Source organism: Salvia hispanica, chromosome 2 (genome assembly GCF_029641045.1).
Source record: "Salvia hispanica isolate PSC_SH4W2 chromosome 2, Shi_PSC_v1, whole genome shotgun sequence".
Lineage (NCBI taxonomy): Eukaryota > Viridiplantae > Streptophyta > Magnoliopsida > Lamiales > Lamiaceae > Salvia > Salvia hispanica.
This window is the reverse complement of record NC_142693.1, coordinates 26,896,382-27,184,739: the sequence shown is the minus strand read 5'-3', so window position 1 is coordinate 27,184,739 and position 288,358 is coordinate 26,896,382. Positions and strand designations below refer to the sequence as shown.

The 288,358-nt window shown below is 38.7% G+C and overlaps 9 protein-coding genes, 5 long non-coding RNA genes, 1 other non-coding gene and 11 pseudogenes across 20 annotated transcripts; 10 read left to right on the top strand and 16 right to left on the bottom strand.

The window, feature by feature from the left end:
• Nucleotides 1-2,234: 2,234 nt before the first annotated feature.
• Nucleotides 2,235-3,116, bottom strand: LOC148931989 (receptor-like protein 9DC3). Its single transcript, XM_089065332.1, has one exon. The coding sequence runs from the start codon at nucleotides 3,114-3,116 to the stop codon at nucleotides 2,235-2,237; it is 882 nt and encodes a 293-aa protein (XP_088921458.1).
• A 67,547-nt stretch (nucleotides 3,117-70,663) lies between these two features.
• On the bottom strand, nucleotides 70,664-71,586 carry LOC148931988 (receptor-like protein 39; annotated as a pseudogene).
• Nucleotides 71,587-71,670: 84 nt separating this feature from the next.
• On the bottom strand, nucleotides 71,671-72,476 carry LOC148931987 (uncharacterized; annotated as a pseudogene).
• A 35,613-nt stretch (nucleotides 72,477-108,089) lies between these two features.
• Nucleotides 108,090-110,252, bottom strand: LOC148931986 (uncharacterized). Its single transcript, XR_016135257.1, has 4 exons — nucleotides 110,119-110,252; nucleotides 109,962-110,037; nucleotides 108,787-108,850; nucleotides 108,090-108,321 (listed from the first exon to the last, which is right to left on the bottom strand). It is a non-coding gene; the product is annotated as an uncharacterized LOC148931986 (long non-coding RNA).
• Nucleotides 109,497-110,606, top strand: LOC125197347 (uncharacterized). Its single transcript, XR_016135256.1, has 3 exons — nucleotides 109,497-109,815; nucleotides 109,941-110,188; nucleotides 110,325-110,606. It is a non-coding gene; the product is annotated as an uncharacterized LOC125197347 (long non-coding RNA).
• A 168-nt stretch (nucleotides 110,607-110,774) lies between these two features.
• Nucleotides 110,775-111,641, top strand: LOC148931985 (uncharacterized; annotated as a pseudogene).
• Nucleotides 111,642-112,953: 1,312 nt separating this feature from the next.
• LOC125190832 (uncharacterized) lies at nucleotides 112,954-116,199 on the bottom strand (annotated as a pseudogene).
• A 2,375-nt stretch (nucleotides 116,200-118,574) lies between these two features.
• On the bottom strand, nucleotides 118,575-120,871 carry LOC148931984 (uncharacterized; annotated as a pseudogene).
• Nucleotides 120,872-122,915: 2,044 nt separating this feature from the next.
• On the top strand, nucleotides 122,916-123,932 carry LOC148931983 (secreted RxLR effector protein 161 pseudogene; annotated as a pseudogene).
• A 2,061-nt stretch (nucleotides 123,933-125,993) lies between these two features.
• On the bottom strand, nucleotides 125,994-134,074 carry LOC148931982 (uncharacterized; annotated as a pseudogene).
• Nucleotides 134,075-148,864: 14,790 nt separating this feature from the next.
• On the top strand, nucleotides 148,865-151,564 carry LOC148931981 (uncharacterized). The gene has a single exon (XM_089064972.1). The coding sequence runs from the start codon at nucleotides 148,865-148,867 to the stop codon at nucleotides 150,833-150,835; it is 1,971 nt and encodes a 656-aa protein (XP_088921098.1). The 3' UTR covers nucleotides 150,836-151,564.
• Nucleotides 151,565-154,540: 2,976 nt separating this feature from the next.
• On the top strand, nucleotides 154,541-157,080 carry LOC148931980 (uncharacterized). Its single transcript, XM_089064971.1, has 8 exons — nucleotides 154,541-154,774; nucleotides 154,858-154,905; nucleotides 155,601-155,684; nucleotides 155,764-155,871; nucleotides 155,976-156,077; nucleotides 156,551-156,658; nucleotides 156,691-156,855; nucleotides 156,973-157,080. Exons 1-8 carry the CDS (start codon nucleotides 154,541-154,543, stop codon nucleotides 157,078-157,080), a joined length of 957 nt encoding a protein of 318 aa, XP_088921097.1.
• A 1,313-nt stretch (nucleotides 157,081-158,393) lies between these two features.
• Nucleotides 158,394-159,666, bottom strand: LOC148931979 (uncharacterized; annotated as a pseudogene).
• Nucleotides 159,667-182,214: 22,548 nt separating this feature from the next.
• LOC125190745 (uncharacterized) lies at nucleotides 182,215-187,446 on the top strand. The gene is made up of 7 exons (XM_089065242.1): nucleotides 182,215-182,851; nucleotides 183,406-183,621; nucleotides 183,768-183,911; nucleotides 184,887-185,030; nucleotides 185,583-185,654; nucleotides 185,776-185,919; nucleotides 186,008-187,446. The coding sequence occupies exons 1-7, from the start codon at nucleotides 182,215-182,217 to the stop codon at nucleotides 187,288-187,290; spliced, it is 2,640 nt and encodes an 879-aa protein (XP_088921368.1). The 3' UTR covers nucleotides 187,291-187,446.
• Nucleotides 187,447-195,078: 7,632 nt separating this feature from the next.
• On the bottom strand, nucleotides 195,079-200,220 carry LOC125198522 (uncharacterized). 3 transcript variants are annotated; one of them, XR_016135596.1, is made up of 9 exons: nucleotides 200,131-200,220; nucleotides 199,346-199,888; nucleotides 196,450-196,509; nucleotides 196,261-196,320; nucleotides 196,101-196,196; nucleotides 195,872-195,973; nucleotides 195,704-195,797; nucleotides 195,463-195,519; nucleotides 195,079-195,261 (listed from the first exon to the last, which is right to left on the bottom strand). It is a non-coding gene; the product is annotated as an uncharacterized LOC125198522 (long non-coding RNA). The 3 variants fall into 3 exon arrangements; XR_016135595.1 differs by having other exon boundaries at nucleotides 195,704-195,973; nucleotides 196,450-196,524; XR_016135594.1 differs by having other exon boundaries at nucleotides 195,704-195,973.
• Nucleotides 197,594-198,531, top strand: LOC148931978 (receptor-like protein Cf-9 homolog; annotated as a pseudogene).
• Nucleotides 200,221-203,772: 3,552 nt separating the features above from the next.
• Nucleotides 203,773-229,422, bottom strand: LOC148931974 (receptor-like protein Cf-9 homolog; annotated as a pseudogene).
• On the top strand, nucleotides 214,426-216,216 carry LOC148931977 (uncharacterized). The gene is made up of 2 exons (XR_016135326.1): nucleotides 214,426-214,866; nucleotides 214,962-216,216. It is a non-coding gene; the product is annotated as an uncharacterized LOC148931977 (long non-coding RNA).
• LOC148931976 (uncharacterized) lies at nucleotides 217,223-220,935 on the bottom strand. The gene is made up of 2 exons (XM_089063701.1): nucleotides 218,902-220,935; nucleotides 217,223-217,294 (listed from the first exon to the last, which is right to left on the bottom strand). The coding sequence occupies exons 1-2, from the start codon at nucleotides 220,933-220,935 to the stop codon at nucleotides 217,223-217,225; spliced, it is 2,106 nt and encodes a 701-aa protein (XP_088919827.1).
• On the top strand, nucleotides 224,505-226,294 carry LOC148931975 (uncharacterized). Its single transcript, XR_016135328.1, has 2 exons — nucleotides 224,505-224,945; nucleotides 225,041-226,294. It is a non-coding gene; the product is annotated as an uncharacterized LOC148931975 (long non-coding RNA).
• On the bottom strand, nucleotides 229,251-232,492 carry LOC125199434 (receptor-like protein 33). 2 transcript variants are annotated; one of them, XM_089066171.1, is made up of 5 exons: nucleotides 231,934-232,492; nucleotides 231,705-231,848; nucleotides 231,203-231,274; nucleotides 229,552-230,801; nucleotides 229,251-229,472 (listed from the first exon to the last, which is right to left on the bottom strand). In XM_089066171.1, the coding sequence occupies exons 1-4, from the start codon at nucleotides 232,241-232,243 to the stop codon at nucleotides 229,558-229,560; spliced, it is 1,770 nt and encodes a 589-aa protein (XP_088922297.1). In that variant the 5' UTR covers nucleotides 232,244-232,492; the 3' UTR covers nucleotides 229,251-229,472; nucleotides 229,552-229,557. The 2 variants fall into 2 exon arrangements, with proteins under 2 accessions (XP_088922297.1, XP_047953396.2); XM_048097439.2 differs by having other exon boundaries at nucleotides 229,251-230,801.
• A 3,900-nt stretch (nucleotides 232,493-236,392) lies between these two features.
• On the bottom strand, nucleotides 236,393-255,618 carry LOC148931972 (receptor-like protein 54). The gene is made up of 2 exons (XM_089066168.1): nucleotides 254,808-255,618; nucleotides 236,393-236,598 (listed from the first exon to the last, which is right to left on the bottom strand). The coding sequence occupies exons 1-2, from the start codon at nucleotides 255,616-255,618 to the stop codon at nucleotides 236,393-236,395; spliced, it is 1,017 nt and encodes a 338-aa protein (XP_088922294.1).
• LOC148931971 (uncharacterized) lies at nucleotides 247,493-256,224 on the bottom strand. The gene is made up of 2 exons (XM_089066167.1): nucleotides 256,153-256,224; nucleotides 247,493-250,278 (listed from the first exon to the last, which is right to left on the bottom strand). Exon 2 carries the CDS (start codon nucleotides 250,115-250,117, stop codon nucleotides 247,493-247,495), a length of 2,625 nt encoding a protein of 874 aa, XP_088922293.1. The 5' UTR covers nucleotides 250,118-250,278; nucleotides 256,153-256,224.
• Nucleotides 249,444-249,550, top strand: LOC148931973 (small nucleolar RNA R71). The gene has a single exon (XR_016136079.1). It is a non-coding gene; the product is annotated as a small nucleolar RNA R71 (small nucleolar RNA).
• Nucleotides 256,110-257,756, bottom strand: LOC148931970 (uncharacterized; annotated as a pseudogene). The gene is made up of 2 exons (XR_016136007.1): nucleotides 256,454-257,756; nucleotides 256,110-256,224 (listed from the first exon to the last, which is right to left on the bottom strand). The product of XR_016136007.1 is annotated as an uncharacterized LOC148931970 (transcript).
• A 21,954-nt stretch (nucleotides 257,757-279,710) lies between these two features.
• LOC125199430 (uncharacterized) lies at nucleotides 279,711-283,731 on the bottom strand. 2 transcript variants are annotated; one of them, XM_048097436.2, is made up of 4 exons: nucleotides 282,448-283,731; nucleotides 282,136-282,207; nucleotides 281,626-281,697; nucleotides 279,711-281,120 (listed from the first exon to the last, which is right to left on the bottom strand). In XM_048097436.2, exons 1-4 carry the CDS (start codon nucleotides 283,682-283,684, stop codon nucleotides 279,862-279,864), a joined length of 2,640 nt encoding a protein of 879 aa, XP_047953393.2. In that variant the 5' UTR covers nucleotides 283,685-283,731; the 3' UTR covers nucleotides 279,711-279,861. The 2 variants fall into 2 exon arrangements, with proteins under 2 accessions (XP_047953393.2, XP_088920572.1); XM_089064446.1 differs by lacking the exon at nucleotides 281,626-281,697.
• Nucleotides 283,732-288,358: the final 4,627 nt, after the last annotated feature.

Genomic DNA, 288,358 nt, shown 5'->3' with positions numbered 1-288,358 from the left:
GAGAAAGCGGAGCCATGTATGAAGACACGACTACACTCAAAAACCCAACCATCCATATTATTCGATTTAATCTTCTCAACACCACCGACCGCCCATCGCCGCTCAACCTGCACATAGGAAAAACACATGCAGGGCTGAGTATTTTAAACATACTCAGTGGACTCATGCCAAAACATTTTATAGTTATGCCACCCTGACCATAGTGAACTCGAGGTTTTGCATTTATATAAAGATAAGCATCGGGTATCACAAAATATTTCATGGACTGGCCAGTCAAACAATACCTCCCATTTTCTCATCAATTATCATTTCATATGGTGCGACGAAGTGTGGCCACACTTTCACCCACGAGATCGGCCGACTAGCAAGGACGGCTCCCGATCCCCAGTGTACACTAGCCTGAGAGGGTTTGCGGCCCTACTCAGATCCGAATTCGTTTATATAGCCACTGTAGCCTAATGGAGCGTACTCACAATCTAGGCATCAGGCACACACAATATCCAAAATAATTCATAGGCATGGCATAACAGTTTAATCCACCCTTATTTCTCCAACATCATAAATTTGCATATAGAAGAGTTTAAGAATAAAGCCCACCTCGATTTCCTTCGAGTTCAACAAAAACGCACTTCTTCTTGATATCACCCCGGAAACGCGGACTATCACCTTTAGTTCATATATTTCAAATAAGTCTCAAATCATGGATTAAAATTATTCATGATCTCATGTTTCCCTTTTCCCTTCGATTATTTTCAAAATCAACAATCAAAATCAAAGTACGATTATCATATCGTTTTTATTCACACAACAATTCCAGATTTATCATCAATTCGTGTCACGCATGAGTGCTTTTCTACACACAACACACGCACACACACCACACACATGTGCACGCCTACCGAGGCATGCACATACACACACACTCTCGGCCACACACACACACACACGTGCATCCAAGTTCACCGATTAATTTCCCCCTTCACTCGATCTAAATGCATGTGGACTCAAGAATACCGATTAATCGGTAGAGGAAGAAAAGATTAAAAATAGAAGTACCTTTTCTTGCAAAAACAAACGGTAGAAACAAGTAAAATCTTGATTCTTCAATGAATTCTTGAATTGCAGCTTCAATTCTTCTCCAAAAGATGAAGAATTAATGGAGAAGGTAGAAGAAAAATTTGAGAGAGTGGGGAGAGAAAGAGAGAACGAAAATTGGGAGTGGGGGGCGTGATTTATGATGTGCTAGGGTTAGGTTCTCACTCTTATTTATAGAGTGCAAGATATAATCCAATAATTAAATAAATAAAGATTTGGGAGAGATTTGTTGGGGAAGTGGCGTTAATTTGGTTGAGGAAAAGTAGGGAATTCGAAATTTAGGCTATTTAATTAGCCTATGATTTAATTTGAATATTTCACGGAGTAGAATAAAATATCACGGAGCAAGAATAATAATAATAGTCCCCAATTTAAAAGGAAAAGTGGCGTCACTTTTAATTCCTTAGAAGGAATTTAATTTAAATCCTATTTTAATTAGGATATGGCAAGATCTTCTTAGATTTGACAAGATATGCTAGGATATTTGAATTTATTTATGGAAGAGAATAAACAAGGGATCAAATAATATAATAAAAATAATCCCTTCTCCCATATCACAAGGGATTTTCGAAAATCCCCCTAGAGACAAATATAGGGGCCGAAAATTTCATAAATAAATAGGAATAATCGGACTTTGGATTTAATTTGGATAATTATCCCAAGCAATAATTAAATCCAAGAAAAATAGGATTTCTTTCCAATAAATAGGAGAGGGTCGAAAATTCCACATACTTAAATAATGCTCCTATTAAATTCTCACTCATCCCTTAGGATAATAATTCACCACAAATATTATTTCTTCCCACATCAAAATATCCACATATTCGGATTTCACCTCCACTTCACATTTTCCAACGACTTTGATCATTCCACGGCCACGTCATATTTTTCCACCATGTTGACTATTCAATAGCCACGTCACATATTCAACAAGTTGACCATTCAACTCAATCTCAACTCAAAATCGCAATTAGGTCACATAGAATATTGCAATAAATCGTTTATCATTTAATTTCACGTATATCATAGCATTAAAACATTTAATGCAAAAATTTCCACATCACAAAAATTAGGGTTCGAAAAAGCGGGGCGTTACATTATTCTTAACAATAGATCACACGATTCTCTTTAGCTTTGAATCAAGTTCCCCTGTGTGTTGGTAAAGCTCGGTTGCGTTTTTTCTTCGTCTTATATTTATAACCAACTCCGAAAAAGAATTCCATTAACCATCTTGGCCTTCCGCTCCTTATAATCATGTAACCAGTTCCGATCCCAACTGCGAATCCACTTCCATATCCCATCACCACACTTCGCCAACCAAATCCATCTATGAATTCATATTCATCATCACCTTCTTCTTCTCCAGGCTGCATCGATTTCCCATTCTCGTCTTTGCATTTTCTCGTCAATGGAAGTCCACACACTCCCAAGTTTCCCACATATGAATCATTCTCAAATGTGGAGAACTGATTAGATCGCGGTATTTCTCCAACAAGATTATTCATGGAAAGGTTTAATTTCGCAAGAAATGTCAACCTTGTCAATTGACTTGGAATTTCTCCATCTAATTTGTTTGTTGACAAGTCCAACGATTCGAGTTCACCCATGTTTCCAAGAGATGAAGGTATATGTCCCGTGAGGATATTGTGGGACAAGTTCAAGTATTTGAGAATCTTAAGATTTCCTATGGAAGGTGGAATATTCCCAGTGAATCTATTGGAGGATAAGTCAATTGTTGTGAAGGTTTCCAATATTCTCTTAATTAACCGATCCTGCCCTTTCAAGCTGACCGTCATCTCCATGTAATTTCGAAACGCATCATCTTCAATTGCTACGGGCTCAATCATTGCTTTGAAGATGTTGAAATATCTTTGAGGTAGAGGACCCACAAATTCATTATGGGATACATCAAAAACATGCAACCTAGAAAATTGAAACTTGGTTCGTGAAGGAAAAGACATTTTACCACCAAACTTGTTAGACCTCAACACTAGCACTCGAAATTGGTGTAGGCCTTCCATCCAAAAGGGAAATTTATCTTGTATTCTATTATTTCCAATTTCAAGACCCCTTAGATTTCGGCAATTGATTAAGGATTTAGGTAATCGCCCATAGAATTTGTTATTACCTAAATTGATGGACATAATACTACAATTCTTAGAAAAGGTAGATGGTATGAGGCCACTAAATTGATTTTCGTTTAGGTGAAAGATGGTCAATGATGTGCCGAAGTTCCCGAAGCAATGTGGCATTCTTCCTTCCAAAGTATCATTCGAGAGAAGAAGAAATCCAAGGTTTGACAACTTGCGAATAGAGAATGGGAGTTCGCCATTTAATTTGTTGGAAGAGAGTTGTAAAAACACCAAATTTGAATGATTTCCGATTGTGGATGGAATTGGACCTTTAAACAATTTATTTGGGAGACCTCTCCTTTCAGTGCTTTACCCACACCAGTGTCATCTTATTTCAGTAAGGCTTAGAAATATGCGGACTAACATTGCAACTTTTCACGATGGATAGTCTAATTCCATCTAGGTCGTGAAATTCTTCTTTTTCTTTGTTTAGGTCTGACCGTGTTACCTTAAAGTGGACAACTTACACATTTAAACATGAAATAACATCCATTAAAAGTAAAACATAACAACATTATGATAAAAATAATCTGTTTTATTCCTTGGAAAATAAAATAAGAATTTTACAGTATTCAATCACTGAAAACGTGATTTCTAGTATACAAACTCTAACATTGTGAAGGTATGATAGATGCCAAGGATAATCTGACACGACATTGGGAAGGATAGGCTCCAAACATATTTAGACTTAGGTGTCACTTTGAAGGGTTTGGATCTGGAATTGAAAAGATTGTTAGATACGTTTACAATGATTGACGTATCTTCCAATAGATTTTCCAAGAATATTCCAGTTTCCATCGGCAATCTTAATTCTCTTATATAGTTGAATTTGTATAGTAATACTCTGACAAGCACGGATTTTGCATGTTTTTAAGTGCTAGATTTGACTCGTTGTAAATGTCAATAATGCAAATTATGTTCTTAAATTGCATATGTTATACATTTGGTATTTTTGATGTATTTGTTGATAAATGATAGAAAAATGTGCAAAACGGTCAAGGTGCAACAGCCTCTGTTCGAGCCCATTCTGCCAGCGAGTTTGAAGTCCAGTCAGTTCTAAATTCAAACCATTCTCTTCCTCTATGAAAGACCTTCGCGTGGATATCTTGCACGTCTCAATCGGAGTTCTGTGGAAAAAGTTATGACTATTCTAAGAACGTTGCGCAGTGCAATCAAAGCTGGCGGGAATTTAAGCGGAAATTCACAGAAGAAAATAAATTATTATATTGTGAAACCAAATCTCTCCTATTTCTTATAGGCACGAAAATCATTAAAGCTAAACCTTTTTCCACCCTATAAATACCTCTTAAACATAATTCATAATCTTGATCTCAGAGGCAAGAGAAGACTGGAGATTGAAGATTCAAAGCTAAACCTTTTTTCACCCTATACCACACATAATCATCCATCTTCAATTGGAGTGGAGCTCTGCAGATCCAGGCAAGATAAGACTAGAGATTGAAGATTCAACCTTGTGTTTTATCTATTTCTTTCAAGTCTCGTACTTTATTTGTAGTTTTTACTTGTCTATGAGTGGAACATCTTTTGTAGATTTTTTGGTGAAGAAAATTAATTGATTTTCCGTGTTAGCTCTTGCAGTTATTTGATTTATCCTTGTGCCTTGATTAGCTACCTTTTGAATACATGTTAGAGTTGATTAGAGTACTCGGGAGACGAAATAATTGACTTGGAAAAAGGATAATTCATATTTTAATTCAATAGAACTCGGGAGAGTTGAGGTTTCACGTGAGGTCATTGGTCTTACAATCTTTTAGGAGTTAGGTCTAAGAATTAGAAGGGGACTTCAATTATTACACCTAATCTATGGATTTCTCACCTTGGAAGGGGGTTTAATCTAGTTAAGTGACCGACTTAATAACTCTAGAGACCGTAATTCAAGGAAGCCAATTGTATTTTGAATCCTAAAATTCTACTTTCTTATGTCTGCTTTGTATCATATGTTTTTATGCTTTCTTTTATATGGTTATTTATTTTATGTCTAGTTTAATAAAATCAAACCAGAAATATTATGTCTCTAAATAGTACACGACGCTTAGTATATGGTAGTCAGTTGCAATCTTATTCCCTTGTGTTCGATATCCCGGTATTGACCTTTAGCTATACTAGATCAACCCTGTAAATTTGCAGGTATTTTTAGTACTAATAAATAGTGCATCATACTCTCACAGGAGAGATTCCTGTGTCTCTTGGGAATATAAGTATTCTTGAGTCATTGGATTTGTCATGGAACGGATTGAGTGGAAAAATTCCAAGTGATGCTGACAGGGTTGACGTTTCTTTCGAAATTAAACCTATCAATGAATAATTTTGTGGGTCCGATACCACAATCTAAGCAATTTTCTACTTTTCAAAATGAGTCATATAGGAAACTTGGGATTGTGTGGAGTTCCATTGGCAAAACAGTGTGAAACATACTGATGGTAAACCAATGTTTCCTCCAACAAATGATAATGAAGAGTCGGGATATATAGATGGATTTGGTTGGCGAAGTGTGGTGATAGCCGATAGGGTATGGATGTGGATTTTTGGTTGGAATTGGAGTTGGTTACATGATTATAAGAAGCGAAGGCCAAGATGGTTAATGGAATTTTTCTTTGGCGTTGGATATAGTAATAGTAAGATGAAGAGAAGAAATAGAGCAAAAGCAACAACAAGGAGAAGGTGATTCAAGACAAACATTGGGTTTATATGTGTTTCATTTGGAGCAGTAGCATGTTGTGTGTATGATGTTTTGCAAATAATGCATCTTAAGCTATGCAATGTTGTATTTCTAAGTTAGGCTACTTTGTTAAAAAATTATACATATGGTTCCGGGGAGTGATCAATTTCTGCCTCATCATTTAATTGCTAACTAAAACTAATTTAAGACAATAGGATTTTAGAATACTTGTGGTCTACGATTTGTCACATATAATTTTCATTTTTATTAATTAAATCGAAAAAGATAAAAAAAACTACCAAATTAGAGTTTTGGATGAAACTATCAACACAATGCTTTGAGAATGTAAACACAATGCTTTGAGAATGTTAACACATTGTTTATATTGACATTCTAATGTATTATATTGACATATTTTATATACTATGTTGAGAGATTTCTGCTGTACGAAAAAATTAAAAAAAAATTGAATTTTTATTTCAAATTTTGACATCGGAACATATGCAAGTGAGATCTTGTTAGAATCCTTATGAAATTATCTTTAATTTGATATATGTTGTGCGAAAAAATAATTTAAATCGAGAAAGTTATATGTGTTTTAATGTTATGAAATATTTTTCAAGAGTTAGTTACAACTAATTTGTTGTAAATTGACCTTAATACCCTTATTGATGTTTTTTCGTTGATCGTATGGACATTTCAGGCTTGATGATCTAAGCCCTTAATTTGAATATCTAATGGCTATTATTTAGCAATATAACACTCCCTATGGTTCCGATTGTGTCATTAAGCAACCCTTGCATGCAATTTGCACAGTTGCTAAAAAATCAAATATTTCAATGTTGAAATTTGTTAGATTCTAATCTTATGTCTTAAATAGAAGTATTTGTTCAGAACTTGATGATGATTCGAATATGTCGTGTGTTTCTAACAATACTAGCAACTTCTGATAAACTTTAATGTGGACTAATTTGACTGTAAGTATTTGATTATAACATGACTAATATGACGAATAAATAGATTAGTTGCATGATTTGCATCACAAACTGGTAATGCTAGACCACGCTCACTCGGTTCGAGTGAGATTCCTTGAATCTCATCCAAGGTCCGTTTTCTTGCTTTTCTTGCCCGTTCACATGTATTCTTAGCACATTATCAACATATAATGACTAATTGAACCTATCAAAACATGAGTTTATCAGGTTTCCTCACCATGATCACCATGTCTACATCTATGATACCAAATGTTGCCTATTCGCTTTGGGTAATGACCGAACATGCGAGGAAACGAAGCCAACACATACAAAAACTCTTAAGTTTCTAAATCTTCTATTGAATAAAATATCAAAAAAATCTCCATTCAAACTAACAATAAATCCTAGACAACAAAAATCATACTCCATAAATTGAAACAAAAAGATAATTTCAATCTCATAGGGACTATATCCAAATTCAACTTCTCATTCGAATAGGAAACAACCGCAAATAAAATCAATCCCCATAAAACTCCACTCAAAACAAAAATAACTAAAATTAAAACTACAAAACAACCAAAGCACACCTCTCTTACATGAAGCCTTCATCACACATTTTCTTGAATTCGCGCGCAAGCGCAAACGTTTCACACAAGGACGTCGGCCTTCGCAAGTGAAGTTCCCACTGCATTGGATCCTTGAAGCCCGATTCACATATGGAGATGAGGTGATTCTCCGATAGCATCTTGACCAAAAGCCTTTCAAACTCGGTCTGATATTCCATCACAGTGTTGTGTTGCTGCAGCTTACAGAGTTTCCAGAAATGATTGTCATGATATGTTGGATCAAACCTCTCTTTCACCGCCTCTGATTTCAGCAATTTGTGTTTTTTTCGGTAAATGGGCCAATCCAGCCCCGGCTGCTCGAAGAGTAGTCCGACAAAGTGTAGACGATGCTCTTCCGACATTCTGTAATAGTCGAAATACATTTCAACCTTGAAAGTCCATCCCCATGGGTTGTCTCCGTTGAATTTCGGAGGATCTAGCCGAAGATAGGGCCGCTGCTCCGAATTGTTGGACTTTGAATTATCAGCATGAGCCATTGATGCGTATTTTAGGGTATTGTTACGACCTCAACAACCTCGCCTACTGCATCTGCTGCAGAGACTAGCCCAGCTGCAGAGACGAGTCCAGCTTCCTCGTCAACTGAGGAGACGGTAGAGGAGAATGGAGGTGAGGAGAAGATATCAGGGGAAGACGTGTTAGCAGAGGAGAGCGTAGCGACCAAGACGCTGAGGCCGCAGGAGCAAATCAGGCGACCGGATTGATATCAAAACTTCGTTGCCAAGTAGGCGCCGAAGTATGGATACCAGTAGAATTAGGAGTTAATTAAATTAAGTATTTTGTTTAACTTGCTTATTGTTATTTTATTTTATTTTTGAACTTAATTGAGTCAAGCGTTTTATAAGCTCCGTCGGGTTTTCTTTGTTGGTTCTTTCCCGATGAATAGGACTAGGTCGAACCAACCACAGGGTCTTAGATATATAAATAGGGCTATTCATTAATTCCGTAATTCAATTAATGAAGAATATTTTGCCCACATACTTGTGTGATACACAAACAACAAAACCCTTCACGATGCCGACGGAAATCTCTTCCGTGCCAGCAATCTATTCGTTTTGTTTTAGCCGCCGATCCCAAGCTTAGGGACGCCGGAATCGTGTGTTGTTGGTTCGTGACAGGAATTCTTCGTTAAGAAATTCGTTATCTTAACAAACTGGTGCTTTCATCCCGAACGAATGGAGATTCAAGACGAATTAAACGGCTCCCCTGTGGTATTAACAGGGGGAAACGCTCAGGAGTTGGGTCCTGGCCAATACCGCCGCAATCAAAATACGACTCACGGTCCCCCGCGACCACCGCCGCGTGGAGAGCGCATCCCCGGGGAGGGTACATCTGCTGATCCGTTGACGCAGGGTTTTGATCGGATCATGACACGTTTTGATCAATTGGAGGTTAGGATGGATAATTCGGATCGGAGGGTGGATACTTTGGCGAATCCGGTGTTTCACGAGTCTAAACCTCCGGACGATGAATTTGATTCGGATGAAGAGGAGTACGCAACTTACCGCGACAGGAACACTCGACGCCAACACTTAGGGATTCGCGATGGAGGAGCAGGACGGCTTGGAAGAAGAGGTGAATATGCAGCCCGCGACGATTATCGTCGGGAGGGGGAGTGGCGTCATGATTACGCGCCAGAAACCAGGCTGGCGACACATCAACAGCGTCGCACCTCGAGTTGGGATCCGCCTGAACCACCTCATAGGGGAGGTCACCACCGGCGTCGCGCATCCTGCTGGGATCCACCACATCACCGAGATCGTACCTTTCAGCATAATTATGATACTCGCGAGAGCGTCAAGATATGCGCCCCCCGTTTTGATGGAACGGATGCCACAAATTGGATTTCTCGGGTCGAATATTATTTCGACCATGTTCGGATGCCAGAGGAGGACCGCCTTCACTATGCAGTTATGTTATTTGACCCACTGCAGAATGGATTTTTAACTACCGAAACAATAATCATTTCGTTACGTGGCCGGAGTTTGTGGAGGATGTGCGCCACAGATTGAATCCCCAGAGCTTTCGGAACTACATAGGTCCTCTCGCCAAACTGGTTCAGACGGGCACGGTGGCCAAATATCACGATACTTTTGAGAAGTATTTGAACAGAGTGGAGGGTCTTTCCGATTATGCATTGATTCCTATTTTTATTGAAGGCCTAAACCAACCTCTGCAGGAGAAAGTGGAGTTGCAGCAACCGCAATCCCTTGCGGAGGCTATGGCATTGGCCCTTCGATTAGCCGCTAGCCGAGGGCACCGCCACCACTCCAATACATCGTTCCGAAAACGCCAATGGTCTTGTCGCGATTCGAACCAGAAAATTGGACAGGCCGCCAGCTCTCAACCGTTATCATTAAAATAATATTTCATCGTTATCTCATCGCACGAGGTTAGCACGTACGACGAACGACGAAAGATCCGCCGGGACTTCTCGCCGGAACGGCGGGTGCGCCGCCCAGCAGTCACCGGCAGTCCGCTCGACGGCGGCTGCTTCCTTCTCCCTCTCCGGCATTTGAGCACCAAGAAAAGCCCTCCCGTCGACATCGCCGATCGCGCGGGCATCGCCGCGCTTCTCCGGCGGCTTGCTTCCACCGACGGCGATTCGCCTTAAGCTAGCGACGTCCACCCATGGCGGCAAAGGTCTCGGCTCAGCATCGCGCATCCTGGAATCCGATTAGGGTTAGGGTTAGTTCTAGCTTTAGGGTTTCTTGGCGGTGGAACCGCCGCTGCTTTCGGACGAGCAACGGCTCCTGTCGACCACCGCCATCGTTGATTGCCGTCTGAACCAAGGAGAAGGTGCCGCGGTCTTGCCAGCGGCGCGGACGAGCCCACGCTCGTTTTCGCGTCGTTGCATGATCGCGCCCTAGCTCCCACTCGATCGGCGACTAGTGCTAGGAGACCGCGGAACTGGTGGTCACGCCGGCGGCGCACACGAGACCTCTCTCGTCTGTGTGTCGCCGGCCAATCACCCTCCAGTCTCCCACTTGCTCGACAACTCTAGTTTGAATCGCATGTCGCGCGATTCGTCTCGGCGCAAGCGCCGACGAATCGCACGTCTCGTGCGTTCCAACAATTTGAGCTATTTGTTTCGATAGTTCTTGAGTTCATCATGCATAATAAAATAACAACTAAAAACAAGAACATTCTTCGAACACAAAAACACATGCATACATGAATTTCACGAAATTTAAATCCAAATAATCAGAGCCAAAGACTGGCTCTGATACCAATTGAAGGGGTTGGCAGCGAAAGCGCACATACAAAATCAATTACATACTAATTCCGATCTATTTAGCGGATTATTTAGACAAATTCTATTCGCGTAATAATCACATGTATCATGCTCAAAACTCAAATAAACATGCTTTAAATTAATTGAAACCTAAAACATGCTTTTCTACGGTTTAGCCATTATACCTTGAAGGTTCTCCAAAGAATCGAAGATAGCTAGCGCTTTCTCCACGTGAAGATCTTTAGTACAAAACCACAGATCTTCTGTCTGGTTCCCGGACTGTAAACTGATATCAGGGTGGGCTGATCTCACCAGTATACTAGGACTTAAATAAAGAGGACAAAAATCATTTCCCACGGAGGAGAAGAAAAATCGTCCCTCTTCTATGAAGAGAGGGGGACGGAAATTTTTGGAGAAAACAATTGTATTTTTTGTCTCCTCTATTCTCCTATTTATACTAAGTCACATATTGGGCCCAGACATGGATCTATGGAAGGCTTTAGATATGGGTTCCTCCAATTTGCTTTTTACTAATTAAATTAAACCCAATTTAATATAAGCTTATAATTGGAATATTACGAGCAGCCACTACAGAAGTAATATAGCACTCCCTATCCAAATAACTTCGGGTTTCCATTACTTGATATTTATTTCCCGCACTTAAGATAGAAACATCCATTAATTAATTATTGTCTGCTATGGACTTAATTAATTAACATCTTATTTATTCCAAGAGAGGACTCAGCAAGAAAATCTTATTTATCATTCATAGAGTAATCAAACTCCAACTAGCTAGGTTCCGAATGATAAAACCTTATTTCAAGCTTCTCTTGAGGATGTTGTCAAACGAGACTCATCTCGCGCACGATTCAACATAATAGCAATCCTAGCACCGCTAGACATTAATCACCACTACTCAATATACCAGGCTTATTGGGGTGCGAAAGACCCGCACCATTTGGTAAGTCAAAGTAGTGCATAATCAATACCGTATGCTCAATGCTAACGTACATTGATTAAGAAATAACAATTTACAAGACCTCGTCTTTCAGTAGATAGCATAAAGACTGTCTCGCTGTTAGATCCATTCAGTGCTATACCACACCAATGTCATCTTATTTCAGTAAGGCTTAGAAATAATCGGACTGACATTGCAACCTTTCACGATTGGTAGTCTAAGCCCATCCAGGTTGTGAAATTATTCTTTTTCTTTGTTCAGAACTGACCGTGTTACCTTAAAGTGAACGACGCCCACAACCGTTCTACTAAAACAAAGACTTAGACTTTGTTAAGTTACTTATACATTTAAACATGTAATAAACATCCATTAAATGTAAAATATAACAACATTATGACAAAAATAATCTGTTTATTCCTTTGGAAAATAAAATAAGAGTTTTAACAGTATTCAATCACTCGAAAGGTGATTTCTAGTATACAAACTCTAACAATCTCCCACTTATGCTCAAAAAGCTTTCGAGTATACAATAAAAAAAATGTGCACTACGTCAAATTCTCCCACTTATACTGAAAGCGAGTTGAGGTCTCGAGCGAGTCGAACTCCCATTCCTTCTACATGGCGCTCGAACGGTTTGACCGCCAATGCCTTAGTAAAAGGATCTGCCAGGTTGTTCTCTGACGCAATCTTGACCACTTGTATGTCTCCTCTCTGCACTATATCTCTGATGATATGATACTTCCTCTCAATGTGTTTGCTCGCTTTGTGAGCTCTTGGTTCCTTCGAATTTGCCACAGCACCAGAATTGTCACAATAAATGGTGATGCTTTTGGGCAGATTCGTAATCATACCTTAGTCCATAAGAAAGTTCTTGAGCCATACAGCCTCCTTTGCAGCCGCCGAAGCGGCCACATATTCGGCTTCCATGGTAGAGTCCGCAATGCATTTCTGCTTTACACTCTTCCAAATTACAGCTCCACCTCCTAAGGTAAACACATAACTAGAAGCAGATTTCCTCGAGTCTTGATCAGCTTGAAAGTCTGAATCAGTATATCCCAAAGGACAGATCTCGCCTGCTTTGTAAACTAGAACATAGTCCTTAGTCCGTTTAAGGTACTTGAGTATGTTCTTTACTGCAGTCCAATGTCCTTGACCAGGATTTGACTGATATCTTGCTACCATGCCAACAACAAAGCAAATATCAGGCCTTGTACAAAGCATAGCATACATGAGACTACCAACTGCCAAAGCGTATGGTATCCTTCTCATCTCTGCTATCTCAGATGCTGTCTTAGGACACGTCTCTTGAGATAAATGGATGCCATGTCTAAAAGGTAAGAAACCTTTCTTGGCATCTTGCATGCTAAAATGGCTAAGTACAGTGTCGATGTAGGGCTCTTGGGATAAGCACAACATCCTTTTCTCATGGTCCCGTAGGACCTTGATCCCTAGAATGTGTCCCGCGTCTCTCATATCCTTCATCTCGAACTGGTTTGACAACCATGTTCGTACTGATGACAACATCTTTTTATTGTTTCCAATTAGAAGAATGTCATCTACATATAGAACTAAGAACACCACATTCCCCTTCTCAACCTTCTTGTACACACAGCTCTCGTTAGGGCATTTTCGAATCCAAACTTTTGAACAGTCTGATCGAAACACTGATTCCATGATCTAGATGCTTGCTTGAGACCATAAATGACCTTCTTAAGCTTCCAAACCATGTGCTCTTTGCCCTTGACGGCATAACCCTCGGGTTGTTACATGTAGATGGTCTCCTCAAGACTACCATCCAAGAACGCAGTCTTAACGTCCATCTGCCACACATCCCAATCTATGTAAGCTGCTATAGACAATAGTATCCGGATCGATTTGAGCATGGCCACTGGGGAGAAGGTCTCGTCGTAATCGACACCTTCCTTTTGGGTGTACCCCTTAGCCACTAGTCTTGCTTTAAAGACTTTAACTCGTCCATCTGGTCCACATTTACGTTTGTATATCCACTTGCTCCCAATGGCAGTACAGCCTTCGGGTAGGACAGGTAAATCGTAGACGTCTTTGTCTATCATAGATTGTAGTTCCGAATCCATTGCACTTACCCATTGGCAATGATCGACATCCGCCTGCGCCTCTGCAAAATTCCAGGGATCTAGTACATTGCTGTCTGAGGAGTGATCCATAGATTCTCCCAAACCAATGTACCTTTCGGGCTCATGAGAGACCCTCCCACTGCGGCGCGGCACTACAACATTAGGTGTAGAAGTTGAAGGTTCGGGAATTGGTTGTACTATAGGTACTTGTTCTTGGTTAATGGAACTTGTGACTGAAGTGAGCTCTTCTAGAGCCACCTCACTGCTGGGTTTATGATTCATAACAAAGTCTTCCTCTAAGAACGTCGCGTGAGTACTCACAATGACTTTCTTGTCTCGGAGACTATAGAATTCATAGGCTTTCGATCCTTTGAGGTATCCTATAAACAAACATATCTCTGTCCTTGAGTCCAGCTTAGTTGGATCCTTTTCCAAAACATGAGCTGGACACCCCCATATCTTGAGATGTTCTAGATTGGGCTTGCGCCCATTCCACAACTCATATGGAGTGGCAGGAACAGATTTTGATGGTATATTGTCTAATATATGGCTCGCGGAAAGCAAGGCATGTCCCCAAAATGAAATAGGCAGTCGTGCATAACTCATCATCGATCGGACCATGTTTAACAAGGTCTTGTTCCTTCTTTCAGCTACGCCATTCTGTTGGGGTGTGCCCGGCGCAGTCAGTTGGGATTCAATTCCCTCTACCGATAAGTAGTCCAAAAACTCAGCACTTAGGTACTCGCCTCCGCCATCAGATCGCAGGCTTTTGATATGTTTTCCATGACGCGTCTTAGCATAAGCCTTAAACTCTTTGAACTTGTCAAAAGATTCAGACTTAAAGCGCATCAAATAAACACATCCGATTTTCGAGTAGTCATCAATAAAAGTGATGAAATATCGAAAACCGCCTCTTGCCTCGATTGACATTGGTCCACACACATCAGTATGAACAAGTTCTAGTACTTCCTTGGCCCTATTTTCTTTCACCCTAAAAGGTCTCTTAGTCATCTTGCCTTCCAAGTAGGATTCACACGTGGAAAATGATTCAGTATCAAGTCCTCTAATTAGGTCTAGATCCACGAGAGCTGGAATCCTCCTTTGGTTGGCATGACCAAGTTTAAGGTGCCATAAGTACGTTTCGTTCATTGAGAAGGTTCCTTTCTTTTCTTTGAAATTTTCGATGCATTATTGAGTTCTAATTTGCGATTATTAAATTGTGTACAGATTGTTTTCCGTGATACCACGACAGATATATGAACCATCTTTCTTAATAACACAACTGTCATTAAAAGAAATCGAATATCCATCAAAAACTAATTTAGAAACTGAAATTAAATTTCTTCTAAAAGAAGGTATCAACAAAACATTCTTCATAACCAAAAATCTATCACTACTAAAACGCAAATAAACGTCTCCCACTGCAACGGCCGCCACTTTAGTAGCGTCGCCCAGCTGGACTTCGATCTCTCCATCATATAGCCGTCTTGTCACCTGCATAAAGTCAGGATCAAAACAAATATGATCAGTAGCTCCAGTGTCTATAACCCAAGTATGAGATGAAGTCGAAGCCAAACATGACTCAAAAACTAGAGCTTGGTGCATACCTATAGCCTTGCCCTTTTTAGGGCAGTCTGGCTTCCAATGCCCCTTCTCTCCACACTTGAAACACTTTCCGGTTTGCTTCTTTCCCGACCTCCTCTTTCTTTTTCTCTTAGCTTCCTTAGTTGCGACCTGGTTTGTCACTTTCTTCTTTCCTACGCCAGGCCTAGGGCCAGAGGAACGATGTGACGAACTAACCATCGCAGCCTTAGCTTGGTTCATGAGATCCTCTGCTGTCTGAAGTTCAGTCAACAACTCAGCCAAGGTGTAATATCTCTTATTCATCTCAAAGTTGAGCTTGAATTGCTGAAAGCTAGGGGGCAGACTCTGAAGGATGATAGTAACTTGGGACTCGGCATCAATGACGCCTCCGAAAACCTCAATTTGATTGAGGTGGCTCATCATCTCAAGGACATGGTCCCGCACAGACGAGCCTTCGTTCATAGTCTTGCACATGATACTCCGAAAGGCTTGAGACTTAGTCGTTCGATTCTGAGTACCAAAGAGATTTGTGAGATTTTCCATGATCTCGGTGGCAGTCGCCATGGCGGCATGCTAATGTCTAAGCACTGTTGACATGGAGGCCAACATATAACACTTAGCCATATCATTCGCGTTATGCCACCGTCTATGGGAATCTCGCATTGCCTGCGCGGCGTTAGCCGCCGGCACTGGGGCCGTGGAGTAGTGAGCACAAACTTGTACTCATCAGCCGTGAGAACGATGTCCAAATTTTGTTTCCATTCTATGTAATTTTGGCCCTCGAGTTTGTTTTCTTTAAGAATTGCGGAAAGAGGATTGGTGACATGTTGACGATTTAGTTTGCACTACAAAACATAATATTTACTATTTGTCATAAACTTATGTGATGAAATTGAGTAGATTAACCATAAAACTTTTCTAATTCTCACAACCGTTATATTAAAATTTTGTACCATCAAGCATAGGTCAATACGCATTAAAATTTTAACATTTTTACTGGTCACAACACCGACGAATAGTCCAGAGACTGCAGCACGGCATGGCCGCCAAATGTTGCCTCAGCACGACCATCAGATTTAGCATTACAGAATCTCGTTTCTACAACACACTCCCATAACAATGCTCATGTGTTGATAACAAGACCAAGCTATCTCGTAAATTCTGTTTGAATTCCTGAAACTCGTAATTTCTTAGGATTATTGTCCCCACAGCATGGGTGGCGATAATATTGGAAACTACTTTCTAGTCCATACTATTTACAATTGACAAGTCCACCTATATGAACTCGCTATTTCTTAGGATTATTGTCCCCACAGCATGGGTGGCGATAAGATTCAGAAATTAGCTTCATAAGTTGTGGACCAATCGATGGAGACCATATACAAACTTATTTCGTAATTATCACTTAGATATTTAAGTTATGGTTTTTCATTAATTATCCTTAGTCTTAGTGCAGATTAAAGGCTTAATTAAATTCTGTTGGTATTTAATTGACTGAATAATTAAATCTTTTATAATCTTTTATACATCTTATTAAAGGATAATATATTAATTACTAAAGTTTAATCCATATTCATGTCTTCTATAATATTTATCTAAAATAATTAATTATAATATCTTTGACTGACATGAATAAATAAACTTTAAATTAATTCCTTATTAAGATTGGGAAGAGAATAATATTTTATTATTTAATGAAATCCTACATATCTATCCTTATTAGGATCCTAGATATATAATATAATTAGGAAACTATTAAATTATTCTTGTCCATATCATCTAAGAATATATTAATTTCCATAGATATAGTCAATAATCTAAATTTTCCTAAAATCTAGGGAAATCTTCCCAAAATATTTTATTTCTATTAAATAATAATATTTTAATGAAATTTAGGAATAATAAAATCATTAAAATAATATTTCATCGTTATCTCGTCGCACGAGGTTGGCACGTACGACGAACGATGAAAGATCCACCAGGACTTCTCGCCGGAACGGCTGGTGCACCGCCCAGCAGTCACTGGCAGTCCGCTCGACGGCGGCTGCTTCCTTCTCCCTCTCCGGCGTTTGAGCGCAGAGAAAAACCCTCCTGTCGACGTCGCCGATCGCGCGGGCATCGCCGCGCTTCTCCGGCGGCTTGCTTCCACCGATGGCGATTCACCCAAAGCCAGCGACGTACACCCATGGCGGCGAAGCTCTCGGCTCGGCGTCGCGCATCCTGGAATCCGATTAGGGTTAGGGTTAGGTCTAGCTTTAGGGTTTCTTGGCGGTGGTACCGCCGCTGCTCTCGGACGAGCAACGGCTCCTGTCGACCACCGCCATCGTCGATTGCCGTCTGAACCAAGGAAAAGGTGCCGCGGTCTTGTCGGCGGCGCGGACGAGCCCACGCTCGTTTTCGCGTCGCCGCATGATCGCGCCCTAACTCCCACTCGATCGGCGACTAGTGCTCGGAGACCGCGGAACTGGTGCTCACACCGGCGGCGCACACGAGACCTCTCTCGTCCATGTGTCGCCGGCCAATCACCCTCCATTGGCCGGCGGATGACACAGAGGATCTCATGGAGATTTTCAGCAAGTTGGAAATCAACTTGCCATTCTTGCAAGCCTTAAAAATGCCCACCTTCAGTAAGTTCATTAAGGAGTTTATTGCAGGGAAAACCAAGCTAGATGGGAAGATTGTGATTGGAGAAACTGTGTCTGCTGTGATATCAAGGTATGTTTACATTACCCATTTCTTTAGGGGATATCAAGGTTGAGCATGCCATGTGTGATCTAGGGGCGTCAATAAATGTTTTGCCACTTTCAATCTATAAAAGGTTAACTGGGGTAAAAATGGTTGATACCAAGCAGATAGAACTTGCATTTGCCCTGAAGGAGTGTTGGAAAATATTATAGTCAAAGTGCATGAGTTTCTATATCCTGCTGATTTTTACGTGATCAAGATGAATGATAATGAGTCTGCTGAGTCTAGTGGGGTACTTTTGGGGAGGCCATTTTTGCGTACGGCTAAGACCATTATCGATGTGTTTGATGGAACAATTTGCTTGGACTATAATGGGGAAAAATATACCTTTAGCATAGATGAGGGGATGAAAAGACCTTTAGATGTTGAGAATCTCTATGCTATTGATGTTATTAACCCTTTAGTCCAAGAATATCTTGAGACAGAATTGATACAGGAACAAATCGACAACTCGGAGTTGAGTCATTCAATTGACAAAGAGGTTGTAGGGTGGTGTGCAGCAGTGAACACAGAGGAATTGACAGATGAAGAGCTCACAGAGGCCATTATGGAATTCTGCAGAAGCCCGGAATCAGCTAGGTCCAAGGGATCAGCTTATGTGGCCAGCTTGGAAAAATCTCCTGGGTCAAGGAAAGAGACTTCACCAGAAATTTTAGGAAAAAATCCCTTGCCCCAGGAGACGAATGGAACGAAAAAAGAGCTGAAAACACTCCCACCAGGCCTTAAGTACGCTTACTTGGAGGAGGACGAGACATTTCCAGTAATAGTCAATAGCAACTTGACCAAGGGACAAGAGAAGGAGTTGTTGGAGGTCATCAAAAGGAACAAGAAGGCAATAGGATGGACGCTCTCAGATTTAGTGGGAATACGTCCGGATCTTTGCATGCACCACATCCGTCTAGAAGAAAGTGCAAAGGCTCATCGAGATACACAACGGAAGCTTAACCCAAACATGCGAGAGGAAGTCTTGGAGGAGGTATTGAAGTTGCTTGCTCTAGGAATCATTTACTCCATTCCTGACAGTGAGTGGATCAGTCCTGTCCATATGGTGCCAAAGAAGTCTGGGATACAAGTCATCAAAAATGAGAAGAATGAATTGGTACCCACCAGATTAGTGACAGGGTGGAGGATGTGCATCAACTACAGGAAGTTGAATGAAGCCACAAAGAAGGATCATTTTCCTTTACCTTTCATTGATCAGATGCTGTAGAGATTGGCAGGCAAACGGTATTTTTGTTTCCTTGACGGATACAGCGGATATTTCCAAATCTACGTTAATCCAGAGGATCAAGGGAAGACCACTTTCACGTGCCCTTTTGGTACATATGCATACCGAAGAATGTCATTTGGATTGTGTAATGCACCGGGGACTTTTCAACAATGTATGATGAGCATTTTTTTGGATCTGTTGGAAGTGTGCATTGAGATATTCATGGACGATTTCACCGTCTATGGGAACTCATTTGATGCTTGTTTAGCCAGCCTTGATCTAGTGTTGAACTTCGAGAAGTGCCACTTCATGGTGACTGAAGGCATTGTCCTAGGTCACGCGGTTTCTGAGAGGGGTATCCAGGTAGACATGGCAAAGGTGGATGTGATATCAAAATTACCATACCCTACGAATCAAAAAGAGGTGAGAGGTTTCCTAGGCCATGCAGGGTTCTATAGGAGGTTCATAAAGGATTTTGCAAAAATCGCTCAACCACTCACTCGGTTGTTACAAAATGATGTTGAATTCGTCTTTGACGAAGGATGCGAAAGGGCGTTCCAGTTGCTTAAGGACAGGTTAGTGTCAGCACCAATTATCAGGGCACCAGACTGGAACCATCCTTTCGAGATAATGTGTGATGCAAGCGATTTCGCCGTGGGGCTGTCTTAGGACAAAAAATTGATGGAAAAAGCTATGTGATCTTCTATGCTTCCAAAACACTAAATCAAGCTCAGGAGAATTATGACACCACTGAGAAGGAAATGTTAGCCATCGTGTATGCCTTTGAAAAATTCCGACCCTACCTTCTTGGGTCAAAGGTTATAGTCTTCACGGATCACGCAGCAATAAAGTACTTACTGGCTAAGAAGTAGTCGAAGCCAAGGTTAATCCGTTGGGTGTTACTTTTACAAGAGTTTGATTGGGAAGTACGAGATAAAAGAGGAACGGAGAATAGGGTAGCAGATCATTTGAGCAGAATCTTCCAAGGAGAAACAGAAGAGGCCATACTCGATGCCTTTCCCGAGGAACATTTGTACCTTTTGGAGAAATTTCCTAGACCACCTGACTGGGAAGCAATTTTGGCCTTGACCGGTCTAGGGGAATCGGATAAAGGGAAGCGCACGCTGAATGCAGAACCGTGGTTTGCTGATCTAGCCAACTACTTGGTCACGGGAGAAATGCCGATTTCAGAAGAAGTTTCCCGGGCCCAGAGGATGAAGATTAGAAGCGAATCCAAATTTTATTTTTGGGATGATCCTTACCTGTGGAAAATGTGCTTAGATCAAGTGATTAGGCGCTGCATTCCTGAATGGAAACAAAGAGATGTGTTAAATCATTGCCACGCGTTAGCATGTGGAGGCCACTTTGGGCCAAGGAAAACAGCGAGGAAGGTTCTCGACAGCGGATTTTATTGGCCAACATTGAATAAGGATGCTTTCGAATTCTGCCAGTGTTGTGAGAGATGCCAACAGACAGGGGGAATTTCAAGGAGAGATGAGATGCCACTGATCCCAGTGATCGTGTGCGAAATTTTTGATGTGTGGGAAATGGACTTTATGGGACCATTTGATGCACTTTTTATTTGCACTATAAATACCTGCAAGTATACAGAGTAGGTATAGTATAGCAAAAGGTTAGTACCGGGTATCGAACACGGGGCAGATGTACACAAAGTGTCTATCTTCTACTAGAACTCAATTACTATCTGGAGAAACAAGATTTTTTTGTAACTTTTTGAAAACAGTAAATATTAAAAACAGTAAACAACTAAAAACAAGCAAATCACGGAGAGAAAAGTATAGAGATAAGGGGAATTCCAGGGATGTGCTTTCGCTTTATGGTTATACAAATTCCAAACTACAATACCCTAGCACAGTTAATACTTTGAAAGGACGAGTCACCTAGCTTATGCTCATGCGATACAAACGTTGATTACTAACATTAGGGTTGTCAATCCTAACACGTAACTCCAAAAAGCTCCTAAGACCCTTGAAAAGTCTTCACTCTCAATTAACAGTGCCGTATTAAAGGAAGCTAACTGTAGTGTCTACTAAGTGGATCTAACTCGCTAGAACTCTGTCACAGTTATGAAGCAAGTTGTATTGAATCATACATAATTGTGTCACTCAATTATGAAGCATCATGATTAACTTAGGGAAGAAACAAAGTAAAAACAAAACGGGTATTAAATAGAAAACGAAATTGTATAACCAAAGTTGCTACTAACACATCCCTAGAATCCTATGAGTTTAGTTACACATGACTGAATAAACTAAAAACATAGATTGAAGGGAAGGCAATTTGAACATAAAAATAAAGCAAATAAAACCCGTAGGTTGAATCCTTGTCGTTCTTGATGTTCTTGAAATCCTTCTTCAACTCCTTGCACAATTGAAGTACTCTAGCTTTTGATCTCTATGAATGTGTTCTTGTTGTGTGTCGGAAAAACTCTTCTCTTTTGATGAAGCTTGAGGTCCTATTTATAGGGGAAGATTATTCCTCATCATAGAAGCAAAAGATCTTCAAAATTTGGTAAATCTTGGAGCAAATCTAGGGCTGGTCGGATTCGCCGCCTTTCTCCGGCGGGCCGCCGCACCTTGGCCGGCGGTCGCCGCGTTGGAGTCCAGAGACTCTGACCCTTCGGTGGCGGACCGCCACATGTCATCCGGCGGTCGCCGGGCGAGACTCTTCTCCTAGCGTAAATTTCCGAGGCGGGCTGCCACATAGCTCTGACCGCCGGGCGCCGGCGGTCGCCGTACAACTTCGCGGCGGTCGCTGGTCGCCGTCTGACTCCAGATTTCCAGACTATGCGTTTTTACTCCCCTTTTCGGCTCAAATATGCACATTTCTCACAAAACACGTCAAAATACCAAAATGTATAGAATATGCAGATAATGGACATGTAGAGTGATTTTGATAACAAAAACGGACCAAATAATGGCCTTAAAACAGTGCAAAATCCGGGCGTATCAACTCCCCCAAACTTACATTTTTGTTTGTCCTCGAACAAAACGCTAAAGACACAAGAATAGACGCACGGAATGCACAAGGACTAGACGTCATAATTGCCTCAAAAGATGAAAGAATAGATTAAGCATGGATTAACACAATCAAATCAAGCAAGGCTTAATAGTGCACTTTCATTACTAACTCGTGGAACACCTTGAATTCAAGCACTCACATGTGGCAAACTTCCAAAGATGGGAAGTGTTCTTTCTCTCACTCTCAAAGTGTATAAAGGTAAAGTGTAAATCACTCAAATCATGCATCATGCAAAGTTTACCATAGGCTTGCTCAAAGTCTAATCCCTCCTCTACTCAATGTGATTAAGCATCAAAAGTCCGAAAGGTCTTTCTTTTCGGTTGTAACGTAGGCTCTTTGGTAGGTGAGGAATATTTGGCTAAAAAGTGACTCAAATATAAAAATATCCCAAGTAGAGTTAAGATGACTCCACTTTTTTCTTTCTTACACATCCTTTCTCTTTTTTTCTAAGATCAAACACATATTTGGAATTTTTCTCAATTTCGCAACTTGTACTTTCTTAATATTAAGCACACTACTTTTTATACTTTCCTCCTTATCTCTCCAATTCCTTTACAAAAGAAGATAACAAAAACTATACTAACCCAATGAATTGTCCCCCCATTTATTTTGGCTTCCAAAGAAAAGGCTTAAAGGCTCAAAATTGGCTCCAAAGGAAAAAATTGAGAGGGTCGAAAATTTTGGATATAAAAGTAGCTAAGAAAAGACGGCCTAACATCCTCCTAAATCAGCTTAAACACTATGTAAACTTAGGCAGACTAAGAGCAAGTTCTAGAAACATATACATGCATACAGATAAATCACACAAGAAAGAATTTAAGGCTCAAATCTCACAAGGTAGAAGCACGATTCAAGGCGAACAAGCAATTCACTAATTATGCACCTTTTCACCCAACCATCATATCAAAACGTTAAGCCACACTTAAACATAGATGGAATATAATATCATTGGCAACTCGGTCTAATGTGTCCCTAAGCATGCGTGTTTCTAAGTTCTTCATGTTATGTTCATGACATGGATTCAAGAAAATATTTTTAGAACACAAAAATCTCCTACGGGTTTTTGGAAAATTGAAGCAAAAACAAACAAAAAGAAAACCCTAAACTCACGGTCCACCACTTCATCCCCCCAAACTTATTTACAACAAAGTGTAAATTAAGTTTGTAGAGTCGGTAGGGGCGTGAGTATACTACTGAAAACAAAAACGTACCCTGAAAAATTTCGCGTAGAGGTTGAGCGGGGCGAAAATTCGAAGAATTTCGAAAAATCGCGCTGGAAAATTGTGCCCAGGTGGCAGTCCGCCGCAGCTGTTCGGCGGTCGCTGCACGTCAAAGAAGCTTTCCAGCGTTCAGGTGGCGGACCGCCGCAGAGCTTGCGGCGGTCGCCACAGAGAGGTCAGAACCTGCGAAAATTTTTGCAAAGCACAAAATTAAACCAAAACCAAAAAAATACTAAAAACTTAAACAAAAATTTTCAAAAATGGTTGGGTTGCCTCCCAACAAGCACTTATTTTTCGTCTTTAGCTTGATGTTCTTTGAAGCTCATGAGTTATCCCCCATCGTGAGGATTCCTTTGGGATGCCTTTGTACCAACAATCTTAGTCTCTGCCACCGCGAATGGAACCAACTTGTTGAGAACTTTCTTCCACCATTTGAAGTTTCCATTCGAGGTTTTGATCACGTAGATTTCAAGGTCATTTTGAGGTGGAGTCTTCTTCCTCTTCTTTTTCTTGGGCTTTTCCTGCAAGATAGGCTTAGTAGGATTAGGCTCGCCCTTTTTAGGAGCTTGAGGTAAAGTGTTAACGATGAAAATAGTAGGGTTAGAAGGATCTTCCCCTCCAAATGGATCATAAGGCTTCGACAAATCGGTCACCATGACCTCCCTGCAATCATGCTCCATCTTAGCTTGTTTCGCCTCTTCATACTTAAGCATCGCGCTTTCGATGTTGTAGGTCGACTTTCCTCCATGGTCACTTATTGTGATTTCTCCTCTACCTACATCAATAAGAGCTTTGCATGTGGCTAGAAAATCTCTGCCTAAGATTAGAGGTACATTCTTGTCTACTTTCATATCAAGAATAATGAAGTCGGCAGGAAAGATGAAATCGTCTACCTTCACCAAGACATCCTCAATCATACCCACCGTTTTGATGGCCGTGTTATCGGCCAACCTTATGGTCACATCCGAGGTCTTGAGTGACCCGATGTTGAGCTTTTCATAGTACTTCAGCGGCATGATGTTAATGCTTGCTCCCAAATCACAGAGGGCCTTATCAACTTTTCTTTCTCCAATTCGGCACCTAATGATGAACTGGCCCGGATCTCTTTGCTTCACTGCCCTTTCCTTTTGGATGATCTCGCTGCAATGATGCGGTAGCTTAAGGTCGGCTTTAGTCGGCTTTTTCTTCCTCATTACCGCCTCCCTTAGTAGCTTTGCATACTTTGGTATCTCCTGCAACGATTCAACAAGTGGAATGTTAGTATGGACCTTGCAAAACATGTTAAGGAATTGCTTGAACTGCTCTTCAAGCTTGAACTTCCTCTTTGGCTGAAAAGGGAGTACAATCCCGTTGTGCCGCACGAGCTCCTGCTTAGTGGACGATTCTGCTGGCTTAGTGGCGGCCCGCCGCGGGGTGTGCGGCGGTCCGCTGGGTGTCAGGCAGTCCTCAAATTTCGTTCCGGAGGTGCTGCCTTCGTCCTTCTTCTGCTTTGCGACCCACTTCTTGTTTATGTCCGCCACTCGTACTGCTGCCTTTCCCTTGTCTTCTTCAAGTTTCTTGTGGACTTGGTCCATTAGAGTTTGAATGTTCATGACGGCAGTGGTAATTGTACTTATTCCTTGCTCGAGGTTGTTCACTCTCTCCTCTATAAATCCAATCCTAGCCTCATTGTTTCTTCTATCCTCAAGCATCACCTCCAAGATCTTTTGGATGCCCATCTCATATTTTTCTTCATTGGTAGATGGCTCCACTCCTTTTTCTTTGCTCACATTGAACCCCCCATTTTGGACATATTTAACATCTTTGATGACATTCCCCTCTTTGCCTGTAGCTTCTAATTTTTCAAGTCTTGCTCTGATTGATGCCAATTCTTGAGATGTCTCATTCCCACATGGTCTCTTCACTGCATCTAGCCTTTCAGCTTTGTGCTTCTCTTTGGACCAACCCCGACTGTTGGTAGCTAATTCCTCTATCACCTCCATAGCAGCAACTCCTCCTTTCCTCAAGAATCCCCCATTCGCCCCTGAATCCAATAAACTAGAGATTTTTTCGTTAAACCCATTATAAAGGATTCCTACCTGATGGTCTATTCCAAAACCATGGTTCGGGCATTTGCTGAGGAGAGTTTTGAAACGTGCGAGAGCTTCATATAGAGGCTCATCGGATCCTTGCATGAATTGAAAAATCTCACACTTAAGCTTAAGGATGGTGCCAGGCGGGTAGTACTTGTCGAGAAAGAGTACCACTAGATCCTTCCAATTGGTGGTTTTATCTGTAGACAGACAATCATACCATTCTTTAGCAGCATCAGTTAAGGAAAAGGGAAAAAGTCTTACCCTCACAATATTATCATCAACACCATTGATCTTGATTGTATTAGCTATTTCCACAAACTTGGTGAGATGTCGATTCGCGTCTTCATTATCTCTTCCTGCGAAGGCATTTTGTTCAACCCTATTGATTAAGGGTATCCCCAACTTGAAGTTATTGGCCTCTATACCTGCAGGAATGTCCACAATGTTACCATGACTAAACATATTCAAGACTGGAACTACCTCCCTTGCTCATTTTTCTTTTTCAGCTTTTGCCCGAGCTCTTTCTGCTCGCATTTCTTCCACCTCCTTTCGGAGGGCGATGATAAGATCGTGGTTGGTAGGCTCCGCCATCTTATTTTCTCCACAAGAAACGTAAATCTGCACAACCTGCAGAAACTAAAAAATAAAAAATAAAAATAAAAAAAATAAAAATAAAATAAAAACGAAAATAAAAAAAAATAAAATAAAAATTGAAAGCAGTAAAATCCAAAGTAGTAAAATTATCCGTTTGAAGATATCACTCCAAAGTGAATTGTCTTCCCCGGCAACGGCGCCAAAAACTTGATGCACTTTTTATTTGCACTATAAATACCTGCAAGTATACAGAGTAGGTATAGTATAGCAAAAGGTTAGTACCGGGTATCGAACATGGGGAAGATGTACACAAAGTGTCTATCTTCTACTAGAACTCAATTACTATCTGGAGAACAATAATTTTTTGTAACTTTTTGAAAACAGTAAATATTAAAAACAGTAAACAACTAAAAACAAGCAAATCACGGAGAGAAAAGTATAGAGATAAGGGGAATTCCAGGGATGTGCTTTCGCTTTATGGTTATACAAATTCCAAACTACAATACCCTAGCACAGTTAATACTTTGAAAGGACGAGTCACCTAGCGTATGTTCATGCGATACAAACGTTGATTGCTAACATTAGGGTTGTCAATCCTAACACGTAACTCCAAAAAGCTCCTAAGACCCTTGAAAAGTCCTCACTCTCAATTAACAGTGCCGTATTAAAGGAAGCTAACTGTAGTGTCTACTAAGTGGATCTAACTCGCTAGAACTCTGTCACAGTTATGAAGCAAGTTGTATTGAATCATACATAATTGTGTCACTCAATTATGAAGCATCATGATTAACTTAGGGAAGAAACAAAGTAAAAACAAAACGGGTATTAAATAGAAAACGAAATTGTATAACCAAAGTTGCTACTAACACATCCCTAGAATCCTATGAGTTTAGTTACACATGACTGAATAAACTAAAAACATAGATTGAAGGGAAAGCAATTTGAACATAAAACTAAAGCAAATAAAACCCGTAGGTTGAATCCTTGTCGTTCTTGATGTTCTTGAAATCCTTCTTCAACTCCTTGCACAATTGAAGTACTCTAGCTTTTGATCTCTATGAATGTGTTCTTGTTGTGTGTCGGAAAAACTCTTCTCTTTTGATGAAGCTTGAGGTCCTATTTATAGGGGAAGATTATTGCTCATCATAGAAGGAAAAGATCTTCAAAATTTGGTAAATCTTGGAGCAAATCTAGGGCTGGTCGGATTCGCCGCCTTTCTCCGGCGGGCCGCCGCACCTTGGCCGGCGATCGCCGCGTTGGAGTCCAGAGACTCTGACCCTTCGGTGGCGGACCGCCACATGTCATCCGGCGGTCGCCGGGCGAGACTCTTCTCCTAGCGTAAATTTCCGAGGCGGGCTGCCACATAGCTCTGACCGCCGGGCGCCGGCGGTCGCCGTACAACTTCGCGGCGGTCGCTGGTCGCCGTCTGACTCCAGATTTCCAGACTATGCGTTTTTACTCCCCTTTTCGGCTCAAATATGCACATTTCTCACAAAACACGTCAAAATACCAAAATGTATAGAATATGCAAATAATGGACATGTAGAGTGATTTTGATAACAAAAACGGACCAAATAATGGCCTTAAAACAGTGCAAAATCCGGGCGTATCACCATTCCCGTCATCATGTGGGAATACTTACATATTGGTGGCAGTGGATTATGTATCTAAGTGGATAGAAGCAAAGGCCACCACAACTTGCGAATCGAAGGAGGTGGCAAAATTTCTCAAGGATAATATTTTCAATAGATACGGAATTCCCAGAGCCATCATCTCAGACCAAGGAACACATTTCTGTAATTGCACCATCGAGGCTTTGATGAAGAAATATGATGTACACCATCGAGTGTCAACTCCTTACCATCCTCAGTCTAATGGCCAGGCAGAGATTTCTAATCGCGAGATCAAGGCGATATTGGAGAAAACAGTTAATCCGTCAAGGAAAGACTGGAGCAAAAGACTCGGGGACGCATTGTGGGCCTACAGAACTGCTTTTAAAACACCTATTGGAATGTCACCCTACAGACTTGTGTTTGGTAAGATGTGTCACTTGCCTGTAGGAATTGAACACAAGGCATACTGGGCAGTGAAGGAAATGAACATGAAGCCGATAGCATGCGAAGAAGAGAGGAAGTTGCAATTGCAAGAGTTGGAGGAACTTCGGCTGGAGTCGTTTGAGTCTGCCATGTGGTACAAAGAAAGAACGAAGTTATGGCACGATAAAAACCTCCGGGTCAAGGAACTTCATGTGGGACAGAAGGTGCTCCTTTTTCAGTCTCGGCTTAAGCTAATGCCAGGGAAACTGAAATCTAAATGGATTGGCCCATACACCATCGTTGGCATCCGAGCAAATGGAGCAGTGGAGATCCAGGGAAGTGCTCCAAACTCTGTTCCTTTCCTTGTAAACGGTCATAGAGTGAAAGTTTATAGGGATAATTCCGAGTTGTGTGTAGTGGACGAGATTCCACTACACACACTCCCTATTATTGCCTAAAAGGACAGGGGTAATTTCCGATTAATTCCTGGGTCAAGGGGTAAGCTGATAATTTTGAAAATTTACAACTGAACCAGGGAATCTCGGAAATACAACATGTAAATAGTTTAATTTTTCTCTAAAAAAATAAAAAAAAAAGAAAAAAATGATGATAAAAAAATGTACTTATGTGTATATAATTTCGAAGCACCAGACTCCTAGGGGTCTGGAATCTTCAATTTTTATTTTGTAGGGCATGGTCGAGGGGATTCGCAAGGAGGAGAGCCTGAAGGAAGGAGTCAAGGAGGGAAAAGATATTTTGAATTTCAAATTCTGGCCGATAATTATGGGAGACGTACGGTTGCTTACATCACGCCTGCAACCACACCATCTTTTTACCAGAAAAGGCAACCGTCGTCCTTCTCTCTCCACTCACTCCAAATTAGACAAAAATCGTGTTTGCTCTTCCTTCTCTCTTAATTCATCTTCTCTCTCTAAAAGACGGACGAAACCCTAACAACAAAATCGCCCAGTTCTTTTCGTTTTTTTTTTCAGATCTATACCGATGGATTCTACCAAGGGAACTGAGTATGACCCCACTTTGTTGGCCGAATTGACACAGAAGGTGGGAAGCATAGAGAAAGCGAAGGAGGTGTACGCTCTATTCGCCGCCAGTCTGATGCCGTTTGCGCTGACTGTACCATCACTGCCAATTCCGGCGGATTCGGCCGCGACACCGGCAAATCTCTTTGCAACAAGATCGCAAGTCGCTGAACCACCGCATGCAAAGGCCGTTTCGCAAGTAGCGGAGAAAGAGGAGGTTTTACACAGACAATTGGAGGACGGTGAACAGACGAATGACGAGACCTTGTAGGAGACAGAAGGTAATGTACCGGAGAACCCTAATCTTGAGGGTAGGGAAATGTATGAGGGGGAAACCCCTATTGCTAATGAAATTCTTGAAGGGGGAACCCTTATTGCTGTTGAAATATGTGAGGGGGAAACCCCTGTTGTATTTGAAGTTCGTGAGGGGGAAACCCCGTTTTCTGTTGAAATTGCTGAGGGGGAGACCCCTGTGTTTGAGAAGGCTGTTGAGGGGGTGACCCCTATGTTTGAAACAACTACTGAGGGGGAAACCCCTACTTTGGAGAGAATCGCTGAGGGGGAAACCCCTATTCCAGGAGATGTCAGGGGGGAGAACCCCATCTATATCGAGGGGGCAACCCCAATGTTAATTGGAGAGGGGGAAACCCCAGAAAAGCTGTTGGCGGAGTCGGATCTACATACGACGGAGGCACCGGAGCCCAAGGAAGGGCTGAAATTGATCGTGGACCTGGTCGATGACCAGGTAGAGAGTGAGCCCAAGATTGATGAAAGGGCCGAAAGGAGGCGCACAAGGAGAAGCCTCCTTGACGAAGTTGACGACTTTATACCTGGAGCGACAGAGACAGAGGCGCGCTTGGCCAAGGAGAAAGCAAGAAAAGGAAAGGCGTCGGCGACTGCATCTACCCGGTCAAGGAAAGCTCCCTCCGTCCAGGAGGTCGAGGAGACCCTTTCCCCTGTGACCGAGGAACCCTTTGTCGAGGAGCACGACGAGCCCATCCCTGAGTCAAGCTAGAACTCTGAGGAGGTTGAGGAAGAGCCAATTCCCGGACGCCTCGTGATTTGGCTGACTAAGAGCTTGCTGGAGGAGATGAGACAGTTTGACGACCAGAAAAGGATCGCGGTGTACAAGGAACGATGCAGCGCAGGGAAGATGGCCAAGTTGGGGAAACAGTATAGCAAGAGGGAACTCAAGATGATTGCATGTGATAAAGAATTCCGCGCCTATATCCAAGCAATAGGGTTTGAGTGGCTGTTGCAACACAGCCAAGAGAGGGTACCGGTGGACCTAGCAAGGGAGTTTTTCTCCACTTTTCGTTTGAAGAATACCACAGACCTGGACGCGGATTCTATCACATTCAGGCTTTTCAATCAAGAGCACGAGTTGAGCATTAGGGAGTGGTCCCTACGGATGGGGTTGTTCACTAAGGAAGAAGATGAAGAGGGGGCTTGGAACGACAGGATGGTGGGGATGCCAAAGAACACACCTGGGTTCAAAGTCCAGACAGCATGGGAACTGGTCACGCACTCTAAATCAGGGGTGTTTAAATCCAGCTACTCCAAAGCCTCCCACATCGAAGATCGGATCCTCCGCTTTGCTCAAACATTTATCAGTTACAATTTGATGGGCAGTGCGAATTCAGCCCTCGCTACTACCGATCTCTACTTCACTTGGTGCATGGCGGAAGGGTGTTAAGGTGCACCTCGGATATTGGATGGCGCAGGCGTGCCACCAGATGACGAGCAACCCGGGGCGTCATATGTACACCTGCCACCTCATCGGCGCTTACCTCCAGAGGAATCTAGAATTACCAAGGCCGCCCCGTTAGTAGTCATGTGCGACCCCCCAGAGGTGTTTAGTGTTGATTACTTCTTCAACAAGGGGTTGCTACAGACTCAAGGCACCAAAACTCTCTTCTATTCATTGGGAGACAAGGTGAAGGCGGAGCCAGAGGAAGCCGAAGAGGCCATGCCAAGTGAAGAGATCGAGGAGCTGCGGAAGGAAGTCCAGGACATGAAAAAGGAGATGCAGATAATGCGGAAGGATATGATGAAGGAACTCGGTGGGATAAGGAACGAATTGATGGGAGATCGGGAGGCAGTGCAGACCCTGAGGGAATATATTGCTGATTTGGCAGTAAAATGTGCCAAACAGAATGATAGGATGACGGAAGCGGTTGAGCTTTCAATGAAAATGTTGAAGTGGATGCAGCAGACGCTCCCCTTGACCCAGTTGAGGACAACTCCTGGGTCCAGCAGTGAAGTCAGGCACCACCCATAGCAGTCCCTCCGTCAAGCGACCACAGCAGTCGCTTCAGATGATCTCCCCGACCATTCCCGTGCAAGTTCCAGCCCCACCAAAATCAAAATTGATCGTGAGAAAGTCAGTACCGAAAATCCCAGAGCAGAAGGAAGAAGAGCTGGAGCAGCCAGCTAGGAAGAAGGTGAAAGCGACCCGCCCCGGAGTCCCACCCCAGTCTGGCTCCCGAGGGAGCCAGCCTCAGAAATGATCAAACATCTCTTGACCAAGTAACTTTTATTTTTTGTTCTTTTCGTTTTTTTTTTTTGTCTACCTGTTATATATGTGTTTAACATTTGTTATATCTTCTCCCACTTAGCCCACTGCGTGGTCTAAGTGTGAGAAGTTTGTGTTTTCTGTTGTTTTATTTGTTTTCCTATGTTTTTTCTGTGTCTTTCTCCCACTTAGCCCATTGCTTGGTCTAAGTGTGAGAAGTTTTATGATTTTGGTTTTGCATTGATCTCTCTGTTCCCCCCTTCACGACGATGGCTTAGGGACAAGCTTAAGTGAAGTGGGAGGGGGAGGGGAGTCAATGCATTACCCGTATTGCATGTTAAGAGTCTGTTAGTTTTAAGTGTTGTCACATGAGCCAGTGGATTTAATACGGCATGATTCCCTTAGTGAAAGTAATTGAAGATAGGAGGCATTTCAACTTAGAAGCTTTTTCCTTAAATGAGCCCAGTTAATTTGAATGAAGCAAGAATGACGGAGAATGCCTCTACTTACTTAGTTGTGAAGCCCTACTATATAGTGAGTTATAAACCTCAGATAACTTTGAGCTAACAAATGTTTAAGGGCCACCACTGAATGCTTAGGGAAGAAGAGCTATGAAGGAGAAAAAAAAAAAAAAAAGGGGGGAATTGGGTTATGGAGGTATAAGCTGGACGAAGTCCAGGGTAAGGCGGTATAAGCTGGACGAAGTCCAGGGCAAAGAAAAAAATGGAGGAATAAGCTGGACAAAGTCCAAATGTTGAAAAAAAAAAAAAGAGAAGAAAAGAAAAAAAAAAGATGGAGGTATAAGCTGGACGAAGTCCAGAGGGGGGAATGGTCTAAAACAGGAATAATAATAGCCTGACCCAGGAAGGAGAAACTCTCATAACCCAACGCTTCAGTGGTGTAGCATTAACTTAAGAGATAATCGATTCTAACATCCCTGGTGAGGAATGAGTGATCGAGTGAACCTAACAATTGGGTAAGTAGAAAGCTATCTTGACAAGCTGACAGATTGACTAGGTAAAGGAAGAGAAAGGGCCTATTTGGAGGAGTGCAAACTATTGGAATGACCTTAATCTTGTGGGGACAGATGCCTAAAAATTGAAACTAGCTCATGTATACATGTGTTTTGCGTGTTTGTGTGATTTTCTTATATTTCTTAGTTTTTCTTGTGTCTAGGTCTAGGAGTCGGTCAAGAGATAACCTCGCTTGAAATTTGCCTTATTCTTTTTCTTTTCTTATCTTTATACTTGAGGACAAGTATGGTTTAAGTGTGAGCAGTTTGATAAGGCTAATTTCATGCATCGGTATGCGCAAAAAAAATGTTATAATTTGCTGGGTCTAACACGTTTCCTAAGCCAGGTGTGTGAAGAAAAGCGCTAGATCAAGGAAGTAAGGAAGGAGATGGTCTAGCGAGAGAAAGGAGTGAAAATGAGCAGAATTTACAAAGAAAAGTGGCGTGACAGAGGAGTCTACAGCTGAGGGCAACAAAGTCATTATCAATACCTCGCTGGCCCACCTAGAACGCCTATATATAGAGAAGAGCATGCAACGCAGAGCATATAGTTTTTCACTCTTCTTAGCTCATACAATTTTTACACACACTTGGGAATGGTTCTGGGGTAATCGTGATAGGGGGGGTACTTTCCAAAGATTTCGTGTTTGGTAACACCGTCCTAGTGAGGGCGAAGATACAATTGCTTTTAATTTCAGCTGTTTTTGCTAGTTTCCACCGTCGAACTTCACTTTTGGGAGTCGACTTTGATGTTGATGATGTTTAACTGCTTTTACGTTCATGGATCTGAGTTTAGCTGTTTAATTTCAAGTTATTTTGCTTAGATCTCTCTGCTGTTAGCGTAATTCTTAAATTGCTATGTCGATCTCTGTTTATTTCGTTATTGAGGTGTTTGATGTGGAATTTGGTGATAGATCTGTGGTTGATTGAGTGTTCGGAGCTTAAATTTGTAAAATCTGACGTGATGGAGAATTTCTTCTGTTTGGAGTTCGTGTCGAACGCTTGGATCCGGAGTGGATTTAGCGTCTGAAGTTGGTTTTGGCGTGTGAAAGAAACAGTAGTTGATAGACTTGTTTTATTTCCTCTTGTTTTCTATTTCACTTCGTCTAGGTATGCAGACTTGTTAAGTTCTTCGTTATTTATGCATAGATTTGATTTCAAGTTAGTAGCCCTGTTTTTGATTTGCTTATGTGTTTTCTCAAGAAGTTTTATGCGAATTTGGTTGTAGAAGACGATGTCACTGTCAGTTAGTACGAGAGTTAGTTATTCTACCACTTTCCAGTCGTACTCTGCTTTTTAGATGTGGTCCCACCGTAGAATTATCTCCTAGGTCTAGTTGTTAGGTTAAGTTTCTTTCTAAGATTCCCAAGTCAAGTTAATTTTAATTTTCCTCAACCCAAGAAAATGCGTGGCAGCAGCCAACACCAAAAATACTCCCAAATCCTTGATTTCGAGTCTTACACATCCTTCTCTGTGGGATCGATCCCTACTTCCCTATACTAGGTTTAGTAAAGTGGTTGAGGGTTTTTTTTTTTGAAGAAGGAGAAGTACTTGTGTGTCCGACGACCGGGAATCCGCATGACCACGAGTTCCTAGACCAAGTGATCTAGTGGACTTGCTGGATCTAGGGAACCTGCTATTTCCTTGTTTGAATATTGCAACACGCACTGCACACACTACACTTGTACCATTCCCGTAGCTTCACCCATCAACGTGGTCGAATTTTTTACCATGGGCGGAGCTGTCGCTCAATTATTTTCATCACGCTGCCTTGGGCACTTCTCCTTTTCAGGCCCTGTACGGCCGCGAGCCTCCTAATGTGCCGCGAGCCGCCTCTCCTGGTGGAAGCTGCGCCGTCAGCCAAGACACCTCCTAATGTGGCGGAATTAATCAACCAACGGGGGGAACTGTTGATCGAGTTGCGTGAAAATTTGAAGAGGGCACAACAACGCATGAGTGCATTAGCCAACAACGCATGAGTGCATCAGCCAACAAGCATAGACGTCACATTGAATTTGAGGTGGGTGACTTCGTGTGGCTGAAATTGCAACCGTATCGCCAACACTCCGTCGCAAAGCCGATTTCAGCTAAGCTGGTAAAGCACTTCTGTGGGCCGTTCGAGATTTTGCAGCGTATAGGTCCGATTGCTTACAAGTTGCAGATGCCGGAGGGGAGCCGAATACACAATGTCTTCCATGTGAGCCTTTTGCGCGCCTTCGTAAAGGGAGAATGTTAGGTTTGGTATACTAAAAAGCATGTTTCGAGCAAGTTTCGCGCGAATAGAATCTTGCTTGTATACGTGAAACTCTACAATCCACTTTTAACCCGATTCAGTATTATTCGAGCAGTCTCGCATGAATAGAATCACTAATATTATTACATTGTATTTGCTTGTGCATTTATAAGATGTTTTATAAATATTTAAATGTATAAGAAGCAAACAAAGTCTAAGTCTTTTGCTTAGTAGACCGGTTGTGGGCGGCGTCCACTTTAAGGTAACACGGTCAGATCTATGCAATACTTTGCAAAAGATAAAGAAGAATTCACAACCTAGATAGGCTTAGACTACCTATCGTGAAAGGTTGCAATGTCAGTCCGCATATTTCTAAGCCTTACTGAAATAAGATGACATTGGTGTGGTATAGCACTTAACGGATCTAACAGCAAGACGTGTCTTTATGCTATCTACTGAAAGACTAGGTCGTGATAAAATACTATTTCTTAATCTACATATGTTAGCATTGAGCATACGGTATTGATTATGCACTACTTTGACTTATCAAATGGTGCGGGGTTTTCGTAACCCAATAATCCTGATATATTGGGTAGTGGTGATTAATATCTAGCGGTGCTAGGATTGCTATTATGTTGAAACGTGCGCGAGGTGAGTTTCGTTTGAAAATGTCCTCAAGAGGAGCTCGAACAAGGTTTTATTATTCGGAAAACTGGCCAGTTGTAGTTTTATTACTCTATGAATAATAAATAAATGTTTCTTGCTAAGTCCACTCTTGGAATTAATAAGATGTTAATTAATTAAAGGAGACAGAAATCATTCATTATTATTACTCATATTTTTCGTTTCCCTCTTCCTAGAGGAGCTCGAATTTCTCTCCTAATTGGAGAAGGATTTCTTCTGTCTTCTTTATACGAGTCTTAGTATTTTGATAAGATCAGCCCACCCTGATATCGAGATACAGTTCGGGAACCAGAGAGAAGATTCATGGTCTAGTATTGAAGATCATCGTGGAGAAGGCGCAAGCAATCATCGATTCTTTGGAGAATCAAATCGGTAACTCTAAACCGTAGTATTCATGTTTTAGATTTACTTTCTATGAGAATGAATTATTTGTGTTCTAGCATGCAATTATCTGTTTAACATGTGAATTGATTAATCGCATAATCGGTCAAATAGATCTATGTCTGATTTATTTGTTTTGTACAAGTCTTCCGCTGTGCAAGGGGCACCAAACCCCAGCAATTGGTATCAGAGCCAATTTTTGGCTCTAATTATGATGATTAATTCATGTTATGTGATTGCTTGAATGCATGTTTGCTCCTCGATTGGATTGTGTTTGTTTTGAATGAATAAACAAGTCGGCGAGATCAGAGATATCGAAGCTTATTTACATGCCGCTGTTTTTGAGCAGTTGGAAAGTAATTCCAATTGATTAATTCCTCTTTTACGTGCGAGAATCAATTTGAATTCTGATCATATTAATTAAATGGAATTATTTTGATTGTGCGTGGATTGGAGAATCAAATCTCCGGCAGCACAGCAGCAAGGCGGCTGCGAAGTCGACGTCGCGGCAGCGACGACGACGCAGCAGCAGCAGCGCGGAGATGCAGCAGCACGTTGATGACGGTTGTCACGGCACAGCGGCAGCGACGACGGTGCAGGGCTGGCAGCTGCGAAGTCGACGTCGCAGCAGCGACGATGACGCACCAGCAGCAGCCCTGTCCGGCATGCTGTGTGGAGAAGCAATGGCGGCAGTTCGATCGTCGGAAGGCTGGCCAAGCTGTGTCAGCAGCCCATGCTCTCGAGCTGGGCAGTTTGCGCGACGCAGCGACTCGGATGGCTAGCTGTGACGCCGATCAGCGAGCAGAGGTGAAGTTTGAGTGGGAGTACGATGGGGCGAGATTAGGGTTTCCCTATGCGCAACGTCCCGTTCTCGTGACTTCGCTTTCCAAATTTGATTAGGGTTTCCAAATCCTTGGATCCAATTTTGGAAATAATTCAAGATTAATTTGAAAATAAGATTTGAATATATCTTTTGTGGATTCTATATATTATATGAGATTTAACCATGAATTAAATCATGATTAATTAGATTCTTTCCTTATTTAAATGGGTTTTGTATGGATTTTATTCCTAGATTAATCCTAGTTATATTTGGAAAATAATAATCTAAGTTTTTATCTATATCCTATAAATTTATATGGATTTATTCCTAGATGAATCTTAGTTGGATTAGATAATGAAAATATTAGTTTATTCATATCCTATGAATTTATATGAATTTATTCATAGATAAATTCTAGATGGATTTGGAGAGTAATAATATATTATTTTATTCTTGTCCTATGAATTTATTCATATATGAGTTCTAGATGGATGTGAATGAGTGATAGTATAATATTATCTAATTCTATGGATTTATATGGATTTACTCCAAGATTAAATCCTAGATGGATTAGGAATAATATTTATATTAATATTATTTTTATCCTATGGATTTGAATGTATTTAATTATATTAAGACAAATCCTAGATGGATTAAAAATAAATATTAATCCAAGTTATCCTTATCTTTTGGAGTTATATCCTAAATAGATTAGGATATTTATAATATATAAGAAAATCCTTATTTAATTGGATTTAGATAAATTTGTTTATCTAATAAATCCTAAGTAATATTTGATATATTCTAGATGTCTATTCTATATAGTATTAAGATTTGTATAAATCTTGGTTGATAGGATTTTATTTTTATCTTATGGATTATGATGGAATTGATTCTATCTAGTAATATCCTAGTACGATTTAAATAATGATAATTCTAGATCAACGTTATCTTGAATTGTAGAATATGATTTTATCAAAATAAAATCTAGAACAATCCTAAGGGTTTAGATAGTTAACTCTATCGTGATAAATCCTAAATAAATTTGGATAATCATTATCCAAGATAAAACTTAATTATTTAATTGATTCTCCCTTGACTAGATTAAATAATTGTCGTTAATTATTCTGTGTGTTTAAATGCCATGCATTAAATGGATTAATATGTCTATTTGGTGTTTATCTATTTTAGTGGATTATCTGTTTATCTGCTTATGTGATAATTATGCCAACACAATACAAAATATCTAAGTGATGATTACAACAAGTGCGTTGTATACGGTCTCCATCGGTTGGACTGCCAAATTTTGTGAAGCTGATTTTCTAATATTATCGCCACCTACAGAGTAGGGACAATAATCCTACGAAAACAGCAAGTTCATAAGGGCGGACATCTCACATAATAAATAGAATGAACTACAAAGTGGTTCCCAATATTATTGCCACCTGCAGAGTGGGGACAATAATCCTAAGGAACTGCGAGTTTCAGGGTTCAATCAGAACTTATGAGATAGCTTGGTTTTGTTGTCAGCACATGAACATTGTTATGGGAGTGTGTTGTAGAAATAAAATTTTGCAATGCTAAATCTGATGGTCGTGCTTAGGCAACATTAGGCGTATTAACCTCCAGAGGAGGATGCAATTGATATGTCGGTGTTGTGACCAGTAAAATTGTCAAAATTTTAATGCGTATTAATCTCCAGAGGAGGATACAATTTATTAATTTTGTTGTTGTAAGATACATAATTGTTTTGTCGTTATTTGTGATTATGTATTGAGCATGAGTATGTGATAATATGTTTATTTGCCAAATCTTCATTATGTCATTTAATATTTGTCTGCGATCCTTAAAGAAAGAAAACTCGAATGCCTAAATTATGTAGACCGGAAACGAAAATGGATAAGTTTCTCATCGCTGAAAACCTTGAGTTTACTCAATGATTCATGTCCTCCATTTCCTCGACATAATTCCACGAAGAACGTTCGAGAATGCATTGTGCATGTACTTGACAAGCTCTTTGAGGAATAAGGTCAAGCTACTTTCCTTAAGTAGCTTGACATGTCTTGGTTAATGACGATGAAAGATGGATATCAATAGAATATGTCAAGATGATTCGATTGGAATATCCTAGAGTGACAGAATGTTTTGAGGATCTTTTGATCACTCAAATAGTTTCTGACACGAGTCATCACCTAAAGTAATAAGAAATGACTACAAGAAGGTTTAACTGAAAAGTAGAAAATCTTCAGAATTATAGTCGTTATATTACTGTTAGAGGAAAGTAACATGATAGATAATGAATTCATAAAGGTTGTATTTTTCTTAAGTCCTAGTTCATTTGAACAAAAGACTAGATATGGAAATGGGAGAGCCTGAATTGTCATCAAAGTTTGTTTAAAGCGAGAAAAGATGCTTTGTGAGTTAGATTGACCTATTTGATAGAAGGACAATGACTTACATGACAATGCAACTTCTAAGTAAGAGATATCGATCCAGTTAGATTTTTGTTGCAGTGGGGGCTATTAATGCTCAACTATTGTTTTATGGTTGATGTTTAAGGCATCATAGTATTAAAATAATATAAGTGCGACAAGATTGAGTATTCTACAACACATCAACTTCTTAATCATTGAATGATAAAGTATTTATGGCTCTTAGCCTTAAAGCCAAGAAAATACTTAGAAATTGTTCGAACTGATCTAGACTATCAAGATTTTAACAATTTGTTTGTTAAATAGCTTGAACGTCGAGAATGTCAATTTGATGCACTATGAGTTAGAATCGTTTGATTCAGAATACTTATAGAAGTGCAACATAGAAAGACTAGCGAGTCTTAATGGTTTACACCATAAGTAGACAAGCAAAGTGTTATGATCAGTAGTGGGAGTCTAATCTCCAATAACGAATCCAAGCATTCATCTAATGAATGGGATAGTTATGTAAGAAGGAATCGATGTCTTTTTAAGACAAGTTTGATTAAGTGATGAGTGGTACTCATTAAAATCTTATCATTGATGGGATAAACATTAAAGAAACTACCAACATCAGTACCTTAAACAAAACACGAGTTGTGGACTAGAGCGTCTCTAGTCTAGCACATCTCAAGGTGTAATGTTGTTCCAACACGTGTTGGAAAAGTGTCCAAGAAATTGGAGTTGAGTTCTGAGGCATGTTTTAAGGTTTGTCCCAAATGATGTAAGGTTATAAGTTCTGTAATCTTCAAAGATATAATTCTTGTATGAAGATCAAGAGATGAACTACAAGCCTAACAGGGTGATAACTCTCAAAATAAAGAGAGAGATATCGGATTTTCCACATTACCAAGAAGTCATACCATTAGAAACTTTTGCACTAATAAAATCAACTTCAGTACCTAAGATTGTAAGAACCATATCGTAGTGGGAGCGTTCCACTGGAACACAACAAGTTCTTGGGTCTAAGAGTGTCGTAAGACTCGGTCTTAGATTAACTTGAACATAATCCCTTTAACTACATTGTAGTATTGGTTAATTTGGATAATCATCTTTGAACAGGTGATAGATTCCATATTACAATCTAAGATAGACAACATGTTTTACAAGACTTGCAAAACTACCTATAGGCTGTGTCAGTCAGTGGGAGCTAGTATATTTGCAAGTGTAAATGTGGATCTCAAAAGGCTAGTGAATGACAATGGGTTATACCCAAAGAGAACAATCCTCTCGTATGTCGTTGTGCCAGGATTGATTCGATCCTATTGTCTATCAGATCTTGCATAAATTAGAATGTATGTAATATGATTGTCAAGATAGCTTTCTATAAATAGAAGTCTTGAGGAAATCATCTACTAGAACGTCCTAATGGATATGTAATTAAGGGCAAGAAACGCATGATTTGAAGCTTATAAAGACCTTCGTGGTCTTAGGCAAGCATCTAAATCAGAGTATATGTGTTTTATCAAAATTGTCAAATATCTGGAATTTGACTTTTGCCCATAGCAGTGTTGTAAGCACAAGGAAGTTGAAAGTGCATTACATATGGTATTATTGGTACTCTACGATGATGAAATCTATAAAAGTTGCAAACAACTAAGATTGGCATCTGGCATAGGAAACTGGTTGTCTACCCAGTTTAAGATAAATGATTTAAGAGAAACTAATTACATTTTTAGCATCTAAGTCCTTTTACGATTGCTAGAAAGAATGTTGAGATTCTCTTAGGAATCATATATCTATACATAGCTTGGAACGTTTTAGCATTAGAATTTCCATGCAAAGGTTTTACCTTTCAGGATGGAATTGTCTTGTCTCTAGTCGTGTGTCGTTTGACACTTAGTGAGATCAAGAATATTGAGACTAGTTTTGGAGGTAGATGTCTCATGTATGCTATAATGTGTACTAAGTTTGATATTAGTTGTGCTTTCGCATAGCAAGTATATATATTTTAACTATGGCAAAGGATTTTGATTGAGGTAATGAATATACCCTAGTAACTATATTCTAGTTTACCAGTCATTCATGTAATATCCTTGGGGTTACATTGTCTTAGTTTTATGACTAATCAGTGATCGAGTAAGTCATCCTCTAAATATGTGTTTACCTTAGGAATATCTTCCTAATAGCTTTAATCGTAAGTTTGAGTATGCATATGAGTATTATTTTTTATTACTCTAGTGAAGGCTAACTCAAGGGACACACGAGTTTATTAAGCTAAGCAATCACATATGGGGATGAAACTAATTAAAGATCAAGTACGCAGCAAAGACATTATGGTGAAAAAGATATTATCAAAGAACAACCAAGCAGTTTTTTCTTTCACCTTGTGAAATGAATGGTGGTTCGATATATCTATTACAAAGACCTACTTTGAGTATAAGTGGGAGAGTTTTTGGCAGTGGGTATACTCGAAAGCATGTTTTGAGTATAAGTGGGAGATTGTTAGGTTTGGTATACTGAAAAGCATGTTTCGAGCAAGTTTCGCGCGAATAGAATCTTGCTTGTATACGTAAAACTCTACAATCCACTTTTAACCCGATTCAGTATTATTCGTGCAGTGTCGCATGAATAGAATCACTAATATTATTACATTGTGTTTGCTTGTGCATTTATAAGATGTTTTATAAACATTTAAATGTATAATAAGCAAACAAAGTCTAAGTCTTTTGCTTAGTAGACCGGTTGTGGGCGGTGTCCACTTTAAGGTAACACGGTCAGATCTATGCAATACTTTGCAAAAGAAAAAGAAGAATTTCACAACCTAGATAGGCTTAGACTGCCTATCGTGAAAGGTTGCAATGTCAGTCCGCATATTTCTAAGCCTTACTGAAATAAGATGACATTGGTGTGGTATAGCACTTAACGGATCTAACAGCAAGACATGTTTTTATGCTATCTACTGAAAGACTAGGTCTTGATAAAATACTATTTATTAATCTACATATGTTAGCATTGAGCATACGGTATTGATTATGCACTACTTTGACTTATCAAATGGTGCGGGTTTTTCGCAACCCAATAATCCTGATATATATTGGGTAGTGGTGATTAATATCTAGCGGTGCTAGGATTTCTATTATGTTGAAACGTGCGCGAGGTGAGTCTCGTTTGAAAATTTCCTCAAGAGGACCTCGAACAAGGTTTTATTATTCGGAAAACTGGCCAGTTGGAGTTTTATTACTCTATGAATATTAAATAAATGTTTCTTGTTAAGTCCTCTCTTAGAATTAATAAGATGTTAATTAATTAAGTCCATAGCAGACATTAATTAATTAATGGATATTTATATCTTAAGCGCGGGAAATAAATAATAAACAAAGTGGAAACCCGGATAACTTATAATTTCGGATTTGGATGGGGAGAGTTCAATATTACTTGTGTAGTGGCTGCTCGTAATATTCCAATATAAGCTTGTATTAAATTGTGGGTTCAATTTAATTAGTAAAAAGCTAATTGGGGGAGCTCATATCCAAAACCTTCCATAGATCCCTGTCTGGGCCCAAAAAGGAACTTAATATAAATAGGAGAATAAAGGAGACAGAAATCATTCATTATTATTACTCATATTTTTCGTTTCCCTCTACCTAGAGGAGCTCGAATTTCTCTCCTAATTGGAGAAGGATTTCTTCTGTCTTCTTTATACGAGTCCTAGTATTTTGATAAGATCAGCCCACCCTGATATCGAGATACAGTTCGGGAACCAGAGAGAAGATTCATGGTCTAGTATTGAAGATCATCGTGGAGAAGGCGCAAGCAATCGTCGATTCTTTGGAGAATCAAATCGGTAACTCTAAACAGTAGTATTCATGTTTAAGATTTACTTTCTATGAGCATGAATTATTTGTGTTCTAGCATGCAATTATCTGTTTAACATGTGAATTGATTAATCGCATAATCGGTCAAATAGATCTATGTCTGATTTATTTGTTTTGTACAAGTCTTCCGCTGTGCAAGGGGCACAAAACCCCAGCAGAGACAATTCCCCTTGAGGGCAAGGAGGTTTCTAAGGGAGGGGGAGTTGTTACGACCTCAACAACCTTGCCTACTGCATCTGCTGCAGAGACAAGCTCAGCTGCAGAGACGAGTCCAGCTTCCTCGTTAACTGAGGAGACGGTAGAGGAGAATGGAGGTGAGGAGAAGATATCAGGGGAAGACCTGTTAGCAGAGGAGAGCGTAGCGACTAGGACGCTGAGGCCGTGGGAGCAAATCAGGCGACCGGATCAATATCAAAACTTCGTTGCCAAGTAGGCGCCGAAGTATGGATAGCAGTAGAATTAGGAGTTAATTAAATTAAGTATTTTGTTTTACTTGCTTATTTTTATTTTATTTTATTTTTGAACTTAATTGAGCCGAGCGTTTTATAAGCTCCGTCGGGTTTTCTTTGTTGGTTCTTTCCCGATGAATAGGACTATGTCGAACCTACCCTAGGGTCTTAGATATATAAATAGGGCTATTCATTAATTCCATAATTCAATTAATGAAGTAATATTTTGCCCACATACTTGTGCGATACACAAACAACAAAACCCTTCACGCTGCCGACGGAAATCTCTTCCGCGCCAGCAATCTGTCCGTTTTGTTTCAGCCGCCGATCCCAAGCTTAGGGACGCCAGAATCGTGTGTTGTTGGTTCGTGAATGGAATTCTTCGTTAAGAAAATCGTTATCTTAACAAGTATCTATACCAGTTCACACAAATTATCAAGTTTGATTAATTAACTCTAATAATACTACAATACTGCAGCTTACAATGATTTGATTTTTGATTTCTGAAAACTATTGACAAAATAAAGCTACAAGTTAACTAAAGTAACACTATTCAAATGAGAAAATATGTTAAATGGTCATAATTTCTTCATCCGAGCTCCGATTGAGGCGTACAATGTACCCACACGAAGCTATTTCAAAGAAGAAGATATTGGTGGTAAGATAAAAGAATTTGGACACCATATTGATAGGCAACGAACAGTTTCAGTCAGACCTCACTCCACATGCACATCTATCAACTAATATATAATAATCAAGCTTTAATGATTAATTGATAGATGATTTTAATGTACAAAATAGGATAAATCATGGAGTATAATTAGCATCATTTGATTCACATCAGCCATGGCTGAACAATTTTGATGAAAGAGAAGATTATGGTTTAAAAAAAATATGGAGTAATCTTTGTCATTGATGATATGAAGATTCCTTTTATTTGTAAAGTTATATCACTAATCAAACCTCTAAGTAATTCCAGTAATTGAATCTTTGAATGTGATTGTGAATCCAAGAAGGAATTTTGTGAGGAGTTTGATCATTAAAGTGGATCTCTGCTTAGAGATTTAGTGGAAGCGATGAAGATAATGTTTTCTCATAAATATTTTTTTTCTCATAAACATGGTCGGAGTCACGCGCGCGGGTGGCGAAGGACTTGCTTCCCATTAGGTCGCGCGCCGACAGCAGCTTCTCGGCGATTGTCAGCCACCGTAGGCCTCCGCGCGGGTGGTGGTCGTCGGGAAAAATGGATGCTCCATTTTTAGGTTAGAATCAATTTTTGAGAAAATTGAGGGATTGGGAATTGCAGAATTTTTGTTACAATGGGAGTGAAATCAGAGTTAGAGGAGTGAGAGTGGTGGGTGAAAGTACGAGAAAGGATGAGGTCTTTTCGGAAAAGGACAAAGGTTGAGTGGCTAGTGAGGAGGGTATAATGGGGATTTCACAGGTCAGTCATCAGCTGGATATAGTGCAGATCAGTAATAAAAGTTAAACTTAAAATTACTCAATTGGATTCTCTAAATTTAGTCGATTGGATAATATGCACTTCATTTTTATATACTTCTTCCGTTTTAAAAAAATATGCATCCTTTTATTTTTATTTTTATTTTTATTTTTGAGTTCTCTAATCTTTGTGTTTCCTTGGGCAGGTTGTATGCACACGCGTTCTAAAGGCCCACCTTCAGAGCCAATCGATCTTGAGATTGAAGCATCCAATAAGAAGAGGAACACACAGAGGAGGTTAAACCAAAGGATTCGGGTATCTTCACCCGGTCATAGGCGTCTACCTTCTCCTATCCAGAGAACTCCATCACCCAGTCCATCTCCACTTCCATCTCCCATACAGTACGAGCCGCGGTCTCCAATCCTAATGGCGGACGAGGAGAACAACAATTTTGAAAACAACAATGAGAACAACGAGGAGAACAACAATGTGGAGCATCCCGATCCCGTTGTCCACCAGCTTCTTCAGCAAATGGCCAATATGCAAAGGCGTTTGGATGCACAGAATGTGAGACCAGCACCCGTGCATAATTTGTTTGCATACAGACGAGTGGCTAACCCTCCGATCAACAATGGGGGAATTGCAGCCAACAGCTTTGAATTGAAGCCGGGGTTGATAAACAGGGCAGAAGCACATACATTTGGTGGAGCAGGTTCGGAAGATGCCAACAAGCACTTGACCAAGTTCATTCAGATCAGCAACACGGTGAAGGCTAACAGGGTCTCAGATGATCAGATTCGCCTCAGACTATTTCCCTTCTCTTTGAAGGACGATGCCAGAGATTGGTATGATAATATGGACCCCAACTCAGTCGCAATCTGGGATGCAATGGTTGAGCTTTTCATGGAGAAATACTACCCACCCAGCGAGACACTAAAGCGACAAGAAGAAGTCATCTCCTATGCAATGCAGCCTCAGGAGAACATTCAAGAGGCATGGAAGAGATTTAAATATCTGATGAAGAGACGCCCCAACCACGGTTTAAGCCCAGGGCAACAAATCATAACTTTCTACAGAGGAGCAACTCCAAAGGCAGTGCGCGAGTTGAATATGAGCGCAGGGGGATCACTCCTCAGGTTGGGAGAAGATGAGTCTCTAGAGGTAATTGAAAGGGTAGTTTCCAACGATGAGGGATGGAAGAATGAGAGAAGCAAGACCTACAGATTAGCATCCACATCGGACATTGACAGGATGGACATGATGTCCGAGCAGTTGGACTTCTTGACGGGCAAGCTAGGTTTCATGGGAACAGAGCCAACTGGGCTCGAAAGTGAAGATGTGAATTATGTGCATCAAGGCAGCAACAACAGGAATTACAACAACTACCGCCAGAATCAAGGGGGTGGTAACTTCAACAACTTTGGGAATAGGGGTCATCCCAACTTGTCCTATGGGAATCCCAACAATGCCCTGCATCCACCTCCGGGGTTCCAAGTGTCAAATGGCGAGATTAAGGAGCCAAAGAAGGTTGAGCTCAACGATGTCTTAATGGCATTTATGAAACAAACAGGGGATATAATGGCCGACTCTGACAAGAGGCTGAAAAAAGTAGGGACAGAGGTGCAAGACTTGAGTACACACATGAAGAGTATGGACAATCAAATGAGTCAGATAGCTCAATCTGTGAGCAAATTGCATATTCCCGGCCAATTCCAAGGGCAACCAACTGTGAACCCCAAAGATTGCAAGGCAATCCACCTTAGGAGTGGCAAAAGTTATGATGGCCCTCCTATGCCCGAGAATGCAGTTGAAACAGAGAAGGAAGCAGACGTTGACCCAGAGGTAGAATCAGAAACAGAGAAGGAAGAGCCTAAGCTACCACCGGCAGTCAGAATACCTTTCCCTCAGATTGAGTAGAAGAAGAAAAAGGAGGAACAGTTTGCACGATTCTTGGACATTTTCAGGAAAATGCAGATTAACATACCACTTGTGGAGGCTCTACAGCAGATGCCCAGCTATGCCAAGTTCCTTAAGGATGTGGTCTCTCAAAAGAAGAAGTGGGGGCAGTATGAAACTGTCAATTAACAGAGAGCTGCAGCGCGATTATACAGAGGAAGCTCTCAGCCAAGATGAAAGATCCGGGGAGCTTTACTATTGCTTGCACGGTGGGAGATTGTCATGTGAGGAATGCTTTGTGTGATCTTGGGGCAAGCATCAACCGCATGCCCCTCTCTTTCTTTGAGAAGCTGAACATTGGTACCTTGAAGCCCACCACCATTACTCTGCAGATGGCAGACCACGGTATCATATCCTACGGGGATAGTGGAGGACATCCTAGTGAGGGTGAATGACTTCATTTTTCCAGTGGATTTCCTTGTGTTGGAAATGGAAGAAGACCAGGCTGTACCCCTTATCTTGGGGAGACCTTTCCTAGCTACAGGGAAGGCCAGGATTGATGTGCAGAAGGGAGAGCTGACCCTTCGTCTCAACGATGAGAGTGTGACTTTCTCTATTTATGAAGCCTTGAAGAGGCACGATGCAGATATAGGAGGGAGCCTTCATTGCAATGTGGTGACCGTGATCGATGAGTGTGTCAGAGGAGTAGACAATGCCAACTCTTCACAGGATCAACTTGAGAGATACCTCTTTCACTCATTTTATTCTTCACACTACTTTGATATGTTGGATTTTAATTCTAATTTGTTGGAATTTGTAGGTGCTCTAGATTCAGCAAAAGAGATTCCTAGACCACGCCGTCAGCAGTTCTTACCTCTTAGGGACGAGGAGGAGGATGCCAAGGAGGAGAAAGACAAGAAGTTGGAGTTAAAGCCTTTGCCTACACATCTGTAGTACGCCTTTCTTGGAGAGAGTGACACGTTTCCGGTAATTGTATCATCTTCTCTCTCAAGTTCAGAATTGGATAAATTGTTGAGAGTGCTTAGGACTTACAAGGGGGCAATTGGGTGGACTATTTCAGATTTAAAGGGGATAAGCCCAACAATTTGTATGCATAGGATACACCTTGAGGAAGGGTATAAACCTAAGGTCCAAAACCAAAGGCGTCTCAACCCGATTATGCAAAATGTGGTTAGGAAGGAGGTCTTGAAGTTGCTAGATGCCGGCATTATCTATGCCATTTCTGATAGTGAGTGGGTTAGTCCTACTCAAGTGGTAGCCAAAAAGGTGGGTACAACTGTGGTAAAAGGGGAGAATGATGAGATGATAGCTACTAGGTTGGTCACCGGGTGGAGAGTTTGTATAAACTATAGAGCTTTGAATGCTTCCACTAGAAAAGACCATTTCCCACTTCCCTTTATTGACCAAATGTTGGATAGGTTAGCCGGGCATGAGTACTATTGTTTCTTAGATGGGTACTCGGGATACAACCAAATTCACATAGCACCCGAGGACCAACACAAGTCAGCCTTCATTTGCCCCTATGGTGTCTATGCCTATAGGAGGATGTCTTTCGGTTTATGCAATGCCCCTGCTACCTTCCAAAGATGCATGATGTCTATTTTCCATGGTTTAATTGAAAATATTATGGAAGTGTTTATGGATGACTTCTCCTGTTTTTGGTGACTCTTTTGACAATTGTCTTGACAATTTATCTCAAGTTTTGCAGCGGTGTGAGGAGACTAACCATGTATTAAACTGGGAAAAGTGCCATTTTATGGTCAAAGATGGGATCGTACTTGGTCACAAAATCTCTGCAGGTGGCTTGGAGGTTGATAGGGCGAAGATTATTGCTATTGAGCAACTACCTCCCCCATCCAATGAGAAAGGAGTGAGGAGCTTTTTGGGACATGTCGGCTTCTATAGGCGTTTTATCAGGGATTTTTCGAAGATTGCTAAACCTCTTTATAATTTATTAGCAAAGGACGTAAAATTTAATTTTTCCCCTGATTGTGTGCAGGCATTCGAGAAGTTGAAGTTAGCATTGGTGAGCGCCCCCATCCTCATCTCACCAGATTGGTCCCAGCCATTCGAAATCATGTGTGACGCGAGTGACATAGTAGTGGGACAGAAGAGAGAACAGATTTTCCGGGTGATTTACTATGCGAGCCGGACCTTGGATCCAGCTCAAGCCAACTACACCACTACTGAAAAGGAGATGCTAGCTGTGGTCTATTCTTTCGACAAGTTCCGCCCCTACCTCATTGGGGCCAAGACCATCGTTTTCACCGATCATGCCGCAATCCGGCACCTCTTTGCAAAACAAGATACGAAGCCAAGGCTCATAAGGTGGATCTTACTCCTTCAAGAGTTCGATTTGGAGATCCAGGATAGAAGAGGGTGTGAAAACGTGGTAGCAGACCACTTGTCGAGGTTGGAACATGCTAATGAGGATGAGAAGTTGAAGATGGTGATAAATGAAGAGTTTCCCAATGAGCACTTATTCTATGTTGCTAAGGGAAAGGTGGCATGGTATGCCAATATTGTGAATTACCTTGTTGCTAAGGTGATCCCCGAAGGACTTGCGGACTATGCAAAGAAGAGGTTCTTCCATGATGTGAAGTTCTATTTTTGGGACGAGCCTTGTCTATTTAGAAGATGCACCGACATGGTGATAAGAAGATGTGTGCCGCAGGAGGAATGGGATGAAGTTATGATACAATGTCACTCCGCACCTAGTGGAGGTCATTTTGGAGCCAACCGAACCGCCATGAAAGTGCTCCAAAGCGGTCTTTATTGGCCAAGCATTTCAAAAGATTGTCAAGAGTTTGTGAGTAGATGCAACGAGTGCCAAAGAATGGGAGGTATTTCCAAGAAGAAGGAGATGCCAATGACGACCATTGTGAAGGTTGAACTATTCGATGTGTGGGGAATTGATTTCATGGGACCCTTCCCTTCATCTAAGGGGTTCCAATACATCCTTCTAGCCGTGGATTACATTTCAAGGTGGGTAGAAGCTATTCCTACCACTCAAAGGTGGTGATTAAGTTTGTTCAAAAGAACATATTCGCGCGATTTGGCGCACCACGGGCTATTATAAGTGATGGTGGTTCCCATTTCAAGAATAGGTGGCTCGAGGCGGTCCTAGCAAGATATGGAGTGAAGCATAGGGTGACAACTCCTTATCACCCGCAAGATAATGGTTAAACGGAATTAGCCAATAGAGAGATCAAGCAAATCCTCCAAAAGAGCGTCAACCTCAACCGGAAAGATTGGGCTCTAAAGCTCGATGATGCATTGTGGGCATATAGAACGACGTACAAGACTCCAATTAGAATGTCTCCCTACCAATTGGTCTTTGGTAAATCTTGCCACCTTCCGGTTGAATTGAAGCATTCATCATATTGGGCGGTGAGGCAAGTGAACGCGGATTTCATCAAGGCCAGGAAGGAAAGGAAACTTCACCTCAACTTACTTGAAGAATTTAGGAATGAAGCTTATGCAAATTCCTCTATATACAAGGAGAGGGTGAAGGCTTACCACGACAAAATGATAGAGAAGCGGGAGTTCCAGCCGGGAGAGGCCGTGTTACTCTTTAACCACAAGCTAAGGTTCTTTCCGGGGAAGCTAAAATCGAAGTGGTCGGGCCCTTTCACTATCAAGAGTGTGAAGAACAATGGCACGATGGAGCTTATAGCACCCGATGGGAGCACATTTAAGGCAAATGGTCAAAACATCAAGAAGTTCTATACTAAGGAGCAATGATAAGGCTAATTTCATGCATTGGTTATGTAGTGAAAAACATCACATTTCTGCTGGATCTAACAAGTTTTGTTAAGCCAGGTGTGTGTGTAGCGCTAGATCCAGGAGATGCTGGAGGAGGATATCTAGCGAGGAGCAGGAACGGAATCACGAGGAAAAGCTAGAGGAAGGAAGCCAAAAGCTGAGGGCAATCAAGTCAATCAATACCTCGCTGGGCCCCACCTCGAAGCTTATAAATAAAGGAGTGCGCAACAAGAATGGCAGATCGGTTACACTCCACACACAGTCACGCTCTTAGCACACACACTAGGGATATGGGAAATTTGGGGTGGTTTTCGTTTTCAGGAGTCTCGTATCAGTGCATCACCGTCCCTTGAGGGCGAAGAAACAATTGTTCTCTTAATTTCTGTTTACTACTCAGTTCAGTCTCGAACTTCACGTTTGGAAGTCGAGCTTGTTGTTTTGTTGCTGAATCAGTTTATCCGTTCTATTTACATTTGATTTGCTTTGATGAAGTTAGATTTCGTGTTGATTATTATGATGCTTGCTATTTTGGTTTGTTTATTTGAGATGTTCTCTTGAATTTGTTGCTGAATATTTTAGGAGATTCGAGAATCGTGGTATTGAAGTTGTGTTCGGTTGGATTTTTGTTCGGATGCTTGGATCCGGAGTGGATTTAGCATCCGAAGTGTGGATCTGAACAGGGGAGGTGAAATTTGTGCATGAGATTATGGGGATTTTGTTCTGCTTGGTTTGCTTCGTCTAGTAGTGTGATTTCCGTCGTTGTTTCGTTTACCGTTAAAATTATGTTTCCAATCTACATCTGAGTTTGTTTTTCTCGATCTCTGCATTTATTTGTGTTCGTTGAAGAAGATGAAGTCATTTTCAGTTGATGCTTTAGTTAGTTAGGCTGCAGATTCGATTCTGTCCGTACTTACCTTTTTCAGAGTTTGGTCCCCACTTGTTTTAATCTCCTTGGTCTAGAGATGTTCGTAGAAGTCCCAGATCTAGTAGTTGATTTGATTTAGTTCTTATACATAATTCATTTTTTGCCTAGATCTAGCAGTTAGCATAGCATACTTTATTTCCAAATTCACTTAGTTAAATTCCTCAACCCAAAATATGCGTGGCAGCAGCCAACCCAAAAATAGTTTCCAATTCTCTACGCATGTATTTTACGAGTCCATCTCTGTGGGATCGATCCCTACTTCCCTGTGCTAGTTTAGTATCTGTGGTTGAGGGTTTTGAAGGTTTGCTTGCGTACCAACGACCAGACTTCCAGTCTTGTGAGTCTCTAGACCTTGTGATCTAGTTGATTTACTGGATCTAGGAAGTGTGTAATTAGAAATTGATAGGATACAGCAAGCAAGAAAATCAACTCTTCAAATGGCGCCGTTGCCGGGGATGGATGGCGTAGTTTGTTTATGTGTTTAGAGATTTGGTGTAAATAGTTTTAATCTTTTGAATTTCGCTTTTGGCAGTTTATGAGCAAGGGCTCAAGGTCAGGAATCTGGAGCAACCCATCTTGGTCAAGGAACGTGCAGTTGAAGTGGCGAGTTAAGGAATCAACATCCGCCATAACTACCAGATCGGGGTTGTCAACTGTAGATCCATTTCCGTTTGAATCAGGGAGTGAAGAAGAGTGGAATTCATCGGGGAAGGAGGATTCACGGTCGTCGTCAGAAACTGAGCATTCGGAAAGGGAGGAAGAGGAGTCTGTAATGGCAAACTTAGTGGACCTAGACCCAGAGATTGGTTCGCTAACTGCACATCTCGACGGAGAGCCAGCTCATGCCATAGTGTCAAATCAACGTCAGCGGTCTATTGAGATCAAGACGAATGTGCTGGGCGTTTTACCTACATTCTCTGGACGGAGGAATGAGTGTCCTTATGAGTTTTTGAACGAGTTTAGTAAGCTATGTAGCATCCAGAAAAGGCCTAACGAAACTACCGAGGAGGACTATCGCCTGCGAGCGATTCCATTTGCATTGAAAGGAGAGGCAAACACTTGGTTGCTGAGGCTTCCACCTGACTCGATCACCACATGGAGGGATTTCAAATTGGAGTTCCTGGACTATTTCTTTCCGTCCAATAAGACAAACGCTTTGAAAAAAGAAATTCAAGAGTGTAAGCAGGACTACGATGAATCTTTAAGCCAATATTGGTCTCGGTTTAAAGGCCTGCTTGACGCTTGCCCAAATCACAGGATGACGGAGGCTGAAACATTTTATCTATTCTACGAAGGGGCAAATCCTGAGTCCAAGGACTTAATGAATTCCTCGAGCGGGGGGAATTTCACCAAGAATAAGGCAAGCGAGGCACGCGAGATTCTGGGAAGATTAATCGACGCGAAGAAGGCGTATGACTGCCCGCGTGCTATCATGAGGAGAAGCTCCGCGAACACAGTTAAGGAACGAGAAGGAGAAGAGGTTAGAGACAGAATAGATCGACTGGAGAAGGCACTGCTAAATGCCATTGAAAAGAAAAATACCCCTGGGTCGACTGATAAGGAAAAAAACCCAGGTCAAGAGGAACATCAGCTTCAATTTTACAATAATCCCTCACTCGATGGAGATTTCCAAGCTCAAGTGAATGCAATGGGGAATTGGAATCAAAGTAATCAAAATACCAACTGGAACCAGTGGAAGATTAAGGAGGCACCATGGAGGGACAATCCTTGTTTCAGATGGGCTGAAGGGAACCAACAACCACAGTCACAACACCCAGGTCCAGCGGAGAACCAGCAGACATGGCCCAGCCGGAATCAGGAAGGACCACAGCATAATTCTAACTGGGCAGGGAAGCAGCAAGAGGGGTTGAACAACTGGAATTTCCGTAACCAAGGGGATCAGCATAACTGGAACAACAGGAACCAGAGCAACCAAGGGAATTCTTATGTGCCACCGCATCAGAGGAACAATTCAGGAAACAATCAAAATTTCCAACAGAGTCACCCAGGTCCAGCAACCCAGTACAACAATAATCAAGGAGGTCAGGGAAATTTTCGCCAGAACCAGGTGGTTGGAACCAATCAAAATCAAGGATTTAATCCCAGTTCAATTCAAGGTTTCCGACCACAGCGGAATCTTGATGACATGGTGCATGACCTGGTAAATTTCCAACAACACATGCAGAATAACATGCAGGCTAATAATGACGTGGTGCACAAAATTCAAGATGCCCAGCAGGAGCAGAAGTCTGCCATGGACATGTTGGCAAAGCAGATGTCCCAGTTGGCCACGTCGCTGAACGAAATGCGGGGAAATGAAGGGAAATTGCCTGCCACTGTCAAACCACCAGACCGAGCAAATATTAGTCAAATTACCTTGAGATCGGGGAAAGGCTATGAAGGACCGAAGCAAGTGATAAACGAGGAGACACCCTCACAGATGAACGGAGAAAAGGGGAATCAGAAGTCTCGAGGAGATGATCCTGGACTCAGAGAAATTCCTATACAGGATGACCTCCAGGAGGGAGATTTAAGGGGATCTATGCCTCGACTAAGTGACCCATTTTTCCTTGATCCAGAACCTGAGTTGGAACTTAAAGAGGGAAGCAGGGAGACAGGTGCAGCCCCAGCAGGGAGTTCCACGAATGCAGTAAAGCGACCCAAACCATTCCCATATCGAGGAGAAGCCAAGAAAAAGAAAGATGATACTGAGGACCTTGTGGAAATATTTAGTAAGCTGGAGATTAACCTACCCTTTTTGCAGGCTCTGAAAATACCCACCTTCAGCAAGTTCATCAAGGAATTCATAGCAGGAAAAACCAAACCTGATGGGAAGATTGTTATAGGAGAAAATGTATCCGCCGTGATACAAAAGAGGAGGATGCCGTCAAAGTGTACAGATCCAGGTATGTTCACTCTTCCTATTTCTATAGGTGATATTAAAATTGAGCATGCCATGTGTGATCTAGGTGCTTCGATAAATGTCCTACCGCTGTCAATATATAAAAAATTGGTGGGAGTCAGTTTGGTTGATACTAAAGTAGTGATTCAGTTGGCCGATAGAACATGCATCTCTCCTGAGGGAGTATTGGAAAATGTTATAGTTAGAGTGCATGATTTCCTATACCCAGCTGATTTTCATGTGATAAAAATGAGGGGAAATGAATCCACTGAGTCTAGTGGGGTGTTACTGGGGAGACCTTTCCTTCGCACCGCGAAGACTGTTATTGATGTGTTTGATGGAACCATATGCCTGGACTATCATGGGGAGAAATACACCTTCAACATTGAAGAAGCTATGAAAAAACCGCTTGATGTTGAAAACTTGCATGTTGTAGATGTAATTAACCCCCTAGTCCAAGAATATCTTGAGACTGAACTAATGCAGGAACAGTTTGACAATTCGGAGCTGAGCCAGACTGTAGAAAAGGAGGTGACAGGATGGTGTGAAACTTTTTTCACACAGGACTTGACAGATGATCAGATCAATGAAGCGATCATGGCATTCTGCCACCAGCCACTATCATTCCAATCAGCCAGATCTGTTCAGGAGAAGAGCCCAGACGAGGGAGCGAATCTAGAGGAAATGGCGCCAAGAAGTAAGGCGGAGAACCCTTTACCTCAGGAAGCCATCACACCGAAGAAGGAGTTGAAAACTTTGCCTGAAAATTTAAAGTATGCATACCTGGAGGAAGGAGAAACTTGTCCAGTGATAATTAACAGCCGCTTGACTGAAGACCAAGAGAGTGCGCTGCTGGAAGTAATAAGGAGGAACAAGAAGGCCATAGGGTGGACACTTTCTGACCTAGTTGGAATTAGCCCTGATCTTTGCATGCACCACATCAGACTAGAGGAAGGGGCAAAGGCTCGGCGTGATCCACAAAGGAAACTGAATCCAAACATGAGGGAGGAAGTGCTCAAGGAAGTTCTGAAACTACTGTCCCTTGGAATCATATACTCTATTCCAGATAGCGAGTGGGTCAGTCCGGTTCACATGGTACCGAAGAAATCTGGAATACAAGTGGTGAAGAATGACAAGAACGAGTTGGTGCCTACTCGACTGGTCACTGGATGGAGGATGTGCATCGACTATAGGAAACTAAATGAAGCCACCAAAAAGGATCATTTTCCTTTACCATTCATTGACCAGATGCTAGAGAGGCTGGCTGGCAAACAGTATTTCTGTTTCCTCGACGGATATAGCGGTTATTTCCAGATTTTCGTGAACCCAGAGGACCAGGAAAAGACCACATTTACATGCCCTTTTGGAACTTATGCCTACCGAAGGATGCCATTTGGTCTATGTAATGCACCAGGGACATTCCAACGTTGTATGATGAGTATTTTTTCGGATCTACTAGAGGTGTGCATCGAGATATTCATGGATGATTTCACTGTATATGGAGGCTCATTTGACACTTGTTTAGCCAGCCTTGACCTAGTGCTGCAAAGATGTCAAGAGAAACATCTAGTTCTGAATTTTGAAAAATGTCACTTCATGGTAACTGAGGGGATTGTTTTAGGTCATGTGGTCTCTGAAAGAGGAATACAAGTGGACAAGGCAAAGGTGGAAGTGATTGCAAAGCTACCTTACCCTACAAATCAAAAGGAAGTTAGAGGATTCCTCGGTCACGCAGGGTTTTATCGAAGGTTTATCAAGGACTTTGCAAAAATTGCGCAACCACTCACTCATTTGCTGCACAACGATGTGGAGTTCGAGTTTGATGAGGGATGCAAGAGGGCATTTCAATTGCTCAAGGAGAGACTAGTGTCCGCACCAATTATCAGGGCACCGGACTGGAATCACCCTTTTGAGATAATGTGCGACGCGAGCGATTTCGCTGTGGGAGCCGTCCTAGGGCAGAAGATAGATGGGAAAAACTACGTAATTTTCTATGCGTCCAAGACACTAAATCAAGCTCAGAAGAATTACGATACTACGGAGAAGGAAATGTTGGCTGTCGTCTACTCGTTCGAAAAATTCCGCCCTTATCTTCTTGGGTCAAAGGTTATTGTTTTCACTGATCATGCAGCAATAAAGTACTTGCTAGCTAAGAAAGAATCAAAGCCAAGGCTAATTCGATGGGTCCTACTTCTACAGGAGTTTGATTGGGAAGTAAGAGACAAAAGAGGAACAGAGAATCGAGTGGCTGACCACTTGAGTAGAATTCATCAAGGAGATACGGACGAGGCTATTCCCGATGTTTTTCCCGAAGAGCATTTGTACTATATGGACGAACCACCTAGACCGATAAGCTGGGAATCTGTCTTAGTTTTAACCGGTCCAGGAGAATCTGATCGAGGAAAGCGCGTACGTAACGCAGAACCATGGTACGCAGACCTGGCAAATTACTTGGTCACGGGAGAGGTGCCAAGTTCAGAGGAAGCCTCCCGGGCCCAGAAGATGAAGCTTAAAAGCGAAGCCAAATATTACTTCTGGGATGATCCTTATCTTTGGAAGATGTGTGCAGATCAGATAATTCGACGTTGCATTCCTGAATGGGAACAAAGAGATGTACTCCATCATTGTCACTCCTTGGCGTGTGGAGGGCATTTCGGACCAAGGAGAACCGCAAGGAAAGTTCTAGACAGTGGATTCTACTGGCCTACATTGAACAAGGATGCCTTTGAATACTGTCAATGCTGCGAAAGGTGTCAACAGACAGGGGGAATCTCGAGACGAGATGAGATGCCCCAAGTGCCCATAGTGATCTGCGAAATTTTCGATGTTTGGGGGATGGATTTTATGGGCCCATTTCCGTCGTCGTACGGAAATGCTTACATATTGGTCGCTGTAGACTACGTTTCCAAATGGATAGAGGCGAAGGCTACGCCCACTTGTGAGTCTAAAGAGGTGGCCAAGTTTCTGAAGTCAAACATTTTCAGCAGATATGGAGTTCCTAGAGCGATTATCTCAGATCAAGGAACACACTTCTGCAACCGCACTATAGAAGCGCTCATGAGGAAATACGGCGTGCATCATAGATTGTCTACACCATATCACCCCCAATCGAATGGGCAAGCTGAAGTCTCTAATAGGGAGATAAAGAGTATTTTGGAAAAATCAGTTAACACCACAAGGAAGGATTGGAGTAAACGCCTTGACGATGCTTTGTGGGCGTATAGAACTGCTTACAAGACACCAATCGGGATGTCACCTTATAGGTTGGTGTTTGGGAAAATGTGTCACTTACCCGTGGAAGTGGAGCACAAGGCATACTGGGCCATTAAGGAAATGAATATGAAGTCTGTGGCATGTGAAGAAGAAAGGAAGCTGCAATTACAGGAGCCGGAGGAAGCTGAGGAGGCCATGCCAAGTGAAGAGGTGGAAGAGCTTAGGAAGGAGGTGCAGGACATGAAAAAGGAAATGCAACTGATGAAAAAGGAGATGATGAAGGAACTCGGGGGAATACGGAAGGAACTCAATGGGAGTCGGGAAGAAGTAAAAGTTCTGAGCAGCAACGTAGCAGATTTGGCCACGAAATGTGCCAAACAAAGTGAAAGAGTGGCGGAAGCTGTGGAGATATCTACGCGGATGTTGAAATGGCTGCATCAGACGCTTCCCTTGACCCAGTCGAAGTCGACTCCTGGGTCAAGTGGCGAGGCACAGAAGATCATCCACAGCAGTCCCTCGATCAAGCCATTCCAGCAGTTGACCACCCCGACTATTCCCGAGAAAGTTCCAAATCCACCGAGGACGAAAATGCTAATGAGGAAACCAGGACTCGATCAAGCTGCAGAAGGAAAGGAAAAGCTGGAGCAACCAGCGAAGAAGAAAGTGAAAACAAACCGCCCCAGTGTTCCACCACCGTCTGGCTCTCGCGGGAGCCAGCCCCAGAAATGAGCAATTTCCCCAGACCAAGTAAATTTTAGTTTTTGTGTTTTTTTTTTTCTGTGTTTTATTTCCATGCGTTGCTGTGTTTTATGCTATCTTCTCCCACTTAGCCCAATGCTTGGTCTAAGTGTGAGAAGTTCTATGTTTTCTGTTGGTTTATTCTTCTCCCACTTAGCCCGTTGCTCGGTCTAAGTGTGAGAAGTGAAATTGTTGTTTAATTCTGCATTGAATTCTCTGTTTTCCCCCCTTCACGACGATGGCTTGAGGACAAGCTTGAGTGAAGTGGGAGGGGGAGAGGAATCAATGCAGTGTTATTATGCTTTGAGGAGTTGTAGGTCTAGGATTGTATCGCATGAACTAGTGGATATAATACGGCAGATTCCCTTAGGGAGAGTAATTGAAAATAGGAGGTATTCCAACTTAGAAGCCTGATTCTTTAGTAAGCCGAACCAATCTGAATGAAGCAAGAACGATAGTAAATGCCTTTACTTGCCTAGTTGTGAAGCCCTACTCTAGAGGTGAGTTATAAGCCTGTGATAACACTTAGAGCTAACACATGTCAAAAGTCTGCCACTGAATGCTGAAGGAAAAGAGAAGAAAAAAAAAAAATATAAATAAAAAAGGGGGAAAGGAGAAAATATATAATCATAAAATCTGGAGGTATAAGCTGGACGAAGTCCAGAGGAGGAAATAAAAAGAGAGAAAAAAATCAAGGAGGTATAAGCTGGACGAAGTCCAGGAAATCAAGGAGGTATAAGCTGGACGAAGTCCAGAAAGAAAAAAAAAAAAAAAAAAGAAAAAAAGGGGGATAGTGACGGAGGATAGAAGGAGGAAATTCTCATAACCCGAGGCTTCAGTGGTTTGGCAATAACTTAAGAGAGAATCGGTCCTAACATCCCTGGTAAGGAATGAGCGATCGAGTGAATCTAACAATTGGGGAAGTAACAGGCTATCTTGACGAGCTGACAGGTTGGCTAGGTAGAGGGGAGAAAAGGGCCTATTTGGAGGAGTGCAGCCTGTTGGATTGATCTTAATCTTGTGGGGACGGTTGCCTAAAAGTTGAAACCAGTTCATGCATATGTGTTTATATGTTTTCATCCTATGTGATTATGTACTCTTTGTTTTAGTGTCTAGCTTTGCCTCAGTTGTGTCTAGGTGTAGGAGTTTTGTCTAGAGTCTGTAGAGTCGGTCAAGGGGATAACCATGCTTGAAATTCGCCTTATTCTTCTTTTCTTCTTGTCTTTATACTTGAGGACAAGTATGGTTTAAGTGTGAGCAGTTTGATAAGGCTAATTTCATGCATTGGTTATGTAGTGAAAAACATCACATTTCTGCTGGATCTAACAAGTTTTGTTAAGCCAGGTGTGTGTGTAGCGCTAGATCCAGGAGATGCTGGAGGAGGATATCTAGCGAGGAGCAGGAACGGAATCACGAGGAAAAGCTAGAGGAAGGAAGCCAAAAGCTGAGGGCAATCAAGTCAATCAATACCTCGCTGGGCCCCACCTCGAAGCTTATAAATAAAGGAGTGCGCAACAAGAATGGCAGATCGGTTACACTCCACACACAGTCACGCTCTTAGCACACACACTAGGGATATGGGAAATTTGGGGTGGTTTTCGTTTTCAGGAGTCTCGTATCAGTGCATCACCGTCCCTTGAGGGCGAAGAAACAATTGTTCTCTTAATTTCTGTTTACTACTCAGTTCAGTCTCGAACTTCACGTTTGGAAGTCGAGCTTGTTGTTTTGTTGCTGAATCAGTTTATCCGTTCTATTTACATTTGATTTGCTTTGATGAAGTTAGATTTCGTGTTGATTATTATGATGCTTGCTATTTTGGTTTGTTTATTTGAGATGTTCTCTTGAATTTGTTGCTGAATATTTTAGGAGATTCGAGAATCGTGGTATTGAAGTTGTGTTCGGTTGGATTTTTGTTCGGATGCTTGGATCCGGAGTGGATTTAGCATCCGAAGTGTGGATCTGAACAGGGGAGGTGAAATTTGTGCATGAGATTATGGGGATTTTGTTCTGCTTGGTTTGCTTCGTCTAGTAGTGTGATTTCCGTCGTTGTTTCGTTTACCGTTAAAATTATGTTTCCAATCTACATCTGAGTTTGTTTTTCTCGATCTCTGCATTTATTTGTGTTCGTTGAAGAAGATGAAGTCATTTTCAGTTGATGCTTTAGTTAGTTAGGCTGCAGATTCGATTCTGTCCGTACTTACCTTTTTCAGAGTTTGGTCCCCACTTGTTTTAATCTCCTTGGTCTAGAGATGTTCGTAGAAGTCCCAGATCTAGTAGTTGATTTGATTTAGTTCTTATACATAATTCATTTTTTGCCTAGATCTAGCAGTTAGCATAGCATACTTTATTTCCAAATTCACTTAGTTAAATTCCTCAACCCAAAATATGCGTGGCAGCAGCCAACCCAAAAATAGTTTCCAATTCTCTACGCATGTATTTTACGAGTCCATCTCTGTGGGATCGATCCCTACTTCCCTGTGCTAGTTTAGTATCTGTGGTTGAGGGTTTTGAAGGTTTGCTTGCGTACCAACGACCAGACTTCCAGTCTTGTGAGTCTCTAGACCTTGTGATCTAGTTGATTTACTGGATCTAGGAAGTGTGTAATTAGAAATTGATAGGATACAGCAAGCAAGAAAATCAACTCTTCAAGCAACAAGATGAGGTCTTCGTTGTTGCCTTGATCAAATAAATGGAGCTTGCAAGACGTCGACCATACGGCGATAAAAAGTTGCGCTATATGGAAGGCAACCCATAGTAGATAATTTTATTTGCTTTTATGCGTGATTTTTGTTTTCTCGTTTTTGGCTTTTTCTAGTTTAGTATTTCTTTTTCTTTAGCTTGTTTAATAGGGGTAACCTCTTGTGGGTGCTTGGAGTTGGTATTATGCTTGGTTTGGTGTTGATTTTGGTAGGAACTCCAATTTTCCAAGGATGGGGCATTGAAGAGACCTAAAATCGGGCAGAAACCGCCCAGAAAATGCTACCCGGCCGGGTGAAATAACACTTGACAAATTATACCCGGTCGGGTCGATCGAAATGCCTCCGAGTCCAGAAAGGGGTCGAAATCAACCACCCGGCCGGGTGGATTTGTAGTTCAAAAACGCTACACGGCCGGGTCTGTGAAATGCTACAGAAGGGGTTCTAAAAGTGCCACCTGGCCGGGTGGATATTTAGTTCAGAAATTATACCCGGCCGGGTCAGTCGTCACGAGCCCTAGGTCTTAAAAGGTATGAAATTTTTCAATTTCTTCATTTTTTCAATCAACCGGCGGCGCCTCCCCCTCCCCTTTCAACATTCCTCCCCCACTTCACACACAATCACTAAAACCCACCTCAAATCCACCCCACCCATCACTTTTGCTTGTGATTTAGAAGAGTTTCACCGATTATTTTGGGGGTTTTGCTCAAGAAATCAAAGAGAAAGCAATTTTTCGAAATTTCTATACTATTAAACTCCAAAGGTATGATTTTGTCCTCTAATCTTCATTCTCCATGGATGTATTGTGAATTCTTGTAGTGGGTATGAAGTTATTTGCACTTATGAGTTGAATTATGAAGAGTTATGGTGTTAATTCGTGATTTTTTGCTTGAGGTGAAGCTTTGACTACGAATTGATGAATTTTAGTGTTACATTGTGCTTGAAATTGAGTTGAGGCTTGATGTGGGATGTGAAATTCATGCTTGTGTGAAATTGAATTGCTTGTGGTGTTGTTTGAGCTTTTGGTTTATAATGGATGGAAATGTGATAGTTTTGTGAGCTATAGGGATTGAGTCTATCTCCCTTTTTATTAATGTGCGAAGATTGGGCTTAGGGATTGATTCTATCTCCCTAATTTGAAGGATTTGTGACATAGGTTTTAGAAATTGAGTCTATCTTTCTAAAATCCTAATTGCTTGCCTACCCTATATGTCTTGCTTGGTGTTAGTGTTTCTGATTTTAGGTATTGAGTCTATCTTCCTATTTTAGGGAAAGGCGAATGGCAGACATTACCTCCAGCAACTGCAGATGGGCTAAGACAGCCAATGGGAATTTATGCGACAATGGCGCCAGGAGAACCAGTTGATGATGGCTCGTCAAGAATCCCGTCTTGAGGCCTGTGAGACGCGGATTGAGCACCTTCAAGCTTAGGGGGATGCACGATGGGCAGAGGCACAAGCCTTCTACCAAGCTTATTATGCGAGGTTTCAACCTCCATCTGAGTAGAGCCACACCATCCACTCCTCTTCAAACTTATTCTATCCTTCTCATTGAATAAGTTTGGGGGGGGGGGTCTGACATGGATTGGTGATACTTCCCCCACTATCTTTGGTGATGATGAACTTCTTGATTGGTCGATGTTTTGTGAACTATTTTGTTTCTCTTTATTTTGTTTCTATTTAATTTGTGTATGTCCCTCCTGTGGGACTTGAATATGGGAATGTAATGATCGTATAATTATCCATACTGTGAGGCGTTTATTTTTGGGCGCTTATGATGATTTCTTTTATTGTCTAAAATAATGCTTTGCGAAAATGGCGGGAATATGCTTAATTGGTTACGATTGCTTTGGAGTGAATTGCTTGTTTGCTTGATTCAATGCCAATTCCCAGTGAGATTTGAGCCTAACATTCGTTTCGGTGTGATTCTATCAAGTACTTGTTGTTGTTTCTAGAACTTGCTCTGAATCATTTTCAAGTCTACATAGTGAATGTGAATTTAGGAGATGACGTTAGGCATTCTTTGTTTGCCCCTTCACAAGTGTGTAAATTGTCGTAATCCTTAGTCAACCCTCCTAGCCTATAAAAAGGGTGTCAATTGTTGATTCATTGTTAAATCACTCCCAAAAGTGACAAGCCTATAAAACTTAGAAGCACACACTGGGCGTTGTAAAAAAAATAATAATAATAAATAAAAATAATTGAGGTATAAGCTAGACGAAGTCTAGAGTTAAAAAAAAAGCATATAAATTGTGGAGGTATAAGCTAGACGAAGTCTAGAGGAGTTTTTGGTTGGGTTTCTAAATAAGTGGGAATCGGATGGGAGGAAGAAGTTTGACAAAGTCGTACTTATCTGATAATTGTATTGAGAAACGGTCTTTTGTTGGGAGATTCAATATGTGGTACTTGTGCTTCGTATTCTTTTCAGCCACTTAGCCTAAAATTTCCCTACCATCCAAAGAGCCACATTACAACCTTAATAAAGTCCTTTCTGATTTTAGATTCGCTTTCACACTCTAATAGAGGAGATGTTTGAGTTTGAGCAAGCCTATGGTAAACTCTTCTTGTATTTTGATTTGACTGATTAATATTGAGTCTCTATACATTTGAGAGTGAGAGAAGAATAAAAAAAAAGTAAATTTACACTTCATGAACTTGTGAGGGCATTGAAACCAAGTGATACACGAGACAGTAACTCAAGGTAATGCTTGATTGATCTTTGCATATTTCCATGCCGTGGTCTTTTAAAGTTATATCTGAAGCAAAGCCCAATTTCACCTCTTGTATGAGTTTATTGTTGTGATCTTCTTCTTCTTATTTGAGGACAAATAAGGTTTCAAGTTTGGGGGAGTTGATAAACTCATGTTTTAGTCGGTTTAATTGGTATGTTGAGGTGCTTAATGTTGAGTTTTGATGCTTGAATTGTCTATTTCCAGCCAATTAACCTATCTTTTGGAGTTTCATGTGTTTGTTGAGTGTTCTAGGATAAGTAGATAAAAAAGAGGCAAAAATCCGGCCGATTGTGCATAGGAGGCAGCAGGGCCTTACACCCGGCCGGGTGAGTTTTACTATTATAAATTCTACCCGACCGGGTAGGACTTGAGGACCAGAAAGAGCCGGAACAAGACACCCGGCCGGGTGCATTTAATGCACAAATATTCCACCCGGCCAGGTACCCTGAAGACAGCGTGACGAGTCCAGAAAGGGGTCTGAAATGGTCACCCGGCCGGGTGGATTTACAGCACTAAAATCCCACCCGGTCGGGTCAGTCAGTCTGACGGGTTTGACTTCTGAAAACGTGATTTTTGACGGGGAAATCAAGAGAAAAAGGCTAGGGTTGGATAGGGACGAATTATTCAACATTCCACCGCCTACCACACACTCTACACTTCCCCAAGAACACTTTGAAGAGAGATTTGAAGATTGAAGACTACAAATCGAGAGATTGAAGTTTCCAATCCATAGAATCGTTCCACAGGAGTATCTATTTGCTTTCTTTTATGTATTTGATTGAATCCATTGTTTTGGTTTTCATGAAGAACATGAGTAGCTAAATTTTATTGTGGAGTTTTGGTGAAGACTACAATGGATGTTTGTGATTAATTCAAGGACTTCTTTGATTGCTTAGCTCTTGTGATGCCTTTGTTCATTCCCGTGCCTTTTCAATTCAATTGCTTAGCTACCAATTGAGTTTGTTTACCTTTGTAGTTGTAATCGAGAGATACCTATCTAGGTTTGATAAAAGAGTGAGCATCACTTTGATAATCTACACTCGAGAGAGGGGAACCTTAGTGAGGGCTTGGGTCTTTTGTTCTATGGAGTTAATCTAAACATATTAGAAGGAGACTTCAATATTAAGGGTTAATCAACGGGGTGAGTGCACTCGTGAGGGGGCTCAACCTAGACTAGCGACTTTCCTAGTAATCCTAGAGACATAATATGGGTAATCGAAGTTGTTGAATCAATCACAATACAATTCCATTGTAGTTGGATCCAAAACTCTACTCTCCTCTTTGTGGTATCTTTTCACTTGTGTTTATTTCTTCTTGTCACTTGTAATTTCTTTTTCATTGTTATATGCTTATAGTAGTAATAGAACAAAACCTTTTCTATTGGATTGTCTAGATAGTAATCGAAATTTGTTCGTGGTACTTGAGTTGATACATTCTTGTCTCTGTGGGATACGATACTCTTGCTTGCTAATTGTTACACTAGCCCCGTACACTTGCGGGAATTATTTGTGTTAAAATAAGTCGAGGCATTAGTCTAGGGTTTTAGTTTCTTAACGTGCAAGAACTTGGGCAAATTGTTATACATTTCTTATTCAATGAATCTCAAGTTTGACAATTGCCCTATTTATAGACTAAGGACACTGGGGTTGATTCGACCTAATCCTATTCATCTCCGGAAAGAATCAACAAAGAACATTCGAAACGGAGCTTATACTTATGCTCGACACTTATTCAAAAATAAATAACAAAATACTAATTATTCAAAAAGGAAAGAAATAAAAGCAAAATAAAAGAAAAGACTCGATATCTATTTGGGAACGAATTCGCCCAATCTGTTGGCCGGGCGAACGTTCCTTTTCCCCTTGGTTGTTGCGATCGACGACGGCACCTCCCGTGGGTCGACACTCTCTACGGTTTCACTTCCCTCTTGCGCTTCCGCTGGTTCGTCGCCGGCGGATGACTGGTACGGGTCCGTATCACCCCATCTACTTGCTATTCCAATGATTGAGGAAATTGAATTCGGGCTTTGGTGGAACAAGGCAAGATAATTACATATGCTAGTTTATTCTAAAAAAATTGTTGCAGATTATTTTGTCTTTCAAGACAATTATTAAACTTTTGCGAGTCTTGTGAGGAAACTTAGCACATGCTTGATAAAAGTGGCAAAGAAACAAGTTATTACTAGATTAAAATAGATGTAAGATGATAAATAGATAAAAATAAAGGATCAAATTCTAATCAAAGTCTTAATCTCAGGATTTGCCAAACACCAACTAATTGATCCCTTCATGTTTCTCCCTTTTAATCCAATTTCAATAACACTAAAACAAATAAATACGAAATCAAATCCAAACGTACTTCGAATAAAATAACAAACCAATGAATAGTCCAATCTCAAATAAAGATGACAAATGGAATAATAAATCAACTATAACAAAAATGGAAAAATGACTTGATACTTATCAAAATGTCTTCATCCATAGTTGATATATATCCCTTAGAAACACTCCTACTCCTTCGTTGCATTGTAAAAAATATGCTGTCCCTTCTCCCAAAAGCCGTGTAATGCAACCACCTTATCATTATGTATAAATTCCATCGTGTGTTCGTTGTAGCTTCGTTAAATCTCACCCAAAGTCTTCAGCCACGGAGCTCCTAAGACTACGTTTGGACCATGAATGGGGAGCACAAATAAATCAACAACCACCTCATGTCCTTGAAGTGAAATCTTGACGTTGTTACAATTTTCTTTACACACGAATATCGACCCATTGCCCACACAAACACGGAAAGGACTGATTGGCGTAACCTGCAGCCAACATTTCTTCACAATTTCGGGTTGGATGAAATTATGTGTACTGTTTCCACTGATTAAGGTTCCGACATAAATCCCCGAAATCGTACCTGTCACTGATCTCAACGCTCGGGGAGGGTCGAATCTCCGTTTCACCGCCTCCAAGAATTTAGGCCATGTTGTCATCAAATTGTTATCGTGTTGGTGAAGGACCCAAATGGACGCCCGGTGTTCAAAAAGTAGTCCAACTAAGCGTAAACGGTCCTTTTCCGACGTTTTGAAATAGACAAAATAGGACTGCACCTTGTAAATCCAGCCTAATGGGGCGTCTCCGTTGAACTTTTGGAGGATCAATCCGAAGTTTGGCCTTCTTCCTGGAAAAAATTGATTCTCCGTCTAGCTTGGCCTCCAATGTCGAAAACAGCCGATCCGCTCGGTCTGATAAGGCCAGATATTCTTCTCTGTTGTTGTGAAGTTCCAACCTTAAACTTTTTATGGCTGACAGAATTTCTTCTTGAGAATTATCAGCATGAGTTTCTGTTTCCATGATTGAATGTGAGAGTGAATTTGACAGAGAAGAAATAGTAAGACCAAGAGAAGGCCAAGATGGTCAGTGGACTTCTTTTTTGGGGTTGGATATAGTAATAGTAAGATGAAGAGAAGAAGTAGAGCTAAAGCAACAACAAGAAGAGGTGATTGAAGACCAACATTGTGATTTACTTGTGTTTCATATGGAACTGTAGCATGTTAGGTGTCTATGATGTTTTGCAAATAATGTTATATTCTATCGAACACTTCGACTACACCAGACTTTGTCGGGCATTTCGGCAAACGGTTGGAGTGCCTCTTATGTTGTCATGTGAATGTGATAAATAATGAAATGGTGACATGTTATGATCAAATAAAAAATTATAAAGATCAATTAAATCACAAATGTTAAAAGTGAACAGCCGTACATGGAGTTGGTGGCCGGCGACGGCGGTTTGGTGGCACAGAGGAGGTCGCGCGCTGTTACGATCCCATATCTTTCATATCCCAATTATTTAGTTGCCTATTTAAGTCACCATATCTTTCCAATTTATATATAGATATTTGTTTCTTGTTCATTAAGTTTAGAGTAGTATTCTATTATTATAAATAGGGATAGGTTATTATCATTTTATTCATTCAATCAATCAATATATTATTTGGCCAAGTCCATGTGTGATTCTTTGAATTCCTAATTACCTAAGCTACCTGCTGTCCGATGGGATCTCTCCGTACACAGTTGGAACGTATATCTGATCCGTAGCCGTTGCCCGACGGGTTGGAACCCGCGCACAACCGCCCAGATCTTTATCCCCGCGGACCCTCACGGGCGCCGGATTCTCTTTATATCGTAATTTTTGTTTTATCGGTTTGTTAGGAATTTAGGTTCCTAACACACGCCGGCGGCCGAGAGCTAGAGCGGTGAGAAAGATCTGATTTGTGTGTGTGTTAAGGCACCATCTTATTCTCTGGAATTGGGCTATCTTTTGGGCCAGTTTGTTTTGTTTAAATAATTCAGTTGGGCCTATTTTGTTGAGAAGAAGAAAGATGTTATGTGCCTTTTTATTGGATTCCTTTTTTTGTTGTTTTAAATGTGTTAAGTAAAAGGAAAGTAAAGTAGAAAGGAAAAAGGTATAAAGAAGAAGAGAGAATAAAGTAAGAAACAGTAAATTACATTTTACCAACAAAAAGGAAAGGATTCAGCTATGGTAGGACAATCTAAAAAGAAATACGAGCTACATAGGGACAGAGGGAGTACTACTTAAATTATACTTTAAAAAGTCGAATAAACTTAAACATAAATGCATCCTAAGTGCGTGCTCATTTTATTCTTTTTTTTTATTTTCTAGAAGAAAATCTAGGATCCTCATATCATTAACTAAAAGTTTAGAAGGGCCCAAGATTTAATTAGGCACTACAGGCCCAACTTGAGAATTAAAAACAACCCAAGATTAAATTAAAAAGAGTAAAAGCTAAAATTGGTCCCGAATATATGTTCATTTTATGATTTTGGTCCTAAACTTTATCTTTAGATTTTTTGCATACCGAACATATCAAATCGGATCACAATTGATCCTCCATTAACTATTCCGTTAGTTTTTAACGGTCAACTGTTTTAATCTCAATGTTTACCAAATTAAGCTATTAATTATAATTTTTTATTATTTTGAAATTGATTCCACTGATCTTCCATCAATGGCTGCCCAAATCCCTCGAAAAATTTGGTGTTCTTGGAGAAATTAAAGGCCTTATCCCACTCTGCATCCCTGCAATTACCAAATCAAAAAATGAAATCAAAGTACTTATATGTGCAGATGTTTATTTTGAGAGATGTTTGATTAATTACATCTCGGATGCAGTCATGCAGATATGCTTCTTGACGTCGGGGCCGAAGAAGGCGGAGAAATTGTTGAAGCGCTTGTACATGGCCTGCGTGAGAATTGTATAGCCGCTGGGTTATCTGCGGCTGCGGAGACGGGGCTGGCGGCAGCTGCGGCTGCTGAGGCAATGGGGCCCGCATCGTCAGCGTCGGCGAGGGAGTCTTGGGGTTGTGCCAGGGTCAGCCGCCATGTGATCTGAGCCGAGGACAAGGATTAGCGAGAGTGCTATCGCCGACGAGAGTGTTCTCATTTGGAGCATCATTATATTCTGATTTGGTTTGCGATTGAAGAAAATCGTCTTCTTCCATGATTATGTATGAAATTGATTCCAATTTCAAAATAATAAAAAATTATAATTAATAGCATAATTTGGTCAATATTTGGATTAAAACAGTTGAGCATTAAAAACTAATGGAATAGCAAACTGAAATTATGATCCGATTTAAAATGTTCGAGATGTAAAAAAATCAAAAGATAAAGTTTAGAACCAAAATCATAAAATGGACATATATTCATAGCCAATTTTTGCCTTACTCAATTAAAATCTTAGTCCACACTTCCTTCCCATCTCCATCGGTCACCACTCCCTTCTAAATTAAGAAATGAACCACCGCCCCTCTTCTCTCTCGCATTCTCGGTGATTTCACAGCCGCCTCTCACTCAGGCCAGCGGATCATTTCGACGGAGCGGTGCTCCCTCGTCAACCTCCGGTCAGCGATGAGCCACTCCTTTCTCAATCCAAAATTACATTGTACTCACCTATCTTCACTCATATGACTAAATTTATCCCAAACAGATATTATTTCAAATTATCTCATATTCTATCTTCTACTTATTATTTTGTATACTCCATCCAACTATTCATATTATCTTTAGTAAGTTAAGTTTAATTATATACCCCTAAAGTCTTGGTTACCATCTTATTATATAAAATTTCATGCTTAGAAAAAATTGACAGTGAAATGGGTGGATGTATTTTGAAATTTTAATGGAATGTTTATTTATTTTAAAATTTCCAAAGTTTTACCTATCAATTTTCCTGTGCTAAATATTTTGCTTTTCAAAGAATATATTTTGTTTGTCCCACTCAAGATTGCCACATTTTTTAGTGGCATGGAATTTTAGAAAGTGGTGTTAGGTGGAATAAAGTAGAGAGGAAAAAGATAGTTGAATATTTTAACGAGGAGAGATGAGAGAGGGGTTATTTCCAAAATTGGTAAGTGGCCAACTTGATTGGGACAAACACAAAAGGAAAGGTGGTCAACTGAATGGGACGGAGGGAGTACATCACATAGTATATTAGAAGTAACAATTCAAAAAGGTAAAAGGAATTAGAAAACACGACTAAAACACAAGCAATAGTTCCAAATCAAACACTAGAAAATCACACAATTCTCCTTATGGTTTTTCATCAAATTCCCCTGCGTGTTGGTGTAGCTCTCTTGCGTCTCTTCTCCGTCTTATATTTATATCCAACGCCAAAAAAGAATTCCACTAACCATGTTGGCCTTCCGCTCCTTATAATCATGTATCCAATTCCAATCCCTACTACGAATCCACTTCCATATCCCATCACAACACATCGCCAACCAAATCCATCCATGAATTCGGATTCATCATCACCCTCTTCTTTTGTAGATTGCATCAATTTCCCATTATCATCTTTGCATTTACTTGTCAACTGAAGTCCACAATCCCAAGTTTCCCATATAAGAATTATTCTCAAATGTGGAGAACTGATTGGAGCGCGGTATTTGCCCAACAAGATTGTTTATTGAAATATTTAATTTCACAAGAAATGTCAACCATGTTAACGCACTTGGAATTTCTCCATCCAATTTGTTTGTTGACAAATCCAACGATTCGAGTTCACTCATGTTTCCAAGAGATGAAGGTATATGTCCAACGAGGCTATTGTGGGACAAGTTCAAATATTTGAGATTCTTAAGATTTCCCAAGGAAGATGGAATCCAACCAGAGAATCTATTGGAGGAAAGATCAATTGTTGTGAAGGTTTCCAATAGTCTCTTAATTAACTGATCTTGACCTTTCAAGTTGAGCCTCATCTCCACGTACCTTAGAAACTCATCATCTTCAATTGCTACAGGCTCAATCATTGCTATGAAATTGTTAAAATATCTTTGAGGTAGAGAGCCTAAAAATTCATTATGGGATACGTCAAGAACTTGCAACCTAGGAAATGGAAACTTGGTTCGTGAAGGAAGCGACATGTTACCTCCAAACTTGTTAGAACTCAATACTAGCACTCAAAGCTTGCGTAGGCGTTCCATCCAAAGGGGAAATTCATCTTGAATTCTGTTATTTCCAATGTCGAGACCCCTTAGATTTTGGCAGTTGATTAAGGATTTAGGTAATCGTCCATGGAATTTGTTATTACCCAAATTGATGGACATAAGATTACAATTCTTAGAAAGGGTAGATGGTATGAGGCCACTAAAGTGATTTTCTTTTAGGTGAAAGATGATCAATGATTTGCTGAAGTTGTTGCCGAGGCTAAGATCCTTCAACTTGGAGAGGTTAGTGATATTTGGTGACAGGGGGCCTTGGAAACCATTGCTAGTGAGGTTAAGATATTCAAGTTTGACCAAATTGGTGAACAATGATTCAGGAATTTGGCCTGTGAAGGTGTTTTGAGACAAATCAAGAAAAGTAAGGTTGAGACATGTGGTTATGAAGTGTGGGAATTCCGAGGTGAGTTCATTCCAACCAAGATTAAGGTGAGTTAGGAAAGGGAAAGTGGGAAATCGAGACCAGTCAGGAGTTTCAAAGTGATTGAATTCCAAATTCAAGAAGCGCACCTTCCTCAGATTGCCAATCTGATATGGGATTTCTCCAACCATAAAATTGTAGGAGAAGCTCAGGTATCGAATCTCTGTCAAACGGCCGATCTCTGGTGGAATGGCACCGGAAAACAGATTGATGGAGAGGTCCAAGAGAGTGAGGCTTGTGAGGTTGCCAAGAGCAGCTGGTACGGAGCCGTTGAGAGCATTCCAATTGAGGTTGAAAATGGTGAGATTAGCAATGCAGTGAAATGGAACAGATCCAATGTCCCTGCAAGGTCTGAATCGGGGAGATCAATCCCAGAGACAGATCCCTCGTCGTTGCAGCGAATGCCAATCCATCTGCAGTGGTTGCTGATGTTGTTGACGGACCAAGACTTGAGAGAAGCAGAAGATGATAGGCTGGATTTCCATCTCATCAAACCCTCTGCTTCACTTTTGGCTGCTCTTGAAGGACACACACATAGACACAGTGTTATGAGAGAAAGATATGTAAGAAAAAGGTATGCTGTTTTCATGGCTGTGTTTTTGTCTATCTACTCTGCTTCATTTGCCTATTTATTTGTAAACTAGGAGATGCCCTTTTACTCAAAATTTAAAATAATATATTCCAACATATATGTTTGAAACCATCTCCAATAACATTGTTTCAAAGTCAAGTCAACTGCAAAGTGTAAAATTTCCAAACTTGTGTTGCCCCACTGGAAAATGAGGGAAGCTTTTGCACTTGCAAAGGAAATATTACACAAACAATAAAGTAAAAACAGAAATAAAAAATTAAAGAGTAAAAACTGAAACGAAAAAATAGAAACGAAAAACAGAGACAAAATAGGCCAGCTTTGAAACCGAAACCAAGACCAAAAAAGAAACAAAAATTAGGTTATACTCCCTCTATCCCATTAAAAATTAAACGTTTTCTAAAATGGAAACAACTCTATCTCTACTTTTTCTTCTCTCTTACTTTATTCTCTCTTCATTAACTCACAAAACAACACAACATAAAATCTCGTGCTGATTCGCAAATGTTTCATTTTAAGTGAGAGGGAGTATAAATTAACTCTAAACGTGTTTGAAGTTTGAGCACAGATGGCTCAGCAAGTCAACTTTAATAATTTATTTACATACAAAAAAAAAAAGAAATTGGGTATTTAACTTTACTCAGCTTTTAATTGCAAAGGACAGATTACACACATAATGAAGTAAACATAAAAACAAGAATTTTAGATATAATAAACATGTTATTTGGGAAGCCTAAAAAAATGTAAACACAAAGTAAGTTTCCTGGAGTGATGGTCCAATTATTTTTCAAAAAAATGTGGAATGAGTAAATTTTGGAGGAAAAATAGACTGAGACTATTCTCAAGGCATATAGTTTTTTTTGAGTTGGTCATAATGAAGTAAGCAAAAAACGAGCGAATTACTTCCGACTAAGTCTTTTTTATTTAATCTTCAGCCCCTTAATACAACGAATAAGCAACAAAAATAATTTATACTACTCTCTAGGTTCCATGGTAGTTAAACCGCATCCTTTTATAGACCGTCCTAAGGTGGTTGAGTCGTTTTTTTTTAATTAGCAAAAAAAAATTATTCTCTATTCAATTTTACTCTTTTTTTCTCGCATCAAAATTGTATAATTCAGTTTTATGAATAATATAAAAACCATTAAAAAGAAATAAATAGATTAAATAAATTAGCTCTAGTTATAGAGATACAAATTTCCAATTTTTTATGTCCTATTATTTAAATATCAAAGAAGCTTTTCTAATGCAAGCCTATTATTGATGGAATTTCAGGAGGTGATGCAAACGGCTACGAAAATATCTATCGATTCGGAATGATTTAAAATTCGCGCCTAACTTGAAAAATGGGAGGAAATCGTTCAAGGGTGAAAATGTCATTTTATTTTTGTTTTGAGGGGATTTTTAGGAGTAGGGAAAATATGTCGAGTGGGAATACTCTCTCTACAATGCAAATGCAGAGTGCTAATTGTAGTGAATAGTGATGTGTGCTAACAAGAAGACTAGTAGGTGCCCTTTTATTTATGCAAAACTATAACGGAGTACAATATTTTTTCCAAGTCATGTCCCACTAAAAACTGAGTTAAGCTTCTACGATCAATTTTACTCTTTACATCCCATTGCTATCTCATATTGCCATTTACAAACATCTATAATTAAAATTCTCATTACACTTTTATTATTTTTGGTAATACTCCCTCTGTTCCATAGTAATGGAAGCGTTTCTTTTCGATATGAAGATTAAGAAAAATTGCGTTAGGTGAGTTAAGTAAAGGAAGAGTAAAATGGAAAATGAAAAAGATAGAGAGATGAAGAGAAAATAAAGTAAGAGAGAGTAAAGTATGTGTGGAAAAATGTGTTGACTTTTACTGAAAATGGAAATAAACATATTATTATGGAACGTACCAAAATGACAAAATGACTCTATTAATTACATTCTATTAATTCACTTAACCAAATTTTTTTATAAAATTAATAGTAATATATAAAAATAAAAATTACACTCCACTAACTTTTTATACTCACCTTCGTATAGCTAATATAATTCAGGAAGGGAGTAGTAAATTACATTCTATTAATTCACTTAACCCAAATTTTTTATAAAATTAATAGTAATATATAAAAATAAAAATTACACTCCACTAACTTTTTATACTCACTTTCGTATAGCTAATATAATTCATAAAATATGTGTTGATTTAAAATAGAAATAGAGTAGCTTAGCTAAAATAATTGCAGTGAAGGTAGAATTTTGGAGAAAAAACTTTTCCAAGTCAAGTCAACTACAAAGAGAAAATTTTCAAAATTGTGCAGTCCCACTGGAAAAACAGAGTGAAGCTTATGTAATCATGTCCCACTTGAAGTAGTTAAATATTTCACTAGTGTACTCCTAACCTTTTTTTTTAACTTGTCGGTTTTAAGTCATTATTTTGGTTTGGGCCTTGATAAAATATTTGGTTATGAAAATAAAAGTTAGTCTTGGTTCCCTCCGTTCTATTAAATATGCAACATTTGCTTTTCGGCATATAATTTTGTATAGTATTGTTTTGTGAGTTAATGAAGAGAGAGTAAAGTAAGAGAGAAGAAAAAGTAGAGAGAGTATTGTTTCCATTTTTAGAGACGTTTCATTTTTAGTGGGACAAACTAAAAAAGAAAACGTTTTATTTCTAATGGGACAGAGAGAGTACGTTTTCGGAAAATAAGAGTGGTAATGGAAAATATACGTGAGCCCAAGTTTGTATTAATTATAATCACAAGGCTTTGTCAAATTATAGTAATGAAAGTAAAATTTTATTTTGGGTCAAATTATGTGTTAAACTTTTGTGCTTTCGTGATATTAGAGTGGTATTACATAAAATTTTAATTTGGGTCACATTATATGTTAATCTTTTGTGCTTCCGTGATATTAGAGTGGTATTCTTGGTCCTTCGTCCATATTAAATATTTCATATTGCAATTTTTAAATATCCACAAGTACATCTTATTTCGTTTTTGTTATATTTAATAATTGGACTTTACATCCCACTAAATTATTACACCCTTGTTTTATTAGGAGTATAAAACTATTATTCCTTCCATTCTATCAAAAGTGAGGTGTTTCGTTTTGGACATGAAATATAAAAAAATGATGTTTGGAGAATTGAACGAAATAAAAACAAAGCATAGAAGTGAAGAGAGATAAATTTTTCATTTTTTAGCTAAAGATGGAAATGACGGAATCCAAAAAAGGAATACTAATTTTTTATGATGGGACGAATGAAGTATATAAAAGTAGGATTTACATTAAACTAACTTTTTCGTACATTTTCATTTGTTAAAATTCATGTTGTATCAAAAAGAGACATTTATTCATCAACCAAGAGAAAAACTTACGTGATTGGGACTAAGAAGATAAAACCGGCAACTTTATATATATTCCAAGCAAAAATGCAAAGTCTTTCACGAGTCAAGTAAATTGTGAAGAGCAATGTGACAATTTTCAATATGTGTTGTCCCACCTGATCTCACTCTGTAGAGTCACATGCTATAAATCTAGTAGTAGTACTATCTCATAAATGAAAATGAGGGTATCTTATTAATATCAGCCTCAACTTAATTGTCACACTTAGAATGGGCAGGGGTATTAAGAAATGTAAAGAAAAATTAGTTGAAAAAGTTAGTGGAATGTGAGACCTATTATTTTATATTAGTTTTATAATAAAATGTTAATAGAGTGAGTTAGTGGAATATGAGACCTATTTATCATTTATGGTAAAAATAAAGTGTGACAATTAAGTTGGGACGGACCGAAATGGAAAATAGTGACAATTAAGTTGGGACGAATGGAGTAATGGATACAGTGTCTCCTATTTATAGAACGTTCAAGTCTTTTTTGCATTTCGAGAAAGAATTGATAACAAAATAACACAAGAGTGCAGCTCATAATTACGCATTACTCTTACATTAAATTAAATGCAATAATAATAATAATAACTAAAGAAAGAAATTCAACTATATCGGTCTCCCTTGGTTGATCACGCCTGCACGACAGCCGCTTGACCGGGGCTGCTTTCCAAATGTGACAACTGGAAAGTGACAATTTTCCACATAGTTCTCACTCTGTAGAGTCGCATGTTAATGGAAAATGAGTGAAGCTTTTTTAATGAATTCTACCTAACTTTGTTGCCCTGTCTGTGCAAGTCTTTATTTTGTCACGTAGAGTAAGTTTCAATTGAATTTCGCAGTTTGGGGTTAATTTCAGCTGCAGTAATTTTGAGATTTAGCTACGGATACTATGTATAGGGCAGTGCTAAATTAAAATAATTTTGTAATGAATATTATGAAAATTCTATACATATCTTATTATCTTTAGTAAGTTAAGTTTAAATATATACCCCTAAAGTCTCGGATACTATCTCATTATATGAAATTTGCTATGATTTTAGTCTTAGATAAACAAACAATCATTTAATTAGTCCAAGACATAAGTAATAAAAATTGAGTATGAATCGACCTTGGAATTAGACTTTTTTTTGGGCCTGTTGAGAAATTATTTGGTGAAAAGAGTAGAATTTTATTTTTGGGCCAATTATCTTGCACTTTAATGGGCCTTCATGTGGATCGTTCATTTGTCTTTCCATTTTCTATAGGTTTCTTCAGTTAGGCCATCAGCATCACTGTCTTTTATCCGTCTCTTAACTGTCTCATCTCTTCACCATTTATGGACCTCACTGTACTTTTCAGTTCATCTCTTAACTAAGAGACAACACATGCATCCCTTCATCTCTTAACCATCTCATCCCTTAACTATTCATTCAATTTCATTTTTTATTTTTATTTCCAACAAATTCAATTAATAAAAACACACTTCATTTAATAAAATAAAAATTACAGTTTAAAAGCCTAAAAAATAAAAAAATACCTAATTTAAAATCCTAAAAAATAAAAAAAATACATAATTAAAATACTCTAAATTAAACTATAAAAACTACTCCGCCGGCGAATCATCCCCGAAGTGGGCGGTGCACCCAGTCGATCCCGACTACCAAGTTGAGCTTTCAGATGCTCAATTCCGTCCATATGGGCTTCAAATTGGCGAGGATTCATTTTTGAAGTGTCAGCCATCATGGCGACCAGATACATGGACATTAGGCTGTTGTAGCCCGTGCCCGTGCCGGAGCCCGAGCCCGAGCCCGCCTGGCTTGATTCGCCGCGGCCCCTCCCCCTCGTTCTCGCCGCCTTCGCCGCCTTGGTCCCTTGCGGCCGACGCCGTGTACCGGAAGAAGACCCTCTGCATCAACGGTTGGTGTATCGGTTGGCGTGCCCTCACGCGAGGTGTTACCTTCACCGCCATCACTAGGCGAGTAGTGGCCACGCTCCGTGTGCTTCGTGCGTTTCGAGCCCGACTCGACACCGCCGGCCCACCTTTCAAGGTGGTGGACTTGCGACCAAACATCGACAAACTTGAAATCTTTACCGACGTCGTCTTTGAAGACCCGCAACGCCGCTCTCAGAATGTCGGCTCCACCGGCTCCGCTTTGATAATTCGTCTCTTCTGCCCCGTATATCGCGCAAAAATTTTTGACATCTTTGTCGCATCGGTCCCAATGATTGCGGAGCATCTTCACGTTGCGGGCAAAGGTGTTCTTCGGCCTTCGTGCGTTGTAAACTTCGGTTGACTTTTTTCCAAAAATACTTGTTCGTTTGTTGATTCTCGACGACAGGATCGTATGAGACGCTGATCCAAGCGTCGTACAGAGCCAACGTCTCGTTTTGGTTGTATGGATGACGGCTGCCGTCCCCCACAACCTCGTGGTCGCCCTCTTCCTGTTCGGCATTGACGCCGATCCTAGGGCCGATCCTGCCGGAGCCTCCACCTATTGGCCAGACGGGCAAAGTGCGTTCAGGCGGCAAAAAATTCTCCCGAATTTGGGATAATCCCGGCGATTGCCAGTACCTCTGGGGATGGAGGGACGATAGTATGCATCCACATCAAAATGTGGTGTTTGGTACGCCGGCGGAGTGGTCGAGGCTTGGGTGCCCGGCGACGAACCGGGAGTACCCAAATAGTTGTACATGCTCGCTCAATCGTCGAACGAGTTCAAGTCAAGCCCGCCGGAGCGCCGCCTGCCGGAGCTGCCGCCGCTGGAGTTTCCTTCGCCGGACATTTTTTCAACAATTGGAGAGAAAGGGAAGAGGAATTAGAGTAGTGTTTGTATGTAAAATGGTGAATGGAGTATGGAGTATTTATAGAATAATAAAAGAAAAGAAAAAAAAATTAAAAAATTCGACCGTTTGATGCGACGGTCATTTGACCGTTTAAAATTTATTTATTTTTTTATTTTTTTATTAAATTCGAATTTTTCGAATTTATAAAAAAAAAATTATTACTTCATAATTCCGACGCCCACTCGCGGGGCAGCGAGTGGGCGTCACGCCATCAGCCATCGCGCGCCACGTGGGCCGCGCGGGTCGTCTCGCCAACTCAAGGCCGGCCACCGGCCGCGTCGCGTCTCGTCGAGACGAGACGAGATCGCGTCTGCGATACGGATGCCCTTACAGTGTTCTTTTAAGCCTTTCATCGAATATCTGTTGCACGAACTGTTCCATTGAGTTATACGTAAATGGTTTTTTGCAATTAATGGAAATTTAGCAGAGTACTCTTTTTCTACATATTTAGCTCTGTTTTAAGTAGGTCATGTCGGCGTTATATACTTATAAATTGAAGTTTGATTTGCTTGATTTTTTCAAGTAAATCATGTCGGCGATAATTAGTGGAAATTTGATCAAAAACATTATTTTATAGTAGAATTTATGATGTAAAAACTAGTTTATAGTTTGATTTTTAAAACTTACTACAACATGTAACTTCATGCTTGGAAAAAATTGACAGTAGATAACAGGTACTCCCTCCGTCCGCCATTAGGAGTCCTATTTGTGAGTGACAAGTGTTTTAAGAAATGTTAAGAAAAGTGGGTGGAAAAAGTTAGTGGAATAGGGATCCCACTTGTATATATTAGTTTTAAATGAAATTTGAGTGGAATGAGTTAGTGAAAGGTGAGACCCTATTACCATTTATGGGAAGAGTGAACCGGGACTCCTATTCGCGGACGGGGGGAGTATTTATATAGTATGAAAATGAAATGCTTATTTAATTCAAATATTCCCATTTTACTCATCAATTTCCTTGCACTACAGGTACTTCACGGAAATTATTAAAGATATCAAACACAAGCACACAGCCACAGAAGTAGCGATTGAGAAAGGTAAAATAAACAAAAGCAAAACAACAACACTAGAATTTGAAAAGGTAAAAAGAAATAGGAAACACAACTCTATCAAAAGCAATAGTTTAAAAATAAAAAACTAGAAAATCACACAATTCTCTTATGGCTTTGAATCAAGTACCCCCTACATATTGGTGCAGCTTTGTTGCGTCTCTTCTTCGTCTATTATTTATAACCAACCCCGAAAAAGAATTCCACCAACCATCTTGGCCTTCCAATTCTTATAATCATGTAACCAATTCCAATCCCAACTACGAATCCACTTCCATATCCCATCACAACACTTCACCAACCAAATCCATCTATGAATTCATATTCATCATCACCCTCTTCTTCTGCAGAGGGCATCAGTTTCCCATCATCATCTTTGCATTTTCTTGTCAACGGAAGTCGACACAATCCCAAGTCTCCCAAATATGAATCATTCTCAAATGTGGAGAACTGATTGGATCGCGGTATTTGCCAAATAAGATTGTTCATGGAAAGGTTTAATTTCGCAAGTAATGTCAACCTTGTCAGTTCACCACCATCCAATTTGTTTGCTGACAAGTCCAACGATTCGAGTTCACTAAGTTTCCAAGAGATGAAGGTATATGTCCCACGAGAGTATTTGAGAATCTTGAGATTAAGCCCCATCTGCCCCTCTTGTGAGAGCCCCAGCTCCAGCCCGGGCACGGGGAGCTCAAACCCTAGCTTCACACTGCGATTGGCGCTTTGAATATTTGAATTCTGGAATATTGCTGATCCAAATCCATTGAAGGAAGGCCAAATCCCTTCATTCATTATCGAAATTGAGCTGGCCCTAATCCCCATCCCACTCTCCACCAGCCGCAAATACAAACCCGCCGGAACAGAGCTCCGCTGTTCCAAAACAGAGGACCCTGCACCCGCCAGGGCAGACGCCAGAATGGTTCCGGTGCCTGTGGCAGCCACGATATTACCTTAAGTCCAAGCATGGTCGTTAAGTTCCCAATTTCTCTCGGCAGTGATCAATCTCTTTTGGAATATTACCTTAAGGCTTAAGTCAGTGAGATTATCAGCTCAATTTAGTTAATTACGATTGCATGCTACGATCTAAATGCCGGAATAAAGCAATCAAGAAGAGATTGAGGCAGGTAACTCATATGCGAATATCTTAACAAAAAAGTCGTGACATATTCAGTATGGAATAAGTCCACTAGTAAAGATTAAGTGACTAAAAAGAGCAAATGTTATCGAATTTCTGAGGGAGCATAAAGAATAATTAATTACTAAGATGTCCAATCTCTTTTGGAATATTATCTTAAGTGAGAGAGATTATCAGCTCAGTTTAATCAATTACGATCACTGCTAAGACGTGATAGAAATCCTTGGGTTCCATCCTAAAACCAATTGGTGATAGGAGGAGGGCCCATGAGACTTATATACTGATTTCAGTTGTCTTTGTACACCGATGAGGGATAGTTCTAATATTAATTTTTAGTTTCAATTGCCAACACCTCTCTCAAACCCTTCAAGGTGAACCTCTCTCAAACCCTTCAAGGTGAACCTTGGAGGGGTTGGACGCGCCCAATCTTTTTCCAGATCGGTTGGACCACTGGCCCAAATTTTAAGCCCAGATATACTACTGGGTCAGTTAAGCTTGACCCACAGTCGGCGACCCACTCTGATACCATGATAGAAATCCATGGGTTCCATCCTAAAACCAATTGGTGATAGGAGGAGGGCCCATGAGACTTATATACTGATTTCAGTTGTCTTTGTACACCGATGTGGGATAGTTCTAATATTAATTTTTAGTTTCAATTGCCAACAAGATCTAAATGTCGGAATAAAGCAATCAAGAAGAGATCGAGGCAAGTATCAAGTAAGCAATCAAGAAGAGATCAAGTAAAGAAAGGAAATGATCAAGAATTAGTCATGAAGTCATTTCAGCATTTTTCCACTTTTCAATTTTATTTCCTACAGTGGTATTAAAGCAGCAAATGTTATATAGAATTTTTGAGGCCACTAGTAAAGATTAAGTGACTAAAATGAGCAAATGTTAGAGTAGAATTTTTGAGGTCGTTGTGACGAATGGGAATGCATAAGGTAAATTCAATGCCATGATTTTTCATGTATCTAGATTATTAATTATGCCTCTAAGAATTAGTCAAGTGGAGTACTTGACTAGGTCAGTGAAGGTTGATCATAATCTTAAGGTCTATCTACTAGAGTAATAATTATGATTGTGATTTTGATTTTGACACGATGTAATCAGATTATACATATTTGATTTTGATTTATAAGGAGCGGTTCGATTGTCATGTATATTTATGAAATATCTTATCTAACTTTTTTTTGTGTTCAGTTGTATTTTTCTCAAAAGTTTGTTATGCAACAATGTATCTTGATTTGTCTCTACAATCCAAAATTAACTTGTATTTCATGATTATTTAACCTATCTTCACTCATATGAATTAATTTATCCTAAACAAATATTATTTCGAATTATCTCATATTGTATCTTCTATTATTTTGCATACTCCATCCAACTAATTATATTATCTATAGTAAGTTAAGTTTAATTATATACCCCTAAAGTCATGGTTACCATCTCATTATATGCAATTTGCTACTACAATTTTAGTCAAAGATAAACAAACAATAATTTAATTAGTCCATGACACAAGTGATAAAACTGAGCAATCTCATGAATCTATTCTATACATATATAAAAGGCGAGGTTTGGGTTAAATATTGAATATTTAAAAGTTTTGGGTGAAATTTTAAATATTGATTGTTATTGGCCGTTTCTTATGAATATGATATCAATGAATATGATATCAATGTAATTGTAATCACCACATAATAAAGTAATATGGAGTACTAATTTTCATTCAAACTCTCAATGATTATTGTAACGGTTTTCCACTAATTAAAATATTAAATTACATACAAATAACTAGCGTTTGTAAAAATTAACTAGTGTTGAATTATATAAATTTAGCACCAACATAATTAGAGAATCAACCTATCCTATTTATTATATTCATGGCTATAAATATATGGTCCATAGGTGCAAATACCATATTGCATCCCGCAAAATTCTTACCATGAGTTTGGGAAAAGAGAATGGCCGACAAATTTGTCTTCATTGCAATAGTTGAGTATGTAATTGTGTGACAAGAATTTTCAAACAACCTGTACATTTCATATTTATTGATATGTTGGAGGGTGAATTTTGTATGTAAAAGGTAAATGGTGAGATCATTATAGTGGTCTTTGGGTGTGTAGATGGCCCTAATTGCTTAGCTGTAGTTCATCGTCGAGTTCAAGGAAACTTGGGTGGAGAAGGTAATAAAAAAAAAACAACATTTTGTTATTAGTTATTTTATATATATAATGTTTTATTTGGTATATTGTTTCATTTAAATTAAGATCATAATTCTTTTTTTGTACTATAAAAATATGACATGTGGTAGTTATAAATTCATTCACTCTTTATTTTCTATTTTCTATTACATGTCACTGAATTTTCGATAAACTTTATTTTTGAGTTCATCTTTCGATTGGATAGATTTGATTAATTATCATTATTTATGTAAATGTAGGAATTATATAGACTACGTGGATTGTGGTGTTGGAGGTAATTGTTTAGGCATAAATTTTAAATAATTTCTGTAAGTTTGAATTTTGTAGTTTATTTCGATAATTGATATTGATTTGTTAATATTTTCTTTATGTTAATTATTAATCTAAAACTTAAAATAATACTAAGGAAATTTAATGTTGAATCTCCAATTGATCGAGAATACGAAGGAAATGGGATGGATACGTAAGTTGCGGCAGAAGTATATTGCAGAAGAAATTAACATTTGAGTTAAGAAGAAGATTTGACAATGTGTTTAATGTGTTTATGTTTGGTTAATGTTTTTATTTATTTATTTAATTTATAACTATTTTTATGTTTGACTTTGGAAATAATTTTCATGCACAGTTATTATAAGAAGTATGTTTTTTTTTCGTGAGAGAGATTGTGTGAATTTTTTGAAAATTTTAATTTGTATCTAGGAGGTTGATGCAAATAAGTTTTCCAAACCTTATGATATTTTGTTATCATATACTCCCTCCGTCCCACAAAAGATGGCACACTTTCCTTTTTAGTTTGTCCCACAAAAGATGTCACATTTCCCTTTTTAGAAAAAGTTCCCTCTCACATGAATATAAAAATTATATTTTCTCTCTCCATTTAACACACAAAACAAAACCTGCTAAAATCCCTGCCATTTTCAAAGTATGCCAACTTCTCTGGGACGGAGGGAGTAGTAAATTTTTGTATGTCCCACATACTTAACTATTTTATCTCTATATTTTATTGACTCTTTAGTATTGATTATTATCTCTACTTTTATTGATGTGTATGGTATTGAAGCATTTATATTGTCTATAAATACAATATAAAATTATGATTGCTGTTTTGTGGTAGACATTATAATACAATATAAAATTGTGATTATTGTTTTGTGATAATAAAATGGCCATTTAAATTATTTTATACATCTGTGATTATTATTTATTAAAGCACTTGGTTGATTTATAAAGTTGTTTAATTATATATTTTAGGGTTGTGTATTTAAATTGTATTACTTAAGATCATATAGTTGTATCTGATTTTAAGTAATTAATCAAAATATGATGTTAGTGTGATGAAATTAAATCGATCCGTGCATCGCACGGGCGTGATACTAGTCTAGACTTAAATGACAAGAGCATTGAGCAATATTTAAAATAATTTAATTATTGGTGTATGTAAGTTAGAAACCGGTAGTTGGGCCCATAGAAAGAAAACGACCATGGAAATTGAATTTTATTTTTGGGCCTGGAGAAAAAATATTTGATGAAAAAAGTTAAATTTTATTTTGGGCCTGGAGAAATTATTTAGTTTCTTAGTTACAGTGTTTTGTCAATTGAGCCTCTGTCATGAACCGTTCGATTGAGTTATAAGCTAATGGTCTTTGTAATTAGTTCGATTGAATTACTATTTTGTCGGCGATAATTAAGGAATTTAATAAAAGAACATTGTTTATACAAATTATGATGCAAACTGTACAGTTTGAATTTTGAAAAATTACTACAAACTGTAATTTCATGCTTCAAAAATATTGACAGTGAAATGGTAGTGAGTGTATTTTGAAATTTTAAAATGGAATGTTTATTTATTTTAAATTTTCCAAACTTTTACTCATCAATTTTCCTGTACTACAGATTTTGCTTTACAAAGTAAAGAACATATTGGCATAATTCATCACAGAGTATATTAGAAGTAAAGGAAAAAGGAAATAGAAAACACGACTAAAACACAAGCAATAGTTTCGAATCAAACACTAGAATATCACACAATTCTCTTTATGGCTTTCCATCAAGTTCCCCTGTGTGTTGGTGAAGCCTGGTTGCGTTTCTTCTTCGTCTTATATTTATAACCAACTCCGAAAAAGAATTCCACTAACCATCTTGGCCTTCCACTCCTTATAATCATGTATCCAATTCCAATCCCAACTACGGATCAGACTAGGAACGGATTCACTAATTACCAAGACCTCTTGTTCTTCATTATGAGAGCTCAGTCAAACTCTAACCATGTGGCTGATAAGTATCAAAGATTACAATCAAAATCCCTCACAACTATTACAATTACAGTAACTAGTTCTAGCTAGGGTTCTTGAGTAATCTTGACTCCTTGGTAAACCTGCACACTCAAATAGCTTGTTAGTACACCATGACAAAATCCTTGCGGATCTTAAACAATTACTAACAAGAAGAAACGAAGCAATTCAGAATAGATCACAAAATATGGCTCAGAACCCACCACATAAGCCAGATCTATTCAACTAGAACCGAATCCAAGGGAGCACCGATGAATTCACTGGAGTCTACCTTCGCACCGTCAATACCTCCACCACATTGCCCCTTCACACCGGAGTAGTTCACCACTCACGACTCAGAACAGAAACCCTAGTTCTCACAAACGCTAAGCAACCGAAGCAGTTGCCTTCTCAACAACTCACACTAGATTAATCACACAAGAACAATGAAGAATCTCAAGGAATCAGCCGGAGATAGACCCTTAATCCAACGGCCAAGAAACAAGATCCAACTGAAGGGCGACGTGGCAGACATCCAGCGGTGTGGAGTAAGCAGCTGGGCTTCTGGGCCATGTCCAGTGAGGATAAAAGGTCCAGACACAAACTAAATTAGGCCCAACAATAATAGTCCACATATATCCAACACGTGGGTTTATAGGGGTTAATATATCATAACCTATTAGAAAAAGTAAAAATATTATTAGAAAATATGGTTACTGAGAATATGATTTTTAGTACTGTGACATTTTATCGAACACTTAGACTACACCAGAAATATGATGAAATAATAAAATGCAGAATATGATGAATAATGAAATGGTGACATATTATGATCAAATAAAAAATTATAAAGATCTATTAAAGCAAAAATGTTAAAAGGGAACAACCGTACATGAAGTCGGTGACCGGCGACGGCGGTTGGGTGGCGCAGAGAGCTGGAGCGGTTGGGCCTCTTTTGGGGCCAGTTTGTTTTGTTTAAATAATTCAGTTGGGCCTATTTTGTTAAGAAGATTGTATAAAGTAAGTTCAAATGTTTATACTGGAAAAGATTATTCAGTTTCGCGATGCGCTTATTCATAATATTTCTTTCTTTGTATATTTAAAAGAGTTGGTCACAAAATTATAGTAATATTATTATTGGGTAGATATTTTTTTAATAAAGTAGTACTCCTTTCGTCCACAATTAATTGGCATAAATTTTCTTTTTCACACTTCCACGATTAATTGTCTAATTTACTCCCTCCGTCCTATAAAAATATACATTTTTTTAGTCAGTCATATAAGAATATTCACTTTCTAATTTTGAAATCTTTTTTCTCTCTAACGAGATGTGATTCATTCTCCTATAACAATACTTTAATTAATTTTTCTTTATATCTCTCTCTTATTTTTTTATCAATTATATATTAAAACTCTTGCCCAACTAAAAATGCATATTTTTTGTGGGATCAATGAAATAATTTTTATTACTGTTGATAATGATTTTCATGTCCACTAGTCCATTCCATTAAAACTTTATTATAATAGGACTCACATTTCAATAACTTTATCCACCTATTTTTCACTATATTACTTAAAATCTGAGTAGAGTAAAACATGCCAATTAGTCGTGCATGGAGGGAGTTCTATAATATTTTTTTATGTTATTTATACTTAAATTTTATAAGTCACACTAAACCAATTTCACTTTAAAACTCGTGACGCTGCAGAAATCTCTATTTTAAAAGACGAAGGGGGTTGTATGTTAACTACAAAAAATTTACTGAACAGTCAACCCCTACCACAAAATATTTCTGCGTCCGCCACTGTTAAGGAGTATGGCCCTTATTTTGGATTAATTATTTTGGATTTTATTTTATTGTTGTTTTGATCTCTAGAATCTTTACTATTGTTGTCTTGATCTCTAGAATCTTTACTATGGTTTTCTTCAATTTAATGTGATTGGTGAAGCGATTAAACATATTTCACAATATTACTTAGACCAAGAGAAATTAATACCAATGAGTTAGTGACCTCAAGTCAATTGATAGATAATTTCCATGATAATTATATAAATTCCAAATATATAACTCCAAATGTGTCATATTATAATACTCCTTCCATTTTGACTTGACACGGACGATTTGAAGAAATTGTTAACTTTACAGAAATGAGTTAATAGAATGCCGGCTCAACTTTTTATATATTGATTTATAATAAGATTAGAGTAATTATTTGGTTGAGTGTGATCCACATACCTTAAACATTTTTTCACTTACAGAAGAAGTAATATAATTAAATGACCCATAAGTAGATAACTCAAAAACAAATAAAAATGACAACAAATCCAAACGTACTTAGAATAAAATAACAAACCAATGATTAGTCCAATCTCAAATAAAGATAGCAAATGAACTAACAAATCAACTATAACAAAAATGGAAAAATGACGTCATACTTATCAAAATGTCTTCTTTTCCATAGTTGATATATATAATATCCCTTAGAAACACTCCTACTCCTTGATTGCATTGTAGAAAATTTGCCGTCCGCTCTCCCAAAAACCCAGTAATGTAACAACCTTATCGTTACGCGTAAATTCCACTTTGTGTTTTGTTAGGTTTGGTATACTGAAAAGTATGTTTCGAGCAAATTTCGCGCGAATAGAATCTTGCTTGTATACGTAAAACTCTACAATCCACTTTTAACTCGATTCAGTATTATTCGAGCAGCCTCGCGCGAATAGAATCACTATTATTATTGCATTGTGTTTGCTTGTGCATTTATAAGATGTTTTACAAACATTTAAATACATAAGAAGTAAACAAAGTCTAAGTCTTTTGCTTAGTAGACCGGTTGTGGGCGTCGTCCACTTTAAGGTAACACGGTCAAATCTATGCAATGTTTTGCAAAAGAAAAAGAAGAATTTCACAACCCAGATAGACTTTGGCTACCTATCGTGAAAGGTTGTAATGTCAGTCCGCATATTTCTAAGCCTTACTGAAATAAGATGACATTGGTGTGGTATAGCACTGAACGGATCTAACAGCAAGACGTGTCTTTATGCTATCTACGAAAGACTAGGTCTTCATAAAATACTATTTCTTAATCTACATAAGTTAGCATTGAGCATACGGTATTGATTATGCACTACTTTGACTTATCAAATGATGCGGATTTTTCGCAACCCAATAATCATGGTATATTGGGTAGTGGTGATTAATATCTAACAGTGCTAGGATTGCTATTATGTTGAAACGTGCGCGGGGTGAGTCTCGTTTGATAATGTCCTCAAGAGGAGCTCGAACAAGGTTTTATTATTTGGAAAACTGGCCAGTTGGAGTTTTATCGCTCTATGAATAATAAATAAATGTTTCTTACTAAGTCCACTCTTGGAATTAATAAGATATTAATTAATCAAGTCCATAGCATACATTAATTAATTAATGGACATTTATATCTTAAGCGCGAGAAATAAATAATAAACAAAGTGGAAACCCGAATTATTTGTAATTTCGGATTTGGATGGGGAGAGTTCAATATTACTTCTGTAGTATAGTGGCTGCTCGTAATATTCCAATATAAGCTTGTATTAAATTATGGGTTCAATTTAACTAGTAAAAAGCTAATTGGGGGAGCCCATATCCAAAACCTTTCATAGATCCCTGTCTGGGCCCAAAAGGAACTTAGTATAAATAGGAGAATAAAGGAGAGACAGACACATAATTTAATTTTATTTGAAATTTTCGATCTCCTCTCTCTGCAGAAGCATTCGAAATTTCCAGCTCTCCTCCGTGAGAATTTTGTGTCTTCTTTATTCGAGTCCTAGTATTTTGATAAGATCAGCCCACCCTGATATCGAGATACAGTCCGGGAACCAAAGAGAAGATCCGTGGTCTAGTATCGAAGATCATCACGTGGAGAAGGCGCGAGCAATCGACGATTCTTTGGAGAATCAAAATCGGTAACTCTAAACCTTAGAAATAATGTTTAGGATTTATATTTTTCTAAGCATGAATTATTTGCGTTCTAGCATGCAATTATCTGTTTCACATGTGAATTGATTAATCTCATAATCGGTCAAATAGATCCATGTCTGATTTATTTGTTTTGTTCAAGGGGCACCATACCCCAACATGTTTGTCATAGCTTCGGTAAATCTCACCCAAAGTCTTCAGCCACGGAGCTCCTAAGACTACATTTGGACCATGAATGGGGAGCACAAATAAATCAACAACAAACTCACGTCCTTGAAGTGTAAACTTGATGTTGTTTCACTTTTCTTTACATGCGAATATCGACCCATTGCCCACACAAACACGGAAAGGATTGATTGGCGTAACCTGCTGCCAACATTTTTTCACAATTTCGGGTTGGATGAAATTATGTGTACTGTTTCCACTGATTAAGGTTTCGACCTAAATCCCCGAAAATTGTACCTGTCACTCTCAATGCCGGGGGACGGTCTGTCGAATCTCCATTTCACCGCCTCCAAGAATTCAGGCCATGTTGTCATCAAATTTGTAGGGATCAGACCATTTGAATTCACTAATTACCGAGACCTCTTTGTTCTTTGTACAAGAGAGCTCAGCCAAACGGCTGATTTCTACCAAGTATTACAAATAAGAATACGGGTAGAAACCCAAGCTATTACAGATTCTTGAGCTGAACCCTAGCTATCTTCAATAGCTACTTCACTATCTGCACACACTTAGAACACAAGTTAGTAATAACAAATAGGATCCTCTCGGATCTAAGAACAATTACTAACAAGAAGATCAAAGAAACAGAGAACTTCGAATAGACCACAGATATTAGCTCAGCTACCCGCCAACAACTCAAGTCTATTCAACCAGAAACCAAATCCAAGCGAGCACCGTTGAATCTGACCGGAGATTCACCTCTCATTATCAATAACAACTCAACACAACTCCTACACACTGGATCTAGAATCACCACACACAATCTCTCACTGTATCTCTCACACACCAAACCCTAGGTCTCACAACACAACATGCAACCAAAGCAGTTGCCTTCACCGGTCAACACCTTATGTCAATTGCACATAGGGGTGGAAAATCGTGCGTGTTGTGTCGTTATCGTGTCGACACGATAACGACACGACACGATAACAACAAACACGAACACGGCCCGTTAAGAAAACTCCAAACACGAACACGAACACGACCTGCTACCCTCAAACACGAACACGACACGAACCCATTAACGACACGAACCACTTCGGGTCAACACGACAAATAACAACACATATATGACACAACACGATAACGACACAATAATAATAATATTATAATATATTAATATAATTTCTAATATGAAAATTTAAATTTACATTTTAAATTTTTAAATTTTTAAAATTTTAAAATAAATAAAAATAAAAATATTATAATATACTTAACGTGTAACACGAACACGACACGAACACGACACGAAATAATATTATAATATACTTAACGTGTAACACGAACACAACATGAAATTTTTGTGTCGTTATCGTGTCGACACGATAAGGACACGAACCCAATAAGGTTTGACACATACCCATTAATTTCGTGCGGATTCGTGTCGTGCCAAAAGTTGCCAGCCCTAATTACACAGAATCACAACAATCAACCCCAAGAAACCACCGGAGAAGCCATTGGAGAAGAAGAGTAAAACAGAGAGAAGAGAGAAAGTCTCGAACTAAAGAGAGAGAAAGTGAAGTGTAGAATGAATCAACAAAGGAGAAGGGAGAGAGTATATATATCACTGAGTATTGGGCTAGGGCACCCACCAGCCCAATAACACCATCTGGGCCATAAATAAAACATAGCCCAAATAATAGTCCACCTCCAAATATTCAACATACTCCACTTTGGACTTTTATTCTTGGAAACCAACCTGAATTGCAAGCTAAGGTATACAATCATCATAGCCTACAAGGTAGCCCCCCTCAGCCCCAAAGAACAGAAAGTTCACTGGCATTTTGGGTAGCCACCAGGTTGCCTTTAGACACCACAGGGATGACACCCATTAGTCTAAAGGTCTTCATGCCTCTAGTCATCTTATCACCCTTAACAGTGGATTAAATAACTGAGGACTTTCCCCGGGACATGCAAGACTAACCTTAGTCAAAATGGAAAAACTTAATGCAGAAAAGAAGTTTTTCAGGTGGTAAGCTTTTGGTTCCCATGTCAACTGGGTTTTTATCAGTGTGAGCCTTGTGGAGAAAAACCTCACCCTTTTCTACAATTTCTCTGATGTAATGAAACCTTACATCAATGTGCTTTGTTCTATCATGGAAAACAGGGTTTTTACACAACTATATAAGAGAATCAGAAAACACAGTGGGAGAAGACTTCACAAAATTAAGTTAAGAGAGAACTCCCTTTAACCACGCAGCTTCTTTAATTGCCTCTGTAATAGCAATGTATTCTGACACAATGGTGGACAGGGTCACTATATGCTGCACCTGGGACGTCCAACTAATACAGGACCTGCAAACAGTAAACACATAGGAAGTAGTGGACTTCCTCTTATCTCTGTCATTAGCATAATTTGAATCCATAAAGCCAATTAGTAAAAAGCATCATCACATTTAGAGTAGCACAAACCATACTTAGTTGTACACTTCAAATATCTCATAAGCCATTTTAAAGCTTCCCAATGAATGGGACCAGGATTAGCCATATACCTACTTAGACAAGACACTGCATATGCAAAGTCAGGCCTAGTACTCACCATCAAACACATCACTGACCCAATAGTATTTGCATAGGGAACTTTCCTCATGGCATCAATATCTGACTTAGATTTAGGGCACATATCTTTACTCAGCATAAAATGAGCAGGTACAGCCACAAAGGCAAATTTAGCATCATACATGTTAAACTTTTTCAGAATTTTGATCACTTAAGGTTCTTGATGCAACACAAGGAGAGACTCTTTCCTATTTCTAAAAATACATCCCTAATATTTTCTGATCATCACCTAAATCTTTCGTGTCAAAATTCTCACTAAAAGCATATTGCACAGAAAGACATATAGCAGGGACCCATTATGATCATATCATCAACATATAGCAGCAGAAAGACAGGCACTGAATCAAGACCCTTAATATATATGCATGCACCAAAGGTACTTGTAACAAAACCCAACTTATGCATACAGCTGTTACACTTGATGTTCCACTATCTAGGGGACAGTTTTAAACCATAGAGAGCAATTTTTAACAAACAAACATGATTTTGAAACTTGGGATCAACAAAACCCTAAGGTTGTTTCATATAAATGTGTTTATCTAGATCACCATGCAAAAAAGCAGTTTTAACATCCATCTGTTTGAGTTCCCAGTTAAAATGAGCACACAAGGCAAGCATCAACCGTACAATAGTGAATTTAACAACAGGGGCAAAGATCTCAGTGTAATATACCCCCTCTTATTGAGTAAAGCCTTTTGCCACAAGTTTGGCCTTGTACCTAAGGCCCTCCACCTCATTTTTCAGCTTATAAAGCCACTTGCAATCAACCACAGAAGCACCAGGAGGCAAAGGTATAAGGATCCAAGTGAGATTAATTTTTAGAGAGTTCATCTCCACCATCATGGCCTTATGCCATTGAGTCCAGAATTTAGACTTAAGAGCCTGCTTAAAAGATTGTGGTTCATCACCATCAGATTCATACACATTGAAAGCCAAGTTTATCAGGGCAACCAAACCAACATAACCATCATATCTAGAGGGTTTTGGAACATTAAGTCTTCTAGGCCTATTCCTGGATAACACGTAGTCATTCAAATTAGGAGGATCAATAGCATTTTGAACACCACTAGGGCTATTTAACACATTCTGGGCAGGTGCAGGAGAGTTATTTCTCATAGGACTAGCATGCATATCAGAAGCATCATCAATATTATCAAGATTAGGCACATTGTTGACATCATTACCTTATAGCTTTCCCTTATTAGGTGTATCATCAGGATTAAAGACTGGGTGAGAGTTCCAAAAGGGCTGATCCACCTCACTTGGAGCATCCTGTGGATGCTCCACACCAGTGGGCTGTTCTGTGGACTCCACCTCAATAAGAGGATCTTTGTCCACAATGTCTTAAGCAGGGTTACTAGACACTTTTTAGCAAGGAAACTCTTCTTCATTAACACATAGTCATTCAAATTAGGAGGATCAATAGCATTTTTAACACCACTAGGGCTATTTAACACATTCTGGGCAAGAGCAGGAGAGTTATTTCTCATAGGACTAGCATGCATATCAGAAGCATCATCAATATTATCAAGATTAGGCACATTGTTGACATCATTACCTTGTAGGTTTCCCTCATTAGGTGAATCATCATGAGTAAAGACTGGGTGAGAGTTCCAAAAGGGCTGCTCCACCTTGATGCTCCACACCAGTGGGTTGTTCTGTGAACTCCACCTCAATAAGAGGATCATTGTCCACAGTGTCTGAAGCAGGGTTACTAGACACTTTTAAGCAAGGAAACTCTTCTTCATTAAAAACCACATCCCTGCTGATAGTGACCCTAAACCCAGGCTCACCTCTCAGCCAGACTCTATATCCTTTAACACCCTCAGGATATCCCAGAAAAACACCCTTTCTAGATCTAGGCTCAAGTTTATCAGTTTTGGTATGCACAAAAGCAGGACAACCAAACACCCTAAGATGAGAAAGATTCAAAGTTTTATCAGTAAACACATGTTCAGGGCACTGCCCTAGCAAAGGCACAGAGAGAGACCAATAACCAAGTAAGTAGCAGTCATCAAAGCTTCACCCCAAAATTTTTTAGATAAACCAGATTTTGCAAGCATGCATCTCACTTTATCAAGCAAAGTCCTATTCATCCTTTCAGTAATGCCATTTGCTGAGGAGAATAGGGAACAATTTTATGTCTTCTAATACCAAAATCAGCACACAAATCATCCATCTGTTTATTACAGAACTCTAATCCATAATCAGTTCTAATAGCCTTAACTTTCTTTCCTGTCTGATTTTCAACCAAGTTCTTCCAGGTAGCAAATTTATCAAAAACATCATACTTATGTTTCAGAAGAAAACACCAAACCTTTATGTAGAAATCATCAATGATTGAAAGAAAATAAATAGCACCAGAATGAGAAGGCACAGAGGCAGGGCCCCACACATCCATATGCAAGTATTCAAGAAAATTCTTACTTATATTTGCAGGAATAGGAGTTGGAAAGGTAACCTTATGTTGTTTACCTAGCACACAAGTGTCACAGAAAGGTAGACTACCATGAACATCAATATCAGAAAAGATAGCATGCTTTTTCAAGATGTTTAGGCCTTTTTCACTCATGTGACCAAGTCTATTATGCCACAACATGGTTTTATAAGATTTAACAACATTGGCACAAGCTTTTTCACATGTAAGAGGCACAGCAGTCACATATAAACCACACTTTCTCTTGGCCTTAAACAGACACATAGAACCTTTACAGATTTTCATGCAACCTTCCCCCCATTTACCCCCCATGCCAGAGTTTTCTAAAGCAGTACATGACATCAAGTTATAACATAGATCTGGAACATATCTAACATCCTTCAGGTTCAACACATAGCCATTGTCAAACTTCAAACACACAGTTCCAATACCAAGAATTTCACATTTCTTGTCATCAGCCATGGAAACATAAGTATTAGTCACAAGTTTATGAAACCTATCCACATTGTCATCAATATCCTTAGCAAGATCAAGCTTAAATTTGAACAGCTTTTCTAGCAGATACATCCTAGAGGACATAGAAGGCTCAGTATACAAAGAATCAAGGTGTGTCCACATTTGAGCAGCAGATTCAATATGATTAATTTTCCTAATCACAAAATCAGACAGATTAAGCACAATAGTAGCTCTAGCCAACTCATTCATTTCATCCTTCTTATCCTGAGTAGTATCTTAGGCAAGGATCCATCAATAACTTTAAAAACTTTTTGTTGAATAAGAACACATTTCAATTTCTGCTTCCAAATAACAAAATCATTTTTGCCATTAAAAGGCACCAAACCAACGGGTAGAGCCATATCCACAAAGAACAGACAGGGCACTTAATGACAAAACTATAAAGATCACAGGACTTTCACAAGAAAGCAAGAAGCACACAAACTGATTGCCAAATCCTGACTGTCACGAGCACAGTGGCTAAGGCTATCCCGGTTCGCAAGAACTCACTACCGGAGGGCTTAGGGGGTCACTTAGGAAGTAGAGAGCTTGGTGGCCAGGAAAATAGAAGTCAGTAGAGAGCACAGAGCAAGCAAAACAACAGAAGCAACAAAGAAACACAGAAAGGACAACCAAGAAGAGCCTAAGTCTTTGCCAAAGACTATCTACCAGCAAGCAAGAGCCCAAGCCTATGGTTGGCACTAAACAGAAATAGAAATAACCGCCAAGAAGGGAGGATTCAATTTGCCCACCTCCTTAAGCGACTCGGCGTGTCGGACTAGTCCCCCCCGTGGCTCTGATCACTAATTACCGAGACCTCTTTGTTCTTGTACAAAAGAGCTCAGCCAAACTCTCAACCAAGCGGCTGATTTCTACCTAGTATTACAAATAAAAATACACGTAAAGAAACCCTAGCTATTATAGATTCTTCAACTGAACCCTAGCTATCTTCAATAGCTGCTTCACTATATGCACACTTAGAACACAAGTTAGTAATAACAAATAGGATCCTCTCGGATCTAAGAACAATTACTAACAAGAAGATCAAAGAAACAGAGAACTTCGAATAGACCACAAATATTAGCTCAGCTACTCGCCAACAACTCAAGTCTATTCAACCAGAAACCAAATCCAAGGGAGCACCGTTGAATCTGACCGAAGATTCACCTCTCACCGTCAATACCAACTCAACACAACCCCTACACACCGGATCTAGAATCACCACACACAATCTCGCACTGTATCTCTCACACACCAAACCCTAGGTCTCACAACACAATAGGCAACCAAAGCAATTGCCTTCACCGGTCAACACCTTATGTCAATTGCACAGAATCACAGCAATCAACCCCAAGAAACCATCGGAGAAGCCATCGGAGAAGGAGAGTAAAACAGAGAGAAGAAAGAAAGTCTCGAACTAAAGAGAGAGAAAGTGAAATGTAGAATGAATCGGCAAAGGAGAAGGGAGAGAGTATATATATCACTGAGTATTGGGCTAGGGCACCCACCAACCCAATAACACCATCTGGGCCATAAATAAAACATAGCCCAAATAATAGTCCACCTCCAAATATTCAACAAAATTGTTATCGTGTTGGTGAAGAGCCAATTGGACGCCCGGTGATAGGATCCGATTATCCTATCGATTGAGAGAGCACGCAAAATTGAAGATTGATTGATGAACCCTAGTTTTGATGTAGGGTTTAACGAAAATAAAAGAGAGCAAGGGAAGTGAAAAAGATTTTATTCTTATTTCTCAATGACTTGATCTAATGGGAATTCTATAATTTATAGAATTCCCCCTACTTGATTCGACTTTACGACTTGGGAAAGAATCAAGAAGAAAACCCAAGAAGATTTGACTCTAGCTAATTTAGTAAATAACAATGTCTGGAAAGGAAAATAAGCAAAAATAATGTAATACCAAATCTAACTAATATTTAATATAATCTGCGTATTTGGCTGGTTGTGTTTGCTTCCGTTTCGGTCGACCATTGCCAGGCTGCTCGATGCGATCTGGTTCGTCATCTTCATTGGTCGACTCATGTAAGCTCTTGTCGGGGTCCCTATCAACTCCCCCTCCGACGAAAACCGACTTGTCCTCAAGACGCAAATGGGGAAAATCCTTCACTAACTGTGCTGCTGAATTCCAAGAGGGTGCACCATTCACATCAGACGCCCAATGCACAAGCCATTGCACCTGCGGAACACCATCAACTAACACCGTGCGTTCCTCAACAGCCCGAACCGGTGTGTCAAGCGGGCGACCTTGTAACAATTCTGGTGGTAAGGCGACTGCCGTTCCAGAGGACGGCGAGCTGATAAAAGGCTTAAGCAACGAAACGTGGAAGACATCATGAATGCGGCTTTCCACGGGAAGCTGAAGTCGGTAGGCCACTTTGCCGATCCTCTCCGTAATCTGAAATGGTCCATAGTACCGACGTCCCAACTTGGCAGAAATCGGCTTCCCCACAGAATGTTGACGATAAGGTTGAAGGCGAAGCCACGCGCAGTCGCCCACCGCGAACTCCACATCCTTACGGTGGCGATTTTCCTGCGTAGCCATAAGAGATTGAGCATGGCGAAGTCGCGTCTTCAACTGCCGTAGTAAGGTCTCGCGCTCCTCCAGCAATTCAGCCACCTCCGCGTTGTGAGAAGGCCGGGAATATGTGGCAAACAAATTGGGCGGTTCACGTCCGTAAAGGGCCTTGTAAGGAGACATGCCAATGCTCACATTAAACGAGCAGTTCATGGCTAATTCTGCCCATGGAAGCAACTGTGACCAACGCTGCGGGCAGTCAAATGTATAAGCTCGGAGGTACTGCTCCAAAGCTCGATTAGTGACCTCCGATTGGCCATCCGTTAGAGGGTGATACGCCGTGGTGAATTGCAATTTTGTACCGCTGAGTGAAATTAATTCATCCCCAAAATTAATTCCCCTCGCAAAAACACTGGCTGATTATTCCAATCAAACTGCATAGTGAGATTCCGGTAGTTCTTTGTGATATCGCCCAAATCCTGCAGCCATTGTACTCCCAAAATAATATCCGGGCCCTTGACTTGGAGAATGAATAAGTCGATCTCAAACTGGTGTCCCTGCAATGTAATAGGGGTGTTATGACATGCGAAAGCACATTTTAATGATGCCCCATCGCCAACAAACACTCGAAACGGAGCAATAGCATTGACTGGAAGACTTAGCTTTTCCGCGACGGCGGGTTGAATAAAGTTGTGGGTACTGCCGCCGTCGATCAGTATAGACACCGAAGAGTCATTAATTCGTCCGTGCAAGCGAATAGAACGAGGCTTGATCTTAGGACATAAGACGAGAACTCGTGAGACATCACCACAAATTGCCATATTCTCACCATCATCCTCCACGTTTGTATCGTCGTACACTGGGATCTCTTCGTCTCCATCATCTACACCCATCAGTGCATAAAATTTCTTAGCACAGACATGAGCTCGAGAGTATTTCTCCGGGCACCACTAACAGAGGCCCTGTCGAGTCCGTTCCGCACGTTCCGCCGCTGATATACGGACCACAGGATAGTCGCGCAGGGGCTGCCCTTCGCGCTGGGGTCGCTGGTCTGGTGGACCTTCTCGTTTGGCGACTGGCCCACCCGGAGTGGCTGAGTGGTTGTTGCGAGAAGACCATGACTGTCTTGGTGCATATGGTGGGTCCGCGACGGACTGACACACTGCCAGCTGCTGAGCCAAGGCGAAGGCGTCTTGGAGTGTGGCCGGTCGTCTCGTGAGAAGCTCCTGTTTGAGGGATGGCTTGAGGCCGGCTATAAATAACGATGTGAGGGTCGAATCACCCACATTGAAGCATTGATTCAAACTCCGTCTGGTATGCCTCCACCGTCGATGTTTGTCTGAGTGTAGCGAGACGCCCGACATAATCCTCATAAAGGTCGGGGTCGAATCGCTTTTTAACCGCCAATAAGAAGGCGTCCAGGTCTTGTTGGGTGTGTTGTCCTCCCAATAAGATAACCATTCCTCAGCTGCCTCGTCAAATAAAAACGATGTCAAGTAAAGTCTGTCCTGTAAAGGCGTGAAACTGTGGTTGTAATATTTTTGTATCTTGCGAATCCATTTAACCACATGTTCTCCGGTAAAGCGCGGCGCGCCTGTGGTCAATTTGGGTTGGTTATCTGGGTCGAAGTCGACGGGCTTCGTGGTGATGGACGGCGGAAGGGTCCAGCCGCGTGTGGTCGGGGCAGCAATCGTGGCAATAGGTTGCGCCGCCTGCCTAGTGCGTAAGGACGCTGCTAAGTTAGTCAGCGAGTCATCAATATTCCGATTCGTGATGGTCTGTTGACGAGCAAAGGCCTCCTGCTCGTGTTTGTGGGCCATCATCTTCTTTTCATATTTGGCTTGGCGCATCTGCATATCGTGAAGCATCTGACCGATTTCTTGGGTAGTATATTCATGTGGTCGCGACGATTCCTCCTCGTCGTCATAATAATCTGAAGGCATGGTCCGAAAGGTTGAACACGCCGGGGGAAGAGTGGCTCAAGAAAGCACCAGATGATAGGATCCGATTATCCTATTGATTGAGAGAGCACGCAAAATTGAAGATTGATTGATGAACCCTAGTTTTGATGTAGGGTTTAACGAAAATAAAAGAGAGGAAGGGAAGAGAAAAAGATTTTATTCTTATTTCTCAATGACTTGATCTAATGGGAATTCTATAATTTATAGAATTCCCCCTACTTGATTCGACTTTACGACTTGGGAAAGAATCAAGAAGAAAACCCAAGAAGATTTGACTCTAGCTAATTTAGTAAATAACAATGTCTGGAAAGGAAAATAAGCAAAAATAATGTAATACCAAATCTAACTAATATTTAATATAATCTGCGTATTTGGCTGGCTGTGTTTGCTTCCGTTTCGGTCGACCATTGCCAGGCTGCTCGATGCGATCTGGTTCGTCATCTTCATTGGTCGACTCATGTAAGCTCTTGTCGGGGTCCCTATCAACTCCCCCTCCGACGAAAACCGACTTGTCCTCAAGACGCAAATGGGGAAAATCCTTCACTAACTGTGCTGCTGAATTCCAAGAGGGTGCACCATTCACATCAGACGCCCAATGCACAAGCCATTGCACCTGCGGAACACCATCAACTAACACCGTGCGTTCCTCAACAGCCCGAACCGGTGTGTCAAGCGGGCGACCTTGTAACAATTCTGGTGGTAAGGCGACTGCCGTTCCAGAGGACGGCGAGCTGATAAAAGGCTTAAGCAACGAAACGTGGAAGACATCATGAGTGCGGCTTTCCACGGGAAGCTGAAGTCGGTAGGCCACTTTGCCGATCCTCTCCGTAATCTGAAATGGTCCATAGTACCGACGTCCCAACTTGGCAGAAATCGGCTTCCCCACAGAATGTTGACGATAAGGTTGAAGGCGAAGCCACACGCAGTCGCCCACCGCGAACTCCACATCCTTACGGTGGCGATTTGCCTGCGTAGCCATAAGAGATTGAGCATGGCGAAGTCGCGTCTTCAACTGCCGCAGTAAGGTCTCGCGCTCCTCCAGCAATTCAGCCACCTCCGCGTTGTGAGAAGGCCGGGAATATGTGGCAAACAAATTGGGCGGTTCACGTCCGTAAAGGGCCTTGTAAGGAGACATGCCAATTCTCACATTAAACGAGCAGTTCATGGCTAATTCTGCCCATGGAAGCAACTGTGACCAACGCTGTGGGCAATCAAATGCATAAGCTCGGAGGTACTGCTCCAAAGCTCGATTAGTGACCTCCGATTGGCCATCCGTTTGAGGGTGATACGCCGTGGTGAATTGCAATTTTGTACCGCTGAGTGAAATTAATTCATCCCAAAAATCACTCATAAATATATAGTCCCTATCGGAGAGAAGCTTCTTTGGAAATCCATGAAGTTTGACCACCGTGTCCACGAACAAGCGGGCTACCCTTGGCGCATCAAAGCCCGGTTTCAAAGCCCCGAAATGGGCATACTTAGACAATCTGTCAACCACCACCATCACCGCCGTGTAACCCTGCGATTTAGGAAGACCGACGATAAAATCCATTGAGGCCGCCTCCCACACCATGTCTGGGATTGGCAACGGTTGGATCAAACCATTTGGCTTGTCTCGGACGTACTTCGTTGCTTGACAGGTCACGCAAGCCGCAACATAAGTATTGACATCGGATCTCATCCCTGCCCAATAGAAGGATCCAGCCACGCGAGCAAGCGTGCGACGAGCGCCGGGGTGGCCAGCCGTCGGGGCGTCGTGGCACTCGGCCAAAATGGCTGGGATAGCGGAAGAGTCTCTGGTGAGGAACATGCGGCGCTTAAAGTGGAGGATCCCATCTTGCACAGAAATGTGCGCCGGAGCGTGACCCTCAGCTACTAACTTCTGCAGCTCGCGTATTTTGCCCAGCGAAGAATTTTCATGCCGGATCGTGTCAATGATCGTGGCTGCCGGCCGTGTGAATAAGGCGAGGAGGCTCGGGTCGCCTACATGCAGCTCGTCCACCTGACGAGATAGAGCATCAGCAACTTTATTAGATGCCCCAGATTTGTACTCTATTCGAAATTTGAAGCCCATCAATTTTCGCAGGTAAAACTGTTGATCGGGTGTCTGGACCACTTGCGATAGTAAATCCTTCAAGCTGCGTTGATCACTTCTGATGATAAATTCCCGCCCCAACAAATACTGTCTCCATTTCTGAACTGCCTCAACAATGGCATAGAGTTCCTTATGATATGTCGAAGCCAAACGACGGCGCGGACCCAACTTCTTACTAAAATAGGCGAGAGGGTGATTCTCCTGAAGTAACACGGCGCCAATGCCGAGGTCAGAAGCATCGGTTTCTATGACAAAGGGAAGCTCAAAATTGGGCAGCCTTAGCACCGGTGCCGAACACATGGCCTCCTTTAGTGCGGCGAAGCTCTGCGAAGCTGAGTCGGTCCAAGAGAAGGCATATTTCTTCAAGAGTTCAGTGAGAGGTGAGGCGATAATGGAGTAGTTCTTGACAAATCTGCGGTAATAGCCTGTGAGGCCAAGGAATCCCCGGAGTTGTTTCACATTAGAAGGCGTTGGCCACGCCTTCATGGCCTCTAATTTCGCTGGATCGGCAAGGAGCTGGCCGGCCGAGATAATGTGGCCTAGGTAGTCAATAGTCCGGACCCCAAAAGCACATTTGGACCTCTTGATGAAAAAGGTGTTATCTTGGAGGATTTTCAGAACCTGGCGGAGGTGGAGCTTATGATCGTCTGCCGAAGCGCTATACACCAGAATGTCGTCAAAGAAAACGATCACGAAGCGTCGCAAGAATGGCTGAAATAGGTTGTTCATGGCGGCTTGAAATGTCGACGGGGCGTTAGTCAGCCCGAATGGCATGACGAGGAATTCATAATGACCATCATGGGTGCGAAAAGCCGTTTTGTGGACATCGTCCGCGTGCATCCGGATTTGGTGATAGCCGGAGCGCAAATCCAATTTAGAAAATACCCGCGCTGCATGGAGTTCATCAAAAAGTTCATCTGCAGTAGGAATAGGAAAGTGGTCGGGTGTGGTTGTCGCGTTTAAAGCCCTGTAGTCGACACAAAAGCGAAAAGTGCCATCTTTTTTGCGGACCAAGAGTACCGGTGATGAGAAGGGACTTGTGCTGGGTTGTATCACCCCATGTTTAAGCATCTCAAGAATCTGCCGTTCGATCTCCGTTTTCTGGAAATAGGGGTAGCGATAAGGTCGAACATTAACAGGTTTTGTCCCTGCCGGCATATGGATCCGATGGTCCCATTGGCGAGTTGGTGGCAACTCCGACGGAAGATCAAAAACTGATGTGAAGTCAGAAAGGATGGCGTCCAAATCTGGGTCAGCCTCGGCGGAACCCGAGGTCGGGGTCGAGGTTTCAGGATGTACCGGCACTAGTTCAAAGATGTCTGCCTCGGTCTCTGTGCCCATGAGAGAAAACAAATTGTTATAAGAGATTGGGCGTGGGGGTGCATCTTCCCCTCGCAAAAACACTGGCTGATTATTCCAATCAAACTGCATAGTGAGATTCCGGTAGTTCTTTGTGATATCGCCAAAATCCTGCAGCCATTGCATTCCCAAAATAATATCCGGGCCCTTGACTTGGAGAATGAATAAGTCGATCTCAAACTGGTGTCCCTGCAATGTAATAGGGGTGTTAAGACATGAGAAGGCACATTTTAATGATGCCCCATCACCAACAAACACTCGAAACGGAGCAATAGCATTGACTGGAAGACTTAGCTTTTCCGCGACGGCGGGTTGAATAAAGTTGTGGGTACTGCCGCCGTCGATCAGTATAGACACCGAAGAGTCATTAATTCGTCCGTGCAAGCGAATAGAACGAGGCTTGATCTTAGGACATAAGACGAGAACTCGTGAGACATCACCACAAATTGCCATATTCTCACCATCATCCTCCATGTTTGTATCGTCGTACACTGGGATCTCTTCGTCTCCATCATCTACACCCATCAGTGCATAAAATTTCTTAGCACAGACATGAGCTCGAGAGTATTTCTCCGGGCACCACCAACAGAGGCCCTGTCGAGTCCGTTCCGCACGTTCCGCCGCTGATATACGGACCACAGGATAGTCGCGCAGGGGCTGCCCTTCGCGCTGGGGTCGCTGGTCTGGTGGACCTTCTCGTTTGGCGACTGGCCCACCCGGAGTGGCTGAGTGGTTGTTGCGAGAAGACCATGACTGTCTTGGTGCATATGGTGGGTCCGCGACGGACTGACACACTGCCAGCTGCTGAGCCAAGGCGAAGGCGTCTTGGAGTGTGGCCGGTCGTCTCGTGAGAAGCTCCTGTTTGAGGGATGGCTTGAGGCCGGCTATAAATAACGATGTGAGGGTCGAATCACCCACATTGAAGCATTGATTCAAACTCCGTCTGGTATGCCTCCACCGTCGATGTTTGTCTGAGTGTAGCGAGACGCCCGGCATAATCCTCATAAAGATCGGGGTCGAATCGATTTTTTTAACTGCCAATAAGAAGGCGTCCCAGGTCTTGGTGGGTGTGTTGTCCTCCCAATAAGATAACCATTCCTCAGCCGCCTCGTCAAATAAAAACGATGTCAAGTAAAGTCTGTCCTGTAAAGGTGTGAAACTGTGGTTGTAATATTTTTGTATCTTGCGAATCCATTTAACCACATGTTCTCCGGTAAAGCGCGGCGCGCCTGTGGTCAATTTGGGTTGGTTATCTGGGTCGAAGTCGACGGGCTTCGTGGTGATGGACGGCGGAAGGGTCCAGCCGCGTGTGGTCGGGGCAGCAATCATGGCAATAGGTTGCGCCGCCTGCCTAGTGCGTAAGGACGCTGCTAAGTTAGTCAGCGAGTCATCAATATTCCGATTCGTGATGGTCTGTTGACGAGAAAAGGCCTCCTACTCGTGTTTGTGGGCCATCATCTTCTTTTCATATTTGGCTTGGTGCATCTGCATATCGTGAAGCATCTGACCGATTTCTTGGGTAGTATATTCATGTGGTCGCGACGATTCCTCCTCGTCGTCATAATAATCTGAAGGCATGGTCCGAAAGGTTGAACACGCCGGGGGAAGAGTGGCTCAAGAAAGCACCAGATGATAGGATCCGATTATCCTATCGATTGAGAGAGCACGCAAAATTGAAGATTGATTGATGAACCCTAGTTTTGATGTAGGGTTTAACGATCCGCTCGGTCGGATAAAGCAAGATATTCTTCTCTGTTTTTGCCAAGTTCCAACTTTAAAGATTTTATGGCTGACAGAATTTCTTTTTGAGAATTATCAGCATGAGTTTCTGTTGCCATGGTTGAATGTGAGGGAGAGCGGCAGACAAAGATTTAAGAGAATAAATAAATAAAACACACGCGAGTTTGATTCTTATATATTCAAAGCTTGTCTTTTAAGTTTAACAATGAGGCCTTTATACATAGGGGAAATCCTAACTTATGGAAAATAAAATTTAAAGGAAATAACTGAAAGGAAAACCTAATTTGATAGAAGGAAAAATATTTACTCTATTTTTCCATCTACTAATTCTATTAACTAGGAAATAAATATGAAAAAAAATATAACTTGCTTCTTAACTTCCAATAATGCATCAATATTTTAGGTAATTGTATATGAGTTATATCTTCTGTGTGGAGATTTCACGAAAAATTGGAAAGATTTGATTACTTTAGTTAAATTAAATTAAGATGTCAAGAAAAAGTTAGGAAGATTGCTTACTTTAGATATCGAGATCAAATTTTTAATCCTGTCCCAAACAGGCCCATGTAGGATAGTTATAAACTCAATCCTGTCAACCTCTTGACTTGTTGGCCCATTGGTCCCTGTCTATCGCCAGACCCGTAGAGAAATCACATGTCATTCAAAAAAAAAACATAAGTTCATTATATTAGAGGCCCAATAGTAAGCCCATTAAAAATAAAAACACTAGAATTATATACGGGCGTTAAAAGAAAATTTTGTACTTACCCTAAGTTCGAAGATTGAAAATCGGGAATACATGATCTGGAATCGGGTATACCTGATACGCGAGAACTATTTTCATGGTCCGGTTCCCTCATCTATTTTCAACATGTCCAATTTAGATCAAGTCTTGAATTTTCAGTTTTTTTTTAAAAAAAATTGAACTTTATATATTCAGGTCGTTGTAGTTCATTTTATTCGCACCTCTCATTCTATCGAGTACATATTTCTTTACAGACCTCTCTCTCTCTCTAGATAAAATGAATCCCGATAGCGGTTCCCCGAACACTGGCGAATCCCAATAACCCCCGTGCGGGACGCAATACCCTAGCGGCGGCGGCGGTGGATGGGGCATCGGCGACGAGGTTTAATGACACGGGTTTTAATGCAAAATTGGTAAAGTAAAAGAGAGATTCCTTAAAAAATGATAGTTTTTATTCTTAGGGACGAACCAAAAATGAAAAAATTTCTATTTTTCGGGAATGAAAAAAATATATGTTGAAAATAAATAATGTTAATATAATGGAATTATTTATAAACTGACTATTGTAATTTGTAGGGAAGAACTAGTGTCCTCCACCTTTAAAATTATAAGAACATTCTGACTCTAAAGAGGAAAGTATTTAGGACAATGTTATACATTTTCTAATTTTAAAAAGGGATTTTACCTCTCTATCAATAGAAAGATAAAATCTTATAGTTTTCATATTTTCCTTCTGTTAAAAAATATCATTCTATTAAGTAAAGACTTAATTAATTGAGCCCTCTGCCTAAGTCAAAATAAACCATACCTCTATATAATCGAGGTCCATTTAATTTGTTTCCACATATTTTCCACAATATTCCACCTCCATTTAACGCAAGAGAAATCAATGCAGTTTTTTCGCAATAAATTCATGAGCTCACTTGAATTTTTTTCCATCACAATTCTTTCTTATATAAAATCATTACTTTGCTCATACTGTATATAATTTCGAATGTATCATATTTTTGTCAAATCAATAACGACTATATGCTTACATGTTACTACTATATATGATATATCTGTGAAATTGTGTTTTAAGAATGTAAACAATTTATGAAATATCTCTTTCATATGTAGTGTATTTATTTATTATACATGGAATCTAAAGAAACTTTCCATATAATTTAATGTTTCCATTGTTTATATATCTAGTCAGAAACATGACTATATGTATTTTCCACTTGTCAAATCTCTATTAGTGGGGCATACCAAAAAGGATTGACAACTTGGTGAGGATTGACTACTAAATTTTTACTCCTCACTAAGAGTGTTTTTATTTTTCAAAAAAGGAACAAACTATATGCCCAAAATTAACAAGCCACACATATTTTGAAGGAGAATATATTTTCCAAATAGACTGGCCCGAGCCAAGAAGTTATAATCCTCCGTTTTTTCTAGAAATTCTTTTCTTTTTGGTTTGTTTCCTAAAAATAGAAACTTTCCATTTTTAAAAATGGACACCACAATCTACTAACACTAATTCTATTATGTTTTTCTCTTTCTCTCTCTTATGGTATATATGTTTTATTCTCCGTTATGTATCATATAAATTAGAGTTCAATAGTTTGATTTGAAATATACAATTAATTTTATAAAACTACTATAGTGAAATTGTGTTTTAAGAATGTAAACAATTTCAGAAATATTTTCCTTTTTCGAGCCGTTTCACGTCTCATTAAGAGTGTTTTTATTTTTCAAAAAAGGAACAAACTATATGCCCAAAATTAACAAACCACACATATTTTGACGGAGAATATATTTTCCAAATAGACTGGCCCGAGCCAAGAAGTTATAATCCTCCGTTTTTTCTAGAAATTCTTTTCTTTTTGGTTTGTTTCCTAAAAATAGAAACTTTCCATTTTAAAAATGGACTCCATATTCTACTAACACTAATTCTATTATGTTTTTCTCTTTCTCTCTTACTTTACATATCTTATAAATTAGAGTTGCATAGTTTGATTTGAAATAAATAATTAATTTTATAATACTACTGTAGTCCAAGAATGATTGATCTATAGTGGGAGGAGTTTACCTAGTCGTCCACAAACCAAAATGTCCTCATGACTATGATTATGGTCCTATATTATTTATACTTCCACATTGTTGACGTGTTTAATTTTAAATTTTTAATTTTTTGGACACGTTATTAGATTTTCTCCGCAAATCCGCATGAATATGATTGCGGTTTGATCACACAATTTGATTTCGAATTCTAAGTACGTGATTAAAGAAGACAGACTAAGCATATGGATGTTGCAAAATGATAATTTTTATTATTATTACTTTAAAAGCGAATCTAGGCTACCTCCATGGAATAAAGATGGGACACACATTTTAGGTGAATATATAGAGAGAGCTGAAATCCTGTGTACCCTCTACACATTATGTCACGACCGCCCTTTAGGGTTAATAAATACGAGTGGTCGCGACTTAAAGAAATTTAAACAGACAAGAATAAGACTAGGGTTTTCATTAAAAGTTTTACCGATAATAAGTATTCAAAAAGAAACGACAAGAGTTTGACATTATCCAAAAATAAGTCTTAATTTCTCAAAGATAAACGGGCTCAAAGTTAAACTAGAAATGAGTAAAAGTAAATTCCAGCGGAAGCGTTCAAGAGGAGTGGCGTCGTGTATGAAGACACTACGTCACCCAATGTTTAATGTTAAGCAATTAAGATTCAAATTTTATTTGTGCTCAACACCAGCAAGTGCTCGTCGCCGCTCAACCTGCACATAAGGAAAACACATGCAGGGCTGAGTACTATAAAAATACTCAGTGGACTATGCCGAAAACAAGTTATAAAAATAATATTTATCATGCCAATAAGTAGCCATCGGGGTTTTAATTTTGAAAGGGGCCCGAGGAACTAAAATCATTTCCATTGTCAAAAGTCGACTGATCAGTCATTTTCCCATAGACGTTTACCATATCTGCTCATACATGGCTTGGAATGTGGCCACAAACCAAGCCACTAGACCGGCCAACCCGTACGCTGACACACGGTCTACCATAGGTGTACACTAATCCAAGTAGAGCTTGCGGCCCTACAAGGACCCGAATTCGTTTTAAATAATAAATGGCAAATGCCATTCCAGATAGGCACGTTAAAATTTAACAAGGCATGATAAACAAAACATTCACTTCCATATAAAAACATTTAGGACAATGTCCTTATTTAAAGAAAAGCCCACCTCGCTTGCTTAATCCGAAATTTTATTCTTCCCCTTCGATCACGATTTACTTGCGAAGAATCACCTTTAGAAATTAAAATTGCCCATACATCAACTCAAGGAATCAAGCAATAAAGAAGATGCATGCATCCTAAGGCCTCAATTATTCAATCGATACGATTATGAATCTTTCCCAATTAGAACTTGATCTTTTCGATTAAATTCCATCCGCTCATGCCCCAACAAATTTTATTAAAACAACCCAAAGATCGAAACACCATATAGTCCAAATAAATGTCTAACACCCTCAGCCCAAGAATTTGCCAAGCCTTAAGTGATTGGCCCAAAACGATTTAATCAACCAAAACTCCCATAATTTTACCAACAAAACAAAGTGGAAGAATTTTTAAATAGTCCACAGAAAAACAAAAGAAAGAATACTCCCTTCCCGATTACACGGACAAGTAGCCTACTACCATATTCCACATTAACTAATACTTAAATATTAAAGTAATAGTAAAATGAAAACAAAGAAAATATACACGTACTCCATTTCCATACCCCTTTACAGAAAAAAAATAAAAGAAACCAATTACTCACTTTCTTCCCAAAATACACGTACTGCCTTCAATTCCATTTAGAAAGAAAATACCGATTAATAATAAAAGTTTTAAAACAGCAGCATCAATTTCCTCTTTCAAAATAAAGTGAAAAGAACTTAGCAAAGAAACAAAATATATTTTCTTCTCCAGAAACAGCACACGTATACCCCTTTCAAAAAAAACACAACCAATTCAATAAAAAGCACACAAAAGTTTCCTTTTCTACTGTATTTCATCAAAACAGAACACACCCACAATTCCAACTCTCTCTCTTCGATTTCCTTCCCCCAAAAGAACAGATTGAATTAAATCAGACTCCTAAAGCAAAAATCCGCCGGCTTCAATCCGCTGCCCGCATCCACCGCCGTCGCTCGGCGCCGCAGCAGCTGCTGCGTCGCCGCTCCGACGGCATCGATCTCGCCCCCGTTTCACCCCGAAGAATCCGCAGGTAAGTTTTAAATTTTATTTCGTGAATTAAATTTTGATTCTTTAGTTAGTATGCTCCAGTTTAATTCAATTTTGAGTTCCAATTGATGCAACAAAGTGATAGACTTGATGTTTGGAAAATTTTAGAGAAACGAGAGAGGTTTATACCTTCTCTGAATGAATCGGATTAGGCAAAAGATTGAAGCTTCTGGTTCTCCCCCTTTCTGGATTTGGTTCCAAATTTCTGTCAGAAAAAATGGTTCCGATTGAAAACGTGAATTACCTTATGAAGAAAAACAGGGGAGGAACAGGGAAGGATGTTTACCGTGGTGAAATTTAGATTTGGTGACGAAAGAAGATGAACTCCTCCCCTCCGCCGTTCTGGTGATTCAAAGGTGAGAAAAGAGTGGCTGCGAATTTGTGTGAGAAAGAGAGATTAGGGTATGGGGTTTATATAACCGTGTATTGAGAATGATTTGATGATTGATTTCAATTGATTGTTGTTTAAATTTTGGAAAGATTTCCTTGCAGAATGCCAAGGAGAAGCGTGGTGCAGGAGAAAGGAGATTTGGCAATATTATTTGCTGAAAGGAATAAAATACTTCCTTCTGCAACGACGGAATGAATTTTGGAAGAGATATTTCGCAGAATAAAGAGGGAGGAGAAGAGAGGGAAAGTCTTGGTGACCAAGACAAGGAATAGGGTTTTAATTAGAATTAATTTGGGCTTCAAGCACTGATATATATATTTTTTTTTATTTAAATTGTGTAGCCCGTAATTTATTCTTTTATAAGATCGGACTTATTTATTTAATTTATCGGATCCAACACGGAATTGAGTCCAATAAATAATCCTCAAGGAAAGGATTTAATTAAATTCACAATTGTGATTTTACCACCACAATTCTCGAGCTCTCATAATCATATTATCAATTATCCGAAAATCATTAAATTCACCGCACATGCATTATTCAAAATAGCCATGTCACATATTCACATATCCAACGAAGTTGACTCAGTCAATCCATAATCATAACTCCGAACCAAGTTAGGTCTCAAAGATATCACATAACAAATTCCACTTGTCATTTAATTAACGGACTCCACATCATTAAAAGAAATAAATGCAAGCACTTTAGGGTTCGAAAATTAGGGTTCAAAAAGTGGGGCGTTACACATTACTACTTTCAAAATCAAGGGTTGATTAATCATTCTCATCTCTACCTTCTTATAACATCACTCTTACTTCTTCAAGGGTTGATTAATTGTAGCTCAGCCAACTCAGATTTCAACACTGATCGTTCTTCACTTACTGCCTTCAAATCTCAAATCTCTTCCAATCCCTATAATATACTGACCAAAAATTGGAGCAGTGAAGTGAAGCAGTGTTTGTAGTTGGATCGGAGTTACTTGTGATTCTCGCCATCACAGGGTGACTCAGTTGAATATATCATTCATGGGTCTTGTAGGAACCATTCCACCTGAAATCAGAAATCTTTCTTTTCTCGTTTCTCTAGATGTGAGCGAGAACTCTTTTCATGGTCCTATCCCCACTTCTATTTTCAACATGTCAACTTTAGAAGTTTTGAATTTGAAAAATACTAGTTTGTCCAGTAGTCTACCTCTTGATATGTGCAAACAAAACCTGCATAGACTAAAGAGACTTCGCATTTCTTACATCAACTTGTTTGGGGAAATACCATCGAGTTTGGAGCAGTGTTCGCAGATTGAGTATCTCTCTTTGTTCAGCAACAACTTCAGTGGACAAGTGCCTACGCAAATTGGGAACTTGACATTGCTTCAAGAATTATATTTGGGTACCAACAATTTAAGTGGTAAGATCTTATGATACGGACTTAACCGTATCTAACAGCGACGACAGCCGGAGCTCACCACCTCCTCAGTCTTCGCCTCATCTTCAGCAGCCGGCGACGAACCTTAGACGGTCACAAAGGCAGCGAACAGCAAATAGAAGATATGGCAAGTAGATTTAAGTTAGGTATTCATTAGTATTTTTGTTCAGTTTATTATTTTGGTATATTTTGTTTCCTTTACTAAATAGAGCAGGGCCTATAAATAAGCCTAGTTCTCTTCATAATAAAACAAGAAGGAATTAGAATTAAATTTCTCTTCTTTCTCTCTGGCTCGCTTTCACAAACCTTAGTCCTACTTACGTCGATCTCTCTTTTCAATCAAACGAGTGCTAGTTCCGATACTTGAGGGTATCAATTGGTGCTTTCATAGAGTATTAATTTGAGTCTCATTTCTAGGAGTATTAATTTTATAACAGCTGCATTAAATAATATTTTAATAAACTTCATATTATTTTATTCTTTTAAAAAAAACTTAGACTCGTTTTTAGTACTCCCTCCGTCCTTGAAAACTTGTCACCTATTTCCTTTTTTCGTCCGTCCCTAAAAATTTGTCACCTTTCACTTTTACCATTTTTGGTAATGGACCCTACATTCCACTCACTCATTCACACTCACATTTTATTATAAAACTAATATATAAAAGTAGAACCCACATGCCACCAACTTTTTCAACCCACTTTCTGTTACATTTCTTAAAATTCATGCCGGGTCAAATGGTGACGAGGGACGGAGGGAGTATTAATTTTGTAACGGTTGCATTAAATAATATTTTAATAAACTTCATATTCACCCGTTCTTTAAAAATAGACCACATTTGCCATTTAAGGATGTCGCTAAAAAATAGAACAAAATTTTTTAAGAATTAGTTCGATTGAATATGCTAAACAATGGAACTTCATACAGAGTACTATTTTGTCGGCGATAATTAAGGAATTTAATAAAAGAACATTGTTTGCACAATTTATGATGCAAACCTAGTTTATGGTTTGAATTATGAAAAATTACTACAAAATGTAACTTCGTGCTTCAAAAAAATTGACAGTGAAATGGTGGTTGGTGTATTTTGAAATTCGAAAATGGAATGGTTATTTATTTTAAATTTTCCAATGTTTTACTCATCAATTTTCCAGTACTACAGATTTTGCTTTTCAAAGTAAAGAACATATTTGCATAATACATAGTATATTAGAAGTAAAGGTCAAAGGAAATAGAAAACACGACTAAAACACAAGCAATAGTTCCGAATCAAACACTAGAAAATCACACAATTCTCTTTATGGCTTTCCATCAAGTTCCCCTGCGTGCTGGTGCAGCCCGGTTCCGTTTCTTCTTCGTATTATATTTATAGCCAACTCCGAAAAAGAATTCCACTAACCATCTTGACCTTCCACTTCTTATAATCATGTAACCAATCCCAATCCCAACTATGAATCCACTTCCATATCCCATCACAACACTTCGCCAACCAAATCCATCTATGAATTCATATTCATCATCATCTTCTTCTACAGACTGCATCGATTTTCCTTCATCCTCTTTGCATTTTCTCGTCAACGGAAGTCCACACAATCCCAAGTTTCCTATATATGAATCATTCTCAAATGTGGAGAACTGGTTAGATCGCGGTATTTGCCGAACAAGATTGTTTATTAAAAGGTTTAATTTCGCAAGAAATGTCAACCTTGTCAATTTATCTGGGATTTCGCCATCCAGTTTGTTTGTTGACAGATCTAGCGATTCAAGTTGGTTCATGTTTCCAAGAGACGAAGGTATATGTCCTGTGAGGCTATTGTGGGATAGGTTCAAATATTTGAGAATCTTAAGATTTCCTATGGAAGGTGGGAATAGTCCCGGAGAAACTATTGGAGGATAAGTCGATTGTTGTGAAGGTTTCCAATAGTCTATTCAACAACTGATCCTGACCTTTCAAGGTGACTATCATATCCACAAAACTTAGATACTCGTCGTCTACTTGTTTTTCTTTGTCGTGGGAACTCTCTGTGTCATCTCTTTGCTTTTCGTCTATCATTGCTATGAAATTCTTGAAATATCTTTCAGGTAGAGAGCCTATAAATGCGTTATGAGATATATCTAGAACTTGTAACATAGGAAATGGAAGTTTCACTGGTGAAGGAAGTGATAAGTTGCCATCAAACTTGTTAGACTTCAACACTAGCACTTTAAGCTTGGGAAGGCGTTCCATCCAAAAGGGAAATTCATCTTGTATTCTATTATTTCCAATATCGAGACCCCTTAGACGTCGGCAATTGATTAAGGATTTAGGTAAACGTCCGTGGAATCTGTTAGTACCCAAATTGAAGGAAATGAGACTACAATTCTTAGAAAAGTTGGATGGAATGAGGCCACTAAATTGATTTCTTATAGATGAAAGACTGGTCGATGAACTGCTCAAGTTTCCAATGCACTGTGGCAATCTTCCTTGCAAAGTATTATTTGACAGAAGAAGATAAGCAAGGGATGGCAACTTGCAGAGGGAGAATGGGAGCTCATCATTTAATTTGTTGGAAGAGAGATAAATTTGCACCAGATATGAAAGATTTCCGATTGTGGATGGAATTGGACCTTCAAAAATTTATTTGAAAGATAAAAAGAAGGATATAAATCAAATTTCTTTGTTCGAAAATGCACATGGATGTCATTTTACTCATTCTAAGCACATGGATGTAATCTACATTAGATGTTAACATTGCACGGTAGTGAGTCCAAGAAATATAAGACATTGTTTTCCTCATATGTGTCATGTCATACCCATAGTATTCATGTTAATATCCCGAGGAACGAAATTCGTGTTTTTGCTGGAATGTAGGGAATCACTATAGCAAAATGTTGTAGAAATGACATATTAATATTTTTAGGTATTGATTGAAACATTTAAAATATGTAACTATATAAGATCTCTATAATAAATAATGTTCTAAAAATGACTTAATATTGTAGGTATTATGAGATTTATAAATTCTCATTACACAATATTATGACATCTTGTATGTGAGTAACTATTAGAATGTAGTAGTATTATTTGCCCAACAAGATTATTCAAGATATGTGAGTAACTATTAGAATGTATTATTTGCCCAACAAGATTATTTATAATATGTCAAGTTCAGATGAAGGATGAGAGCTCACCATTTAATTTGTTGAAATAGAGAATCAAGTACTCCAGGTTTGCTAAATTTCCAATGGTGGATGGTATTGGACCTTCAAACCAATAATATTCAAAGATGAGAAGGATGTAAATCAAATTTCTTTACATCTAAAATTGTACATGCATATCATGTTGTGAACTAACACCATTTAAATTGTTGGACATAGCCCGAACTCTCAAGTATAGATTCTCAATTGTGGATAGTACAAGTTGGTGCGAGATGTTGGGAAAAGTTATTCTGAAGCTAATCTTAGATAGAGAATTATAGTACTCCATATAAATTAATTTTAATAATTATTTGCATTATACTTGAAGGGAGTGTTGAAAGATACCAAACCTACACAAGAATCAACTTTGCAAAAGATCTAAACTTGTGAGGGAATATTTATCCAAAAACTGAACTAAGAAGCTTGAAACTAAGAAGCCTCAATCTTTTGTGCTCATTCAATATCTTGAGACTTAACAATATGCAAATGCATGACATTTTACTTAGTAAGATGAGATACTCCTATCACTTAAAGAATTACTTGATAGCAAAAAGTCAGTAAGACTTGTCATGTTCCCAACTTCTTTTGGGATTGATCCGCTGAATTTGTTAAAGCCCAAACGTAACATCTCCAATTTATTCAAACGACCAATCTCTTTGGGAATAGTACCTGTAAAATTAATTTCAATTGGTAAGTGTAATAATCATAACATTGTTAAGTAAACAACATGATTAAAATAGTACGCATTTGGAAACATATAATGTATACATGGATTCGATAAGTGAAGGAAACTTAGTTTATTTCTTAATATAAATAAAAGATTACACCTTTTAGATTGTTGCCATAAATGCGTAATCTCTTAAGGCCTGTGATGTTCCCAATTTGTGCAGGCAGATGTCCCACAAAGTTGTTGAATGACAAGGCAAGAATCTCAAGTTGAGGACATTCACCCAAACTCAGTGGTATCTCTCCCTCCAAAGTATTATTGAATAGCTGAAGTTCTTTGAGTCTTGGAAGGTTGTTGTAGCTGCAAACCTCCTTTGGCAGGTAACCATGAAGAGAGTTTCCACTTAAATTTAGAGAAATAAGAAAAGAAAGATTTCCGATTTCTGGTGGGATGCTGCCTCCGAGTTCCATATCTGAGAGATCCAAATGAGTCACCCTATTATGAGGTGAATCACAAGTAACTCCGAACCATGTACAAACAGAGGTTCTGGCGGTCCAATTTTTTTTCAAAATATTGGAAGGATCTGAAGTGATGAGGGATTTAAAAGCAAGAAGAGCAAACTCATCACTATTGATTTGATGAGGATTAGCAAGGTTAAGACAAGAAAACTATAGGAGCAGGGAAAGTAAGAAAAATTGAGAAACTCTCTCCATGTTGTATATGCAGAGTGCTAATTGTAGGGATGTGTGCAAACAACAAGCCTTAGGAGATGCCCTTTTATTCAAAATTAAAATCATATATTCCAAATTCAAGTCCCACTAAAAATGAGTCAAGCTTTTCCGATCAATTTTACTCTCTTCGGCCACTATTAATATCTCCTATTATCATTTTCTGATTTTAAATGTTTTATTTCAATTTTACTATTTTTTAATTAAATTTTACATTTCACTAATTCATTTCACTCTAAATCTTTTTAAAAAACTGATAGTATATAAAAAATGGAAGTCATATTAGTACTAATTTTTATACTCACTTTCATATGCATTTTTAAAGTCTATGTCGAATAAAAATACCAATACTATTTATTTATTGAGAGCGGCGGATCCAGGTGGGGTCAGGCGGGATCGGCCGACCCCACCACCGGCCACGGAGTGCCACCAGGAAGCTACTTTCTTCCGCCTCCGACCCTACGGCATCCGTGACTCCGCCCCCACCTCACGCAGTGTCGAACGATGTGAGGCAGCTGGAGCATCACGGAAGGGGAGGCTGTTGCGAGAACGGAGGAGTTGGAGGGGAAGAGAAGAGTCCTTGCGTGTTATGTTTTCGAAGAGAGAGAAATGATAATGGAGATGTCATTATTGTTTTTGCTTTTCCCTGTAATTACTCGTGAATTACACTGGAATATACATGCCCACATAATTTGACTAAATTTTAAAGATTAAATATCTTAAATTGTTATCTAATCGTAAAATGGGCTATGAATTTTTTTATATGATCAAAATCAACTTTTCTAAACTAGACACGTACTTATAAAGTAAATATTTCTTAATTTCTTTTAATTTTAGTTTTATAATTTAAATTTCAAACCTTAATATTCATATTCGATTTTTTTAATACTTAAAAGTTTGGAATGTTATTTTTATGTCCTATAAGTGAAGCGTATTCCTTTTTGGAGCTTCCTATTATAAGTGATACATTTCCTTTTATGCCAAAAACAACACGCTGTTTCTCTTTTTTATTTTATTCTCTCTCCTATTGTTTCTCTTTATTTTTTTTCAATCCTACCATAAGCGACTCATATTCTTTTTTACTACGTCTCAAATAAGGTATGTTTTTTTTTGTCAAGACACATTGTTCTCAGTTACTTTATTATCTATTTCCACTTTTATATTTATCTCACCTCACTTTATTCTTTCTCCACATAAACATCTTTTTCTTAAATTCTGTATTCAAAAGAAACGTCTCCCTTATAACGGGATGAAGAAAGTGGGGATAGTTGTTTTAAAATACCTCGCATGAATTATTTAAATTAAAATATACGTTGATAAAAAAGTTATTATTTTAAATATTTACTATCTTGTTCGACCCCACGATATTTAGTTTCTGGATCCGCCATTGTTTATTGATGTATAGAGTCACCTACTTGCTGAGTGGTCGGAGCTAAGAAGACAAAACTGGCGTGAAGGTAAGGAAATATTCCATCTTTTCCTAGTCAATTGTAATGTCAAAATTTTCCAAAATTGTGTTGTCCCATACTCCCATTGGAAAACGCGTGAAGCTTATGTAATCAAGTCCCACTTTTAATTAATTCTCTGTTCCACTTGAACTGTAAATTGGTGTCTCATTAATTGAAAATGAGGGAAGCTTCTCTAATTAATTCTAGAGAAATTAGTCCCTAAAACCATAAACTTTGCATAAAATTTGTATTTTCCATGAACTTTAAAATTGGAATATAATATCACAAACTTTGCACTTTGTTTGGTATTTCCCACTGCATATATTTGACTAACTTACGAAACATTTTTATCATACTTGACACAATTAAATCAACGTGGTTTCAACATGACTTTTTATCCTCCATATTATGAACTTAAACATTGGTTTAAAATATCATAAAACGTATCACAGTTACCTATGTAAAATAAGATTTTGATGAAAATATCTTATTTGAGTGAGTTTGGGAAATATCAAACAATATGCAAAGTTTGTAATATTATAGACCAATTTCAAAATTCATGGGAAATACTAAATTTTAGGTAAAGTTCATAGTTTTAGGGAATAATATCCCACAATTCTATAACCTAACCTTTTTTAACTTATCGATTAAAGTAACAGTCATACAGAGTACTCTTTTTCTACATATTTAGCCGTGGTTCAAGTAAATGAAGTGTGACTTTTATTGTAGGACGGACTAAAATGGAAAAATGTAACTCTTATTGTGGGAGGGAGAGAGTGCATAGAAGACGGAGAAATCCTACAACAAAGAGATTTCATTTTTTCCAGTATTACACTATCGATTTATCAAGCATCTGGAGTGCATAGATTACAACTGCCCTTTGTTCCACATCAATTGTTCCAACACTCCCAATTACACATATCCATTTGTAAACCGAGGTCGATCACACATTTCAATTCCTCCACCGCCCCCTTCTTCAGAAGAATATTCAGCGCCGGCAAGGAGCAGCAACTGCTGCTCCTCAGCAATGCCGGATCCAGCTTCTCGATGAGATTCCGCAGCACGACCACATCGCCGTCGACGGCAACGCAACTTCGTAGCTAATATTCTTCCTGCCGCCGCCCTTGTTCCTGTTAGTGAGATTAATCGAGCAGTGGATGTCTTCGATAACAATAATCGACTTGAAATTTTTTTTGGGAGAATGAAGTTGGGAGAGAAGAAGAGAGAAATGATTTTGAAATTTTTTTTGAAATATCAGCTGCTGTGATCAAAATCGATTAATCCGGTCAAAATTTCACTAGTCCACGATTGACCGCGGAACAAAAAAAAAATGACCGATTCGGCAATGTTTTTATTTGTTTAGTAGTCGTATTTCGAAAAAAATGAACTTTCTTAACCAACTTCGTATTCTAGCCATACGACCAAAATAGTACTTTGCTCTGCAAAAGTAGTAAAACATGACAGGCATACAAAAAAATGGTAGAAGTATTATTGATAGAAAATGAAAACACAAACTACAAACTGTCAGTCTGACTAATTTTTGTAAATGGATCAAAATGGAAAAACATGACTATTGGTTATGTACCAAGGGAGTACTAATTTTCCATAATTTTACCAATCAATTTTTTTTTGGACAGATTTTTTTTTATCAAACACAGAACACATTTTAGCTTAATACTTCAGAGCATATATCATAGATACTAAGCAAAACGACATCACTAGCAATGAAAAAAGTAGAAAGAAATAGAAAACACAACTCAAACATAAGAAGTAGTTCCAAATTAAACACTAGAAAAGCACACAATTACTCTTTGGTCTTCAATCAAGTTCCCCTACGTGTTGGTGTAGCTCTGTTGCGCCTCTTCTTCGTTTTATATTTATATCCAACGCCAAAAAAAATTCCACTAACCATATTGGCCTTCCATTTCTAATAATCATGTAACCAATTCCAATCCCAACTACGAATCCACTTCCATATCCCATCACAACACATCGCCAACCAAATCCATCGATGAATTCATAAGCATCATCACCCTCTTCTTCTACAGACTGCATCAATTCCCTATCATCATCTTTGCATTTTCTTGTAAACGGAAATCCACACACTCCCAAGTTTCCCACATATGAATCATTCTCAAATGTGGAGAACTGATTGGATCGCGGTATTTTCCCAACAAGATTGTTTATTTAAAGGTTTAATTTCGCAAGAAATGTCAACCTTTTCACTCGGAATTTCTCCATCCAATTTATTTGTTGACAAGAGATGAAGGTATATGTCCTGTGATGCTATTGTGTGAATGCTATTGTGTGACAGGTTCAAGTATTTGAGAATCTTAAGATTGCCTATGGAAGGTGGAATATTCCTAGTGAATCTATTGGAAGATAAGTCAATTGTTGTGAAGGTTTCCAATAGTCTCGTAATTAACTGATACTGACCTTTTAAGTTGAGCCTCATCTCCATGTAATTTAGAAACTCATCATCTTCAACTGCTACTGGCTCAATCATTGCATTGAAATTGTTGACATATCTTTGAGGTAGAGGGCCCACAAATTCATTATGCGATACATCAAAAACTTGCAACCTAGGAAATGGAAACTCGGTTCGTGAAGGAAACGACATTTTACCACCAAACTTGTTAAACCTCAACACTAGCACTCGAAGTTGGGATAGGTCTTCCATCCAAAAGGGAAATACATCTTGTATTCTATTATTTCCAGTATTTAGACCCCTTAGATTTCGGCAATTGATCAAGGATTTAGGTAGTCGTCCGTGGAATTTGTTATTACCCAAATTGATGGAAATAAGACTACAATTCTTAGAAAAGGTAGATGGTATGAGGCCACTAAATTGATTCTGGTTTAGATGAAAGATGGTCAAAGATCTGCTGAAGCTCCCAAAGCATCGTGGCAGTCTTCATTCCAAAGTATTATTCGAGAGAAGAAGATAAGAAAGGGATGACAAGTTGCAGATGGAGGATGGGAGCTCATCATTTAATTTGTTGGAAGACAGATATAAGAACTCCAGATTTGATAGATTCCCAATGGTGGATGGTATTGAACCTTCAAACAATTTATTTTAAAGTTAAATAAGGATATAAATCAAAATTCTTTACTTTAAAAATTGTACATGCATATCATGTTGTGAACTAAACTAATACTCCATATTGTAGATAAAACACCATTTAATTTGTGGGGACACATATAGCCATAGCTCATATTGTAATATCCCGAACAATATCCCGAACATCATTTAATTGGACTCCTTGCTTTGGGCTTCTATTATTATTCGGTTGGGCTGCTCTTGTGCTGAGCCCATAAGAATAAGTGTTGGCCCAAATTAAGTCAGGCCCGTTTCTTTGCCAGGGCTGCTAGATGCGCGCCATGTGGCAACTCCACGCGGATCCTGCACCACAGCCGTTAGATGTGAGGTGTGTTTGTTAAGTGAGAGAAGGCCTTAGGTTTCTCTCATTCGATTCATTATCTCTCTTGCTTTCAGAAACCGCCTTCTCTCTCCCTTCTCTCCAAGATTCCGGCGAATCTCGCCAGAGTTCTCCTTCGAGCTTTTTGTTTCACCGATGATTCTCAGTTCCTAAGAGTTCTACCGGTGTAGATTGAGTGTTAGGCAACTTCTTTGGTTTCCTTCTCTAATCTAGGGTTTGGTCTTTTGTCTGTGACCAATCCCGAAGTGCTTGGAGTGTTTTGTAAGGGTTCTTGTGTTCGAGGTGAAGTTTTGAGTTGTTTGTGCTTGTCCGCGTGTGAGAAGGCCGTGGTGATCGTTGAGTGGTGAGATCTAGGGTTCCACTAATCTTTGGTGTGAGTTCGTTCAATGGTGCTCTCCTTTGTGACTTGCTGTGAGGATTGGGGAGGTCTAAGGCCTAATGTAGTCACTGCTGTGCCTGAGCCACTCGTGGCCCGATTCTCTGACTTAGTCTCTTTTGTCTTTGATCCTTCGGGATCATCTTTCTTGTGTGACTAATCTTTCTACTCAGTGTGCATGTGATAAATCAGATGCAGCTAATCAGATGGATGACTTATGTGATAGTTTTGGAATCAAAAGACATAAACATTGCCTTATACCCTACAGCAAAATGGGGTTGCTGAGAGGATGAACAGAACTTTACTTGAAAAAGTGAGATGCATGCTTTCTAAGTCTGGATTGTCAAAAAAGTTTTGGGGTGAGGCTTTATTAACTGTTACTTATTTGGTAAATAGGTCCCCTTCTGTGCCTTTGGTTGGTCAGTATCCTGAATATGTGTTCTATGGAAAGCCTCTTAACTTTTCTCACATAAGGGTTTTTGGTTGTACTGCCTTTGTGCATAATAAGTCTGATAAACTTGCGCCTAGATCTAGGAAAAGGTGTTTTTCTAGGTTACCCTGAGGGTGTCAAAGGGTATAGAGTCTGGCTAAGGGATGAACCTGGGTTCAAGGTCATAATAAGTAGGGATGTAGTCTTCCATGAAGATGAATTCCCCTGCTTAAGATTGACAAGTAGCCCAGATCCTATAGATGTGGACAATGAACCCCTCAATGAGGTGGAGTCCACAGATACACTCACTGGAGTGGAGCATCCTAGTGATGCTCTAAGTGAGGTGGAGCAGCCATTTTGGAACACTTATCCAGTCTATACTCCTAATGAGACACCTGATGAAGGAAATCCAAATGTGATGCATGATAATCCTGCCCAAAATGTTGCTGACAATGTGCCTAATTTGCATGATAGTCCTGTTAGAAATTCTCCTCCTGTTCCTGCTCAGAATGTGATACATAGCCCAAGTGGTATCCAAAATGCTATTGATAATACTAACTTGCAGGATTATGTGTTATCCAGAGATAGAACTAGAAGGGTCAATGTCAATAAACCTTCTAGATATGATGGCTTTGTTGGTTTAGTTACCCTTATAAATTTGTCTTTCAATGTGTATGAATCAGATGGGGATGAGCCCAAACTTATAAGCAAGCTACTAAATCAAAGTTCCGGAGTCAATGGCATAAAGCCATGTTGGAGGAGATGCATTCTTTAACAATTAATTTTACTTGGATTCTTGTACCTTTGCCTCCTGGTGCATCTGTGGTTGATTGCAGGTGGCTTTACAAATTGAAAAATGAGGTGGAGGGCCTTAGGTACAAGGCTAGATTAGTGGCAAAAGGTTTTACTCAACAAGAGGGGGTAGATTACACAGAGATCTTTGCCCCTGAATTCACTACTGGATGATGTTAGCTTTGTGTGCTCATTTTAATTGGGAATTAAAGCAAATGGATGTTAAAACTGCTTTCTTACACGGTGATCTTGATAAGCCCATTTTTATGAAACAGCCTGAGGGCTTTGTTGATCCCAAGTTTCCCAATCATGTATGCTTGTTAAAAAACGCCTTATATGGTTTAAAACAGTCCCCAGGCAGTGGAATATCAAGTTTAACACATGTATGCAGAAGTTAGGTTTTGTCAGAAGTATCTTTGATGCATGCTTATATGTTAAGAATCTTGATACAGTGCCTGTTGTTCTTGCTTTTATATGTTGATGATATGCTTATAATGGGTCCTTGTTTGAAAACCATTAAGGGTGTGCAAGCTGCCTTGAGTGAGAATTTTGACATGAAGGATCTGGGTGATGCTTAGAAAATCATAGGGATTAATATCTATAGAGATAGAAAAACATCCACCCTTATGTTGCATCAAGAACCTTATGTGTACAAAATTCTGAAAAAGTTTAACATGTTTGATGCTAAGCCTGCTTCTGTGCCTTTAGCTGCTCATTTTATGTTGAGTAAAGACCTGTGCCCTAAATCTCAATCTGAAGTTGATGCTATGAAGAGAATTCCCTATGCTAATGCTATTGGATCTGTGATGTACTTGATGGTTAGCACTAGGCCTGATATTTCCTATGCAGTTTCTTGTCTTAGTAGATACATGTCTAATCCAGGTCCTATTCATTGGGAAGCTCTGAAATGGCTTCTAAGATACTTGAAGCAAACTGCTAAGTATGGTTTATGCTATTCTAAATGTGATGATGGTGTTTTACTAACTGGTTTTATGGATTCTAATTATGCTAATGACAGAGATAAGAGGAAGTCAACTACCTCCTATGTGTTTTCAGTGTGTAGATCTTGCATAAGTTGGAAATCCAAGTTGCAGCACATTGTGGCCTTGTCTACCACTGAGTCAGAGTATATTGCTATCACTAAGGCAATGAAAGAGGCTGTATGGTTAAAGGGAGTGCTTTGTGAACTCAAGTTTGTGAAAACTTCTCCTGTTGTATTCTCTGATTCTTAATCTGCTATTCAGTTATGTAAAAATCCTGTGTTCCATGATAGGACAAAGCGTATAGATGTAAGGTTCCATTACATCAGGGATATTGTAGAAAAAGGTGAAGTGTTTCTTGGAGTGGTGGTCAAATTATTTTTCAAAATAATGTGAAATGAGTAAATTTTGGAAAAATAGAAAAAGACTATTCACAATGCATATAATATCTTTTGAGTTGGTCATATAAGTTATATGCAATGGGACCCAGAGCAGTGACAGTAATAGAATGGACTTTGACTTAAGCAGAAATCCAACTTGCAAGTTTGAAAGACAAATGAAGAAAGTGAAGTGCGACTAAGTTATGATCACAAATAATGTACAAATTGTTTGAAATAGTTCATCTCAAGATAATGTCGCAATGGAGGTTTTAATTGACGAAAGAATTTTCCAACCAACTTATAAATCAATACAACTCAGTGATATTGATTCTTGATAATTTAACGTAAGAGGTGTGCTTATAATCCATGGGAAAGGACAAAAATAGTATAACGAAGGCTAAGACATGAAAATAAAATAAGTAGAGGAAGTAGAATATACGAGGAAACTGTCTCCATATTATTATACATATTGATAATTGTAAACTCAAACAAGAAGCCTAGAAGATGCCTTTTTGAACAAGAATGTCAATTGCATGATAAAGCTAAATCAAATAAAGCCACATATTTTCTTGTCCCATTAATGAAAAATGCATAATGAAGCTAAATCAAATAAAGCCACATATTTATATTTAGACTCCAACTATATTTTTATGCATGAAATGTCTTGTGTACTCGTTTTACTTGCGGTAAGTGGCTAGAGGTTTCTAGTTCTGAGTCTCGTTAACATATGAATTACTATATTTTTATTTTATTTGGAATAGCGATATCTTTGGGGATAGTACATGAAGAATAAGATCTCTCCAAAGATAGACCTAAATGCATATAGATAAGGTCATAATAATTATAAAAGAATACATGTATGTATATGGGCTATGAATACATTGGTAAAGCCCATCTTGAGGTTTTAATCTTGGGCTTTTATTTTTTGGCCTTATAAAATGGAAGTGCAATGAGAGTTATGTTGGTGAAAGTTCTTCCATTTGGGCTTATACAAATATGGTTTAATCAGACAAGTTCATCAATTTTATAAAAATATTTCATCTCAAGTTTAGATCAGGTGCCGGCTATATATTCTAAACTTTAATAAATTAGTTCTTTGAAATACTACAAAACAAATTTTAGCTTAAGAACATATTACAAATTCTAAATTTAAAATCGAGTACGACCACATATTAAAGTTAACTAATTACACGAAACCGATCAGTTCCTACACACCAATGCAAAATTCAATCTTCTTCTTCATTGATAAGCAAAAAAAGCGTTATTTTAAGTAATTAAAAGCCATATAACAAAGAAAAGGGAGCAATCAAGCACATCACTATCCACTAACACCTACCAACTCAAACAACATAAACTATCAAAATTAGCTCATAAATATCACACTAATTAGTGAATAAACACATAAACCACTAATCAGAACAGATTAAACTCCCATTCCCATGCTCAAAAACAATAATTGAGAGAATTAAAAAAAAACCCAAGTCATTCACAATGTAGTCTTTAAAGTTCTTCCCGTCTTTTATTTTCTGCAATAGTCTTTTATTTTCCGCAATTTTATTTTTCATTTTTCACTAGAGAAAAAAATGTACAAGTATTAGTGATATAAAATTAAATCGACCTTGTTAGAATAAGAAACAAACTAATGGAGGTCTAACTAATTTTCATAAATGGATTAAAATGGAAATACATGACTACTGGTTTTAAATGAAGGGAATACATTCTAAAATTTTCCATAATTTTACCCATCAATTTTTTCAGTATGATAGAATTTTTTTTTCAAAATACAGAACACAATTTAGCAATACTTCACAAAATTTATTAAAGATACTAAGCAAATCGATAAGTTGCAATTTAAAAGGTAAACAGAAATAGAAAACACAACTCAAACACAAGCAGTAGTTCCAAATCAAACACAATTCTCTTTGGCTTCAAATCACGTTCCCCTGCGTGTTGGTGCAGCTCGGTTGCTTCTCTTCATCGTCTTATATTGATATCCAACCCCGAAAAAGAATTCCACTAACCATCTTGGACTTCCACTTCTTATTATCATGTGACCAATTCCAATCCCAACTACAAATCCACTTCCATATCCCATCACAACACATCGCCAACCAAATCCATCTATAACTCCATTTTCATCATCTTCTTCTTCAGCAGGCTGTATTGATTTCCCATCATCCTCTATGCATTTTCTCGTCAACGGAACTCCACACAATCCCAAGTTTCCCATATACGAATCATTCTCAAATGTGGAGAACTGATTGGATCGCGGTATTTGCCCAACAAGATTGTTTATTGAAAGGTTTAATTTCGCAAGAAATGTCAACCTTGTCAATTCACTTGGAATTTCTCCATCCAGTTGGTTTGTTGAAAAGTCCAATGATTCGAGTTCACTCAAGTTTCCAAGTGATGAAGGTATATGTCATGTGAGGCTATTGTGTGACAGGTTCAAATATTTGAGAATCTTATCATTTCCTATGGAATCTGGAATATTCCCAGAGAATCTATTGGAGGAAAGATCAATTGTTGTGAAGGTTTTCAATAATCTCTTAATTAACTGATTCTGACCTTTTAGGTCGAGCTTCATCTCCATGTAAATTAGAAACTCATCATATTCAATTTCTACAGGCTCAATCATTGCTATGAAATTGTTGATATATCTTTGAGGTAGAGATCCCACAAATTCATTATGGGATACATCGAAAACTTGCAACCTTGGAAATGGAAACTTGGTTCGTAAAGGAAGCGATATGTTACCACCAAACTTGTTAGACCTCAACACTAGCACCCGAAGCTTGCGTAGGCGTTTGTTACGATCTTCATATCTTAGGTTTCCCCAATTAATTAGTATATTTTGATTCACCACATCTTCCATATCTTTTAGTTAGTTATCTTTTGATTCATAGTATCTTCCATATATTTTATTTCTTGCTCAATAAGTTAGGGTAGTAGTATTAGAGTATTATAAATAGGAGATGTTATTATCATTTTAATCATTCAATGAATACATTATTTTGGCCAAGTTCCATGTGTGATACGTTGAATCCTAAATTCCATACGCCACCGGCTGCCAGACGGAATCTCTCCGCGCACAGCCAGAAACGTATATCTGATCTGTAGTCGTTGCCCGACGGATTGGAACCCGCGCACAACCACCCAGATCCTTATCCCCGCCGACCCTCACGGGCGCCGGATTCTCTTATCTTATTATTTTCCGTTTAATCGGTTCGTTAGGAATTTAGGTTCTCTTATCCAAATCTCTTATCTTGTTACGAGCCTTTCATTTAATTAGTTTAGATATATTTGGGTTTTGCATATCTTTTATTTAATTAGGTTAGATATATTAGGGTTTTGCATATCTTTTCATATATTTCGTTTCTTATTCAATAAGTGGGAGTTGTTACGATCTCCATATCTTAGGTTTCCCCAATTAATTAGTATATTTTGATTCACCACATCTTCCATATCTTTTAGTTAGTTATCTTTTGATTCATAGTATCTTCCAATTATTTTATTTCTTGCTCAATAAGTTAGGGTAGTAGTATTAGAGTATTATAAATAGGAGATGTTATTATCATTTTAATCATTCAATGAATACATTATTTTGGCCAAGTTCCATGTGTGATACGTTGAATCCTAAATTCCATACGCCACCGGCTGCCCGACGGAATCTCTCCGCGCACAGCCAGAAACGTATATCTGATCTGTAGTCGTTGCCCGACGGGTTAGAACCCGCGCACAGCCGCCCAGATCCTTATCCCCGCCGACCCTCACGGGCGCCGGATTCTCTTATCTTGTTATTTTCCGTTTAATCGGTTCGTTAGGAATTTAGATTCCTAACAACTGGTGCTTTCATCCCGTACTCATCCTCCATCTTCGTTCATCTATATTTCCCAAAAAAAAAAAAAAAAAAAATATCAGCCACAGCACCACCATCACAGCCACATCTAATCCTCCATATTCTCTCTTACGTAACCCAAACACTCACTCATTCAAAAAAAAAATTCCACTTACAAAAAATCCTCGAACAGAAGCTACATTCCTTTTCCTCTTTTTAGTTATGGATATTTACCACCAATATCAGCCGCCGCACCAGATACACTCGATGTTTGCAAAATTTGATCGCCTATTGGACATGATGGAAGCCCGTTTGGACGCAGCAGATCGGCGCATTAACAACCTCTGTCCACCCATTCACCCCAGGCCAAAACGCTTGGATCCACCTGATCGTCGCACATGGACGGGATACCCGCCCATTGGGTACCGCGATCGCGCGCAGGATGCACGGCCTCGACACCGCGGCGGCTACCACGAGAGGGGCCACCTAATTGATCGCAGAGATCAACGAGTCCAATTAGGGTTCGATCGCTACCCAATTCACACAACGCAGCCGCATCACCCGAGGTGCTGGGACCCTCCGACGCAGCAGCAGGACCATGGTTACCCCCCCTTTGATCACCGGCCCCGACGCGCGAAGACGTGCTGGGACCGCCCTCACCAGCAGGAGGAGGTGCGAGCGCCGCGAGGCCAGTCTGCCCGCCCCACCGCCGACCAGCCACCGCGCTTGAGCCTCCCGCCGCGGGACCTGTACGGTCAGCCCGCACGAGTGTCCAATCAGACCCCGCACCAGCCTCTATGCTCGCCTACCTGTTGGGACCCGTCTGGATTGCACACGAAGAAGGAATACCCGGCAGACAACATGTCTTTTGAGAGATTTGGAAGTGATGATCTATGTTGGGAGAGAAGGTGCTCTCTCTCTCATAATATGTATATTGAGTGCTCAATGCCAAGTCCAGTGTTGAAGAAGAAAGCTACTCCTGGTCGTTGTTCCCGTGGGAGTCGGTGTGAACCAGATTACCAAGTTAGTGTTGGAATGAGAGAGCAAGAAGGAGATGAAACGTTTGATTCATCGAGTTTAGATGAGCAGATTGCATATTCATGTGTTGAAGGCAGAGTTCTTGACTGCATTGTTGATCGTGGTAAGGGTGAAGAGGAGCTTTGTGATTCAAAGGATTCCATATTCGAGACAGCAGCCAAAGAAGCCATGGATCATGGCTTGCCTAATGAGAATAAGGGATCATCTTTTGTGGAAATCTTCCTGTCTTGCAGCTCCGATATGAGTACAGAAAAGGAAGAAACGACATTGTTGAACGATGTAGAGGAGGACGATTCCACTAATGAAGTGATGAAGGTCGTCGCCTCACTGAGTGTTGTTCAAGTTCCATAAAAAAATGTTGCTGGAAATTATTGGCGCACGAAAGGAGATGGTGCGTACACCGGTTTGGCCGTAATTCTTTGTGTCGGTGATGTACCAAGTATGAATCATCGATCAACATCGCTCGACACCAATGCAAGGTTGATCCCTCCGCGGAATGACACGCCATATTTGAGCACTCTTGGGGGTGATAAAGGAAGAGTTTCAGTTGGTCGATATGTATTTGATCCGGGAGGAAACGCCTCGCGAAAGCTTTTGCTTTCAACTCTGGTCGTTGGTTTGTGGTTTCCACCTTGAGGACAAGGTGGATTTCAACCGTGGGGGAGTTGTTACGATCTCCATATCTTAGGTTTCCCCAATTAATTAGTATATTTTGATTCACTACATCTTCCATATCTTTTAGTTAGTTATCTTTTGATTCATAGTATCTTCCATATATTTTATTTCTTGTTCAATAAGTTAGGATAGTAGTATTAGAGTATTATAAATAGGAGATGTTATTATCATTTTAATCATTCAATGAATACATTATTTTGGCCATGTTCCATGTGTGATACGTTGAATCCTAAATTCCATACGCCACCGGCTGCCCGACGGAATCTCTCCGCGCACAGCCAGAAACGTATATCTGATCTGTAGTCGTTGCCCGACGGGTTGGAACCCGCGCACAACCGCCCAGATCCTTATCTCCGCCGACCCTCACGGGCGCCGGATTCTCTTATCTTATTATTTTCCGTTTAATCGGTTCGTTAGGAATTTAGGTTCCTAACAGCGTTCCATCCAAAAGGGAAATTTATCATGTATTCTATTATTTTCAATGTCGAGGCCTTCTAGACTATGGCAATTGATTAAGGATCTAGGTAATTGTCCATTGAATTTGTTATTACCCAAGTTGATGGACATAAGACAACAATTCTTAGAAAAGATAGATGGTATGAGGCCTCTAAATTGATTTTCGTTTAGGTGAAAGATGGTCAATGATCTGCTGAAGTTTCCAAAGCACCGCGACAGTCTTCCTTCCAAAGTATTATTTGAGAGAAGAAGATTAGAAAGTTGTGACAACCGGCAGATGGAGGATGGAAGATCACCATTTAATTGGTTGGAGGAGAGTTTTAAGGTACCTAGATTTGAAAGGTTTCCGATAGTGGATGGAATTGGACCTTCAGACAATTTATTTGGAAGATAAAAAAAGGATATAAATCAGATTTATTCATACCAAAAATACACATGCATGACATTTTACTGATGTAACAATATGTTTGCTATCTGCATTAGACTCCACGTACCATTAGGAGGCCCATATTTCCATTCTGACCCATTCGCAAATAGGAGTCTCGATTAATTTTCACTATAAATGATAATAGACCCCACAAAGTAAAAATGATAATAGACCCCACATATCATGACTCATTCCACTCACATTTGATTTAAAACTAATACTCCCTCCGTCCCATTTTAGGAGTCTCATTTGAGTTCGGCACAAGTTTTTAAGAAATGTAAAGAAAGTTGGTGAAAAAAGATAGTGGAATGTGACTCCTACTTTTATATACTCCCTCCGTCCACGAAAATTCGTCCCGGTTTGACCGGGCACGGGTTTTAAGAAATGTAATGGAAAGTGAGTTGAAAAAGTTGGTGGGATGTGGGTCCTACTTTTAAAGTATTAGTTTTATAATAAATTGTGAGTAAGAATGAGTTAGTGGAATATGGGGTCCACTACCAAAAATGGTAAAAGTGAAATGGGACAAATTTTGGGGGACGGACGGAAATGGAAAACTGAGACAAATTTTCGTGGACGGAGGGAGTATTAGTTTTATAATAAAATGTGAATAGAAAAAAGGTTAGTGGAATGTGGGGTCTATTACCATTTATGAAATATTTTAACCGGGACTCCTAAAGTGGGACACCCAAAAATGGTAAACCGAGACTCCTAATGTGGGATGGAGGGAGTATATAAAAATAAGATCTATATTTCACTAACTTGTTTCCCCTCACTATTCTTAATATTCCTTAAAATCCATGCCGGAAAGAAATGGTACTCCTTATGGTGGACGGAAAGTAACATTTTTATAGCAAATAGGGGATGAGAACTCACCGTTTAATTTGTTGGAAGAGAGATATAACCCCCTCAGATTTGAATGATTTCCAATGGTGGATGATATTGGACCTTCAAACCATTTATTTGAAATATAAGAAGGATATAAATCAAATTTCTTCACATCTGAAACTAAACTGTTCATGATTATCATGTTGTGAACTAAACTAATACTAGTACTATATATTGTACGGAGTAGATAAAAACACCATTTAATTTGTTGGGACATATATAGCCATAACTATAGATTCTCAATTGTAGATGGTAGAAGTTTGGGACATAGCCATAAACTCATATGGTAATACCCAGAGGAATAAAATTCGTTTTCCAGAAGGCATGTTCGTACGGAATCACTATAACAAAACATTCTAGAAATGACATAATATTTTAGATTTATATGAGATATTTATATAATGTCACTTCATACTAGTATGACATCTTGCACGCGAGTAGCTATTGAAACTTAGTATTTGGCCTACAAGATTACTCAAGATATGCCAAGTTGTTGATAGGGGATGAGAGCTCACCATTTAATTTGTTGGAAGAGAGATATAAGAAACCCAGATTTGAAAGTTTTCCAATGGTGGATGGTATTGGATCTAAAAAAATTTATTTTAAAGTTAAATAAGAATATAAATCAAAATTTTTATACTTTAAAATACGTAGATGCGTAGCATTTTTATAGCACAATTATGCTTATTAAAAGTACTAGTAGTATTTGATTCAAACTGATGGTCATTGCAATCCGTCATTAAAAAGAATAAGAAATTCACTAAGGATATGCCAGGTTGCAAAATAATTAGTATATTGCCAAGGAATATAAAGCATTGTTTTCCAAGTTCCCACTCAGTCAGTTTATGACTTAGATGTATTTCACCTGAAAAGTTATTTGTTGAAAGGTATAGCCCGAACAAATTTTGTAGGTTTCGTATCTCTGGTGGGATGGTACCTGAAAAACGAGTTATTATAGAGTTAGCAACAATATCACTATTAACCCAAATGTATGAACTTGCATCGGGCAAACTTTGACTGGGCACAAGTTTTAAGATATGTAGTTGAAAGTGAGTCCTACTTTTATATACTCCCTCCGTCCCCGAATACTTGACACAGTTTGCCATTTCGGTCCGTCCTCGAATACTTGACACAGTTCACTTTTTCCATTTTTGGTAGTGGACCCATATTCCACTAACTCATTCTTACTCACATTTATTATAAAACTAATACTTTAAAAGTAGGACCCACATCACACCAACTTTTTCAACACACTTTCCATTACATTTCTTAAAACCCGTGCCGGGTCAAACCGTGTCAAGTATTCGGGGACGGAGGGAGTATTAGTTTTATCATCAAATGTGAGTGGAAATAAGTTAGAGGAATATGAGGTCCTCTATTAAAAACGGTAAAAAGTGAAATATGACAAAGTTTGTGGAATGATCGGGAATGGAAAAATGTGACAAAATTTAAGGGACGGAGGGAGTACATGCATGTCATTTTAGCATTGTAGGTAGAGAGCTTACAAATGCAATGTGAGAGACCATTGTTACCAAGGAATATAAAGCATTGTTTTCCAAGTTCCAACTTAATTGGTTTATGACTTTAGGTATTGCACCTGAAAAACTATTGGTTGAAAGGTCCAGCACGGACAAATTTTGTAGGTTTCCTATCTCTGGTGGGATGCTGCCTGAAAACGAATTGTTAGAGAGCAACAAATACTCGAGGTATGTGAGCAAGCCTATTTCTGATGGAAGCTTTCCACTGAATTCGTTGTCTTTAATTTGTAGTGTGTTTAGTTTTCTCCAACTCATAATGAAACGTGGCAATATTTCACCAGTCAGGCTATTTTTAGATAGGTCCAACAAAGATAAATTGCCCAGATTTGACAAGGATGGTGGCAATGGCCCTGAGAGTGAATTCTGGGATAGATCTTAGTCGGTCAGTTTGTAACACAGGCTGAGCTCTCGGGAATGGAGGAATTGAATCTGTTCATTCCAAGATCTAGAGTTTGGAGATTCGTGAGTAGGCCTATAGAAGGAGGGATTTCTCCTATAAACAAATTGTTGTACAGCTCTAGATTTTGCAGGCTTGGATTAAGGCTTACAGAATCAAGAATGTTGCCAGAGAAGAAGTTGCTGCCAAGGCCAAGATCCTTCAACTTGGAGAGGCTAGTGATATTTGGTGACAGGGGGCCTTGAAAACCATTTCTGCTGAGGTTAAGATATTCAAGTGGGAAATCGAGACCAGTCAGGAGTTTCAAAGTAATTGACGCCCAAATCCAAGAAGCGCACCTTCCTAAGATTGCCAATCTGATATGGGATTTCTCCAACAATATGGTTGCTGGAGAAGCTCAGGTATTGAAGCTCTGTTAAGCGACCGATCTCTGGTGGAATGGCGCCGGAAAACAGATTGACGGAGAGGTTGAAAGTGGTGAATTAAAAATTGCAGTGAAATGGAACAGGTCCAATGTCCCTTCAAGGTCTGCATCGGGGAGATCAATCCCAGAGACAGATCCCTCGTCGTTGCAGCGAATGCCAATCCATCTGCAATGGTTGCTGATGTTGTTGACAGACGAAGACTCGAGGGAAGCAGAAGATGATAGGCTGGATTTCTATCTTATCAAAGCCTCTGCTTCACTTGTTGCTGCTCTTGAAAGACACAGACACAGTGTTAGGAGAGAAAGATATGCAAGAACAAGGTATGCTGTTTTCATGGCTGATGTTTTTCTCTATCTACTTTGCTTCATTTACCTATTTATGCTCAAAATAATAATGATATATTCCACAGATATGTCTGAAAGCTTCTTCAATAACATTTTCTAAGTCAAGTCAACTTCAAAAGTGTAAAATTTCCAGAGTGCTGATTGTAATGATATGCTAAGAAGAAAAAACTGGCAACTTTTGATGTTTCAATTGCAATGATAAAAAGATGTCTTTTACATTTATAAATCTAAAATAATATTTTCCAAAAGTCAAGTCAACTGCAAAGTGTAAAATTACCAAACTTTTGTTGCCCCACTAGAAATGAGGGCAGGCTTAGTCTTTGATAGTGTAGAGAAGTGGAAAATTGGTAAGCTTGCACTTGCAAAGATTATAACACACAATAAATTAAGTAGAAACAGAAACGACAGAGTTTGGCGTGTGGAATGGTTAGACGATGATAATGGGATAACAACTTTCTTGGAGAGATATGATTCAATGGTAAATATAATTGTATACAAGACTTTAATGTGAATCACACATTATTTTCCATGGAATAGTTGAGTTTCTTTTGGTAATTCGACTACATGGGGTGTGATTAATTGCTAACTCACCCCTTAATAGCTAATTACAACTAATTTAATACCATATGATTTGAAAGATCTAATGGTCTATAAATTGCCACATATAAATTCATTTTTAATTTTTTTAACATTAAAAACTCTAAATTTAGGGTTTGAGATCAAAATGTCAACACAGTGAATTGAATATATCAACACTATGTTTTGAATATGTCAACACAGTTTCATATTCACATTTTACATGCATTAAGTTGACATATTTTGTTAGTTATATTGACATTATCTATTTGACAAAAAATACGAAAATTCATAAAAAAAAAAATAATTTTGATCTCGAATCATATGCAATTGAGATCTCATTGGAATTTTTATTAAATTATATATGTTGTGTGAAAAAATAATTTAAATTGAGATAGTTTTATCATTTAGAGTTTAGAGATATTTTTCAAAAGTTAATTACAACTAATTTGTTGTAAATTGACCTTAATATCCTTATTGACGTTTTTTATTGATAGTATTGACATTACGGCTGATGATCTAGGCCCTTGTTTAATTATAGTTAGTTATAAAGTATTGAGTTAGCAATATAACACTCCTCACGAGTTGTTTATATATGTCAGAGTATAAGTTTGGGATTTGATTAGGACTTGGTCCTCATACAACCACATCATCTCCAATTTAAGATCACCAATTTCTTTGGGTGTAGTACCTGAAAAACAGTCTCATAAGGTTTAGAAGAACTCCTCAACTTGATTTCTACCCTACAAGATTTGGACAGAAGGTCTTAAAGAATTGTTCAGTTCTCTGCCTAGAAACGGTTGAATTTGGTTCCATTTTTGAAATTGATAAAGGAAACAAGTAAGAGAGCACGCAATTCTCTTTCTTGCACTTTTTATGCAAAGGAAATACTCCTTCCATCACTAGGTAGTTTAGTTGTATATTTTCGGACTATCCAAAGATAGTGAAGTGATTTTCTTTTTTTTTGACAAACACTTTAGTTTTATTCTTAGTCATACTTTACTATCATTTTCTCTCTCTATTTCATTCTCTCCCACGAAAAAGAGAAGACACACAAGCTCCAATAGCCATATGATAACCCAAAAATGGAAAAAATTAGAGAAAATAGCACATAATTATCCAATTCAAATTCCAATTGCGAATCCACATCGCAACCCATCGCCAACTAAATCTATTCATGAACACATATTCATTATCATTTCCTTTGTGCAAGCTGTGATGCAAATGTGTCATAAGAATGACCAAAAAGTAAAGGATAAAACACTTACTAATTGGAAAACAATGAAATCCATTATTTACAAGTGGTTTGGAAAACCTTAGCTACTCAAAAAGAACTACAAAGAAATTACAAAGGATGTCTGATTGCCAAAATCCATTGTAAATCATAGCACAACAATGACTTTGATTACTTGGCTCATTTCGCAAGCACCCTGTGAATTTGAAGTCTTTCCAACACAGCCAACGTTTTTAGCATCGGGCTGTGTTACGGGTCAACTCTCGGCGCGCTTGGAGGAGACGACCGCGGAGCAGGTAGTAGAAGAGAGTGAAGTGGATACCAGAGTGAGCAATCGGAAGGAAGCAGAAAGAACCATTGCGAGGGACAGAGCACGTCGGCAGAGACATCCGCCGAAGCATTTGGCGGACTTTGGCAAACCGTGAGAAGAAGAGCCGAAGTCTTGAATTATCATGTTTATTTTATTATTTTTGACTTTAGTATTTTGAGAACTATTAATGTTATTTTAATTATTTTAGCGTCGAGCGATCTATAAGCTCCTTTCCGGGTTTTCTTCGTTGATTCTTTCCCGGAGCGTAGGTCGAATCAACCCTAGGGTCCTAGTATAAATAGGCGTGTATTTTATTTCCCTCCTTATGAAATAAAATATTTTCACGCAAAATTTACTTTTCTTCTTCAACACAAACCTAGTTCTTGCCGTGTGCGATCGTCGAGCAAAGCACCCGCAACTTCACGGAGGAATTAATCGTGAGTTAGGGAGTTCATACCTAACAAGTGGTGCTTTCATCCACGAACTCTACTACGGATGGCGATTCGAGGCGGAGGACGTTCGGAGGCGCTAATCACTTCCGTCGCGCTTGGCAGCCGCGGATTGGAATCTCTGCCTTTATCGACGGTGCCCCTGGATGCACCGGCGTTGGCCATGGAACACATCTTGGCGTCGTTGGCAGGCGTTGAGGCTCGCCTAGACGCAAACGATCGCCGCTCGCCGAATTTGCAACAGCAGCGTCGACCAGATCCTGATCCGCCGTACAACGACACGGGGGGATGGAAAGAGGATGCGGCGAACCGGAGGCTGGTCTTCACACAAGCGGTGTGAATTACAACTCAACCACCGCTAGGGTTTTCCAACCAACATGGGCAACGTGGGCCTTTTCCGTCGTCATATCAGACGCCGTCTCTATGGGAGTGCGGCGGCGGTAGTAGTACGATGGCGCGGGGTAAACAATCGACGGCGTGGGATAATCCCGCGGCGAGACAGGATGGCCATAGTAACAGGAGACAGACGGCTTGGGATGCCCCGGGCAGCAGCAGACAGGAGTTCGCTGAATATTACGAACCCCCGCGCTATGATCAGTTTCGTCCAGAGAAGCACCGTTATGAAAAGATGAAGCCGCCTCGCTTCGACGGGTCAGATGCGGTAAACTGGATTTCGAGGGTGCAATATTATTTCGACCATATGGGGACTTCGGATGATCACAAATTGCATTATGTGGTCATGATGTTTGAGGGACCGGCGTCTGAGTGGATTTTTAATTATCGGGAGAACAACCCGCAAGCGAATTGGGCAGATTTCTTCGACGACGTGCGACGTCGTTTTGACCCACAATGTTTTCAGAATTTCATTGGCCTTATTGCTAAATTGTGTCAGACAGGTACGATAATAGAGTATAACACAGCTTTTGAAACGATGTTGAATCGGGTTCTAGGGGTACCGGAATATATATTGCTGCCGATTTATATTGAGGGGATAGCCCAACCGGTTAAAAACCAGGTCCGTCTTCAACATCCTTCTTCGGTGGCAGCCGCTATGGCATTAACAGTGGAGTTTGACAGCTGCGTCGAAAGGCCGCCACCACCGCCTAGCTTTCAGCGCAGGAATGGGAATCGTTATGAGCAGCGGCAGGTGGGTCAATCTCAGCAGCTGGCGCTGCCGGCTCCCCCTCACCAGCCTCCACGCCCAGGTCGGCATAAGTTCTCAGAGTTTTCTAAGCTGCCCGTGATCCGTTTGTCGACAGCAGAGAAGGCGGAACGATCTCGCCTTGGGCTGTGCTGGTGGTGCCCGGAAAAGTGGGTGCCTGGTCACAACTGTCGAGGGATATTGAGTTAGTGGGCGCCATCGGGGCGGCGGAGGTCCGCATTTTGGTGGACACAGGTAGCTCGCATGACTTCTTACATCCGCTGGTGGCGGAACGGTTGGCGCTACCTCTGCAGAAGATTCGCCCTTTTCGAGTCTATGTGGGTAATGGAGAATCGTTGCTCTGTTCGTGGGCGAGTAAGCAGACTCGGATTGTGGTGCAGAACCATGTATTCCTGGTGGACTTGCATATTCTTCCAGTGCATGGACCGGATGTGATACTGGGAAGAGTGTGGCTGAAGTCCCTCTGGCGGGTGACGAATGACTTTGAGGCGGGTACTCTGGAGTTCATACGCAACGGAGAGCATATTAGCTTGAAGTTGGTACCGCCCCTCGCTCAAGCGGTTTCACTGTGTCGGTTCGCATCCTTGTTATCTCTGCAGAGCGACGCAGCGGTGTTTGAGGTGGTTCAGTTGCCGAGGCAAGAGGCGAGCAATGTGGCAACGGCGGAGGTGATATTTCCCGCAGAGCTGCCGGAGGAAATATTGGCAGTGCTGCACTCGCACGTGCAGGCTTTTGAAGTTCCATCGGGCATGCCCCCGAAGCGCCATTTCGACCATAAAATTCATCTTCAACCCGACTCTAAACCAGTAAATATCCGCCCGTACAGGTATCCGTACTTCCAGAAGACGGAGATCGAAAGACAAGTCAAGGAAATGCTCGACTCGGGCATAATCATCCCAGTCAAAGCCCGTTTTCCTCACCAGTTTTGTTGATCAGGAAGAAGAATGGGTCGTTTCGCTTTTGCATTGATTACCGCGCTCTGAATGCGGCAACCGTGCCAGACCATTTCCCGATACCCACCACAGACGAGTTGTTCGACGAGTTGGGCGCGGCTCGGTTCTTTACTAAGCTGGATTTGCGCTCTGGTTATCATCAAATCCTGTTGTGCGAAGCGGATGTTTTTAAAACAGCGTTTCGAACACACGACGGGCATTTTGAGTTCCTGGTCATCCCTTTTGGCCTGACAAATGCGCCGTCCACATTCCAGGCAGCCATGAATGATCTGATCCGCCCCTTTCTGCGCCATTTTGTGATCGTGTTCTTCGACGACATCCTCATTTACAGCCCAACATTCCCGTCTCACATCCGACATTTGAATGAGGTACTGTCTATTTTAACGAAGAACCAGTTCTATGTGAAACTTTCTAAATGCACGTTTGCCTGCACAACCGTCGAGTACTTGGGGCACTTATTTGCGAACGGGGAACTTAAGGCAGACCCCTCAAAAATCGAGGCGATGTTATCATGGCCTACCCCCACTTCAGTGCGACAACTCCGTGGTTTTCTAGGTTTGACGGGATATTACAGGAGGTTTGTGGCACATTATGCGTCTATTGCGGGTCCCTTGACTGAATTGTTGAAGGACTCCTTTGTTTGGTCGGAAACGGCGGCGAGCAGTTTTGTAGCGCTGAAGGGTGCAATGTCGTCAGCGCCGGTCCTTCGTCTGCCTGACTTCACCAAAACTTTTTATCTGGAGACCGACGCGTCAGATTTTGGGATTGGGGCAGTGTTACTTCAAGAGGGTCATCCTTTGGCTTTCTTTAGCAAGAAGCTCGGTCTAAGACGACGAATTTCATCCACGTACCACAAAGAATTATATGCAATTGTGAGGCTGTGCAAAAGTGGGGCCAGTATTTGCTGGGTCGGGAATTCGTTATCAGAAGTGATCAGAAAAGCTTGAAAGAGTTGTTGCAGCAGATTATTCAGACTCCAGATCAGCAATTCTATGCTCGAAAGTTGATTGGTTATAAATTCAGAATTGAGTACAAGACGGGCGCTTCCAACAGGGTGGCGGATACTTTGTCGCGGAGAGATGTGGAGTGCAGCCAGGCCGAGCCCACTGCGAATGGCGATCCAGATCAGGACGCCCAGCTCTTGACCACGGTAGCCCGCCCGGTGCCGGAGCTGCTGGCCGAACTGCGGCAGGAGGCGACGAGCGCCGCTGATCTAATAGAACTGATCTCGATGGTGGAGTCTGGGGCAAGGGATCCGGAGTTGTCATGGGCGGAGGGACTGCTCTACTACAAGCGTCGTATTTACGTGAGCAAAGACTCTGCACTGAAAGAGCGGCTGCTGCACGAGTTTCACGCTGCCCCATTAGCGGGTCAACCAGGGATCGACCGTACGTTCAAGCGGTTGGCAGCAGTGTTCTATTGGAAGGGAATGAGGAAGGATGTGAAGTTGTTCATGGAATCTTGCTACGAGTGCCAAACAACCAAGTATTCCACGCAAAAGCCTGCAGGGTTGCTAGGGTTTAGGGTTTAGGGTTTAGGGTTGCTACAGCAGTTACCGATTCCATCTCAGGTATGGGAAGATGTTTCGATGGATTTTGTTAGTGGCCTTCCTCAATCTAGGGGCTACACATCTATCTTAGTGGCGGTGGATCGTCTGACCAAATATGCTCATTTCGCCCCGTTTCCTAAGAGCTACAATGCGTTGAAAGTGGCGACGGTTTTCATTGATACTGTGGTAAAACATCATGGCTTTCCCAAGACGTTGGTCTCGGATAGAGACCCGGTGTTTTTGAATGAATTATGGGAGGATATGTTGCGCCTAAGTGGGATGAAGCTCCATTTTTCGACGGCTTACCACCCCCAATCCGATGGGCAAACTGAGGTCCGGAACAGGGGTCTAGAACAGTATCTGCGAGCGTTTGTGGCGGATAGACCGACTAAGTGGGCTAATTTCCTTTCGTGGGCGGAATTGGCGTTGAATTGCTTTCATCACGAGGGCCTCGGGACATCGCCCTTTACTGCCCTATACGGCCGAGAGCCGCCTTCTTTGATCGCTGCTCTACCTTCGGCAGCCACACCTCCGGATGTAGCATTGATGATCCAATAGCGTGGTGAATTGATAGTGATGCTTAGGAAGAATTTGGAGAAGGCGCAGCAACGGATGAAAGTGATGGCTGATAAGCATCGTCGGGACATGGAGTATGAGGTTGGCGAAATGGTCCTATTGAAACTGCAGTTATACAGAAAACACTCAGTTGCCAAACTGTTGTCAACTAAGCATGCTAGGCGTTTCTATGGGCCTTTCGAGGTGTTGGAGAAAATTGGGCAGGTGGCGTACATGCTCAAGTTGCCCGAAGGGAGTCGCATACACAATGTGTTTCACGTGAGCTTGTTGAAGCCATTTGTCGCAAGCGCAGGGTCGCCGGCTGAAGTTTTACCGCCAGTATTTGTTCATGGCAGACTCGTGGTACGACCTCGTCGCATTGTGGACCGTCGTACAGTATGGAGTGATGGAGCTGCAGTGGAGGAAGTGTTGTTGGAGTGGTGCGACGATGGGGGCGATCAGCCAAGCTGGGAGCCGGTGGACGTAGTTCGTCGGAGATTTCCATACTTGCTCCTTGAGGACAAGGAGGTTTCCGAGGGGGGGAGAGTTGTTACGGGTCAACCCTCGGCGCGCTTGGAGGAGACGACCGCGGAGCAGGTAGTAGAAGAGAGTGAAGTGGATACCAGAGTGAGCAATCGGAAGGAAGCAGAAAGAACCATTGCGAGGGACAGAGCACGTCGGCAGAGACATCCGCCGAAGCATTTGGCGGACTTTGGCAAACCGTGAGAAGAAGAGCTGAAGTCTTGAATTATCATGTTTATTTTATTATTTTTGACTTTAGTATTTTGAGAACTATTAATGTTATTTTAATTATTTTAGCGTCAAGCGATCTATAAGCTCCTTTCCGGGTTTTCTTCGTTGATTCTTTCCCGGATCATAGGTCGAATCAACCTAGGGTCCTAGTATAAATAGGCGTGTATTTTATTTCCCTCCTTATGAAATAAAATATTTTCACGCAAAATTTACTTTTCTTCTTCAACACAAACCTAGTTCTTGCCGTGTGCGATCGTCGGGCAAAGCACCCGCGACTTCACGGAGGAATTAATCGTGCGTTAGGGAGTTCATACCTAACAGGCTGCATCAACCATGCGTGCACAACTGATATAAAAGCTACCCAAAATGGTGCAAATTTTCTTTTTTAGAAAAAGTTTTTTTGTTAAAAGGTCATACTAACATTTGATTAAAACTCAAGTCACCAAAAATACAGCACACTCTTGGTGAAGGGATGAAGTGATTAGTACCTGTATTTTAGCTTCACACCAAATTCTCAAACAAAAGAGATAGTGAATTTTTCGGTAGTTCGTTTTCATACAATCGGATTGGTGTTGGTGGTGAAGGAAGGGACTACTTTTTTGTTGGACTTTTTTTTCCTTTTTGACTTTTTGAGTTGGGCCTCTTTTTTTTTATGAAACTTTGGGCCACTCTTTTTGGGCTCACTTATTAAATTGGAGGAATAGGTGGGCTGGGATTTTAATTTGTTGGGCTGGAAATAAAATTTCTTGGGCCATTTTAATTAAATCTTTGGGCTGTTTTTAGTTAAGTAATTTTGGGGCCGATAATCGGGAAAGGAAAAAAAAAGTGTATCATCTTAAATGAGACAATGAAGCGGTATACATTTAAAACTATATAAAAATACTTGGCAGCTTGTGTCATGAACTAAGGTCGGACTTTGGATTGTCTCATGAACTTAAAGCTGGGTTAAAAAAAAAAAAAAAAAAAACCTTAAAAACTAGGTTAAAAATCACGAAATTTGATCGTGTGTGAGATTTTGTTGATTCAAACGTGGCCATTACCAGTCAATCATAATTAATGAAATGGTGCCCGTATAAAAATCAAATCTAATCATAATTAATGAAAAAATTGGATGAAGATGACTAACAAATACGGACACTAAACACTGAATCCCAAATTTTTCTATGAACAACATAAAATTTCATAAATAACTGATGGATTGACTGCAAGCTGTTCGATCTATTGATCAAAATCCATCCCTCTCATATGTGAGGTTTTGTCCCTCCCATTATTGTATGCGAGTTAGCACGGTAACCGCTCGACGTATTGTCCAAACGAAATACCTTTCCTTAAAATCTCAAATCACTTTCGATCTACAAACTATATTGACAAAAAATTGGAGCACTGAAGCCAGTGTCTGCAATTGGATCGGAGTTACTGGTGATTTTCTCCTTAATAGGGTGACTCAGTTGAACATATCGAACATGGGCCTTGTAGGAACCATCCCACGGGAAATCGGAAATCTTTCTTGTCTCGTTTCATTAGACATGAACGACAACTCTTTTCACGGCCCTCTTCCCGTATCTATCTTTAACATGTCAAATTTAGAAGTCTTGAGTTTGAGGAATTATAGTTTGTCTGGTAGTCTACCTTTTGATATGTGCATAAACAATCTTGATAGGCTCAAGATTCTTCGTGTTTCTTACAACGAGATGTATGGGAATATACCATCGAGTTTGGAGCAGTGTTTGCAGCTCGAGTATCTTTCTTTGTACAGCAACAAATTTGATGGATTAGTGCCAAGGGAACTTCAAACATTGTATATTGGTGCAAATAAGTGGACAGGTAATTTGATCTTATCTCCATGGACTACAGTCAAATTAATAATTCTTTTTAATGTCATTTTCTATTTATTTTCAATTTCTATTATTTTTTTTACAGTCATATACGTAGAGGGTCAAATTAGTATTAACAATATTATTATTATGGTTATTTATTATCATAGTTATCATTATTTATTATGCTTAACCGACTTAGAGCAAGTATAAATATATGGGTTGCCTACTTTGGTTAGTGTGTGTGAGTAAGTACACCAAGAGTGGAGTAGTAAGAGTGTACGTGTGTGTTTGTGAGTGCAAGGTGTGTCCTCGTAGAGCTAGAGGTGTGTCCTCAGGTGTCTTGTGAGGTGTGTCCTCCAAGAGTGTATTTTAGAGTGTGTCCTCAAAAGTGTTGTAGTGTTGTGTTGGTGTTGTATACACGATCATGTTGTGTGTCGGTGTTTTGTACACCGTTGTCGGGTTTAATAAAATTCCATTTGTGTGTCGATCCTGGAGTACCGCTGATACCCAACAGCCATAACTCATATTGTAATATCTTGAGGAACAAAATACGTGTTCTATCAGGCATGTAGAATATCACTATAACGAAATATTCTAGAAATGACATAATATTTGAGGTTTGTATTGAGATATTTATATAATGTCACTTAATACTAGTATGACATCTTGCAAGCGAGTACCTATTAAAATTTGATGTTTGGCCAACAAGATTAGTCTAGAAATGTTAAGTTGCAAATGGAGGACGAGAACTAACCAGTTAGTTTGTTGGAAGAGATATCTAAGGACCACATATTTGTAAGATTTCCAATTGTGGATGGTATTGGACCTACAAACAATTTATGAGTACTGCATTGCATTTTTTTTAAAAAAGTATGTAATTCAAACTGATAATCAGTTGCAAACCGTCATTAAAAAGAATAAGAAATCCATTAAGGAAAATAAAGCATTGTTTTCCAACTCCCCACTCAATTGGTTTTTGACTTGAGGTATTTCACCTGAAAAGTTATTGGTTGAAAGGTACAGCCCGAACAAATTTTGTAGGTTTCCTATCTCTGGTGGGATGGAGTCTGAAAACGAGTTATTAGAGAGATACAGCATCTCGAGGTTTGTGAGCAAGCCTATCAGAGAGGTTTGTGAGCAAGCCTATTTCTGATGGAAGTTTGTTACGAGCCTCTTTTACTATATTATTTTGTTTAGACCCTCTTCTATTATATTATTTTGTTTAGATATTATAGGGATTTAGCATATCTTTCCATATTGTATCCACATATATTTATTATAAATATGTGTGGAGTCTCTCTTATTAATCAATTAATGAAGAAATATTTTGCCCAACAAACTTGCATAATACTCTTGAAAATCTGATCACTGCTGACGGAGGAGAATCTCCGCGCCAGTTCGTTTCTTTCAGCCGCCGACCCCCAGTGTTGAGGGCGCCGGATTGTGGTATTTCGTTCGTGTTGCAGATTGATCTTCGTTAGGGAAAGGAGGATCCTAACAAAGTTCCACACTGAATTCATTGTCTCCAATGAATAGTGAGAATAGTTTTCTCCAACTCGTGATGAAACAAGTCAATATTTCACCTGTTAGGCTATTCTCAGATAGTCTCAACTGATATAAATTGCCCAGATTTGACAAAGATGGTGGCAATGGCCCCGAGAGTGAATTCTGGGATAAATCTAAGTAGGTGAGCTTGTTACACAGGCCGAGCTCTCGGGGAATGGAGGAATTGAATCTATTCCATCCAAGGTCTAGAGTTCGGAGATTCGTGAGTAGGCCTATAGAAGGAGGGATTCTCCTATAAACCAATTCTCGAACAGCTCCAGAATTTGCATGCTTGGAATAAGGCCTACTGAATCAAGAATGTTTCCAGAGAAGAAGTTGTGGAAGAGGCGAAGATCCTTCAACTTGGTGAGGTTAGCGATATTTGGTGACAGGGGGCCTTGAAAACCATTTCTGCTGAGGTTAAGATCAAGTTTGACCAAATTGGTGAACAATGATTCAGGAATTTGGCCTGTGAAGTTGTTTTGAGACAAATCAAGAAAAGTAAGGTTGAGACATGTGGTTATGAAGTGTGGGAATTCCAAGTTGAGTTCATTCTAACCAAGATTCAGGTGAGTTAGGAAAGGGAAAGTGGGAAATCGAGAACAGTCAGGAGTTTCAAAGTAATTGACGCCCAAATCCAAGAAGCGCACCTTCCTCAGATTGCCAATCTCTGGTGGAATGGTGCCCGAAAACATATTGTTAGAGAGGTCCAAGAGAGTGAGGCTTGTGAGGTTGCCAAGTGCAGCTGGTATTGAGCCGCTGAGATCATTCCCGTTGAGGTTGAAAGTAGTGAGATTCAACAATACAGTGATATGGAACAGGTCCAATGTCCCTGCTAGGCCTGCAACAGCACCGGGGAGATCAATCCCAGAGACAAATCCCTTGTCGTTGCAGTGAATGCCAATCCATCTGCAGTGGTTGCTGATGTTGTTGATGGACCAAGACTTGAGAGAATCGGAAGATGATAGGCTGGATTTCCATCTTATCAAACTCTCTGTTTCACTTGTGGCTGCTCTTGAAGGACACACACATAGAGACAGTGTTAGGAGAGAAAGATATGTAAGGAAAAGGTATGCTGTTTTCATGGCTTATGTTTTTGTCTATCTACTCTGCTTCATTTGCCTATTTATATGCAAACTAGGAGATGCCATTTTACTCGAAATTAAAATAATATATTCCACAAATATGTCTGAAAGCTTCTCCAATAACATTTTCTAAGTCAAGTCAATTTCAAAGTGTAAAATTTCCAGAGTGCAAATTGTAATGATGTGCTAAGAAGAAAAAACTGGCAACTTTTGATGTTGCAATTCGAATGCTAAAAAGACGTCTTTTACAATAATACAGTAAAATTACCCACCTTTTATTGCCCCACTAGAAATGAGGACAGGCTTAGTCTTTGATAGGGTAGAGAAGTGGAAAATTGGTCAGCTTGCACTTGCAATGAATATAACACACAATAAATTAAATAGAAACAGAAATGACATAGTTTGCCGTGTGGAATGGTTAGTCGATGATAATGGCATAACAACTTTCTTGGAGAGAAATGATTCAATGGGAAACATAATTGTATATACAAGACTTTAATGTCAACTATCTAAATTGGCTAAAAAATATCACACTAATTAGTGAATTAACACATAGGCAACTCATCAAAACAGTACAAACTTCCACAGTTGTGCTCAGTGCGAAATTAGGGATAATTCACAATTCTCAAAATTCACAAAATTACGAAGCTTCTAGAAAGATTAACAAATACTCCCTCCGTCCGCGAGTAGGAGTATCGTTTTTCCATTTTGGTTCGTCCGCGAATAGGAGTCCCGTTTTTCCATTTTGGTCCTTCCGCAAATAGGAGTCTCAATTCATAGTTACCATAAATGGTTAAGAGGCCTACGCTCCACCTACTCATTTCACTCACATATCATTTAAAACTAATAAATACAAGCGGGACCCATACACTAACTTTCTTCCACCCACTTTTCTTAACATTTATTAAAACCCGTGCCAGAATGGAATGAGACTCCTATTCGCGGACGGAGGGAATATTTTTCAATTTTTCAAAAGATTTAATAAGATTAGGGTCTTAAATTTTTAATTATAGTCTCCTGAGCCTTTCCTCGAATAACGGTGGTGCACTGTCGATCGAGTTATTTCATCGAGCACATTGTGCTTTGCGCTACTACTTGATTGAGTTCATCTAATCTTAGCCTCGAGTCTTTAAGATATTTTTCAAGTGTCAAAGATATATAAACGCTATTTTTCAGTTATGGTATACAATTATTAAAATAAGAGGGAGACATAAAAAAAAAAAAAAGAAATGGTAAAAGTATTGTTAGAGAAATATATAAACTACGAATGGATGTGTGACTAATTTTTTGTAAATGGATAAAAATGAAAAAACATGGCTCACTGATTTGTGTCAAGTCAATAAGTCAAATTATATGACTTGTTTAAGCTAATCATTATTTTTTATAGGAAAGGTCAAAACTGGTCCTGAACATATGATCATTTTATGATTTTGATTCTAAATTTTATCTTTTGGATTTTTTGGTCCTGCACATTTCAAATCGGATAACAATTGGTCCTGCGTTCAATAGTTCTATTAATTTTATAACAGTCAACGGGTTTAACCCAATTTTGACCAAGTTAGACTTTTAATTCTAAATTCGACTAATTCACCCGCCATTACTTCATCAAGACCATGAATACGAGCAATACCGTCGCCTACTTGAAGTACGGAATTAAAACCCTAATTATTTTTATCTTTAGAAAACATCGGCGCCATGGTGTAGATGGAGTGCCTCAACGTCTTCCTCGCCGCCCTCATCCTCCTCCCCTCCCTCTTCTTCTCCCGCCGCCGGTGCGTCGATCTCTCCCCCCTCGATTGTTCTTAATTTCAATTGATTGATTTTGTGTGTTGTTTGTGGTGCTAGAAGCTGTATTAATTGAAAATGCTGGAGCAGACGTGGCTGGTGATGAAGGATCGAAAGTCTTGAGGAATTTCAGAACCGTTCTCTTTGCCGCCGCTGCCGTCGATTTCAATCTCAAAATCCTCATCATCTCTTTGAAGAAATCCGGCTTCAATATCTCCAAAAAACTCGAATTCAATATTTCTACTGCGTTTTTTAACAGAATTAGCGCATCTGTTTTTTGTGAATCTTTCAATTTGCTATTCAGAATCCATAGAATCGATTAGAAAAGGTCGGGTTTCTCCTCCACGATCTGCTTGTTCTCCGCCGCCGGAGACCACACCAGAGCCGCAGGATCCTCAGCGCGAGATCGACGCCGGCGAGATGTTGCAAGCACAAATTATCATATGCAATGAGCAAGCTAAGCTGAGGTGGAGAGGAATAAGCCACGTCGACAAGTGAGTATAATCTTCTAGTATGAGCTGGCAGAATTGTGCTGACTCAGTGAGATAGTGCAGCTATAAATAGAAGGCAAAGGGCAGTTGTTATTCATTCATGAAAAATGTGTGTTAGCTTGCGAGCTAGGGTCATCGTGAGAATCCGGTGATCCGGTGATTCTCCGTTGAGCTCGGGCTGAGGATCGTGGATCCGAAGCACTTCTATTTAGCTTAGTTCACATTTCATTATCGTTCAATTCCTTTGGTCTTATTTGATCATCTGAATCTATCAAATCATCCGTATTACATTCTGCAAATAGTGTTATTAGTTGATTACTTGAGTTCTCTGTTTTTGTATAAATTGTGGTGTTGATCTTGTTGATTTGGCATTGATTGGTGGTGTTATGGTGTGGATTGTGGAGTTGTTGTGTCGATTACGCTGTGGATCGTGCGTAGGTGTGATTGAGCTTGCGATTTCAGTTCTTCCATAACTAAAATCGCAACAAGTGGTATCCAGAGCTGTTCATCCTCGGACATGACGACGACGGGAGCTACAGCGGAGGAACGTATGGCGATGGAGGGTGATAGGATAGGGGCATCTTCAGAGTGGGAGAGTCTATGGGAGAGGATTGGGGCATCTGTCTGCAAAATCCAGCGAGAACAAGAGGCGAAATTAGATAAGATATTGAAGTCACTTCAAGATCTGTACTCGACGATGGAGGCCAGGGATGCGAGTTCCGGCGGCTGCAAATCACACTTGGAGTTTCCTAAATTCTCCGACAATCTGGATTTTCAGAAATCAATCGATGTTGATCGGGCAATTGTTGATGAGGATCTGATGAAGCAACCTAGCAGTGGGAGATATGAAGAAATTGACACAAAGTTGAAGATCGGAGTTGAGGCTTGTGCAAGAGTGCCAAAGGAAATCGAGGATATTCAATTTTTGGAGGTAACGGTGACTCCACTGCAGAAAACAAAGGAGATGGAGATATTCACGTCTCTGCCTCACAACAGGAAATCAACGGAGGTGAAGAAGGGGAGGGAATTGGAGCAGGATAAACTCAAAAGGACTGAACGCCTATCACATGCTCGACAAAATGTGCTAGTGAATGAGCTGACTGTGGGTTTACCTATCTCAGCCTGCTATAGTCTGTCATTGTCGTGGCTACTCAACTGGTTTCCGAGGCCTACGGTGAAGCTTAAGTTCGTGGCTCAATGTGATGCTGAGCTCTATGAAGGGTTTGATGGTCGGAGGAATGGGTTTTTGGGGTGTGGGAGATTTAGCATCTCCGAGGATAGAGAGCACTTGGGAATTCAAGGGGAGAATGGCTATGCATTGGTGAAAATGCAACCTGATCAGAGGAGTGGTGATCCACGGTATTCAGCAGGAGTGTTTGATGGAGTGTATTACGTGTCATATTTTGGAGGTAATGTGTTGGGAGATGGAAGTTACCCTCTGGGATGTGTGGTACCGGGTGTGTCGATGGTCTCAAGGAAAGACCCATGTTCTAAGAGGAAATCCTCTCCAGCTTCTATATTCACATTGCTTAAGGAGACTGGTGGGCTTGGCCATGTTCATATGGGTGAGAAGGTTGTTGCACTCGTTGTTATGAATGTAATAATGGTGCCATTTGCTATGAAAGTGAAGTTTCTTACTAGTTTATCTAATAGGGTCTTCGATGGTGGCGGTATGGATGGGCCATTCATATGCATGCTCCACATGGAAATTTTTTGTTATATGATACTCCACACTCTGAGTGTAGCTATTATGAGTTCACAGTCGTGCAACGATGCAACATGGCATCGCCAAGCGCTTTTGTGGAATTCACGGATGAGATCAACACTCGATTTTCATTGTTCCTTGAGGACAAGGAATTCTATGGGGGGAGTACTGACAGAAAATAAATGGAAGATGCAATGGAAATCTTATGGAAAGAGTATGGCTGTGGAGGGAGAGCCGATTATGTATGTGAAGGATGTTCTTGCAATTTATGAAAAGGAGCTTGGCAATTCCAGGAATTTGTTCTTATATTTTGGTGCTGATGGAAGGGCTGGCGATAATGTTAAGGTGAAGGGAAATGAATCGAAACAGTACGTTGCTGCATTTTCAAAATACAAGACTTGTTTACAAGCAAAGAAGCTTATGGAAACTGAATGTCTAGCAAATGCTAGCCAAAACGCCCAATTGAGGAAGCTTGCTGCCATTTTGAGTGTGATAAGGAATTTGAAGCGATTGTCAGTTAGATTTCCTAAGCCAATGGTGAAGATGAAGTTAGAATTGTTTTCATTGTGGAAGTTGTTGAGAGAAGCTGATATGTTGGGAGTTTCGAGGAGAAAAGTTGTCTACCAAGGCGCTCATGCTTGGGGGTTGGAGCAAGGACTTCAAGTGAATGCATCTAAGGCTCTTCCTTCTTCAACTAAGGAGACTATGGCAGTTGCTGATGTTCTAAACTCAGCACTTGATGAAGAGATAACCCCTGATTCAAAAGTCATGGTGAAGGGTTAAGAGGTTGGCAAGTACCATGATGCAAATAAGCTTACAAAAGGGCTTCTTGACAAGTTGGTCCAGAGGAGAGGGGTGCTGGATTCTGGAATCGAGTTGGTGCAGTATATTACAGTTCAAGGCCTTTAATTGAGCCTATGACATTTCCCTTCTCAATGCAGGCTATTGATCACCTTGTTTCTGTTGGTAAGATTAAGCATTGGACTTGTCTTTGTGATTCCTTGAGGACAAGGAATCTTAAGGGGGATGGATTGTTGCAAGCACAAATTATCATATGCAATGAGCAAGCTAAGCTGAGGTGGAGAGGAATAAGCCACGTCGACAAGTGAGTATAATCTTCTAGTATGAGCTGGCAGAATTGTGCTGACTCAGTGAGATAGTGCAGCTATAAATAGAAGGCAAAGGGCAGTTGTTATTCATTCATGAAAAATGTGTGTTAGCTTGCAAGCTAGGGTTGCGAGCTAGGGTCATCGTGAGAATCCGGTGATCCGGTGATTCTCCGTTGAGCTCGGGCTGAGGATCGTGGATCCGAAGCACTTCTATCTTAGCTTAGTTCACATTTCATTATCGTTCAATTCCTTTGTTCTTATTTGATCATCTGAATCTATCAAATCATCCGTATTACATTCTGCAATTGGTGTTATTAGTTGATTACTTGAGTTCTCTGTTTTTGTATAAATTGTGGTGTTGATCTTGTTGATTTGGCATTGATTGGTGGTGTTATGGTGTGGATTGTGGAGTTGTTGTGTCGATTACGCTGTGGATCGTGCGTAGGTGTAATTGTTAGAAAGGAAAATCAATTAAGGGGTGAGAAGATTGTGTAGATCACGGTAATTAGGAAATTAGTATAATTCCTGATTTTGTGACTAGGGTAAATCTTAGCATATAGGGGTAATTCCTAGCCTATTTAAATAGGGTGTGTATATTGTGATTGAGGAGAAGTTGAATGAATACAAAAACACACTTTCAACATGGTATCAGAGCGGATCGCCGACTGTGGATCAAATTTAACTGACCCAGCAGTATATCTAGGCCGAAACCAAAAAAATGATTGATCCAGCAGTATATCTAGACTTAAAAATTTGGGCCCAGTGGTCCAACCGATCGAAAAAAAATTGGGCTGATTGTCCAATCAATTAGAAAAAGTCCAACCCCTCCAAGATTCACCTTGAAGGGTTTGAGGGAGGGTGTTGGCAATTAAAACTAAAAATATAACATATGACTGTCCCACATCGGTGTCAAGAGAAAACTGAAACTAGTATATAAGTCTCATGGGCCCTCCTCCTATCACCAATTGGTTTTAGGATGGAACCCATGGATTTCTATCAAGAACCATCCGATCATAGATAAATTAATTGAAATATATTAATAGTAGTATATGATTTTATTGTTAAAGGTACAGTTTGTTTGATGTTGGAGTGAAAGCATTGCCTAAATGGTTTGGAGGGCTCTCATCTATCAGATTTTACAAACTTGAGGAGTCTTCTTCCCTCAATGCAGAGCCTCACCAAATTACAGGAGTTGCACATTCGCGATTGTCCACAGATACGGATTGAATCTGAGAGGCACAAGATCTTGAATCGCAGCACCAATATTTGCGTTAATGGTCACAAGCTTTAGATCTGTTGCTCAATTGTAAGTATAATCTTCCCTTGTTTATTCGTACAAAAAAATTTACATAGTCTCGATGTATATCCACTAATAATATCATCAAGGTATTAATTTTACATCCTTTACAAGATGTTTATTTCGCTGCCCCTCTAAGTTTATTCGAGGCCCAAGCTAAAATGAAGAAGGCCCAAAGACTAAAAGGTTAAGGTTAAGCCTCCAACAAGGGGTACATGTATTTTTGAAATTTATAATAAAATTCACTAGAATTAAACCCTAAATTAGTCACGTGAAAAAATTGATAAAAATGTTTATATTTGACAAAATTTTGTAATTTAATTTTCTCACAATTTGGTATATTTATAAATATTACTATTATAAATATTGACAGATTAAATTATATTGTTACCTATAACTCGAAAATAGACGCATGAAAAAGTAATGAAAGTAACGATAGATGTCTAGTCAATCTATTTTCTTGAGCTAGTCCATACACATATGTGATGAAGTTGATGCCAACGACCTTGGCTTTCAGCGAGGCAACCGTGTCAAGGACAGCTTCATCATCGACTGGGCCCGGTCCCGGCCAATCTCAAAATTAATATTTTGAGTAAATGTAATCTTCAAGGCATCTTCTTGAATAGATTTGTGAATAAAAAATTTGAGGCATGGGAATATTATATCATTGCCGGCCGTCTCGGACAGACCTAATTAATAAGCTAAATAATTACTAATTTAAGGTCATTAATTTTTAATTAGCCACTGCTTTAGCTTTTCAAGAAATGCAGCTCTTATGTAATCGTGTTTTAGTTTTTTGCATAACCACTAGCTAGCTAGTCTTTAAACTCTTAATATTGAAAACCTTGCGAGTGAGTTAGGTGTATTTCCTAATTAGCTATCCTAATTAGCCCTATAATATAACTTTACCAGCCTTAAAATCCTTTATTTCTTAAACTCAAATATTTTTATGAGTGATTTAATTATTTAGTTAGTAGTTTTGAAACATATAGACTAGAAAATGTCTCTCGGAATACTGGACTGATTTGAAAAAACAAAAACAAAAGAAACCCAATGACATTTAATTTCTACATCACCATTTCTCCAATGTATTGAATTGAAACACTTATATGAACAAACTTATTTTGAGTTGTATTGTTAAAACAATTAATCATAAATGAAAATAGTATTTTTACTGTTAAATTGAGAGATTGTAGTAAAACATAGAAATAAAGCCTGATACAAGATAAAATATACTATTACCTCCGTCCCACACTAAATTTCATATTTAGTCAGGACGTAGATTTTAAGAAATGTAAAGAAATATGGATTGAATAAGATAGTGGACTATAGGTCTCACTTATAAATATTAATTTTATAATAAAATGTGAGTGGAATTGGTTGATGGAATGTGGGGTCTACTTACCATTTATGATGAAAATTAAATATGACTCTTAATGTGGGACGGAGGCAGTACTGCAGAAAGCATAGTTACATTTTTTACCAAAAGAGAAATAGGTCAATTAACCTAAGATATCCAAAATTTTTTGGAATCAATTAATTTAAAAACGGAACAAGTATAGATTAAGAGGATCCACAATAAAACGTCCTAGCCAATAGCCTTGTAATAGAACTAACTACAAACACATCTTGTCACGTCATTAGGACTTCCCACAGCATGCCACATCATCAAGACTTAACACCAGTAATAGTCTAGCACTAGGACTAGCCGACGCCCTAGCCAAGCAAATAAATTGACAGATACGATTAGTTCATTTTAATTATTGGTGTTTATCAAATACTCCCTCCGTCCCAATAAATATGAAACATTTGGTTTCCGGCACGGGATTTTATGAAGTGTTGTTTTGTGAGTTGATGAAGAGAGAGTAAAGTAGGAGAGAGAAGTAGAAAGAGTGATATTTCCATTTTAGGAAACATTTCATTTTTAGTGGGACAACCCAAAATGGAAAACGTTGCATTTCTAATGAGACAGAGGTAGTACTACTCTTACTAGATTATAAAAATGGTAACCTTTTTAAATTATAAGGGCACCTCCATTATAAGTTAACCTACTACTCTTGCGGAGAGAGCTCAGAGCTAACGATGTACGGACTGAAACGTCTCAAATCGGCCAATCGGTTCATCAATCTGTACTCCTCCGCCGCTAATTCGAGGCGGTTGCTTTCCTCTCCGGCAGCGGCAGTGAAAATCAGTCGGATTAAACGGCGGAAGAAGGTGCGGCAGCCGCTGAAGAATGTAGTGACGCTCACGTGCGAGTCAGCCGCGAAAGGAGGCGTATGCGATGTATATGTGATCGGATCCGTTCACGATTGTCCGGTGAGTAATGTTATGGATATTTGTTTTAGTCATTGAAATTGCGGCATTGTTGAGATATGACCTTTTTAGTCACTTGTTCTCAGAAATCATGGGCGGAAGTTAAGGCTGTGATGCAATTCGTGAAACCAGAGGTGCTTTACTTTGTTTTTTTATTTGATGGAGTACAATTTTATGATATTAAGTATTATGCTCCTAGCATTAATCCAGAGATGATCTGTCAGGCTGTTTTTTTTGGAGCTGTGCGCTAGTCGCCGTCATATTCTTACGCCTGATAAAAAGGTCGGTTGGTTTTTGTTTATGTAGAATCAATTGAATTTACAAGTGGTATTTGGTTTCTGTGGGTTTGAAACTTGAGAATTAACTGAGCCGATGAAGAGAATTAATTAGGAGTAAAGGGCCGGAATTCCAACTCAATTAGGCAGTAGAGTGGAGCACAAGAGGTGTTTGATGAAATGCCTCAATCTGACAATTCACACCGCTGAAGAAAGATTAACTCAATGTATTTGATAAAAGACTGACAGAGAAAATAGCAAACACAAATAAGTGTCCAAATTGTTGATTTCTTAAAACATGATAGTACCTACTAGAGCACTCCTAATCTCTGTCACAACACTAAAATAAATCTGATAAACAAATAGAGTAATACTATGAACTGATCTTCGCACCATGCTGACTGACTGACGACTGTGCTCGACGGTCCTCATATCACGCAGACTATATCCCGCATTATCTTGTTGGCCATTTTTGTAAACTTTGCACAAACAACCTATCCCAACTAATGATCTTAACTTCCCTCGTCTATCTTTCTAATAAGCATTGTTTGCAGATCCCGACCTTGCAAGATATGGTGCATATGTGGAAGAAAAATGAGAGTATTTATTCAATTCTAATTAAGTGGACTGCTGCTAAGGTATGATTCAGTTTTTCATCTACGCACTTAACAGAGAAACATCTTTTAGGATACATATCCATAATCTGTCTTTTTCTAGCATTTTCGTAAATATAATAATGATGTGATCGGTGGAGATGTTCGTGCGGCATATATCGAAGCAACAAAATATGGTGCCAAGGTCATACTTGGTGATAGACCTATAGAGGTGAGCTATTTCTCTTCTTTTGTTTATCCCTTTCCACTGCTTATAGCAAGAAAAAATCATCCGCACATCACTTCTTAGTTTCTACTTTTTTCTTTTGGTGATAGATTACATATTTGAGACATTGGGCCAACACGTCTATTTGGCCAATCTTCCTGCTACATACAGTAGGAACAAACGTTTTTTTGCCGAAAGATCTCATAGAGAAGGTATTCTTATTTACCTTATGCTCCCTCCATCGCATGGGGACCAACCTTATTAGTTGTGTTATGTGTGGTGAAAATGTTTCCGAAAATTGAAAGAAGACTAAGTGTGTGGGACGAACTAAAATGGTAAAAGGAAGCTATTTCTTCACTATGGAATGAGTAAAATATTGAAAGATACTTCATCCATCACCTAAAATTAAACTTTGGGGACGACACGAGTTGTAGTGCCAAACTGGTGAAGTATGAGAGAAAAGTAGTTGATGTAGTGTTACTGGACAATGGACCCACTTTATTAGTAGTGTAGTGTGATGAATTTTTTTCCAAATCAGAAACTGAACTAATTTTGAGGGACGGACCAAATGGCAAGAAACAGGTAAAATGAACTATTTTTTGGGGTTGGAGGGAGTCATAGACTATTATCTTGTAGAGGTGATGTTACTTTCTAATGTTAAAAGGCTCACTTTTGCTTTATGTAGGCGGTGGAGGCACAAAAGACTAGGAAGTTTGATGCTGACATGGTGAAACAAGTGATTTGTGAGGAGACCAAGCAAGATCCTATCGGTTCAAAAATTAGAATCGATGAGCGGGACCAGTTTGTTTTTTAAATTCTTCATCTCATTGTAATATTGCATGTTTGATCATCCTCAATATATTGTGTACACTATACAGATATATGTCCTTCACATTACTAGAAGCCGCACGCCAGCATAAGTCAGTCGTTGCTGTTGTGGGGAAGGCTCACGTACCAGGAATACAAAACAACTGGAAACAACATGTTGAGGTAAAAGATTATGTGCCATTTGCAAATTACTTGGTCGTTTCAAATTCTCTGGCCTTTTATACGTTGCAATTTTGGACGTCTCGTCTTGTCATAACTTCATGGTTTTGAATGTCACAGGTGGAGCAGCTTCTCAACGTCCCACTTCGAAAGAAAATGCTTAGAATTGCAACAAGAGTTGCACTAGTTGCCTGTCTCTATGGCACTTTCTCTACTTCGATGAGTTGAGACAAGGATGGATACAATTTGTTGGGGCTCTTCCAAAATTTCCAAAAGATCGAGTGGATTGATTCGATTTCGATTCTCCCGTTTGAGTGTCTCAATTTTGCCATTGAAGCTAAGCCCATATACATCATTTGGGCCCGAATTCTGCAGCCCATAACATTTATTGGGTCAGCCCTATTTGATGCTCTATTTTTCTCCTTTGTTATAATTGGGTAATTTGCTAAAACCATCGATTAAATGGAGGGTTTTATAATATTCGTAGCTCATTATTGTTATAGTATTATAGACTTATTTAGTTATAGTCATTTTATTTAGACGGAACATCTTTTTTAGTTCACGAACTTTGTCAAAGTATCATATTAGGTCCGTGAACTATGGGTTAATATCAATCGAAGTACTTTTTTTACTATTTCCAAGTTTTTTCAGACGAAAATACCCTCAAAACCTTGAAGGGTACACATTTTTAATAAACTTATCTTATACTTATATTTTTATAATAAATATCTTTACTATATATTTTGACAATTTTTCTAAATATAATTTTCCCTTTAATATTTTCACTAGTTTTGTGACATGCAAGAAAAGTTCCTTCTATAAATTTTTATAATTAAAGAATTTAAAAATATTTTTAAGGTATGGATACTCGTAAAAATTAATGTCAAAGTTAATAGACGACACTTGAAGGGGTGGTGGCACCCTAACATGCCCCTTTCATTCTATTTATAAGAACTAAATACTTTATACAGTGTACTTTATATATTTCTACTATTTCCATTTGTCAATTTCCATTTGTGAACTAAAGTAATACTCCATATTGTAGATATAAGCACCATTTAATTTGTTGGGACATATATAGCCATAACTCAAAATTCGTATTCTAGCAGGCATGTACGGAATCACTATAACAAAATATTCTAGAAACAACTAATATTTTTAGGTTTATATTGAGATATTTATATAATGTCACTTCATACTAGTATGACCCGAGTAGCTATTAAAATTTGGTATGTGACCAACAAGAATGCTCAAGGGATGTCAAGTTGCAAATGGAGGATGAAAGCACACCATTTAATTTGTTCAAACAATTTATTCGTAAGATAAATAAGGATATAAATCAAAATTCTTTACTTTTAAATATGCACATGCATAGTATTTTAACAGCACATTTATGAGTAATGCATAGCATTCTTTTTAAAAAGTACTCCATATTTAATTCAAACTCTTTGCAAACTGTCATGAAAAAAGAATAAGAAATTCACTAAGGATATGCTAAGTTGCAAATTACTGCTAATATATTGCATGCGAAACCATTATTGTCAAGGAATATAAAGCATTTTACCTGAAAAGTTATTGGCTGAAAGGTTCAGCCAGTTCAAATTTCGTAGGTTTCCTATCTCTGGTGGGATGCTTCCTAAAAACGAGTTAATATAGAGATACAGTTCCATGAGGTTTGTGAGCAAGCCTATTTCTGATGGAAGTTCCCCACTGAATTCATTGTCTTTAATTTCTAGACTGGTTAGTTTACTCCAACTCGGGATAAAAGAGGTCAATATTTCTGGTGGCGGCAATGGCCCCGAGAGTAAATTCTGGGATAAATCTAAGTAGGTCAGCTTATTACACAGGCCGAGGTCTCGGGGAATGGAGGAACTGAAGCTGTTCATTCAAAGGTCTAGACTTCGGAGATTCGTGAGTAGGCCTATAGAAGGAGGGATTTCTCCTATAAATGAATTACCGTACAGCTCTAGAAGTTGCAGGCTTGGAATCAGGCGTACTGAATCAAAAATGTTTCCAGAGAAAAAGTTGTTGCCGAGGTAAAGATCTTTCAACTTGGAGAGGTTAGTGATATTTGGTGACGGCGGCCTTGGAAACCATTGTTGGTGAGGTCAAGATATTCAAGTTTGACCAAATTGGTGAACAATGATTCAGGAATTTGGCATGTGAAGTTGTTTCCATACAAATCAAGAAAAGTAATGTTGAGACATGTGGTTATGAAGTGTGGGAATTCCAAGGTGAGTTTATTCCAACCAAGATTAAGGTGAGTTAGAAAAGGGAATGTGGGAAATCGAGACCTGTCAGGAGTTTCAAAGTAATTAGTGCCTAAATCCAAGAAACGCACCTTCCTCAGATTGCCAATCTGATATGGGATTTCTCCAACCATAGAGTTGTAGGAGAAGCTCAGGTATCGAAGCTTTGTCAAGCGGCTGATCTCTGGTGGAATGGTGCCCGAAAACAGATTGTTGGAGAGGTCCAAGAGAGTGAGGCTTGTGAGGTTGCCCAGAGCAGCTGGTACGGAGCCGTTGAGAGCATTCCCATTGAGGTTGAAAATGGTGAGATTCAGCAATGCAGTGAAATGGAACAGGTCCAATGTCCCTTCAAGGCCTGCCATGGTGAGATTAATCCCAGAGACAGATCCCTCGTCGTTGCAGCGAATGCCAATCCATCTGCAGTGGTTGCTGATGTTGTTGTGGGACCAAGACTCGAGAGAAGCAGAAGATGATAGGCTGGATTTCCATCTCATCAAAGCATCTGCTTCACTAGTGGCTGCTCTTGAAAGACACAAACACAGTGTTAGGAGAGAAAGATATGTAAAAAAAAGGTATGCTGTTTTCATGGCTGATGTTTTTTGTCTACTATTCTGCTTTATTTGCCTATTTATATGCAAACTATGAGATGCCCTTTTACACAAAATTAAAATAATATATTTCGGCAGCAATAAAGAGTAAAAACATAAACAGAAATAAAAAGTTAAGATTAATAAACACGGCAGAGTTTGGCGTGTTGAATGGTTAGAAGATGAGAAGGGGAAAACAACTTTTTGAAGAGAAATGATTGAATGGGAAACATAAATGTGAATCACATATTCTTTTCCATGGAATAGTCAAGCTTTTTTATTGGTGATATGACTAAAAGTTGTTTACATACAATGATTTCCATCTCACCAAACTCTCTGCTTCATCTGTGGCTGCTCTTGAAGGACACATACACAGTGTTAAGAGGTTAAAATATGTAAGAAAAAGGTATGTTGTTTTCATGGCTTATTAGCCTATTTATGTGCAAACTAGGAGATGCACTTTTACTCAAAATTAAAATAATAGGCCAGCTTTGATACAGGCTGCAAAGTCAAATAACATTTTTTCAAAGTCAAGTTAACTGCAAAGTGTGAAATTTCCAAACTTGTGTTGCCCTACTGGAAAATGAGAAAAGTAGAAAACTGGTCAGGTTTTGCACTCGCAAAGGAAATATCGCACAAATAATAAAGTAAAAGCAGATACAATAAAGAAATTAGATTATAAAAACAGAAAAAAATAAATTAAGAGTAAAAACCGAAACGAAAAAATAGGCCAGCTTTCATACAAGCTCAGCCCTTGACACAAATGATTCAAGCCCGACACCGGTAAGACAAAGTTCCATATAATTAGATTATATAAATTAACTCTAACAATAAAGATTCAAACGTGTTTGAAGTTTATTTACATACACAAAAAAAAAGAAACTTTAGATATAATAAACATATTATTTGGGAAGCCTAAATAAATGGAAACACATAGTAAGTTTCTTGGAGAGGTGATCCAATTATTTTTCAAAATAATGTGAAATGAGTAAATTTTGGAGGAAAAATAGATAAAGACTATTCACAATGCATAATATCTTTTGAGTTGGTCATATAAGTTATATGCAATGGAACCAAGAGCAGTGACACTAAGAGATGGACTTTGAATTAAGCATAAATCCAACTTGCAAATTTGAAAGACAAATGAAGAAAGTGAAGCGTGACTAAGTTTTGATCACAAATAATGTAGAAATTGTTTGAAAAAGTTCATCTCAAGATAATGTCGCAATTGTGGTTTTATTATGGTTTCATTGCTTCTCATTTCATTTTGACCTTTATTCGAAAACTATGATTTCTCTATTTCTCAACTGTTCAGTCTTTCCTTGTGCTACGTTTGCATTTAATTGTAAGTTCAAACAAGAAGACTAGAAGATGGCCCTTTGTTCAAAACTAAAAGTTCCTTCACAAGCTACTCAAGTCCAATGAGTGAATTTTGGAGGCAAAAGCAACAGACTATTCAAAGGTGTCAATTGCATAATTAAGCTATATGACTAAATCAAATAAACCCACATAATTTTTTTGGTCCCATTAATGGAAAATGCATGATGAAGCAAAATCAAATAAGTCCACATATTTTCTTGTCCTATTAATAGAAAATCAAAGAAGCTTCTCATCAATTCCAAGTAAGTCATTGTTTGTGTCACTAGAGTGTAAGTTTCAAATGAATTTCTGTAAAACTTTATTGTGGGCTTACATGACTGTAAGTTAGTACTCCCTGCGTTCTATAGCAATAGAGTCATTTTGTCATTTTGGTATGTTACATAGAGTCATTTCCCTTTTTAATAAAAGTCAACATATTTTTCCACACCTACTTTACTGTCTCTTACTTTTTTTCTCTCTTCATCTCTCTATCATTTTCATTTTCCACTTTATTCACCATTTACTTAACTCACCTAACACAATTTTTCTTAATCTCTGTGCCGAAAAGAACCGCCTCCATTACTATGGACAGGGGGGAGTATTTGATTAAAATATGACTAATGCTATTATTGCATCACAAACTGGTAACGTTAGACCATGCTCACTCGGTTCGAATGAGATTCCCTGAATCTCATTCGATGCCTGTTTTCTTGCCCGTTTCACCTATATTCTTAGAGCATTCTAAATAAACTCATTAAACTCCCAAAAGTCATATAATTGGTCACAAACAATAGATTTAAATGAGTAAACTTCACATGACCAATTGAACCTATCAAAACATGAGTTTATCAAGGGTCCTCTCCTTGCCCCCTACGACGAACACCATGTCTACTTCTGTCATACCAATTGTTGCCTAGTCGCTCTCAATAATGACCGAACATATGAGGGAAACGAAGCCAACACATACAAAATCTAAATTTCTTAAACGTCTAATTAAATAAAATATCAAAAAAACGATCATTCAAACTAACAATAAAGCCAAGACAACAAAAATCATAATCCCCCGTCCCAAGATAAGTGAGCACAAACTTTTCGGCACGAGAATAGGTTTTGAAAGTGAAAAGTGAATAATGTAAGAGAGTTAATAAAGTAGAGAGAAAAAGTAAGAGAGACAATGCCAAAAAAGGAAATGACTCAATTATATTTTGACCTACCAAAAAGAAAGTGAGTCGTTTATCTTGGGACGGAGGGAGTATTATAAATTGAAACAAAAAGATAATTTTAATCTCATAGGGACAATATCCGAATTCAACTTCGCATTCGAATAGGAAACAACCGCAAATAAAATCAATCCCCATAAAACTCAACTCAAAACAAAATAACTAAAATTAAAACTACAAAACAACCAAAGCACACCACTCTTACTTGAAGCCTTCAACATACATCTTCTCGAATTCGCGCGCAAGCGCAAACGTTTCACACAAGGACGTCGGCCTTCGCAAGTGAAGTTCCCACTGGATCGGATCCTTGAAGCCCGATTCACATATGGAGTCGAGGTGATTCTCCGATATCGACACACCCTTAATCTTGACCAAAAGCCTCTCGAACTCAGTCTGATATTCCGTCACCGTGTTGCGTTGTTTCAGTTTACAGAGTATTCCGAAATGATTGTCATGATATGTTGGATCAAACCTCTGTTTCACTGCTTCCATGAACTCAGGCCATGATTTTAGCAATTTGTGTTTTTTTTGGTATATTATCCAATCCAGCGCCGCTCGAAGAGTAGTCCGACAAAGTGTAGACGGTGTTCTTCCGACATTTCGTAATAGTCGAAATACATGTCAACCTTGAAAGTCCATCCCCATGGATCGTCTCCGTTGAATTTCGGAGGATCGAGCCGAAGATAGGGTCGCTGCTCCGAATTGTTGGACTTTGAATCATCAGCATCAGCCATGGCTGAACAATTTTGATGAAGGAGAAGATTAGGGTTTAAAAAAATATGAAGAACACTTAGACTACACCAGACTTTGTCGGGCATTTCGGCAAACGGTTGGAGTGCCTCTTATGATGTCATGTGAAATATGATAAATAATGAAATATAAAGATCTATTTAAGCGCAAATGTTTAAAAAGGGAACAATCGTACATGGAGTAGGTGACCGGCAACGGCGGGTGGGTGGCGCAGAGGAGGTCGCACGCCGGCGGCCGAGAGCTGGATCAGATTTGTGTGTGTGTTAAGGTACAATCTTATTCACTGGAGTTGGGCTCTCTTTTGTGCAAGTTTGTTTTGTTTAAATAGTTCAGTTGAGCCTATTTTGTTAAGAAGAAGGAAGAAGTTTTGGGCCTCTTTTTATTTGAATTGAGATTTTCTATTTTAACAGTGATTGAGTTTGTACAAAGATCGAGGTCTCCAAGATTATGTCTTCGGATCTAGTTTTGAAACTCGAAACTAACAAGACTTCTCGATTTATTTAATTAATTATTTTCAAGTAATTGAATCTTTGAATGTGATTGAGAATCCAAGCCTTAAGTCGATCTTAACTTCACTGATTTAATTATCATGAAGAATTGAAGTCCTCTGAGCAAAATTAACCACGTTTGATTAGAGATTTTGTGGAAGTGATATATAAAGATATTGTTTTCTCAGAAATATTTTGTTTTACTGAGATCCCTATCTGCTTGCTATTCCAATTGAGGAAATTGAAATCGGGCTTTGGTGCAACAAGGCAAGAAACTAAATCGGGCTTTGGTGCAACAAGGCAAGAAATTAAATGACGAAAAGCTTCAAGATTAATTATTTTGGATTTTATTTTATTGTTGTTTAGATCCCAAGAATCTTTACTATGGTTTTTGATTGCCGGTGCAATAATTAAGAGATTACTCTTATCACATTGCTATTTATTTCAGCAAAACTTTTTCTTCAATTTATTTGATTGGTCAAGCGATTAAACATATTTCACAATATTACTTAGTGCAAGTCAATTGATAGATAATTTCCATGATAATTATATAAATAAAACTAATACTTCCACCGTCCACAATTTAAAGAAGACTTTTGACTCGGCACGAGTTTTTAGAAATAGTTTGACTTTGTGAAGAAAAGAAAAAGGCGGAAGTGAGTGGAATGTGAGACCCATCTAAAGTATTAGTTTTATATTAGATTCTAAGTGTAAAAAGTTGGTGGAATGTGGGGTATGCATACTAAAATGGAATAAAGCAAATGGTTTTATAAATTGTGGACAAAACTAACATGGCAAAATGGCTCTTTAAATGGTGGTCAGAGAGAGTACTTTTCTCATTAATATATAATTCCAAATGTGTCATATTATATGTCAAAATCCATCACGAATATGTTAATATTTATGTCCAATTATGTATTAAAAAAAGCAACTTTTCAGTGATAAATATAGACTTACTTGAGATAACTATTAAGATACGTCGTGTTTTTAGCCATTGCTGAATTTGATAGAGTTTGAAGAAGATAAAACCAACCGGAGAGATGAAGGAGAAGATTAGGGTTTAGTAATATCAAGAGTAATCTTTGTCATTATCGTATGAATATCCGTGTGTTTATAGGAGGCAATATATGTAAACCTAATACAAAAAGTAAATATTATCGGAAAATATGGTTATTTAAAATGTGATTTTTAGTGGATAACTTTTTCCATAGTAGTATTTGAAGATATCAAGAACAGTTAGATTCATTTTTACTGTATTTTATGAATTATTGTTATATTGTTGTTAGGATTTGATTTGTTTTACATATTTATTAAGATTTGATTTGTTTTTCCTCAATTTGTTAGGATTTGTATCTTTACATATTACCATATGTCAGAGACCCGAATTCTTCCCTGAGAAAGCCTATTTCTCCTATTTTCCTTCACGACTTTCTCCGACTATACTCCTTCCATCCGCCGTTTATAATGTTATTTTGACTTGACACAGATTTTAAGAAAATTGTTTAACTTTGTAATGTAAAATGGAGAAATGAGTTAATGGAACGTGGGCTCAACTTTTATATATTGAATTTTATAATAGAATGTGAGTAATGATTTGGTTGAGTGTGGTCCACATACCTTAAACATTTTTTCACATGCAGAGGATGTAATATAATCAGGATTAATCCAATTTCAATAACTCTAATAGAAACAAAAACGAAAATAGAATCCAAACGTACTTCGAATAAATTAACTAACCAATCATTAGTCCAAATTTCAAATAAAGATAGCAAATGGAATAATAAATCAACTACAACAAAAATGGAAAAATGACTTTATACTACTCAAAATGCCTTCTTCCACAGTTGATCTATATCCCTTAGAAACAATATTCCTACTCCTTGATTGCATTGTAAAAAATATGCTGTCCCTTCTCCCAAACACCGTGTAATGTAACCAGCTTATCGTTATGCGTAAATTCCATCGTGTGGTTGTCATAGTTTCGGTAAATCTCACCCAAACTCTTCAGCCAGGAAGCTCCTAAGACCACTTCAGCACCACTAATGGGGAGCAAAAATAAATCAACAACAACCTCATGTCCTCCAAGTAATAACGTGGAGTAGAAATATTTTTCTTTACATAGGAATGTCGACTCATTGCCCATAGAAACACGGAAAGGATTGGTTCGCATAACCATCAGCCCATGTTTCTTTGCAATTTCGGGTTGGATGAAATTATGTGTACTGTTACCACTGATTAAGGTTTGGACATTAACCCCCCAAATTGTACCTGTCACTCTCAACGCCCGGGGAGGGTCGAATCTCTGTTTCTCGGCCTCCAAGAATTCAGGCCATGTTTTCAACAAATTGTGATCATGTTGGTGAAGGAGCCAATTGGATGCCCGATGTTCCAAAAGTAGTCCAACTAAGCGTAAACGGTCCTTTTCGGATGTTTCGAAATAGTCAAAATAGGACTGCACCTTGTAAATCCAACCTAATGGGTCGTCTCGTTGAATTTTGGAGGATCAATCTGAAGTTTGGCCTTCTTCGCGGCAAAAATTGTGTCTCCGTCTACCTTGGCCTCCAATCCAAGTTCCAACCTTAAAGATTTTATGGCTGACAGAATTTCTTCTTGAGAATTATAATCAGCATGAGTTTTTCTTGCCATGATTGAATGTGAGGGAGAGCGGCAAGGGTGAAGAAGATTAGGGTTTTGGAAAAGTTAATTGTGCTCGTTGATGATATGAATAGCCATGTATTTATATGACGCAAGAAATTAAGAAAAGAAATTTATTCTTAATATTCGAACTAAGTTGTGGAGAAACTAATTAATTAATTACTAATAATAATAGTACGTAGTAATTAAGTTATAATTTTCTTAATTATTTATTAATAGATAATATACTAGGAATGATATTAATAGTAGTACTAGCTATAATAAAAATTAACAATAATTATTTTGTTGTGTTCAGTATTAAAATAATGATATAAATAAAGAATATCTAAGTAAAACTAGGAATAAGAATTGCTGCATAACGTTTCTTATTTTTAAGATTCTTTTACATGTTTGATAAAAATTTAAGAAATTCTGAAATTTAAAAATTTTGGAATGCGATTACTTTCTAAGAGTAGGATCCTACTAAAAAACAAACAGACCCGGATAGTTATAGATTATAATTATCACTCGACATAAAATTTATAATCCACCCCTAACGGGCTCGGTTTGATCCTCTCACACTTTTCATGTTAGCCAATTGAGCTCGAACTGATTCCATGGAGATATCACATGTCATTCACAAAAATGAGTTAAATAGATTTTAGAGGCCCAATTGTAAGCTCATCATAATTTAAAAACACTAAAAATTGTAAATTAAAGACACTAAAATCGAAATTGAAGAGTTGTAGTTCCTCTGTTGCTAAAAAGTAGTATGAACTATTTTATTTTTATTCTATCCCCGAAAAGTATGGACTTTTAAGTTTTGAAACTTAAAGTATGATAATAATAATGTGGATTTCATTTTTCAGTAACACTACTTACACTACCATTTCTCTGATTTTATCAATTATACTATAAAAAACTCATATTCAACTCAAAAGTGTATACTTTTCAGGGACGAAGTGAGCATTAAATATGAAGAAATGAAACAGTAGTATATAGTTTTATTAAAAACAGCAAATATAATGGAAATAAATTGAAGAGAGTTAATCGTAATTAATGAAGAGAGGGAGGGTGTTTAAAATTGGGCACATCTGCGTTTATCATCAATTTGCAAGCAAATAAATTTTTTGGCATCATACCATCAATATTCCCAAAGAATTGCAGTCTTCAGGCAATCAAGCTGAATGGAAACAAATTGGAAGGAACACTCCCCCAAACTTTGGCCAACTGCCAAAATTTGCTTATGGCGTTTCCCTTTTGGATGGAAACAATCCCTAAACTCCGCGTCCTAGTCTTGAGGTCAAATAAGTTCAATGGTACGATATCCGTGTGTTGGCAAGATTAAGAGAAACACGATTGAGAACAAAATGAGAAATGCGAGAGAGGATTTTATTCACATACACCGAAGAATTACAAATCTAAGATCGATTACAGAAAACAATCGAGAGCTTAATTGAAGAAGACGAAGTAGAGAAATTGGGGAAAAGTCTAGCCCTAACAGAATTAACAAACTATCCTTTTAAACCCCTAAAGTGACCCAACGGCTAGTTGAATCCAACGGCCGAGATTTAATCTCAGCTTACTAAACACGATCAACGGCTGCTGAAGCTTTTAAGTTGAAAACTAAAACAGCACACATAATCCTCATTCCTTTTGCTCCATTTTCTCAGCAATCAGTATACAATACTCACAAACTCCACCTTGAATACTTACTGCTGAGAAACTATGTTTTAGCACACATACCAACCAACTTCAAGCATAACTCAAACTTCTCCCTCGGTAGAGGCTTAGTCAGCATGTCGGCTGGATTCTCCAAGGTGTCCACTTTGAAAACCTTGACCCTTCCCTTCTCTATCTCCTCTCTGATGAAATGAAGCCGCACATCAATGTGCTTACTTCTCTCATGGAAGACATGATTTTTGGCCAAGCTGATGGCACTGTTATTGTCACACCCTATTGCCACTGCAGCTTGAACAACTCCAAAATCTGCTGCAATACCTTTTAACCAGAAGCTTTCCTTCACAGCTGCTGTAAAAGCCATGTACTTAACCTCTGTGGTAGATAAAGCAACTACACTTTGCAAGCTCGATTTCCAACTCACAGCAGCCCCATACATGATGAAGATATAGCCTGATTGGGACTCCCTGATGTCTATGTTTCCTGCATAATCACTGTCACAATACCCAATTAGAGCATCTGAACCTTCTCCACCATCTCCTCTATACAGAATTCCTATACTTCCTGCTCCATTCAAGTATTTCAAAATCCATATAAGGGCAAGCCAATGGTCTTTCCCAGGTTCTGCCATATACCTGCTAGTAACACTAATGGCCTGGGCAACGTCCGGCCTCGAACCTATCATTGCATACATAATGCTACCCACATAGGGTATCATCTGCATCTCCAATCTTTCTTGCTCATTTTTGAGTCAGAGGTGTTGAAGTTGGTTTTGAGTCTTGCATTTTGAATTTTCTGATCAACCTAGAGATGTAATCTGATTGATTCAGCCACAGCTCCTTCTTGGATCTATTTCTTACAATATTCATGCCCAAGATTCTCTTGGCATTCCCTAGGTCTTTCATGTCCAAAGCTGACCTCAAATCATTCTTAATCTCTTGAATTTCCTTCTTACAGCTCTCAGCTATCAATATGTCATCTACATAAGGGAGTAAGTAGGCCACAACAACACCCTTCTTCTTCTTGATGTAGACACACTCATCATAATTGGATCTTACAAAACCATTCCTCAGAACATGCTCATCAAACTTGATGTGCCACTGTCTACTAGCTTGCTTCAACTCATATATATTTCTTTTGAGCAAGCAAACTTTCTCTTCTTCCCCAGGTCTGGCAAATCCCTCTGGTTGTTGCATATATATTGTTTCCTTTAGATCACCATGTAGAAAAGCTGTCTTTACATCAAGTTGCACAAGTTCCCAATCTAATTTTTCCACCACAGCCAGGAGGATCCTTATAGAAGTGTGCTTCACAACAGGTCAGTGTAATCAATCCCATGTTCTTGTGTAAAGCCTATGGCCACAACCCTTGCTTTGAATCTGATCTTCTCGTCATCTGCGGATTCAAGTTTCTTCTTAAAAATCCACTTGCAGCTTATGACTCTTCTTCCCTCCACCTTATCAACCAATACCCAGGTAGCATTTTTCAGTAGAGAGTCTATTTCTTATATCATGGCCTTCAACCACTTGTCTCTCTCCTTGCATTCCATGGCAGCCTTGTAAGAGGCTGGCTCTCCAAATTCCACCTCCTCAGCCACACACAAGGCAAAATACAACATCTCAGAATCTGCATATCTAGCTGGTGCCTTAACATTTTTTCTTCTGACCCTATCTCAAGCCAGCTGGTATTGAGAGAGGTCTTTAGAACTCTCATCTGATTCTCCCTGTACAACCTCATCCTCAACACCCCCATCAGCTCCACCTTGAGCCAACACATCAGGCTCCACCTCAGAACTGACAGCATATTCATCAGACAAAGAAACCTTTTCAACATCTTTTCCTTTCTTAAATGGCATGATGGATTCTGTAAAGACAACATCTATGCTCAAAATGATTTTGTGGTTACTGATGCACTATTTATTAGCACTAAATATACCTGCAAGCATACAAAGTAGATCTAGTATAGCTAAAGGTCAGTACCGGGATATCGAACACAGGGAATAAGATTGCAACTGACTACCATATACAAAGCGTCATATACTATCTAGAGACACAAAGTTTTTGATTTGATTTTATAAACTAGACAGAAAATAAATAAACAAATAAAATAAGCATAAAAACTTATGATACAAAGCAGGCGTAAGAAAGTAGAATTTAAGGATTCAAAACACAATTGACCTCCTTGAATTACGGTCTCTAGAGTTATTAAGTCGGTCACTTAACTAGATTAAACTCCCTCCCGAGGTGAGAAATCCGTAGATTATGTGTAATAATTGAAGTCCCCTTCTAATTCTTAGACCTAACTCCTAAAAGATTGTAAAGACCAATGACCTCACATGAAACCTCAACTCTCCCGAGTTCTATTGAATTAAAGTGTGAATTATCCCTCGTCCAAGTCAATTATTTCGTCTCCCGAGTACTCCAATAAACTCTAACATGTATTCAAAAGGTAGCTAATCAATTGAATATAGAAGGCATAAGGATAAATCAAATAACTGCAAGAGCTAACACGGAAAATCAATTGAATATCTTCACCAAAAAAATCCACAAAAGTTGTTCTACTCATAGACAAGTAAAAACTACAAATAAAGTACGAGACATGAAAGAATAGATAAAACCCAAGGCTGAATCTTCAATCTTTAGTCTTCTCTTGCCTGGATCTGCAGAGCTCCGCTCCAATGGAAGGTGGAGGAATATAGAGATGGAAGAAGGTGTAGAGACAGAGAAGGATTGGAGGCTCTGAGATAAAGATTAAGAATTAGGTTTAGAGGTATTTATAGGCTGGAAAAAGGGTTAATTTTTGATAATTTTCGTGGCCTATAAGAAATAGGAGAGGTTGGGCTTCACAATATAATAATTCTTTTCTTCCGTTAATTCCCGCCTAAATTCCCGCCAGCTTTGACTGTACTGCGCAATGTTCGTAGAATAGTCATAACTTTCTCCACAGAACTCCGATTGAGACGTGCGAGATATCCACGCGAAGCTCTTTCGAAGAGGAAGAGAATGATATGCATAAATCACTAATTGGACTCCAAATCTGATGGCAGAATGGGCTCAAACAGAGGCTGCTGCACCTTGGCCTTTTTGCACCTTTTTTCTATCTTTTTCTATCATTTATCAACAAACACATCAAAAGTACCAAATGTATAAAATACGCAATTTAAGAACATAATTTGCATGATTGACATTTAAAACAAATCAAATCTAGCCCTTAAAAACATGCAAAATCCGTGTTTGTCAACTCCCCCAAACTTAATTATTTGTTTGTCCTCAAACAAAACAAGAGAAAAACTAATAAAGAAACACGGATGCTAAGAACTAGACTTCATAGTTGCCTCAAAAATTGTAACAAGAAATAAAGAGTTTGACAAGAGTACAAATCAAATCAAGCAAAACTTATTAGTGCATTTTCATTACTAGCTCGTTGATCACCTTGAAGTACATGCGCTCACAGTATTTAGAAGTGTGTTTATCGCTCACTCTCAAAGTGTTTATTGGAAAAAGTGTATGCTCTCAGGTCATGCAACTTGCAAAGTTAACCATAGGCTTGCTCGAAGTCTAATCCCTCCTCTATTTTATGTGATTAAAATCAAAAATCCGAAAGGTCTTTATTTTAGGTTATAATGCATGCTCTTTGGTAAGGTGAGGAAATATGGCTAAAAAGTGACTAAACCCAAACATAGCAAAAGTGATCAATTTCTACTACATCAAACTTAGCACCCCACCAACAATTCGAATCTCAGTAAATTCTAGACTTTATCTAAATTTCTTCTTACTTCCCAAATTCCTTTGATTTTTTTTTTCTTTTCTCTTTATTTTTTTTTTACATCCTTTTTTTTTTTCCTTTTATGCACAACCGAATATCTCATTCAAACCACAAATGTCTATGCACTTTTTACAAGTAAGCACACTACTTTTCTCTCTACCTTATCTCTCCAACTCTTTTCACAAAATATAAACTAAATTCACCAAGAGTGCATGGATATTCCCCTCTATTTAGCTTCCAAAGAAAAAGGCTTTAAAGGCTCAAAGTGGCTAGCTAGGGAAAAATATTTTGAATAAGGTCATAAACTTGGATATATAAAGTAGCTAAGAAGGATGGCCTAACGTCCTCTTTTATCATTTAAAAACTATGTAGACTTAGGCAGACTAGGAGCAAGTTCTAGAAACAAGTACATGAATGCAGATAAATCACACAAGAAAGAAATTATAGCTCAAGTCTCACAAGGTATAAGCATGATTCAAAGTAAACAAGCAATTCATTAATTGTGCACCTTTTAACTAAACCTTCAAATCAATGCATCAAGTCAACTCAACCAACACATAAAAGAACTTTTTATCATAGGCAACTCGGTCTGATGTCCCTAAACATGAGTATTTATAAGTTTTCTATGTTATGCTCATGACAAGATTCACCTCGGGTTTACTAAAATAAAATAAAAAACTAAAAAAAACAACTAAACTCACGGTCCACCACTTCATCCCCCCAAACTTATTCAAAACTACGTTAAGAATAAGTTTGAAAAGTCGGTAGGGACGTAAGTAAACTAAAAAAATAAAAAAAATAAGGAAAAAAAATGATACCAATGTTGGGTTGCCTCCCAACAAGCGCTTGGTTAACGTCTTTAACTTGACGTTCTTTGAAACTCATAAGTTAGCTCCCATTCTCGGGACTTCCTTTGAGATGCCTTTTGTACCCACGCATAGTATATCAAATGTTGTTGCAGATAATTGCATCTTCCATAGGAGCGGAGAGTAATCCATTGTTGTGCTTCGTGCTCCTTGCAAAACAAATAAAAAAAAAATTAAAACAAAACTATACAAAATATTACACTCCAAATTAGTATTATCAACCGTTCTACAGTATCAGCTTAAAGCAATAATACTCCCCGGCAACAGCTCCAAAAACTTGATGGACTATTTATTAGCACTAAATATACCTGCGAGCATACAGAGTAGATCTAGTATAGCTAAAGGTCAGTACCGGGATATCGAACACAAGGAATAAGATTGCAACTGACTACCATATACTAAGCGTCATATAATATCTAGAGACACAAAGTTTTTGATTTGATTTTATAAACTAGACAGAAAATAAATAAACAAATAAAATAAAGCATAAAAACTTATGATACAAAGCGGGCGTAAGAAAGTAGAATTTAAGGATTCAAAACACAATTGACCTCCTTGAATTACGGTCTCTAGAGTTATTAAGTCGGTCACTTAACTAGATTAAACCCCCTCCCGAGGTGAGAAATCCATAGATTATGTGTAATAATTGAAGTCCCCTTCTAATTCTTAGACCTAACTCCTAAAAGATTGTAAAGACCAATGACCTCACATGAAACCTCAACTCTCCCGAGTTCTATTGAATTAAAGTGTGAATTATCCCTCGTCCAAGTCAATTATTTCGTCTCCCGAGTACTCCAATAAACTCTAACATGTATTCAAAAGGTAGCTAATCAATTGAATATAGAAGGCACAAGGATAAATCAAATAACTGCAAGAGCTAACACGGAAAATCAATTGAATATCTTCACCAAAAAAATCCACAAAAGTTGTTCTACTCATAAACAAGTAAAAACTACAAATAAAGTACGAGACATGAAAGAATAGATAAAACCCAAGGCTAAATCTTCAATCTTTAGTCTTCTCTTGCCTGGATCTGCAGAGCTCCGCTCCAATGGAAGGTGGAGGAATATATGTGTGGAATATGAGATGGAAGAAGGTGTAGAGACAGAGAAAGATTGCAGGCTCTGAGATAAAGATTAAGAATTAGGTTTAGAGGTATTTATAGGCTGGAAAAAGGCTTAATTTTTGATAATTTTCGTGGCCTATAAGAAATAGGAGAGGTTGGGCTTCACAATATAATAATTCTTTTCTTCCGTGAATTCCCGCCAGCTTTAACTGTACTGCACAATGTTCGTAGAATAGTCATAACTTTCTCCACAGAACTCCGATTGAGACGTACGAGATATCCACGCGAAGCTCTTTCGAAGAGGAAGAGAATGATGTGCATAAATCACTAATTGGACTCCAAATCTGATGGCAGAATGGGCTCGAACAGAGGCTGCTGCACCTTGGCCTTTTTGCACCTTTTTTCTATCTTTTTCTATCATTTATCAACAAACACATTAAAAATACCAAATGTATAAAATACGCAATTTACGAACATAATTTGCATGATTGACATTTAAAACAAATCAAATCTAGCCCTTAAAAACATGCAAAATCCGTGTTTGTCAGTTACCTGGTTCAATAGACCATAGTCTGTAGCCCTTGACTCTAGACTGATACCCCAGAAATACACATTTCAACGCCCTAGCTTGAAGCTTGCTCTGCTTGATATGAGCATAAGCCTGACAGCCAAATGTCTTAATCCCAGTGTAGTCTCCATACCTTCCATACCACTTGAAGTCAGGGGTATCACCATTGATGGCTGAGGAAGGGCATTTGTTCATCAACTTGACAGCAGTTACAACAGCCTCAGCCCAGAACCTTTTTTCCATTCCTGAAATGTCTTAATCCCAGTGTAGTCTCCATACCTTCCATACCACTTGAAGTCGGGGGTATCACCATTGATGGCTGAGGAAGGGCATTTGTTCATCAATTTGACAGCAGTTACAGCAGCCTCAGCCCAGAACCTTTTTTCCATTCCTGAGCTAAGCAGCATGCACCTGACCCTCTCTAGAATAGTTAGGTTAGCCCTCTCTGCCACCCCATTCTGTTGAGGATTCAATGGCACGGTTCTGTGCCTTTTGATCCCCCTCTCTTGACAGAACTTCTCAAACTCCTTAGACAGGAATTCAAGCCCATTGTTCGTTCTTAAACACTTTGTACATCCTCTTTCCTTCTCAACCAGAGCACACCAATCTTTAAACTTTGTGAAGGCCTCTGATTTCTCTTTCAAAATGAACAGCCACATCTTTCTTGAGTAGTCATCTATGATGGTCATATAATATCTCCCCCCTCCAACAGGTATCACAGGAGAAGGCCCCCACAAATCACTATGAGCATAATCAAGAGGTGCTTGTGAGGAATGGTTACCTTTTGGGTATGGTAGTTTCTTGGATTTGCCAAGAATGCATCCCTCACATGGCTCTCTAGTCTTGGAGTCCACACCTTGTATCACCCCTTTCTTGATTAGTTCTCTGATGCTTCCATCTGCAGGGTGTCCCATTCTCATGTGCCAAATCCTTACAGAGTCTGACTCAGCACTATTTAGTTGCTCCTCAGTGGCCCTCACTGCAACTCCACAGAGATAATATAAACTCCCTTGCCTTTCACCATACATGACCACCTTGGAGCCCCTCTTAATCAGCATCTTTCCACCTGCAGATTCAAAGTACACCCCTTTCTTTCAAGCATGCCCAGTGATACCAGGTTCCTCTTGACAGTTGGGATAAACCTGACATCACTCAGCACTTTCTCAGAACCATCATCCAATCTGAGTTTCACACTCCCAATTCCCTCCACATGACAAATTTGATTATTACCCAGCACCACGGTTCCAGATGACTCCTTAAGATCAATGAAAAATTTCTTACTTGGACACATGTGGAAGCTGCATCCAGAATCAAGGATCCAAGAGCCCCCATTTTCATACATCATTACATTTAGAACCTCCGGGGATTCATTCTCTTCAACAAAGTGTAGTATTCTTGCCCTGCCGAGCCTCTGATGCTTGCTTCTTCTTCCATGCAAAACAATCTTTCTTTAGATGGTCGGGTTTCTTACACCAATAGCAAGAACGCGTCTCCTTTTGATCACTCGAGGATGTCTTGGCCGCTTCACCTCCTTTCTTGAAATTCTTCTTGCCTTTGAATTTCTTAATTGTTAAACTCTCGGGCACATTCTCAGCCACTTTTACCCCGTTTCTTTGCAACTCTTTGGATCTCAGGGCTGATTGAACTTCTTGCAAGGTGACGGTCCCTTCTCTTCCAAAAAGGATAGCATCCCTCAATTGATCGTAGGACTTTGGGAGAGCATCCAGCAACAATATTGCTTTATCCTCGTCGTCTATCACAACGTCGATGTTCTCAAGATCATCCACTGCTTTATCAAAATCCTCTAATTGCTCGATAATACTTTTATCCTCCAAGAACCTCCAAGAATAGAGCCTCTGTTTCATGAATAATCGGTTGGCAAGGGATTTTGTCATGTATAGATTCTCGAGCTTCTCCAAAATCCCAGCCGCAGTTGTTTCCTTCGCAACTTCTTGCAATACTTTGTCGCCGAGACATAGAACAACCACGCTGTGTGCTTTCGCAAGAATCTCTGCGCGCTTCGCCTTGGCCTTTTCATCGAGCACCTCAGCTTCATCACCTTTGCCGGCCAGAGCCTCCGATAAGCCCTGCTGGATTAGCATCGCCTTCATCTTCATTCTCCAAAGGCCGAAGTCATTCTTGCCGGTAAATTTTTCTGCTTCGAACCTTGATGCCATCTTCAATCACCTGAACTTGGTCTCGATCGATACTCTCACCGGAAAAGGGAAAAAACCTTCCCACAGACGGCGCCACTTGTTGGCAAGATTAAGAGAAACACGATTGAGAACAAAATGAGAAATGCGAGAGAGGATTTTATTCACATACACCGAAGAATTACAAATCTAAGATCGATTACAGAAAACAATCGAGAGCTTAATTGAAGAAGACGAAGTAGAGAAATTGGGGAAAAGTCTAGCCCTAACAGAATTAACAAACTATCCTTTTAAACCCCTAAAGTGACCCAACGGCTAGTTGAATCCAACAGCCGAGATTTAATCTCAGCTTACTAAACGCAATCAACGGCTACTGAAGCTTTTAAGCTGAAAACTAAAACAGCACACATAATCCTCATTCCTTTTGCTCCATTTTCTCAGCAATTAGTATACAATACTCACACCGTGTCTTCAAAAACTGAGCAACCTTTCCCAAAGCTGCATGTATTGGATGTATCGTATAATGCGTTTGTTGGCTTTCTACCTGAAAGATATTTCAAGAACTTTTGTGGTATGATAGATGCGAAGGAAAACATGTCCGATAATGAAGCATATTGGTTTATGAGATTCATGGAAATGAAGATCACAGTGAAGGGCTTGGAACAATTATTTGAGAGACAGCTGACTACATTTACAACTATCGATATGTCCTCCAATAGATTCTCTGGGAGCATTCCACCTTCTGTATGGAACCTTAAATCTCTTAGATACTTGAATTTGTCTCACAATACCATTGGAGGCCATATACCGTCATCTCTTAGAAGTACGAGTATCCTCGAGTCGTTGGACTCGTCTTCAAAAAAAGTTGGATGGAGAAATTCCAAATGAATTGACAAGGTTGACATTTCTTGCGAAGTTAAACTTTTGATGAATAATCTTGAGGGACAAATACTACAGTCTACTCAACTTTCCACATTTGGTAACGATTCATATGTGGGAAATGTTGGATTGTGTGGATTTCCATTGACAAAAAAATGTAAGGTGAATGATAAAAACCAGTGTTTCCTCAAGACGAAGAAGATGATGATGAGTATGGATTTATAGATGGATTTGGTTGGCGAAGTGTGGTGATAATGAGTGTGGATTTATAGATGGATTTGGTTGGCGAAGTGTGGTGATAGGATATGGATGTGGATTTGTAGTTGGAATTGGAATTGGTTACATGATTATAAGAAGCGGAAGGCCAAGATGGTTAGTGGAATTTTTTTTTCGGGGTTGGATATAAACATAAGACGAAGAAGAGACGCAACAAAGCCGCACCAACACGAAGGGGGACTTAGATTGGAAGACAAAATTGAAGATTGTGTGCTTTTGTGTTTCGTTTGGAACTATTTCTTGAGTTGTTTCGAGTATGTTATACTTTTTTTCCGTTTTGGGATGTTATGAGAGCTTTTATTGGAGTTGTATTTCTATTTCTTTTACCTTGTTAATTACTACTCGAGATCTTGCGTAAGAAAACAACAAACAGAATATATAAAGATGATAAAACACGTGAATAGATAAAAAGAAAGGATCAATTATTCAAACCAAGAAACCAAAAAAATCCTAATCTCAGGATTAATCCAATTTCAGTAACTCTAAAACAAATAAAAGAGAATTCACAACGATTAGTGACTTTAAATGATTAGTCCTACTCAAAAGACAATCTCAAATAAAGATAACAAATGGAATAATAAATCAACCATGATAGATAAACTTGGAAAAGTGACTTGATCAATACTAATCACTTTGTATTGTAAAAAATATGTCTTCCTTTCTCCCAACCGCCGCGCAATGTAACCATCTTATCGTTATGCATAAATTCCATCGTGCGTCCATCATAGTTTCGGTAAATCTCACTCAAACTCTTCAGCCACGGAGCTCCCAAGACCATCTTTGTATCATGAATGGGGATCACAAATAAATGAGCAACAAATTCATGCCCTTGAAGTGAAAACTTGAAATTGTTTCACTTTTGCTTTCAAAATAATGACTCCCCATAACAATTACCCACATAAACACGAAAAGGAGGACTCGTTGGCGTAACCTCCAATCCTAATTTCTTGACTACATCGGAATGGATGAAATTATGTGTACTGCCGCCACTGATTAAGGTCCCGACATGTTCCCCCGAAATCACACCTCCCATTCTCAACGCCCGGAGAGGGTCGAATCTCTCCTCTTCACGGCCTCCAAGAATTCAGGCCATGTTTTCAACAAATTGTGATCATGTTGGTGGAGGAACCAATTGTACGTGCGGTGTTCAAACAGTAGGCCGACTAAGCATAAACGGTCCTTTTCCGACGTTTCGAAATAGTCGAAATAGGATTGGACCTTGTGAATCCAGACTGATGGGTTGTCTCCGTTGAATTTTGGAGGATCGATGTGAAGAGTGGGCCGCCTTTCCTTGCCCTCCAATGCTGATAAGGCAGCATATTCTTCTCTGTGGTTGTGAAGTTCCAACCTTAAACATTTTATGGCGGATAGAAGCTCTTGTTGAGAATTATCAGCATGAGTTTCAGTTGCCATGATTGAAGGGGTGAAGGCGAAGTCAAGAGAAGATTAGGGGATTCTACTTGAGAATTGGGGTTTGAATTATCAGCAGTCATGATTTAATGCGAGGGAGAGAAGAAGTCAAGAGAAGATTAGGGCAAGAAAGAAGTGAATCAGTTAATGAGTTAGATTTCCCTAACAAATTGCCCGTCCCAATTGTGATGGTAGGAATAGAATTGGACATCAAATATGAAGAATGATCGTTGTCTTTGACGAAATTGGTAAAATAAGATAGATGTGAAGAATGGTAGTTAAGATAATGTTAGCAGATACTATCACTCATATTATTAGTAGTTTTAGTTATGGTATAAGTTGTAAATAAGTTAATATATATGAGTAATAAATTGAAATAACTTTCCAAAAATGGAATGCACGTCTTTTTGTGGGACAGATGAAAATGGAATGTGCACATATTTTTATGAGACGAAGGGAGTATTAATTGAAAATCTTATTTTATTTATTCTTGTGTTGAGTGATGAGAATAAAATAATACACAGGAGCGTATAAATGTATTTCTACTTTTAATAATAGTAGGTCATCTTGATAGGAACAAATCAAAAATAAAAATAAGTCATCTTTTGAGATGAAGGAAATAATTAATTACTTTTTTTCAAATTAAAAAGCTTGTTTTATTTTATTTTTGCGTGATTTATTAATTTTTTCAAAATCATTACTAAAATGCCGAATTTTTTTGCCATACAAAGCATGTGAAATTGAGAATGGGTTTTGAGCTGGCCCTACTCAAATTATTTTGGGCAGCATTTGAACTCCCGATTTATAATCCTCACTTACAAATAAACAAAGCAAGAAACTAATAAAGAACTTTATTTAGGGCCTAGTCCACGGCTAGTGGGCTTAGTTCTGATTATCCTTATCCACTATCGGACCATCCGTGTCGATCCTCTTTGTGTTGACCCAATGATCTCCATCAATATGCCCATAATATAATGGAATTATTTATAAACTGATCATTGTATTTGTATCTTAATTATACTCCACTAATTATTTGAAATTTACTTTGTCAAACATTTTTCAAAAAGTTTATGAACTCTTAAATATTTTTAAAAACTAATCTAAACACCTAGTAATTGAAGCTTTTTATTCTCTTCTTTCCTTAAATGAAAAAAATAAATAAGAGAAGTTTGATAAATAAAGTGGAGGCAGACGCGTTCGTGCCCACGATGGCTTCTGGATTGACATGCGGTGACAGGAAATGGACGCTGCCTAGCTCACTTCTGGCTATGGGAGGCGTGAAGCCACCTATTTGTATGAAGTTTCTGTTGAGGAAAGTGAACGCAGGAAGTACTTGATGAAGTGCAATTTAGTTTGTAAGATATTTTCCCTCTAATTAATATATTAGGGGCTTAGGTGAATAAATGGAAACTTTAATTGATGCTCTTAAAAAAAGTGAATGCAAGGGTTGACAAATGTCTATGCCTTAAATGTCATTGTTGAAGCATTCAATGTTGTTATCAAGTTTTTTTTTTTCCTTCATTCACTCCGTATATTAGCAGTTAACAATTCAAGTATTTAACTCGAACAAAAAATTCAAAATTCTCCTTTTATTTTATGCAACCATAGGCCCTTTATGTTTTAGTATGTAAACATGCTAAAGCATTCCAATTAGACACAAATAACCCTAAATTCAGCACAATTAACATACTCAAGCAAATACACAACGTTTTCTCCTAAACTTAGAACTTATCCTTCCTCCTTAATGCTTCGAGATTGAATTTAATTTATTTTATAACCCATGTTTAAACTATGATATATTAATCACATATATACATAATTAAACGCATTTCAACACATTTCAACACATTAATTAGATGAAAATCTTAGTTTAGAAGTCGTGATTCATGTTCTATTTAGTGGAGCCGCAATGGTGGCTCCAAAAATTTTAAATTGGGATGTGATAAAATATAAATTATTTGTATTTACCTGGATCCATCACTGTAGAGCCGTAACCCACTTGTAAAATAAAGCATATGAAACAAAAATACTTAGTTAAAATAAATAAATAAATAAATAAATAAATAAATAAATAAGACTTTAGTGGAGCCGTTACTTAATTTAATTTATGCAAAACTTTATCTCGATTTTATTTGATTCGTCACACGATCAAACAATTTCACAATATTACTTTGTGTAAGAGAAATTAATGCAGCTTTTCGCCAATAAAATATTAACCTCAAGTCAATTGATAGAGAAAATTATTAGCAAACACCTCTATGGAAAATATATTTCCATCATAATATGTCGTCCACAAAAATAAAGTATCACTTTTCTCATTCTATATATAAATCCAAATGTTTCCTATTTTATGTCAAAATGCTCCCTACTATACGTTTATATTTACGTAGTACGCCTATTCATGATCACTAAATTGGACTATTAAAGCATGACGTGTTTTTTTGTTTTGTAGGGAAAGGATTTCAGTTTATATCTAATATACGGTGTATAAAATAATAAATATTGTTAAACTATTCTTGAATAAGCAAAGTCAATATAGTGAGAATGTGAGAATTATTTCAAAGCTTGCATTGGAAATATATACAGTTGATTTTTCTCCCTGCCCAAAACATGTCTTAGAAGATTAATATGGAAAAGGACATTGACTTGACTTAATGAGTTAAGAAGTCTATTAATAGAATTTATAATTAGTCAATTTATAATTAAAGGAGTATAATTTTGAAGTCAATCTTCGTCAAGTGTATGTGATAGAATATAATTTATACGTTAATTAAATTTTTTACTTGACGTCATGAAAATCTTTAATATACTACTCCCTTTGTTTCTATGCGGTAGGGGCATTTCTTTTCGGAATGAACTTTATAAAAAAATTGTATTAAGTGAGTTAAATAAATGGATAATAAAGTATGAAAGGAAAAAGGTAAAGAAATGAAGAAAAAATAAAGTAAGAGGGAGTAAATAAGAGAGAAGATAGATTGTTGTTTTTTGCCAAAAGAAATGACTTAATTAGGACAACCCAAAGAGGGATAGACTCAGAGGGACGGAGGAAGTACATGATATCATTAGTAAGATTTGCCGCATTAATGAAAGTCTCAATTTTCTTTACACATTCAAAATCAGATCCACAGCTAACATGAGATTTCTTGATGTAGAGTTCTGTTGTAACGATGACATAAGATTTCTTAACGTAAAGTTGATTTGGCAAAAATTTATAAATTTACAGGAAAGTACTCCAAACATAAATAGAAAAAGACCAAGACTTTGCCCCACTTGAAAACTTCAAACTATTCCCATTCTTTCTAACTACTTTCCACCACTAATATTCCACCACTAATATTCCACCACTATAAAACTTATATACAAAGCTGGTAGTTTCAGAGCTTCAAATTAAGCATTTAAGAAATCAAGCCTAATGGGGAGATCTTCCCAACATACCCTTCTTCCACTCCTTCTAATTCTTCATTGTCTACAAAACTCTTTACTTTCCATCTCAGCAAATACAAATATCAACACAGATCTTTCTTCTCTTCTTACCTTGAAATCCCACATAACCCCAAACCATAATAACATACTCATGAAAAATTGGACCTCTGAAGCCAGTGTATGTAGTTGGGTCGGAGTCACTTGTGATTCTCGTTATAATAGGGTGACTCAGCTGAATATATCTTCGATGGGCCTTGTGGGAACCATCCCACCCGAAATCGGGAATCTTTCTTTTCTATTTTCTTTAGATATGAGCGAGAATTCGTTTCATGGTCCTATCCCTCCATCTATTTTCAACATGTCAACTTTGGAAGATTTGAATATGAGGAATAATAGTTTGTTTAGTAGTCTACCATTTGATATGTGCAAACACAATTTGCATAGACTCAAGAGACTTCTTATGTCTCACAACGAGTTGTTTGGGGAAATACCATTGAGTTTGGGGCAATGTTCACAGCTTGAGTATCTTTCTTTGTTTAACAACAGTTTTAGTGGACATGTGCCAACGCAAATCGGGAATATTACACTACTTCAGTTTTTAAGCTTTGGTGCCAACAACTTTACAGGTAAAATCTTACATATTCATCTAGCTTAAATTCAATTAGTTTCCTTAAATATTGAGTACTTTGATTGCAGTGTCATAAGTTAATTTAGTTTTGAGAAAATTGTGCCTATATATATGAATTTCTCACCCAATATTGGTATGTGTACATGAATAAAATTTCCGTCTTCATATATATCAACTTTACTTTTTAGTTGGTGTATACCATTGTAGCGAGCCATGATTATATTACTTTGCTTGATAAGAATTTAGAGTTAGGAGTTGGACTATTTTATCACATGAACTTATAGCATAACCGTTATAAATATATAATTCGATTTTCATTTATGCAACTTTACAAGTAATATTCCAAAAGAGATTGTGAACTTGACAATGATTCAAATATTAGACTTAAGTGCCAACAATTTCAGCCAGAATATCTTTATCTGACTATAGCTCTTTATTTCCTTATTTTTTCTGTTTTATTGGTCTAAAATTGACTGCTTTAGTTTAATTCTTAATTTCTATGCTTTCCATTTGAATACTACATATCCATATTTACATTTAAAAAATTGGCAGGTAATATTCCAGAAGAGATCGGCCATCTTACTCAGTTACAATTGTTGAATTTGAGAGAGAACAAGTTCTCAGGCCCTTTACCATCAACTATTTATGGCATGACTTCGTTGGAGTATTGTGACCTTGCATTGAATGATTTGAATGGATCATTGTCAATAGATATTGGAAATATGACATCCCTTCGCAGAATAGGACTTGAAGACAATAATTTAATTGGTATGAGTTATTCCACCACTTTCCTGCATTTTAGTATAATATCTCCTAGCAACATAGAATGTTTATATTTTATAACAAGATATAATTTCTGTTTGTTGTATGGTGAATCACTTGTTGAGTTTATGGATTAATCACAAACCCTATAGGTGAAATTCCAAAAGAGATCGGCCGTCTTACTAATTTCGAGCGATTGAGCATGTGTTGCAACAAAATTAGTGGTTCAGTGCCAAGAGAACTTGGGAACTTGACAGCCATGGTTGGCATATACCTTGGCAATAATGCTTTAAGTGGTACGATTCTAACCCTTCTCTTTCTTTCACACTTTAACTGTTGATTAATAAACTTAATTGATTTTTCAAAACGATTAAATAATTTACTATATACTCCCTCCGTCCCATAAAAGTTGAGTCGTATTCCTTTTTAGTCCGTCCCAACAAAGTTGAGTCATTTCCTTTTTTAACAAAAGACAAAACATCTAATCACACTTATTTTATTCCATTATCTACTTTACTCTCTTTTATCTTTCCTACCTTTTTCATCTCTCCTATTTATTTAATATAAATTCTTAATCTCCGTGCCCAAAAGTTTTGTCTCAACTTTTATGGGACGGAGGGAGTACTTAACTTGGATTGACTATTGTAAGAATTATTTATCGTCAAAACATATATTAACTGTACTTAACGTCTTAACGTAAAAATATTTCCATTGAAAGAACTAGGTACAATGATATTAATATATTTTTAATATTATCATAATAACATCTACTCATTTTGTTTGATTAAAATGCCTCATTTTTCTTTTTTGTCCATTCCAATAAATATGATTTATTTCTAAAAGTAAAACCACTTTATACATGGGTCTGGCTAGTTAAATAGGTTCTCACATTTTCCTTTCTCAGAATCTTCTTATTTGGCATCCCTTTGAACCAATAAAAATTACTTTATGAAGAAGCTTGAAGTAAATGTGCCATAAGAATGATTAAATTGATAGAAAAAACACAAGAACCCTAGTTTCTTGAATTCAATTTTTTTTCCGGGATAATATAAAATCTTACATCATTAATAATGAAACTCGTTATTTATAATTGGTTCGCAAACCCTAAGACCTTAAAAGTAAATAAAATGAAATTGCAAAAATTAAAAATAAATTGAGAGAAATAATAAAATACTAACTCATGAGCTAGAACAGCAGCATTCTTCTTCTGTATCACATGCCATATTTGCATGATAGCTAAATTGAACATTCAAGATTTAAAATTCTTGCAGGTCATATACCAAAAGAGTTGGGTCGCCTTGTGAATTTATGGGAACTCCAATTGAAAGAAAACTTCATCAACGGACCAATACCAAAGGAATTTGGGAACATGACTTCACTTTCCTACTTATTGCTCTACACTAATGAATTAACCGGTATGATATTCTCTTTTATTGCTACATGCACGTGAGCGTGCATGGTGTAATACTCCCTTCTTCTCAAAATAGATGTCACACTTTCATTTTTAGTTTTTCCCTCAAATGATGTCAAATTTCCTTTCTTAGAAAAGTTCTGTCTTATATTAATATAAATATACTAATTTCTCTCTTCATTTAAAATGCAAAATAACATCTCAATAAATCTCGTGTCATTACCTAAGTGTGTCATCTATTATGGGATGAAGGGTGTACTTAGTTTTATCGACTATGTAGAAAATCGTTATATGTCGAGATTTAATAAAATTTTGCAGAGTTTTAATATTCAGCACTTATTGATCATCTGTATATGAAATAGGAGACGTTACACAATCTTACTATGTGGGGATCTAGTTGTTACTTCCATACTACTTTCATTTATCTTTAATTCTTTGTCATAACTTTTTTATTTATTGAAGTTTATTTTTAACTATTTATGAGGAGTAGTAATAATTATTCCAAGCAGAGTATATCATTATTCCAATTGGATTGTCAAAAGTTGATTATATGCAGGTCCTATTCCAAAAGAGATTGGAAACATGACACTCCTTTTCCGCCTATATCTCAACAACAATAATTTAAGTGGTATGCTTTTATGTATACATTTATATTGTTGGATTACAAAGTTATAGTAACTGCAAGTACTAATTAACTTATTGAATTTCTTTGTTTCCATTTTCAAAATTTGTACGACATTTTTTCACAGGTAATATACCAAAAGAAATTGGTCATCTTAATAATTTGGAAATACTCAATATTGCAACCAACAATATGAGTGGACCATTGCCGAAGGAAATTGGAAACATGATAGCCATCAGTAGAATATGGCTTTTCGAAAATAATTTAAATGGTATCACTCACTCACTCTCTCTCTCTCTCTTTATGACTCTCTATCTTCCATATGTTATTCTTGATTCCTATTCAAAATAAATTTTTAGGTACTATACCTTCCATTTTTGGGAATATGTCGAAGTTGACTTATTTAGGACTCTATCGAAACAAATTAATTGGACAAATTCCATCGTCAATATGCAACTTGAGATCCCTAGAAGTTCTCCATTTGTCAAATAATCAATTAGAAGGGGCAATTCCAAAATGTGTGGGTAACTTGAGCTCATCTCTATTAGTCCTCCATTTGAATGCAAATAAATTCAGTGGCCTTATCCCATCAACATTCAAAAAGAATTGCAGTATTGTGTCAATCAATCTGAATGGAAACAAATTGGAAGGAACACTACCCCAAACCATAGCCAACTGTCAAGGTCTGCGGGGCATAGACATAGGTGGTAATGAAATACAAGGTGCGTTTCCCTTTTGGATGGAAACACTCCCTCAACTCCGCACTCTCATCTTATCATCAAATAAGTTCAATGGTACAATGTCGGTGACTTCAAACACTGAGCAACCATTTCCAATGTTGCAAGTGTTGGATGTGTCACAAAATGCGTTTGTTGGTTCTCTACCTGATGGATATTTCAAGAATTTTCGAGGTATGATAGATGCCAAGGAAAATCAGACTGCCGATGATGCAACATATTGGTTTTTAATATTTATGGAGTTGAAGCTCACATTGAAAGGATTGGATCAGTTACTGGGGCGACTGCTGACAACATTTACAACTATCGACTTGTCCTCCAATAGATTCTCTGGGGGCATTCCACTTTCCCTGGGATATCTTAACTCTCTTAGATACTTGAATTTGTCTCACAATACCCTCATAGGACATATACCGCCATCTCTTGGAGATATGAGATTACTCGAGTCATTGGACATGTCTTCAAACAAACTGGATGGAGAAATTCCAAATGAATTGGCAAGGTTGACATTTATTGGAAAGTTGAACTTTTCAATGAATAATCTTGAGGGAAAAATACCACAGTCTACTCAACTTTCCACATTTGGTAACGAATCATATGCGGGAAATGTAGGACTGTGTGGATTTCCATTGACGAGAAACTGTGCAGAGAGTGATGGAAAACCATTGATTCCTGAAGCAGAAGACGATGATTATGATGACGAGTATGGATTTATAGATGGATTTGGTTGGCGAAGTGTGGTGTTGGGGTATGGATGTGGATTTGTAGTTGGAATTGGAATTGGTTACATGGTTATAAGCAGCGGAAGGCCAAGATGGTTAGTGGAATTCTTTTTTGGAGTTGGTTATAAATATAAGACGAAGAAGAAACGCAACCGAGCTGCACCAACACGAAGGAGAACTTAGGTTGGAAGACAAAAGGAGGATTGTGTGCTCTTCTTGTGTTTAATTTTGAACTCTTTCTTGAGTTGGTTCTAATTTTCTTTCTTACTTATTTTTTTCGTTTTTGTATGTCGTCATGAGAGCTTGTATTCGAGTTGTATTTCTATTTATTTTACCTTCTTAATTGCTAGTTCTGTGGTTTTCTCAATTTCATTTTCAGTTGTTGAAGTATATGAAATTGATCCCTTTTGATGCCTCTGCATTTTGATCGCCCACAATATATAGATAATACATCAAGAGTCCTATTTCAATAACTCTAAAACAAATAAAAACGAAATTGAATCCTGATTTGGAATCAAATAACAAACCAATAAAGAAAACAATTAGAGTTAATCAACTATGATAAAAATGGAAAAATGATTTAATACTAATCACAATATCTTCAACATTCCGTATCCCTTAGCAACATTCACTGCACTGAAAATAACTTGCCGTCCGTCCTCCCAAACGCCGCGCAAGGTAACGACCTTATCGTTATGCCTAAATTCCATTTTGTGGTCGTCATAGTTTCGGTTAATCTCACCCAAGCTCTTCAGCCACGGAGCTCCTAGGACCACGTCCGGACCATCAATGTGGAACACAAATAAACCGACAACAGTCTCATGTCCTCGAAAAGATAACTTGGTGTTTTTACACTTTTGCCCACATGCCAATGGAAAGGATTGGTTGGCCACATGCACACAGAAAGGATCGATTGTTGTAACCTGCAACTCAAATTTCTTGACAATATCGGGATGGATAAAATTATGTGTACTTGATAGGAATAACGATCCTAACGAGAACGGAGAGCACACGTTGTAGCAAAAATAATGAAACAAAAGTAACCTGAGAGCTTTAAGATGGAGAAAAAGGTTTTTTATTTCTTTAATTCTCAATGACTCCAACTATGGGGATCCTCTAGTATTTATAGAGAACCCAAAAGACTTAACTCAATCCTAAAAGAAAAACGAATGACAACCTAAGGAAACAAACTAATCAAAAAAGAAAAGGGACGACAAACTAAGGAAACGAATTAATCAAAAATAAGGAAACAAATCAAAAAGAAATCAAAATAAATCTATCGTTAATGGCTGACGAAATCTCGGTATTTGGCAGGCCGAGTCGCGGTCCTCTTCGGTAGATCCTTCTTTGTTCCTCTGTTCTTGGCGCGACCTCTCGCTCTTGGCTCCTTCGTCTCTTCCACCTCCGACGTGTCTAGCTGCAGCTCTTCATCGCTGAACGGAGCAGTATTTGCAAGGGTCGTATCAACTCCCCCCCTCTTAGCGACGACCTTGTCCTCAAGGCGAAGGTCTGGAAAATGGGAGCGCAATAGCTCCTCTGCCTCCCAGGAGGGGTTCCCTTCGGCATCGGCTGACCAACGGACCAACCATTGAATTTGAGGAATTTTATTTACCAATACCGTACGTCGTCCAATCACCTCCACCGGCGTGTCACACGGCTGACTCCGATTAAACTCTGGCGGAAGGGCCACACCCATTGTCTTGCCTGGAACGAACGCCTTTAACAGCGAAACATGGAACACGTTATGTATTTTGCTGTCGACGGGCAGCTGTAGGCGGTAGGCCACCTTCCCAATTCGTTCCAAAATTTCATAAGGTCCAAAATAGCGACGAGCGAGCTTGTTGGACAACGGCCTGTTCACCGACTTCTGCCTATATGGCTGGAGCTTAAGCAAAACAGAATCACCCACATTAAACTCAACATCCCTCCGTTTTCGATTTGTGAACTCCGTCATGGCAATCTGTGCACGCTGAATCCGGTTTTTCAAAGCCCGGAGCGTCTCCTCGAGCAGCTCTGCCACCTCTTTGTTGTTCGAGGGCCGTGCGTAAGTGTCAAACAAACTCGGCGGCTCCCGACCATAAAGGGCTTGAAAAGGCTACATTCCGATACTTGAATTGATGCTGCAGTTAAGAGCCAGTTCGGCCCACGGTAGCAACGCAAACCAGCGCTTAGGGCGCTCGTAAACAAAAGCGCGCAAGTATTGTTCCAAGGCGCGATTTGTTACCTCTAACTGGCCGTCCGTTTGTGGATGATAAGCGGTGGTAAATTGTAGCTTGGTACCGCTGAGGGAAAGCAACTCATCCCAAAACTCACTCATGAAAATAGAATCCCTATCCGAGAGGAGTCTCTTGGGAAATCCATGCAATTTAACTACCGTGTCAACAAAAAGACGGGCAACTGTTGGTGCATCGAAACCTCCTTTTAAAGCACCGAAATGAGCATACTTCGTGAGACGGTCCACTACCACCATAATTGCAGTGTACCCAAAAGATGGGGGTAGGCCAACTATAAAATCCATGGAAGCTGCCTCCCACACCATGTCTGGAATCGGTAAGGGTTGAATGAGACCGTTTGGTTTATCGCGTACGTACTTCGTAGTTTGGCAAGTGAAGCATGCGGCCACATAATCCCGAACGTCCCGACGCATACCCGACCAATAAAACAGGGAAGCTACCCTCGCAAAGGTCCTGCGCTCTCCTGGGTGTCCTGCCGTTGGTGCGTCGTGACATTCCTCCAAAATCACTCTACAAACCGCTGATTCCCGGCTAACAAACAGTCGCCGCTTGAAGTATAACATCCCATCTGTCACCGAAACATGTTTCGGTGCCTTTCCTGTGGCAACCAGTTCATGCATCTGAATCATGTCCTGGAGTGACGAGTTCTCGGCCCTGAGTACCTCCAAAACCGCCGGCATTGGCCGTGCATATAGAGCCAGTATATGTGGCCGGTCAGTCGTAGCATCGTCGGCCTGACGTGATAAAGCATCGGCCACTTTGTTGGACGCCCCTGTTTTGTACTCGATGGTGAACTTAAACCCCATTAGTTTGCGCACATAAAATTGCTGGTCCGGTTTTTGCACCACTTGCGACAAAAGCTCCTTCAAACTCTGCTGATCGCTCCGAATTATAAACTCGCGACCCAGCAAATACTGCCGCCATTTCTGCACCGACTCGACTATAGCATAAAGCTCTTTGTGATACGTCGAGGCGAGGCGTCTCCGAGGTCCCAATTTCTTGCTAAAATAAGCGATGGGATGATTCTGTTGCATTAAAACTGCACCGATCCCGAAGTCGGACGCATCTGTCTCGACTACAAACGTATCGGAGAAATCTGGGAGGCGTAGGACTGGCGTGGAGCTCATAGCCGTCTTCAAATCGTCAAAGCTCGTGGCTGCGGCGTCAGACCACATAAAGGAATCCTTTTTTAATAGCTCCGTCAAAGGGGCTGCAATTAGTGAGTAGTGCTTGACGAAGCGCCGATAATATCCAGTCAAACCTAGAAAACCCCGGAGTTGCTTCACATTTGCAGGGGCTGGCCAAGAAATCATGGCCTCGATTTTGGCTGGGTCGACGCGGAGCTCGCCTGCGCCAATAATATGGCCAAGGTAATCAATAGAGGCCACTCCAAAAGCGCACTTGGACTGCTTTATAAAAAAGGAGTTTGCGCGGAGCGTGGTGAGGACCTCCGTGATATGGTGGATGTGGTCGTCCATATTGTTGCTGTAGACCAAGATGTCATCGAAGAAGACTATCACAAATTTCCGAAGGAACGGTTGAAAAATACTATTCATAGCAACCTGGAAAGTAGACGGGGCATTTGTCAAACCAAAGGGCATGACGAGAAACTCAAAGTGACCGTCGTGAGTACGGAAAGCCGTCTTATGGATGTCATCGACATGCATCCTGATTTGGTGATATCCCGATCGGAGATCTAACTTAGTGAAAATTCGAGCTGCATTAAGTTCGTCAAAAAGCTCGTCGGCAGTCGGGATGGGGAAATGATCCGGTGTTGTTGCGGCATTCAATGCCCGGTAATCCACACAGAAGCGAAAAGACCCGTCCTTCTTCCGGACCAAGAGAACCGGCGATGTGAAGGGGCTCGTGCTGGTCTGTATCACCCCTTGCTGGAGCATTTCACGGATTTGTTTCTCAATTTCCGCCTTTTGGAAGTACGGGTAGCGATATGGTTTGACGTTGACGGGTCTCGTGGACTGAGGTAGATGGATGCGATGGTCCCATTGACGGGCTGGAGGAAGACCGGTAGGCACGGCGAATACTGGCTCAAAGGACGCTAGGGTGTCTGCTAGTAAGGGGTTGCTTGGTAGGACCATGGCTTTGTCGGTCCGCGTCGATCGATCGATCTGGACGAGTTCAAACATTTGGGCCTCAGGTTCTTGCCCGATAAGCGAGAACAAACCATTGTAAGAAATTTTCCGAGGGGGTCCGTCCTCGCCCTGGAGGCATATCGGCCCAGACTCGAGCTCAAACTTCATTTGCAAGGTTTTGTAATTTTTCGTGACGTCGCCCAAATCCTGAAGCCACTGGACCCCTAGGACTACGTCAGGGCCCTCGATCTGCAGTAGGAACAGGTCAATATCGAAGGAGTGTCCCTGCAGTGAGATCGGGATGAGCAAACTCACGTAATCGCAACGCATCGAAGCTCCATTACCAACAAACACTCGGAACGGTGAAATAACGTGCAGGGGTAGACACAATTTCTCTGCGACGGCAGGTTTGATGAAGTTGTGGGTGCTACCTCCGTCGTTCAGGACCGTGAGTGGGGAATCATGTATGTACCCGGTGAGACGAATTGAACGCGGTTTTATTTTCGGCCCCATAACCAAGATGCGTGAAACGTCCCCTGTTATTGCCATATTTACTCCATCGTCCTCGAAATCGGTGGTAGTCAACTCTTCGTCGTTGCTGTCGTCGCCCATAAGGACGTAGAACTTCTTTGCACAAACGTGCTCACGGGTGTACTTCTCTGGACAGTACCAACACAGATTACGCGCCGTCCTGTCTGCGCGTTCTGCAGCAGAAATGCGGATCAAGGGATAGTCACGGTTGGATCCATCCCGTTGTTGCCGAGTGAGGGGGGAAATCTGCTTCGGTCCCTCCACTGTTTTGATGCCCCCGGCTTGCGCGGCTGCCTGAGGGCGTTGATCACGCTGCTGCCACTGTTGCCGGTTTGATGGTGCGGCTGGTGTAGGGGACGCGATGTGGCACGCGGCTAGCTGTTTTGCCAGGGCCATAGCGTCGCTCAGGGAAGATGGGCGACGAGTTAGCAATTCATGCCTCAAGGTGGACACCAGGCCAGCAATGAAAAGAGAAGTGAGGGTGTCATCGCCCACGCTAGGTGCCTTCCCAAGAATCTGGACGAACTCGTCGAGGTAGTCGTCCAAGGAGCCCGTTTGTCGCAGCGCCGCGAGGCGGCCTACATAATCTTCGTAAAGGTCTGGATCAAAGCGACGTTTAATGTCAAGCAGAAAATCCTCCCAGCTACGGTCTTTGTTATTGGTTTCCCAGAAACCAAACCAATCCGCTGCCGCATCGTCCAGCAGGAACTCAGTCAAGTATAGTCGATCTGCAAGCGAAGTGAAATTATGGTTGTAGTATTTTTGGACCTTTTTTATCCACAGGTTGACCCCCTCACCACAAAAGCGTGGGGGCTCGATTTTCATTTTTGGCCATGCTTCGGCATCAAAACCCACCAGTTTGACGAGCACGGAACGGGGTAGAGACCATCCGCGTGTTTTTGATGCTGTCACCGTCGAGGTCCCATCCGGTGGTTTCTTGCCCAAGGCTTCGACCGCACGCAGCAGTCGGTCCATGTGGTCTTCGACGCTTTTATTAAGTGCTGTCTGCTGGCGTTCAAACGATTCGTGGGCAAATCGATTAGCCTGGATCCTCTTTTCATCGTTGGCTAGGCGCGCAGACATGTCATAGACCATCCGGCCGACCTCGTTGAGGGAGAAGTCGCCGGTCGGTCGTCCCTCAGTATGTGAAGAAGTTTCCTCCGACATCTTCGTGTTATGTGCGGGGAGGAGAAGGTCAATGAAGCACTAGGAATAACGATCCTAACGAGAACGGAGAGCACACGTTGTAGCAAAAATAATGAAACAAAAGTAACCTGAGAGCTTTAAGATGGAGAAAAAGGTTTTTTATTTCTTTAATTCTCAATTACTCCAACTATGGGGATCCTCTAGTATTTATAGAGAACCCAAAAGACTTAACTCAATCCTAAAAGAAAAAGGAATGACAACCTAAGGAAACAAACTAATCAAAAAAGAAAAGGGACGACAAACTAAGGAAACGAATTAATCAAAAATAAGGAAACAAATAAAAAAGAAATCAAAATAAATCTATCGTTAATGGCTGACGAAATCTCGGTATTTGGCAGGCCGAGTCGCGGTCCTCTTCGGTAGATCCTTCTTTGTTCCTCTGTTCTTGGCGCGACCTCTCGCTCTTGGCTCCTTCGTCTCTTCCACCTCCGACGTGTCTAGCTGCAGCTCTTCATCGCTGAACGGAGCAGTATTTGCAAGGGTCGTATCAGTACTGTGCCACCACTGATCAAGATTTGGACATGTTCCCCCGAAATCGTACCTATTAGAAATTGGCCACGCACATGAACTTCAGATTTCCACTCATGAGGAAAGATAAGAGAAGAGATAACAATATCTATCATCGATTTGGGCCGCTCTAAAAGAGATCTCACCTCCTTAAAGTGCTTTATTAGGGGGAGGAATATCCATTCATATATATGTTGTGATAGAATAGAGTAATTGTGTAATCAAGACAAACAGAAACTTAAGGGGACACAGATTTATGTGGTTCACCAACATTGTGTTGGCTACGTCCACGAGCAGATTTCATTCAGATTGTGTTTTCATATCACGAGTTATGTACCCCACTTCTATATGAATTGACACACCATACGGCTAGCCCAATATAACAATTAAGATAACATCAAACAATACAGATTCAAGGCATACTAACAGTATAGATGAGATATGATAGTCAATGTGGGATAAAATTTATTGATTTTAACAGTACCTGTCACTTTCAACACCCGGGGAGGGTCGAATCTCCACTTCACGTCCTCCAAGAAATTAGGCCATGACGTCAGCAAATCGTTATCATGTTGGTATCGGAGCCAATTGGACGCCGGGTGTTCAAATAACAGCGCAACTAAGCGTAAACGCTCCTCTTCTGAGAGCTGAAAATAGTCGAAATACGAATGCACCTTGTAAATCCAGCCCGATGGGTTATCTCCGTTGAATTTTGGAGGATCGATGCGAAGATCGGGCCGCCTTGCCTTGGCCTCCAATATAGAAAACAGCCGGTCCGCTCTGTGTGAGAAGGCAACAAATTCATGTCTGTTGTAGCGAAGTTCCGAAGATATACATTTTATAGATAACACAAGATCTTCTTGAAAATTGGTGTTTGAATCATCAGCTTGAGTTTTTCTTGCCATGTGATTGAAGGGGTGAAGGAGAAGTCAAGAGAAGATTAGGGTTTAGGAAAAAGTTAATCTTGTTCGTGTTTATTTGAATATCACATGTTTTAGGTCATTAATTATACATTACTTATCTTTTGTGTCAAGAAAAGTTAAGAAGATGGCTTACTCTACCGAAATTCAATTAAGATATCAAGAGAAGATTAGTGTTTAGGAATAGTTATCTTGTTCGTCTTATACATGTCTTTTTTGTTAAGATAAACAAACACATATTTTAGATCATTGTATATTTCTTATTTTTTGTGTGAAGTAATCAAGAAAAATTAGGAAGATTATTTTCTTTAGTTCAATTCAATTAATATATCGATGAAAGTTAAGGAAGATTACTTACTTCAGTTATATTCAACCGACTAATATACCTAATAATTAAAGTATGTTTTTAAATCAATAATAATAATCATAATAACGATGAGAATAATAATGATAATAATATATTTAATAAAATTATCCATAGTGTTTTGAATTAAGATGTTTTTAATAAATTATTAATTGAGAAAGTCATTAATAATTAATTACTAGTAATAATAATCATTACTAATTGATAAAACAATATCAATAAACTAGCTTAAAATGAGAGCCTCCTTATCTCTAGCCCCTTCTTCTGTTCGTCTCAAAATACATCGTCTCTGCTACATCTACCTACAAGATGATAAATGATTGAAAATCAATAACTGGAATCTCACTACAATCATCAAAGATACAAAAGTGGAACCTCAATTACCATCACATTTTCTTTAACTTTAAGGCAAGAACATGAAGTCCAATTAGAAATCAAAAAATGCAAGGCACATTGTCAGTAAAGAGAATTTGTATAGTGGCAAATATTGGCAGTGCCTGTACCTTGATCTAATCGAACTGATCTCATTTGGTAGCACTTCATCCCACGTTGATATTATTCTGCAAAATAAAAGAGACAACAATAAAGATACACTATTCATTCAAAACATTATCCTTAGATATGAAATGATCAACATCCAAGTTCCAAGAATCCAAATAATACTGAGATATCAGAACCACATAATTCAAAGATATATGTATATACCTACAGCAGAAAATAGGATAGTATAATTAGTTTACTTACAAAATCTTCAAACTCTGTACTAATGTTAAGAGTTAACTTTGAGCTGAATAGTTGAGATGGTATTTCACCAGACAATAGAGTGCTCCGAAAATGGCTGCATTGTTACTGGTCTTGTAATGATATATGTAGTGTTCTGTCATAAGAAAGCGTGACAGGATTCACACGAACCTTCCAACATGCTGAAAAGACATATGGCGCATTCACAATGTAATAAGTTTGTGCTTTCTCAGGGTAGTTAAGATCGTCAATAGAAGTAATTGTAGTCAGGAACTGCAAAAGAACAAATATGAGTATTGTTAGTGATGACATACAATTATACAAAAGGATCCTCTGTATCGTGAATGAAATAATGCTTCTGGTTAAGGAGCTAAGTGAATAACTATAGCTATTAATGTACCTTTATCTGGTTTAGTGCTGAGAGTTTCAAGCCAGCCATATCTAGTATCTTTATACAGTTACTGATATGCTTCCCATGCTTTTTTGTCGCAGCAGTCTGCAATAAGAAATTAAGAATGGTGAGTCGTAGAACTTAGAGAGGAAGCACGAACATTGCTTACCAAAATCACACGATCCCTGTATTCGTTAATCTGGACGTGGGATTGAACATAATAATGAACCTAAAAACGAAGAAGAATGTTGTCAGAGGTGATGAAGAAATGGTTAAACATTGGAAAACAGAAAATCCGGTTTCATGCCATGCTGTGCGCACAAATTGAGTTCATGTAAGTGTTAGAAACGATACTTACAGATGCTCTGTCGAATGTTTTTTTGCTCAGGCCTACTCCAACAGCAAATACAGGGAGAGCCTAATGATGAAATAGCTGCCAGTTAGTGAGTGTATGAGATTACGAAGATAAGGATAGTATGATCAGACAACTATTTGAAATATTTGAAAAGTGCTCGCAAATATTTGAAAAGGTATATTTTAATACTCCATAATTCAATTGATTACGAGCACCTACTGTGCTCGGAAATATTTAAATATTTTATATAATCGAAATTAAGGAGTTGCTAGCAGTAGTGCTAGGAATGGTCGAAAAGTGCTCGAAGTGTCCGAGGAAAAGCTTTGCTAGGAATTTGGTGCTAGGTAAAGTCCACTTTTTTTTGTAGTGGCATGATCCAATTATTTTATAAAATAATGTGAAATGAGTAAACTATGGAGTAAAAAGAGACAAGAATATTTACAAGCCTTATAATATCGTTTTGAGTAGGCATAATCGGACCACGAACAGCCCCTTGCATGACAGTAAGAGAATGGACTTTGATTTAAGCAGAAATCCACATAATGTGCATTGTGGTTTTAGTTTGAAAAACATCATATTTAAAAGGCTCATATTTAAATCCTAATAACTTGAGATATTTCATCTCATGTCTTATTTGGGACATTCATACATTTCGAAAATTCCTATATTTATACTCAATAATTTTTAATGGGAAATTATAACTCATTGCAGATAATCAAGTATTGATTTGATAATCAAGTATTGATTTGATGAGTAATAAGGCTAAGAGCCTAAGACAAAACAATTCAGGTCCAATATCTTCTGCCATTGGGAATATGTCAGAGCTGGATTATTTAGTACTCCCTCGTAACAAACTAATTGGAGAGATTCCATCATCCATTTGCGACTTGAGATTACTGACACTCCTCCATTTAGCAGACAATCATTTGGAAGGACAGATACCAAAGTGCTTGGGAAACTTCAATAGTTCATTGTTGGCTCTTAATTTGGGTCAAAACCAAATCACAACCCTTCAATCCACATTTGCAAAAGATTGTAGTCTTCAGGCCCTTATTCTGAATGACAATAAGTTGGAAGGAATAACACATTCCCTAATCAACTGCCAACGCCTAGAAAGCATTGATTTTGGTGATAATTTCCCTTATGGATGGAAGCATTCCCTCAACTTTGCGTCCTCATCTTGAGGTCTAACAAGTTGAATGGTACTATGTTGGAGGCTTCAAAGACCGAGCATCCGTTTCCAAAGTTGCAAGTCTTGGATATATCAAGAAATGCATTTGTTGGCTCTTTACCTGATAGATATTTCAAGAATTGTGAAGGTATGATAGATGCCAAGGATAATCTGACACGCGTTGGGAAGGATAGGGTCCAAACATATTTAGACTTAGGTGTCATTTTGAAGGGTTTGGATCAGGAATTGAAAAGATTGTTAGATACGTTTACAATGATTGACTTATCTTCCAATAGATTTTCCGGGAATATTCCAGTTTCCATCGGCAACCTTAATTCTCTTAGATACTTGAATTTGTCCAGTAATATTCTTACGGGAGAGATTCCTGTGTCTCTTGGGAATATAAGTATTCTTGAGTCATTGGATTTGTCATGGAACAGATTGAGTGGAAAAATTCCAAGTGATCTGACAGGTTTGACGTTTCTTTCGAAATTAAACCTATCAATGAATAATTTTGTGGGGCCAATACCACAATCTAAGTAGTTTTCTACGTTTCAGAATGATTCATACATAGGAAACTTGGGATTGTGTGGAGTTCCATTGGCAAAGCAGTGTGAAACAACTGATGGAAAATCAGTATTTCCTCCACAAGAAGATGATGATGATGAGTCAGGATTTATAGATGGATTTGGTTGGCGAAGTATCGTGTTAAGGTATGGACGTGGATTTGTGGTTGGAATTGGAGTTGGTTACATGATTATAAGAAGCGGAAGGCCAAGATGGTTAGTGGACTTCTTTTATGGGGCTGGATATAGTAATAGTAAGATGAAGAGAAGAAATAGAGCAAAAGCAACAACAAGGAGAAGGTGATTCAAGACAAACAATTGTGCTTTTCTTGAGTTTCATTTGGAACACTAGCTTGTTGTGTGTATGATGTTTTGCAAATAATGCATCTTAAATTGTGCAATGTTGAATTTCTAAGTTAGGCTACTTTTGTTCATAAAATTGTACAAGCAACCCTTGCATGCAATCTGCACAGATGCTAAAAAATCAAATATTTCAATGCTCAAAATTGTTTTCTAATCGTATGTCTTAGACTTTGGACCAAAATATAACTCTGATATTTTGTTTCTCTTAAACAGAAATATCAGAAGTAATTGTTCAGAACTTGATGATGATTCTAACAATACTAGCCACTTCTGTTAAACTTTAATGTGGACTAATATGACTGAAGAACTTTTCATGCCCGTTTCACCTATATTCTTAGCACGTTCTAAACAAACTCATTAAACTCCTAAAAGTCATATAATTAGTCAAAAACTATAGGATTGAATTGAGTAAACTTCACCTATCAAAACATGAGTTTATCAGGGTCCTCTCCTTGTCTCCTACCACGCGTACCACAATCACCATGTCTACATCTCTGATACCAAATGTTGCCTAGTCGCTCTAAATAATAACCGAACATATGAGGGAAACGAAGCCTAACACATACAAAAACTAAAGTTTCTAAATCTTCTATTTAATAAAATATCAAAAAGGACCTGATCCAAACTAACAATAAAGCCTAGACAACAAAAATCCTATTACAAATTGAAACAAAAAGATAAATTCAATCTTATAAGAATTATATCCAACTTCAACTTCTAATTATAATTGGAAACAACTGCAAATATATTCAATCCCCACAAAATTCAACTCAAAACAAATAAAACAACCAAAACATACCTCTCTCACTTGAAGCCTTCATCGTACATCTTCTCGAATTCGCGCGCAAGCGCAAACATTTCACACCAGGACGACGGCTGTCGCAAGTGTAGTTCCCATCGAATAGCATCTTTGAAGCCCGATTCACATATGGAGACAAGGTGACTCTCCGATAGCGACGCACCCTTAATCTTGACCAAAAGCCTCTCGAACTCGTCCTGATATTCCATCACCGAGTTGAGTTGCTGCAGCTTGCGAGTATCCAAAGTGATTGTCATGATATGTTGGATCAAACCTCTCTTTCACCGCCTCCATGAACTCAGGCCATGATTTCAGCAATTTGTGTTTTTTTTTGGTAAATGATCCAATCCAGCGCCGGCCGCTCGAAGAGTAGTCCGACAAAGGGTAGACGGAGTTCTTCCGACATTTCGTAATAGTCGAAATACATGTCAACCTTGAAAGTCCATCCCCATGGATCGTCTCCGTTGAATTTCGGAGGATCGAGCCGAAGATAGGGGCGCTGCTCCGAATTGTTGAACTTTGAATTATCAGCATGAGCCATTGCTGAACAATTTTGATGAAGGAAAAGATTAGGGTTTAAAAAAATATGGTGTAATCTTTGTCATTGATGATATGAAGAACACTTGGACTACACCAGACTTTGTCGGGCATTTTGGCAAACGGTTGGAGTGCCTCTTATGATGTCATGTGAAAAATGATAAATAATGAAATGGTGACATGTTATGATCAAATAAATAATAATAAAGATCTATTAAAGCACAAATGTTAAAAGGGAACAACCGTACATGGAGTTGGTGACCGGCGACGGCGGTTTGGTGGCGCAGAGGAGGTCACAGCTTTTCTGACTTGTATGTGATAAGGCACAATCTTATTCTCTGAAGTTGGGCTCACTTCCAGTTTGTTTTGTTTAAATAATTCAGTTGGGCCTATTTTGTTAAGAAGAAGAAATAAGTTTTGGGCCTTTTTATTTGATTTGAGATTCCTTTTGAGATTATGGCCCTTTTTTTAATCTTTAGAGTGGATCTTTACTTGGACATTTATGTCGATGTAAATTGAGATTTCTAAGGTCGAATAAAGCAGAAAAATTGAAATTTTGTTATTTAATTAGTGGATTTCAAATTTTATGGAATATACCAGATTTTGATATGGCTACTTACCTTTAAAAAAATGGAGTCCCCTGTATAAGTCAAATTGTATATATTGATCGTGCCCCATTTGTAAACCTTGGCCGTTTAATGTCAAGAAAACATTACCTTCAAACATTTACTTTCCACAATATAGGTGTCATGCCCCAATTGTTAGTTAGTCATCATGACTAACGACAATGGAAAATATTCAATCACAATTCTTCCTTCCGTTCGCCATTTATAGTTCTATTTTGACTTGACATGGATTTTAAGAAATTGTTTAACTTTATAAAGTAAAATGGAGAATTGAGTTAATGAAATGTGGGCTCAAATTTATATACTGATTTTACAATAAGACATGAGTAATTATTTGGTTGAGTGTGATCCACATACCTAAAACATTTTTTCACTGATGGAGGAAATAATATATTTAAAACTGATCCATAAGTAGATAATACATCAGGATTAATCAAATTCCAATAACTCTAAAACAAATAAAAACGAAATCAAATCCAAACGTACTTCGAATAAAATAACAAGCCAATGATTAGTCCAATATCAAAGAAAGAGAGAAAATGGAATAATAAATAACTATGACAAAAATGGAAAAATGAAGAATTGAAGTCCTCTGAGCTAAATAAGAATATAGGAAGCATAACATCATGGCGTAATTAGCTTTTAATATCTTTTAGAAAGAAAGATAGAAAATGGAATAATATCTTGGGAGATAGAATAATATGGAATAATATCTTAGGAGATGTCATGAGATTTTAATAATCTTTTAGAAAGGAATTTTATGGGGGTTTGATCTTTGATATAGGAAAGCAAAAGATATTATTCCACTTAAAAGCTAATTACGTCACGAAGAATCTCATGACGTAATTAGCTTTTAATAATCTTTTAGAGAGGAATTTTATGGGGGTTTGATCTTTAAAATGGATCTTTGCTTAGAGATTTTGTGAAAGGATATTATTTTCTCATAAATATTTTGTTTTATTGAGATCCATCTACTTGCTATTCCAATGAGTGAGGAAATTGAATTCGGGCTTTGGTGGAGCAAGGCAAGAAATTAAATGACGGATAGCTTCAAAATTAATTATTTTGGATATATTATTTTGTTGTTGTTTTGAAATCTAGAATCTTTACTACTCCTACTATTTAAGATAAGCATTGTTGTTAATTTTCTTGAGCTTAATTCGGCAGTCTCGCATGCTTGGGGCAATTAATGTGTGATGTTTTGCAAATAATACATTTTAAAATTTGCAATGTTGGGGTGTCATCATTGCTAACTTTCATAAAGTAACAATAGATAGGTAACAAACCCAAGTAGGTTATCTTCATAAGCAGTCTTTTATATAGACGCCACAATGTAGAAATGAACGGAACTAAAACTATAAATGGAAAGAGATTACTTTTTGTAAATGGACAGTTTTAACGTAAAATTAATAAATAAAAGAGATCAGGAGAGAAAATAAATAGAAAATGAAATCTCCTTTGGAGAAAGAAAATACTACAAATGAAAATAATAGATTAATTTAAAATTACGTTTTGTTTAACAATTAATACGAGCTTACATTACTGATTTTTAAGGAAAAAAAATTATAAATTATTTTAAAGCAGTTTCTACTTAGTCTAAAATGCAACACGAAAAAGTTGAATATGCTTAAACTTAGGTTCTGCCATAGTAAGAAATTTTACTAGTAAAATCATTGTTATGAAGTCGTAAATTTTTGTTTGCTTTCATGTTTCCAGTCTCCGAAGGCAATTCCCCACTAAATTTGTTATGATGTAGGTAAAACCCTTCCAAAGAAGACAAGTTGAAAATGATTGCCGGCAAATGGCCAGTCAACTTGTTATCATTCATTGTTAACACTTCTAAATTATGAAGATGACCGATCTCTTGTGGAATAACTCTTAAAAATTATAATGGCTTGACAAAACCAATTTTTAAGAAAATATATTTTGGGTTACACTCGTATAAATTTGTTTTTGGGTCACTTCCAAAAGGCCTCAAACTAATTGAGGTTGGACATGAATTATATGCACCTTTCAACTTCCCTCTGACACCCGATGTGGAATAGGTTTGTACTCATCACATATTTTGGAAATGAACTAATCACATACTCCCTCCGTCCCATAGTAAATGTCACCCTAATGTATGAACTTTACAATTTCCATGTTCTAACAATCTAGAATATTCATGCTAATATCCGGAGGGAGTATTTTTTTTCTATGGAATTAACTATTTTCAACCTCTTTTCTTTTTACTCCCTCCATCCCGTAATAGGCCATTTGAGTTTGACACAGGTTTTAATGTGTAATTGGTAAAGTAAAAGACAAGAAGAAAAATGTTAGCATAAATGGATATGACTATTTGTATGGGAACGGCGAAAAATGAAATATGGGCTATTTCTATAGGACGGAGGAGGGATTATATAATTTGACTATAGGTTGTTTATATACATAGTGTCAAGTTTGATATTTATTCGTATATGATATTTATATTAAAACGAAAAAAGAATTTTCAAAAAACGGGATTCCACACCTACATGCTATGATGAAATGTTACGTGTACTCGTTTTATTTAACTAGTGGCTAGAGTTCTTTGGTTGTCTCATCAATCTGTGAATTATATTTTTAATTTATTTGGAAGACCAATATATTAGGGAATAGTATGTGAAGAATAATACCGTAGATACTAATAATAGAAATTCATATAGAGAAGTATGATAAATAAATAAATGGGCTGAGAATTGCATTGGTGAAACCCATCTTGGGTTTTAATATTGGGCTGAGATTACAATGGTGGTGCCCATCTTGGGGTCTTAATATTGAGCTTTTACTTTTGGGCCTCTGCCTTTATGGAATTATGTTAGTGAAAGTTCATTAGTACTTTGCAAAGTTTAGATTTTATAAGTATTATGATCATGATGTAAAACCTAGTTTGTAATTTTATCCTACTCCTGGTTGTTTTATAGTTGACTTTTAAAAAAAAATAGTACAAAATGTAACTTAGAAAAAAAAATTATATGGTGGGTGTATTTTGAAATTTGAAAATGGAATGCTTCTATATTTTAAAATTTCCGAAGTTTATACTCATCAATTTTCCTGCACGACAGATTTTATATTTCAAAATAAAAAATATTATAGCTTAATAATTCATAGAACTAATTATAAATATCAAACACAACCACAGAATTAGCAAATGAAAAGGTACAAAGAAATTGGAAACACAACTCACACAGAAGAAATAGTTCCAAATCAAACACAAGAAATCACACAATTCTCTTTGGCTTTGGATCAAGTTCCCCTGTGTGTTGGTGCAGCTCGGTTGCGTTTTTTCTTCGTCTTATATTTATAACCAACTCCGAAAAAGAATTCCACTAACCATCTTGTCCTTCCACTTTTTATAATCATGTAACCAATTCCAATCCCGACTACAAATCCACTTCCATATCCCATCACAACACATCGCCACCCAAATCCATCTATGAATTCATATTCATCATCTTCTTCTTCTTCAGGCTGCATTGATTTCCCATCATCCTCTTTGCATTTTCTTGTCAATGGAAGTCCACACAATCCCAAGTTTCCCATATGTGAATGTAAATATTGTATTTGCATTGAGAATATTCATCACATACTTCACAATATATACAAGGATTTCTAAACTAAACTAGGAAGGAGATAAATCAAGGATTGATACAATCCCTTGATAGAAGGCTATTAATAATACAATCAGAGACTTAAATAATTGCATTATTTTATGCTATCATCCCCCCTCAAGCAAGACGTCGGATGAGGTCCAACGCGTAGCTTGTCTCTGAAAAATTCAAACAAAGGACGATGGAGAGCTTTCGTGAAAATGTCTGCAACCTGTATGTAAGTTTGATGATACGAATTGAGTCTCTAGCTGACCATTGGAAACAAGCTCCCTAACAAAGTGGAAGTCAATATCAATGTGCTTAGCACGTTTATGAGAACTCGGATTTGGACTGAGAAAGATAGCACTATTATTATCTGAATAAAGAGTTGGGCAAGAAGACAACTGGACTTGAAGCTCACGAAGAAGTTGGAGCACACACACCATTTCAGAAGCCGTATTTGCTAGAGCTCGATACTCAGATTCACAGCTGGAGCGAGAGACCGTGGGTTGTTTCTTGGCACTCCATGATACTAGATTACCTCCAAGGAAAATAGAATAGCCATAAGTAGATCGTCTAGTTTCAACACAACGAGCCCAGTCGACATCAGAATATGCAACAAGAGAAAACGAAGAGCTACGTGTAAAACTTAAGCCAAAGGCTGGAGTGTGTTTTACATAGCGAAGAATTCGTTTTACCGCTTGAAAATGAGCAACGGTAGGATGTTGAAGATGTTGACTAACAAGATTTACTGCAAAAGATAAATTAGGACGTGTAATTGTCAGGTACTGCAGCGATCCAACTAATGACCGATATAAAGTAGGATCCTCAAATGGCTGGCCGTCCGTTGAAAGTTGGCAACCTGCAACCAAGGGTGTAGAGACAGGTTTTGACTCTTCAAGAGATGCTCGTTGAAGGATATCACGAGCATATTTAGCCTGGTTCAAGAAAATACCAGAAGAAGTATAAGTGACTTCAAGACCCAAAAAATAACCAAGTTTTCCAAGGTCAATGATGGCAAATTCTTGATGAAGGCGAGAGATGAAAGATTTCAAGTCATCATAAGAATTTCCTGTCAGAATTATATCATCAACATAAACCAAGAGATATATAGTGGATGAGCCACGATTATAGATGAACAGTGAGGGATCAGAACGACTACAGAAAAATCCAACATGTACAAGAAAATCACTGAGTCGTTGATACCACGCAAGAGGAGCTTGCTTTAGACCATATATCGCCTTTTTAAGACGACATACATGATTTGGAAATTGAGGATCTATAAAGCCAGGGGGCTGTTCCATATATACTGGCTTGGATAGAACGCCGTTCAGGAAGGCATTTTGGACATCCAATTGATGTTGAGGCCAATTATTGGAAACAACAATGGATAACACGACTCGAATTGTAGAAGCACGAACAACTGGACTGAAAGTATGACAATAATCAAAGCCCGGAAGTTGTGTGAAGCCTTGTGCAACAAGACGAGCTTTATAGCGATCAAGTGAGCCATCCGCCTTTAATTTCGTTCGAAAAACCCATTTGGATCCCACAACATTTACATCTTTTGGACGAGGAATAAGATCCCAACTGTCCTTGAGAGCCATGGCAGAAAGTTCCTGCTTCAGAGCTTCAACCCATTCTTGTCTTTTTAAGGCAGACTTGATTCCACGAGGTGTAATCACCGTCATGAGAGCCTGAAATAAACGAGTACATGCATAATTTGGTATATACTTTGGCTTGATGATACCTGCCCGTGCTCGAGTTTGCATAGGATGAGTAGAAGATACTCTTGGTGGAGGAACAGGTGGATTCATCTCAATTGGAGGACCGGGCTCAATGATAGGATCGAGAGCTGACTCATTAACATGTTGATCGTTGATATCGGGCTCTTCTTGGTTGGGCTGTGACTGTGTCTCGTGTGGAATAGCAGGCAACTCATGACTTTTTATTGGTAAACTCTGTGCCCCCATCACTGTGAACAGTTTTAATATGACTAGACAACTGATTTTCAACAAAAATCTTAAACTGAAGCAGCACGTCATAGAAATCAGATTTTTGTCTCAATGGATATAGCCATGTAAATCCGGAATAATCATCCACAAAAATAACATAATAGCGAAAACCAGATTCAGAGTTAACCGGCGCAGGGCCCCATAAATCACAATGCACAATGTCTAAAACAGAAGACAATTGTTTTTCATCACGAACAAAAGGTAATCGATGACTTTTAGCTTTCTCACAAGCGTCGCAAATCATTGGTTTGGGTAACAAAGCACTAACAGATATGCTCCCAATTTTATGTAAAAAAGAAATTACATCAAATGCAACATGACCAAGCCGAGAGTGCCACAGTTCAAAAGATGCTTTAGGCGTACGAGCTGCAACAAGTTGCAGAGCTGACTTTGTGTCATCCAACACGTACAAACCATCCCTACGACTGCCTTGAGCCAGAATGTGTTGATTTTCCCGATGCTGAATTTTGAAGCAATTATCAGTAAAAACCACATCAATAGGTAAATCTGTAGTTAATTTGCTCACTGAAAGCAAGTTTTTAGTTAGTCCGGGAACAACTAACACCTCAGACAGATGAATAAAATTATTCAAATAACAAGTGCCAATATGAGAGATAGGTAATAAGGCACCATTACCGACTACAACTGAATCTGAACCTGTGTATGATGTAGATGAGTGGAGTTGTGCCGGAGTAGGAGTCATGTGCGCTGATGCACCCTTGTCTAAGTACCAATCACAGATGGGAGGATCAGAGGCAATACTCGATGCGGAGAAAGCCTCATAAATGTTGGCCACAGGTGTGGCAGTAGCAATCTCACGATTGAATCGATCGGGACAAACGTTGGCATAATGGCCGGTTGTCCTGCATATTTGACAGTGAGGCTGGCGCTTTTGGCTAAAACCACCACGACCACTCTTTTTCGGACCTGAACCGCGACCACGAGACATTTGGTTATTAGAAGACCGAGAGCATGTGTGTGCGGTGAAAGCAGCTGGGGACGATATGTTTGGTTCAAGTGTTTGTTGAAACATGTCCCAAGCTTCAGCATTGTTGAGAAGATCAGAAAATGATGGTAATGGGGACATAGCCATTTGAGTTGCTGAGAAGCTAGAGAAGTCAGAGCCAAGTCCTTTCATAAATAGATGGATTTTGTCTGTTTCATCAACGGATCGCCCAATTGCAGATAATTGATCGCAAACGAGTTTGAAATCTCGTCCAAATTCAGAGACCGAGCGACCTCCTTTCTTGATGGACTGAAGTTGTCCTTTTAGACGGAGTTCTTGAGCCTTAGATTGATGACTAAAAGTGTGCTCTAGTGCGAGCCAAACAGCGCGAGTGGTGGTGCAGCCGATCACCATGGACATTGCTTCCTCAGACAAGGAATAGAATATGAGACTGACAAGTCTCTGATCATCAACACGCCAAGATTGGTATGCTGGATTTGGTGTTGAGTTTCCGTCAGCGACCACGTAAGTCGGTGGTGCTGGACGTGATCCATCAATAAGGCTAATAAGCCCTTGACCAATGAGAAGTGGGTAGATTTGGCTTCTCCACAACAAGTAGTTTGTTGATGATAATTTAATAGTGAGCATATGGATCAAAGTACCATATGGAAATGTATCAGAAGAGGGGTTTGAAGAAGTAGCCATGGCTTAAGGCCTATGAACTGAGGGAGAGCAGCAGAGAAGGTTATCCTAGGCTGATACCATGTGAATGTAAATATTGTATTTGCATTGAGAATATTCATCACACACTTCACAATATATACAAGGATTTCTAAACTAAACTAGGAAGGAGATAAATCAAGGATTGATACAATCCCTTGATAGAAGGCTATTAATAATACAATCAGAGACTTAAATCATTGCATTATTTTATGCTATCACCATATATGAATCATTCTCAAATGTGGAGAATTGATTGGATCGCGGTATTGGCCCAACAAGATTGTTTATTGAAAGGTTTAATTTTGCAAGAAATGTCAACCTTGTTAATTCACTTGGAATTTCTCCATCCAATTTGTTTATTGACAAATCCAGCGATTCAAGTTCACTCAAGTTTCCAAGAGTGAAGGCATATGTCCTGTGAGGCTATTGTGTGACATGTTCAAGTATTTGAGAAACTTAAGATTTCGTGTGGAAGGTGGAATATGCCAAGAGAATCTGTTAGAGGACAAATCAATTATTGTGAAGGTTTTCAATAGTCTCTTAATTAACTGATCCTCACCTTTCAAGTTGAGCCTCATCTCCACGTACCTTAGAAACTAATCATATTTAATTTCTACTGGCTCAATCATTGCTAGGAAATTGTTGATATATGTTTGAGGTAGAGAGCCTAGAAATTCATTATCAGATACATCAAAAACATGCGGCCTAGGAAATGGAAACTTGGTTCGTGAAGGAACGGAAATTTTACAAACAAACTTGTTAAACCTCAACACTAGCACTTGAAGCTGGCGTAGGCCTTCCATCCAAAAGGGAAATTCATCTTGTATTCTATTATTTCCAATGTCGAGACCCCTTAGATTTCGGCAATTGATTAACGATTTAGGTAATCGTCCATGGAATTTGTTATTACCCAAATTGATGGAAATAAAGGTAGATGGTATGAGGCCTCTAAAATGATTTTCATTTAGGTCAAAGGTGAACAATGATGTGCTGAAGTTTCTGAAGGACTGCGACAGTCTTCCTTCCAAAGTATTATTTGAGAGAAGAAGATAACCAAGGAATGACAACTGGCATATGGACGATGGGAGCTCACCATTTAATTTGTTGGAAGATAAATATAAGACCTCCAGATTTGAAATATTTCCGATTGTGGATGGAATTGGACCTTCAGACAATTTATTTGAAACATAAAAGAAAGATATAAATCAAAATTTATTTATATTGAAAAATACGCATACATGAAATATTACACATTGTAACAATATGGCAGTTATCTGCATTAGATATTAATATTTTACAGTAGAGGGACCTAGGGGTGATCATTCGGGTTTCGGTTCGGTTTTTCTCCCAAACCGAACCGAACCCGAAAAACCGAATTTAGTTCAAAACCGAAACCGAACCGAAACCGAAAAATCGAAAACCGAATTTGAAAAACCGAACTAAACCGAAAAAACCGAAATTATATGAAAATACCGAAAAACAGAACAAATCGAAAAAAAAATATATACATGTATAATATATTTTATTTTATATATATATAAACTATATAATTAATAGAATATATGTATAATACATTATTATATAGAATATATTAAAAGAATATAGTATATATTATATATAATGTAATACATTAAATTAATAGGATATATATGACAAACACGGATTTGCATGTTTTTAAGGGCTAGATTTGACTCGTTTTAAATTCCAATCATACAAATTATGTTCTTAAATTGCATATGTTATACATTTGGTATTTTAATGTGTTTGTTGATAAATGATAGAAAAAGATAGAAAAAAAAAGGTGCAAAAAGGCCAAGGTGCAACAGCCTCTGTTCGAGCCCATTCTTCCATCAGATTTGGAGTCCAATCAGTGATTTATGCATATCATTCTATTCCTCTTCGAAAGAGCTTCGCGTGGATATCTTGCACGTCTCAATCGGAGTTCTGTGGAGAAAGTTATGACTATTCTACGAACGTTGCGCAGTGCAGTCAAAGCTGGCGGGAATTTAGGCGGAAATTCACGGAAGAAAAAATAAATTATTATATTGTGAAGCCAAATCTCTCCTATATCTTGTAGACCACGAAAATTATCAAAATAAACCTTTTTTCCACTCTATAAATACCTCTTAACCTAATTCATCATTCTTGATTCAGAGCCTCCAATCCTTCTCTCTCTACACCTTCTTCCATCCCACAATCCACACATATAATCATTCAACAACTAAAAAATAACACTTACAATTGACATATCAATGCCGAGAATATCAAATGTCAACAAATAAAAAAATAACACTTATAATTCACATATCAATACCGAGAATATCGAATGTCAACAACTCGTATTAAAATGTCAACAACTAAAAAATAACACTTGTAATTCACATATCAACTACGATGTCAACAACAAACATTATTCATGTCAACTACGAGTCAACAACAAACATTATTCATGTCAACTACGATGTCAACAACAAACGTTATTTATGTCAACTATTATGTCAACAACAACATTTTACAAATAATTAATGTCAATAACAAATATTTTCATGTCAACGACCTATATTATTTATGTCAACAATAACGTTTTACATATAATTCATGTCAACAACAATGTTTTACATATAATTTATGTCAACAGCATTTTTCATAAAATTTATGCCAACGACCTATATAATTCATGTCAACAACAAACGTTATTATGTCAACGAGCTATATAGTTCATGTCAAAAATAAACATCTTCATGTCAACAATAATATTTTAGGCAATAGCACAAACACCTTATCTACAAAACTAAAAAATTCCAGCAACACAATCGAATTAAAAGCTGCATCCATATATTTCACAAATTAATTGTAATTTGCTTTCGATTTTAGAGAAATTGAATCCACAGAATTAAGAAATAAATTCAAAGAAATAAATTCACAAATTTTGAATTAAAAAGGCAATCAGTAATTCGAACTGTAACCACTTCAAATCCCACCCTATCACACGCTTCTCTTACCTCACCTACGTAAATCAGTTACAGTCATCAATAATATACTCTATTATCTAACTTCTTTGCCAAAGCGAGATTCAATAATTTTCTCATCAATTAACTAGTGATCAATTGCAGTTATTTTAACTCATTTTACTTCATATCACTTCAAAGCAATTCCAGTAACACACCAAACAACAGCACATAATAGCAACAAAGATATCAAAGATAAACACGGTGTTACTAGCAACTTACGTGCCTTGTGAATCTGGACAGACTGAAGCCGAAATAGGCCCAGTTGCAGAGGGAGGCAGCAAGGGAAGCATTTCAATGGTCAAAGCTCCAGGTGCTCTTCTACACGATCTGTCACTCACCTTACCTATCAAGATCAAGGTTTCCAAACCAGAGACAGTGGAAAATCGTGTGAAGGAGTGAGTTCAGCTCACCTTCACTTTTGTTCACAGTTAAATAAGGTCCTTTGTACTCGAAGAGGTATTCGTATCAGTAGAAACTAATGATTCGACATTGCAACTTATCAGAATAGGAATTAGTTTTGTTCATTACTGATACAATATCTTGTTTTCTGCATCTCCTTGAACTCACTGCAAGTTTTGTGATATGTTTTATATCTTTTAACAAGATACCAACAACTAAAATAGCGAGATTAGCGAATGTCAACAACCCGTATTAAAATGTCAACAACTAAAAAATAACACTTATAATTCACATATCAATAGCTAGAATATCGAATGTCAACAACTCATATTAAAATGTCAACAACTAAAAAATAACACTTATAATTCACATAACAATAGCGAGAATATCGAATGTCAACAACTAAAAAATAACACTTATAATTCACATATCAATAGCGAGATTAGCGAATGTCAACAACTCGTATTAAAATGCCAACAACTAAAAATTAACACTTATAATTCACATATCAATAGCGATAATATCGAATGTCAACAACTAACAAATAACACTTATAATTCACATATGTAGTTGACATGGATTATACACATAGTTGACAATATATGTGTGTAGTTGACATGAATTTTATATGTAGTTGACATTATATGTGTGTAGTTGATATTGATTATATATGTAGTCTTAACTGAGGAATATCATCAAACCTAGAGTGCATAGCTAGTCGGATAGAAATCCAAAATTTTCTCACCAAATCACATGCTCTGTACCTAAATCAAACAAAAAAGGACACATATACAATAGCCTAAAACTTAGTCCAAATCCAAAAACGAAAATCCTGCATACACCTTAAAACACTAAACATCATTGCTAAGATTTGCACATATAATAGGTTGGAATTTCAAACATACAATTGCTTCCACGAAATTTAGATTTCAGTGAGAAAAATAACAAATTGCATCACGCTATCATCGGAATCAGCAACTCCATGATGATCACAGATCTGACCTCGCTTATGCTCGCGATTCACGCCGGAGAAGGTGAATTCCCCTCCACCGCCGCTCAATTCAACAATCGAGATGATCTCCTGCTCCGGCGGCGGAGATTTCTAGGGTTTGCGGCGTGCGATTCTCCGATTGGAGATGAGGAAACCACCGGAGCCGTCACCATTTGTGAAACCACCGGCACCTTCGCCTTTCTGCTTCTTCGCTATTTTCGGATCATCGTGATGCAGCGCCGCCGCGACTTCACCGTCATCGTTCGCGAATTTGATGGAAAATTTTGAAGCGTATGTATCTGGTTTTTTGACCATTATACCCTTTCATAATAAATTAATCTAAAAATATTTTTTATGTGGCAAAATCTGGACCACTCATTTAATAAAAATGAGTGGCTGTTATTGCATCTCATTTCTCATTTAGCCTAATAAATCTCATTTGATCACAACCCTATATATATATATATATATATAAACTATATAATTAATAGAATATATGTATAATACATTATTATATAGAATATATTAAAACAATATAGTATATATTATATATAATACTCCCTCCGTCCCAATAAATATGAAACATTTGGTTTCCGGCACGAGAGTTTATGCAGTGTTGTTTTGTGAGTTGATGGAGAGAGAGTAAAGTAGGAGAGAGGAAAAAGTAGAGATAGTAATGTTTTCATTTTAGGAAACGTTTCATTTTTAATGGGACAACCCGAAAAGGAAAACGTTGCATTTCTAATGAGACAGAGGGAGTATAATACATTAAATTAATAGGATACATATAAAATATTTATATTTAAAATATAATTCAGTTTTTCGGTTATTTGATTATTTTTCTGCCCGAAACTGAACCGAACCGAAAAATCGAAATTTTGTATTTTTATGTCACGACCACAAACTTCCTAATGATAGTGACTGCATCTAAACGTGATTCAATAGCACCTTAGAGTCAAGGGATGAAAAAAAATCATGATTTAAAAGGAGAAGCCTAGGACATAAGTCCCGCAGGTGAAAGTGAAATGGGACAACATAAAGTCAGAGTGCGGTCTAGGTTCACAATCCTTCTAACATAGAATCCTATTACAGCGGAAACGTCCAAGACAAGGCAGTATGTATGGAGACATACTACCCTGGGCTACCTATTGACTTATGCGAGGATTCATGCCCAACACCATCGCCTGCCCGTCCACGTTCAACCTGCACATTTGAAAATAACATGCAGGGCTGAGTATTTGATATACTCAGTGAGCACATTGCCAAAACAGTTTTAATTTTAATTGTCAAGCCACAGTTGAGAGATTCACGGGGTTTTTATTTAAAAGGCCCGAGTCTCTAAATACTTTTCCTTTCATAAGAATTTTGATTGCGCAATCACGTACCATAGATATACCATATCTGATCATTGTGTGAACCGGGAATGTGGCCACATTCCACGACGGTCACTGGACCGGCCAACCCCTTTTGTTAGCTCACGGTCCCCTTATGTGTACACTAGTCCGAGTAGGGTTTGCGGCCCTACTGGGACCCGAATTCGATTTAACATGAATTGGCATAGCCAAGCAGATAGGTAATCATAAAACAAAACATGGCATGACAACATATTTGAGCAAAGAATCACATTTTCATACTAAAAACACATTTTAAAAGAATGCCCACCTCAAAAGCTAAAGCTCCTTCCGGAAATTCCTTAACTTGGTCTTAGATGACGTTCGAAGACGTCCCTTTAGGAAATAAAAGATACTTAATTAGACTTTTGAAATATCCATTAAGCTTAGACATGAATGCATCCTAAGTGCGATGATCATTTTATTCTTCCTTTAAATTTTCTAGAAGAGTCCTAGAATTTTTGAATATTAATTAAATCGGTAGATTTAATTAAATTAGAGGAATTGTTCACTTAACTAAAGGGTGCTACCTCACATGCCATTTATTTGAACATACTAAAATTTTGGCTCGAGGTATAAAATACTCGTTAGTGTATCGTAATTTCTTAAAATTAATCATCCGAGCACTTAAGCTAAGGTCCGGAAAAATTAGACTTGTCTTCGTGGAAATAATTAGCGGACTATTAATTAATCCATAACATATAAAGGCCCATGATTTAAATAAATTCTTAGTCCATACTTTAATTAATTGGTGGCCCAATCTATTACTAGAGAGGCCCAACCAAATAAAAATAAGGGAGGCCCAAATACTCCCTACCCTATCCATCGGCCTCTCTCTCTCTTTCTCCCTCATTTCCCCCAAATCAACAAAAACCCTAAACTCTCCTCCCTCTCCTCTCTCGGCTATGTCGCCGCCTCATCCGTCGCCGCCACCTCGCGGCCGTCCGGCGAGCAGGGCTGTCGCCTGTGGTGACGCTCGGCGCCGCTCCACCCCTCTCTGTTCCTTTCTATCTCTTTTTCTTTCTCCATCGGCGGAAATCGCCGCCTCTCTGCCACCGGGGCTCCTTAGTCGCCGCCGCGACTCCGTCTTCCTCTCTGTCTTTCTCTCTCCGCCCCGCTCATGCCACCGCTGTAGCAGCGAGCGCGGCGGCGCACCGCCGCCATGCCCGACCGATCTCCTTCCTCCCTTGCTCGGTCGCCACTGCCGCGGAATCCACCGGCACTCTTCCCTTTTCGGGTATGTCGCCGCCGCCGCCGTTATTCCGTCAGATAAGGTAGGGCAATTTATTTACAGTATTTAAGTATTCATCATCTTTCCCTCTTTTTGTTTAAAGGTTGGTGCTTTTAACTTGTAGCTTGTAATTGCTAGGTTGTAGTGGCGGTTCGGAGTGTGGGGTTGTCCAACGGAGAGCCGAAGCTTGCTGCCGGAAGTCCGGCAGATTCACCTCCTCCAGATAAGTTCTCCAGTTGGCTCAGTCATTAGAGTGTCTACTTACTTTAGTTACTTCATGAATTCAGTGGTTTTTTTTTTGGAGCATTTGTCTTTTTGTTAAGGATGGCTTAGTGGTGGAAGGAGATGTTAATTTGTTGTGTATTTATTGGTGTTACTTGGGCAGATTCTACTAACAATTATATATACACATGCTTGAAAAAAAACAAAAAGGAAGAAAAGGGAGGTTTGGGGGGGGGGTTTACTGATCTTACTTATGTTGATTGAGGCTTCTAAGTTATAGAGCTCCTATATGATGACATGAAACTTGATTTGAAGGAGAGAAAAGGGGTGGAGGTGCATTACCTCTGGAGAAGTCGAAGGAGTGGCTGTCTTTGTTGTTACTCTCGGCTATGTGCCACTCTTTACTCTCTATCTTGCTGAAAATTTGGAGTGTGGGTGAAAGGAGTTGGTGTGTGGTGTGGAGGGGGATTTATAGGCAGATTGTGTACTCTTGAGCCTTAAATGGCTGCTGTACCATTTGTTGCTATGCTGCAGAAATCTCACTTTTAGTGATCTCCTTGTCTCTCCTTCATGGCTGCAAAACTTGCATTTTTATGGGTACCTAGTACTAGTTATAAATTGGGGTTTGTTGGGATTTTGGCAGAGATTGAATCTGGACTCTTTGGCTCCTTGCTAGCTATTCTTTTGGTGGTTTATGGAGTATGTACTCGTGAGAAATAAATGGCTGATGTGTAATAGTTGTTGCAGGGCTGACTTGCCTTCTATGGCAAATCCTTGGTCCTCTATAACTAAAGGAAATGTTGTTCTTTTCTTCAATTAATAGCCCCCTTTATTTTCTTTTGTTTCCTAGCCACTAAACTTGTTTTTTTTTTTTTTTTTTACTTATTTTGTAGGTGAAAGAAAAGGCTTGGCTGCCTTGCTGCTGCTTTGAGACGTGGGCAATGCTATCCCGGGCTCGACGGCTCGTTCGGATATGGCGCGGTGGTAGTGCGGCGTGGGCTCGGGAAAAGAAGTCCAAGTGCAAGCTACCCTAGACTTTATTTCCTTGAGCTTTTGGTTCATTCAAGAGTATTGTAACATTAATATCCCATCTCATCCTTTTGTAAGACCATCATGAACTTCCAAAGAAACAAATTTTTGGGCATTATGTGGACCTTTTCTTTCGGGAACACTTGAATAGCATTCCTTTTTATTCCGCAGCGTACATTAGTTGGTTTAGTTCGTTTGATTATTTCTTTAACTTTTACTTTGCAATTAACACTATTAAGTTCATCAAAGGCTCGAGTTCCATTTATTTTCACGAAACAAGAGAACGATAGATTTCTAGTTCGACGTTAACATATATGAAAAGATAATAAAAGAAGCGGGTGCTACATTCTACCCTCCTTAAAGAAAATTTCGTCCCGAAATTTTGCTTATGTTACTCAAACAGCTCTGGGTACTTTTCTTTCATCTTGTCTTCCAATTCCCATGTAGCTTCCTTGTGACCATGGTGCTTCCATAGAACTTTCACCGTTACAATAGATTTGTTCCTCAATTCCTTGACCTTCCTATCCAAGATTGCCTCTGGCTTCTCTTCATAGCTTAAGTCTGGTTCCAACACCATCTCCTCTTGGTGGATTATATGTTTTGGGTCGAACACATATTTCCTCAATTGAGACACGTGAAAAACATTGTGCACGTTCCCAAATCTCGGTGGGAGTGCCAATCTGTACGCCACAGGACCCACTTCTTCTAAAATTTCATAGGGTCCGATGAAACGTGGTCTTAGCTTGCCCTTGACGCCGAATCTCGTAATTCCTTTAGACGGGGATACTTTCAGAAAAACTTTGTCTCCCGCCTTGAACTGCAGATCGGTTCGGCGAGCATCTGCGTAAGACTTTTGCCTATCTTGAGCTTCCTTGATTCTCTCACGGATCTGGCGGACGATCTCTATCATCTCCTCTACTGAATCCGGTCCCAGCGTCTTTCTCTCACCGACCTCATCCCAATAAAGCGGTGATCTACACTTCTTCCCATACAGTGCCTCATATGGGGCCATGTTTATGGTTGCCTGATAGCTGTTGTTGTACGCAAACTCTATAAGTGGCAATACTGGCTCCCATTTTCCTCCGCGGTCGAGCACTACGGCCCTCAACATATCTTCTAAGATTTGGATTGTCCTCTCAGTCTGCCCATCAGTCTGTGGATGGAATGCCGTACTGAAATTTAACCTGGTGCCTAGCTCTCGCTGCAAGCTTATCCAAAACCTAGAAGTAAATTTTGGGTCACGGTCTGATGTGATCGTCACCGGTACTCCATGTAACCGTATGATCTCTTGCACATAGATCTGAGCTAGCTTGTCCGATCCGTAAGTGATACGAACTGGTACAAAGTGGGCGCTTTTGGTGAGGCGATCTATAATCACCCAAATAGCAGTATTCCCTCGTTGTGACTTTGGCAATCCTGTCACGAAGTCCATTGCAATGTGCTCCCATTTCCACTCGGGAATTTCCAGGGGTTGCAATTTCCCATAGGGTCGTTGATGTAGAGCCTTCACTTGTTGATATGCTAGGCACCTTTCTACAAACGACGCTATGCTCCTCTTCATGCCATCCCACCAAAAATGCTTCTTCATATCTTGATACATTTTTGTACCTCCTGGGTGGGCGGTATAGGGTGTCTCATGCGCTTCGCTCATGATCTCTTTTCTAAGAGCCTCGTCATTGGGCACGCATAATCTCCCTTCAAAAGTGAGGGCGTTATCCGCTTCTTCGCGGTGACTCACCTCTTTTCCTGTCCTCACCTTAAGTCGAATTTTCTCTAATGCTTCATCACTCCTTTGAGCTTCAACAATTCTGGCCCTTAAGTCTGGTTCAATCACTAGAGTGGCGATCCTACTTTCCACCGTCTCTGGTGCTCCCACTATTTCTAGCCGCATCTTGGAAAATTCTCGTATGAGCTCCTCATTCTGTGTGAGGAAAGTGGCCACTTGGGGAATGGTCTTCCTGCTCAAGGCATCTGCCACTACATTAGCCTTGCCTGGGTGGTAATTTATGCCACAGTCATAATCCTTGACTAATTCGAGCCATCTACGTTGTCGCATATTTAAATCCTTCTGCTCGAAAAAGTACTTAAGGCTCTTGTGGTCCGTGAAGATCTCACATCGAACTCCGTAGAGATGATGTCTCCAAATCTTCAAGGCATGTACCACTGCCGCTAGTTCCAAATCATGAGTGGGGTAGTTTAACTCGTGTGGCCTGAGTTGGCGTGACGCGTATGCAATCACCTTGCCATTTTGCATCAATACGCATCCAAGTCCGACTTTTGAAGCATCGGTGTACACTACATAGCCTGCTTCTGGTGCTGGCACGGCTAGGATTGGTGCGGTGGTCAATTTTTCTTTTAATAATTGGAAACTTGCTTCACACTCCGGCGTCCAATTGACCTTAGCTCCTTTCTTGAGCTGTTGAGTCATTGGTCTGGCTATTTTAGAAAATCCTTCGATGAACCTCCGATAGTATCCAGCCAAACCTAAGAAACTTCGAATTTCACTCGGTGTTGTCGGTGACTGCCAGCGTTGCACTGCCTCCACCTTGGCAGGGTCCACTCGGATCCCATCTGCCGTTACTATGTGTCCGAGGAAATTCACCTCGTTGAGCCAGAACTCACACTTGCTAAACTTAGCATAGAGCTTCTCGGCTCTCAACGTCTCTAAGGTGGTTCTCAGATGTTCCTCGTGTTCCTTCTCGTTCTTCGAGTAGATGAGTACATCGTCTATAAAGACTAGGACGAACTTGTCCAAGTATGGGTGGAACACGCGGTTCATTAAGTCCATGAACACTGCCGGGGCATTTGTGAGTCCGAATGGCATTACAGTGAATTCGTAATGGCCGTATCTGGTGCGGAATGCTGTCTTGGGTACATCGTCATGTCGGACTTTCAGTTGGTGATAACCTGATCTCAAGTCCATTTTTGAGAATACACCAGCCCCTCGAAGTTGGTCAAACAGGTCGTCAATCCTTGGTAGAGGGTACTTGTTTTTGAGCGTCAGTTTGTTCAACTCTCGGTAGTCGATACACATTCTCAATGTTCCGTCCTTCTTCTTCACGAAGAGCACTGGTGCGCCCCATGGTGACACACTAGGTCGGATGAAGCCTAGGTCTAGTAACTCCTGTAGCTGTATTTTGAGTTCTTCTAACTCTTTAGGTGCCATTCTGTATGGTGCCTTCGATACTGGGGCCGATCCTGGTTCGAGATCAATTGTGAATTCTAATTGCCTGTCTGGCGGCAATCCAGGTAGTGCGTCTGGGAAGACATCTGGGAATTCTCGTACCACTGCTACATCTTCAATCTTACGGTCCTCTTTCTCTTCTCCATTCAGGTAAACGAGGTATGCCGGGTATCCTTTCCTTATCATAGTGGTTGCTTGTAGTGCAGAAATTATGGACTTTCGTCGCCTCATGGAGATTCCGTGGAAGATTGTGGGTTCCCTTCCTGGGTATTGCAGCGAGATCTGCCTTTCCTTACAAAGAATGGTAGCGTAGTTTTCGGCTAACCAATCCATTCCCAATATGATGTCGACGCTCCACATCAACATCACATGCAAATTGTGAGCCACTAACCTAAGGTTTCCCATAGTGAATTCTACGTTTGAGCAAGTTCGTGTGATGTCTATAAGGCCTCCTACGGGTGAGGACACCCTCATCTTATGTTTTACTTCGTCAGTAGGCAGTTCTAAGGTATCCACACAAGGTGCTGATATGAACGAGTGTGATGCACCAGTATCAAACAAAATGGCTATAGGTATGTTGAGGAGAGTTCCCATACCTGCCAGATTGCCCTGCTCTTGGTTCCCTGGCTCCGTCTTAGGCTGCCTCTGTCTCAGTGCAAAAGCTCTGGGCTGAGTGGGAAGCCTCTGCCGTAACTGCCGCTGGTGTTGCGGAGCTTGGGGTAGGGCCGCTTTTCCTTTCGGCTCAGCTTGAAGTGCCCGCAGTTGTGGACGCTGCCCTTGGTAGTTCTGTCTCCCTCTGATTCCAGCGTTCCTATCCGGGCATTCTCTGGAGAAATGTCCGCCCTTGCCACAGTAGAAGCACCTATCAGTCCCAGCCTTGCACTCCCCATGATGATTCTTCGAGCACTTAGCACAGGGAGGGGCTCTAGGTCTGTACTCCATCATCTGATTTGGAGCAGTTTGCCTTCCACCATTCTGCGGTGGCTTCAGAGCAAGTTGTGGCCTCTTAATTTCATTTGGAGCACGATCTCCATCCCACCTCCTTTTCTCTCGGAAGTTTTGCTGTTGTTGAGGTGGTGCTGCGGTAACAAGTACAGTTGACTTCTCTTTGGGCATAGCTGCCTCGATATCCAAGGCTCGACTCAGTGATTCAGGGTACGACAACCCTCCAAGGCTTGCCAGGGCCATCTTTATTTCGTACCTCAGACCGGCACAAAACTTCTCAGCCATCTTCTCATCAGTATCGACTTGGTCAGGCGCATAGCGAGACATGTCGCAGAACATTCTATCATACTCAGTAACGGACATCCGTCCTTGTTTCAGATTATAGAATTCCACTTCCTTAGCCTTACGGTAACTCTTCGGGATGTACTTGTCATACATTCCAGTTTTGAACTCATCCCAAGTCATTTGATCCAGTTGTTCCGGTGTTAAAATTTTCTTTCGTGCCTCCCACCAGAAATCAGCTGATCCTGTCAGTTGGAAGGTCACACAAGTCAAGCGTTCCTGATCGTTGCAGTGCAGGAAGTTGAAGATGCGTTCCATGGCGCGTATCCAGTTTTCAGCCACAACTGGGTCCCCTAAACCATTGAAAATCGGAGGGTTTTGTCTCAGAAAAAGTTCCTCTACTCGCCGCTCCTGTGGAGGTGGAGGCGGCGGAGGAGGTGGTGGGGTCATCCCTCTTCCCGCTCTATTTCCTCGTGGTACATTTTGTGGCACCTCGCCATTCCTTCTTGGCCGTCCGGCACGTCTCCTTGGTGGCATTCTGTTCTAAGGATAACAAGGTTAACATGGATTTATACTCGTCGAATGTCATGATCGCAAGCATTAGGTTCATTAAATGCACCATTCTTTTGAACATAAGGAGTAAAATCAAAAAATCGAATAACATAGCCAAGAAACATCACATGTCATAAGTTAAGGGAAAAAATTGCCTCTAGCGAGGACTTAAAATCTGATACATGTGAGGGCAATAAGGAAAAGAAAGCTCCTAAAAGGTTCGATACATGGAAAGGGAAAACATGATGCTAAGCTACTACGATAAACACGCCTGAGGCCTGCTCAATCAGTCCTGCTCAGAGTCGCTGCTGATCCACATCGGGTCGCCATGACTAGTCCCCTGATGGGACGTCTCGATCGGAGGCACCGGCTCCTCGGGGTGCTCCGGCACTGCCACCGGCTCTGATGGCCCCGGGGCTGCCACTGGTGCAAAGGGAATATCGGTCCCGGCGGCCAACTCTCTGCGCATACGCCAAATGCGATGATACAGCTCGCTGAAAGAGGTCAAATCTATCGGTTGCTGGGACAACCGTAGTGTCTCCGGGTGGGGCTCCACCGGGGGTGAAGGTATCTCTGGTGGTGGTCCGGCTGGTAGTGGGGGAATGAACTCCAACTCCAAATCAGCGAGGCCGCCAACCTGTGGCTCCTCCTCAGCGGAACCATCCTCCTGCATCTCGCCCCACTCCAAAACTCCCTCGGGCTCCTCATCCGAGTCCTCTTCACTGACCTCATCGTCGTCTACGCCCTCTTCCTCCGAGTTCTCGTCGTCATCCTCATCTGCCGCGCTGCTCCCCACAGACCCGGTCTTATCACTCGAGTCGGGCGTAACCTCTACTCGGCCCCTCTCGCGGGCGGGAGCTCGAGACGACTGCCCCTCCTCGAATACTCCGCCTGCACCCCGCATGAGGGCCAAGGGTGGCAACCTGCGGAATCCCTCGCTTCCGGGCGCCTGCGTCCCTGGTGGGGGCCCATCACCGAAGTGGAAGCACCCTGCGAAGACTGCGCTAAGAAAACCGGGCATATCCCCAATAGGCTCATATGTGGGAGGCGGGGACGACGTGTACAACTCGGCAGTGGCCGTCATCCAACTCTGCCACTCCTCAGGAAACAGACCGACGAGCCTCATGATACCCTCATAGGGCTTCACCCCGTGACAGTTGGCCTCCTCCCATAACTTTGCGTAGTGAGCTACGAACTCTGCCAGCGTATCCCCATGGCAGCGGCGGTAGGACCGGTAGTAGCGAATCACTGCCTCGGAATCCGCGCCAGCTCGGAGCGGCCTACGATGGGTGTAGCGCTGTCGTGCCATCTGTACGAAAGAATGGGCTCTCAAAACGCGAAAAGAGAGAATAAGGTATAGAAGTAATATGCATAGTGAAATATATAGTACTAGCCGTCGCATCGATAACCTATTAGGGTTTTTCTCCGATAGGGTAGATCGTATTAGCATTCGTTTTGAGTGACTCGTGGGCCCTCATAATTTTGGACGTTCTTTCTCTTTTTAAACGTAAAGGTCGTAACACAGTACGCCGTAGTTCGCATTTAAAGTTCTATTTTCAAGACAAGTTAGGGGTTCGCCCTATCTTGCATCTTTCTGTTGATTTCATCGCTCTTGGAAGCGGTGTAAGAGTCGTCATTCACGACTATTCGTTCATAGATATTCTAGCCTAATGTACCTCCTTAGGCGTTCTAGGTTTGCATGCATTAGTCATTTCGTAACTTTCTAAAAACTTCCTCGAGCTATCATCATACTTCACATAATCAGGCATGCATAACTAATAATACTTTAGCATTTGTAAGACGTCCTTATGCTTAACATTTTAAACTTGAAATTCTCTGGTTCGTAGAAAAATGAAATTTACATGCTTTTCCTTGAAATCCTTGAATATTTTTGAAATATCTTTAAAAGAAATCATTTTCCCTTTTATCAAGTCCTTTCATAAATAACGGAAAATTTTCTGGTAAGAACTTCTTTCTTACCTCATTGCTGCGGTTGAACGTGACGAGTCGAGGTGTTGGGTCCTTTAACTTCCCATTTAAGTCATGTTCTAGCCTAGTGCTATCATTCTAGACTAAGGCTTGAAGGAAGGTTCTTGGGTCCAGAGCGAAAGAACGGTGCTCTGATACCACTCTGTCACGACCACAAACTTCCTAATGATAGTGACTGCATCTAAACGTGATTCAATAGCACCTTAGAGTCAAGGGATGAAAAAAAATCATGATTTAAAAGGAGAAGCCTAGGACATAAGTCCCGCAGGTGAAAGTGAAATGGGACAACATAAAGTCAGAGTGCGGTCTAGGTTCACAATCCTTCTAACATAGAATCCTATTACAGCGGAAACGTCCAAGACAAGGCAGTATGTATGGAGACATACTACCCTGGGCTACCTATTGACTTATGCGAGGATTCATGCCCAACACCATCGCCTGCCCGTCCACGTTCAACCTGCACATTTGAAAATAACATGCAGGGCTGAGTATTTGATATACTCAGTGAGCACATTGCCAAAACAGTTTTAATTTTAATTGTCAAGCCACAGTTGAGAGATTCACGGGGTTTTTATTTAAAAGGCCCGAGTCTCTAAATACTTTTCCTTTCATAAGAATTTTGATTGCGCAATCACGTACCATAGATATACCATATCTGATCATTGTGTGAACCGGGAATGTGGCCACATTCCACGACGGTCACTGGACCGGCCAACCCCTTTTGTTAGCTCACGGTCCCCTTATGTGTACACTAGTCCGAGTAGGGTTTGCGGCCCTACTGGGACCCGAATTCGATTTAACATGAATTGGCATAGCCAAGCAGATAGGTAATCATAAAACAAAACATGGCATGACAACATATTTGAGCAAAGAATCACATTTTCATACTAAAAACACATTTTAAAAGAATGCCCACCTCAAAAGCTAAAGCTCCTTCCGGAAATTCCTTAACTTGGTCTTAGATGACGTTCGAAGACGTCCCTTTAGGAAATAAAAGATACTTAATTAGACTTTTGAAATATCCATTAAGCTTAGACATGAATGCATCCTAAGTGCGATGATCATTTTATTCTTCCTTTAAATTTTCTAGAAGAGTCCTAGAATTTTTGAATATTAATTAAATCGGTAGATTTAATTAAATTAGAGGAATTGTTCACTTAACTAAAGGGTGCTACCTCACATGCCATTTATTTGAACATACTAAAATTTTGGCTCGAGGTATAAAATACTCGTTAGTGTATCGTAATTTCTTAAAATTAATCATCCGAGCACTTAAGCTAAGGTCCGGAAAAATTAGACTTGTCTTCGTGGAAATAATTAGCGGACTATTAATTAATCCATAACATATAAAGGCCCATGATTTAAATAAATTCTTAGTCCATACTTTAATTAATTGGTGGCCCAATCTATTACTAGAGAGGCCCAACCAAATAAAAATAAGGGAGGCCCAAATACTCCCTACCCTATCCATCGGCCTCTCTCTCTCTTTCTCCCTCATTTCCCCCAAATCAACAAAAACCCTAAACTCTCCTCCCTCTCCTCTCTCGGCTATGTCGCCGCCTCATCCGTCGCCGCCACCTCGCGGCCGTCCGGCGAGCAGGGCTGTCGCCTGTGGTGACGCTCGGCGCCGCTCCACCCCTCTCTGTTCCTTTCTATCTCTTTTTCTTTCTCCATCGGCGGAAATCGCCGCCTCTCTGCCACCGGGGCTCCTTAGTCGCCGCCGCGACTCCGTCTTCCTCTCTGTCTTTCTCTCTCCGCCCCGCTCATGCCACCGCTGTAGCAGCGAGCGCGGCGGCGCACCGCCGCCATGCCCGACCGATCTCCTTCCTCCCTTGCTCGGTCGCCACTGCCGCGGAATCCACCGGCACTCTTCCCTTTTCGGGTATGTCGCCGCCGCCGCCGTTATTCCGTCAGATAAGGTAGGGCAATTTATTTACAGTATTTAAGTATTCATCATCTTTCCCTCTTTTTGTTTAAAGGTTGGTGCTTTTAACTTGTAGCTTGTAATTGCTAGGTTGTAGTGGCGGTTCGGAGTGTGGGGTTGTCCAACGGAGAGCCGAAGCTTGCTGCCGGAAGTCCGGCAGATTCACCTCCTCCAGATAAGTTCTCCAGTTGGCTCAGTCATTAGAGTGTCTACTTACTTTAGTTACTTCATGAATTCAGTGGTTTTTTTTTTGGAGCATTTGTCTTTTTGTTAAGGATGGCTTAGTGGTGGAAGGAGATGTTAATTTGTTGTGTATTTATTGGTGTTACTTGGGCAGATTCTACTAACAATTATATATACACATGCTTGAAAAAAAACAAAAAGGAAGAAAAGGGAGGTTTGGGGGGGGGGTTTACTGATCTTACTTATGTTGATTGAGGCTTCTAAGTTATAGAGCTCCTATATGATGACATGAAACTTGATTTGAAGGAGAGAAAAGGGGTGGAGGTGCATTACCTCTGGAGAAGTCGAAGGAGTGGCTGTCTTTGTTGTTACTCTCGGCTATGTGCCACTCTTTACTCTCTATCTTGCTGAAAATTTGGAGTGTGGGTGAAAGGAGTTGGTGTGTGGTGTGGAGGGGGATTTATAGGCAGATTGTGTACTCTTGAGCCTTAAATGGCTGCTGTACCATTTGTTGCTATGCTGCAGAAATCTCACTTTTAGTGATCTCCTTGTCTCTCCTTCATGGCTGCAAAACTTGCATTTTTATGGGTACCTAGTACTAGTTATAAATTGGGGTTTGTTGGGATTTTGGCAGAGATTGAATCTGGACTCTTTGGCTCCTTGCTAGCTATTCTTTTGGTGGTTTATGGAGTATGTACTCGTGAGAAATAAATGGCTGATGTGTAATAGTTGTTGCAGGGCTGACTTGCCTTCTATGGCAAATCCTTGGTCCTCTATAACTAAAGGAAATGTTGTTCTTTTCTTCAATTAATAGCCCCCTTTATTTTCTTTTGTTTCCTAGCCACTAAACTTGTTTTTTTTTTTTTTTTTACTTATTTTGTAGGTGAAAGAAAAGGCTTGGCTGCCTTGCTGCTGCTTTGAGACGTGGGCAATGCTATCCCGGGCTCGACGGCTCGTTCGGATATGGCGCGGTGGTAGTGCGGCGTGGGCTCGGGAAAAGAAGTCCAAGTGCAAGCTACCCTAGACTTTATTTCCTTGAGCTTTTGGTTCATTCAAGAGTATTGTAACATTAATATCCCATCTCATCCTTTTGTAAGACCATCATGAACTTCCAAAGAAACAAATTTTTGGGCATTATGTGGACCTTTTCTTTCGGGAACACTTGAATAGCATTCCTTTTTATTCCGCAGCGTACATTAGTTGGTTTAGTTCGTTTGATTATTTCTTTAACTTTTACTTTGCAATTAACACTATTAAGTTCATCAAAGGCTCGAGTTCCATTTATTTTCACGAAACAAGAGAACGATAGATTTCTAGTTCGACGTTAACATATATGAAAAGATAATAAAAGAAGCGGGTGCTACATTTTAAAACCGAACCGAACCGAATTTCAAAATTTCGGTTTGGTTCAGTTCAAATATTCGGTTTCTGATTTTTTTGCTCACCGCTAGAGGGACATCATAAAAATCAAAATGTCAGTTGTCAAGATGACCAATCTATCATGAAATAACTCTCATAAATCAGAATGTTTAAATAAAGTTAGCATAATTTTCAAATAACTCCCGCAAATATAACTATTCACCCTAATGTATGAACTTTTCAATGTCCGTGTTCAAACATATATGGATTATTCATGTTAATATCCAGAGTAATGAAATTCAGGTCCAACTATAACATTATAGGAAATCATTACAACAAAAACAATTATAAAAATGATATAATATGCTATGTATTCTGAGAGTTATAAAAATGCCCAACAAGATTATTTTGATGAATGTCAAGTTAGATGGGGGATGAGAGCTCACCATTTAATTTATTGAAAGAGAGATCTAAGGAATACAGATTTGTAAAATTTCCAATGATGGATGGTATTGGACCTACAAACAATTTATTTAAAGTTAATTAAGGATATAAATGAAAATTCTCTACTTTTAAAAACGTAGATGCATAGCATTTTAATAGCACATTTATGAGTGCATTGCATTCTTTTTGAAAAGTATTTAATTCAAACTGATCGTTGCAAATTTATATATTGCCAAGGAATATAAAGCATTGTTTTCCAAGTTCCATGTGAAATCGGTTTATGACTTGAGGTATTTTACCTGAAAAGTTATTGATTGAAAGGTCCAGCCTCCACTAATATTGTAGGTTTCCTATCTCTGGTGGGATGGCGCCTGAAAACGAGTTATTATAGAGATCCAGATAATTGAGATTTATGAGCAAGCCTATTTCTGATGGAAGTTCCCCACTGAATTCATTGTTGGAGAGGTCCAAGTAAGTGAGGCCTGTGAGGTTGCCAAGAGCAGTTGGTATAGAGCCGTTGAGAGCATTCCCATTGAGGTTGAAAGTGGTGAGATTCCGCAATGCACTGAAATGGAGCAGGTCCAATGTCCCTGCAATGATGCAGTTGTAGAATATAAAACTTAGTGGCTAAGAAAAGTATATTTTTGGTTTTATTTATTTCCTAGTTAATAGAATTAGGAGATGGAAAAAATATTAGTTATTTTTGCTTATTATCTTTTTAGTTATTTTCTTTCCATAAGTTTAGGATTTTCTTTGCCTATATAAAGACTTAATTGTTGATCTTAAAAGACAGGCTTTGAATATATATTTTTACATTGAGTTTTATACTCTGAAGTTCTCAATTTGTTGAGTTCTTTTTATCTACCAGTTCAGTCATTCTCATACCTGTCTGTTCATTTGCATCATGCAAGGTCTGCACCAGAGAGATCAATCCCAGAGACAGATCCCTCGTCGTTGCAGCTAATGCCAATCCATCTGCAGTGGTTGCTGATGTTGTTGACGGACCAAGACTCGAGAGAAGCAGAAGATGATAGGCTGGATTTCCATCTCATCAAACCCTCTGCTTCACTTGTGGCTGCTCTTGAAGGACACAAACAAAGTGTTAGGAGAGAAAGATATGTAAGAAAAAGGTATGCTGTTTTCATGGCTGATGTTTTTGTCTATCTACTCTGCTTCATTTGCCTATTTATGATCAAAATTATAATAATATATTCCACAAATATATCTGAAAACCTCTCCATTAACATTTTCTTAGTCAACTTCAAAGTGTATGATTTTCAGAGTGTTAATTGTAATGATGTGCTAAGAAGAAAAAACTGGCAACATTTAAATTTAAAATAATACTCCCTCGTCCCAATAAATATAAAACTTTTCTACACGAGATTTTATATAGTGTTGTTCTGTGAGTTAATAAAGAGAGAGTAAAGTAAGAACGAAGAAAAAATAAAGATAGTGTTGTTTCTATTTTAGGAAATGTTTCATTTTTAATGGGACAATTCAAAAAGAAAAACATTTTATTTTAATGGGACACGAGTATTTTTATAGTCAATTCAAGTCAACTGCAAAGTGTAAAATTACCAAACTTTTGTTGCCCCACTGAAAAATGAGGGCAGTTGCAACTTGAACGCATGCCTAATTTTTATTTAAAAATTATTACAATTAGAGGAAGAATTACGACATAGTTTGTCGTGTGGAATGGTTAGTCGATGATAATGGGATAACAACTTTCTTGGAGAGAAATGATTTAATTTGAAACATAATTGACTTTACAAGACTTTAATGTGAATCACATAACAACTCTCGGTCCATGATTACTCTTTTTTTTTCAATCGACTTTTTACTATTTTTAATAATGGACTCCATGTTCCACTAACTCATCCCATAATCCACTAATCTTTTCTATCCACTTTCAATTACATTTCATAATACTCGACTGAGTCAAACGGTGTCAATCAATCGTGAAGGGGCGGAGTAACCGTGTAAGTATGTCATAAGGTTTAGAACAACTCAACTTGATTTCTACCCTACAAGATTTGGACAGAAGGTCTTAAAGAATTGTTCAGTTCTCTGCCTATGATACGGTTGAATTTTGTTCCATTTTGAAATTGAAAAAAGCACACAATTTTCTTTCTTGCACTTCTTATGAAAACAATTCAAATCCCAATTATTAATCGACTTCCATATCTCATCACAACACATCGCCACAGAAGCTGATGGAGAAAACACATAACCCTAGCTTCTTAAATTCTAAAATTATCAATAATATCTGAAACCGATTGAAAAACAATGAAATCCGTTATTTATAAGTGGTTTGAAACCCTGATTCAGAAGGAAGTAACAAAATTACAAAAAAATAAGCACGCAAAACAAATAAAAGGACAATTTAGTAACTTAAAGGATGTCCGATGGTCCATCGAACATCATAGTACAACGATGACTTTGATTCCTCAACCTGTTCTGCCAGCATCACGTGAATTTGACGCCATAATTCAAGTCCTTCCAACACAATCAACGCTTTTGGCATCATTTGCTGGAACTGCATCAAAATGCATCAACCATGTTTGCACAATTGATATAAAAGGGACCAAAATGGTTCAAAATTTTCTTTTTAGTACCTTAGTTTAGGTCCGTCCCCATTTGGATACAAGCATGAGACCCATAACGTAGAGCCAATCTCCAACAGCATCAAAGAAGTTGAAGAATGCGAATCTCCATGATTTCTTTAGTAAGAAAGAACCAATAACTCCCCAGAATCCGAAAATAAAACCAAAGGCCATTGATATGCCAACTTCTTGCATAAAAGATAGGTTGTTGCTTTTCTCATCTGCGGGGTTTATCGTTGGCCCATTCTCATCTTTGCATTTTCTTGTCAACGGAAGTCCACACAATCCCAAGTTTCTCATATATGAATCATTCTCAAATGTGGAGAACTGATTGGATCGCGGTATTTGCCCAACAAGATTGTTTATTGAAAGGTTTAATTTCGCAAGAAATGTCAACCTTGTCAATTCACTTGGAATTTCACCATCCAATTTGTTTGTTGACAAGTCCAACGATTCGAGTTCACTTAAGTTTCCAAGAGATGAAGGTATATGTCCCATGAGGGTATTGTGGGACAAGTTCAAGTATTTGAGAATCTTGAGATTTCCTATGGAAGGTGGAATAGTTCCATTAAATTTATTGTAGGATAAGTCAATTACTGTGAATGTTTCCAATAGTCTCTTAATTAATTGATCCTGGCCTTTCAAGAAGAGCCTCATCTCCAAGTCATCTAGAAAGTAATCATTTTCAATTTCTACCGGCTCAATCATTGCTTTGAAATTGTTGAAAAATCTTTGAGGTAGAGTGCCCTGAAATTCATTATGAGACACATCGAAAACTTGCAACCTTGGAAATAGAAACTTGGTTCGTGAAGGAAGCGACATATTACCACCAAACTTGTTAGACCTCAACACTAACACTCGAAGTTCAGGTAGGCCTTCCATCCAAAAAGGAAATTTGTCTTGTATTTTATTATTTCCAATGTCGAGACCCCTTAGACTTCGGCAATTAATTAAGGATTTAGGTAATTGTCCGTGGAATTTGTTACTACCCAAATTGATTGACAAAATACTACAATTTTTAGAAAAGGTTGATGGAATGATGCCACTAAATTGATTTTCGTTTAAATGAAAGATGGTCAAAGATCCGCTGAAGTTTCCGAAGCATCGTGGCAGTCTTCCTTCCAGAGTATTATTTGAGAGAAGAAGATAAGAAAGGTGTGACAACTTGCAGATGGAGTATGGGAGCTCACCACTTAATTTGTTGGAAGAGAGATATAAGGACTCCAAAATCAGAAGATTTCCGATTGCAGATGGAATTGGACCTTCAAACAATTTTTGAAAGATTAAAGAAGGGTAAACAAAATTTCTTGTATCGAAGGTTACATGGATGAATTTTACTCATTGCAAGCATATGTCTATTATCTTATCTTGTCTGCATTAGATGTTAACATTTTCCGACTCATTTGTGTCCTATCGTATCCATAGTAATTATGTTAGTATCCGGAGGAATGAAATTCATGTTCTAGCTGGCATGTAGGGAATCACTATAACAAAATGCTCGAGAAATAATGACATACTAATATTTTAGGCATTTTGAGATTTATATATTGGCATTACATAGTACTACTATGACATCTTGTATGTGAGTAAATATTCAAATGAACTATTTGCCCAACAAGATTATGCAAGATATTCAAGTTGCAGATGGAGGATGAGCGCTCACCATTTAATTTGTTGAAACGAAGAACCAAGTGCTTCAGATTTGATAGATTTCCAATGGTTGATGGTATTGGACCTAAAATTGTATATGCATATTATATGCTGTGAACTTATATATTGTAGATATTTTAATGGACCTTCAAACCATTTATTTGAAACATGCATATTAATGGACCTTCAAACCATTTATTTGAAACATGAGAAGGAATGAAGGATATAAATCAAATATCTTTAAATCTAAAATTGTACATGCATATTATATGCTGTGAACTTATATATTGTAGATATTTTAATAGACCTTCAAACCATTTATTTGAAACATGCATATTAATGGACCTAAAATTGTACATGCATATTAATGGACCTTCAAACCATTTATTTGAAACATGAGAAGGAATGAAGGATATAAATCAAATATCTTTAAATCTAAAATTGTACATGCATATTATATGCTGTGAACTTATATATTATAGATAAAAGATTTAATTTTGTGAAATAAAATATACCACTTAAAGAATTATTCGATAGCGATAAGTCAGAAAGGCTTGTCATGTTCCCAACTTCGTTTGGGATTGCTCCACTGAGTTCGTTAAAGCCCAAACGCATCAACTCCAATTTATTCAAAAGACCAATCTCTTTGGGAATAGTACCTGTACAATTAATTTCAATAGGTAAGTGTAATGATCATAGCATATAATGTGTACATAGATTCTTGCTATAAATATAAGATCACACCTTTTAGATTGTTGTCATAAATGCGTAATCTCTTAAGGCTTGTAATGTTCCCAATTTGTGCAGGCACATGTCCCACAAAGTTGTTGTATGACAAGGCAAGAATCTCAAGCTGTGGACATTCACCCAAACTAAGTGGTATCTCTCCCTCCAAAGTATTATTGGATAGCTGAAGTTCTTTGAGTCTTGGAAGGTTGTTGTAGCTGCAAACCTCCTTTGGCAGGTAACCATGAAGAGAGTTTCCACTTAAATTTAGAGAAACAAGAAAAGAAAGATTTCCAATTTCTGGTGGAATGCTACCTCCGAGTCCCATATCCGAGAGATCCAAATGAGTCACCCTATTATGAGGTGAATCACAAGTAACTCCGAACCATGTACAAAGAGAGGTTCCGGGGTCCAATTTTTTTTCAATATATTGGAAGGATCCGAAGTGATGAGGGATTTAAAAGCAAGAAGTGGAAACTCATCAGTATAGAGTTGATTAGTAGTAGCAAGGCTAAGACAAGAAAACAATACAAGAAGAGGAAGTATGAAAAATGGGGAAACTCTCTCCATATTGTAGATGCAAGAGAGCTATGTGTTGTGATGTTGGGAAATAAGAAGCCTAGGAGATGCCCTTTTATACAAAACTAAAATAATATTTTCAAAAGTCAAGTCCCACTAAAAAATGAGTCGAGCTTGTCGGTTCAATTTTGCTCTCTTCGTTCTCCATAAATATCTCATATTATCATTTTCAGATTTCTATGATTAAATCTCTTTTACTAATTTTGGTTATTATATCTTACATTTCATTAATTCATTTTACTCAAATTTTATCATAAAACTAACATATACTCCATTCGATCCCCAATAGATGTCCCATATTTTATCGGTGCACATTTTAACAAATTGTTTGACTTTTTGAGAAAAGTGGATGGTAAAAAGTTAATAGAATGTGATCTTACTTTTATATATTAATTTAATAATAATTGTGAGTAGAAACCAATAGCAGAATATGGAATCCACTGACTTGGACTGTGATTGGGGCTAAGAGGAAAAATTGGCTACTTTGAATACATTCAAAGATAAAATTATTGTAGCATTTGAAGTATAATGATAAAATAGTTGTTGCATTTGAAAAAATATTGGCTACTTTTCCATGTCAAGTTAACTGCAAAACGAGTGAAGCTCATGTAATCAAGTCCCACTTGAAGTATAAAGTCGCATTTGGTGTCTCATTATTTGAAATTAGGGAAAGCTTCTTTAATCAATTCAAACCAAACTTTTTTTGACTTGACGATGCAATTCACTATTTTGGACCTTGAAAGTAGAATTATTTTGGGACAAATTGTCTACTAATCTTTTGGGCCTTTGTAAAATTAGATAGTGCATGGAAAAGAAAATGACCCCAAGTTTGTATTCTAATCATTAGGCCTTGAGAAATTATTTGGTAAACAAAATAAAATTTTATTTTGGGTCAAATTATATGTTTATCTTTTGGGCTTCCGTGATATTAGATTATTAGAGCTTACAATCTCTTTGGGAGTAGTACCTGAAAAATCTTTCTGTCCACGACTAACTGAAAAACAATTTCAACTTGTATTTTCTGCCCTACAAGATTTGGGCAGAAGGTCTTAAAGAACTGTTCAGTACTCTGCCTATAAAACGGTTAAATTTTATTCCATTTTTGAAATTGATAGAGGAAACAAGTAAGAGGAAAATCCCACAATTCAAATCCCAATTGTTAATCGACTTCCATATCTGATGGAGAAAACACAATGAAATCCATTATTTATCAGTGGTTTGAAACAATACCAATTCAGAAGGAAGTAACAAAAGTACAATAAAAAAGCCTGGGAAACAAATAAAAGGACAATTTCGTAACTTAAATGATGTCCGATGGTCCATCGAACATCATAGCACAACGATGACTTTGATTCCTCAACCTGTTCCGCAAGCATCACGTGAATTTGACGCCATAATTCAAGTCATTCCAACACAATCAACGTTTTCGACGTGAATTTGACGTCATTTGCTGGAACTGCATCAAAATGCGTCAACCGTGTGTGCACAATTGATATAAAAGGGACCAAAATGGTTCAAATTTTTCTTTTTAGTAAAATAAATATTGGTTAAAAGTCGTACTATTTCCATATAATTTACTGCTAATAACATTTAATGAAAACTCAAGTCAACATCAAAATGGTAAGTTGAAGGTATGAAGTGATTAGTACCTTATTTTAGGTCCGTCTCCATTTGGATACAAGCACAAGACTCCTAACGTAGAGCCAATCTCCAACAGCATCAAAAAAATTGAAGAATGCAAATCTCCATGATTTCTTTAGTACGAAAGAACCAATAACTCCCCAGAATCCGAAAATAAAACCAAAGGCCATTGATATGCCAACTTCTTGCATAAAAGATAGGTTGTTGCTTTTCTCATATGCGGGGTTTATCGTTGGCTGAAAAGAAGGGATTTTGCATGCGTGTCGTAGGCGCGTGTTCTTCCTGTTCAACAATACTTATACGTTCCCACTTCCCAAAATACTATTAATTAGTACGTGGTAAGTCGGATGTTGAACCCACGAGGAACGGTAGCATCCGTTATGTAATTCAACACTTAAGAGTTTGGCGATGCTGCCACGCTTTAATTTAGGAGGGAAAGAAAATTTAACTACGGAAATTAAACCATACTTACGAACAAAGTGGGAACTAGAAAATAAAGTAAAAGGAAAGCAAACAACGAACTTCAGATTAAGCAAATAAACTGGAATGCAGACTGGCCAAGGTAACAAACTGGCCAACTCAGACAATGACGAAAATTAGAACTCTACGAAAATAAAACAGAGCAGCAAAGTGACAAAATGGAATGCATGAGTGTTACTAAGTTCAGAAGCAAAAGGAACTAAGTTAAAAGCTAAGGAAGAATAAAACTAAAAGGAACTCCTAAAGGAAAGCTAGAAAACTAGGAAAGTGACATGTTCAAAAGGTGAACTTTAAGGCCCTAACTAATGTGACTTAAAGCTTAAATGAAAAGCATGTGGAGTGCAGATATTATCTAATCTAAATGGCTGCCAAAAGTGAAAAGAAAGCATGTACTTGTTGTCTCCCTAAACCCTATTACCCAAGGTGTAAAACCAATGGATAAAAGCCTACAACTAATGGTCCTTTCACTTAACTTCTAAAAGCTGATCCTAATTCCCTAATTCCACTCCTGTCACACGCAAGAAATGAGGAAGGAAAAGAAATGGCTGCCACACAATTAATTAAACCTTGGAAACACAAAATCATCAATTAAACCAACCAAAACATGCATAGAAAACATTAATTTAAAAGCTGAAAATTAAAGGCTCAATGAAGAAGATAAAGAAGCTTAACAACACTTAAACATGGTGAAAGAAATGCTGAAAAACGAGACCAACATGAACCATGCAAAAACATACAAATCGGACCCAACTAAACGGCGGAAATCACGAAATCAACCGGCAATCTTGCACAAACGTTTTTTCCTTCCATTTTCTTCCACAAAATTCGAACACAATTGAGGAAATGAGCTAAGAGAAACTGATTTAAAAGTTTCAAAAGGTGTTTTAACTAATAAGAAAGCAACAAACACTAGAGCTAAATAACAAGCTAAAGCCTAAACATTCAAACAAGAACTAAACTTAAAATATTTTTTGATGCTTTCTTTTTCTTCAAAATAATTGAACACAAACTGAAAATAAGACTTAGAAGTAATATAAACTCAAGCTAACAACTAAATTATAACAATGAAAACGAAAATTAAATGCAATAAGCAACTAGCTAACAAACACAACTAAACAACAAGAGCAATAAATACACAAGAACTTAGAGCAATTACTACTTGAAATAAGATTTTAAAACAAGAACAACAACAATAACTAAGAGTGAGATTGATGCAAAAGAGCTTCAAAAGTTAAGGACAAACAACTAGAGAAATTAAACACTACTACTAAATTACTACTACTTCAACCCATGGTGAATTAAGATCTTGGCAGCCTTGAAGTTGAAATATCTCTTCTTAAGGAAGAGAGAAAAGTTTCCTAGAGAGAGAAAATAACTAAAACTAAACTAAAGCTAAGTGATAAAGTGACTAAGTCTTTTTAATACATATATCCAATAAAAGATATTTTCCCTCTTTTTTTACTCTCCAATGGCTGATATAGGCGTGTGTAGAAAGTGAGAATTGTCCTTGACAAATGTGTGGAAGTGGCTTTAGTCATTTTCCCGTCAGGTTCAAACTGGCCAGTCCAACAGCTTGGCCAGTTTGGGTCTTCTTTGCCTTCTTCCTTCACTTTCTTCCATTCCTTGTCATTTTACCCTCTTTCTTGCATGTTTTCCTCTCCATGCCTTCATTAAGCAGCTTTCCAACTTAATGCTCCATTCCCTGCCAAATAATATCTTTTTTCATGCAAATATTCAACATATAGTGCAAATAGTGATCAATTCCGAGTGACGAAAACTAGCCTATCATTGGCCCATTCTCATCATTGCATTTTCTCGTCAACGGAAATCCACACAATCCCAAATTTCCAATATATGAATCATTGTCAAATGTGGAGAACTGGTTGGATTGTGGTATATGCCCAACAATATTGTTCATTGAAAGGTTTAATTTCGCAAGAAATGTCAACCTTGTCAATTCACTTGGAATTTCTCCATCCAGTTGTTGGGGTTTGTATACTAAAAGATGCTTCGAGCGTACATGCCTTTGTACAGTCAGCTTGTGCATGTATACGAGAAACGCCACATCCACTTGTTTACCTATTTATGAGAATAAATAATATAATATAAATGGTTTATTATTGAAATATGATAAACAAGTCTAAGGCTTTTTACTAAGAATGTCAAGTAGGGAAATTCGATGAATCTCCTCACGAGTTTTCCAGTAGGGGACTTGGCCAGATCTAGTAAGAAGAAAAACGTATTCACAACCTAGATAGGCTTTGGCTACCTATTGGAACAGTTGCGGTGTTTGTGATAATTCTCTCTTACCTAAGATGAGATTAGTAACACAGGTGTGGTAAAGCAGTGAAAGGATCTAATCCGAAATGTATTCTTTATTGCTATCTACTGAAAGAATATATTTCAGAAAGTTTAGTATTTTCTAGTCTATGATATTAATATCAATATTGTTTATTCAATCAAACGCCACTTTGACTTATCAATATGTGAGAGTTTGTACGTAACTCAAGTTCATGATATCTTGGGTGGTAGTAATTGAATAACATGAAGGTATTGGAATATTATTTCATAGAATTCGCGTGCCCAGTGTGGTATGATTAAATCCCTAAAAGGGTGATCCCCAATGAGGTGTTTGAAAGAGGAATTTATTATTCAGAAATAAAGTTTCAAACTAGAAAAACTCTTTGGAGTTAATTCCACGAATAATAAATAAAGTTTCAAACTAGAAAAACTCTTTGGAGAATTAATTTAATTCTAGTCACATAGCAGACAAAAGAATTAAATTGATGGATCAAGATAATCTTAAACGCGGGAAATATTATAAAATAAAATGGACCCAAGTTATTTGTAATTTGGTGATTTAAGTGGGAGTGCAATATTATTCTTTAGTGGAATAAAATAATATTCCATTGATAATATATTAAATCATGGGTCATTTGATTTAATTAGTAATTTATCTAATGGGTGAGCCCAACACTTAAGTCATTCCATGGATCCCCTTACTAGCCCAATAAGGTCCACTATAAATAATGAATGAAAGGGAAACCCTAGCACACAATCCTAGACACACTAAACCCTAACCCTAGCCGCCAAAATCGGCGTCTCCTCTCTCTCTCACTTGGTCTCGATTTTCGTGCCTAGCACGTGGGAGAATTAGGGTTTTGATTATTGTTCTTGATCTATCCTAATTCATAGGATTAGATCTAGACAATTTGGTGTTTGAATTGGGTTCCCCTAGATCCATTCAAAGTTATTTAATTGGTTTTCTAAGATCCGCCCACACGGATGGAGAATCAAGGACGAGGGAATAGTACGGAAGATTCGTGGTCGATAAACCAAGGATCTCCGGGTGGTGCAGCTAGCAACGTCAATCCAATGATGGATTATGAGGTAACAATCGAATCTACATCGAATATGCATGATTATGTGTTTATTTGATGTTATATCTATAGATCTATGTAAATTGCATGAAATTGGAGTCGAATGCATAATCACCTAAATAGATCCGTTCTAGGACCTGTTTGGTTTCCGTGTCTTCCGCTGCGGTAGTCCCAACAACTGGTATCAGAGCCTTTTTTTTAGGCTCTGATTATGTATTTGATTAATTGAATTTTTCGAAAATTATAGTGTTAAAACTTGGGATTTTCGAAAATAATGCAATGTGTGTTGGATCTATGTTTTTCTTGATTTTATTTTTGGATCTATGATATGATGTTCTAGATCGATGAAAGAATATTATGAATCTTGAATTTTATTCAAGTTTTTCACAAAAATATTCTAGATCTATGATGAACATCATTAGATCTATATATTCTAAGTAATATGTACTAGATTATATGTTTGATGATTACATATATGTATGTGTTTAAGTGAATATATGTTTTTGAATCAAGAAATAAAGTGGTCCATGATTGAATACTTGGATCGATGAAAGAATATTATGAATCTCTAATTTTATTTGAGTTTTTCACAAGAATATTCTAGATCTATAGTTTTATGTTCTTAATATGCTAGATCTATTTAAATTGCTAAATGCTAGATGTTTAAATATGCATATTTGATATGAACATAAAAGATTGTTACAAATTAAGAAACGATTAATTAAGATTTAAGATCGCGGTCAAGCGTAGCGACCGCGATGAATCGAGTTAATTAAAAAAAAAAAAAAAAAAAATTTGAACTCGGGTTTCGAAAACCCTAGCTTCACGCCGACCGGGGATCGCGACGGAGGCGGAGCTCGGGGCGGCGGCCGGCGATGGTCGTCGACTAGAGGGAGCTCCAGTCCAGTGGGAGAGGCGGCAGACGGCGAGCAGGCGGCGGAGCTGTCGGAGGTTCCAGTTGGCGGTCGACGCCGGAGCAGTTCCCGACGGGCCAGAGGCGGCGGCGGTGGCCAGACGCGGCAGCGGCGGCTGCTGCGAGGCAGTGGTGGCCCAAACCCTAATTAGGGTTTGGATTGCGCCGTCTCGTCGTCTCGTTTTGGTTTTCGTGTTTACATTTCGTTTCTTAACACGCAAGCTATTTATAATTGTGGTTTAAAATCCTAAACCTAGAATAATTAAAATATCTTGTGGTAATTAGAATGTTTTTGCAATTAAGTCAAATAATTGCCAATTGATTAATTAGGTCAAATAAGTTGATTTAATTTGTTAATTAGTTGATTTTGATGGATTCTTTCCATCTAGATAATATCATGGTAATTAACATAAGGAAATTCAATATTTGATTGATCTAATTTTTGGCTTTTCCTTAATTGGATGGATTTTTAAAGAATATTCTCTTAATATGCTTTCATGTTTTAATTTTAAAGTTTAATTGAAAATTGTCTATATTTTATTTGGTGTGTTATGGAATTATTTCCTAGATATATACCTAAGGAAAAGACATGAGTTTTTCAATTGTTTTAAACCTTGAATACTTCGAAAATTACATAAGTAATAATTGGATGGATTTTAATTGGAATCCTATTCCTAGTTTGAATTTTGTCTTTAATATGATGTAGGTGAATTTTATTTCATCTAGATAACATCGGTTTAATTAAAGAAGTGAAAAATTCATTTGGCATTAACATGCTACTTAAATCCTAAATTATTAAAGTGTTAAATGATTAATTGGATTTTAATTGGAATTCAATTCCTAGTTTAATTTGAATTTTATCTTTAATTTTGATGAAGGTGAATTTGTTTCATCTAGATAACATCAAATGTGATTTAAAGGTATGAAAATTCATAGAGCATTAATTTTGCTATTAAAATCCTTAATTATTTATTAAGTTGAATTTTGTCTTTAATTTTGATGAAGGTGAATTTTATTTCATCTATAAAACATCATTTTGAATTAAAGATGTAATAAGATTCTTCTTGTCATGTGATTTTATGAAAGCTATGAGAAATTTTAATTCTCGAATTTAATTGGTGTGTTTTAAATGGATTTAGTCTTAATTGGATAAATGCAGATTTATGTATCCAAGTGGGCATTTTAAATTAAGACTTAGCTAATCTTTTATGATATACACCTAGACATTAATTTTAGGATAAGGATGGATTAATTCTATCTAAGTAAATCCTAATAATATTAAAAGGTAATTCTAATAATCAAGATACGTTATTTTAACTAATAATGTATGATTGTTTAAGATTGGACTTAATGTCTAGATAATCTTGTTTATGTGGAGATAGAATTTTAATTCTATCTATTTATTTTAGATGCTTAATGAAATGATCAAGTTTCGTCATTATGTTTATGTGAACCTTATGTAAATGTGTTTACATGTTTTATTGATGAATGATGGATATTTAATTTGAGTTATGATTTTATTTGTTAAAATCTAGTTTAACTCGTGCATCGCCTATGTACTTATTGCCTTGCATGCATAGCTAGTACATGTTTAATTATTCTTTGAATGTGGATACCTGCCTTATCTGCTTAAGTGATAATTAAACTATTAAAACCACCAATAAGAAAATATGAAGCGATAATTACAACACGTTTGTATATGGCCTCCATAAAATTGGTCTTGGTGCGAAGTAGTGACCGGCCTGTCTTTACGGGAGGAACATTACCAGTTCGTAAGTTTTGACTTCTCTAGATAAAGGTTATTAAAATCGTAAAATTAGTTTTTCAGTAATATCGCGACTAGTCTTTACCGGAGCAATATTGCTGCGAAATTCTAAGGATTGTATTTTAATAATGCTTAGAGGGAGCTATAGGAGGAGGTGCTTGTCCGGTTCGACCTTAATTTAGAGGAGTTCACGCACAAGTAAAGAATCCTTAGTGCTTAATTTTATGGTTATACGCTTTAGCATTGTTAGTCAGCCATGCCATTCTTATGGTCTCTGTACTATCTGTCGACATTGTGGCCAGTAAAAATAATGAATTTCTTGCATGAATAAGACTCGGCTTCCTAGTAGAAGAACGTTTGTGCTTGATTTTTGTGGATGTAAAATTGATGAATTGTTTTGTGGTTATTTGCAATTCCTTGAAATTTTACATGTTTATATTATTGGTTTTTATTCTCAGCTTGAACGAAAGATGTTTACTACTTGGGAAGTTTATAGTGCGATCCTTAAATCGAAGGAACGCGATTCTGATTCTTATTTGGATTGGAAAAGGAGACTTGACATTGATCAATTGGCTAGTGATTTGAGGTTGGTCCTCACTAAGGATCGCCCCTCTGCTTATTACATATCAAACAAGGAAAAGGATGCTTGTGATCAATGGGATACCGCGAGCGGTCATGTCAAGAAGTTTTTGTTGGCCTCGGTCGGCAATGCTCTTGGCAAGGTTGACAAGCCCGACAGGTCATTGATTGAAGAACCTAAATGGTTTGATGAAATGTCCACCAAGTGTCTCATGAGATCGGTGGTGAACATTTTGAGGAGAACGGTCTTGAAGGAGAACCAAAACATTAATGACTATGTCGTGGAAATGGTTGATGGTTTTGATAGGCTCGAGGAGTTGGGTGGGAAAATAGGCCTAGAAACCCAACAACTCATGATTCTCGACGGACTTCCAAAGAACTATGAGAAAGTAAAGAAAGAGATAATGGACAATCTTTGGCCAACATCTCTTCTAGTACTCTCTAGCAAGCTCATTGAGGCACAAGTCCAGATAAGGAAGATGGAGGGTGGGATGTGATGCACTTTTTATTTGCACTATAAATACCTGCAAGTATACAGAGTAGGTATAGTATAGCAAAAGGTTAGTACCGGGTATCGAACACGGGGAAGATGTACACAAAGTGTCTATCTTCTACTAGAACTCAATTACTATCTGGAGAAACAAGAATTTTCGGAAACTTTTGAAAACAGTAAATATTAAAAACAGTAAACAACTAAATGCAAGCAAATCACGCAGAGAAAAGTATAGAGATAAGGGGAATTCCAGGGATGTGCTTTCACTTTTATGGTTATACAAATTCCAAACTACAATACCCTAGCACAGTTAATACTTTGAAAGGACGAGTCACCTAGCTTATGCTCATGCGATACAAACGTTGATTACTAACATTAGGGTTGTCAATCCTAACACGTAACTCCAAAAAGCTCCTAAGACCCTTGAAAAGTCCTCACTCTCAATTAACAGTGCCGTTTTAAAGGAAGCTAACTGTAGTGTCTACTAAGTGGATCTAACTCGCTAGAACTCTGTCACATTTATGAAGCAAGTTGTATTGAATCATACATAATTGTGTCACTCAATTATGAAGCATCATGATTAACTTAGGGAAGAAACAAAGTAAAAACAAAACGGATATTAAATAGAAAACGGAATTGTATAACCAAAGTTGCTACTAACACATCCCTAGAATCCTATGAGTTTAGTTACACATGACTGAATAAACTAAAAACATAGATTGAAGGGAAAACAATTTGAACATAAAACTAAAGCAAATAAAACCCGTAGGTTGAATCCTTGTCGTTCTTGATGTTCTTGAAATCCTTCTCCAACTCCTTGCACAATTGAAGTACTCTAGCTTTTGATCTCTATGAATGTTGCAAGTAGTCACTCTCTTTCTCTATGAATGTGTTCTTGTTGTGTGTAAACTCTTTTTGATGAAGCTTGAGGTCCTATTTATAGGGGAAGATTATTCCTCATCATAGAAGGAAAAGATCTTCAAAGTTTGGTAAATCTTGGAGCAAATCTAGGGCTGGTCGGATTCGCCGCCTTTCTCCGGCGGGCCGCCGCACCTTGGCCGGCGGTCGCCGCGTTGGAGTCCAGAGACTCTGACCCTTCGGTGGCGGACCGCCACATGTCCTCCGGCGGTCGCCGGGCGAGACTCTTCTCCTAGCGTAAATTTCCGAGGCGGGCCACCACATAGCTCTGACCGCCGGGCGCCGGCGGTCGCCGTACAACTTCGCGGCGGTCGCTGGTCGCCGTCTGACTCCAGATTTCCAGACTATGCGTTTTTACTCCCCTTTTCGGCTCAAATATGCACATTTCTCACAAAACACGTCAAAATACCAAAATGTATAGAATATGCAAATAATGGACATGTAGAGTGATTTTGATAACAAAAACGGACCAAATAATGGCCTTAAAACAGTACAAAATCCGGGCTTATCAACTCCCCCAAACTTACATTTTTGTTTGTCCTCGAACAAAACACTAAAGACACAAGAATAGACGCACGGAATGCACAAGGACTAGACGTCATAATTGCCTCAAAAGATGAAAGAATAGATTAAGCATGGATTAACACAATCAAATCAAGCAAGGCTTAATAGTGCACTTTCATTACTAACTCGTGGAACACCTTGAATTCAAGCACTCACATGTGTCAAACTTCCAAAGATGGGAAGTGTTCTTTCTCTCACTCTCAAAGTGTATAAAGGTAAAGTGTAAATCACTCAAATCATGCATCATGCAAAGTTTACCATAGGCTTGCTCAAAGTCTAATCCCTCCTCTACTCAATATGATTAAGCATCAAAAGTCCGAAAGGTCTTTCTTTTCGGTTGTAACGTAGGCTCTTTGGTAGGTGAGGAATATTTGGCTAAAAAGTGACTCAAATATAAAAATATCCCAAGTAGAGTTAAGATGACTCCACTTTTCTAAAACTTAAGGCACTTCTAACACTTTATTTTTCTCCTTCAATTTACTTTCAATCCTTTGATTTTATTTTCTTTTCACAACCTTTCACACATTTTTTTTTTCTTTTTTTTTTTTTACACATCCTTTCTTTTTTTTTCCTAAGATCAAGCACATATTTGGAATTTTTCTCAATTTCACAACTTGTACTTTCTTAATATTAAGCACACTACTTTTTATACTTTCCTCCTTATCTCTCCAATTCCTTTACAAAAGAAGATAACAAAAACTATACTAACCCAAGGAATTGTCCCCCCATTTATTTTGGCTTCCAAAGAAAAGGCTCAAAGGCTCAAAATTGGCTCCAAAGGAAAAATTTGAGAGGGTCGAAAATTTTGGATATAAAAGTAGCTAAGAAAAGACGGCCTAACATCCTCCTAAATCAACTTAAACACTATGTAAACTTAGGCAGACTAGGAGCAAATTCTAGAAACATATACATGCATACAGATAAATCACACAAGAAAGAATTTAAGGCTCAAATCTCACAAGGTAAAAGCACGATTCAAGGCGAACAAGCAATTCACTAATTATGCACCTTTTCACCCAACCATCATATCAAAACGTTAAGCCACACTTAAACATAGATGGAATATAATATCATTGGCAACTCGGTCTAATGTGTCCCTAAGCATGCGTGTTTCTAAGTTCTTCATGTTATGTTCATGACATGGATTCAAGAAAACATTTTTAGAACACAAAAATCTCCTACGGGTTTTTGGAAAATTAAAGAAAAAACAAACTAACAACAAAAAGAAAACCCTAAACTCACGGTCCACCACTTCATCCCCCCAAACTTATTTACAACAAAGTGTAAAATAAGTTTGTAGAGTCGGTAGGGACGTGAGTATACTACTGAAAACAAAAACGTACCCTGAAAAATTTCGCGTAGAGGTTGAGCGGGGCGAAAATTCGAAGAATTTTGAAAAATCGCGCTGGAAAATTGTGCCCAGGTGGCGGTCCGCCGCAGCTGTTCGGCGGTCGCCGCACGTCAAAGATGCTTTCCAGCGTTCAGGTGGCGGACCGCCGCAGAGCTTGCGGCGGTCGCCACGGAGAGGTCAGAACCTGCGAAAATCTTTGCAAAGCACAAAATTAAACCAAAACCAAAAATACTTAAAATTAAAGCAAAAATTGTTAAAACAAGGAAATAAATCGTCTCAAAAATATCCAAAAACATGGTACAAATGCTCATTTAAAGTCATCGAGCTTGACTTCTTCAATCTTGAGGAGGTGGAGGGAAACGGGCGCTAAGATCCTCGAAAGCTCCAACGAGGTACGTGATATCACTCCTCATTGTCTCTCGTTCCTCTCTAGCTTCGGCGGCCATCCTTCGGAGCTCTTCATATTGTTGACGCCGATGAACGTCTTCCAAACGTTGTTGCTCCCAAAATTCTTGCTCCGCCGTGCGCCAATCGCCTTGAGCCGTCCACCCTTGGCGGTTGTAGGCATTCTCCGCTTGTTGCTCCGCCCATCGATTGTCCCAAGCGTTGGACATGTTTTGCATATAGGAGAAAATTTCTCCTAATTGGGCGGAGGTGTTGACTTGAAACTCCTCTTCCGGATTTGGCCTCCCGCGGCGGCAGTTCGCTCTTGTCCGGCGGCGATGTCCTTCCACTTCCTCTTCTTCTTCTTCCTCTTCTCGTCGTGGTTGGGATTGCGGTGGTGGCGGTGCTTCACTCCTTTGAGCTTGTGAATGCTCCGCGCCTTCTTCATAGTTATCAATGGCATCAAATGCGGAATCCTCATCGGGCTCAAATTGAGGAATGCGAGAGGGAATGTTCCTCTTTCTAAATTCCCCATTGACGGGGTTAGCCTCGATAGCTCTCCGGTGGGCGGGTGTGTCGAGCTTCCAATTGGCTTGGTTTGCCCAAACAGCGACCTTGGTCAATTGCGGGAGTGGAACGGGAAAGTGATCCCCCGCTACTTGCATAAAATACCCTTGACCCCAATGATCGGTCTTCAAAAGCCCCACCGAAAATAGCACCTCATAAGTGATCAACTTTTCTCCACCATCCTCCGTCATACCGGCAAAAGAGACCCCCAAATGTTCGCCAATTGCCGTAATCAATCCCCCACAACAAATGACGCCCCCGTCTTTCTTCGTGATCCTATCCACATAGTAAGTAAAGAGGGTCCCATAATCGATTCCCTTCTTGTTGAGTAGGCACCACATCACGTTGAGCTCCGTTTGGGAGACACTTCCCCCATCGATACGAGCAAACATAAGCTGAGTCATAGCACGATGGAGGTACCTCAAGACGGGGTTGCGAATTGATGAAGACTTGGCATAGCCCGCTGCATGCTCTTGCTCATTTGTCATCGCCCCCCAAACCTCGGAAAATTCATATTCATTTGTCCTCTTCGGGGTTGGGGTCGAAGCAATGGAAGATCCCACTAAGCTCTTCCATGGTGAGCGAGTGCCAACGGTTCCCTAGGCGGAAATCGATGCTAAGTGGAAAATTTTGGCGGCGATCCTTAGTAACCTTTAGCGAGCTGAGGAACTCGAGAGTATACTTTCGAAACGATGGCCACTTCCTTTGGAACATGTAGACGAGGCCATTCCCATCACCCACGTCGCACAACTTCCAAAAATCCTCCATGATCCCCAAAGTTTGGAGAGGGAAATCGTGGGGATATCTAGAAGGTGCCGTTTCTCGGGCCGACACTTTCTTCCACATAGCCTTTTGCTCTTCCGTGGCAAGACTAATGCCAAAGTTCTTTGCATTCTCCGGTTTCCCTTTTGATCCCATTATCCTACAAAAGAAATTACACTCTTAAAAGAGCATCAACAAGTAGGAGATCAAAAGTTCCCCCAAACTTGCATTCAACCAAGTAAAAATCAAGAGATAAGAACTTATATGCAAGCTTGGGTAAAATAGCATCCCAATTTTTAGCATAATAACATTTTAAGCAAAAATAACCAAATTAGGACACAAAAAATCATCCCCCAACGTGAATTCATCCCCCATGCAGAGACGTATCAACCAAATATCCATAAAAACCAACAATCTCTACAAAATCACAAATATTGCAATTCATGGAAGTAATAATAGCCTCACAATGCTATGAACATGATTGCTACTTTTAAACTCTAAAAACCAAGAGAGAATCATCATTCACAACTTAATAATCACCAACCAAGCAAATTTTAAACCATAGAATTCAAAAATTCATACACATAATCATCCCCCATCATGAATTAAGAGATTCTACCGAACAATTCACCCAAAATAAAGCACAATCCATGGAAGAAGTAAAGAAAAACCCAGAAATTGAGTTAGGATTCATACCTTTTTGTGGAGAGAATTTGTAGAAGAAGTGCTCTAGACTTTGAGAGAATTGAGAGAATGATAGTGTGGGTGTGTGAATTTGGTGATTTATATAGGTGGGGGTTGTGTGCAAGGAAGGAATTTGAGAAGGAATGTGAAAAGGAATGGAAAACATACCTTTTATGGTGGAAATCCCGTCTCTGGACTGCGTGTGGCGACTGCCGTGGCTCTCGTGGCGGGCCGCCACACGGGCCTTCGTAAACAGCAATCCTGGCGGGCCGCCGCGGCCCGTGCAGCGGTTACTCTGGCCCGCCCTAAGCCTGCCCTAGGCCCGATCCTTCCTGCCCATGTTAACACACGTGTGGCGACCGCCGTGCTTTAAGTGCGGCGACCGCCACCAATTTTTTTTTTTTTTTTTTAACAGAACGTAAAAAAAAAACGAGAAAATAAAAAAAGTAAAAGAAAATTGGGTTGCCTCCCAATAAGCGTTTTTGTTAAAGTTGTTAGCTCGACTTGAAGTGGCCCACTAGTTGGGCGGATCAATAACTCGAGTGTTGAAAATTGGCATAGGGAGCAATTTGGTCCCTAGCTTCTTCCACCACTTGTACTTCCCCTCTTTCGTTTTGATGACGTATATCTCGGGGTCCTCTTTGGGTGTTTTCTTTCTCTTCTGTTTCTTCTTCTGTGGAGCAGATGTAGAAGAATTAGCATCACCCTTTTTAGAAGAGTGTCTTACCTCTTTGACAATGTAGATAGTGGAGGTAGAAGGATCCTCCGCTTCAAAGGGATCTTTGGACTTGGTCAAGTCGGTAGTCATGACTGCTCTGCACTGTTGTTCCATTTTTGCCCGCTTTGCCTCCTCAAACTTTAGCATCTCGCTCTCGATCTTATAGGTGGATTGACCATGATTATCACTGATTGTGATCTCGCCACGACCTACATCAATCAAAGCTTTGCAAGTGGCAAGAAAATCTCTCCCTAAGATTAGAGGGACGTTCTTGTCTACTTTCATGTCAAGCACAATAAAGTCGGCAGGAAAAATAAAATCATCAACTTTAACTAAGACATCCTCAATCATACCTACAGTCTTGATGGACGAGTTATCGGCCAACCTGAGTGTTACATCTGAAGATTTGAGTGGCCCGATGTTGAGCTTTTCGTAGTACTTCAGTGGCATGAGATTGATGGACGATCCTAAGTCGCACAGTGCTTTGTCAACCTTCCCTTCTCCAATTTGGCACCTAATGATGAACTGGCCCGGATCTCTTTGCTTCACTGCCCTTTCCTTTTGGATGATCTCGCTGCAATGATGCGGTAGCTTAAGGTCGGCTTTAGTCGGCTTTTTTTTCCTCATTACCGCCTCCCTTAGTAGCTTCGCATACTTTGGTATCTTCTGCAACGATTCAACAAGTGGAATGTTAGTATGGACTTTGCAAAACATGTTAAGGAATTGCTTGAACTGCTCTTCAAGCTTGAACTTCCTCTTTGGCTGAAAAGGGAGTACAATCCCGTTGTGCCGCACAAGCTCCTGCTTAGTGGACGATTCTGCCTTCTCAGTGGCGGGCCGCTGCGGGGTGTGCGGCGGTCCGCCGGCGACTGGGCAGTCCTGCGTGGTTGACTCTGCCGTCTCAGTGGCGGGCCGCTGCGGGGTGTTCGGCTGTCCGCCGGCGACTGGGCAGTCCCCAGATTTCTGCTTTGCCACCCACTTCTTGTTAATATCATCCACTCTTGCTGCTGCCTTTGCTCTATCCTCATCTAACTTCTTCTGAATTTGCTCCATTTGAGTGGTAATATTGGTTACAGCTGCCGAGATTGTGTTCATTCCTTGCTCGAGGTTGTTTATCCTTGCTTCGACCACTCCGATCTTGGTGTCATTAATCTTCCTATCTTGCGTAATTACCTCCAAAATCTTCGTGATTCCTTGTTCATACTTGTCTTCCTTCTTCATCGGCTCAACCACTCCTCCTTTGCTAACATTAAATCCTGCAGGGGGTTGCAAGTAATTATTGTTAGAATAAGAAAGATTTGGGTGCGGACGGTTCCCATTATAATTATTGAAATTACCGCCCCCCTGATTAGGGCGATAATTGTTATTGTAGTTTCTGGGACCGCCTCCTTGCACGTAGTTGATTTCTTCCACAGTTGATATGGCAGTTTCGGGTGCCTTGACCGCCACTATGGAAGTTGCCGGAATTGGATCTTCCTTCCTCGAGATGTCCATTTGATCAATCCTGACTCTAAGTTCTGCTAACTCCTTAGCAAAAGAACTTTCTTCGGCCTCTTCTATGGCTGCTACTCTTCTCGTGGCATGCCTTTCCTTCGACCACCCCCGACTGTTGGTGGCGAACTCCTCGATCACCGCCATGGCATCCTCTCCTATCTTTCTTAGAAATCCTCCATTTGCCCCTGAATCAAGCATAGCACATATTTTCTCATTAAATCCATTATAGAGGATTTCTACCTGATGGTCTATGGAAAAACCATGGTTTGGGCACTTTCGAAGAAGAGCTTTGAAACGAGCAAATGCCTCATAGAGGGGCTCGTCATGGCCTTGTGTGAACTGAAAGATCTCACTTTTGAGCTTCAAAATAGTGCCTGGCGGGTAGTATTTGTCGAGGAAGGTAGCTACGATGTCCTTCCATGTGGAGACCTTTTCTGGTGGCATACACTCAAACCACTCCTTAGCAGAATCAATCAATGAGAATGGAAAAAGTCTTACCCGTATGGCATCGTCGTCGACACCATTTAATTTAAGAGTGTTTGCGATTTCCACGAATTTGGAGAGATGGCGGTTAGCGTCTTCAGTCGCCCTACCTGCAAAAGGAGTTTGCTCGACCCTTTGGATAAGGGGCATGCGTAACTCAAAATTGTTAGCATCAATACGAGGGCCGTTAGGAAAAGTGATCATATTCCCATGATTGAACATGTTCATCACAGGTAATGTTTCTCTGTTCTTCTTTTCCATGGCTTCTCGGGCTGCTCTCTCCGCATCTCTCTCATCCATCAGCAACTTCACCATTTCCTGCAGCTTCTCAATATCTGTTCGGTCACCCATTGTTCCTGATCCTTTTTCACTTCTTATTATTCTACGAGTTCTTTCAAGTTCTAAATCAAGCGGCTCTAAGATGTACTTCCCAGAACGCATTCGCATACAAAACCTGCAAGACTCGAAAACAAAAAAAAATTAAAACAAAAAGCAATAAAAATCCAAAGTAGTAAAATTATCGTTTGAAGATATCACTCCAAAGTGAATTGTCTTCCCCGGCAACGGCGCCAAAAACTTGATGCACTTTTTATTTGCACTATAAATACCTGCAAGTATACAGAGTAGGTATAGTATAGCAAAAGGTTAGTACCGGGTATCGAACACGGGGAAGATGTACACAAAGTGTCTATCTTCTACTAGAACTCAGTTACTATCTGGAGAAACAAGAATTTTTGGAAACTTTTGAAAACAGTAAATATTAAAAACAGTAAACAACTAAATGCAAGCAAATCACGGAGAGAAAAGTATAGAGATTAGGGTTGTCAATCCTAACACGTAACTCCAAAAAGCTCCTAAGACCCTTGAAAAGTCCTCACTCTCAATTAACAGTGCCGTTTTAAAGAAAGCTAACTGTAGCGTCTACTAAGTGGATCTAACTCGCTAGAACTCTGTCACAGTTATGAAGCAAGTTGTATTGAATCATACATAATTGTGTCACTCAATTATGAAGCATCATGATTAACTTAGGGAAGAAACAAAGTAAAAACAAAACAAATATTAAATAGAAAACGGAATTGTATAACCAAAGTTGCTACTAACACATCCCTAGAATCCTATGAGTTTAGTTACACATGACTGAATAAACTAAAAACATAGATTGAAGGGAAAACAATTTGAACATAAAACTAAAGCAAATAAAACCCGTAGGTTGAATCCTTGTCGTTCTTGATGTTCTTGAAATCCTTCTCCAACTCCTTGCACAATTGAAGTACTCTAGCTTTTGATCTCTATGAATGTTGCAAGTAGTCACTCTCTTTCTCTATGAATGTGTTCTTGTTGTGTGTAAACTCTTTTTGATGAAGCTTGAGGTCCTATTTATAGGGGAAGATTATTCCTCATCATAGAAGGAAAAGATCTTCAATGTTTGGTAAATATTGGAGCAAATCTAGGGCTGGTCGGATTCGCCGCCTTTCTCCGGCGGGCCGCCGCACCTTGGTCGGCGGTCGCCGCGTTGGAGTCCAGAGACTCTGACCCTTCGGTGGCGGACTGCCACATGTCCTCCGGCGGTCGCCGGGCGAGACTCTTCTCCTAGCGTAAATTTCCGAGGCGGGCCGCCACATAGCTCTGACCGCCGGGCGCCGGCGGTCGCCGTACAACTTCGCGGCGGTCGCTGGTCGCCGTCTAACTCCAGATTTCCGGACTATGCGTTTTTACTCCCCTTTTCGGCTCAAATATGCACATTTCTCACAAAACACGTCAAAATACCAAAATGTATAGAATATGCAAATAATGGACATGTAGAGTGATTTTGATAACAAAAACGGACCAAATAATGGCCTTAAAACAGTGCAAAATCCGGGCGTATCAGGATGGTCAATAACTCCACTGACCTAAGACGCAAGTCTGACATGGCAGAGAGTTCAAGCCAACCCAATGTGATTAGGAGGAAGACATGATCTTGATCTAGCTATGACATTCATGTCTTATTTTGCTTTATTTACATTGTTGAATTTTAAGAGTTTTTGATATTGTTTGATTTTGATATCATATGGATTATTGATATGGAATTTTATTCCTAGTTTATCAATTGTGTTTTTGGATTATTGATGTCATTTTATAATGCTTGCATTATTAGATAAATGAAGTTTTGATTATCCAATTATTTATGACATCAAATGTAACATGGTTAATATCAAAATGTTTACTTGTGATTAAATTTGTTGATTCAATTATTATGAAGTTTTCTTCTAGAAATATTGATTATTAAGTTTCTTTAATCCTTAAATCTTTTGAACCATTATTTTGTTGATGAGTCAATAGAACATTAATGTTCGACATGGATTCAATACAAAATAAAATGATCTTATGATCGCGTTTGTTCAAATAAAGGTGTAAGAAAAATAATCACAATAATTGATTACAAGGCAAGTAAATTAAATTCAACTAGAAACAAGATTAGTATTTATTATAAATACTAGAAATTCTTGTATAGTAAATATAGTGTGCACATTAAATTTGTTTTATTGTTCCAAGCCAAGAGTTAACTATTTAAATAGTTGATATTTTATTTATTTTGTTGTGAAAGTGATAATTAAAATAGTGGGAGCTTTTCTTAAATGAATGATTAAATTCTAAGTGTTTAATAAGAGCTTCATAGCTCATTTTATTAAACTATGATGAATTTAACTCCAAGCACTATTTAAATTGTTTTAATAGTCTTAAAGAATATTGAGACTAGTATTTTTCTACTTTTAAAAGTGGGAGCTAAATTTTGTCTCATAGAATATTCATAAATGGAATTAAAGTAATGTTTGATAGAGTTAAAAGGGTTCACACCCTAGAATGAAAGAAGTGATGAATTGCACACTTTCTAAGACTCTAATAACATTAAAAGACATTTCCAAGTTAGCTATTAAAATTAGAATTACTTTTGGATTTCCAAAGAAAGTATTTCTAAAGATCACAACAAATGGCTAAATAAATGAACTCTTGGAATTTATGACTATAAAACAAAGAATGCAATCATTCGGTTTTATTTTGTCATAAGGACTAATTTCCAATTAGTCATTGTGATGAAGTAATTATGTTTATGCATAAATTTACATCACAAGTTATATAGCAAGGATAATACCAAAATTGGTATTATATAATTAAAGTTTTTGGAATCATATTCGACATGATTAGAACTTTATATTTGCTATAAGTATTCTACTTTAATTAGTAGAAATTTAGAAGGATCAAAATAGTGGATTTTGATAGAGGAATATGTATAAGTGCACTTGAGAAAGGCACATAAAATTATTCCACTGGATCAAAGGGCCTAGAAATATTTTGATCAAATTATCGTGCTCCTTAGCAAGAACTAAGGTTATAAATTACAAGTATATTTTCATTTTATGTACTCTAGAAAACTATGTTGGTAGATTCTTTTAAAGAATTATAGCTTTGAGTACATAGTGGCCAAAGCCTGCTTTGAGTATAAGTGGGAGAAAATGTGTGTGAATGTGTAGCACAAGGCCAATAAAGCGGTTGGTATACTCGAAAGCATTCTTTGAGTATAAGTGGGAGATTGTTGGGGTTTGTATACTAAAAGATGCTTCGAGCGTACATGCCTTTGTACAGTCAGCTTGTGCATGTATACGAGAAACGCCACATCCACTTGTTTACCTATTTATGAGAATAAATAATATAATATAAATGGTTTATTATTAAAATATGATAAACAAGTCTAAGGCTTTTTACTAAGAAGGTCAAGTAGGGAAATTCGATGAATCTCCTCATGAGTTTTCCAGTAGGGGACTTGGCCAGATCTAGTAAGAAGAAAAACGTATTCACAACCTAGATAGGCTTTGGCTACCTATTGGAACGGTTGCGGTGTTTGTGATAATTCTCTCTTACCTAAGATGAGATTAGTAACACCGGTGTGGTAAAGCACTGAAAGGATCTAATCCGAAATGTATTCTTTATTGCTATCCACTGAAAGAATATATTTCAGAAAGTTTAGTATTTTCTAGTCTATGATATTAATATCAATATTGTTTATTCAATCAAACGCCACTTTGACTTATCAATATGTGAGAGTTTGTACGTAACTCAAGTTCATGATATCTTGGGTGGTAGTAATTGAATAACATGAAGGTATTGGAATATTATTTCATAGAATTCGCGTGCCCAGTGTGGTATGATTAAATCCCTAAAAGGGTGATCCCCAATGAGGTGTTTGAAAGAGGAATTTATTATTCAAAAATCTGCGCAGTTGGAATTTATTCCACGAATAATAAATAAAGTTTCAAACTAGAAAAACTCTTTGGAGAATTAATTTAATTCTAGTCACATAGCAGACAAAAGAATTAAATTGATGGATCAAGATAATCTTAAACGCGGAAAATATTATAAAATAAAATGGACCCAAGTTATTTGTAATTTGGTGATTTAAGTGGGAGTGCAATATTATTCTTTAGTAGAATAAAATAATATTCCATTGATAATATATTAAATCATGGGTCATTTGATTTAATTAGTAATTTATCTAATGGGTGAGCTCAACACTTAAGTCATTCCATGGATCCCCTTACTAGCCCAATAAGGTCCACTATAAATAATGAATGAAAGGGAAACCCTAGCACACAATCCTAGACACACTAAACCCTAACCCTAGCCGCCAAAATCGGCGCCTCCTCTCTCTCTCACTTGGTCTCGATTTTCGTGCCTAGCACGTGGGAGAATTAGGGTTTTGATTATTGTTCTTGATCTATCCTAATTCATAGGATTAGATCTAGACAATTTGGTGTTTGTATTGGGTTTCCCTAGATCCATTCAAAGTTATTTAATTGGTTTTCTAAGATCCGCCCACACGGATGGAGAATCAAGGACGAGGGAATAGTACGGAAGATTCGTGGTCGATAAACCAAGGATCTCCGGGTGGTGCAGCTAGCAACGTCAATCCAATGATGGATTATGAGGTAACAATCGAATCTACATCGAATATGCATGATTATGTGTTTATTTGATGTTATATCTATAGATCTATGTAAATTGCATGAAATTGGAGTCGAATGCATAATCACCTAAATAGATCCGTTCTAGGACCTGTTTGGTTTCCGTGTCTTCCGCTGCGGTAGTCCCAACACCAGTTTGTTTGTTGACAAGTCCAACGATTCAAGATCACTCAAGTTTCCAAGAGTTGAAGGTATATGTCCTGCGAGACTATTGTGTGATAGGTTCAAATATTTGAGAATCTTAAGATTACCTATGGAATGTGGAATACGACCAGAAAATCTATTGGAGGACAGATCAATTGTTGTGAAGGTATCAAGTAGCATATTCAACAACTGATCCTGACCTTTCAATGTGACTATCATATCCACAAAACTTAGATAATAGCCATTGTCGTCGTCATATTTTTCCTCTCTTTGCTTTTTCTCTATCATTGCTCTGAAATTCTTGAAATATCTTTCAGGTAGAGAGCCTACAAATGCATTATGGGATATATCTAGAACTTGTAACATAGGAAATGGAGGTTTCATTGGTGAAGGAAGTGATAAGTTGCCATCAAACTTGTTAGACTTCAACACTAGCACTTTAAGCTTGGGAAGGCCTTCCATCCAAAAGGGAAATTCATCTTGTATTCTATTATTTCCAACGTCAAGACCCCTTAGACTTCGGCAATTTACTAAGGAATTAGGTAATCGTCCGTTGAATTTGTTATTACCCAAATTGATGGACAAAAGACTACAATTCTTAGTAAAGGTAGATGGAATGAGGCCACTAAATTGATTTTGGTTTAGATGAAAGATGGTCAAAGATCCGCTGAAGTTCCCAAAGCACTGTGGCAATCTTCCTTCCAAAGTGTTGTTTGAGAGAAGAAGATAATACAGCTGCGACAAGTTGCAGATGGAGGATGGGAGCTCACCATTTAATTTGTTGGAAGAGAGATACAAGCCCATCAGATTTGAAAGATTTCCGATTGTAGATGGAATTGGACCTTCAAACAATTTATTTGAATGATAAAAGAAGGATATAAATCAAATTTATTGTAACAATATGGCGGTTATCTGCGTTAGATATTAACATTTTACCACACAAAATCTAAATGTCAGTTGTCAAGGTGACCAATCTTTCATGAAATTACTCCCGTAAAATCAGAATGTTAAAGTTAGCATCATTTGTTAGGGACCAAAAGGCCACAAACTTAATGTATGATACCAAAAATAATTTTAGAACAAATATAAAGGGACCAAAATTGAACTTTAGTCTATCACTATTCACCCTAATGTATGAACTTTTCAATGTCTGTGTACTAATATATCTAGATTATTCGTGTCAATATTCAGAGTAATGAAATTCCTTGCACATAGGAAATTATTATAACAAAAACTATTATAAAAATGACATATGATGCTATGTATTCTGAGAGTTATAAAAATGCCCAACAAGATTATTTAATGAATGTCAAGTTGCAGAGGAGAATGGGAGCTCACCATTTAATTTGTTGGAAGGGAGCTGCAAGACCAGCAAATTTGAAAGATTTCCAATAATGGATGGTATTGGACCTACAATTAAAGTTAAATAAGCATATAGTAAATAAAAGAAATCTTTACTTTTAAAAACGTAGATGCATAGCATTTTAATAGCATATTTATGAGTACTGGGCTGCATTATTTTGAAACAAGTATTTTAAGTCAAACTGATGATCGTTGCAAACTCTCAATAAAAAGAATAAGAAATCCACTAAGGACATGCCAAGTTGCAAATTAATACTACATTGCATGTGAAATTCACCTGAAAAGTTATTGATAGAAAGGTCCAGCATCTACAAATTTTGTAGGTTTCCTATCTCTGGGGGGATGCTTCCTGAAAACGAGTTATTATAGAGATACAGATACTCGAGGTTTGTGACCAAGCCTATTTCTGATGGAAGTTTCCCACTGAATTCATTGTCTCCAATTGTGTTTAGTTTTCTCCAACTCGTGATGAAAGAGGTCAATATTTCACCAGTCAGGCTATTCTCAGATAATCTCAAATCAGAGAGATTGCCCAGATTTGATAAGGATGGCGGCAATGGCCCCGAGAGTGAGTTACCGGACAAACCCAAGTAGATCAACTTGTTACACAGGCCGAGCTCTCGGGGAATGGAAGAATTGAATTTGTTCATTCGAAGGTAGAGTTCGGAGATTCGTGAGTAGGCCTATAGAAGGAGGGATTTCTCCTATAAATGAATTCTTGTACAGCTCCAGAAGTTGCAGGTTTGGAATAAGGCTTACTGAATCAAGAATTTTGCCAGAGAAGAAGTCGGTGAGGCGAAGATCCTTCAACTTGGAGAGGTTAGTGATATTTGGTGACAGGGGGCCTTGTAACCTGTTGTTGGTGAGGTTAAGATATTCAAGTTTGACCAAATTGGTGAACAATGATTCATGAATTTGGCCTGTGAAGTTGTTTTCAGACAAATCAAGGAAAGTAAGGTTGAGACATGTGGTGATGAAGTGTGGGAATTCCAAGTTGAGTTTATTGAAACAAAGATTAAGGTGAGTGAGGATAGGGAATGTGGGAAATCTAGACCAGTCAGGAGATTTAAAGTGATTTAAGCCCAAATCCAAGAAGCGCACCTTCCTCAGATTGCCAATCTGATATGGGATTTCACCAACCATAAGGTTGTCGGAGAAGCTCAGGTATTGAAGCTCTGTCAAGCGGCCGATCTCTGGTGGAATGGCACCGGAAAACCGATTGGTGGAGAGGTCCAAGAGAGTGAGGCCTGTGAGGTTGCCAAGAGCAGCTGGTATGGAGCCGTTGAGAGCATTCCCTTTGAGGTTGAAAGTGGTGAGATTCAACAATGCAGTGAAATGGCACAGTTCCAATGTCCCTGCAAGGCCTGCAAAGGGGAGATCAATCCCAGAGACAGATCCCTCGTTGTTGCAGCGAATGCCAATCCATCTGCAGTGGTTGCTGATGTTGTTGACGGACCAAAACTCGAGAGAAGAAGAAGATGATAGGCTGGATTTCCATCTCATCAAAGCATTTGCTTCACTTGTGGCTGCTGTTGAAAGACACAAACACAGTGTTAGGAGAGAAAGATATGTAAAAAAAAGGTATGCTGTTTTCATGGCTGATGTTTTTTGTCTATCTATTCTACTTTATTTGCCTATTTATATGCAAACTATGAGATGCCCTTTTACACAAAATTAAAATATTATATTTCAGCAGCAATAAAGAGTAAAAACAATAAACAAAAATAAAAAGTTACGATTAATAAACACGGCAGAGTTTGGCGTGTTGAATGGTTAGAAGATGATAAGAGGAAAACAACTTTTTGAAGAGAAATGATTGAATGGGAAACATAAATGTGAATCACATATTCTTTTCCATGTAATAGTCAAGCTTTTTTATTGGCGATATGACTAAAAGTTGTTTACAAACAATGATTCAAATTTGTGATTTATTCCTATATTACATTTATATTAAGATCACATGAGGTCTAATACTACAAATACTTTATTGAAACCATTTAGTGTTTATGTTCAGATCACATGAGGTCTAATATATTATTACTATATTACATTTATATTTAGAATAAACCATTTATCGTTCATTTTGAGAAGGCATTAGGTGATAAGCTACATGGAAAATAACTTTATAATAACAAATAGACTAAAGTTCAAAATTGGTCGCGTACATTTGCCTAAACAAATTTTTTGGTCCTATACTGTAACATCTGCAATTTTTGGATATTAAAACTTTTTATGAACGCGATATGGTGATCAGTTAAAGGAATTTTCTGAAAATAATATTTACTTTCTCGCGAAGCAAGTAATTAAATATTTTGAGATTTGCACAATATTTGTGGAGCACGATGAGTTATTTTAGTTCTTTATGAACCTAGCGAAATACGAACCTTGTGTAAGTAATCAAGTGGATGTGATGATGAATTATTGTAGTACTTGGCGTAACACCAAGGGACTAATTATTGTTGATTGAGCGAAGGGAAGTGCGTACGTTGATAAAATAGTCATACTTGTGTAGTGTGATTTTTTTGTTCAGAGAAATAATTGCTTCTTGTGGAAATTAATTAAAGTACTCCCTCCGTCCCATAAAAGTTGAGTCGTATTCATTTTTAGTCCGTCCCAACAAAATTGAGTCATTTCCTTTTTTAGCTAAAGACAAAACATCTAATCACTCTTATTTTATTCCATCTACTTTACTCTCTCTTATCTTTCCTACTTTTTTCATCTCTCCTATTTATTTAATATAAATTCTTAATCTCCGTGCCCAAAAGTTTTGTCTCAACTTTTATGGGACGGAGGGAGTAATATACATCCCTCTGTCCACGAAAATTTGTCCCATTTTTCCATTTCTGTCCGTCCACCAAAATTTGTCCCATTTCACTTTTACCATTTTTGGTAGTAAACCTCATATTCCACTAACTCATTCCTACTCACATTTTATTATAAAACTAATATATAAAAGTAGGACCCACAATCCACTAACTTTTTCAACTCACTTTCAATTACATTTCTTAAAACCCGTGTCCGGTCAAATTGGGACGAATTTTCGTGGACGGAGGGAGTAAGTAATAATCAACGTATTTAAATCTGAGGATTAATCTTGAAATTTATATTTGGAATAACACCAAATATTAGTTGGACTGCATTGGGCAATTTAATATTTTTTCGTTGGGAGCGGGAGGGATGTAGCCAGAAATTCTACATAGGCGGCGCAAAAATATACATAAACATATTTTAATACGTTAAAAAAAGACAAAAATAAGGATATTTAAAAAAATTTAAATCATTTTCATTCAATCGGAGTGGTTTCGGTGGTGAAGGGTGGGAGAGAGAGAGAAAGAGAAAGAGAGAGGAGCGAGCGAGTACCGATATTGAAGGAAGGGAGTACTTTTTTGTTGGACTTTTTTTTTTCTTTTGATTTTTTGAGTTAGGCCTCTTTTTTTCATATCACTTTGGGCTCTTTTTGGGCTACTAATTAAATTGGAGGAATAAGATGGGCTGGGATTTTAATTAGTTAGGCTGGAAATAAAAGTTCTTGGGCCAGTTTTATTAAGTCTTTGGGTTGTTTCAGTTAAGTAATAGTGTAACCATATTATATTTTCCCAGTCAAGTCCCATTGTAAAAATGAGTCAAGGTTCTGCAATCAAACTTAATTGTGGAGTGTGATTGGGGCTAAGGCAGAAGGTACAAAGACTATTAACAAGTCTTGTTTAGTGAAACTTTCCATTTTACATAGTATATAGTTTATATATTTAAAGATTTTAGATATAGTTTTTTTTCTTCCTTTTTTAGTACTATTATGTTCGTACCCTCAATTCAAAAAGTCTAGATCTGCCACTGACTGAAACCAGCCACATGTTGTTTAGTCTTATTATTTGAAAATTAGCGAAACTTTTGACTTAGTGTTTTTAAATTAATCTTCAGCCCATATACCGTGAGATTATTTGCTGCAACAAAATACTCGTAGAAAATAGAATATGTATAGTCATTTTTAATTAATATTCTGCATTTTAACCGTGAGTTTGATTATTGCAACGAATTAGCAAAATATTACTAATACAGTCTCCGTTCAAGGAGCGAAAATATCAATTTATTGTTTATACTCACTTCATTGCATTTCCTAAACCCTTCATTGCATTTCTTAAATGTGTACCGAATTAAAAAATAATATTTATTAATGATCTGATGTATTAACTTTCTTGGAGTGTGATTGGGGCTAAATAAAATAAACTGGCTACTTTTTAGAAGAGGAATCTTTTTCTAACTCAAGTGGTGAAAATTTTTCAAAATTGTGTTGTGAAGCGAGTGGTGTCCTAACCTTTTTGACTTGTCGGTTCAAGTCATTAATTATTTTGGGTATTGAAAAATATTTGGTTAAGAAAATACTCCCACTGGGAAAATTATTTTATTTGGGGCCAAATTACCTGATACTAATATTTTGGGGATTTTCGAAAATTAGAGTGGTCATGGAAAAATATAAATGAGCCAAGTTTGTATTCTAAACATAAGGCCATAACTTTTGCTACACGACTCGATCTAACGGAATATCATGATATTTGCATAAATTTAGAAATGTATAACGAAATAGTGAACACAACTTAAACACACAAAAATGAAGAAAAAGTTAAAAAGAAAATCGACACAACACAAGCAAGAGTTCCAAATTAAACACTAGAAAAGCACACAATTATCTCTTTGGTCTTCAATCAAGTTCCCCTACGTGTTGGTGTAGCTCTGTTGCGTCTCTTCTTCGTCTTATATTTATATCCAATGCCAAAAAAGAATGACACTAACCATATTGGCCTTCCATTTCTAATAATCATGTAACCAATTCCAATCCCAACTACGAATCCACTTCCATATCACATTACAACACTTCGCCAACCAAATCCATCTATGAATATGAACTCATATTCACCATCTTCTTCCTCTGCAGGCTGCATCAATTTCCCATCCTCTTTGCATTGAAGGTGGTCATCTTGAATGACACGGAGAGAGTAATTTCTTAAAACTCGTGCCGAGTCAAAAGAGCTCTTAAATCATGAATGGAGGGAGTAAAATATAGTATAGGGATACTAGGAGCTAATATCATAAACTAAGGCGGGACTCTGGATTTTCCCATCAACTTAAAACTGGGTTATAAAAATCACGAACTTTGATCGTGTGTGGGATTTGCAATGCTTGCGTGAATGGCGGTCGACACTATATTCCTGGAGTTATCAATTGTCGGAAATCTGAAACACAAGTCAATGTTTATGATTTTTACAAAAAATCAAAACCAAGCTATAAAAATTCCTGAAACACATTCTTCCACACACAACATTGAATTTTTTCATTGATAATTGAAGCAAAATGTGAAATTTGAGATAGCAAGGAATAACCTCATGGGATTTCTGTAAACCGAACGGAGCTCCCACAGAATCTGACTTAGACGCCGGTAATATGGAATGACTTTATATTGTTATAAAATCAATATTCCTACACAATATCTAATTCAATTTTCGATATAATATTTTCAAAAAACACTAACTGAAGGAATGACCTCAACCTGTTCGATCTATTGCTTCACTGAATTCCTTGGATCTGTTCACAACGGGCGCACATGCAGAGTGTTGGACACTTTGTCGAACAGAAGTAGCAGATGTGTGGTTTCCCTCCCATGCTTCTATGCGAGTTAGCACGGTAACCACTCGACGTATTGTCCCCAACGAAAATACGAAATACCTTGTACCTGTTCACATTTTGTATAAAATAGAAACTAACTTGTCTGTAGAAAGATACTAGAGAATCTGGCATCATGTGGATATTTCTTATTCCCGAAATACAACTTTCCGGTCACGTAATCATGTGAGATTTAATCAAACATTTAGAGCAATTTTTTGTTGGGTATTTCGGCAACCAGTTGAAGAGCAATATACCATGAGTATTATTTAGATAATGGAAATCAACAAAATTTAAAAATAAAATATTAAGATCTATGTGGGATATTTGGCATCAAGAAATGGGATATTTCTTATTCCTTAAATACAACTTCCCGGTCATGACATCGTGTGGGATTTAATCAAACATTTAGAGCTCTTCTCACCACACAATTTTTTGTTGGGTATTTCGGCAAACAGTAAGCGCAATAAATTTTACATGATGAGAGTTTTATTTAGATAATGGAAATCAACAAAACTAAAAATAAATTATAGAGATCTATGAAGGATTATATTAAGATGATAACCACTTTTAAAATGAAAATGTACCACCAATGTGAAGAACCCTTAGATTTAGGTGTAGATTCAATCTTAGCATGCTTGCCTATGTATCGTAGATTGCTTGATTATCTTTGATTTCGTATCACATATAGCTTAGAATCATATGCCAGGTTGTTTGCCTATATACCGCATATTGCTTCCCTATGTATCACAGATTGCTAGCCTAGGTTGTCATTTTAACTATGGTGTCACGATAGTGCTCTGATTTCGTATCTCATATTCCTTGCATATAGGGTTTAGTGCATATAATAAAATGAGAAAAAAAAATTTACATCGCTTTTGCGTGTTTAAATATTCTGTCAACTTGTTAAATGTCACTTCAGTTATCGTAAAAATATAAAAGATATCAACATTCATATTGTTTGACTTAAACGCTAGGAATCGTCGTATTTTAGAGAAGGTGGTAACCAAGTCTAGTGGTATCTATTTAATTCAATCTCTTACATTTCAATCTTTGACAAAATCTGATGAGATTGTTCATGAAAAAGTAAAAAAACATAATAATTGGTGGATACATATTTTAGAAATTGAGATCACTTTCATTGAGTTAATAAATAATTCTACAAGTGTAATCAATTATGAAGCCGCCGCGGCGTCATCAATTATCAGATAGATAGCACGTTAATTCATGGCTTTGACTTTACCTAATGCTTTCATATTTGTTACAATCTCCTTAAAATAAATATCCTACACACATACATGTATATACATCGTAGCTCAATCACAAAAATACTACAGTTGAAATCAAGTCAAAAATGGAAAAATCTTCTCATTTTCTCCTCCTTACTCTACTCTTGTCGTCTGTTCACTATTTGATGTATTATAGCTTAGCCACCGATATCAACACTACTCTTGTCGTCTGCACTTCTTGCCTTAAAATCTCAAATCATTTCCGATCCACAAACTATATCGACAAAAAATTGGAGCACTAAAGCCAGTGTCTGTAGTTGGATCGGAGTTACTTGTAATTTTCTCCTACTTGTGATTTTCTCCTTAATAGGGTGACTCAGTTGAACATATCGAACATGGATCTTGTTGGAACCATCCCACTAGAAATCGGAAATATTTCTTCTCTCGTTTCTTTAGACATGAGCGACAATTCTTTTCATGGTCCTCTTCCCGTGTCTATCTTTAACATGTCAAATTTAGAAGTCTTGAGTTTGAGGAATAATAGTTTGTCTAGTAGTCTACCTCTTGATATGTGCATACACAATCTTGATCGACTCAAGATTCTTCGTATTTCTTACAACAAGATGTATGGGAATTTACCATCGAGTTTGGAGCAGTGTTCGCAGCTCGAGTATCTTTCTTTGTACAACAACAAATTTGATGGAATAGTGCCAAGGGAACTTGGGAACTTGACCAAGCTTCAAACGTTGTACATTGATGCAAATAAGTTGACAGGTAACTTGATCTTATCTCCATGGACTATAGTCAAATAATTCTTTTTAATGTCATTTTCTATTTATTTTCAATATCTATTATTTTTTTACAGTCATATACGTAGAGGGTCAAATTAATATTAATAATATTCTTATTATTATGGTTATTTATTATCATAGTTATCATTATTATAATTAGGTATTGTCCATATTTTAAAACTTATATTAAAATTTATTGAAGTTATTATTAAATAATAATAATAATAACAATAATAAAGATTCAATAAAACTTAGGGAATAAGAATTCTTGAAAGTTGCACCACTTTGAATTTTAATTACTTATCCTGTTATATAAAAAGTCCAACAAATACGAATAAACATTTCAAGGTCAAGAGTCATAGTATTATTTTTTTAGGTCATAATCTTACTAAACAAATAGGCCAATGAGATAAGTCTAATTGTATTCTCTATTTCTCTATAGACATAACTTTCTTCTCCCTACGTGCGCGAATAGGAGTCCCATTTTTCTATTATGGTCCGTATGCGAATAAAAGTCCCGGTTTATAATTGATAAAACAATATTAATAAATGATAATAAACAATTATTATTATTTTTGTAGTAACTATTATTATGATTCTTAATTTTCTTAAGTAATTATTAACCAATTATATAATAAATTAATAATATATTAGTCAAAAGTTAATAATTAGAATTACTCCCTCCATCCACGAAAATTTGTCTCGGTTTGACCGGGCACGGGTTTAAGAAATATAATGGAAAGTGAGTTAAAAAAGTTAGTGGATTGTGGGTCCTACTTTTATATATTAGTTTCGTCTCGATTTGACCGGGCCCGAGTTTTAAGAAATATAATGGAAAATGAGTTGAAAAAGTTAGTGGATTGTGGGTCCTACTTTTATATATTAGTTTTATAATAAAATGTGAGTAGGAATGAGTTAGTGGAATATGGGGTCCACTACCAAAAATGGTAAAAGTGAAATGGGACAAATTTTGGGGGACTGACGGAAATGAAAAAAATGGAACAAATTTTGGTGGACGGAGGGAGTATAAATTAGAATATATAAGAAAAACTTGGATTAAGAATTCTCACATGTACTACTTTACTTGCTAGCGGGCACGGTTTGTCTTGTTAGCCCATTGGTCTCCTGTTAGAGTTTGTATACTAGAAATCACGTTTCGAGTGATTGAATACTGTAAAACTCTTTTTTTTTTTCAATGAATAAAACAGATTATTTTTGTCATAATGTTGTTATGTTTTACATTTAATGGATGTTAATGCATGTTTAAATGTATAAGTTAACTTAACAAAGTCTAAGTCTTTGTTTTAGTAGACCGGTTGTGGGCGTCGTCCACTTTAAGGAAACACGGTCAGTTCTAAACAAAGAAAAAGATGAATTTCACAACCTAGTTGGAATTTGACTATCCATCGAGAAAGGTTGCAATGTCAGTCCGCATATTTCTAAGCCTTACTGAAATAAGATGACATTGGTGTGGTATAGCACTGAACGGATCTAACAACAAGACTTGTCCTTAGGCTATCTACTGAAAGGCGAGGTCTTGATAAATATTTGTTTCTTAATCAATGTAGGTTAGCATTGAGCATACGGTATTGATTATGCATTACTTTGACTTATCAAATGGTGCGGGTTTTTCGTAACCCAATGATCCTGATATATTGGGTAGTGGTGATCAATATCTAGCGGTGCTAGGATTGCTATTATATTGAATCGTGCGCGAGTTGAGTCTCGTTTGATAATGTCCTCAAGAGGAGCGTGAAACAAGGTTTTATTATTCGGAACCTAGCTAGTTGAAGTTTGATTACTCTATGAATAATAAATAAGCGTTTCATGCTAAGTCCACTTTTAGAATTAAAAAGAAGTTAATTAATTAAGTCCATAGCAGATATTAATTAATTAATGGATATTTTTATCTTAAGCGCGGGAAATGAAAGTTAAACGAAATCCCGGACTACTTGTAATTTCGGATTTAGATGGGGAGAGTTCAATATTACTTCTAAAGTGGCTGCTCGTAATATTTCAATTATAACTTATATTAAATTGTGTATTCAATTTAATTAGAAAAAAAGTAAATTGGATGAGCCCATATCCAAAACCTTCTATAGATCCCTGTTTGGGCCCAAAATGAACTTAATATAAATAGGAGAATAAAGGAGACAGAAAAATCACAATTTTATTTCCTAAATTTTTTGAAAATTTCGAAAATCCCCAGCTGAAGGAGATTTCGAATTCTTCACATTTTTCCAAAAGGATTTCTTATGTCTTCTTTATTTAAGTCCTAGTATTCTAGTAAGATCAGCCCACACTGATATTGGAGTACAGTTCGGGAACCAGAGAGAAGATTTGTGGTCTAGTATTCAAAGCGTCACGTGGAGAAGCAGCTAGCTATCTTCAATTCTTTGGAGAGTTAATTAGGTAATTTTCTGCTCCGTAGAAAAGCATGTTTTAGGTTTCAATATTCTTAAAGCATGATTAATTCAAGTTATGAGCATGATACATGTGAGAATTACGCGAATAGATTTTTTCTAAATAATCTTCTAAATAGATCCGATTATTATCTGATTTATTGGTATGATTAATAATCATTAAATTATGATAATCCACGTAACACCGCTTCCGCTGCCGGTTCCATCAGTCTCTATCGCAAGCCCATGTCAAGTGCTCTAACTGATTCAGTGAAGAGATCACATATCATTCAACAAAAATCGAATTCATATATTAGAGGCCCAAATAAAGGTCCATTTCTTATTAAAAACACTGCAAGTTTACCTTATACCCAGTTTGTAGTACTAATGCTAATTATATTTAACGACGTTGAAATTGATAAAGATATGTAAAAATATATATTTCAACAACAATGGGATTAAAACTTCTCTATATTTTTTTCTATGTAATTAACTATTTTCAACCTCTTTTATTAATATATAATTTGACTATAGGTTGTTTATATACATAGTGTCAAGTTTGAGATTTATTTAGTATCTGATATTTATATTAGGAGTTTAGGACCACATATATATGTTATGTATGAAATGTTACACGCACTTGTTTTATTTATAACTAGTGGCTAGAGGTCTTTGGTTTGAAGTCTCATCGATCTGTCTGTGAATTATATTTTTATTTTATTAGGAAGACCAATACATTAGGGAAATTCATATAGAGAAGTATGATGAAAGAATGTTTGTATGTAAATGGGCTAAGATTACATTGGTGAAACCCATCTTGGGGTTTTAATATTGGGCTTTTACTTTTGGGCCTGTGCAAAATGAAAGAACAGTATAAATTATGTTAGTGAAAGTTCTTTTTATTTGGCTTTTGTCAAGTTTAGATATTGTTTATAATTTATAAATATAGCATATTAGGTCAGAAAACTAGGAAACCAAACAGATTCCAGAAATTTAAAAAACCTATCATAATCTGAGAAAAAAAAGACACTCTTTTTAATTTTGAGCTCTATTCATATATCTCAAACACCATCATTTTTAGAAGGTTTAGTTACCTTAACAGCCCTCATTTATCCTAACAACCCCATGTACTTGCATCTCCTGAAACTTGTCGAAATCTATGAGTTAATCGAGTGAGTTTCTTCCCTCGATTCTCCTGAAACCCCTCTAGAATTCGCCTTCCCAGAAGAAAAGTTTCTTCCCTCGATTCCATCTCTGAAACTTGTCGACCGATCCAAAGAGGAGGCAAAATAACCCCTTTGCCCATTCTGGAAGTTACCATCAAAAGCAGAGTCCGGATTAGCCGAGGTCAATTCAAATCTTGGATGCATTTCCCACAAGATATTAATATTACGACTCAAAAACTACCAAACCGAGAAAAGAAAAGGAAAGTCATTGACAACATCAGCAAACACCAATCAACAAAACAAAAGAAACTCAGCATTGATTGACTAATGAAATCCACCGGCCACAATTAAGAAACTCAGAGACAAGTTCTACAAACAATTTCATAGAGACATCCATTCAACAAGTATACAGCCTTCTAAAACGTCATAAAAATACAAGTACACTTAGTTAAATGGTTGCATAAAACAGAACCCCAACAGAAAAAATGCAATCTTCATATTAACAGAATGCTAAGCACTTCATAAAAACAGAGGCATATAAAGTTAACTAATTACAAATATGGTTGCCATGCCGCTGGTTTAATCAGACAAGTTCATCAATTTTATAAGAATATTTCATCTCAAATTTAGATCAGGTGACGGCTATACATTCTAAACTTTAATAAATTATACTCCTTATCAACTTTTCTGCAGGACAGATTAATATTTTTGAAATACAGAACAAGTTTTAGGTTAAGACTTTACATATAACAAACTCTAAATTTGAAATCGAGTACGACCACATAACTAGCAATTAAAAGTAGTAACAAACTGTTAAGGTTTTCATCCTTAACTGGGGTCGTCGGCGACGCGCGGCGACCAAACAAATCTTCCAGCGCCTTGCGTAGGGTCGGCGGTTGGTAGATAACGGCTGTGCGCGGAGATCTTCTCCGTCGGGCAGCGGTTAGTCTAGGGTTTGCAGTTTCTTACGTGCAAGTATTGGGCAAAAAATTATAATTCTTATTCAATGAATTCCATGTTTGACAATTGGCCTATTTATATATCTAAGGATCCTAGGGTAGATTCGACCTAATCCTAACCATCTCGGAAAAAATCAACAAAGAAAACCCGAAACAGAGCTTATAATTACGCTCGACTCGAAAAGGAAATAAAATAACTAAATACTCAAAATAAATAAAAGACTCCAAAGAAATAAAAATAGCTATAAAAAAATACGTGTCTCTACTTGGGAACGTAGTCACCGAATCTATTCAGTTGACGTGCGTTCCTCTTCGGTTTCGTCTTCGCAATGGACGCCTGCACCGGCGCAGTAACAGCCCGCTTTCCTAGGGTACAATAAATGCGGCAACTGCTACCAAACGGACTCGAAGAAATGAACAAAGGATAGGGTTTCATTTAAAGAGTGTTGACCAAAAGATTTGAAGGAACTATCAGAGTATTTAAAACAACAACTTCACCTAGAAACTTGAATAAGAAAAAGGAAGGTATAATAAATGACGTTAAAAAATTTCCAGAGTATGACATAGTTCCGAGATAAAAACCACAAGATAGTCTAAAGCCTCTAAACCGAAAGGAGAGTGCAAAATGGTCAAAGATACTGAAGTGTTTCAAAACGAATTCAGCGGAAAACGACCAAGAGAAAACGCAGCTATGTATGAAGATACAACTACGCTTGAAGTTCAAAGCCATCCATCTTAATTAGTTAACATGCTAAACACCCGCCACCGCTCATCATCGTTCAACCTGCACATAAGGAAAACACATGCAGGGCTGAGTATTTTGAAATACTCAGTGAACTCGTTGCCAAAACATTTTATAAGTTATGCCACCCTTACCAAGTGAACTCGAGTTTTAAGCAGTTTAAAGAGAATTTCACGAGTATCACAAAAATATTTAAGATAGATTGACCAATCAAACAACTCCCCATTTTCTCATCAATTCATAAATCACAATCTTTCCATAGTGCGACGAAAGTGTGGCCACACTTTTCGCCCACGAGACCGGCCGACTAGCAAGGACGGCTTCCGATCCCCTCGTGTACACAGCCTGGTAGGGTTTGCGGCACGTACTCAGAACCGAATTCGTATAAACATATCCATAGCCCGATAGCCCAATGGAGCGAACTCACAAGTTAGGCATCAGGCGCAAAATATCACAATAAAACAGACATAGGCATGGCATAACAGTTAAACCACCCTTATTTCCCCACGTTCGTAATTTTGCACATAAAAGAGTTTAAGAGTAAAGCCCACCTCGACTGCTTAGGTTTCAAGTATGTTCTTTCCTTTGTTATCCGGCTTCGCAACTGAGGTTTCACCTTTTTAATCACATAGGCACATATCACAAATCAGATTCAACACAAACTCCTAACTCATGCATGTCTCTACACTTTCTCTTTTCCCATCGATTTATCTTATAATTACCAAGCTAAGATTATGTTCATCATATAAGTTCCATTCGCATCTTAAATCTAGATCTAACATCAACATATGTCACACAAGAGTATTTAGCCATCAAACACACACACCACAAACACGCAACACGCACACACACGACACGCAGACACACACACACACACCACACACACATGTACACATATTCCCATATCCCTTTTTATCCCACTTTCACTCAAATAAGATGCATGAGGATTCAAGAATACCGATTAATCGGTTAGAGAGAAGAGGAATCAAGTAGAACGAAGAAGATAATTATAAAAATACCTTATGAGAAAAACGAACGGTAGAAATTAAGTATTAGGCTTGGTTCTTTGAAATTCTTGGATCAAACTTCAATTCTTCTCAAAAGAATGAAAAAATAATGGAGAATGGAAGAAGAAAATTTGGAGAGAGTGAAGAAGGGAGGGAGGCGAAAATTATGGGGCTAGGGTTAGGGGTTCCTCTTATTTATAGTGCTCAATAAGATCTTTAGGTAAATAGAATAGAATATTTGGTAAACTTCGGGTCACGATCAGACGTAATCGTCACTGGGACTCCATGTAATCATACGATCTCTTGAATGTTGATCAGAGCTAGCCTATCCGATCCATGGGTTACGGGGATAGGTATGAAATGCGCACTCTTGGTAAGTCGGTCTATGATCACCCAGATCGCGGTGTTCCCTTTTAGGGTCCTTGGCAACGCCGTCACGAAGTCCATGGCGACGTGCTCCCATTTCCACTCGGGTATCTCAAGCGGTTGTAGCTTCCTGTACGGTCGTTGGTGTAAGGCTTTCACCTGTTGGCAGGCTAAGCAGCGCTCCACAAAAGCTGCGATGTCCTTCTTCATGCCGTTCCACCAAAAGGACTTCTTCAGATCCTGGTACATCTTTGTGCTCCCGGGGTGAGCAGTGTATGGGGTTTCGTGGGCTTCGCTCATGATCTCGTTCCTAAGTCCCTCGTCGTTCGGCACGCACAGTCTCCCTTCAAAGGTGAGAGTGTTGCCGGAAGCCTCGCTAAAATTTCCGGATTCACCGGTTCGTACTTCGACTCGAATCTCCTCCAATCTCACATCTATCCGTTGTGCTGCAACGATCCTCGTCCTTAGATCAGGTTCTCCTACTAACGCGGCGATTCAGCCCTCTACGGTTTCGGGTGTCCCTACTACTTCTATTCGCAACTTACTCAACTCACGTACTAAGCTTTCCTCTTCTGTCAGAAAAGTAGCGAGTTGCGAATGGTCTCTACGGCTTAAAGCATCTGCCACTACGTTTGCCTTGCCAGGGTGATAGTTGATGCCACAATCGTAGTCCTTCACTAGCTCGAGCCATCTCCGTTGTCGCATGTTCAGATCCTTCTGCTCGAAAAAGTACTTCAAACTCTTATGATCCGTAAAGATTTCACACCTAACTCCGTAGAGATGGTGCCTACAAATATTTAGAGCATGCACTACTGCGGCTAACTCTAAATCGTGGGTGGGGTAGTTCAACTCGTGCGGTTTTAATTGTCGTGACGCGTAGGCGATCACCTTGTTGTTCTACATCAACACGCATCCTAATTCGACATACGAAGCGTCGGTGTAAACTACGTAGTTCGTTCCAAGCTCTGGCACAGCTAACACTGAGGCGGTTGTCAACTTTTCCTTCAAGAGTTGGAAACTCGCTTCACACTCCGGTGTCCAGTTCACCTTGATTCCTTTCTTGAGTTGTTGGGTCATCGGTCTCGCTATTTTGGAGAACCCTTCTATGAACCTTCGGTAGTATCCTGCCAAACCCAGAAAACTCCGAATCTCGTTCGGGGTCGATGGCGACTTCCATTGTTGCACCGCCTCAACCTTGGCGGGGTCCACTCGGATTCCTTCTGCCGACACAATGTGGCCTAAAAAGTTGATTTCCTTTAGCCAGAATTCACACTTGCTGAATTTGGCGTACAACTTTTCCGTCCTTAACGTCTCCAGCGCGATTCGTAGGTGCTCAACGTGCTCCTTCTCGTCCTTCGAGTAGACTAAGATATCATCTATGAACACTAAGACGAACGTATCTAGGTATGGGTGGAAAACTCGGTTCATCAAGTCCATAAACACGGCTGGGGCATTGGTCAGTCCAAACGGCATCACGACGAACTCATAGTGACCATATCTGGTACGGAATGCGGTCTTAGGTATATCCTCCTTTCGCACTTTCAGCTGGTGGTATCCGGACTTCAGATCCATCTTAGAAAACACTCCGGCTCCTCGGAGTTGATCGAACAGGTCGTCTATCCTTGGCAGTGGGTACTTGTTCTTGAGGGTCAATTTGTTCAACTCTCTATAGTCGATACACATTCTCATTGACCCGTCTTTCTTCTTAACAAAGAGCACCGGTAAGCCCCATGGCGAAACACTGGGCCTAACGAAACCTAAGTCCATGAGCTCTTGTAGCTGTATCTTTAGTTCCTCCAATTCCTTAGGAGCCATTTGGTACGGTGCCTAGGATACGGGTGCGGCTCCAGGTTCAAGGTCGATCGTAAATTCTAACTGCCTATCCGGCGGCGGTCCAGGTAACACCTGGGGAAAAACGTTTGGAAAATCTCGTACGACAGCGACGTCTTCGAGCCTCATTTCCTCCTTCTCTTCTCCGTGGAGATAGACAAGGTAGGTTGGGCGTCCTTTCTTCAACATGGTTGTGGCTTGTAACGTGGAGATTATGGCGGTTCGCCGGTTTATCGAGATTTCGTGGTACACGATGGGTTCCGTACCCGGAGCTTGTAGGGTTATCAGCCTCTCCTTACAGCGAATCTTCGCAAAGTTCGCGGTTAACCAGTCTATTCCTAGGATTACGTCGACATCTCTCATTGCCATAACTCGCAGATCGTGAGCAACTAACTTAAGTTCTCCTAATACGATTTCTACGTTCGAGCAAAATCGGGAAATCTCTACTATCCCTCCTACTGGTGAGGACACCATCATCCTATGTTCAGACTTTCTAGAAGGCAAGCTTAAGGTATGCACACACAACTCATATACGAAAGAAAGAGATGCACCCGTGTCAAACAAAACAACAATAGGGGTATCGAGGAATGATCACACAGTAGCGTTGTGAGGAAGGCAGTTGCGCAAGAAAAGACATAGGGCAGTTGCACAATAAGATGAAAGGTACTTGGAAGAAAATAGAACGGACAAGTAGGTTCACGCAATAAGGTAGAAAAGAGTAGAAGTGGCTCAGTGCAAGATAAAATAAAAGGTGTGAATTCCCCATAGGATTTCAAAATGTGGTCTCAAAGGGGTCTCAGTACAACGGACGAAAAGGAGTAACGCAGATACGAAAGCAAGATGGTAAAGTGAATAAAAGCTTTAGAAATCTCAAATTCCATACCAGACTGCCCGATCAAAATTTGCAAAAAAAAAAAAAATTCGGACAGCGGTTATTGATCAAACATGTCAAGGCCTAAAACAATCAGTCGCGTTAGAAATTTAGAAATATAGACAAATGTCATGAAGTAGCACTGATAATGGTTCAACGCTTTTGTTGAGGGCAACTCGAAGTGATTGGGACTTTTCAGAACCGTTAAGGAAGAAGAAAACATGTAGCCTTAACTTGGTGCTGAAGAAAGAAAATTCATTGTGTGTGAAACAATATATGTAGTGAAACCGAGCTAAAAAGAATTTCACTTCTGCTAGAAAGAGCTTGCCACAAACATGGTTACAAAATAAGGGGTGAACCAAAGTTCCAAGAAGAATATTCCATCCTTTGAAGAAAAACAGGTCTGGAAGATGTGATCATACTGAAGGTCATAACTACAAACAACTTTAGAAATGAAGTTCAATGACGGAAGCTCATAAAATCAAATATCGTTCTTATGAATTTGAAGAATACTACTCAAGCAAGAAGTCCAAAGTTACGAGGGCAAACACAAATTTCAAGCCAAGTGAGTCATGACTCGATATAGGAAAAGAAATAAGGAACATCACTCGCAAATTGTGAGTCAACCAAGGTGCTTAAAAAGACAAGGGCTCACGGTTATTCAAAACGCCCCGAGAAGAACTTAGGGTCCAAGGAAAGACCACATGATAGCATTGTAAGAAAAACTGCTACGCAAGAAAAGCGAAATAAGGTCGCCCAATCAATATGAAAGATGCTTGGAAGAAGAATATGGGCGGGCAGGTATATCTACGCAATAAGGTAGACAAAAGTAGAAGTAGCTCATAGCAAGACAAGATAATAAGAAGGTGCAAATTCCCCATTAATTTTCAAAACGTGGTCAAAAGGTCTTAGTACATCGAATGAAAAGGTGTAAAGCAAAATGCGAGAGAAAAGGTAAAGTAAACAAAGGTCTTAGAATTCTCAAAACATGGGGAGAAGAAAACAAAAATCACTATCTGGTCACTAATCAACTCCGCCCTCATCCTCTTTGGGTTCTTCAGATTCTCCGACACTCTCCACGTTCGAACTCTCTCCCTTCTCGAACGGTCCCATCTCCTCGTCTTCCTCCTCGTCGCTTAGGGGCGAAGGAATCGAGGTAAGCATCTCTTCGGCCTCTCTTATGATCCTTCGAGGGGCCGAAACGCGCATCCTAAGGGTCCTTCTACGGGGAACGCAGGCAACGTGTGGCTCCTCATCATCGCGATACTTCATTCGACGCGCTGCTCCTGGCGAGTACCTTTGCGTTGGCGGATGGAGTGGAGGTCCGTCAACGGCTGCGGACATGGCCGGAAGTAAGACTCCCATAAGGCCGACGAAGTCTCCTCGAGGCGTATATTTGGGTGGGCTAAACCAGGTGTAGGATACTGAGGCTTGAGCGGTCCACTCGCTCCAAGGGGAAGGTAGCATATGGATAAGTCGCATGATTCCCTCGTGATGGGTAGTTCCATACGCGTAGGCGTCCAGCGAATGATCGTAGAAATCGGTGACGAAGTTCAGGAGGAACTGCTGTTCGTCCCATTCCAGCTCTCTATAACGTTCTACAGGAAAGTTCCTATTCTTGGCGTAACGGCGACGCATAAGGGCGTGATAGGGTTGGACCATCTACATAGAGGGGAAAAGGAACAAGTCAGCACCGTCACAAAGGGTGAAAAGAATAACAAGTGTATGGTTCCAAGTGGTGCTGCGAGAAAGGATAGGTATTCGTAAAAGCAAAAGATGGCGGTACGAAGATAATATCGTCAGACGTTCGCGTTCCTAAGGCAGCTATTCGCGCGTTTCCTCTCACGATTCGTCGAGTTCCATGTACACTAAAAGCCTTATACTAGTCATTCCACGTTTCTATTGTTGGTACAAGCGCTGTGATCGTATAGCTAAGGCATACTAGGTTCAAAAGTCCAAGTCCAAGCATCGCAATATTTCAACAAAATCTCACGTAATCACATTCGCATTTCACAATTTTCACAAGTCCTCATACACATTCGACATATCGTCATTCGGGAAGCATCGCTTCTCATTCATAATATTTCCAACACATTTGGCATGTTTTTCACAAAAATAACACTTTTCACCTAAATTTCCAAGAGCATAAAGTTTCAATCATAGAAATATTCTGTACCTCTTTCTTTGTGGTTGAACGAGACGAGTTGCGGTGTTGAGCCTTCCATATTCAGTTCATTAACAAAAGACTACGAGAACAACTTATTTTGAGAAGACTCTTGGGTCCAGAGCGGAAAGAAACTGAGGCTCTGATACCAACTGTAACAGCTCGCTTTCCTAGGGTACAATAAATGTGGCAACTGCTACCAAACGGACTTGAAGAAATGAACAAAGGATAGGGTTTCATTTAAAGAGTGTTGACCAAAAGATTTGAAGGAACTACCAGAGTATTTAAAACAACAACTTCACCTAGAAACTTGAATAAGGAAAAGGAAGGTATAATAAATGACGTTCAAAAATTTCCAGAGTATGACATAGTTCCGAGATAAAAACCACAAGATAGTCTAAAGCCTCTAAACCGAAAGGAGAGTGCAAAATGGTCAAAGATACTGAAGTGTTTCAAAACGAATTCAGCGGAAAACGACCAAGAGAAAACATAGCTATGTATGAAGACACAACTACGCTTGAAGTTCAAAGACATCCATCTTAATAAGTTAACATGCTAAACACCCGCCACCGCTCATCATCGTTCAACCTGCACATAAGGAAAACACATGCAGGGCTGAGTATTTTGAAATACTTAGTGAACTCGTTGCCAAAACATTTTATAAGTTATGCCACCCTTACCAAGTGAACTCGAGTTTTAAGCAGTTTAAAGAGAATTTCACGAGTATCACAAAAATATTTAAGATAGATTAACCAATCAAACAACTCCCCATTTTCTCATCAATTCATAAATCACAATCTTTCCATAGTGCGACGAAAGTGTGGCCACACTTTTCGCCCACGAGACTGGCCGACTAGCAAGGACGGCTCCCGATCCCCTCGTGTACACAGCCTGGTAGGGTTTGCGGCACGTACTCAGACCCGAATTCGTATAAACATATCCATAGCCCGATAGCCCAATGGAGCGAACTCACAAGCTAGGCATCAGGCGCAAAATATCACAATAAAACAGACATAGGCATGGCATAACAGTTAAACCACCCTTATTTCCCCATGTTCGTAATTTTGCACATAAAAGAGTTTAAGAGTAAAGCCCACCTCGACTGCTTAGGTTTCAAGTATGTTCTTTCCTTTGTTATCCGGCTTCGCAACTGAGGTTTCACCTTTTTAATCACATAGGCACATATCACAAATCAGATTCAACACAAACTCCTAACTCATGCATGTCTCTACACTTTCTCTTTTCCCATCGATTTATCTTATAATTACCAAGCTAAGATTATGTTCATCATATAAGTTCCATTCGCATCTTAAATCTAGATCTAACATCAACATATGTCACACAAGAGTATTTATCCATCAAACACACACACACCACAAAAACGCAACACGCACACACACGACACGCACACACACACACACACACACACACACACACCACACACACATGTACACATATTCCCATATCCCTTTTTATCCCACTTTCACTCAAACAAGATGCATGAGGGTTCAAGAATACCGATTAATCGGTTAGAGAGAAGAGGAATCAAGTAGAACGAAGAAGATAATTACAAAAATACCTTATGAGAAAAACGAACGGTAGAAATTAAGTATTAGGCTTGGTTCTTCGAAATTCTTGGATCAAACTTCAATTCTTCTTCGAAAGAATGATAAAATAATGGAGAATGGAAGAAGAAAATTTGGAGAGAGTGAAGAAGGGAGGGAGGCGAAAATTATGGGGCTCGGGTTAGGGGTTCCTCTTATTTATAGTGCTCAATAAGATCTTTAGGTAAATAGAATAGAATATTTGGTAAGATTTTATTCTCCACTATTAAATAAATAATTATTGTGAAGTAGGGAAGAAGAATTAACAAAAATAGACTAGGTTATCAAGCATGAAAATTTCGAAATATATGGCTCTTCATTAGCCAAGATTTTGTTTTGGTATATTTTACGGAGTAGAATAAAATATCACGGAGCAAAATAAAAATAAGAATCCTCCCAACTAGGGATTGAAATATGCGTTCCCTATGCCTTTTAAATAAGACATGGATTTTTAATATTGGCTAAAATAAGATAAGGCAAGATCTCTTGAGGTATGGAAAGATTTGGTAGAATATTTAAATTCTAGATATGGAAGGAAATCAAATAAGGGATTAACTAAATTAAAATAATTCTTTCCTTCCCACAATAGGTGATTTTCGAAAATCACCAAGAAACAAAGGGGGCTCGATTTCTCCTCTTTAAAATAAGGAATAATTGGGTCTTGAATTTAATTTGGATAAATATCCCAAGAATTAAATTAAATCCGGAAAAAATAGAATTCCTCCTCCAAAAGGCCAAGGGGGTCGAAAATTACAAGAATTGGGTGGCAAGTATTTTATGGAAATTTTCTATAATACTCTCACTCACCCTTAAACAAATAATTTACCACATAATTTAATAAATCACATGCCACATCATATAGTCAACAAGTTTGACTTTTCAAACTTCCAACGCAAAACCCTAGACTCGACTCGGCCATAGCATCACATGCAAAAAATGCATTCACGACTCCACGTAATCAATAATAAATTTTAGGGCTCTAAAATTAGGGTTCGGGAATTCGGGATGTTACAGGCGCTGTAGCATCCTGCGTCTCCGGCGAAGTCGTCACTTCTCCATCCGCTTCATGATCTCTTTCGTCGGGCGCTTCCTCCGTAGGCGTGCTTTGGACTTCCTCTTGTTGTTGAGGCGTATCACAAACAAATAGAAAACACAACTAAAACAATACTTTTATGTGTTTGAATCAAGTTCACCTACGTGTGGGTGTAGCTCTCTTGCATCTCTTCCGTTTGTTATATTTATATGTCCAACGCCAAAAAATAATTCCACCAAACTTGTTAGATCACAAAACTTGGTTTTGTGGGATGCATTTCTCACAAATCTTACTTCCTCCGTCACCTAATAATTGTCCACTTTGGTTTCGGCACGAGTTTTAAGAAATTTAAAAAAAAATGAGTTGAAAAAGTCAAAAGTGGGACTTATCATATATGTTTTGATCCGTCAATTAATAGGGGATGGAGGGATAATTTCACAACTGCTAGCACATTCAAACTGCTAACACATTCAAACGAACCAAAGACTTCCTCCGTCACCAGAGCAATTCAAGAAGAGAGGTACGAGCTAAGCCAAGAATCGCGAAGCTCGTAGAGACTCAACTGAGACAGTATTGACGCTTTTTGTGTTTCTTTGTCCAACGACTGTTTAAAATATAAATATTTTTCAATTTTTAAAAAGATTTAATATTTGCAAAATTCAACATTTAATATTCCCTAAGGTGTTGTGAATAGGATAAAATGGTATGAGATCACTCCCTTATAAGTGGACCAACAATTACTAAACTCAAAAATAATTTATCCGTAAGTTGAAGTAATCATCGGAAAAACATTATGGTATATACGTTATGTGACCAAAATTCTTGTCCAATCCATGTTAGCAATGTTTTTTCGTTTCATCCATTTAATTTAAAGATAAGAAATCAATTCCACACTAGTTCCACATGAAAGTGTAGAATAATGCATAGGTATTGGTCAAACTAATTGAATAAAGCGGAAATGCTAATTTTTAATATACTAGTAAATCAAACTAAATGGAAAATGAAAAAAATAATGCTGACCTAGACCATTCAACAACGGTGTTCAAGTATGGTGTCGATGAAAACTTGTATAGTGTTAGAACCAAACTAAATAGATAAAATAAAAACTCTAATTTTAATATATTAGAATTAAATTAAATAGATAAAATGAAAAAAGAAAAGAAAACTATAATAGCAAAATTGACTAGATGAGAACGATGCTTAAGAATAGTATTTACGCAAGATATATAGTATGTAATTTCTCTTTTTTCATTATACATTTGAAGGTAAACTTAAAATATTAGTAGTAATATATATTAATGAGAAAAATCTCAAGATAATTATGACTATACAAAACCAACATGTAGCCCACCAAACACAGCCCAGTTCGACCACTACCGTAGGTCCATAAAAGGCCCACGTTATGGGCTAACCTGAATTAGGCTGGGCCCAAATTATTTACTGGCTTGGACCATTTTAACCCATGCCTATCTCCTATCTCCTAACAGAGAGGCTAGAGAAAAAAATGGCAGATGTATTATTGATATAAAATTAAATCCACCTTGTTAGAAAAAGAAACAAACTTATGGAGGTCTAACTAATTTTCGTAAATGGATCAAAATGGAAATACGTGACAACTGGTTTTAAATGAGGAGAATACATTCTAAAACTTTCCATAATTTTACCCATCAATTTTTTTTGTAGGATAGATTATTTTTTTCAAATAAAGAACACAATTTAGCAATACTTCACAAAATTTATTAAAGATACTAAGCAAATCGAGAAGTAGCAATTACAAAGGTAAAAATAAATAGAAAACACAACTCAAACAGAAGCAGTAGTTCCAAATCAAACACAAGACATCACACAATTCTCTTTGGCTTCAAATCAAGTTCCCATGCATGTTGGTGCAGCCCGGTTGCGTTTCTTCTTCGTCTTATATTTATAACCAACCCCGAAAAAGAATTCCACTAACCATCTTGGCCTTCCACTTCTTATAATCATATAACCAATTCCAATTCCAACTATAAATCCACTTCCATATCCCATCACAACACATCGCCAACCAAATCCATCTATAAATTCATTTTCATCATCTACTTCTTCAGCAGGCTGTATCGATTTCCCATCATCCTCTTTGCATTTTCTTATCAACGGAAGTCCACACAATCCCAAGTTTCCCACGTATGAATCATTCTCAAATGTGGAGAACTGATTAGATCGCGGTATTTTCCCAACAAGATTGTTTATTGAAAGGTTTAATTTCGCAAGAAATGTCAACCTTGTCAATTCATTTGGAATTTCACCATCCAATTTATTTGTTGAGAAGTCCAACGATTCGATTTCACTTAAGTTTCCAAGAGACGAAGGTATATGTCCCATGAGGGTATTGTGGGACAAATTCAAGTATTTGAGAATCTTAAGATTTCCTATACAAGGTGGAATATTCCCAGTGAATCTATTGGAGGATAAGTCAATTGTTGTGAAGGTTTCCAATATTCTCTTAATTAATCGATCCTGGCCTTTCAAGCTGAGCGTCATCTCCACGATATATCGGAACTCATCATCTTCAATTGCTACTGGCTCAATCATTGCTTTTAAATTGTTGAAATATCTTTGAGGTAGAGGGCCCACAAAATCATTATGGGATACATCAAAAACTTGCAACCTAGGAAATGGAAACTTGGTTCGTGAAGGAAGCGAAATGTTACCACTAAACTTGTTAGACCTCAACACTAGCACTCGAAGCTGGCGTAGGCCTTCCATCCAAAAGGGAAATTCATCTTGTATTCTATTATTTCCAATTTCGAGACCCCTTAGACTTCGGCAATTGACTAAGGATTTAGGTAATCGTCCGCTGAATTTGTTATTACCCAAATTGATGGACGTAAGACTACAATTATTAGAAAAGGTAGATGGTATGAGGCCACTAAATAGATTTTCGTTTAGGTGAAAGATGGTCAATGATCTGCTGAAGTTCCCGAAGCACTGTGGCATTCTTCCTTCCAAAGTATTATTCGAGAGAAGAAGAAAACGAAGGTATGACAACTTGCAGATGGAGGATGGGAGCTCACCATTTAATTTGTTGGAAGAGAGATATAAGTACTCAAGATTTGTAAGATTCCCAATGGTGGATGGTATTGGACCTTCAAACCATTTATTTGAAATATAAGAAGGATATAAATCAAATTTATTCAAACCGAAAATACATATTCATGGCCTTTTACTCATCGTAACAATATGTTTCTTATATGCTTTAGACCCCACATACCATTAGAAGGCCCATATTTCCATTTTGGCCTATTTGTAAAATACGTGTCTCGATTCATAATAGACCCCACATACCACTGACTCATTCCACTCACATTTGATTTAAAACTAATACTACCTCCATCCCGCATTAAGTGCCATATTTGCTTTTTTGCACTCGTTTTGTAAAAATGATATAATAAATCGTTAAAGTGGAGAAATAGTAAAGTTATAGAGAGAATGTAGAGAAGACTATAAAAGTAAGATCCATATTCCACTAACTTTTTTGAATCGATTTTCGTTACATTTCTTAAAACAAGTGCCTGGTCAAAGTGTGACAAAATTTATGAGACGAAGGGAGTATTTATTAAAACCCATGCTAGATAGGGGATGAGAGCTCACCGTATAATTTGCTGGAAGAGAGAAATAAGATCATCAGATTTGTAAGATTCCCAATGGTGGATGGTATTGGACCTTCAAACCGTTTATTTGAAATATAAGAAGGATATAAATCAAATTTCTTTACATCTAATTGTACATGCATATCATGTTGTGAACTAAACTAATACTCCATATTTTAGATAAAAGCACCATTTAATTTGTTGGGACATATATACTATAGCCATAACTCATAAGTACAGATTCTCAATTGTAGATGGTACAAGTTTGGGACCTTCAAACTCATATATGGTAATATCCCCAGGAACAAAATTCGTTTTCTAGCAGGCATGTACGGAATCACTATAACAAAACATTTTAGAAATGACAGTATTAGGCTTATATGCGATATTTATATAATGTCACTTCATACTAGTATGACTATCTTGCAAACGAGTAGATATTAAAATGTGGTATTTGGCCAACAAGATTACTCAAGAGATGGCAAGTTGCAAATGGAGGATGAGAGCTTACCATTTAGTTTGTTGAAAGAGATGCCTAAGAACCACAGATTTGTAAGATTTCCAATGGTGGATGGTATTGGACCTATAAACAATTTATTTTAAAGTTAAATAAGGATATAAGAAAAATTCGTATACTTTAAAAAACGTAGATGCATAGCATTTTAATAGCACATTTATGAGTAATGCATTACATTCTTTTTTGGAAAGTACTAGTAGTATTTAATTCAAACTGATGATCGTTGCAAACTATCATTAAAAAAGGACTTATTAATATCTTGCTTGTGAAACCATTATTGCCAAGGAATATAAGCAGTGTTTTCACCTGAAAAGTTATTGGCTGAAAGGTCCAGCCACATGATTTTTTGTAGGTTTCCTATCACTGGTGGGATGGTGCCAGAAAACGAGTTATTAGAGAGAAACAGAGATTCGAGGTTTGTGAGCATGCCAATTTCTGATGGAAGTTCTCCACTGAATTCATTGTCTTGAAACTGTATCGAGATTAGTTTTCTCCAACTTGTGATGAAAGAGGTCAATATTTCACCAGTCAGGCTATTGTTAGATAGTCCCAACACAGATAAATTGCCCAGATTTGATAAGGATGGCGGCAATGGCCCCGAGAGTGAATTCTTGGATAAATCTAAGTAAGTCAGCTTATTACACAGGCTGAGCTCTCGAGGAATGGAGGAATTGAAGCTGTTCATTTGAAGGTCTAGAGTTCGGAGATTTGTGAGTAGGCCTATAGAAGGAGGAATTTCTCCTATGAACGAATTATTGTACAGCTCCAGAATTTGCAGGCTTGGAATAAGGCTTACTGAATCAAGAATGTTGGCAGAGAAGAAGTTGTTGCCGAAGCGAAGATCCTTCAGCTTGGAGAGGTTAGTGATAGTTGGTGAGAGGGGGCCTTGGAAACCATTGCTAGTGAGGTTAAGATATTCAAGTTTGACCAAATTGGTGAACAATGATTCAGGAAGTTGGCCTGTGAAGTTGTTTCGAGACAAATCAAGGAAAGTAAGGTTGAGACATGTGGTTATGAAATGTGGGAATTCCAAGTTGAGTTTATTGAAACCAAGATTAAGGTGAGTTAGGAAAGGGAATGTGGGAAATCTAGACCAGTCAGGAGATTCAAAGTGATTTAAGCCCAAATCCAAGAAGCGCACCTCCCTCAGATTGCCAATCTGATATGGGATATCTCCAACCATATGGTTTTTGGAGAAGCTCAGGTATCGAAGCTCTGTCAAGCGGCCGATCTCTGGTGGAATGGCGCCGGAAAACATATTGTGGGAGAGGTCCAACAGTGTGAGGCTTGTGAGGTTGCCGAGAGCAGCTGGTATGGAGCCGTTGAGATAATTCCCGCTGAGGTTGAAAGTGGTGAGATTCAACAATGCAGTGAAATGGAACAGTTCCAATGTCCCTGCAAGGCCTGCAAAGGGGAGATCAATCCCAGAGACAGATACCCCGCCATTGCAGCTAATGCCAATCCATCTGCAGTGGTTGCTGATGTTGTTGATGGACCAAGACTTGAGAGAAGAACAAGATGATAGGCTGGATTTCCATCGCATCAAACTCTCTACTTCACTTGTGGCTGCTCTTGAAGGACACAGACGTAGACACAGTGTTAGGAGAGAAAGATATGCAAGAAAAAAGTATGCTGTTTTCATGGCTGGTGCTTTTGTCTATCTACTCTGCTTCATGTTCCTATTTATATGCAAACTAGGAGATGCCCTTTTACTCAAAATTAAAATAAGATATTCCAACAAATATGTCTGAAACCTTCTCCAATAACATTTTTTCAAAGTCAAGTCAACTGCCCCACTGAAAATTGGTCACAAGTAACTCCGAACCATATATAGACGAGGGATTTAAATGCAAGAAGTGCATACCTATCAAGATTGATTTGATGAGTAGGAAAAGTAGGAAAATTGGGGAAACTCTCTCCATGTTGAAAATGCATGATTGCTAACTGCAATGATGTATTCAAACAAGAAGCCTAGGAGATAGACATTTTAATCAAACCTAAAGTAAGTAGACATTTTAAGCAAACCTAAAGTAAGTCCCACTATAAAATGAGTCAAACTTTCCCAGTCAATTTTACGCTCTTTGCCCACCATTAATATCTTATATTGCCATTTTCAAATATCGATAATTATATGTTTCATTTCATTTTTAAATATTTTTGTTAATCGGACTTTACATTCCACAAATTACTATTTTTGTTAATTGGACCTTACATTTCACAAATTCATTTTATTCGGATTTTATATATAAAACCATTAAACCAATACTATTATAATAAAAATTAAAAATTCCACTAATTTTTTATTTTAAATTGTGCTGAAATATGATATTCATTCAAGGACGAATAAAGTAACCTACTTGGAGTATGATTGAGGCTAAGAAGATGGGAATTGAAAATTTCCCAAAAGTGTGTTGGAATCAATTCCCACTTGAAGTATAAAGTCGCATTTGGTGCCTCATTAATTGAAGATGAGGGCAGCTTCTCTAATTAATTCTCTGCCTCATCTGTAAATTGGTGTCTCATTTAATGAAATTGAGGGAAGCTTTTAATTCTTTAACCTACATTTTTTTGACTTGTCGGTTCTAGTCATTATTTTGGGCCTTGAGAAAATAAGTAATGTATTAATTTGGTCAAGAAAATGGAGTATAATTTTATTTTTGGGCCAAAATACCTCAAGGAAAATATAGCTGACGCTAAGTTTGTATTCTAAGCATAAGGCCTTGAGAAATTAATTAAGTAAAATTTTATTTTGGGTGCAATTATATGCTAATCTTTTGGACTTCCGTGATATTAAATTATTACCGTGCGAGAAGAGATTCAAATAGTTTTTATATTTATAATCTATAAAATAATACTCTATCAGTTTTGCGTAACAACTCCGGGAATTGTCTTCTCGTGGATAATTCGTTTTGCTGAGCGCAGAACTCGTGTTCCATCGGCAGCGTTCGGTTTGTTTTGCTTGTGAGACAAGATAGGTTTAGGCAAAATATTTTCATTTATAAAAAGTGACGTAGATGAAATAGCCTATTTATATGTTTCTAGGACACTAGGGTTGGTTCGACTTAACCTAAACATTCGGGAAAGAACCAGCAAAGAAAACCCGAACGGGGCCTTATAGTTTTAGCCTGACTCATTAAAATTAAAATAATGTCTCTAAATAATAAAAAGAACATAATTAATAAGGAAAACAATGAAATAGAGCTGCTGCAAACTTGGCCGGCGTCTTGAGCTTGTCTCTTGGCCTCAACTTCCTTGCCATCAACGAGCTCTCCTCCTCATTCGTTGCCGGCTGCTCCTCCATGTCCGACACCCCTTCTTCCTCCTGTTCTTGCTGATCAACTACGATGTCGTCGCTCAGTGCAGTTTAGTTCTTAACACAGTCCCATAAAAATATAGGAATATTAAAAGAAAATTGGTAAAATGCACAACCACATGAGTAGCTTAAAAAGAAATACGAAAAAACAACAACAGAGGTAGCAATTGAAAATGTGAAAAGAAATAGGAAACACAACTCTAAGAAAAGCAATATATAGTTCCAAATCAAATAGTATTAGAATATCACACAAGAAATGGTTTAATTTCGCAAGAAACGTCAACCTTGTCAATTCACTCGGAATTTCACCATCCAATTTGTTTGTAGACAAGTCCAATGATTCGAGTTCACCCATATTTCTAAGAGATGAAGGAATATATCCTGTAAGGGTATTGTGGGACAAATTCAAATATACGAGAATCTTGAGATTTCCTATGGAAGGTGAATAGTTCCAGTAAATCTATTGGAGGATAAGTCAAGTGTCGTGAAGGTTTCCAATAGTCTATCAGTTAACTGATCTTGACCTTTCAAGATGAGAATCATCTCCAAGTAACTTAGAAACTCGTCATATTTAATTTCCTACCGGCTCAATCATTGCTCTGAAATTGTTGAAATACCTTTGAGATAGAGAGCCCATAAATTCATTATGGGATACATCTAAAACTTGCAACCTAGGAAATGGAAACTTGGTTCTTGAATGAAATGACATGTTACCATTAAACATGTTAGAGCTCAACATTAGCACCAAAAGCTTACGTAGGCGTTCCATCCAAAAGGGAAATTCATCTTATATTCTATTATTTCCAATGTCGAGGTCTTCTAGACTTTGGCAATTGATTAAGGATATAGGTAAACGTCCGTGGAATTTGTTATCACCTAAATTAATGGACATAAGACTACAATCCTTAAAAAATGTAGATGCAATGAGACCGCTAAATTGATTTTCGTTAAGATGAAAGATTGTCAAAGATCCGATGCAGTGTCACAGTCTTCCTTCCAAAGTACTCCCTCTGTTCCTTGTTAATAGATGCATTTCTTTTCGGCACGGAGTTTAAGAATAGTGTGTTAAATGGATGATGGAAAAAGTAAGAGAGACTAAAGTAAGAGAGATGAAGAGAGAATAAAGTAAAAAACAGAATTACTTTTTGCCAAAAATAGAAATGACTCAATTAATTTGGAACTTCCCAAAATAGAAAAATGACTCTATTAACATGGAACGGAGAGAGTATTATTTGAGAGAAGAAAAATACGAAGGCCTGTGTTGCAGATGGAGGATGGGAGTTCACCATTTAAATTGTTGGAAGAGAAATATATGAACTCGAGATTTGAAAGATTTCCTATTGTGGATGTTATTGGACCTTAAAACAAATACTCCCTCCGTCCCATGTTACTTGCACTTTTACTTTTTGGCACGTCACAAACTCCTTACACTATTTATAGTTTAAGTTATAATTAATGCATTTAATTAATATGTTAGCTTAAGTTAAGAAGTCCTTTATTAAGTGACGTCTCATTACACTAAAAAATCAATCTCAAATTTACGGCCTAAAATGAAAAGTGCGAGTAACATGGGACGGAGGGAGTTTTTGAAAGATAAACGAAGGATAAGACTGAAATCGAAAAATACACATGCATGTCATTTTACTCATCCTAACAATGTCTGTTATCCGCTTTAGATATAAAAGTGTTGGCAAAATTATCACTAATCGCCATAACGTACGAACTTTTCAATGTCGTGTTCTATAATATCTACCTAGCTTGCATATTATGATATTTATAAAATTCCCAACAAAATTATTCAATGGATGTCAAGTTACAGATGGAGAATGGGAGCTCACCATTCAAGTTGTTGGAAGAGAGCGATAAGAGATTAAGATTTGAAAGATTTCCAATGGGGGATGGTATTGGACCTTCAAACAATTTATTTACAATATAAACAAGAATACAAATCAAATATCTTTATATCAAAAAAATGCACATTCATGGAATTTCATATGTCTGTTAGCGTTAGATATTCACATTTGCCAGTAGAGAGCCCACAAGTGCAATACGAGAAAGCATTGTTGTCACTATCGGGATATGGATATTCAGGTCCAATCTGCTTAGCTCGCATGTAGGAAACTATATCAACATTAAGCAAGTAACGATAAACGTGTGTAATGATCATAGATTGAATATAAGCATATTATTTCTCTGAAATAAGTGATAAAATTGAGTTATCTCGTGAATCTAAGACTTAAACAGTTAAATGATAAACATTGAGCATTATTGAAATTAATTTAATTATTGGTGTCTGTTATTAGTTAGAAATCTTAGTGGCGCCTATAGATATAAATTGACTTTGGAGTTAGAATTTTATTTTGGGCCTGGAGAAAATATTTGGTGAAAAAAGTAGTACAGTAGAATTTTACCTTGGCCCAATTATCTTACACATTAATGGGCTTTCCTGAGATTAGCGATGTGAGAATATAAATGTAGGCTTTCATGTGCTGTGGCACGAACTGTTCGATTGAGTTATTTTGTCAGGATAATTAAGGAAATTGATCATAAACATTGTTTGTATACAATTTATGGTGCAAAACCTAGTTTATAGTTTGAATATTTAAAAATTACTGCAAAATGTAACTTCATGCCTGAAAAAAGTTGACAGTGGAAAGTTTATTATGTTATTTCAAATTTGAAAATAGAATGTTTGTTTATTTTAAAATTTCCTGCACTAGAGATTTTTCTATTCAAAATAAAGAACATATTGTAGCATAATACTTCACTGAGAATTATCACACAACCACAAACGTAGCAATTGAAAAAGGTAAAAAGAAATAGAAACACGACAACGAAAATAGCAATTGAAAAGGTAAAATGAAATAGGAAACACAACTAAAACACTAGCAATAGTTCCAAACT

Coding starts and splice junctions, on each gene's coding strand:
- LOC125190745 (XM_089065242.1), top strand. CDS start 182,215: ATGGGGAGATCTTCCCAACATACCCTTCTTCCACTCCTTCTAATTCTT. Junction 183,622..183,767: donor TGAAGACAATAATTTAATTG/GTATGAGTTATT, acceptor CAAACCCTATAG/GTGAAATTCCAAAAGAGATC. Junction 185,031..185,582: donor CTACACTAATGAATTAACCG/GTATGATATTCT, acceptor GATTATATGCAG/GTCCTATTCCAAAAGAGATT.
- LOC148931989 (XM_089065332.1), bottom strand. CDS start 3,116: ATGGAAGGCCTACACCAATTTCGAGTGCTAGTGTTGAGGTCTAACAAG.
- LOC148931980 (XM_089064971.1), top strand. CDS start 154,541: ATGTACGGACTGAAACGTCTCAAATCGGCCAATCGGTTCATCAATCTG. Junction 154,775..154,857: donor GATCCGTTCACGATTGTCCG/GTGAGTAATGTT, acceptor ACTTGTTCTCAG/AAATCATGGGCGGAAGTTAA. Junction 155,685..155,763: donor TTAAGTGGACTGCTGCTAAG/GTATGATTCAGT, acceptor GTCTTTTTCTAG/CATTTTCGTAAATATAATAA.
- LOC125199430 (XM_048097436.2), bottom strand. CDS start 283,684: ATGCGATGGAAATCCAGCCTATCATCTTGTTCTTCTCTCAAGTCTTGG. Junction 281,698..282,135: donor CTCTTTCAACAAACTAAATG/GTAAGCTCTCAT, acceptor AACGGTTTGAAG/GTCCAATACCATCCACCATT. Junction 281,121..281,625: donor CTCTTCCAGCAAATTATACG/GTGAGCTCTCAT, acceptor AATGGTTTGAAG/GTCCAATACCATCCACCATT.
- LOC148931976 (XM_089063701.1), bottom strand. CDS start 220,935: ATGACCCCACCACCTCCTCCGCCGCCTCCACCTCCACAGGAGCGGCGA. Junction 217,295..218,901: donor ACGGCCATTACGAATTCACT/GTAATGCCATTC, acceptor ATTTACTTCTAG/GTTTTGGATAAGCTTGCAGC.
- LOC148931971 (XM_089066167.1), bottom strand. CDS start 250,117: ATGCGAATGCGTTCTGGGAAGTACATCTTAGAGCCGCTTGATTTAGAA.
- LOC148931981 (XM_089064972.1), top strand. CDS start 148,865: ATGACGACGACGGGAGCTACAGCGGAGGAACGTATGGCGATGGAGGGT.
- LOC148931972 (XM_089066168.1), bottom strand. CDS start 255,618: ATGGGCTTGTATCTCTCTTCCAACAAATTAAATGGTGAGCTCCCATCC. Junction 236,599..254,807: donor GTTGGACTTGTCAACAAACA/AACTGGTGTTGG, acceptor ACAAACCCCAAC/AACTGGATGGAGAAATTCCA.
- LOC125199434 (XM_048097439.2), bottom strand. CDS start 232,243: ATGGGACTCGGAGGTAGCATTCCACCAGAAATTGGAAATCTTTCTTTT. Junction 231,849..231,933: donor TTATGACAACAATCTAAAAG/GTGTGATCTTAT, acceptor TTAATTGTACAG/GTACTATTCCCAAAGAGATT. Junction 230,802..231,202: donor TCGTTTCAACAAATTAAATG/GTGAGCGCTCAT, acceptor AATTGTTTGAAG/GTCCAATTCCATCTGCAATC.